Here is a 288,358-nt window from a genome sequence, read left to right as displayed (position 1 = left end):
TTTTTTGTTGGGGGTGGGTAGGTGGGGATACTTCAACTAGGTGAACATCTGATTGTATAGCTTTTTTAAAAATCAAAAAACATAAAAACTTTTGAACAGGAATTATCATAACTAATGCATATATCCAATATATATACTGAATGAAAGCAATACATGAGGGAAGAGTAAGTGGTTCAACAAGTCCTGAATACTAGACTTTGTAAACAAACAAAAACCCATTTATTAAGAACAGATTTATTTATTTGTGATATTTTGTAAATAGTTGTTATGTGGTAGATGTTGCATTATGTATTTTAATTTTACAACCTAAACAACACTATCAAACTATTTCGATTTTTTGTTTTTCAGAAAGGAATTGAATATGCCACATATGATAAAATAGCACTAATTCATATTCTACTCGTTTATCCAATGATTGGCAATTACTTAGTTCCACCAATTAACACTATTAGTAAAATTAGTAACAATTCAGAGCAAAATAAGTTTATTAAAATGATTAAAATAGTAAGAAAAAACCCTTTATTTTATGCAAATGTTTGATTCCTAGTGCAAAGAAGGAAATAGAAATTTTTAAATGAGATGTTTCTACAGTATGTTCTTGATGTTGGGCTATAGCACATATTACTTCCCTGTAAAAGCTTTTCTGTTAGATTGGTTATGTGTTAAATTCTAATGGACTAAAATGTTTTATTATAGAATAACTATAACATAGTATCATTATAGTATTTCGTTATATATTTCAAATTTTAATCTAATTAGATTTATTGTATTTTGATATATCCTGTATTTTTGAATCATAAACAACCATTTCTTAGAACATGGTATAATTTTGACTTAAGACATTTCAACTAGTGATTTTTCCTCTGCCTTTTCTTCACCAACCTAGTCCTCTCCTTTTTATTTCTGCATTCTCCATTTTCTATGAAATACAGTTTTCATCATCATGGTTTCACTTATGTCTTTTGATTTTCAGATATATTTTAAAGTTTTCTTTCAGTAAATTCTTCCTGGATATAACAAGAAGAGTCAGTTCATATTCTTGGAGCTGCTTGATGGTTTAGGAGGGAGTTTTTCTAAATTTTTCCTAACAAGTTAATTAAGTACCTTCCAATTAACCGAGGCCTCCAGACTTTTGATAACTCTTTAGTAAAAGGGAATAGCATTTCCTGGATGAGCTCATTTAAAACAAACAAACAACATTTTAAATAGTGAACTTTGTTAATAAAAATAATAAGATGTTTACAATGATTGCAATGATCACAGTAATGTATTTCCTTGCTAATTTATAATTATTGCATGAAGCATTTTTCTGAGAAATTTCCATTGCAGTTACTTGAGACATATAACTTAGCTGTAGCATATGCACGAATACTATAATTTGCTGAGGGTTTATGTGTAATTAAAGAAAAAAATTCTATCAGCAAGTGATTTTTCATTTTCCCCAGGTGGATTATTTGTGAGTAATCAAAATTTTAAAAATCACAATAATATTATGAAACTGAAACAAAATGATGAATCTCCAAAGAATGTTTTTAAGCACATCTGATTTTGGAGAATATTCTCCAATACTTCTTTTGTTTAATAGTTTTAAAGTTTGTAGTCATTATATTCTAAAAATATAAAAAACAAACAAACAAAAAAACCCAAAACCCAATGAAACACTCCCACCTTTATCTATGGCTCTCACCTACTTATGTCTGTCTACTAATTCATCCATTCATCCATCTATCACCTGCCTTGCTATCTATCAAAATCAATCATTTGCTGATACGAAAAAACAATTCAAGTCTTTCAAATGTTATGAAACCTGACTATTATTTGCATTTTACTTCAGTAGTGCTACATTGGAGAGAAATGTCACTAAGCGCTCATAATTCAAACACATTAAAAAAAGTAAAAATTCTTCTATTTTAAATCATGTTGAAAAGATTGTTTTAAAATAATCATTATGAAAATATTCCAATTAAATTATTATTAAATGTATAGTTAGTACCAGATGTCAAAGTAAAATTTCAAGTCTAGATGGCATAAAAAGAAAAGTTGCCTAAAGCTAACCAATTGATTATTATGGGACTTACTGTCTTTTCCTAGAAGCAGAAAGTTACCATGTTGACTGTATGATTTTCTTATTATGTATATTTTTCTGATCATTAAACATAGATGCTTTATAAGGAATGGCATTTTATGAATTGAAATAAGTCATTGGTAAAAGTGAAAGTTATCGTCAACTGTCAGTCTATTTAATAGCTGAGAACAATCGTAAAAAATGTATCACAATTTTGAAGTTTGATCGTGGGCCTTTTGATTGCTATGAAAAATCTAAGCCTTTCTGCCTGTTACACTGTTAAGATTCTTCTGTAGGAAGACAGGGCTGTGAAAATCTGCAATGGCCTTCAATGTGACTTGATGAATAGCAAGAGAGCTTAGTGGAAATGCTGAACTCCTTCATGATTAAAAAGCAAACCTTTAATGTAGTTTTTGTTTACCATGTCATAAGTGCAGCATTGGAAGTTACTGCCAAAGAGTCATTGGAACAGGCATCAGTGAGACAATGTCAGCCAGCCAATGCTTTGAAAATGATTCAGTTCCTCTACCCTTATGACTAAAATAATATCCAGTGGCTCCAGCCCCAAGCCTGGTTAATGCATCTGTCCAGAACACATAATTACTCGGTCATAACATTCCCCCGGCCACCAGCCAACAAACCAATCAGCATTTCTTCCTAACTTACCAGAATTTTTGCAGTGTCAAACTGTTTGATCTCTAGGTAGTAAAAATGCAAAAAATGGAAGGACACTGCACTGGAAGGTTTTAATTTAGAATAGTTTCTCATGGAAATTAAATTTGAAGAGAAACATGTTTTGTTTTGTTTTGGTTTGGTTTTGGTTTTTTAAAAGTTTAGTGGTATTATTATGGAGGAATTTTTTTTAAATTAATTAATTTATTTATTTTTGGCTGTGCTGGGTCTTCGTTTTCTGTGCGAGGGCTTTCTCTAGTTGTGGCGAGTGGGGGGCCACTCTTCATCGCCGTGCGTGGGCCTCTCACTGTCGCGGCCTCTCTTGTTGCGGAGCACAGGCTCCAGACGCGCAGGCTCAGTAGTTGTGGCTCACGGGCCCAGTTGCCCCGCGGCATGTGGGACCCTCCCAGACCAAGGCTCGAACCCGTGTCCCCTGCATTGGCAGGCAGACTCCCAACAACTGCGCCACCAGGGAAGCCCGAGAAACATGTTTTTGTTGTCATGACTGAAGTTGAGATTTTAATTTGATGTCCCTTTGCATACCGCGCCATTTGTTTTTTCATCATAAGCTCACATTTTTAGTCATTTTAGTGAGGAAATTTTCTAACAACAAAAGAAGAGCAAATATATCTCCAGTGACTATTAAATATGATTTTGTTTCCAAAACATTAACAAATACAGTGGCAAAATTTTCCTTTTGGTTAACATTAATATTGTACGTGCCTATATTTATGTACATGTGTGTACACTGAATCCCTCATATCATCTTCAGAGAGAAATTATGAAAGTATATATATATTAATAGAGGTGTGTATGCATAGTCTAGGGGTTTTGTTTTGTTGTTTTACAAACTCATTGCATTTGAATAAATGTTAATGGAATTGTTAATATTATTCTGGGGGGTGGGATAAATTGGGAGATTGGCATTGACATATACACACTACTATATATAAAATAGATAACTAATAAGAACCTGCTGTGTAGCACAGGGAACTCTATTCAATACTCTGTAATGACCTATATGGAAAAAGAATACAAAAAAAAAAAAAGAACGAGAATATTATAATGATACTATGTTATAATTATTCTATAATTCTCCTTTGGCTTTGGCTTTCTTTGCATATGTATAACTGATTCCCTTTGCTGTACAGCAGAAACTAACACAACATTGTAAATCAACTATACCCCAATAAAAATTTAAAAAACGGATTAAATTAAATTAAAAAATTAGTCTAGATCGAATGACATTATTTCTCCCTGTTTTCCACTGCCCTGTTTTAAAATGGATTTCAAAAATCATTTTTTTATGAGGTGAAAGTTTACTAAGCTGTGAGGTTTGAGCTTCCTTATATGGAATAAATAGATGTAAGCCACCAGGGGTAGTGGTGAGGTCACCGCAGCAGGAGTCAGGTTGTGAAGGACCTTAACATGCAAAGTAGAAGCACAGATATTAGGACTCGTAATCTGAAGAAATGACATTGGAATACTTCCAGGGGTTAATTTATGGGCACATGAAAGTGTTTTCTCAATCACTTCTCTCCCTTCAACTTCTTCCTCTACCAGGTTTAGATGACGATGTGCCCCTTGCATCATCTCCCTGGCTTCAGGTTTGGTATGAATGGAAAGAAGCGCAGAACTACTCTGTGCCCACAAAGAGTTGGTAAGATTTCTATAGCATCACTGCTTTATCTCGGGCACACACTGACCTCCAAGGGAACAGAGTCTGGAATGTAGATAAAAAAGATAATGTCAGGGACACCAAGCTGCCTCTCAGACAGCTGACCGCTGAGCACTCTGTGAGGAAGAGCACATTCAACGTCCTTTCAAATTCAGGACGGGAGACTTGTGCACATACGTAATATACATACCCTTACGTATGTACGCACCTGGGGCTGTGTGTCTGGTTTCTCTGCGCAGGGCACACTCACAGTCACAGTTTATGGGCTGGTCTTCGTTTCTCATTTCATTTCCCATGTGCTGTTCACATGTCAAAACCTTGAAGTATTTACCGAGAGACTGTAATAAATAAGAAACATGAACCATCCCTAAGTCATAACTGCTTTCCTTTTTTAGTGGTTGAATGTTTTATAATTCCAAAGGTGACTGGAGCTTCCACCAGTGTGGATATGGTTAACTCCCACCAGGCATAGCGATTCAAGGGAGAGATTCTGTGGTGCTGGGGATGCACCTACCCCTGCAAATCTGCGTATTTGTGTACAACTATATCCTTACAAGCGAGCAGGTCTAGTTTGTGAAGGACTCTTGTTTGAAGGATGGAGGTAGCTCTTAAAGTGATAAATAAGTTTAAGAAACGACTTTATCTTAGAGAGGAGAAGTCATAGTGTTCATGAATTACTATGTCTCTGCTATGAATAAACTCCATACAGGGACTTCAGAGAGTAGATATCAGATAGGAAACTTTCCATTTGGAAGTAATGGAATTCATGCTCTCAGGCAGCATTGCCCAACCAAAACAGAATGAGAGTCATATATATCATTTTGAAATTTGTAGTGGTTTAATAGTCACATTAGAATAAGCAAAAAGAAACAGTGGAATTAATTTCAATAACATTGTATTTAACCGAATAGATCCATAATATTATCCCAACGTTTAATCAATGTCAAATATTAATATATACATTTGAAAAAATTAAGCTCTCTAAATCCAGTGTGCATTTGATATTTACAACCTATCTGAATTTAGACTAGCCACATGTGGCTAGTGGCCACTGTATTAGCAGTGTACTCAAGTGAGAGAGCGGAACTCATGATCACGTGTGCCAGCTTAGACGCACAATGGAAACTGATATATGCTTCTAGCTTTTAGTTCTTGGAGAGCGAAAGCATAAAGACATTCACCACAGACGTCTTTGTTTTTTCTCTTGTCTTTTTTTTTTATAATTTTTATTGGAGTCTAGTTGATTTACAATGTTGTGTTAGTTTCTGCTGTACAGCAAAGTGATTCAGTTATACATATACATATATCCACTCTTTTTTAGATTCTTTTCCCGTATAGGTCATTGAGTATTGAGAAGGGTTCCCTGTGCAATACAGCAGGTCCTTATTAGTTATCTATTTTATACATAGTAGTGTGTATTTATCAATCCCAGTCTCCCAATTTGTCTCTCCCCCCTCCCCGCTTTCCCCCTTAGGAACCATAAGTTTGTTTTCTACATCTGTGACTCTATTTCTGTTTTGTAAATAAGTTCATTTGTACCATTTTTTAAGATTCCACATAAAAACGATATCATATGATATTTGTCTTTCTCTGTCTGACTTATTTCACTCAGTATGACAACTGCTAGGTCCATCCATGTTGCTGCAAGTGGCATTATTTCGTTCTTTCTTATGGCTGAGTCTCAGGTGCTAAATTCATTTAGATTTATCCTCATATTTATTGGGTTGTAGTCTTTATTTCTTCTTGAATATCTGAGTTTCCCTCAGAGGTAAATTGTATTCAGCCTGAAAAAGATTTTAAATGTAAGTCTGCAGAAGATAAATTTTCTCAGTTTTTGTTTTCTGAAAAATGTCCTAATTTCATCTTTAGTTTTGGAAGGTATTTTTGCCATGCATATAATTTTAATTTGAACTAATTTTATCTAAATACTTTATAGCTTTCTGGATTTTTGTTTGCTTTTTTGTTTTTGCTTATATTGCTTCTGCTGAGAAGGCAGTTGTCAGATGTCAGTCTCATTGTTGCTTCCTTTTTCTTTTAATTGCTTTTAAGATTTCTCTTAGGATTGGTTCTCAACATCAGTTTTATCAGGCTGTGAACAGATACTGATTTCTTTTCAGCTTTTTCTACTTGAACTTTGATGGCTTCTTGAATATGGGCTTGATTTATTCCATTAGTTTGGAAACATTCTCAGTCATTTTCTCTTCTCGTTCTGTTCTTATTTTCTCCATTCTCGTTCTGTTCTTATTTGGGGACTTCCACTACATTTATGTTAGGCTTTTATACTATATCCCTTTATAATTCTTATTTTCTTATTTTTCATTCTTTAGTTTCTCCATGCTTCATTCTGAAAATTTTCTTCTGACCTACATCTCAGTTCACAAATTCTCTGTTCAATATCTTTAGTTTACTGTTTATAAAACCTGCTCACTGAAATTTTAACTTTGGTAATTGTTTTGCTGTTGCTATTTTGGAACTTCTATCTTAAAAAATTGATTTTAGTTTTCTGCTAAAATTCGAAGTCTTAATCTTTTATGTCCTTGAACAGAATAAGCTTAACTCCAAATTTGGAGCTCCTGTGGGACTGTTTCTATTGTTTATTTTTGTTATTTCTTAGTAGTGTCACTTTTCTGTGCCTGCTCCCTGCATAACCCCTGCCCATAATGTTTATAGATTGCTTTTAAAATATTCTGGAAATGGGACTTCCCTGGTGATCTAGTGGTTAAGATTCTGCACTTCCACTCCAGGGGAGCAGGTTTGGTCCCTGGTTAGGGAAGTTCCACATGCCTTGAGGTGCAGCCAAAAAAAAAAAAAAAAAAATTCTGGAAAAGAAGATAATGTTGTAATGGCCAGAGAGGATTTACTTTTCCCTCCAACAGGCATCCGGGAGCACTTGTGAGGTGGGGATCATGTTAATCCAATTTCATGTATTGAGATGATTTTAAGCTGAGCTGTAGATCCAGCAATGGCCACACCCCACCCCTCACTCTTATCTTATTCTTCACCCTTATCACCTGAAGGTGTGGTCCTTCCAACCAAAAGGGACGGGATTCAACTGGGAACTCCCGTTGGCAGGCTCTGGACTGTCTCTGTTCTGTCAAAAGCACCTCTCACTCTCTCATTCTTCCTCTTTCAAATTAAGAAAAAAAAGATGAAAAGTGGTCACAGAGCTGTGCTCACTTTCTGGTTCCCTTTTATACCTCAAGATCCTGAAGCAGTAACTTTTCCCTCACATGTTCGCTCTCCCATGCCTTAAAGCAGATGTTTTATATGTTTGGCCCACCTTTCCTAATACATAGCAGAGAACTACCCTAAATTATCTAGTCTACCACTTTCCCTTTAATTCTTTATAATTCCTAAGACTGATGTTATTTTTGTCCATTTTATGATCAAACTTACCTCGAGAGAGTGGCAACTTATCTACCTTTGGTTGAAGCTGATCTAACAGAGTAAAGCAGAATCCCTCTGGCCTAAGCATTGTCTTTTAAAAATCTTCATGTCTTTCACCCTCCAACTTCCATTCACATTTTTAAAATTTTTATTTTTTATTTATTTTCACCTTTTCACCCTTTCACCCTTTTTACCCTCCAACTTCCATTCACATTTTTTAAATTTTTATTTTTTATTTATTTATTTTTATTGAAGTATAGTTGATTTACAATGTTGTGTTAATTTCTACTGTACAGCAAAGTGATTCAGTTATATATATATATATATATATATACACACACACACACACACACACACACACACACACACACATATGTACATTCTTTTTTTATAGTCTTTTCCATTATGGTGTATCATAGGATATTGAATATAGTTCCCTGTGCTTCACAGTAGGACCTTGTTATTGGCCCATTCTATATATGGTAACTTGCATCTACTAGCCCCAAACTCCCACTTCATCCTTCCCCCATCCTTCCATTCAAATTTAACCAGAATACACCTCAAAAATTTCCCATCATTTTACATTTTCTTTGTGGTAAAGTAGATATTCTCTACTTTATAGATAGAGAATGATATGATACACCCCCAAATAGTTCTGGTTTATATCTTGGGATCATAGTATCTCAGTAAAATATGTGTCAAATATTAACTTGTATGGAAGGCTTAAATATACTTTTCTCTACACTTGACTTAATAGGAACAATTTTTAGCATCACTCTTGAAAACAATAATTGACATGGTTTTTGTTCTTCACACATAACATATTTTCTAGCTGCGTGGCTATAGACGGTTTCAGCTAATTTGGTTTTGGTTTGTGTTTGACTTTTTGTTATTTTGCTCATTCACATGCCAGAGAATGAAGTGGCATTTGAAAAGACTGAAGCTTAATTACAGTAGCAGATGTTTTTGGAGCCTAATGGAGATGCTCATATAGAGTCCACGGGTGTGTGCTTTAGATATTCAGAGAAAGTTGATATACCCCAGGCCCAGACAATTTAGAAGGGAAAGAGGCATGATTTGATTCATTTAGGAATGTTCAGCCCTAGCTCCTTAACGCTGAGCTGCCTTAGCTAGTTTGTGTATCAGAGTCAGCTTGGGCACGACTCTGACAGGAGGTGTCCCTGCTTTTCAAGCAAATAGGCCTACAGTGGCAGCTGCTCCCTGCTTCCCCGTGTGGTTCATGGATGTGCCCCTAAAGCATCAGCTTGCCCTCCTTCCTCGGTTCCTCTTGCTCTATCCCTGTGGCTTCCCTGTTACTGAGAAGCAAGACACCAGTGCATCACTGGGAGCCCATGCATGTGCTACACATAAGTGTCAATGACCTTGGGCAAATTTTGAACCATGGGAAGGTTAGTGGATAAATGCTACTCTCTTCCTCCATCATAAAAAGACTGTGTAGACAAGTGAACTTATCTACGAAACAGAAACAGACTCACAGACATAGAGAACAGACTTGCGGTGGCCAAGGGGGAGGGCAGTGGGGAAGAGATGGATTGGGAGTTTGGGATTAGCAGATGCAAACTAGTATATATAGGATGGATAAACAACAAGGTCCTACTGTAGAGCACAGGGAACTATATTCAACATCCTGTGATAAACCATAATGGAAAAGAATATGAAAAAGCATGTGTGTATGTGTGTGTGTATATATATATATATATATATATGTATATATATATATATATATATATAAAGAATTATATATATATATATGTATAAATGAATTACTTTGCTGTACAGCAGAAATTAAAACAACACTGTAAATCAATTATACTTCAATAAAATAAATTTTAAAAGAAAAACTGAGTAGAGACTCAGTAGCTTTGTAAATGCCCACTGGAGATACCTTGTGAAAATGGGTGACTAGCTCACGATGAAGCTGTGTCCAGCATTGTTTGTATTTGATCTCCTCCACGCCTGCCTTTCTGGATTGCAGTCCTCAACAAACATCAGTACATCTGCTTTGGCCTGGGGCTCCGTTTCTGGGGAACTGGGATAAAACAGGGTGTATCAGCAACATCATGAATATTTATGACTGTGATATTGCTAACTTAGTAGATTCTTGGTAAACACATGTGGAATATTTATTAAAGACTTACACTGGCCAGAAGAGATTTTGATTAAGATGTTTAGCCAACTGAAGTTTAAAATGGTAATGATAGCAAAGGTTTAGTGAGAATTTACTGTTTGCCAGATACTGTGATAAATGCTTTGCAAATGTTATCTCCTTTGGCTTTCCCAACTGGTTAATACTACTATTACCCCAGTTTTTACATATGGAGAAAGTGAAGCTCCTAGTGGTTAAATAACTTTTCTAAGATCATGAGTTAGTGTCAGAACTGAATCCAAATTATACAGTTCCAGAATTTATGTTCTTGACCACACATTATACGGCCTGTCCAAAGTTTTATTTTTGTTTGTATACTTCTATTTTGTTGTGTTGGTCATGTTATGGAAAGTTGAAAAAAATCTATTCCATTTGACATATTGAACAACTGTGAGATATCAAAAAATGATAAATGTTGTTATCACAATTAACGAATAAGACATCTGTTAATTCGGGACTTCCCTGATAGTACAGTGGTTAAGAATCCTCCTGCCAATGCAGGGGACACGGGTTCGAGCCCTGGTCCTGGAAGATCCCACATGCTGCGGAGCAACTAAGCCCGTGTGCCACAACTACTGAGCCTGTGCTCCTGAGCCCATGAGTCACAACTACTGAGCCCGCGAGCCACAACTACTGAAGCCCGCGTGCCTGGAGTCCGTGCTCCGCAAGAAGAGAAGCCACCGCAATGAGAAGCCCGCGCACCGCAACGAAGAGTAGCCCCCGCTCGCCACAACTAGAGAAAGTCTGCACACAGCAACAAAGACCCAACACAGCCAAAAATAAAATATAAATAAATAAATAAATTTATATTAAAAAAAGACATCTGTTAATTCGTTAATTCGGGTTAATTCTCAAAATCAACAAGCTGATGTTTTTCTGAGGGGGAAAATGTGAATACAAGTAGATAGTTAAAATAAATTCCTTGTTCAATAGCTCAATCATCCCAAGAACTAATATATTATTTCATTAGATTATCTAGGAGATCCAACCTGGTTTTCCTCCTCAAGTCACCTTACTGAAACAGGTAATTTTTTTTAAGTATTAGCAAATTTAAAAATTAGTGTATTTGTTTGAAGCAATGAAAGCAATACAGTCAAATGACTTTATGTGTTTTCTTTTAGTTAGAAATATGATTAAAAATAACATTATCTTTAGCAAAATGTCTCTAATTCAGGAAATGGGTGATATTTAAATTATAGGTAGGGAATACTCTTGGGATCCATTTGACTTGAAAATGGATTCTAAGTAGGTAAGCGTGCATCTCAGTAGGAAATCTGAGAAATCAAGTATCTTCATAATTAAACTATAACATGCAGCACATATCTATCTGTTAGGCACTATTTTATTTGCTAGGAATATGGAAGCGAAAAAGACTCAAAATCCCTGCCCTCATGAAGCCTACGTTCTACTGAGGGAAATAAACAATGTCCTTTCAGATTGAAAAGATTACTATGAGAAACAATAAATCAGTGGTGGTTGACAGCTTTTGATGAGGTGATAGTGATAGGAACCAGCCATTTTAGCCAAGGGGGTCATCTTGAAGGGTCCAGATTCTCAGGTACAGACATTATTGATGCTGAGGATCTGAAGATTTACTCATATGTGCCACAGACTTCTGCAGGTGTACATCAGCATGGAATCACAGAGGCAGGAAGGTCTTCACATGTACCCCGTCTATCCCCTTCATTCTGTAGATCACATTGAGAACAGGAAATTCCAGTTGACTGTATCCTAGTTTACACAGATGGTCAGGAGCAATGCTGGCTCTCTAACCCGGTTTCCTAGTTTTCAGTCAAGTATTTTTTAGCAATCTTTTATTCACTCTGTTTCTGCATAAATAAGAGAATGATACAACTCCAGATGTTCAAAAAGTTTCTTCCAGTCTTACATTGTTCAGGCCTTATTCTAACTTCTCAGTCTTTCCCTGTCACTTTATCTAAAATTGCGACCCTTCATGTGTTGGGGCTGCCTTGGAGGACTGTCACCCTGTGCTATGTGACCTGCCTAGGTTCCACTTGGAGAGCTCTGACCATTGCAAACAACACTTTCTTTCCAGGGGCAACACATGCACTACTGGGAACAATACTTTTATACTTATTGTACAAAAGCCAGGCATTAACTTGCTTCTCTCCTCCCAAAATGGTAAGTTGCATCATCAGGGTGATCACAAGTGTCCTTCAAGGGTTTGAAGAAACACCACCAGTAGATTATGCAGCCGTCAGTTGCGGGGGGAAGGTCTCTCCGAATGAGATGACTCTTTCTTGAAAGGTATCCTACAGGGATGATTGACTTACAATGTACACACTGTGGGAAGTTATCCCTGCCTTGGGAAAAATCCATTTAGAAAAGGTGGTATGGAAATTGGTGCCTAACTCTAAGTAAAGTGATCAATGACACCACCTTGGTCCCTTCTAGAAGACATTCAGGCCAGCCTCAACTCACTGATCAGGTGGTTATGCTCTCGACTTCCTCTTTGTACCTGGATTAATGCCTTGGGTGAAGAGGAGAGCTCAATAGAGAAGCTTTAGGAGAAAGTCACCTGCTTTTCCTGCATAGACTCTGACGGTTTATGGGATTTGTTCATACGCTTGGGTCTTGGGCCATGGGTGGCATGTTGAGGTCAAGGTTGGCTCCATCCTCCTTCTTCACATTACGTTGGTAGTATAATAAAATGCTGTAGTGCAATAAAATGTTGATAGTGTAGAAAAATGACTTAATAAAGAAAGAATTCAGAAAGAGTCAGGGAAGGTTTCCCAGAGAAGGTGACCCTTCATCTGAGACAGAGCAATAGTAGGGGTGAAACAAGCCGAGAGGGGCTGTCCTAAGGTCCACTGCCCAAATGTCATGACTTTTAAAATTCCATCTCAGTTGAATAGTATCAGTCCTTCCTTGGACCCTCATCTCCAACCCCAAAACTCTCTACTTATAATTTCTTTCCTCTCATAGCAGAGACATCTTATACTACAATATATCATAGTCATTGCCGTACTCCTCTCTCTACCAGATTGTAATGGCGGATCTATGACTTGTTCCTATTTGCGTTCGCCGTGTACGCAAATCGTGCTTGTTTATGGAATCAAATCCTACAATGAAGTAGGCTAATGAACTAAATGGAAAGTGAAAAATTATCGTGTATTTTTGACTTGTTTGTGTCAAGGTCCAGATGTGCTGAAATGAAAGGAATCTTATTTAACGCAGACAAGGACGTTAAGTTGGTTTCCAGGAATCCCAAGCAAAGACTTTTCCGTTTTCTCTTCTCTCAGTTCAGCCTCCTCAGACATCCCATCACCACATACCCAAGGAAACTACTCTTTTTTGCCGAATCCTTGACTATTCCATGAGCCTGCCTCTGGGACAATTACTTCTATGTGATCTGGTAATTGAAAATTGCAGTCTAGGTTTCTTTAGGTCAGAATGATGTCTAGGATAATTTGCATGGAAATCACTGTGATTATATAGCTCTATTTCAACTGAGAAATTCTATGTCATGTAATAGTTGTTATTATTCATATAGCTGAACATGAAAGTATTATACTTCCATGCTGGCTTTACAAGTAGTAGAGTGGCATAAGTGACTCAGGGAAGAATATCTAGGCGGGAAAATTATTTTCAAAGGTATATTTTATTTGAATAAGGATCTGTGTAGAATGGTAACATTAAAAACAAACAATAACTAAAAGTGTCACCAGCCAGCTGTACCTATGTCTCACCTCCCCCGGCCCCACCGTGCCCCACCTAAAGCATGTGCAATGCTGTGGAGGAACATTAAATTACAGCGAAGTATTAACGTCTGGGACTTATCCATCTCCTGGGAAGTCTTCCGCCGCCTGGCCTGCCTGGATATATGTCAGGGCTCTTTACCTTCAGCACTTCTGAGTACCAATGACCAGAGGTTTTTCTTACTGTAGAGCCAGAATCTCAGGAGTCTGTGTATTGAAGTCACAAGTTTTGATGAACTTAAGAGAGGAAAGAAAGGCCTGTGATGATTTCTGTGACCAGCTTGGTTTTCAGAAATTCATGTCATCTAGTGCCTTGAGTCAAATTCTCAATTCTTGAAGAGATTAGGAGAATTTTTTCTTCCTTGGTGTTGTCACCATAGAGTCCCAGTCAGTGTTGAGATCTTAAAAAAGTCAGAAAAATTTCTAGAGAGTGAAATTGTTTTCCATCAGAGAACCAATGTAAGGTCCAGGATCTTTGACTTTGGCTTCAGACAGAGCTGTATTTGAATCCTCAGTAGGCTACGCACTAGTGGGGTACTTTGGACAAGATACTTCACTTCTCTAAGCCTTAAGGTTCTCATCTGGGAAATGGGAGTATTAATATGACCAGCTCCATAAGGTTGTTTTGAGTATTATATAATATGATGCTGCTTAAAAAAATCCTTCTCTTCTAGACATTCAGATTTACGGATGAGGTCACATGAAGGTTATGGTTGACGTCAAAATAGTACATGTGTGAGGACATGGGTGGGGATATAGAAATAACTAGATTGGCCATGATTTTGTAATTGTAGAGAATGGGTTATGAGGTACATGGGAGCTCATTACATCATTTTATTTTTGTGTATTATTGAAAATGTCCATAATAAAAAGTTTAAAAAGGTAAAAAATAATGCAAGTAAAGTTCTTAGCACAGTGTTTGGCACATACTATATATTAAGCAAATTAATTATTTTAATGGTAATCGTCACAAAGTAATGGTTAACATCATGAACATGGTGAAATATTGATGTAAATATGTCATCTTTAAAATGAACAGTTTTAACTTTTACAAGTTATGTTTTTTTAACAGGATAACAATCAAGTATATCCCTGCTATATATGATTTTTTTTCCTGTTTTAATTGAATAGGATATAACTTTTTCATTATTTATCACAAATAAAGAACCCATGAGTAATTACTTTTTCATCTTGTCCTAACCAAGTCAAGAATGGGTGAAAAGGAAAAAGAATAGGCAATTTCTGAATGTTATGACATGATAGAAACCAAATTAACAACACTTGCAAAATTCTAAGTAAATCGAGAACCATTTTTATTTGTTCATTTAGTAAAAAAGATATCTGATAATCACATATGTTTTAGCAGAATGATAATGAGATCTTAGACTGTTAACAGAAATATTTAAATTAATGCTCCTTTGTTAAAGGCTGTTTTTTCTTGTTCTTTTGGGAACCTGGGCAGCCCTCTGCCCAAGCCAGGACCTTGTCCCTGAGAGAGGCTCTTCCGTCTGCAGGACAGGTTTTGTACTCCAGCTCTGGATAACTGTGGAGCTCTCCAACTCACTGGAATGAATGACTGTGGAACAGCATGTTTCCTGCCCTGGTGGGATTTACTGACGGATAGTAGACTTCTCATTCTCTAAGATCAAACTTGAACAGTAAAACACATACTTCCTGTAGAATCTCACCAATCCTTCTTTTTGGAGATTTTCACTTTTGCTCCCTGTCTGAAAGTCAAGCAAATCTCTAAAGCCCGTGTCCTCCAATGGTCCTGCTTTTTTCAGGGACTTCTGGAAATAATTATCTTTGCACTTCAGAGATGAAAGCTTAGTTAAATATGTGAGAGACCAAGCAGATGTGGCAGGACAGATTACACTGCACATCATCTTGTGTCACAGCTGTACAGCTGATGGAGAGCTTGCCTGCAACCGTGTCGTTTAGAGATACTAGCAAAGATGGCTGTTTGGAGGAAGATTAACATCGCTGTTACCAAGTGATTTAGGAGTGAACCTTAGGATGCATGCATCTAAATGATTTTTTTTCATCAAAAGTTCACATAATTCGAGCGTGGATACAAAATAAAGTCGGTCACAGACAGTATTTAGAACACTCCCTTTGTTAATATCCATAATCAGATAAGAAACAATTGTTTAATAGCAAACCATTGTGCCATTAGTTTAATAAAGAGTAGGATGTAGCCATTCTGTGCACATTTACTCTCATGATTAGATGATTTTATTTTTATTACCGAGCCTATGATATAGGATTTTTATACTTTGCTTTTTATTCTTTAAAGGAAGATTTTTTTTTTGAAGAATACTGCAAGTTAGATAGTAATAACATACAACTAGGTAGTAGTTTACACCATTCAAATAATTTCATGCCTATTATATTACAAGATGATTTAAATATATACATATATTTTTTATTTGGCTGCAGCACATGGCATGCAGGATCTTATTTCTCCGACCAGGGATCGAACCCAGTTCCTGGCAGTGAAAGCGCCGGGTCCTAACCACTGGACCGCCTGGGAATTCCCTAAAAAATATTTTAAAAAATGTGATGCAGCGTAAGAAAGCATTCCACATGTGCCTCTCAAGCCACATAACACACATCAAACCTGCACTTGAATTCATCATTCACTGATGGCTGAAATGAAATGAATCCTTTGTTTTCTCAAGGCTGCAAAGAAGAATAGGAAACACATGTGGTTCTTGATATCTAGATGAGAAGTCTCACTGCGTGGTTTGGGGACCTGATGGTCAGTGTTCTAGAGGGCATCACAACCGTGACTAAAATGGTCCATCCAGAACCTGGGGAGATGTTCGTGATGGACCTTCAGAGGTCTCATGGAAGGAGGACAGAGCTCCATTCTGATGCAAGATAAGTTGCTGGAGGCTTGGTGGTGCTGTGGGAAGACCTGTTCCTACAGCACATCCAGACACACATTGCTGTCTCTCTCTAGTCAAAAAAAAGAAAAAAAAGAAAAGAAAAGGAGCAAACACCTGTGTGTGTGTGAAAACTGAAGCATGCAAGCATCACTTTTCAATATGCTGTATAGTATATATTCACATATAACTGTGTTACCAAGGAATACATTTTTGAAAGTGTTTATTTCCCTTGGAATTCCATCTCCTTTAATACCCGCAACAACCATGGGACAATGATGGAGCAGGTTTTATCATCTCCATTCTTTAGGTGAGACCCAGAGAGTCCAGTAACTTCCCTCCGGTCACTCAGCATGGCACGATTCGCATTAGAATTGTCTACTGACCCTCGTTCATTTTACCGTGTTCACATTAAAATGGACATTAATGACCTCTCGTGCTTGGTGGTGAAGTCAGACACTTAGAAAAGGTTTATGTTTTATTGGCTTTTATTTTAAATGATTGATACAGGATGCTCATGTATTTAATTTGCATTTTAAAAAAGACCGCCCTCACCATAGTACTTGAAGGATGTGTCAGCATTTGAAGATGTTGTGATTTAGGGCATTTGGTGTTTTCTGGATAAATCATTTCACTCTCCTGCCTTTTCAGCTCTTTGTACTGGAAAGGGCCTGCTTTGCTTCACCTGATCACTTCCTGACCAACCTGGAGGCCCCATGAACTGGCACCTGCATTATAAAATCATCTTGATGCCCTCAGGCAAACAGTACGTGTTCCTCTTTTGAGCTCAGATCAAACTTTGTCTTTGCTGCCTTTTATCAGCTTCTCCCTTAAAATAGCCATTCATATCTTATTTTCTTTATATGTTTTCTGATGACTGTAGATTTTTATATTCTCCTACAGAATTTCTTGTCTCCTTAATAGGTCATCAACACATATTCGTATTCATTGCCTGGATATAGTAGAGAGATCATTGTGAACGTACGCTAAAGAACAGAAATATCAACCTTGTCTCTGCTATTACGGCCAAAAAATTATAAAAGGATCAATAACCCATAACAAAAATAATAACTAAATAATTTGGGGAAGTTAAAAGCATTTTGGGAAGTGTTCAATTACAGGATCCATCCTTATCTGTCTTTAACAAGTTTAAAAGAGAATTAAGCCAGACTGTCCATGGACGTTTCCTCACTGGATAGTAAGTTACATCTGCTCTGGAAGATTTCTTAGCACTGAGACATTGAACATACCCTACAAGCAAACAATTAAATTTTGGTAAACATTTTCATGTTCTACAATGACAGACACTGCTATGAACATTTTTCTTTGGCTTGTGGTTTGTCAGCAGTTTGGAACATCCCTTTCTGAAATCCTAGACCCTCTCTGTCACCCCTTCTTTCAAAGATGAGGAAGCTAACCTATGGGCAGGTGTAGAAGAAGGAAGGGATGAACTTTAAAATAAAAGGTATCAGAAATAATTAAATGAAATTATTAATTTTGAAGACCACCATATAAAAATGTCTTTTTCTTTCTAATTTCCTTCCTTCCTTTTCCCCTTTTGCTGTCCTTGCATCACCATCCCATTTAAAAAATGTAAACAGTGTGACAGTGAAAGAGGTAAGAAGCATGAAGATGAGTTTACCAGGTAAGACTTAGCACTTGGCAAATTATATAGCACATGTCTAAAATCTTATTCTATTCACTGATATCAAACTAACATGCCTTATTAAAGAAGATGTATGATTCTGTACAAAGGCAAAGGTGCTTATATATGTTTGTATATTTGAGGTGTCAGTGGACTAACATTAATTGAAATGAGAGGTGATTTTGACTTACATCTGGTTTGACTGGGTTTTTCAATTAATTGACGTTTAAAGCAATTTAATGGAGCACTGTGACATTTGTAGACACTAATATTGGTAATTATAATAAAATGAGGGAAACCAGAAAGCACTGTATATAATTGAAACACATCTGCATGTTCTATTCCTAGATGACTCTTTATTATATGATGTAAATTTGGGGGATTTTTTTAGGGTTTTTTAGTAATAATGTCTTTCTGTGGGTATCAATTTGTCCTGATAATTTTTAATTACCTTAAGCATTCTGAAATGCTTTTATTTCTTTCTGAGTAAAGCACTAAAAATATACATATCTTATTATATAAAGATGTAAAAACTTAACTGCCATAATGTTCATAAGTCACAATTAGGAAATTAAACAAAATCAAAGAGCCACTTATAGACGAAAAATTTCCCATCTTTCAGTGCTTTAAATATACTCAGGTTACACTTGTCCTCAGTCTTCTCTTTTTATATTTGCTAATCACGGAAGATACTGGTAGCCGGGTAATAATCCTGAGATACTAACAGAGAGACGTTTTTCTCTTACATTAACCGGATGTATAAGTCTTGCCCCTCCCCCTCCCCCCAGGGAGAAAAAGATTCCCACCTTCACTGCCTTTGTGAGTTTTGGAAGAGATTCTTGAAACCCAAGATACACACACTTTGTGAATATTTGGAAATTTAGGTCTGGGCTTGAAACCTTGAAGCTTTGGACTTGGAAGAACGTAAATCTGAGCAGGTTCTCTGCCCCGTAGACAGCGCGGGGTGGGAGGCGGAGGCAGTCCCAGGGCCCCCGCCCTCCCTCGCCCTGGGCCCAGGGCAGCGAGTTCAGGGCAGAACGCGATAGAATTCCCTCTGACGTGTAAGGACTTGAGAGCAGAGAGGCCCTGCTCTCTCACTCCCCAGACAAACAGGAGGACACGACCTTACTGGGAAGGCCCTGCCGTGTCTGTGACTTGGTGACTTACCCTCGAGGGGAGAGGTGACCTGCTCAGCTTCCCAGAGCTCAGATATCCTAGGATGCCTCTGCCTGCCCCAGAGCGGGGCATGTCGGAGGAGGTGGAGAAGAATAAGGGGTGGGAGAGAGATGGAGACCCCTGCGGATGTTTCTGCAGATGAAGGACAAGCCAACAGAGGACGAGGAGTGACTCTGAGGCTGGGACTGGATGAGTCACGGTTGCACCTTGGCCGATGGTGGTATCAGGGGGACCTGATGGGACAGATGACAGAGGATGTCAGCAGAGGGCAGTGGCATCTGACACCTGAGAGGGTCACTCCTCCCATCACTGAAGGACAGGACTCACCTAGCATTTAGCACCAATGTCAGGAAGAAAAAACGGGAGAGGGGTATATTCTCAATTAGTTCACATTTAAGCCTGCAGTGATTGAAAAAAGTAACCAGTTGAGTTTACTTAAGGGTGAGGACTTAGATGAAGTTTTCTACATCAGATAAAAGAACTCTTTGATCACTACAGTAGTTACATTTCTGCACAGAACTTTATGGCTGAATTTTATACCTATTCCATATCTATACTTTATTTATGGATCAGAGCATCTTCTGTGTTTTGAAAAGCAGAATGAAAAAGAGCTATGATGCTAGATCACACACAGAAAGAAAAAAAAAAACCCCAATAGAAATACACTGAAACTAATTGTTAAAAATAAACTTTTCTTGACATATTTCCCTTTAACTTGCAGTTCAAAGCCAGTTTTGGTCCGTAGAAAATGTTAGTCTGGAAATTTTATTCCTTCTTTGAGTTTATTTTTATCACCAATTTGGAAATTCCTCCAAACACTGAAAAATTTCTTTTATAAAATAAGAATGGGATGATACTTTTTTTTCGATAGATGAGCTAAAATGATGCTTTGTGAAATGGTTTAAATGGGTAATATCATGAGTAAAAAGTTAAGATAAAATTAGTCATATTTATTGTTCTTCAGAAACATGCATGTTTCTATTTACTGTGGTTAATCTATAAATTGCTATAGCTACCATGATTAACGGCTAGACAGGATACCATCAAGGCATAAACCCCGTTTGGTTGTAAAACTTATTCTGAAACTTATTACTAAGAATGACAAAAACAGAAATAAGCTATTCAAGAGTTAAAAAAGAAAAAAACCCAAAGAATGACAAAAACAGAAATAGAATATTTGAGCTAAAGGAATCATATATATATAATATATACTATGCTATACTTATACTACAAATACATGTAATACAGATATACATGCATTTATATATACTATACAAATATATACATATATAAGTATTACACATATTATAATACTAATGTATTATAAACATTATACTAATATATATAATGTATATGTCATTGTATTGGTAATGGTAGTTATTTAGTATGTGGGAGATAGGTTTTCAGTAATGTTAAAACTGGATATTAACGCTATGAAATTAAGTTACAATTCTAATCAGTACAGCAAAAAGAAATGTCTTTATGACACAAAAGGTTTAATTATCAGGGTAGGAAAACATAATTTTGGTGGTAGTTTGCACAGAATAGTACACTGAGAGTCTTGCTGATAAATGTCTAAAAAAATATTTTTTAAAAACTGAAACAGGGGCTTTCCTGGTGGTGCAGTGGTTGAGAGGCCGCCTGCCAATGCAGGGGACACGGGTTCGTGCCCCGGTCCGGGAAGATCCCACATGCCGCAGAGCAGCTGGACCGTGAGCCATGGCCGCTGAGCCTGTGCGTCCAGAGCCTGTGCTCCGCAACGGGAGAGGCCACAACAGTGAGAGGCCCGTGTACCGCAAAAATAACCCCAAAAAACCCAAAAAACTGAAGCAGTCAATAGAGTAACATGATTAAAATCACTGATATGACATCTCACCTATATAGATTTAGTTAAGGAATAATGAAAAAAACAAAATTTGTACCTCAGTCCTAGAATGTACAAATAAAAACTTGTAATGAAGCCACTTTCTCCCTACCTCAATGAACATAAATATCCTTTCGTTTGACAATATACGAATACAGTTTTAATGAACAACTTTATTTAAAACTGTAACAGTGCCCACTGAATGCTAATTTTTAGCAAGTCGTGTTGGAACTGCAGTGAGACGGCAATATCTCAGATATTTAATATCATAAATCTAGAATTTTAATCACGTGGCCACTGATGATGTTGTTTATATGAGCAATTTGTGTGGCTTGTCTTCTCCTTGACAAAATGATGATTGATGCTGTCAACACTAATTTTCTCTTCCAAATTATTTTATGTAATTAAATTCAGCTACTTGAGGGCATTTTCTTCTAAAAGTTTAATGCAAAATGCTTTTAATATGCAAATGATTTCAATTGCTTTAAGTCTCTAATTGTAACTTGAAATTTTTCCATCAGGCACCTGTAGAACTATACCCTTTTCTGTGTGGGGGGATTGGTTCCTAAACCCCTTTCAGCCTTTTGCTCTCGAGGGGAAGGGGATCAGAGCAAGAGGAAAGAACACACTAAGATACATGCCTGGGGGCTGAGCCATCTGTGTGCACTTGTGAGACCCTGTAATGTTCTAGCAGGGCTGTGCATGTCATGTGCACTAAATTAGGACGGTCTGTTCTTTGCTGACCTTAACCTCCTTCTCCCTGGCTTAACTGTCCTCTTCATTCATTCACTGCTGCTTCTTTGGTAGTCTGTGGCCTGAAACAGAACTAGATTCTTGCTGGCCTCTCCTTGCCCCAGTCAGTTTTCCAAACTTTCCCCAGTACCTTCTCCCATTTCTCAAAAGCGCTTCACAAACCATTTTTCTGTCTCTGCTATTCTCCAAAACTCAGGTCTTTAGAGCAACCTTCATTTCTCTAATTTTCAGATATTGAATTGGCATTAGTGATAAAAAGAAAATAATGTTAGATTCTCGTTTGCTCCTTTCTTTGCATGCTTTTCCCCTTGTTTTAAAAATGCCCCAAAGGAAGACGATCCAAGGCACGTGTGTATCATTTGGTCAAAGAACTATGGCAAATGAAACACTGTGCTGACGAATTGTTCTGCCACCTGAGGTCCTTGTCGGATGTTGGGACTCCTAGTTTTGCTACTAAACGTGGAAAATATAACTGATAAGACTGATTGAGGATAATGAGATAAAAATCAGTCACTGAAATATCTCCTCTAGATCACTTCAATGAAAATAATTCACTGAAGGTCGTTCACTGGACAGGCAGTAGCCATGCAGTTCCTACTGTGTAGCTTAGGGAACTCTACAAATAAGTTTTAAAACATAAAGGTACAAAATGATTAATATAGATAGAGGTACAATTCTAGGGGTGTGTGTGTGTCTGTGTGTCTCAAATGTAATGCTTGACCTATGTGTGCCCCTCATTGTAAGACCTTGCAAACAGCTGTACAGAAATTTCACTGTACAGAAATTCCAGATGTGACCAGAAATCACTGAGTGCACTTTGACAAACTGATTTTTAAAGAGGATGAAAAGATTTTTTGTAAAAAAGGAAAAAAGGCTGCACCACATTCGACTCGTGCTTCTAAGACCTCCCACATGGCTCCTCTGACTGACAGGTCCGACATCCCTCATATTCCCACAGCATCCCGGCTAATTACTCAGAACAGATAAACCCACCAAAAGCTAACAAGTAAATAGGAACGTATGTGAGGAGTGATCTCATCCTGGCTTTCTCAAGAAGACAGCGCAGGCGTGGACAAAAAAAATAGTAATTGATGGTTTTTATTCCAACCATCTTCTTTCTTCCCTCCCTGCCCCTCCGTTTTGACCTTCAGTGTTTCCTAGTAAATGCCCATCTATGGAAAATATTAGTGCATGTTCACTGTACAGGTATTTGGTTTCATGAAATCACATAACTTTATTAGAAACCCAAGCATCAAAAATTTAATAGACATTATCCTGGAATGATATTTATACTATTGGGAATATCTCTGGAAAATTAATAAATCTTAACTGTAGGCAGTTGCTTAGGGAAAGATTTTCTTAAGGCAGTGCGCAGTGGATTTCAAGACTTTTTAACATAAAAGCTTTAAAAAATGATCAACCTTTCTCTCTTTTCTGTGCCTTAAGAAATTCTTTCCTATCTAGATGTGTCCTAAAGATATTCTTATATTATCTTAAACTTCTTTACACAAAAATAAATCTGGGATTTATTTTTGTCTGTGGTGTGGGATACTTTTATTTTATTTTTTCAACCAGAAAGAAAACCGTCTCATCAGCATCATCACCCCGATGACTTGTTAGGCCAAAGCTGTGTGTCATGAGCGATGCTTCCATGCACGTGGGGTTCTATTTCTGGGCTCTCCAGGTGGTTATTTATATACCTGGAGACAGACAACCAGAAGTCACATTTCAGCATCACAACTTGCTAGGTGTGTGATCAGCTGGATTGTGGTAGTTTTGGGGGAGAAAATCATGACTGTATTCTTGGGTATTATGTTTACAGGCTGAGTGCTTCTGGTGGAACCAACAGGGGCTGATTTGATACCCTCTGTTGTCTCAAGAAAAGATGCACCCTTTGAATAGCCATTAGGGCCTTTTCTGACCTTAACCCTAGAGGCACTGCCAGGAACCCCAGCTCAGCAGGAAAGTCTCCCAGGAGAGGCTGCTCTCCATTCTGTCACCACAGTGACAAAGACACTATATACTTCTGGCATTGCCTTTCCCAAATTTATATTTAAATTTCCCCATTTGTTCCCTGAATGTCTCCTATATCTGTTTTTATTTTTATATTTTGGTTCTGTGTTGTACGTCTCTGTCCTTATAAATATCGAAGAGGTGCTCTCCTTTTTGGAGGTCAAAATAAACTTTCCGTATTCTTCCCTGTCAGAGCTTATATTTAAGACTACATCTCTCATTTTAAGGTTGCCATCTGCAAATTGAACAAATCTGTATTTATACCAGTGAAAATGGATACACTGTCATTAAAACAAAACTCGGGCTTCCCTGGTGGCGCACTGGTTGAGAGTCTGCCTGCTGGTGCAGGGGACACGGGTTCGAGCCCTGGTCTGGGAAGATCCCACATGCCGCGGAGCAACTGGGCCCGTGAGCCACAACTGCTGAGCCTGCGCGTCTGGAGCCTGTGCTCTGCAACAAGAGAGGCCGCGACAGTGAGAGGCCCGCGCACCGCGATGAAGATTGGCCCCCCACTTGCCGCAACTAGAGAAAGCCAGCGCACAGCAACAAAGACCCAACGCAGCCAATCAATCAATCAATAGAAATGCTGTAGAATTATTAGAAAAACAAAACAAACAAACAAACAAAAACCTCGGGGGTTAGTTCCGTGAAACACTGCATAAAAAAAACCCAAAAAACAAAACTCTGTCCCTGTAAGCCAAAAATAAAACAAACCGGCACAACTGAGATTGACTTATGCTATTTAAAGAAATTCATCAGAGCAATAAGTATTATAATATCTGTGGTCATATTTCTTGTTTAAAATTTCATGAATTTACACTTGCATACTTCTGTCAAAGTGTGTAATATCTGGATGCTTTAAAGATTGTACAAAAATTTTTTCTTGTCCCGCAGTGGGAAGGGCCATGTGGCCCATTTGTTGACTGTATTTACCAGTATTACACATATGCTATAACATATAGGAAAACATCCGAAAATAATAAATATAATTAGTCATTATCCTAGTCTTTGGCTAGTTTTGATCTATTTGCTAACTTGAGTAAGAGCTTGAGGTAATTACTTATTTTGTGTTATTTAGGGGATAGTGACTTATCTCCTCTGAATATCAGCTTCCTTATCTCTAAAATGGTGACAATGGTGACTTTGCAGGGTCCTTATGAGGATTAAATGAGTTAATGTATAAAGAATTTAGCAGGACCAGAACTGCCACGTAATTGATGGTTAAAAATGGAAGCTATTATCCCTGGTGGCGCAGTGGTTGAGAGTCCGCCTGCCGATGCAGGGGACACGGGTTCGTGCCCCGGTCCGGGAAGATCCCACATGCCGCGGAGCGGCTGGGCCCGTGAGCCATGGCCGCTGAGCCTGCGCGTCCGGAGCCTGTGCTCCGCAACGGGAGAGGACACAGCAGTGAGAGGCCCGCATACCGGAAAAAAAAAAAAAAAAGGAAGCTATTAGTAGTGGTAGTACTGTAGTTTCCCATTTTGTTACAGATATTAGGATTTGAAACATTTGTTCTTTATATACTTGCATTACATGTTTAATTAATGAGATATATTTATAATGTTATATGTACATTTCAATATTTTAAATTATTAACATGAGGAGTCCAATATCTCTGTAAGCCATGTTTTCTCTACCAAGTACTCTGAGTTACTAATCATGACACTGACTTTTCTTAAATTAATTAATTAATTTCATTTATTTTTGGCTGCTTTGGGTCTTCGTTCCTGTGTGAGGGCTTTCTCTAGTTGTGGCGAGCGGGGGCTTCTCATTGTTGCGGAGCACGGGCTCTAGGCGGGCGGGCTTCAGTAGTTGTGGCACGAGGGCTTCAGTAGTGGTGGCACATGGGCTCAGTAGTTGTGGCTCGCTGGCTCTAGAGCGCAGGCTCAGTAGTTGTGGCGCACGGGCTTAGTTGCTCCACAGCATGTGGGATCTTCCCGGACCAGGGCTTGAACCCATGTCCCCTGCATTGGCACGTGGATTCTTAAGCACTCTGCCACCAGGGAAGCCCTGATATTGACTTTTTAAAGAGAACGAATTGCTTATAGAATGGCTAGATTTTTTAATAACTGAAATTGAACAATTTTATGCAGTAAGTAAGAATAGGGTAGGACTGAAAGAGGGAATTTTGGAGAAAGAATAATGTTCTGTTTGCTTCTTCCTGACTCCGGCTCATTTAACGAACTGAGTACAATTATACGTCACAAAAATATAATACTGGCTTAATTTCTGAAAAATATACCGGAAGGGATTAATATATTCTTAAGTACTAATTAAGGAGATACATTCACTACTAACCTCACTCATCTTGACTGTACTATAGCTAAAACAATAATACCATGTTTGCTGATTTTGCAAAAGGCAAGTATGAAGCTCTTTCCAGCAGTTTACTTTGTTCTGTTTGGATTTATACTTTCCCCCTGAAGTAGAACTCATGTATTTTCTTGTAACAGGATGAAACTGGGTTAAGATCAGAAGAAAGGAAGAAGATAAACTTACTCAAGGACAAATGTTTCAAGGAGACTAGAAGGCAATCCTGAGGTTCTTTAAAGTTTCAAAGAAATATGATTTTTTGGTAGAGATACCTGGGGAGCATAGAAAGATAGAAGCATGCAGAAGCTGTAGAGCGAGTGATTCTAGAGCCTAGGCTTTGTAGAATTGGAACAATCCTAATTTAGCGTTCGAGGGAAGCTCTCGGGCCTTGGTCATTTCACCTTCCTTGCTGCAGAGGGTACCTGTAGCTCTCCCTTTTGCCTCTTCTGTACGGATCCTACGTTTATACTCCCCCATAATGAGGGGCTTTCAAAGAGGAAGAATGGACAACTAAGAGAGGCAAGTAACTTACGTAGCAGAGACAGAAATATCCACATAAAATTTTACATTGTATTTCCCTCCCTAAAAGAGCCAAAATGGAGAAGAAATTTTAACAGGAAAGAGCAAATTTAAAGGTAAAACTGTGTGACAAAAATCAAGTCCTCATCCATGCTAAAACTTAAGAGATTGAAAATAACTAGGTTGAAGAAACCATAAAGAGGATGTAGCAAAAGAAAAACTGAGGAGAAAAAGGGAAGAAGAAATAGGAGGAACGTCCGAAGAAAGAGAATAGCTAGGTGTCCAGAAGGGGTGTGATTGGGTTAGCTTGTCCTGTCAAGCTGGGCAGTATCGCATGAAGATGCCACAAAGGCAGGTGATGTTTATTAAGGTAGGTGACCACCTTCTTCAGAGCTGCCTTTTGGATAAGCTAGTCTTTGTTCAATGAACATGATAGCAGGTAATACTGCGCAAGAAATGATAGCTTTATGAGGCCATTTTCCAAAGAATGGGACTGTGAATAGGACACTTAGAATTTCATGGATTATCTAGAAGAGTAATCGTATCACTCAGAGATACTCATTAACTATCAATTTAATTAAAGAGAGGTCCAATGAGGCAACTGTGCTACTGAAAAAAGAAATGAAGCAGCATTAGAAGAAACAATTCAAGCCCGAATTTGATTTGAGCTAAAGCCGAAGAGAAAGGAGAAAGTCACGCTGAGAGAAATCTTAGATAAACCTTGGTTTTGTGACATTTTCTTCCAACTTTCTAATAGTGTTATCTAGAAAGAAACGCGGCATATTAGAGTTTTTGCCTGACACAAAGATCTGTGGGAAAAAGAATAATAGAGCTTTTCTTAGAGGAAGATGGGGAGTAAAGAGATGCAAGAAACTATTCTAGCAGAGACAAAAATATTCAAATAAGATTTTATATCAATTTTCTCTACTCAGAAAGATAGGAAAGGACAAACGTAAAGGTAACATTGAATGGCGAGCATCAAGTTCTTTTTAAATTTTTTTAACACCTTTATTGGAGTATAATTGCTTTACAGTGGTGTGTTAGTTTCTGCTGTATAACAAAGTGAATCAGCTATACATATACATATATCCCCATATTCCCTCCCTCTTGCATCTCCCTCCCTCCCTCCCTCCCTATCCCACCCATCCAGGTGGTCACAAAGCACCGAGCTGATCTCCCTGTGCCATGTGGCTGCTTCCCACTAGCTATCTATTTTACGTTTGGTAGTGTGTATATGTCCATGCCACTCTCTCACTTTGTTCCAGCTTACCCTTCCCCCTCCCCGTATCCTCAAGTCCATTCTCTAGTAGGTCTGTGTCTTTATTCCCGTCTTGCCCCTAGGTTCTTCATGTCTTTTTTTTTTTTTCTTAAATTCCATATATATGTGTTAGCATACAGTATTTGTCTTTCTCTTTCTGGCTTACTTCACTCTGTATGACAGACTCTAGGTCCATCCACCTCATTACAAATAACTCAATTTCATTTCTTTTTATGGCTGAGTAATATTCCATTGTATATATGTGCCACATCTTCTCTATCCATTCATCTCTCGATGGACATTTAGGTTGCTTCCAGAGAATCAAGTTCTTAATGCCATAGGCTGAGGGGTTGAGGATAACTAGGTTACCACCAACAGGTGGTTGAAAATGGAGCCGGAGAAATAGTGGGAAAAACAACATGAAGAGTCACGAGCCATGTCTGCAGGAAAGGAACAGCCAGGGGTCACTAATTTTAGTCAATGCTCAGTTATCTTCAATCCAACTCAAATCAATTCTGAAATATTTTCTTATGACTCGAAACATAGTAAATTAAAAAATAAGTCCTTCCTTCCAATTTGGACAGCTTCTGCTATAATCATGAGAAAACTTAACACAATTTAGTTTGTATACTGTCATGGAAGGTATTTTCCTTAAGAGGACTTTGCAGTGCTGTACTCCACAGATGTCTTTAGCATAACTTTTTTTTTTTTTTTTGAATGAGAAAATCCATGTTGTTGTACACGCACAAACCACTTTCTAATGGTCTTTAACCTTACGCCATTTGGGCTTGCCTCTCCAAAGAGAGATATTTGAGTAACTGGCCATTACCGTGACATAGAGGAAGAGCCTCATTTTTCTCCATAACCGCTGAACTCCTTGTAAGACATCCCTGCAGCCTGTGCTGATACAGCGACCATGGACTCTTCAGCGAATGGCAGCTCCAAAGCAGCTCCAGTCCCGACCCTCAATCATCCAATCCCAGCCCACAGCAGACATTGTTTACACAGTCATAATCAACAGGGTAAATTTAGAATATCCTAGGATAAATTATGATAAACTTCCTGCTTTGGGATGATAAGTGAATGGAGCAGACAGTGACTCTGACAGAGAGGGTAAATTGATGAGCTCTAGCGAACAATTAGGATGGAACTCTTTACAGCTGTAGAATTCAAATTAGATCATTTCCAACTAGCTTGCACACATTTCTTTCTTTGTCTTTTTAATTCCGAGTTTGTGTTTTAAAAGTGAAGAATAATTGTGGTCTTTTGTAGGTCAAGGAATAAACTGTTTACAGCAAGGTCTTGTTGGGAAAATCATTCCTTCTGGTATCCTTTTCTTCCTCCCAGCAGTGACCCGCTGATCTCCAGGAAGAGTCCTGAAGAGTGTGCCAGACATGTGATGCTTAAACAGTCTTTTCCTTTTTTCCTTTATAGTTGGGGTGACTGGCCAATATCCCTTCGAATCTATCAAAGCAATTTTTTGTGTCCTCCTTCTTGGAATTTTATGTCCACATGTGAGGTTGGAGTAGTCTGTATGGAATACAAGTTCACCTTTGATTTCAAAATTGGCACCAGCAGCCCCTCTGAACAGAAGAGCAGCCTAACAGAGAGACCTAGTTCATTTCCACTCCCATCCACCTCTGACCCATTTTAATTCCCATCACTTCAGCTTAACAATTTCATTTTTCACTTTAATGCCTTTATCCATTTCAGCAGAGATTACATTTCCCAAGCTGTACATGTTCTCCAGCTGATTTGTTGTTTTTTTTTTTTTTTAAAGATTGAGATCATGGAACAATGCTTTCCTTATTTTCAGTGCTTAGTACCCCAAATCCTGGTTGTTGGAACAGAAACCGCGGGGGATAAAGTCCACATTAATTAACCGTATCTTCTGTGAGAACACGTACATCCATCCACTTGGGAAGGTCCTGCCTGCGGCTCCCCCAGGAGTTTCTCAATGTCCAGGCTTTTCTCTCTGTGGGTGCGGCAGCAACCTGACCCAGTGGTTAGACAGCCTGATTCCGGACTCAGGGAGGAATAGGTTTTCATCTCTACCCCAGCACCGAAGAGCTGTGCGCTCTTCGTTGAGTTACTTCGCATCTCTAAACCGTAACCGTAGAATGGGATTAATAACATTGACCTCGAAGAAATGCTTGAGGTGTAAATGAGAAAAATAAATCTAAAGAATCTGGTGGTTCATGAGCGCTCAGTACGTATTAAATAAAATGACTACTCTTCTGTTTTTAAGCCAGGATGATCGCATTCCTGTAAGTTATTCATGGCCTTTTGAACTGGTTCCAATGGTCGTGAGAAGGTTAGAAGAAAAATTTAGTCTGTAGAAGAGGTGAAACATACAAGATAGGGGTTTCTAACGTGAAAGCGCTTCCTAAACCATAACACGCTATATAAATGTTATTATTATAATCATGAGAACATAGGTTTTCTTGCCAAAGGCTAAAGGTAATAGCCTGTCTTGAAATGTAGCTGAGGAAGTGTGGCACCAATATAAGTTATGGGAGGGCTGGCACTGTTAACCTGGAAGTGACAGAACTGTCCCAGAAGAAACATGAACTTGGGCCGATGAAGCAGGCTTGCTTTTGGTTGCAAATCTGACTCACGCTGACTCTGCACTGCTCTCACTCACCAGAACTGGGTCAAATACTCACTTCTCGAGTAGGTGGTAGAGTTAGCTCCACCAGGACTACACACATTCGGATTAGAAGAGCAATCAGTTTCCAAGGGGACTTGGGGTGCTCTTTCTGAAACAGAGAGAATGGAAGCTCCGCTGAGCATTCCACCAAGGAATCTTCCATCTCACAGAGAGTCCTTTGTGTCCCCAGTAGGGGTTTCAACAGCAAAACATCTGCAGGGTTGCAGATATCCTTCCTTCTCCTGGGAAACCTCAGGAGGAGGCTGCGCTGAGGTCTGAAAGCCCCACTTGCCACATTCATGGTGTTTTATTCATTGAGAAACTGATATTATGAAAAATTGAGGGGTACAAAAATCACTGTTCAGAAACTGAGTTAACCCATGAAGAAAACTGCCACATTAAGAGTGGGTGAAGAAGCAAATGAGAACATTTCACATTTATATGCAAAGATACAACTTCTAATTGATGAAACATCTTATTGCTAAAATGGAAATTTCTTTCTTTAATGCAATATAAAATGTGGGTCAGAAGACTTGCTAAATGCAAAGTATTTTATATAAAGAACTCCAATCACAGTAGAAACTTGATAAATATTTGTTGACCCTTGTCTGATAATTTACCAAGTGTCATGACTTCACCTCCTCATAAGATGATTACTAAGTACGTATAAATTACACTCCTGTCATTCAGTTTGCTTTCCATGTACAACCCATATACATGGAATGAGGCCTCTCATTTAACTGAATTTCAACTACATATTCACACTGAATTTCAACATGATGCCTTGAATATACTTGACAGTTTTCTCACTGTTTTCCTGAGAAAACTTTCTGTATTATGTACTTTTGGTATTTAACTCTGGCTCTTAAAGACATCAGAATAACATTTCCCAAATAGATCCTGATCTGGAAGCTACCTCTCTGAACAATTAATGGTTGTGAAGCGGTATTGGCAAATAAAACAAGGCCTCCATCAAAACGTAAGGCTGTCCTGCTGCTGTTTGCTGGAAGGCCTTTTCTTAGGAGGTGTGGGCCAGGCGGAGGTCAGTGGTTCTTAATATTTTGGGGATCGTAGAACCTTTTGAGAATCTAATGAAAGCTATGGATGCACACAGCCTTGCCAATATTTGCTTAGAATTTTGGGACCCCCATGAAGCTATTTTTGGAGCACTCTGAGAAGTCCCTCGGACTTGACGGGACTTGAGCTCATCTAGGGTTTACCACGATAGTTTGGAGAAAGTCTCTGAGACCGTCACAGCCCCAAGGAACTTCAGAGTCCTGGGCTAACTCTTATTCATCCACTTTTTCCATTCATTCATTAATTCATTTCTCTATTCACTTACTCATTCTTTCCTTCACTTACTCTGCAAATTATATGAATAACATCACTGCGAAAGCACGGTAGTAGAATACAGCATGGTCAGGAAAAGCCATTCATTCCGTAATACCATACATCACATGCCATACACTTATTTTTTCCAAAAATTCAGAATGTCTCAATTTTGGAGGAGAACTAAGTGAATATCAGCCTTCCTCAGAAAATGAGACAGAGGAGAGGAAGCAAACATAGTGAACTACATGAAGTATCTTACCTACCATTTCTCTTTTGATATTATAACGCATTTGGGAGGTTGACATTCTTTCCCCATTTACCAATGAGTAAGCAGAGTCTAAGGGAGGTTAAATACCTTGCTTAAGGTTGTATGCAGCAGGACCAGGATGTGAATCCACCAGTCTGGATTTCTAAACTCCAGGGTACTCTTCTACCTGCACAGGGTCACACAAATTTAGGGTTACTCAAATGATGATGTCAAGTCAGAACTTGCTGCCTGATGTTATGGAATGCATCCATTATGTGTGTGTGTGTGTGTGTGTGTGTGTGTATACAAAAAAACTTTTAAAAAAAAGATCAGGTATATTATGGAGAGACAGCGTGGCCAGAGCAAAGGACACTGGTCCAACAATCAAGGTCCCTCAAATCGAGTTCCAGTTTTGTCACTGACTATGTGACTTTGGTAAGTAGTTGAACCTCTGAGGGCTTTAATTTCTGAATCTGCAATTGGAGTTGAACTAGATGATCTTCCAGATTTTTGGAGCTTGAAAGTTTTGTGATAGATCCACTTAGATGATCAAACTGTCATAAAGTTCAATAATTTGAAGGTTGATTAGTAGATTATATCTGTGCACACACTTTTTCTCAACCTAATTAATTAGGAAAAGCACTGTTTATGTTAGTGGACCTTAACATATCAAAAACACCAGAAGGAAATGAAAGGCAAAGAGGCTTCTCACCGACAAATAATTTCCTGACAAGGCTTTACTTAGAAGTCTCAGTCACTTAATCAAGGTATCACTGAGCGGTCTTTTGAATTTAGTAAAGAAACTGTTACAATTTCCAAAAAAAAGCTTTATTTTTTGGCCAGAAATATCAATAGGAACATAATCTAGTTATTTTTAAATAGAATGATAATTAGATAGAAAGATAGACTTAAAGACCTAAAAATCCTTTTGTCCAATTTCTCTCTTTACAGGTGAGAAGAGTGTCAAAGAGTGTAAAGGAGTTGCCCAAATTTGCAATATAGTTGTGGACCCTGCGATGGGGCCTGAACCCAAATTCTGCTCTTTGACTTCCTATTCCAGAGCTCTTTCCTCAGCCACTCCCAGCTTCAGCTCTTTTTCTCCCCCTGGTGACTTGCCCCCTCGCTCCACCTGAACAAAGACTCTCATCCGTCTTTACTCTGTCCCCCTCACCAGACTACCTTCCTCAAAAGCTTTTATAAGTCCGTTCCACTGTTTACACCTCTGATGCCCCTCACTGCACACAGAGTACAATTTAAATATATTATTTAAACATGCCTCTTCCTCTAAGAAGCCTTCCTGGATTCCCCCTAGCTAGAGTCGTATCTCTATACTTGGAAATTCTCTAACACGAAAATTCTTATATGAAAACTTTCAGCTTTACCTTGTACCATAGTTACTGGTGTGTTCTTTAAAATTTCTTTTATTAGAGTGCAAACTTTTTAGGTATGGAGTCAACGGTAAGGCAATTAGCATAAGGCCTGGCGCTTTGAAGAGAGTTGTTAAATATGAATTCTCTTTCTCAAATACTTTTTTTCCTCTGGCACCTCTTCCCATCTCTCAGGCAGAAAGAACTCGGTGGATTTTATTTTTTGATCAGGTGGGTGTGGTCTGCCAACCTCTGGGAGCGAGAACATCTCTAGACGTGGCCTCTGGGCTTGCTACTTCTGCCCCTGGCCTGATCTCCTCTCTCACTCCCACTGGTCCACGTCCTGCCGGCTCGCCAAGGTCAGCTCAGACCTCGACCCCTTCCCACCCATTCCATGGCTCTTCCCACTGCTGGTCCCCCTTCCCCTGACCTCTGTCAGAATGTATGGTCGGTTTTAGTGAATTCACATTTCCACTGCATTGTTTCTGCTTTTAGGAAATTTTCACTTGTCCATAAAATTTTTGTCCATGAAATTAGGGCATGAGACCTGCCTTATACTCCTTGTACTTTTCAATACATGTTCATGTATAAAATGAATCAAAGTTAGTTAATTTAGAATATTTTAATAATACGTTGAGCCTACTGATACACAACTTATTGTTCTGAGGGAACTTTCTGGTCTCCTGAAATAGCTATTCAAGTTCCCCAAATGTTCTTGGTTTCTCCTTGTACATAAAGCTTTGGTAATTTCATTTTCCCTTCATTTCAATTTCATTTCTCAGCATTTCAATAAATCCCTACATAGGAGGCACTGGGATGTAAGCCATCTAATAGGAGAAACAAGCATGAATTACCATTTTCAGGGCTCCATTCTCATTACTTTTCCATAGTCATGTGCCTTCTAGAAACGTGGAGAGTTTTATTTCTATCGTGACACGGGGCTGGACACGATGATCCTGAGGCCTGGATCCTAAATCTGCTGTAAGTCTCGGTCCCCTTCTATCAGCAGAATAACCAAGGTTGTAAAGGACCAGGCAGCCTTCCAGGCTCACCTTTATCCCTCATTTTGATATATTGGATCTTGAAGGTCTCCTTCTAGGAGCTTGTCCCCTGATGGCTTTTCAAGACTGAAAATACTGACTGTATTTTTATTTTTATAACTTTTTATTTTATATTGAAGTATAGTTGATTAACAACGTTGTGTTAGTTTCAGGTGTACCGCAAAGTGAAAATACTGACTCTAAAAGAAATGATAAAAAGGAAATATCTTTCTACGGTTCAGGAGATTGGGGACACATCGGTGACACAAGTCAGCGGTTGCACGGGTATGTGTCTTGGTGGTGGTTGGCAAAAGGTTAAGAAAACTTGGTAAAGAGTTGTTTTACTAAATAAAACTGAGAAAACAATATTTTTTAGATGTAATTATGAAGCTTAATTATTACCAGGAAATCCTACTTGTATCTTATTACGGCCTCTGGAAGTATATTTACTTGCATTTTTCTTTTACACAAAGAAATGGCTGTTTAATTTTTTTCCTCTTTCATCTTTCTGTAACACTTTTTTTCATTTCTCTGCTACTACTTTCACACATACATTTATTAAAAGAAGTCATCAGTCTGTCTTACTGTCATCTTTTAACCAGTGTACGGGTAATATGGGCATTAGTGGCTAAAGGAGTAATGACTCAAATCTGATTTTGTGAGTAACTGATAATTTGGGAAAATCCTAAGCCCTCGAGAACACGCCATCCTTGTAGAAAGTGTAAAATGACAAAGTATATGGCTGATGTTATTGCAAGTTAGTCTCAAGCAAATAAATCACCATATTTAAAAATTTTAAAGACTTACATTCTTATGTGGTGCAACTTAGAAAAGTTATTATTTGACATAATGCAAGAGTATCTATCTATCTATGCATCCATCCATCTATACATTGTAGCTCCTAAACTTTACTCTTGCTATTTTTTCCAATTCCACAGCATTCTCTACCCTCAGGAAAAAAAATGTAAATGGAGTAACCGTGTACGTGAAGGAGGACTTTACAAGCAGTTGAGTCTTCCACCGTTGAAACCTTGCCAAGGGCAAGGTGTGCAGCTCATGTTCAAAGAAGGAGTGGTTATCACCTGCACTTGCATCACTCTGGCTTGTCTCGTTCCAGATAAAATTAATGGTTAAAAAATTCAACTTGGGGCTTCCCTGGTGGCGCAGTGATTGAGAGTCCGCCTGCCGATGCAGGGGACACGGGTTTGTGCCCCGGTCCGGGAAGATCCCACATGCCGCGGAGCGGCTGGGCCCGTGAGCCATGGCCGCTGAGCCTGCGCGTCTGGAGCCTGTGCTACGCGACGGGAGACGCCACAACAGTGAGAGGCCCGCGTACCGCAAAAAAAAAAAAAAAAAAAAAAAAAAAAATTCAACTTGACTTTAAAGCCAAACCTTAGATACTAAACCTGATCATTATCAGACCATTATAGCAGCAAATAACATCGCTATGCCAAATGCAGATACCTATCTGTAAAAGAAAGGAGTTGGACTTGGACGATCATATAGCAGACCAATAAAATGCCAATTTAAACCACTCCCCAGACAATGTAATCTACGGGATGGCATTATACCCAGGACATGAAAAGGAAGAAAAATATGTGACTATTCAAATGTGTGTTGAATTGGATCATTAGATTGTACTTATGTTGGGGCATATCTCTCGTAGCTGTTCTCTAGAATGTCTTCAGGGCACTGTTGAAGCCAGTTAAATCTGTTCCATGGGTTTCTTGTTTCAGTGAACGGCTGGACAGTTAGAGGGGAAATTGACATAGTTTCCACAGTGATACAACAGACTATTCAATTTCTAAAATTTGAATTTAGCTATCAAGAGAAAAGAGCCTTGAGCACATAAAGTATGTTATCCAAACTATATTGTTTTATATGAAGTAACTTGAAAAAATAGTCAGTAGTAATATTTTAAGTAAATATCAATGGAATAAGCTTGGAAGATATTAATATACTTGTCTTATCAGGGTTTATACCTTTTAAATGTATTTATATTCATCCAAAATAATAATAAAATCAATTGTGAAGGCAAATGCATGTCATTATATGTACACAAATTATCTTCATGAGTATTACTTTTTAATATGCGATATTTTTGGTATTTTCATGTACAGACCAGTTTTTTTTTTATAATGACAGTGGGATGACTTAAGAATAAAGAGGTTAAGAAATTTTTTGTCTGAAAAGTGTTGTAAGTACTTTTCCCCTCTCCACGGATCTGTTCCAGGTTGTACAACTGATGTCGTGATGCTCAAACACAGGTTCATTACAAAGTTAAACACTAGGTGGCACTACAAACCCCCCAAACTGGAAGGTAACTGCCTTTGTCTATCACCGTTTAGTCTATCTGGATTTCAGATAGACTGAAATCCAGTTTATCTCTGATTTTGAGTTTCACATAAAAATTAGAAACAGAAAAACAGCAATATTTTCATTACTTGCCTATCACCATAATAGCTCCTTTCCTTTTGATGAACACTTACAGTTCAGGTGAACCCAAATATTTCATGTTTATGACACAAGATTTGGAAAATAGCTTGAGTATATTTATTAATTTGGTTGTCATATATGTATTTTGCTAAAAAAGGTATTACACATGGCATATTTGTTTATCAAGTGCTAAAAATGTATTAACATTTTATCATACCAAAATATGTGCTTTTATACACGCATGCATCTGTGTATGAGACACAAAATTCATTTATAACCCATGTTGATACTGATGACTTGGATACCTTTTAAGCACTGCATTTCTAATAAAGTGAAGATTTCCTCCCAAAGGGAATAAGAAGCAGTAAGTTTATTGCCCAAAAGGACGTGCTTTTCTCAAAATATGTTAACTGTGAGGAAGAGAAGTAGTCTGATAAGTAACATAAATTTAACATAATCGAATTCATCAGTAATATTCATAAAACTGCTGTAAGAATGTGTTCAAATTCTTGTGTAAAATGACATTGAGGATTTTGGTGAGAAGGGAGGGCAGAGGGTTTGAGTAGTGAGGTACCAGTTAAAATGAATATTTATTTTGTTGGCTCTACTCTCTCTTCAGCACGTTTACCGTGTCCTCTGTAAGCTGGGCTGATGACCGGTTCAATTCTGGGTTCAATTCAAGGTGCCGAACTCCGTGTACGGGGTCCGTATGGCCCCAGCACCTGGTTACTTTCAAATTTGCTTCTTTATATTCTTTACCTCACAGTAGTTGAGGCGAGTTGAATTTGGAAGGAATTTTTCTAGAGAAGTGATTATAATTTTTTTTTTAAGTTAGTACAAGGCCAGGTTTTTAAGGTTGATTTCATGATTATTTGCTGCCAGCATTAATTGACAAAACTCTAGAGGCTCAGTAGTTTTGAAAATATGCATTTTCACTTTGTCAGATTAAAACCTCATTCCAGATTAAAGGCGTCTAGAGATACGGCAGCTAAATACAGTGTGTGATTCTTGATTCACTCCTGGATCAAAACAATAAAGCACTGAGGGCTGAAGAGCAGGTTCTCGGGTGTGTTGTGCTACTGCAGTTTTGTGGGAGAACGTTCGTGTTCGTAGGGGATACACGCTGAAGTATTTAGAGTTGAAGAGTGACGTTGACTGAAACTGACCTTCAAAGGGATAAGCATGGAAAAGCATATACACATATAGAGAGAGGAGGAAAGTAACAGCAACTGGTGCAAAGTATTTAAAAAGGGAGACTCCAAGATATACTGGTATTCATTCTATTCTTTTAACTCCGTAGGTGTGATATTTTTCCAAATAAAAAGTCGGAAGAAAATCAATCAATTTCTTCTCTGGAAATACCCAATAAAAAATAAATAATTTTACTAGTCTTTTCTTTTCTACTTACCCAGAATAAACAGGCCATTTTCTCTAGATGAACTGTAAGCCAAATATTTCAAGGTTAATATTGACTTGATTTCTTGGAAATGACAACAACATTTTTGTCTTGCAGATAAGTTAGGAATGATACTTGTTTCCTGAATACATTGTAGGAATAAATTGGGGGAAAAAAACCCTGATATTTTTATAAGAAAATCTACCCTCTCTACAATACCCCCAGCTGCCCCAGGCTGAATCACTGGGCATTCGATATACAATATGCCACCACAGGCTGAGTCATTCCTGCTGTAAATCGAAACTGTGCTTCTAAAACAGCATTTTCTAACCCGAGCCAGAGCCTCAGCTTCTCAGTGATGTAGCTGTCACAGTGTTATCAATCTGAAGAATTTCCTCACAGAATGCATGCTTATAATCATCTCAGCATCACTAAACAATTCTAAAGAAAAAGGATTTGGAAATACCAAATATGGAATATTAATGACCATATTTTGCTATTGAAAATTCTGGGAGATTGTGTAAATGAAGAAAGCTGTTAATTGTGCTACAATTTTAGTCGGCAAAACAACCATGAAATGCTGTTTATTTACATGTGCTCCACCTTGTCCAAAATGAACTTGAGACAAACACACAATAAAGGAGAAATTTAAGATGTGAATGGCCTGAAAAAGGGAATTATATCCATTTGTTACGTTGGCACATGTTGGGGCATAAAAACATCTAAATCCATGAGGCAAGCTTTTAACAGATGAATAGAAATTTAGTTTCAGTATCTAGCAGGTGTCTTCTGAATGGAATCATACATTTCCAGCTTTGTTTGTGGAAATAATAGGGTTTGAAGTATATGCTTAAAAATAACTGATGTATTTTATTTTCATTATACATTTGCTTAGCATACATCCACAAACATAGCAATTTGTTAATTAATTTCATTTATAAACACATCTACCTTTAGAGCCATTTAAAGAATATGGGACTGTATCTCAGATAAATAATTATTTTTCCAGAATAAATTTACTAAGCTGCCTTCCTCAAATCCTGGTATTCTTACCTGTATTTTTTCATAATTTTAAAATTATTTTTTATTGGATTTCTTAAAAGTTGAAGATAGTGCCCCCATTTCAAAGTACTGCCACATCGCTGGTTGCTTGGGGCTCTAAATCACCTTCTGAATCACAGGGTGTGTCTACTTACTGACACTTGGATCTATCGGAAGAAAACATTTTTAGGAGACAAACGTCCATATCTATTTTTACGTATCAGATATACAGATTATCAGGTTATGCAGAACACAAGCGATAGGTTAAAAAGGAGAACAAAACTTTAGGATAAAACTTTAAATAATTTTAAGAACATGCTTTCAGTCATACCGAAAAGCTGGCATAAAAGAAATTGACTAAAAAACTTCAGCATTTTACAAACCACAATGTGTACCTTCCATCATAATGCTTATTCTTTAAGACAGTTCCTCTATGCATAAGGGAGGCTGAGAAAAGGGAAAATATAATATTACCTCTAAGGAGGAAAAAAGTTCCCTACTTCATAGTCAACTGTTTGTTAAGCAGAGAGGATGTTACAATTTATAACCTGCTAATGAAAAGGCAAAATTCTAAGGGAGAGCAGCTGAATTTCTTGATTCTTCTATCCTGAAATCAACTTCTGGATCTTGAAATAAGGTGTGAGAGGAAGCATTATGTTTGCTTTTTGCCAATTTTAGGCTGGCTGTGTCCTCCCCAGTGGTTAAGAGAATACCCCACCCCCATCATACCCCTGGCCCAGTTGATGCTTCCCGCCAGGTTTGCTGCAAAACCAAGAGTGAGGACAGGCATCTCTCCTGACCCAAAACACAGGCACAGGTGGGCAGCACACTGGGATCCTCTGGGGGCTTCTCTGGGTGTGGGGCTGAGCCCTGGGATCCTAAGAGACTTTCTGCAGAAGACAGTGGATTTTAGCTGTCCGGAGACTCGGGCTTAGCTAGGCCTTCTGTTTTGATAACATAGAATTTATCTCCCCCACTTCAAAACCCAGTTCAATGGTGAGCATCGCGTCACGCAAATAAAGGCTGGATTCTCCTCAAAGAGCTTTTTCTTTTTTTTGTTTGTGTGGCCCTGACCTGGAGATCACTGTCCTTTCCCACGGGTTCTGCTTTTTCTTCTTACAGAGAAGAAGCAAACGTTCTTACGTTCAGAGCAACACTGAAGGAAAAGGAAGACTTTCAAAAGAGAGGTTGACTTGCTTATTAAAAGCCCGAACTCTTTTCAGACTCACCACCCTGAACTGCTCATCAGGCTGAGCGATGGTGATGGGAGGTGAGAAAACTGACAGGGTGCTGGGGAGGCGGCAGCTCGGGGCGCAGTTGCGGGGCGTGGTCGGCATGGCCACGCCCCTTCCAGCGCTTGATTTTCTCAGGTCGGTGCTCACCTGGTTTCTAGGCTCGTCTTTCCTGCCAGGCAACGTTTAGTGTGCATCTACTATGCGCACATTTACAAGACACTCTGGACTCTCATTTTGTAAAGAGCAGTCTGACTGACCTTTCCTTAATCTTCTACACAACCCAAGATTTTCCGTATTAATTTTGATAAACATCATGTTAGTTAGGACCACAGTACCATAAATCAAAGGGATGATCTAAAAGGTAGAATTTTAAGACATCATGATATCAGGGTTGATAATCACTTTTAGCCAAGAGACAGTTCCATTCTTTTGCAGTTGAAATACACAGAAAACTTTCTACCAAGCCCCTCCTACCTTTCAATTTTGATCAAGGAAAGCACAAATTATTAGCTAGTCAATGATCACTGGGTCTTTGTTCCAAGTGCCTAATTATTGCTTGATTAGAGAATCCTCTTCTATCATTGTTATCAATTGGACAGTAAGATAAGGGTTTTTGTTTTGTTTTGTTTTCTTTTAAGTACATGTCTTTAAATGAATACTATCTTCATACTAGTGGTTCTCCAACTTCTTGAAGTGAAAACCTACCCCAGAGTTGGGATGTTCTTTATAGAAAACCAGAAAATATTACATCATATAAACTAAGAATTTTTTGTGCTAGCAGAAAATCTGACTATATATAGCATTGGCCCTCCATATCTGTGGGTTCTGTATCCACAGCTTCAGCCAACCGTGGATCAAAAATATTGTTTAAAAAATTCCAGAAAGTTCCAAAATGCAAAACTAGATATTTGCAACTATTTACATAGCATTTACCTTGTATTAGGTATTGTAAATAATATAGAAGTGATTTAAAGTGTACGGGAGGATGTGCCTAGGTTACATGCATATACTATGTCATTTTATATTTTGGTATCTGCAAGTGGGGGGAGGGTGTCTTGGAACCAATTCCCCCATAGAAACACAGGGATGACTGTATACAATTACAGCCTTGATTTATGAGTCCTTGGAAACAAGTATTCTTATGCTGAGTTTTTAAGCTGACGTTTTGTGCTGGGTATTTGTTTCGTCCTTTGCTGGAAGTTGCTGGTAGACAGTTGTAGGTTCTAAAAGTCGAAGAAAAATTTATGTGAATAAAATTTGAAATTGAAAACATATTATCCACGAACACTAACTAGGTCTCTCTTGAGGAATGGAAAAAAGCTGGTGGTATTTTATCAGCGGGAAACCTGTGGCACCTTGGCTGCAAGTGTCCTCAGTGGCTTCCTTGAGAATTACTCACCTGGATGGTTGTTAGAATGTGGGAAAGGAACAGATGTGGATACCACAGGGGCTACAGCTGTGCACTGCTTCTTGATCCTCAGTTTTCTTCCCATATGTTATTTTGAAGATATATATATTTTTCACAGTGAAAGAAATCAGTAATTCCCTTTTCTGTCACCTTTCTTATTATCTTCTTGATTACTTTAAATTTTTAAAATTTTGTTTTCGGTTTTTCTTGATTCCCCACATTGAAGAAACAAAAAAAAAATCACATTTTAAAATATCAGAAATGAAGTAGAATGAACAGCCGTATGCCTCAGATATGTATTAGGAACATTTTTCTTTTATTATTATTTAAATTATTTTCCGTTGCACTCTCTATTCTTCTTTATATTTATTTTGCATTTCTTTTTCTATAATTGTCCTTTTCCCAGTATTATCCCTGTTTTCCACGCCACCCCTGCTCAGATGTTACCAGTGATCACAAACTAGTGCCGTTAGACAAACTATAGAGCATTCATTCGTTTAAGTCTCTGACGTTGAGTTCCTGTTCCTCTACCTCGTAACCAATCATCAGTTTTATCTTTTTAAAAGGGGGAGAGGAATGTTTTAGTAAAAGTGAATTAAAAACACTGACACTTTCAATGAATGGCCAAGCTCAATTTCTAGCTTTCCCCTTTTACTCAGGAAATCGTGAGTGCGTTGAGGGACCAGTTTAGGCTTCAAACAAAATGCAGAAACTCCTCGGTGCCTATTTGCAGAAGTTCCATTGAAAGCAGTAGCTGGGCTGTTGCCAGTGTAACGAGACCCTGATCAAAAAGGATTCAAGAGGGTTGAAAAAAATGAGCTTTACTTTAAAAGACAATAAAAGTAGGAGAGATGGAGGTTGTGGGGTGAAGGAGGAAATGGCCAAGAAAACAAACTATTTTAACATTTACGCCTTGTAATGCTTTGCCTTATGAATCATTATATCAGCATTTGAAAGTAAGAGAATGCTATCACTCAGATTTTTGCCATATTTTCCCCCTTCTAATTTTACTAGGCACCTTCTATAGTTTCACATTGGAAGCATTTACTATGGAAAAAAATTCCAACATGTAATTTGAAATGCAAATGGAATTAAAATGAGTGGAATCTAATATGTACGGTGATTGAACACAGATTTACTTCCCACATGCTTTTCGTCCTATCATATTTTGGGGCTCACTTTATCTTTTTTACAATGTCTTTTGATTTTATGAAGATTCTGTCCTTCAAGCCCACCTTTCCAGTTCTTCCTGTAACAAACTGAAAACAGTCAATTAAAGTCAGCTATTATAAGAAGATGACTTTCATAGACTTTAAATTTTAATTTTGTACTTAGGGAGAGAGAGAGAAAAAAAAAAAAAAACCCCACACAGCAAGCTCTATTCATTAACAGAATTTTAATTTGTTCATCTTTATGGTAAAGAAAAGCAACTGTTTTGTTTATCTTTGTAGCCTTCCAGGAGAACTTCCTTCTCTGTAACGGAGAATGTTGCATGTGTTTTGGGTGCAGAGAGCAGCAGCAGTAACTGTGGTATCTTTACCATCCCCAGCAACAAGCACAGGCTTATGATGGAGTTCTTTTCCATAATGTACAACTTGAGAGATGCTTTTGAAAAATAATTGCAGTGAGCGATCAAGTATTTGTTCTCTTGTGGGCCTGGAGAGATTTGCATCAGCTGGGTGTCTGCCTGCTCTAATATTGGAGGAATATGCCTATTCTTGTGGTCGTGTCCACTTCTAAGATCTTAAATTTTACCACTGGCTGAAGTATCAAGAGAGTTTGAAAACCAGCAAATTCTACAAAAGGTTGACATCCTTAAAAAAAAAAAAAAAAGGAGGGAAAAGAAATTAAGTGATCACCCAAAGAAGAGACTCTTAACAGAGATGATGAAGCAGATTTATGTTGATGTAAATCTACTATAAAATAGAAAAATTTTAAAGAAAGTTCTGTGCCGAAAGCATGACAGGTCACTCAGATTATGACTTTCTCTTCACGACTGTCCCTGACAGCTGCGTTTATGACCAAATAAAGCAGACGGCACCTCAGTTTATTATCAGAGACAGTCAACAAAAGTGAGTTAAGAATGCATTATTTAAATGTTCATGAACGAGCATCTCCACTTAATAGATAAGAATGGCCCAGAGAAGGAAGACAGTGTTTATGTTGTCAGTGAATTTAGGAACAAGCTTTTTTGACTTTAAGACAGCGAAATTTCCAGATAGTACTTTGAATCCATGAGCATGAATTTAAATCTGAGCAGAATATACTTGAGTTTTGCATGAGTCTTCATGCATGTTAGACTAAGCTAACATACAATTTACAATGTTCATACGTAGCTCAAAACATCAGGAATTTTACTTCGTCTTTACAAGCATAGGCTGAGTGGCACTTAGCAAATAATTTGGTAGTAATTTTCTACTGTCCCTACAGAAAAATAGTAACATTTCATCTTCTTCCCAGTGAAATCTTTATCAATCCAGGCATTCCCGGAGATCTTAAACCATGGATAAGACTTTTGGTGAATGTTTAGAAAACTTGCATTAAAGATTTTAGGTGCATATAATGCTTTCAATCCTTTTCTGAGTTATCGTTTCCTTTTAGGTTTATAAAATCTGCATCTATAGCATACTTACTGTAATACAGTCGCTTCTGAAATAGCACATTATCAGCATATGTGACAACCTAATATATGTTAAGTTAATCACCCTAAGTGGCAATATTTGTCAACCTGAAATATGGATTTTATTTCTGCCTGAAAAAAAATAGATTAACTAGTGTAAGAAAATCAGAACATTATGGGAACCACTTTCTGGGAAACAACATGGATGAGATGAAGCCAATCTGTTTTTGATATTTGTCTTTGGGGCTTTCACTAAAATGTGATTTGCCAAAGAGCTCTGTGGATGGATGGCACAGACCTACTCATTTTACTTAACAGGTAAAATGAAAACCAGTAACACAAATGATAGGAAGAAGATGGTTAAAAAAGCAGTTCCTCACTATTACCTATATTTTAATGTTTAAACCTCAAAACGAGTGTATAAATGGATACACAAAACCTGCCAAATCCTAGTCACTTCAGAAAATAAATGGCACATTGAATTGAATCCATAATTATCCAGTAAATGCAGCAGAGGAGAATAATCAATGGATAGCACTTTAAGGTCTTCATTGGTGAAAAACATACAACATTTATTGCTTTGTTTTCTAACTTAAATAATGATCCAAATCAGCAGGGAAACTCTTTAAAGGAAAATGCTAAAAATATTCCTTAAAAACACAGGGTGAAAGCTGACATTTCAGACTCAAAAGAAAGTTACATTTGGCAAGAGCCTTAGTCTCCTGATGTGTTAGTTACGTTTAACTCTGGTTTTTTTTTTTTTTTTTTAACAAATGACTAAACCTGGACCTCGAGTTTCTTGGGCCAAGACATCATCTTTTATGACACATTTCTACACAAACATACTCCCCCAAGGTCATCACTCACCTTCTCAAACACCAGGGGAGCACAAGTCAACATTTTAATTTACGGAGCACATTTATACACGGGACAAAAAGACACGGTGCTTCTCTTGAGGACTGCCACTAAGCTGCAGAGGCATATGGAGGAGCTCAAGGTGGCGGGGAAGACTTTTATATTTTGCCCATGCATTTATACTCGCAGTTTTACTCTCTCTTAACCTCTTTTTTCAGTAATGGTTGTAACCAGTGCTGGCACCTTGCTTGAGAAAGTACAAGGAGTCATGGCTCAAAAAAGACAGGGCTGGAAGAGTGGGTTTTCACTGTATAGAAAGCAAAACACCAGGCATTGGGATGATGAACAAATGCATCTGTGGCCAAGAGTCTATTCTGGGCCTCTCCAGACATGTGACCCCATGAAATTAGGAAGAAAACAACATTCACTGCTACTAGTTTTTAAACTTAAGAATATTTCTGGGAAGAACTTTAGGCTACACATAGTTTTTCACTTCTAATGTTCAACTGGAAATCTCTTTCACAAGAAATGTCTTTGATCCATTTCCCTATTTTTCTGAATTCCTTTTTTTTAATCACCATGTTTTCTTAGTAAGACAAGGAAGATCAACATGAGAAATAACCTAAATAGGTCATGGAGAAGGAAGCAGAGAAGAAAAGGTTTGGGGAGGTACAGAGACATGCTAGAGAAAAATAATTCAAGAGCTAAATGACCAACTGTCTTTTCCCATTCTCCCCTGTTATAAATCAGTCCTGCCGTCCAACATAAATTTGGAGTATTTGTGGTTGAAAAATTCAAAACCATATCAAAATCTCCCCACGTCACGTATGCTCTCCTGCCTTTAGCAATATCTACTTCATAGAGATAGAGTGAAAATAGTTGAAAGTTTGCCTCGAGAGAGTCAGGAAGTTTTTGTAAAGGATACTTGATATTGGTGTGTGCATGTGAGTGTGTGTGTGCATGTATGCACACGCATGTGTGGTCTTTATTCCTGAGGGTCTGGTTCCTTGGCTCTGTACTAGTGTCCCTTCCACAAACAATCCTCCTTCTTGCTCTGAGTTTCTCTTTATTTATTCCTTCCTTCATCAAATATTTATTAAAAAATGGATAGACAACCTTTCACAATTTTTTTGCCTAATTTCAGTAAAGACACCAACATTTTGAAGTATTTTGTCACTTCTTCCCCCTTTCTTTCTGTAACATTGATTCTACATAGGACAAGGAAAAGAAATAGTGATGTGTTTTCTTTAAAACGTATCAGTATTTCTTTAAACAGAACAGCTGACTCATATTCACCCATTCATCATTCAACACAAATTCACCAAGTTTCTACCAGAAACTGGGCATGGTTCTAGCCACTGGCCTGTGATAGCTACTTTTCCAAGTGTCTCCATTAAAATGCTGTTCTTTGGCTCGTGGGTTCCTCTTGATAGTCTGATATTTGTGTTAACTTGTTCTCAAATTTTATGTGCTTCCTTATTGTGTCTGGCCTTTTAAAAAAAGCCAGAATTTTCTAAACCATGGTCTGTTGAACACCAGTAGCTCGTAGATGTTAATGTGTAAAATTACAAAAATCCTACAGTAAAATACATTTTGACACAGTTACACACTCTATCACCTCCTAGGAGACATATGGCAATACTGAGATATTGAAAGTTTTGCAGAAGGTATGCTGCAAAGCAAACAGTTTAACTGTGTCTAATCTAGTATTTTTCAAACATTTTTAATTGCAGAACAGATTTTCAGAGAACGTGGCATGACAGATTTCCTTTCTTTCCTTCTCAATTTAAACATCATCTAGGGACTTCCCTGATGGTCCAGTGGTTAAGAATCCGCCTTCCAATGCAGGGGATGTGGGTTCAATCTCTGGTTGGGGAACTAAAATCCCACATGCCGCGGGGCAACTAAGCACGCGCTCTCTACAGCCCGCATGCCACAACTAGAGAGCCCGTGTGCCGCAACTAAGACCCAATGCAGCCAAATAAATAAATTAATTAAAAAAAATTTTTTTTAAACTGAGAATGAGTTTCATGAACTCAAAATAACTTCCAATTAAAAAAAAATAATAAACATCGTCTAAATTGAAAGAACATTTTCTGTGTTTGAAATTTACTAAAAGGCCCAGGAAACCTAGATGAGCAAGTTAACTCTCTTCAATCGAATGAGTCAGTAAAATGTGTCTCCAGCAGGAGGATTTCGTAGATGAAATGTGAAGTTGAAGTTCTGTGTTCCTGACTTTAACTTAGCGATCTGTAGAAATGTCACATGTGGTAATTACTCCCTCAAGTTTCTGTGGAAAGGATGAGTAACATTGTAAACATATATGGCTAAGGACTCCTGGCTTCTGAGAGTGAAATTCTATTCTGTGGCTCCGTAAGCGTCGCTGGGCTGGGACTTTACTGACTTGAATAACTTCTCTCCTCAGTAGAATATTAACTGTACCAAAGACGTGAGCATAAATGCAAAAGTATTTTTCGAATATTTTCCTTAGAATGGTCTTCATTATGTGTTGGAGTTTATCCCTTTGGTTATGACAAATTTTCCTAGATTCAATACTTCAAATGGAACGATCAGCAACTTAAAGAAAACCCTGAGTTCACACCCTAGCTCTGGGTCTTATGAACTGTGTTGCCTTCTTGATCGTTACTTAACCTCTCTGAGACTCCGAATCCTCCCTGATTAAAAAGGGAGAGGGTAGTTAAGTGAGACCTACCTGGTAGAACTGTGAGGATGGAGTGAGCCAGATGTGATTTGGCACAAGACTGCTCTGAGTTGGTCTTCCCCAAATATAAAGTTCTCACTGGTAAGGGGAGAAAAGTGAAATATTTGAAGCAAAACTGAGCTATGCAAAGGCTTGAACAGATACTTCACAAAGGAATATATCCAAATGAGCACTGTCCCTATGAAGAGCTGTACAGCCTCATTAATCATCAGAAAACCCACATGGTATACCAATATCTAGCTATTAAAGGGCGACAATGGAAAAGACCAGTTCAACTATTAGTGAGGGTGTGTGGAGTGACCAGAGCCCTGATAACTGTTGGTGGTGTCAGGGTGTCTTTTCATGGGACCAGTTTGAAGATGTGCATCCCTTAGGACCCCAAAATTCCACCTCTAGGTATACCTACCACATGAAGACACAAAAATGTTCACCCAAAGACAAGCATGATTATACTGAGAACAGCATTGTCTGTAAGAGTACAAAACTGGAAATGACCCAAATGTGCAGCAGCTGTAGAATGGACAAATGCATTGTGGTATATTCACAAGATGGACACTATGAACCATGAAAAAGAAAGAGGATCTGACCCATGCTACAACCCATACAAATCTCGCAAATGCAATTTAAGCAAATTATGTCTGAAGACAGACACAAAAGAGCATATACTGTGTGATTCTATTTATTTAAGCTTCGCAAACAGGCAATTCATGGTGTTTGAAGAGGATGGGATGGTGACTTGGAGGGGCCATGAGGGGGTCTTCTAAGATGCAGGTAATGATCTGTTTCTTGATTTGGGTGTGAGCAGTTAGAATATTTACTTTGCAAAAATTCACTGAGCTGAAATGATTCTTGAACTTTATATATGTATGTTACACTTCCATAAAAGAGTTTAATTTTTTAAAAAAATCTGAACACATGACCTTCAGATTCTTCCAGGCAGAGTTACTAAGGATGACAGTGCACAGTGGTCAGTAGAATATCAACATTGATTTCACTCCCCCCATTGTTTGGGTTCTCAATAAGAGGGTACTTTTTCTAGTGCTTGTGTAAAGCACCCCCTTTTTGTGGTGCTATTAACTTCATCTATGATAAACTCTTTAAAGTAATATTCCCAGGATCTCTAATTTTTTTTTCATTTTTCAGTAATTGCCTTTGGTAAGATTAGCCAGTCCCTATTGAAAGTAATTCAGTGACTCTTCTGTGGTAGATATTACTGGCAACTGGGAAGAGTTTAGATGTTTTGGAAGCAGAACTTGCTGCACTGTGTGATTTACAGACTTCGTTTTTGGAAAGCAGTTTGTTTTATTCTTTATATCATTCTATTGTTTATATATGGCTTCAGAACAAGTGAAACATATAGTCTGGTTACTGTCAGGATGTGGAGGTTAGCCAAAACAGTGTGGAAATGTAACTTTGTAAGTTCCTTCACGTGACAGTTGTAAGCATGATCTTTCAGAGTGTGTATACAGTGTGCTTGGGTATCCTGTCTCAGGGAAGAGGTGCTGTCACCTTCTAAAAGGAAAGAGAAATAAAATCAGCTCTGGATTTATGCCAAATTACGTTAGAGCCACCTCTAGGTAGTGCCAATTTATTCAGTTTAGATTCTCCAGTAAGCCTTAAGACAAGATCTCAGGAAGGTTGACCCTGGTGCTCTGAAGGAGAATTCTGTTTACAGGAAAAATCCTGAATTTTTTCCTCTTTGATTATTGGCTGCATCTTCATGACACAGTAGAAAGTACGGGTTTTACTGGGTTGATTTGCTGATGTGGCAGACCGTCAACGTTGACTCGATTGCAAAACACGACAAATTCAAAAATATCTTTGGAGGTAAGCCTTCTTAATATGCTCACTACACTACTTAACTTTAAATTGTGATTTGTCAAATATGTGTTTTGTGAACAATTCATAGGTAACTAATACTATTTCATTTTATTAATATTCCTTGTCCTATCCTAAACAACTACCTTTCCAAGAGCATTTTTTAAAATCAGAACAGACTTCCATTATACAAATTGACAGAAATTTTAAATCAGCTAGGAAAATTAGCTGGCACATTGATCCAGACTTAAAAGCCTGTGCAAGAATAAAACGTCTCAAGGTTTCGAGAGCACAGGATTTGAAAACAAAACCCCCTCCAAACAGCCTGGCAGGACTGCGGCGTTCTTTTGCTCCCTTTTGCCAGATGGACCACAACTATGGGCTTAACATAAACATTCAGTTTCCTTAAGAAATCATTTCACCGACAGTGTTCCCAGTAGATGCAATGAGTTTCCATTCCTTAGTGAATTCTAAATAATGAGCACAGGTAAACCTTTGAGGTTCAGCTTGGCCTGAACCAGGATCCACATGATTAAATGCTTATTCAAAACTCTTTCATCTGGAAGTCGTACAAGAAGTCTTGTTTTACTGCCTTTCTTAAAGCGTTTCAGTATTTCCAGTTTGACTCCCATCTCATACCAGAAGGTGAAAAGACATTGGACATGATTGCTCTTTCACTGAATTTCAAAAGAAGTTCTGGGTTTGATTTCGAGTAAACATTTGGCTTTGTTTTCAATTTTCTGACCCGGATGGCTCAGGCTTTTGAGGTCTCTTTATTATAGATATAATTTTATCATGCTGATGGTGACTATATTTGCGCAGTAAATTGGAGAATTGAACCAGTTATCCACATAGTTCAAGCTAGAATGTCATTTTGTCTTAATTATATAAATACTTCATGAAACTGAGCATTTGGGATGGACCCATCCCAAATGTTCTAACTCTTCACTGTGTATGGACACAATTTGTATTGCTGATCAATTATTTAATACAGTTTTAGTTATATTTTCTCATACGCGGACCAAAAATATATAAAAACTTGGAAAACCTTGAATAATAAGAGCCATTTTTCTACTTCAATATATCCCCCTCACATATCATTTAAAATGTTGGAAAATCTTCTCTCTAATTTTGAGAAGGTAGGCGAAATGATTTCATATAGCTTATTTTACACAAAGTAAGAACATTCTAAGGAATCATCTATATGCAGCTTTGGATAAAATGATGTAGCACAGCAAATACTGTGGGACTAAATGCCTACAATATATGAGGGGGAAGCAAGTGATTTCTTACATGAAATTTCAAAAAACTCTCACAGGCAAGAGATTTCAGCATTTATTATTCACTTGTAATTATTAATTATTGAGGAATCACCCCCTAACTCTTGAAAAGGATAACACATCAAAACATAGACTTTTATGTTTAGTAAAACATAATTAGATTAGAGGAAGTGATGGATACTAGGTTTGCCCACTTAGCTGGCTCTGTCTCAAAGGATGGAAACCCAGCCTTACTTTAAGAAGTTCAACCATCCAAAATAAAGTTATTCCAGTGATAATGGCCCATAATGCATCTTTCCTATGATTAAGTGTTGTTATAATACGTAGAATGGTTATACTACCTGGATAATTTTTGAGTGGAATATTACCTTTATCAATACTTTTAGTCAATACTGCCCTTTAAAAGATATGAAATATGATTTATTTTATGTTTAGTTTCTTCAAATCAGCTCAAACATGCTCCTATTTAGGAGGAATTTTTCCTCTTCTGGTTGTTTCTTTTTTTTTTTTTTTTTTTTTTGCGGTACGTGGGCCTCTCACTGTTGTGCCCTCTCCCGTTGCGGAGCACAGGCTCCGGACGCGCAGGTTCAGCGGCCATGGCTCACGGGCCCAGGCGCTCCGCGGCATGTGGGATCTTCCCAGACCGGGGCACGAACCCTTGTCCCCTGCATCGGCAGGCGGACTCTCAATCACTGCGCCAACAGGGAAGCCCTGGTTGTTTCTTTTAAATACATTTTTCAGTCAATTATTTTCCTGCCCTAGTACATAGGAAGTTTTTGAGTTTCAGGGGCTCTAAGTGACCTTTTGTTAATATTTCAATTATTCATAATTTCCCCTACTCCATATTCAGGACTCTGATATTTCAATATTTCAGGACAAATATCTTCAACTTTGTGCAACTTTGACAATGAAAATATATAAAATAATTATATATATAATATTTTGATATAAAATATAGAACTTGATATAAAAATATTATTTTCTTATATAAAATAATAGAACTTGATTTCTTTTTAAAAAATTACAAGAAGCTGATCAAAGATTATTGCAAGTACAAATAACTAAATGTTTTGATTAAGAATCTGAAGAAAAGATAAAGAGTAAATGTTTGCATCACACAACATGTCAAATAAAATTCTTATTTCAGTCTTGAGAAGTTCTAAGAAGTCCAGTCATAAAATGCTTGGATGTGCTCCCTCAGTGTTGAAACCTAGATATTTCGCTCTGATGGAAAAAATTCCACTGGCGATATGAATTCTTGAACTTAAGGATAAACTGTTAGCTATAAAACCTCAAGAGATGATGAACCAGTTAGGCTTTCAGACTAAATAAACACTTTGATGATGGTTGAGGAATGCAGCAATCAAAGGGTTTCCATTGCTTCCCTTGGGAGTTGGGTGTCCTTTCAGGAATTCTGAAGACAGCTGCTCACAGCCATCATATAAATCAACCTATAAAGTAAATTTCTCCTTTCTCCCAATTATGGCTGTTAATGGTTATCTGTTATTTTGGAGTCATATTCGTTTTTGTTCAAGAAAGCAAGGAGAATTGTACTTGGAATCCTTTTTATGGTATTATACCAATTAGTAATAATAGAATAATAGTATCACCCTATAATTCATCACAATAATCTCTTTTGTAGCTTTTACGCTTTGCCTTCACAGATCTGAATGCTATGTATGATAAGGTGATAATGATATTTATTAAGCATTTATATTTTCCAAGTGCTATGCTAAGCACATTGTATATTTTTTTCTCATTTATTTCTCATAGCACTCTTATAGATAGGTTCTATTATATATCAGAGAATTTACATAGCATCTCAATGGTACACCATAAACGGTGACAGAACCAGGATTTGAACTCAGGTAGAGTGTGTGATTCTAACACCCATGCTCTCAACCACCAAGTTATACTGCCTCATAACTATACCATTTCTGGCTGTTTGGGGACCCAGCAACTAAGTAAGAAGGGTTACGAATTTTATCAGGAGGGCTGAAGGCTTGGGAATAAGGAAAGGAGAGAACGCAGCAGGGAAAACAAGAAGTAGTTTCCAGATCTCCTGCACTCTGGTATAAACTTCTGCTCATCCACTGCTGAGCTGTCCTAGCATGGTCTTGATGCAGGGGTCCTTTTGGACTTTCTGTAAACCGATTGTGCAATGTGTTAGCACTTGAAATACAGACAGAGGCAGAGGTTTCCTCCTGCCTTGGAAGGTGTGATGGTAGCAGAGTGATGATTAAATGTTTCCATCCCTGGATGTCTCCAGGCTTAGGACATGTGGGTGGGAGGAGGTCAGGGCTCTAGACGGTATTTACTCTTGGGGGTAGGCTTAATGGCACTCCCTTTACTGGCAACTGGCACTCTTTTAAATGCAAATAGGAGAAAAGAGGTGCTCATCTTCTGAGGTCTTTCGTTCCTTCTATTCTGTGGGTCTGCACTTCTTTCAGTTTTTCATTTATAAAATGCTTGATGATGGAAAACTATAGAAACCAAATGCACCTCTCTAATAAACATTCAAAACCTTCACTAGTGTCTGCATAATATAAATTATAAGTGAAAAAAAACTGATTTAGTAGAGGGGGCTTTTATTAACCTAAGATTTTAGAGCCATAAAAGCAACATCTTCTGGTATATGTCTTAAAAAAGAAAATTCTAATCCACATTTATTTTCTCCTTCCTATATTTCTAACACAAATGTAAAAGATTTAAAAAGACATTGCTAGTGAGAGATGCTACAATAATAGGACCAAAAGAAATATTCACTGATTCTCATCTAATACTGTAGCAAAGTAATTTAGTAAAAAGTCTCTTGTTTGATTCAGTAATCAGTACAAAGGAGGTGATGACTCAGACTGAATTATCAACAAACTACTCAAAAATCAATAAAAACGGTACATAACATGAACATTCTCTAATTATATAATCATTTATACTGTTAATGGTATTGTTTCAAACCAAATTTAACTAAGTGAGACTTGGTGTTAGTTGACTATAATTCAATGTAGCAGACATTGTTATCTATTTAATGTATATTGTATCTACTTAATATATATCATTTTGAAGTGATGATCTTTGATTGACTTTAGATATTGTTGCTTAATATTCTTTTGTACCAAACTGGAGAGATCAACTAGGGGTGAAATTTAGGGCCCTGGGTCATTATCTTTAAAAACAATCTTTTCTTTAATTGGGTAATAAAATGTCTTTGTAGTTATCCCCAACTTATCAGGACCACCAGGGAAAAGGAGGATTAGGCTTGCCAGTGTCATGGGATCAAAACAAAGGTCAAAGATGTAGGGCATGTGGATCTATATTTTTGAGAAGAAAAAAGAAGAGACATGACTACATATATGAGATGGTTAATATCAAATAATAAGATAACCACCCTGGTGTGCTATGTGTATACACCACACAAAATGCTGTAGGGAGTTGAGACTTCATATTTTTCAGCCTGAAACCTTTGGATGATTTATTTTTAAAAGTTTTGTTTTGGCCTACTCTGCTTGGTTGTTTAAATTGTCTGGATAATTGATAAAACTATTAGCTCCGCTTTTATGGGAAGATGCAATCCATAAGCCAAGATACAAATGCTAATGTGGGACCCTAAATTAGAAATAAAAGTTCCAAGTTAAAAAATATGAAAGCACATGCAACATTAAGAAGTTTATACTTTGGCAGAGGGACCTGACTGTAATCTGTTTTAAAACAAATAGATTGTGTACAGCTGTCCCCATATCCCTGGCAGAATGATGATTTAATGTTGATTAAGAGAGAAAACCTTTGAAGTGAGCGAGGCAGCAGCCCCGAGTATGTCTTTAGTGATCATTATCAGTCTTCCCTGAAGGATGCCTTGGTGCCAAAAGCTCTTTTCTCCAAACTGGTTAAGGTGGATTCAGGAGCGAAGGCTTTGTACGTCTGAAAAGGCCTTCTCATTCACAGGCCTCTGGTGTCTTATTCCTTTAGGATCATGAATGTCTGAGAATAAACAGATGCAGCCCTTTTCACAAGCAGGGCAAGGTCCACAACTCCACGGCATCTTGGCATTATTTATTCATCATGAGAATGGCGAACGAACATGGACCCTGCAGAAAAATCAAATCAGTGTTCATTTTGTTGAGCAGCTGCCTCTAGCAGAGAAGAAGCCTTTGGATCTGACTTTGGTAACTGGACAATTAGAGGCGTTATTAAATTGAAGATGCAAATGAGTAACCATGTTTTCTTCTAAGTTTGTTGTGTTTCACTTGCAGTGCTTAAATTAAAACCAGCTCCAAATTTGTAAGAGCCGATTCCTGACAGCTTAGAACAGTTCCAGGCTAGTTCATGTATCAGTAGTTTCACTAAAAATATTTACATATCGGTTAACCTCAAAGGACCAAATCTGTACTTCTTCACGTTTGCAGAGTAAATGGATTTAGTGCAAAAGTTATCATGTCCTTGGTGCCTTGCCCTGAAGATTTGCTCACAAGCAGAGTTTCAGATAGTGTGAAACATACAGGCTTTTGCATGTTAATAAAATAAATGTACTTATGGTAAGAATACCTATAAATAATTAAAAGGCTCTGATTTGTGAGGTAGACCAAGATTACATTATATTGAGAACTTTTCGTAAATTGCTTAGTTTTTAAACCCAGTTTCTCTGTTCACAAGCTCTGGGATCTTGGGCAGGCTTTACCTCTGTCTCCTCACTACAAAATGGGAACAAGAATAGTATCTACCTCTGAAGTTGTCAAAAGGATTAAATAGTTCTATCTACCTATGTATACCTATATCTATATCTATATACAGTGCTTGGAATAATGCCTGGTGTTTAGTAATTGCTGGTGTGTGTGTGTGTGTGTATAAACTGAACAGTTTTGTCAAAAGGTAGGTTGGCATATAATAATGACCTCTCTCCCTTTCCCTCCCATTCTCTATCTAGCTATGATCTATCATCTGACTTTTCCTCTATATTTCAGTTTAGTACAATTAGTTTTGAGGAAATGTTGCTCATGTTGTAGTTCACGACGTTGATCAATTTGTGTTTATGCAACGTACTAATGTCCATTTTGATGTGTGTACTGTAGCTTTTAAACTGTAACCCAGGGTCTGTCCTGATCTGGTGAGTCCCAAAATTAAAGCTAGAGAATTTTTTTTCAGTATTTTATCCATACATTCTCACCCTTTGAAGTCCTCCACAAGCTTTTAAACTGTAACCCAGGGTCTGTCCTGATCTGGTGAGTCCCAAAATTAAAGCTAGAGAATGTTTTTTTCAGTACTTTATCCATACATTCTTACCCTTTGAAGTCCTCCACAATGCGGAAAAAAAGAAAGAAAGAGAGAGAGAGAAAAAGAAAGGAAGGAAGGAAGGAAGAAAGAGAGAGAGAAAAAGAAAGAAAGGAAGGAAGGAAGGAAGGAAGGAAGAAAGAAAGAGAGAGAGAGAGAGAAAGAAAGGAAGGAAGGAAGAAAGAAAGAAAGAAAGAAGAAAGAAAGGAAGAAAGAAAGAAAGACTTGGATAATGGTGAAATTATAGCAAAGTAAGCCCACCAAACCAGGCAGCAGCCCCAGGCTCTTTGCCTGCTTCCCATGGGTGTCCATCGGCAAGGCTGACCTCACCGAGTTCCAGGAATAGACCCTCACCAAATTCCTTTAAGTGATTGGTTCCTTTAGTCCAGGCTCTGAGCCGCTGCATAAATCTCTCCCGTAGAGTCTAAGTATTTTCAGTGACTTTGCTTTTCCCATGCTTTATTTTTTATCCCCAACTACTAATCACTCTCCTTTTTTTCTTTCATTTGCAGCCTTTTGGGTCTCATCTCTGAATTTGCCAGGACTATATTTTACTTTCACTTTGAGATTAAGCTTGAAGCTATCAGCATGTAAAATCCCCATTAAAATGCTCAAGAAAGTGTATATTCTAGAGCCGACTCTAAGATGTACTTAAACAGTGGAATGCAAAGCATTTATGTACAAATGGTAATATTTTAGAATTGTACACAAATGAAGATAGAGCATCTCAGTCCTTTTGTGGAGAAGTGAAAGAAGGCTGCAGCTGAAATATGCATCCCAGTGTTGGCAAATCTTTGTGATGGTCTAGCTATGAACATCCCTTAAAAGTGCTTTCTGTACTGTTAACATTTTTGTATGATTTTTGGATTTCTTAGTGATTTCTCTGGGTGACAGGATAGACTTTTTTCATGTGCCCCATGAAATACGAGTTTATTTTATTTCTTAGTTTAAATGCACATTTTAGAAATTAATTTAAACTGGAAGGTGATTCATCATTATTAAGCCCCCTTATGTTTTTATATGTTCTGCAGAAAACCCAAATCATTATTCTAAAAACCCAGACATTCGATCTAGAATCAAGGCTTATTACCTCAATAAATACCCTTTATTTAAGAGATGTATGTTGAAAGATGATTCAGATCTTTTTTAACCTAGATATTGTTAGGGATAAAGTGATTTTTTAATTGTACAGTTATTTTTAAAAAGTTCAGCAATACAAATTCTACATCTGCTTCAACTGCAGACATATAAAACCAGTGTGACAAAAAAGGATCATTAGACAATCCGATTTTCTTGTTGGAAGGGTTTAATGCTGTTGGGTATAGTATTAAAATGTAGAACTTGATAGCATGTCTTAAACTTTTAATGATGTGTCCATGAATATAAAACATGCTTCTCCCAGTAACTTTATGACTTCTCCTCTGCATAATTAGTGGTATCTGTTTTATGAGCTTACTGTTGTTTCCTTGATCTCATGAAAATGTGAAACCACTGTAATGATTTACACCATTCCAGAGCTTTAAAACTACGAGCTGTTTCTTAAACTAAATAACAACAACAACAAAAATTCAAAAGTCCAATACTAGAGTTAAAGTCATAGTGGTATCTTGAATGTTAAAAAACACACACACAGGATTTGGAAATTCACTTTTGACATTTTGTTTACTAGTATTTGGTTTTTAGTAAACACTAGTACAAAATATATTTGTCTTTTATTGTTTATAGCTCCCCTCTTATTATATATGTTTTCGTTCCTCACAGTTGAAACATTTAGGGAAAATTTCCTTGAAAAATGCTCGAAAAATAATTATTTAGATCATTTGCAATCTTGAGAGTTATTAATTGAAGTAATGAATGCTTCTACTAAGCATTAGAGATCCACAAGATTCCAAGCAAATTATATTATTCATTAAAAAACAATTGTCATTGGTAGATTTAAAAATTGGTGTTTCTGTATCTTTGATTTTTAGATTTAATCTGGTTATTTTACTTTTCATAATATAGTGTATATTATTTACAAATAAAGCTTTGTCATCTTGCCTCAATAACTGAAATAACCATGAGTTTTTTTGGTAATTTTTATTATTTGGTACCCTGAAATGTAATTTTCCTTAAAGATCCTTAATTATATTATGTTTTTTCTTAGTTTTATTACTGGTAGGGAAATTCTACAAATATATAAATAAACAAACAAATAAATATTATATGTTCATGTAAGAATTTTATCCAAAAGAGGAAAATAACAAAAAATTGGCGTAATTTGAATATTATGTTGGATTACTATTAAACTTTTCCTGTCATTGCTGAAACTGAGCTATGTCTATATGTCTCAGCGGAAAGTGCAATCAACACGCTTTTGCCGCTGTAAAACAATTGGTCTGGATTATCTTCTTTATTTGAATTGATTTTTTTAAAATGAATTGATCAATTATTTGATGCCTCATGCAACTGATTTAATAATTAAAAGTTTTTGTAGCTCTTGTAAGTCATCCTTAAGGTAGTAGTTAGTTTTCAGATGAAATTTACAGAATAGGCTTCAAGTGGTGGGTTCTCATTACACCCAACAAATAAATATAGCATTCTAAGGCTTAATTTTAAAAATCGAGACTTCCAGTATCAGGTAGTCATATAATTGCAGGACTTGCATTACTTGGTCATATTTTAAAAAATAACTTAATTGTCTTAGAGTTATACTGAAAACAATTTGGTTGAAATAATCACAATTGTAAGAAGTGGGGTAGCCCTTGCTTCCAACAATACAAGTGTTTCAGCAAAAATGATTGTAAAGCAAATATTGGAAACGTGAATCCATTTTCTATTTGGCTTCCATTAAGGATATTTCCACTGGAAAAACATCTTCCAGAAGATTGACTTAAAAGCTTTCTGATGTAAAAGTTTATAAGATGGAAGTATGGGCCCACACATTCTAGTTGTTGCATATTCTTGGAAGTCTTTTAAAATATTTTGGAGATCCTTTCTTTGGTCTTTGCTCTGTATCAACCAAGGCAATATTCCAGTACCTGAGGCCACAGGGATCTCCTGCTTTTACACTAACAATGATCAGTTCCCACCCATCATTTATTTGGAATTTTACTATCATAGCACATTTACTAATAGCCCATCTTAAAATGTCCCCTTTGAAATTTAAAGAGATTAGTGCTTTACATTTCATTTAAAGGAAACATACTCCAAATTTAGAGACAAGAAGATCAAGCAGATTTGTGTGAGCTTTAATTTTTTGGCTCCAACCTCAAGCATTTATTTCATTACTCCTCACCCCCCTTTTACAAGAACATTTAATAACCCTTGTTCAAGTTCACTATAACACGCCTTTAGTCCACCCAGTTCCTAAGCTTAGCTCCTGCAGTCTCAGTCTTTGTGATTTGAGAAACAACAGAAAGGAAAGAAAGCCCTAATGACTACGATGCCACTTTCAAATGCAATGTAAGTAAAATTTGGGTTCAGTTGAAGTGGGCAGAATTCTATAATAAAGCAATTATCCACAGATTACCTGCATCCTGGCTATCAAAATGGAAATTGAAATGATAGAAAAGAGTTATCTTTAGCACCTCACAAGGTTTTCATTCTAGCCAATCTTTATATTGAGTTATCACAATCTGTATCTTTAATTTTGTCAAAGTAGACTTAGGAAATATATTTTGAGCTCACTTCTGTTCCCACTTGCTATATGTGCCTCTCATTTTCGAATACCAAATACCTCTCCGACAAAGGGCATATGTATTAAAAATGTACTCTTCCATTAAACGCGCGATTTAAAATTTTTTCTAACCCAATAATTATTTTTGGTGCACCTCTTATATTCAATTTTCTAGGTATTGAAAGAGCCGTGCAAGAGATACAGTAGTAACTCTTTTGACAATATAGATATGAGGTCATAACCCTTAGCTTCGACCGCGTGTTCTCCAGTCAGCAGCCTAATGAGCAAAGCACCTGAATTTCCCACCTGTAAGTAAGAGGACTGGGACACTGTCTTATTTATCCTCTATTGCAGTGTCCGGCACATAGTACACATTCAGCACGTATCTGTCTCATGAATGTGTGAATGACTTCATTGGTTCATCTTAGTATCTCCTGAGCTGAACTTAGTGCACATAGCAGCTCATTATAAATAATCAACCTACCCCACACAGCAGACCCACAGAGCTATCTCCTGGGACTCCATACCCTTCCACCTGTGTGCTTTTTATCCTTGCTCTGGAAGAATGCTCTTTCCCATGCCACCTGAATTTCTAAACACCATCCTATTCACTCCTTCCAGAATCACCTCAAGATTTACGTTCCTTGTGAAGACATATTTTATTTGAAGAAAAATTAGAAAATTAAGCTCATTAATTGAGAAAAACCTCCCTAGACTGAGGACCACTAGAAGGCTGGCCAATTCATTTAAATGGTCAGTTCATTCAAATGACAGAGTAAAACAGTGGAAACCAGAGGTAGATGGTAGACTCCTAGGAGCACCTAATATTTGAGCAGTGGGAAGATTATACATACAAATAGAGGTCATGATACCTGGAAATGGCCCATACTCACCTGACTTGTCATCTAGTGAACCCAAGAAGCCCTACACCAGGATCACCATTAGAGCCTCAACTTTTCGCAGATTTTCTCGCAGATTTGGCCATTACTCCCTGTGACTGCGGGACCTACCAGTACGTGAGTGTTCCCTGATGGCCACTTCAGCATCTTTGGTTGGTGCCTGGCTGAGGACCACGGCACACCCCATGGGCTACGAGATCTGAGTTAGGAAGGGCACTTACCAGGGTATTTCATTCACTGAGGCAAGAGATAATGAATGTTCATTACGGGAATGGAGAGGAGTGGACAGATTTGAGAGCATCTACACTTAGGAATCGGTACCTACCTGACATGGTACATTTTAGACCCTATTACACTGGCATTAACCAACCCTTGAGAAAGTCAATATTTCTTTCATAAAATTTTTATTTTGAAATATTTCAAATGCAGACAAAAGTCCAGAGACTAGAACAATGAATCACATACAATACATTTCCCAGATCTAACAATTATCAAGATTTTGCTACATTTGTTTCATCTATTTTTTTCTTTTGCTGAAGTATTTTTTGTAATCTCCAACATGATGTCATTTTACCCCTATATTTTATGAGGTATGATTATGCACAATCACACTTAATAAAATTAAGAGTAATTATGTCATTTAATATGCAGTCCATAATCAAATGCAACTCTTACAAGAAAGTCAGCTTAAATGCTCAATTTTTTTCTTGTAATAGTAAGGGGTTAGTGCCTTAGTTACTTACAAAGGTGTCTTCAAGTTGTTTTGATTTTCTTTCTTTCTTTCTTTCTGGTAGCACAACAGACTTATTTTTAAAATATATATTCAATTGATTTCATTTACTTTTTTTGTGGCTCAAATAGCTCCAACTTTGGCCAATGGAAACAATATTCTTAATTCATGCTTGTTGCATGATTATTTCCCTTTAGTACAGATAGCGTGAATATAAAATATACAGTCTTGGATACAACTATCATAAAACTCAGTTAAAGAAGAAATAATAACTTCTAAAACACATGATCCACAATATTGTGCAATCATCATTTGAGCTTCAAAACACTGTTAAAATTTTGATAAAAAATTAAATAATTTGAGCCTATAATGTAACCAAATTAGGGATGGATTAAAGTGAGCTCACAAAGGTCTGAGGTCACATTAGAGTTTGGTCTCTATCCTGAGAAAAAAAGTAAAACATGGAAATGTTTAAAGTCAATAAAGATAGGGTTTTGTTTTTGTTTTTGCTTTTTTAAGGAAAGTTACTGCAGGGAGAGCAGATGGAATGGGTGCCAGCCTGGAGGCAAGAAGACCATCTCAGGGGCTGAGCAGTAACGTGAGTGAGCGAAGCTGGGGGTGGGAGGTGCCTGGTTGAACGAGAGCAGTGACCAAGGGAGTGGTATAAAGTGGAGAGACTTAGGAAGTGTGCAGGAGACGTGTAAACAGGACTTGTGCCACGTTTGATGCTTAGGTGGAGATGGGCGGAGCAAAGAGAAGAGTTACAAATGACACAAACATCCCTGATTTGATCAACCTCATGGATGGTAGTGCCTTGAAACATTGGAGGAAGGGTAGGTTCTGGGGAGGAAGATCAAATTTTGTTTCAGAGATGTTTATTTTTAGGGGTCTGCTGGGGATAATGCGAGGGAGGTGGGGGAACGAGGGAGAGAAAGGACAAGAGAGAAGACAGCGTTGTTAGTTCTGGGCTGGAGACATAGATTTCGAATTTACTAGCATCTGAAGATGGTATAGAAGGCACTGAGCATCAGTGGAATCACATAAGAAGGGTATATGGAGAGAACAGAAAAAAGAGCAGAGACCTGGATGCTTAACGCTACCACGGAGGACAGGGGTGCCGAAGGAGTCCCAAGATGGAGCTAAGGGGAGTGCCAGAGAAACAGGAGGGGAAACATATCAGATCTGTGAGGCATCCAGCACCACGAGGGGCAGTTAAAAATGCATCTCAAGTTTGACTTGGCAGATTGCATGAGTAAATGATGAGTAAACGGGGGAGGAAGAGGCCATTTGATCGGGGTGGGAAATTGGTGCTTTGTTTTCGACCAATGAGTTTGAGGTTTATGAGACATCCAGGTGGAGCCAGTGAGTATTTGGGTCCCCGGAGGAAAAAAAAAAGTCTTGATCCTTATGTGAAAAATATGGCAAAATAATATCCTTGACGTCAAAGTAGTTTGTTGGGACGCCGCTATAGCATTCTTTACGTTCTCTGGAATATTGTAATGCTACTGTAACATTTCTTAAATCATCATGAGTTAAACTACAACTCCTCTGGCACAAACAAACATGCAAAAACCAAACAAGCAAGACACCCGCTGTGAAGCGTGAGAAGTGCTTTCCGGGGTCAGAGGTGAAATCAGGAACTTAGGGTCTGGGTTTAAATGCCGGCTGATCACTTACTTGCAGGGTGAACCTGAGCAAGTCAATCTCTCCAATCTTAAGATTTTTTCATCTGAAAAACCAGGCTAGTAAAAACCAATATTGTACAGTGCTTAAAAGAATGAAATTAGATGATATATGAAAATATCTAGCATAGGAGTTTGCACCTAATCAGAGCTCAGTAAATAGGGACTTTATAATTAGTTAAACTCATCAGGCACAAAAATTTTAACTTCTCCCCCTTGCCTTAGTTACTTCCACATTTCATTATGACATCTACTTTTTCTCTCACCCAGAAGTACTCGTTAAGCTCCTTCTATTATTAGCTTCATCCCATGCACAATAAACTCAAGATTTTGTCGCACTTAGAATTTGTTTTGGGGAGAAACTACCACCTGTGAGTGATGGTGGGAAGGATAACCTGGGGACGAGAGAGGAAGAAACACCAAACAGCACCACTGCCTCCAAAGTGTGCTGCCTCCACTACCCTTAGATATAAACCTGTCTATGGTCTTAACAAGCAGACCCCAGACAACCCTTTCTTCATTCATGTCTACACTGTAGCCATGATTTCCCCCAATGTCTGGAAGGAGGTAGGTATAGCAGTACCAGAAAGATGATTTTACTGAAAAATAATCTTAATGCTAGCCTTTTATAAAGATCCATTAAATCTGGAGGATGCTGCCAAGTATTTCTCCATCACGGCACCTCCTTCATGGTTCAGACAGAGTCAGCTTCAAATAGAAACATAGGAGGCATCCCTCCTGTTTTATTCTGCTCATCTGCCCTTACCACATCCCTTACTCCAAGCTCCTGGCTTCCCTTTAGTACCAAGTCAAGACTGAAGCCTCTGGCTCCATTTATAGGAATGGATAGATCTCTTCTAGGAAAAAGCTTACGTGGTTCTTCGAGATTTTTCTCCAGAGAGAACTATTTGCAAAGCAAAAACGTCAACGACGATAAAACAAACATCTTTCTCAGGCTAAGTTTTACCGTGTCTAATGGTTTAACTTTAATGTGTTATTATGCTAAAAAAAAGTCTTCTTTCTATAGGTGAAGAGAGGAAGGAATGAAGTATTTGAAGGACGCTTAAAGTTTCATCCTACCCCATAATATTCTGAAAATGGATTCTTGCCTCTGACCTCATCGAAGGGGACTTCCTAGTCATTCCCCCCATCAGAAGTGTTTAATAAAAGTCGGTAGAGACCTTTGCTGTCTATACTCCAAAAAGTGCACCAAGGAAAGCGGTATTTTCTAGTGGCTCCAAATGGGATAGGAGAGCAGTCCATTTATGAACCTCGCTATGGAGAATACACATCCCCTTTGCAATGAAAAGCAGGGAGTAAGATAGAATCATCTAATCCCGTATTGAAAGCACACTCAGTTTATATTAACATAATCTGTTCAATCCCATCAAGGATTTAAAAATGCCTATTATATGCCAGTCTTAGGTCCTAAGTTTAATAAAGATGAGGTCCCTGCTTCCTATAATTAACAGTCTACGAGACAGACAAGTAAACCTATGATATAAAGGGCTGAAGGCTTAAACAGAAGTATTATAAAGGGCCGGGGCGGGGTGGGGAAAGTGAAGTGCTGGATGCATTTGTATGCGTGTCTGTGGAGGAGGCTGGAGGCTTGAAGGATGTCTGGGAACGATAAAGAAGGGAGTTGAAAAAATAATAAATACAGAGATAAGCATGTTTGAGAAAATTATTTCTAACTTATACTCATGAGTTTGCATCAACAATATTCACCATGAATCTAATCTCCAGTTCGTCTTTGAGCTTATAGAGGGCTAATGTATATACTATCCCCTGCTTACCCTTGTCTCATATATTCTCTTTTATTTTAATTTTTATTTTTTGATGGAAGTAGAGTTGATTTGCAATGTTCTTCTGGTGTACAGCAAAGTAATTCAGTTATATATAGATAGATATATACTTTTTCAGATTCTTTTCCATTACAGGTTATTACAAGATATTGGATACAGTTCCCTGTGCTAGACTGTAGGTCTTTGTTGTTTATCTATTTTATATACAGTCGTGTGTGTCTGTTAATTCCAAATTCCAAATTTACCATCTATTTTCTATCCTCTGGTTTGGAGAAGGAAATAATACTGATTTTCCTCCACACATAATTTCATCTGTGACATGCTGTGTTGTCAGCAGTGAGCACGCAATAAGGCTGGAGTATAATCTCAAGGCTGTGGCATCTTAGAGCAAATCAACATGTTCTTGCATGAACCACCCATGCTCTCTAGAAAGCTCTCTGCTGTTCCTGCTGCTGTTTGAGGCAGGGGTGACAGAGAAAGCCAGATTTCCAAATGAAAAGCCTTTCTGCAGATGACTCTGGCACTCTTCAAACAGTTGCTCTGAAGAAATGGTACTGTCTTCCCATCACATTTGGAACAATAAACATGTTCTATTTTAAGACATTCCAAACAGCTCAGATTAACTTCTGGTTTTTAATGCCTTTCCTAATTCTGATTAACAGGGTCACCCTTGGATATACTGTTTATTATTAGTGAGAGTGGGGTGAAGGATAAATTATATTTTACGATATCTGAGAAATACTGATACATAATCCCAAATTCCACGTCTCTTCCTCTTTGAGGAACAGTTTACCTGATTTCACAGGGAAAAGGGGACTACGTGGATATTTACATAAGTTAGAAAAATATATTACAAATACGTACCGCTGAGGTTCACAGAAGTTAAGAATTGTAATCAAGGGCCTATTTGCAGTAGGCATCCTATAATGTAAAGGAACAAGCCCTTTACTAGAGGGCTTGGAATGAAAAGTGAAGTCTAAAATGTGACCAGGACTAGGGGTGTGGAAAGCGTATTGTGTCACCCAGCATTTGGTTAGTAAACACGGTGGCTTGACCTTGTCACGAAGAGCTGCATTAGATAAGAGTACCTTTATTACGTGGTCTGCGGCTTACTTTGAAACATGGGATTTAAGAGCATGACAGCAGCTTAAAGCCCATCTATCCTGCCCCTTTATGGAAGAAACTGATCTCTAGACTGGCTAAGCCACCTGGTTAGAAAGAGAAATGGGAGTCATTCCAGCTCTGACTCCAGGGCTCTTTAAACTCCACCGTATTTCTTAATGCCATTGGTGGGTGAGAAATTAAAACACAACCATGACATTTAAATTTTAACTACTGTGTAATCGAGCTTCCACTATGTCAAATTGAGATTCCACTATGTGACTGAATTCATTTGATTTTCTGATGGAAAGGCAAAGTTGCTTTGTACGATTAAAAGAAGTCAGCTTATTTTCTACCACTAGGTGGCATGATATGTTTTTTTTCTGACACTTTCCTTTGAAAAGGAATCTATCCCTTCCCCTACACACACACACACACACACACACACACACACACACACTTTATCCATTCTTGGCAGACTTCTGTCATTTTGACTGCTATGAAATTTGACTTGGGACATCTGTTTGTAAAATACTTACCATCAAAATCAAACCCATTACCTTCCATTTTTTTCCATTACGTGGTTTATGCTTCATGGATACATGTCTATCTGTCCATTCTGTGTGGGAGGAGAACCCCGGTTTGGTTTCAGTTCTTGTTTATGTTTACTTAATAAATGTAGACAAAGTCTCTTCTCTCTTTTGGAGAGAAGAAGAGACAAAATTCTAGCTGATAATGTTAAGTGGCTACTTATTCATTCATTAGGTATTAAGAGGTAATTATTTAATAGGTAATTAACTAGCAATAATGTTTTAGCTAATTACCAGCTCACACTATTCTTTTTTCCCCATCCCAAAGAACATTGAGAAGTTGAGGCCAGAGCCATAAGGAGCGGCTACCCGTTGAAGTGAAAGGAACAGATGATCACAGTCACCTTTGCCATCTTCTGCATTTTCTGTCATCAGAAGCTTCAGTACGTGAGGCAAAGAAAACAAACAGCAGGAGCAGGACTTACAGAATATACGTATTCTTTAAAATTTACCCTTCAACCCATTATACTGCTTAATAAGTTTTTAAAATAAATTTATTTATTTTATTTATCTATTTTTGGCTGTGTTGGGTTTTCGTTGCTGCGCGCAGGCTTTCTCTAGTTGGGGAGGGCGGGGCTAACTCTTCCTTGCGGTGAGCGGGCTTCTCCTTGCGGTGGCTTCTCTCATTGCAGAGCACGGGCTCTAGGCGTGCGGGCTTCAGTAGTTGCGGCACGCAGGCTCAGTAGTTGTGGCTCACGGGCTTAGCTGCTCTGAGGCATGTGGGATCTTTGCGGATCAGGGATTGAACCCGTGTCCCCTAGCATTGACAGGTGGATTCTCAACCACTGTGCCACCAGGGAAGCCCCCTTACCCTCTGCTTTGATTTTCATCTCCATATTATTAAATGTCACAGTTCTCAAGTTTTCTGTACAGTGTTTTACTATTTTAACTAGAAAGATCTTTTAGAAATAAAAAATCATTTTTGGTGGAAGGTCCAGACACTGAAAATCAAGTTTGTTTTGCCCCATTAACACATTAAAATCATTGGGAGGAGGAGGGTTTTAAAAAACACTAATGACAGAATTCACTCCTGACCAGTTGAGTCACAATCTTCTTTCTGGGTGCTTATTTTGTTTTCCTTCTTTGTTCCATAGCCTAGCGTTTTGGGGCGTCTCAGGCCAATGTGGTATTAGACAGCTGCCCTCTGTTCCCAAGGATACAAGAAACAATTCTAGTCGTGATAAAGGATTAACTGGCTATTACCTTCATGGGGACAGAATCTAGTGGACCCTGCTTGAATGACGTGATCAACCCTGGGCAAGTCAGCCCCAAGTTCATGGGATGTGTCCATGACCGCTGGAGACCCACCCCTCGTGAATGGGGGTCCTCAGAAAGGAGAGTCAACGTAAGTGGGGCAGACACCCCAAAGAGGGTCTCCTGTACTGACACGCAGTAGGGATACAACAGATATTTAGAACACATAAATGAATAAAAGAATGAATGAGTGAACCGAGAGACTCTGCTAGTTTGGAACAGTCTAAGAAACTCAGATTGAGGGGTACAGAGCAATATATTAAGGATGTACTTTGTACCAGAGACTGTGCTTAGTACTGCAAGGAATAAAAACTGAAAAAGAAAGGAGTTCCTGACTTTAAGGACAAAAGCAAGAAGAGGTATCATTAATACACAGGGAAAATATAGACAGTGACAAGAACAACACAAAGGACTATGGCTATTTAGTCAACGGAGAGATCATACTTTTGGTGGTGTTAGTTAAGATAATACCAGCTACCGAGAAATCCAGACATCTCAGTGGATAAACACAATAGAAGCTTATTTCTTGCCATGAAAATTTCAATCGGTGGCAGAGGATGGGAGATGGGCAGGGCAGTGGGCTCAGCTTCACAGAGTCTTCAGTAACCCAGCTCTGCCACGTCCAGCGTGGTGATGATGATACCGAGAATCAAATCCAACCAGCAGGGGGATTCCCTGCTGGCGCAGTGGCTGAGAGTCCGCCTGCCGATGCAGGGGACACGGGTTTGTGCCCCGGTCCGGGAGGATCCCACATGCCGCGGAGTGGCTGGGCCCGTGAGCCATGGCCGCTGAGCCTGCGCGTCCAGAGCCTGTGCTCCGCAACGGGAGAGGCCACAACAGTGAGAGGCCCGCGTACCGTAAAAAAAAAAAAAAAAAAAAAAAAATCCAACCAGCAGGAGAGGGAGTGCCCCTCACACAGAAGGACTTCTGCTGACAGTCCATTGGTCTACCCACCATCACAAGGCCACCCCTCACTGAGGAGGCTGGGGGATGTAACCTGCTGGGTTCAGGAGGAAAGGCAAATGTGTCTGCGGACCTGCTAGCCAGTGACTACCCTTAACAGTACTGTAGTCATGGCAGTGGAAGGGAGGAATAATCAGAAAAAAAAATGTGTGAAAAGAATGTTATGTGAGATCATCTTTGAGGCATAGATCTTAACTGTTGGAAAGAGAAAAGATGTTCTTGGGAAAAAAAATAATACGAGCAAAGATCTGGAGCAAAGATCTGAAAATAACTGTTTGGGGAGTGGTGAACATGGAGTAGTTGAGTGAAAGTGTAATAAAAACTGAAAAGATAGCTGCCTTTATTCGGCTCTTCTTTTGAAAAAATCTTTCTATAGACCTGAGAACATCAATTTAGTTTCCCAGACAATAGATTTTGGCTAGATATTATGCTGATCATTAAATAATGAGGAGGAACTAAAGTTTGAAGGACAAGTAATGGGCAAAACCTGATTAGAAATATCTACCTTGATGATATCTTGCATTCCTATTCTGAACTCCTGCATTCTAAGTGGAAGCAACCACCCTCATTTCCTTTTTAAAATATCAGGTTGGCTTGATGAAAGCATATAAAAGCAGTACAAATTTATTTCTCAAGATGAGGGTTTAAAGCAACCAAGATCAATATGCATCTTCTTACTTAAGTTGAATATACCCATACAACTGTATTAATATATAAATGTTATTTTTCCTTGGATGGCATTAATCTCAACCAAATATCTTAAGAGAATAATGGGAGAGTTTTTCTTTTTTGTTCAGAATTTCTTTTAAATCAGACATCTGGTATTTGGCACTCAACTTTTATTAGACTAGTTGAGCACTTTTTAAAGGGGGATAAATCATATGACTTTCATTTTAATTTTTTACTGTAATGGTTTAATAGAGCCAACATATGCTGAGTAATAGCATTAAAATAAAATCAGTAAATGAGGGATTACGATCTGTCTGTGTCCAATTTTGCAAAGAAACTAATTAGAGAAAGGTTTTTCAGATCAGAATTGGATTAGCCAGCAATTTTTAAAAATTGTAATAATATAATGAGAAATGCTTGGATTTTAGCATGTTGCTATTGAGAAAGAAAAATTACAAGGGACATTAACACTTTCACTCTAATTCTAAGCTGTGAGGAGAGGAGAGCAGGGGAATTCTTTTGCATGACACTCTCCCCACTGCCAGAAAGCATTTAGACAAAAACTCAAGGCTTTTCACAATTATCTATTTGAATTAGAGATATTAACGTGGAATCTGGAATGATGAGAGCTCACCTATGGATAATGGAGATTTCTCCACAACCTGGGGAGCATTCATTTCAATTGTCTCATTTCACTAACTTGGATATGAGAAAGGCTTTGTATCACACTCCTTAATTTTTGGCAACCAGCCAGGTTTTTCCTATGGTTCTACTTATTGAGGTACAGAACTGCGTTTGGAATCAAGTTGGAATTTTATTTATAGCCTTGGAATGTCTTGCTAAATGTCTCTAAATATGGCACTTCTCTGTACACTGGAATGAAAACTCCATTGTTTCTACATAGAAGTTGAGCAAAGAGAATATGGAAGCAATGTTTATTAGTGTCTTCAAATTCTGCCAGTGATGGGTAGCATAAATAAGACAGTTAAATGGATTAGTCTTACCACAGAGATCTTAATTATAAATATTTTAGATTCATATATATGACTAGTAATTCAAAGGGGATTTTGACAAGTAACCTAAACATGACAAATCATGCTATGAGAGATAATTTTATGTCTCGTAAGGTAATTGGGAAAGATGCTGTTCTGATTAAAAGAATAAAAGGCTTTCTGCTCAGTGAACTATAAACTCATTCTACCGAATACCCATTTCAATATCATGAGTAGGACAAATACATATTATGTTCATTTAGTGTTTTTCAATGAATAAGAAACATGATTGGTTGTACTTTGCCATTTTTAGGCATTCACTATAGTCATAATTTCTTTATATTCCAGAAACCCAGAACAGAATAAACCGAATCACTGGTTCAATATGTTAAATTAACATATTTGGCATTTGAAAAACTTCTGGAAAAGGGCCTTCAAAATGCAAGCATGTCTTTACCCCGTTTATCCCCTCAAACTAGTCTCCCATTCTTTCCCAGATATCCTAAATTTCAGTGTCATTTTTACTTTCATTTTCTGTCTCTCTTTTTCTAGATAATCCCAAGCAAAGTGGGTAATACAGGGAGAAGTTTAAAGGAGTACGACGAAGAATGCTCAGCTAAAGACCAATCTTCTGCTGTTTACCAGTTTTCTCTCTTTTCTTCTTATTTGGACAGTAATTTCCACTACTAGGTTCATTAGAAGTTAGGCAATAGAGCAAGAGAATTACCTTAAAAGACATAAATATATGCCATGAAGTACTGAATCTAGTGTGTTCCTTCAGGCTTTCTACTTTTATATTATTTTTCATTTGTATATTGCTCTTGGTGAAACAAAAATGCTATGTATATATATTTTTTGTATCCTCAAACAGTTTATCGTGAGACGATCAATACATCTGAAACAATCTATGAACAATTCAAGAAAACTAATAACAAGTTGAGAAATTAAATATAATTATTTCAAATGTGTGTGATACAGTTAGTAGCCAGGACAGGGGAGCTCTTAATGGGTGGGAGTTAATGTCTAGTTTACGTGTGGAAGTAACTTGACTTTGGGCCTTGGATTATTGTACAAAGGAAGAATGGGCGTCCAGAGATTGTCTCTGAATGGATGAAACAGAAGAGAAATTCCAAGTATGGTAACTAGTAATATGGTCAAGATAAATTTGAATATGCTGGATCATGAAAGAAATTCCTAAGTTTACCTAGCATCCATCAAAGACTCATATGAGGAGGATTTGGAAAGGTACATGGATATAATCAAAGAAAGGGAATCAAAAGGTCAACGTTGGTCGCTTTAAAATTTTGGTTTATTCTTTGGATAAAGATGTGGTATATACGTATATATAAATATATACAACGGAATATTACTCAGCCATATAAAATGAAACAATGCCTTTTGCAGCAACATGGATGGACCTAGAGATGGTCACGCTAAGTGAAGTAAGCCAGACAGAGACAAATATGATATGATATTGCTTATATGTGAAATCCAGAAAAAATGATACTATTTACAAAACAGAAATAGACCCAGAGACATAGAAAACAAACTTATGGTTACCAAAAGGGGAAAGAGGGGGGAGGAATAAATTAGGAGTTTGAGATTAACAGACACACACTACTATATATACAATAGATAACCAACAAGGACCTACTGTATAGCAGAGAGAACCCTACTCAATATTCTGTAATAACCTATAAGGGAAAAAAATTTGAAATACTATCTATCTATTTATCTACCTGTCTATCTATCTATAACTGAATCACTTTGCTGTACACCTGAAATTATCACATTGTAAATCAACTATACTTCAGTAAAAAAAAATTTTTTTAATTCAATGGCTTCAAAATAAAAAAAAATTTTGGCTTATTCTAATGTTGGTCCAAGTATATTTATCTCTCCTTTCTACTCCCCAGTTTTTAGACACTCTGGTGAAACGAAATAAAGTTAGATGTTTTTCTAAACCTTCTATGCATTCTGCTGCATTAATTATAGCTCAGTAGAGGGACTTCCCTGGTGGCCCAGTGGTTAACAATCTGCCTTCCAATGCAGGGGACGTGGGTTCGATCCCTGGTCGGGGAACTAAGACCCCATGTGTCAGGGGGCAACTAAGCCCGCACGCCACAACGAAAGATCCCATGTGCTGCAACTAAGACCTGACACAGCCAAAAATAAATAAATATTAAAAAGAAAATTATAGCTCAGTAGAGATGCCCACAGGCAGAGAGGATGGAGCTGTAACGTCATCCCAACTGCCCAGGTAGCTCTTTCTTGCTGACCAGAGCTTTGTGGATTCCTTTACACCTGTCGGTCTCCACACCGGCCAGAGGTTTGGAGCACGTGGAGCTTTTGTTAAATGGCTCCAGCTTTCTTATGAAAAGGCAACCACTAGTAGTCTCCAATAAAAACTTTTCCCAAGTGTGGGTGTATAAATAGAATATTTTAACTATCTTCTCTCCTCAGATAATGTTTTCATTACACAGATTTAGTCTCCACATATTTGAATACGTATTTTCTGTCCCGTATTTATTATACTTTTAGTCTCCTTATACTTGTTTTTCTCTTCCTTAATATATATTTTTTAATTTCAGAGAAACTTTGAGAATAGAGGTAAGTAGATAGAGGCGTTTGACATCATCAACCATTGGGATTTCCAGTCATGGGGAACCATGATGTCCTAAGGGAATCAGACATATACATTCATCTCACACTGTATACACCTAAAACTTGTTTCTTTTTATCAATCAGAAAAGCTTTCCTTTCTTCAGTTAGACCTAAATGAGATACATGCAAAAGAAAGCTTAAAGAATGATAAACGTCCTTTTAATGTTCATTTTCTTCTACATTAGTTTCCAGGTGTTTTATTCTAGTTGTTACCAATTAACTCAGAGTGCCCATATTTGCATGAAACTGAGGAAAAGTGATGTTTTGACTACTGACAGTAATTTTTTTTAACATCTTTATTGGAGTATAATTGCTTTACAATGGTGTGTGACAGTAATTAGACAATGATAAAAAGATTGGTTGTTTTCTCTGGGTAATGTTCTAGGTTATTGGATCTAGCATAGAATAAGATGTATTCAATAACAGCCCTTACCTGATCTAACTACTTGTGGTACAATGATGAACACTAACCATCGTGAAATATAATTTTCCTTATTCACTCTGCTCACATACTCAATTTAGCCTGAAAAAATACCACTAATTCTAACACATAGCCCAGGGCTACCATTTCCCTCTCTCAGGCTGGAAGGACTGACTGAGGTTTGCAATCAGAATTTCCTTCATAGACTTTCCTGAAAACCCAATAAAAAGAAATAGAAAGGGAAGGCTGAGCCTATTTCATTGACTGTAGGCCCACTGCCTGGTTTCTATTAAGTTTGACAGTATTTATTTCTGAGGCTAGAATAAGGTACGAAACTGTGGTTGTAAATAGTTTTTCCCCAAAATATCAAATATCTAACCCGCAAAAACAAAATAATAGTGAAAAGGGTGGAAAGTGACAAAATAATAATGAAAAGGGTGATAGTGACAAAGTTCTTCTCCCCACTGCTAAGCCTAGAAATTCCACTGAGTGGACAGACACTGATACTTTCTGTCTCACTGTAAAGTCTGTTGGTGTTTAAATTTGTCTCCAGTTTTAGTCCGTGGTGGCATGTCAATTGTATTTAATTCATGTATTGCTCTTCCAATATACTTGTGTCATCAGTTGTAAAATCGGGGCATATTTTATGAAGTAATGAATTTTGTAGTATTGCCTTTTAAGAAAATTGTAGAAAATTCAAAGGAGTTTTTCTTCCCCCTCTCAAAAGTCTAAGTTATGACATTTTCAGTGTAATAGTAAACCTGTCTTAAAAAGCTATCACTCGTAAAACAGTTTCCCTTAGGATATACCCAAATTCTAGGTCCTGTCCAAAACAACATTTTTATCCTACAACATTTTTTCTTTTCATAGCTGGTCATGTGAAAAACAAGGACATGTTGTTTCTCTCAGTAGGATGATTTTTCCAGTGAATAAAATTTCAGTCCAATGTTCCCAGTAGAAGTCTGAAGAAGCAACCTTCTTGGTATATGTTACAGAACTTTAAGTTCTCTTAGGGGCAGAATTTCCTCAGAAATGTAGCAAAATCATTGTTCTTACTTTTCAGCTTTTTTTTTCTTTTCTTTTCTAAATGATAGATTTGAAACTACCAAATCTTATTTTTTTTCTTTCTTATGTAGTGTACTTATTATACTACATAGTTTAAAACCTTAAGCTTTGGAGTGACTCAGCGGGCTATTACTTCTGATAATACCTTTTCGGCAAATGGTATTCATTTAAATTTGGGTTCTGTGAATTTTTCACTTTACAAGAACCCTTTGGCTTTAAGAGGAGAATGAGAACATCGCTGGATCCTTTTCGCTCTCTTTAAATATGGGGCTCAATATACTTTCCACGGAGGGAGTGAACATTGTCAAGTAGTTAACATAAGCGATTGGAAAAATCCCTGAACGTTGTACGGGCAGAATAATTGCACACAAATGCATTCAGGAATCCTATGGAAAATATAGTGCTGTTAACTGGCATGGTTACAGCACAATTTAGCAAGTATGTTAGAACAAATTACCCCCTGTAACCATAAGCCATTCTGTTTCACGCTTTTTAATGAAGGCCTGTACCACACACTAGAATACTTCTCACCTCATTACTACTCATAAAAACCAATGATCCGTTCAAAGGTTCCTCATCTCTCCCATATGAGTGGTAAAGGGCCTTGCCTCTCCTCCTGGCACAGAAGAGAGGGAAGCTTCTTCCCTGTCTGCCTTTGAAGTCCATCATTAGAAAGTTTACTAGATAAAAGAAAAGAAAATTTATCTGTGTAATCTCACTGTTGTCATGTGTTAGTGTTTGACCCTTCCTTTAAAAGCAAAACAAAACAAAACAAACAAAACAGAATAAAACCTGAAGACATCTCTGTCCTTGTTTAGAGAATACAGATTTGCAAGACTGTTAGTGCAATTTTGCTCCTTCAGTGTTCACAAAATATTTTCAGAGAAACTCTAAAACGTGAGAAGAATTTAATGGGCCACTGAAATACGAAGTATGGATTCAATAAAAAGGCAGACAGAGAAGCAAGCTGATAGACCAGTGCAGAAAACTCTGTTCAATTTTGAATTAAACTACTTTTTCTCTCTCTCCAGAGTATCATCAAAAAAGTTGATTATCCTTGGAAATACACTGTTTTCATATGAGTTACTGATGAACAGATTTCACCTAGACTGGCATAGTTTCCCTCGTCCCCATAATTTCAGGGACAATATGTAATACTGTTGAAGATACACTGGATATAGTCAGTAAAAGTTGAGGTGGATGTCTGCTCCTCAAATGAGGGTGGTGAGTGGGGAAGGATACATCATATATATATATATATATATATATATATATGTGTGTGTGTGTATATATATGTATATATATATATAATTTTGGGGAAGATATTACAAGGCTAATTAAACTACAAAATTTTGTACTTTTTTTTAAAGTTCTATGTAGTAGGAACAGAAAATCTTGTAGAAGAGAAATAACATATTCAAAAATATTGTTTTCACAGTATAACAGTGTTTGAAGCAGCATGAGAAATGGTTGTTCATCTCTATTACATGAGAATTTCCAGTTGGGCCATTCGTTGAAGAGTGTGCAACAGAATAACAACTTTTGCCTTTCAAGAACGAGTCCATACCAGGTACTAAAATAATTTGAAAGCAGAGACCAGCATCTAAATTCTGTAATGTAACAAAACCCTGGAAACTGGCACATGTTATAAATTTAAATGATGGTTAAAATCAATTCCTTTGTAGGAAAAATGCATTTAATCTAAACTTTTGGGTGACATTTCTAACTTTCTCTGTGGTAGCTCTGAAAATGTATCTGATCACCTGATGCGACACTGTCAAACCCTTCCAAACACTTAAGCAGGGCAGTTTCTAAATGAAATTGGTATTCTCCAGGCGCTTTCCCGAAATGCAAGCCCAGGGCGGCTCACACTCACAAGCTACAAGAGAGAAATGTCGGTACTGTACTTTAATAGTGCCTGGGAAGCATGTGCTTGCAGAGACTGGGCGACCCCTGCAATAATAACTGCACAGCTTTGTTTCATTTGAAAACATAAATCTGTACACACATACTTAGGTAGACATAGATCCATGTATATAGAAAAAAGTTCAGCAAATAATAAAAGAAAGGATGAACATTGGCACAGGAGATGTTGACAGCATTATGCAAACTTTTCAATATTTCCTTGCATGCTCGACTTTAACTTTTGTTTATAAAGTCCACTTAGATATAATTTACAACTTCTGTTCGCCTAAGCTGGGTTCTGTAAAATCTGTCTAAAAAAATCAGCCCAGAGTGCTTTGAGATGTTACAAATATATCTAGATATCAAACACTGAGCCTTGCAAATTATATCCATTTTGGAAAGTCTGGGTTGGTATTTATGTACACAATATATTTTAGCTCTGATGTTTTAAGATGATGAAGCAAGCCTTGCTTTTTTTTTTCCTCGCCTTTTCCAACTCTTGCTCTAGTATCTATGAAAGAGACTTAGGAGCCCAAGCAAAATAAAATAAGAAATTCTGAAGGTTGTCACTATTTACAAATTATGGGAGTTCAGGCTTTGTCAGGTGATTTGAGGGGGAAAAAATACACAGGTCAAGCAAAACTTGCCAATTCCCTGAAGTTTGTAATTTCGTTCTAGTATAATTTAGGACTTCAAGACTTAAAGATGTTATACAACTATATCTGTTACTTCAGCCACGTACAGCTGTTGCAGACATCTGACCTCTTTCTTCTTTAGGAGTAGATAGAAATGTCAATCAATCGAGATGAAGAGAAAAGGGTAAATCCCATCTCTTTATTTATTCTTGCAATGTAAATTGCTTTGAGATCAAAGACAGAAACTGAAGTTCTTAGTGTCCACCTTTAAAATAGCAGAAGAGCTGGGCTTCCCTGGTGGCGCAGTGGTTGAGAGTCCGCCTGCCAATGCAGGGGACACGGGTTCGTGCCCCGGTCCGGGAGGATCCCACGTGCCGCGGAGCGGCTGGGCCCGTGGGCCATGGCCGCTGAGCCTGCGCGTCCGGAGCCTGTGCTCCGCGCGGGAGAGGCCACAACAGTGAGAGGCCCGCGTACCACAAAAAAAAAAAAAAAAAAAAAATAGCAGAAGAGCAAAAACACTGCTTCATTTTTGCTTTCATCGGAAGAAGAGCCTGTACTTTTCTGCCTGAAGTATCAATAGTTGTGAAGCGTGGGGTGTGCTTGGTGGTGCCCCTTTAACGACGGGGCTGCAAAGGAGCATGCTTCATAGGCAATACACATGTACTCTAAGCTTTGGCCAAAGTGAAATATTTCTAACTCAGGATGGGAACTGAAGGGATTAAATGAAAGGTAAAATAATGGAGACTAAAATAACTTGATAATAGTTTAATGAAATAGTAGTTTTTGACTATGACAATAAGGATGTAAATCGAGTATTAATATAATAGGGGGACCAGTTCCATATGAAAATGCAGCTGGATGCACCCATGGAGACCCATGGGGACTGTCAGATTCACGGTGAACTTTGGCCAACAGGAGGTGGCAGGGAGAGGTGGAGAAGAGAGAACAGGCCTGCTCCTTTCTGTTTGTTCTTGATTACCCACCAGTAGCTCTTCAATCCTGAAGCAATGGTTTCCAGCCTTTAGCATTTTCCCAAATCCTGTCTCCTTGTGTCCCCTCAGATGGAAGTAGGATCTGCTGGCCGGAATCCCTTCCTCTGAGTCTGGATTCCAGCTCTGTCCCCTCCTCAAAGCTTCCAGTTCTGTCCTCTTGCCTTTGTTACCCCACACTTTGCGGGGCGGGGCGGGGGGGGGGTTCCCTGCTTCCTTCAGTGACTGTCTCTTGTTGCCAAACACTTGGGAAGTAATTCCCAGTTCTCTTTGTTAGAATAATCAACATGATTTCCATTTCCTTCTGGATTCTGGCTGATATACTCTCTTTGCTCCAGACAGATTTCTTTCTTTCTTTCTTTTTTTTTTTCCAAACAACTTTTTATTGAAGTTTCGTTGAGTTACAGTGTTGTGGTAGTTTCAGGTGCACAGCAAAGTGATTCAGTTATACATACATATATATCTATTCTTTTTCAGATTCTTTTCCATTTTAGGTTATTACAAGATATTAAATATAGTTCCCTGTGCTATACAGTAGGTCCTTGTTTGTTGTTTATCTATTTTATATATAGTAGTGTGTATATGTTAATCCCAAATTCCTAATTTATCCCTGCCCTTGCCCTTTCCCCTTTGGTAACCATGAGTTTGTTTTCTATGTTTGTGAGTCTGTTTCTGTTTTTGTAAATAAGTTCATTTGTACCATTTTTTTAGATTCCACATATAAGCAATATCATATATTTGTCTTTCTCTGTCTGACTTCGGTTAGTATGAGAATCTCTAGGTCCATTCATGTTGCTGCAAATGGCATTATTTCATTCTTTTTCATGGCTGACTAGTATTCCATTGTATCTATGTACCACACCTTCTTTATCCATTCATCTCCAGACAGATTTCTTAAGTTCCTCAGACTACTTATGGTTCTATTCCCGACTTCCCACACTCAGTTCTCTCTTTTAAGGCTGTTTCCTCTTTCTGTTCTCCCTCTCTCACCCCTTACCTCTCAGATTTTGCCCAGGTAACTTCTCCTGGATACATCACTTCCTCAGGAAACCTTCCCTGACCCTCTAGACCATACTGAATCTCCATTGTCCCCCTTTTCTGAGACCAATCACGTCACCTTATTGCCCAGGGTCCATTTCCCCTCCTGGCTCCATGCAGTGAGAGGGCAGGGGACATATCTTACTCTTACCCAGGGCCAAGCACATTGTAGGCAATCAATAAATATTGATTGATTATTGATTAAATTAGCTTCTTATAATTAAAAAATTGGGTAAAGTTTTTCAGGTAAAGTATACTTTTAGATTTTTATTCTCTCTTCATTTGAGTGATTGCAGGCACATGGGATTCTTTTTTTTTTTTTTTTTTTTTTTGTCCTGTAGAGGGTTTAGCTCCTTCATCATCTCCATCAGGGCTCCCTCCAACTCTTGGTGTTAATTTGCCTAAATAAATATATTCTCTAGGTAAAAACTGTGTGCTTGCTAAGCAAATACTGTGTCAAGGAAAATCTTTCGTTTCCCCTCCAGCCTGGTGGCTACCTCTGAGCCACTCTCAGGCAGGACAGGACATTCTCAGCAGTTGCCCCTGCTTTTGCTTTGGGACTTTAATTTTCCACCCGGCTGCTGCTTCCTTTAACTGTTAGTTCAGGGATTCTGGCTCATACATTTTTTTCTAGAGACATAAAGTACGAAGAAGAGATACTTTTAACTCGATTGAAGCACTCCTGCCAGGAGCTAGCTACCTCAGAAGATGGGTTTCTGCCACTAGAGAAAAGCCCAAGTAAAAATATTCACTTGTTGCTATTGACTTATTGTAATAATTGATATTGATATTTCTATATTAATAAGAATTCTCCAAGAAAATATTCTTTGTGGCTCAAGAAAAATAGTGATTTTTTAATGACTGTGGCCAGGACTGCTTTCACATAAAACAGCAAAATAGAACAACTTTGTTTACGAAGCTCCCTTTTGTCTTTCCCCAGGGCACTGGCCAGAGGCTGTGGTACCCCCAAGTGCATCACTTTCTCTCCCAGACAGGAACTTTCCATGTGATAGTAGCTTTCACCCACTCCCAATAAGTTACCTTTTCATGGCCCCATCTTCTCTCAGGAAAACTAAATGAAAAATGGGTGCATGCTAATGAATTAGTGGGTACTGAGGGCTAAGGAAATCAATTTTAGGTAAAATATGCATTTGAACTAGAATTTCCTAATATCACCATGCCTAAATTGTGCATTTGAATGCAATGTGACTCTTTCAGTAGCAAATAGCAGATATTTAACATCTCTTTTTTCTTTATGAGAGTGTTGAGTTGTAAAGACTGCAGGGAACTTGCAGTACTTCTGAAGATCTTGTACTTGATGGATCAAATACAACTTCAGAGTCTCAGATTTAATTTGCATTGTCTTAACCCAAAGAAGTCCAATGATAGTGGGTTTTGTTTTGTTTTTGTTTTTGCTTTTGTTTTTTTTAGATATTTGGGGCCTGAGGTATCCTCTGAAGTTGGTGAAAATGTCTACTTACTTTGCTTTGAATAAAATCTTCCTGGAAGGGCTTCCCTGGTGGCGCAGTGGTTGAGAGTCCGCCTGCCGATGCAGAGGACATGGGTTTGTGCCCCGGTCCGGGAGGATCCCACGTGCCGCGGAGCGGCTGGGCCCGTGAGCCATGGCCGCTGGGCCTGCGCGTCCGCAGCCTGTGCTCCGCAACGGGAGAGGCCACAACGGTGAGAGGCCCGTGTACTGCAAAAAAAAAAAAAAAAAAAAAAATATTCCTGGAAAAAAGTTCAGTGCATATGAATATTTATTCTCTAATGGGTTCCTAACTTAGTCTCCACAAGTCTGATTAGGCAGAAAAGAATACGTTTGCATAATACTATCACTTACTGATCTGCTACTATGCGCCCTGTAATGCACAGGTATTCTTTATGTAATCCTAACAGCATTGTAAAGTAAGTGTTGCAATCTCCACTTTATCTTTTGAGGAAACAGAGGATTAGACTAGTTAATTCATTTCCCAAAGTTACATGGTTAGTTCAGTGGCTTGACTAGAATTTAGACCCAAACCCTCTTTGATGCCAATCCTTCAATGCTTTTGCTCTTTCTATACTACACCTCTCTCTTTCTTTCTCAGGTGGAAACTTTGATTCATAACTAAATATATGACTTATTTGTAGGTACCTTTTAACTTAGATTTCTGACAGGGTTCAGCAGCATTTGATGGAATTTCGGCCAAACTCTGATCTACAAATGCAAGTATCTTGCTTACATTCTTGAAGATGGGGCTTTGGTAATTTTATAGGCTCCGGTGTTTTATACTATAAGTAAATTTTGTTCTGAATGGTTTCAAGGAGAATAAGCAGGCTACTTGCCGGCTACTTTTATTCTGATCACTGTAATCTGTTATGGAAACAAAGAAACAGAAAACCTTAAACCTATATAAAATGTAAACCCTCTATTGTTCTTCTGTGGTGTGTAAATTACACATTGGTATAAGATGTTTATATCATTAACAAATTGGCTTTCAAAAGCATTTGCCAAATTTGGACTTATTTACTAAGTGGCATATTCTTAAGTGAAATTAAAAGAAGGTCTCTTCTGGTAATTCCAGTAATATTTCACCTAGGCGAGAATTTAGGTTCATGAAGCTATGACAAAATGGCAAGTATTCAAGCCCCGGTGGACTCTGAATAGTTGGTCCACACTGGCTCCCAAGAGCAGATTTTAAATATTAAGGAATTTTGTGAGCTGGTTGTTAAACAGAGCCACTATTAAAAATTGGATTACATAAACTTACAATTAAGTAAATTACATTAAAACAAAAGTAATACATACTCAAAATGTATTACTTCCTACTTAATTTTTGAAAAATTTTATTGAAGTATAGTTGATTTACAATGTTGTGTTTAATTTCTGCTGTACAGCAAAGTGACTCAGTTATACATATATATACATTCTTTTTCATGTTCTTTTCCATTATGGTTTATCACAGGATATTGAATAAAGTTCCCTGTGCTATATAAGAGGAACTCATTGCTTATCCATCCTATATATAATGGTTTGCATCTGCCAATCCCAAACTCCAAGTCCTTCCTACTTAATTTACTACATTGTGCTATCATCCATGCTCTTGAGATAATTCATGTCTATTGTATCTGTATTTGGAAGTATCATATAACAGTGTGCTGTTGAATATTTCTTCCCGCCTTTGGGGATGCATGTTTGTAGCTTACATTCTATCAGAGAAGAAGTACTCAAGCCATAGAAACTGGCAAACGCTGAGAATTAGGGCTTTATTTATTGTTTTGGATTTTGGTATTTTTTTGGTCTAGACTTAAAAAAAATGATGGAGGAAATAATAATGCAGATCAAATTTAAAAGTGCATTATATCCGTAGCTGTTATAATGTGAATAGTGCGACACATAATGACATATCCTCCTAGTATTTGCAAACTATTATGAGATTCAGCAAAGGAAATGCTCATATCATTGATAATGAGTGAAGTTCCAAATTATTTCTTTGATGTTTTTACCTTCATCTTGTTTGTTAAAGTAAATGAAAATATTAACCAATGTTGATGTTAGAATTCTATTCATCAGTTGTAACCAGAGATTGATAATGAATTTAAGAGTTTGGCAAAAATCAACCAAAGCCTCTACGAGAATAAATTGGCTGTGTGAAATCTGGGGGAAAAAAAGAGTTTTACATATTTTATTACTATTTGTAATTTGTGTGCTACACATTCTTTTTATCAGTAAAAGGTATAATAAAGAATAAATGTACACGCACACATTTTTCTTCTTCTGGAGAGCCTGTTGTTTGAACATGTAGCAGCGTACCTCTACAGGTGTGCAAGCCTAATTGAGATTCCAGTTTATTCTCTGTGAATTGTATAGATACTGTCTACCATTACAGGGCTGAGGACTGTCCCTTGCAACTGTCAGTTAAGGTATTGGTCCAGTGAGTTGAAGAAAACTAAGTTCCACAAAGGCTACTGGTAGAATCTACCGTGGCATATTTAAAAGTCTTCTAAATGTCAATGGATGAAACGTCCAGAATAGACAAACACCTAATCCTGCACATTTTTGGAGAACTTCCTTCTTCTTAGGACACACATGAGGTGTGAGGTATCTGTGACATCCAGGAGAGCTTTCAAATTCCTGTTGAATTTTGTTTCCCTTTGGGTATAGTTAGTGAATTAAAGAGCATATGAAGTTTTTCAACATACTTACCCAAGCCTCAGAAGCTTTCGTCCCCACGGTCAATGTTGAAAATCTGAAAGAGTATGGAAGGGATGTTTTGTCATTATTTTAAAAATGTTAAATTCTTACCCTTTTTCTTTCTTTCATTTCTCCTCTCTTCCCCTTTAGCTTCTCTTTTTTTCTTGTTTTTAAATTTTTTCCTTCATTGAGAAGTTTTATTGAGAACAGAGGAACTAATGATTCGAAGATAAGTAAGAATTCATGGAAAGTTACAAAACACAGAGAGAAAGCAAAGCATAATTTTCAAAATTATTCTTTTAGATATTTACTGTGAAGGGGAATTATAAAATGACATCTGAGTCATTATTTTTTAATATTTCTAACTTGTTCGTGTACTTAGAACCTCTATTACTTTAAACATTGTAGGTATTGCATGAGAAAGTAGGAGTGGTTCCTAATAGAAGAATGATGAATGGTTTAAAGGGTCCATCCTGTTCAAGATTTCAGCTGTGATGCTTTGCCCAAGGGTTAATAAGGTGTATTTTCTGCAGAAATGATTAGACCATGTTTTTCCTCGTTTGCAAAACAGGCTGTGTGTGTGTGTGTGTGTGTGTGTGTGTGTGTGTGTGTGTGAATGTGTGTACACAAGCACTCAAAATAACTGTCTTGAGAATCCTCACCAGAGTCTGATTTCCTTTTTGGGTATTTGTGAAATATTTTGTTACATCATACACTGAGCGGGGGGGAATGTAAAATGACAGTCCACATTTGCTTAAAGCCAGAGAAGCTTCGTGCTCATTATGTGGACAGGAAGGCAAAACCTGCTTTTGTTTATTTGGTTTTTATGAATCTAAATCCTTATGATTTGCCTAAGACCTACTCCGTTAAACACCAGTCTTTGTTTCTCTAACAGCAGAATTGTTCTCTCAAGGATAAAATCTAAGTTATCTGACAGTTCTAAAGAGATAATTTAAGAAATAACCAAAAGAATGAGAAGTACTGTAATTATACAATTGAACAACCTCGACCAGTAAGATGTTCGATGTGTGAGATGCAGCAACAGAGTAACTTAAAGAGAAGTTAAGTTACTCATTGCTCTACTATTCAGGAGATATTCTGACATGGGTCTAGAAAAATTTCCTGCTATGAGAATATTTCTGAGAATGAATTCTTTCTCTTTTTAAAATTTTTCTTACACCTTAAGTTCTAAAAGCAGCAGCAATTTTTGCTAGAAAATAGATTTCACTTTATTTTGAATCATTCTTCAGTATATATTCTCTTCCTGCTTTCTTTGGAAGCACTCTCTTTTTTTAAATTGGAGTATAGTTGATTTACAATGTTGTGTTTAGTTTCAGGTGTACAGCATGGGAGAATTCTTTTACCTGAAGCTTGGTGGGTTTTAAGCCTTGAAACTGAAATTTATTTCTCCCAAGGAGCATTCACATCTCTCATTTAGCTGACCTAGTGATAGGAAACTATGACAAATTTCTCACCTTTTCATTGATCGAAGTTACATATTTGATTATTTTTCAATTATTCTACCTTTAAACTTCGTTGGTTTTTTGAGATCTGTGGCATATGGACGTAATTCACCCTTTTATCTTCTAAACTGAATACAAAACTTGCCCTTTTGCTTTCTCTTATAACAATGGTGATTAGGTCCAAGATAACTCAGAATGCCAGTTCTTGAGGGGAATGTTGCTTATGAGTCTTTGTGCTAGATTTATCTGGGATAAGCTTTCAGTATTATTCGAGTATTTGTATTTCTCAATTTGGACTTCATTTTTCATAGTTTCAAGGAATTCCATGATTGTCAGGTATCTTAAAGACCAAAAACCCCAAACACTTCATCTCTAATAATGGAACTGACATCTAAAGATCTTAAGTGACTTGCCAACATCATACAAAATAATTCGGGGCGGAGCAGAGAAGAGAATACAGATTCTATATCTATACTATTTCTCTTACTTCATATGGCCACTTCTGAGGCCTAAATCATCTTATTTGTGGTTACTCTTTAGAAATTGATTAAAAGACAAATCAGGAAATTTCAGTATTTTTAATATTCATGTTATTGTCTTAGCTATTGGATTGTTAGAACCTATTCACAATCATAAAGCACAGGGTTGATTAGGTTATGATCTGTGGCAAAGACAACTGATTTTCTGAGCTCAAAATAACCTCTTGTGGGAAGAATAGAAATAATTGTAATTTCCCTGGGGGTAGAATTAGTTGTACATGACAAATTCCCAATGTAAAAAGGCATTTTGGTTCAATTTGGTTTCTCTCTGTCTCTCTCCCTCCTTCTCTTTTCATTCCAGCTGGGGTTCTGCCACCAAAACACTCAATCCTTGAAGGATAAAGCCCCTTTGGGTTGATGGCCTCATAGACTGTCAGAACATTAGAAATGGAAAGTGCTTTGGAGATAATCTGGCCCACGACTTTCACTTTGCTGACAATATCCAGAGAGATGGACTGACTTGCCAAAACCACAGATACTGGTGGAGCCAGAGCTGGTTCCTACTGGGATTCCTACTTTATCATCCACTTCTCTTTCCATCCCCCCTTGATATAATGAGGTAGTTAATTAATATGTACTTCTTTTGTCCTAGGTAAGAAGTATATAAATATCTACTTGTTCCAGCACCATTTGTTGAAAGACTATCCAGTCTCCTTTGAATTACCTTAAGTTTGCTATACCTCTATGCTTCACTAATTCCACACTGTAGCACTGTGATAATTCTTTTTTTTTTAGTCGTGCAAAAAAGGCAATGTTTTATATTTGTTCTCTGCATTTTACATGTTATAAATGCTCTTGTATTTATTCAACATTTAATAAATCAGTTTAAAAAATAATCAGACAAATATACAAAGGTGTATGTACAAGACTGTTTATAACAGTATTTGTAATAATAAATCCTGAACAAGCTCTATAAAAATCTATACATCCAGTAAAAATGGTGATGTAGTTCTATATTAATTGATAAGGTGGAGTTATTGAATTGAGATTATTCAATGAAATAGCATGGTACAAATCCATATGGTATAATCTATTTTTTTGTTGATAATACTGTACATATAGTCATAGAAGAAAATCTAGAAGAGTATTTTGATTGTGGGAATTTGGTATGAGTTTTTGCTGTAATTATTACTTTTTGTCTTTCTATTTTCTGTATTGTTAATTTTTCTCAATGAAAATGTGATAATTCTTGAAATTAGAGAGTGCAAGTCATCTAATCTTGTTGTCCTTCAAAAAATTGTTTTTTCTATTCTGGTTTCTTTGCATGTCAATATATATTTTTGAGTCAGCTTGTCACAAAAATACAAAATACACACAAAAAATTACACAAAACCTTGTTGGGATTTTGACTGAGATCATGCTGAATCTACAGATTAAGTTGCAGAAAACTGATTGCTTCCCAAAATCAAAATTTCCAATTTGCAAACATAGTATATTTCTCCATTTAATTTATTTAATGTCTCTCAACGATGTTTTGAAAATTTCAATGTACAGATTTTATACTTATTTAATAGTTTAATTTATCCCTAAATATTTTACGTTTTTGATGCTGTGTGATTTTTTTAAATTAAAATTTCCAATTGTTAGGTGTTAATATATAGAAATAAAATAGATTTTTGTATGTTAACTCTGTTAAAGTCATTTATTGTTCTAGTCATGTTTTTGTAGATTCCTTACGATTTTTACCTTGATTATCATGTTTCATGTTATCTGCAAGTAAGGATACAATTATTTCCTCCTTACCAAACTGCATGACTTTTATTTTCTTTTTCTTACTTTCTTTTTTTACTTGCACTGGCTAAAATCCCCAGTACAATATTGAAGAGAAGTTCTGAGATTAGACATCCTTGTCTTGATCCCAGTATTTAGGAGGAAGGCATTTGCTCTTTTACCATTAAATATGATATTAGCTGTAGGATTTTTGTTGATACCCTTTATCAAGTTGAGGAAGTTTCCTTTCATTAATACTTTCCTAGGAGTTTCTATGGTGCATTAATGACTTTAAGTTTTGTCAAATAATTTTTCTCCATTTATTGGGATGATAAAATGGTTTCTCTTTTGTAGTCTATTGATATAACAAAGTAAATTTATTGATTTTTAAATGTTGAAACAAGCCTAACATATCTGGGATGAACCCTCTTTTGTCATGATATACTATTCTTTTTTATATATTTCTTGAACTGATTTAATAAAATGTTATATAGGATTTTGCATTTATATTAATGAGAGATACTGGTCTTTAGTTTTATTTTGTGTAAGGGCTTTGTCTGATTTTCAATATCAGAGTAATGGTGGAATCTTTCATTTCTGGAAGAGTTTGTGTAAAATTAGTAACATTTCTTCCTTAAGTGTTTAGCAGAATTCACTAATGAAGCCATTTTCTTTTTCTTCTTTTTTAAAAAAGGTAATCATTAGTACTTTTAAGGTTATTTTTTCTTGAGTGCACTTTAGAAGTGTGTGTCTTTCATGAAAACCACATGTCATTTTAGTTGCTTATTTACCTGTTTGTCTTCTCCATTAGCTTATTATAGACTCCTTGAGAGAAGGGACCCAGTATTTTATTTTTAAGCCTTCAGATCTTAGTGTAGTGTAAGGCACATGGTAAGTATTTCATAAATATATCTTAAATAAATGAAGAGGTGGATGAATTTCCAGTGGGAACACAAGGAGTTTCATAGGAGAAAACCAGAGGTGGTTTAAGAGGGATTAAGATGAAAGAGGAAGAGGAGGCCCACAAAGAAAGGACAGTCAGGAGGAGACAAGGGTAGGGCTGATTAGGAAGGCAGAGTGAGCATCTTGGGGTATTGAAGTAGAAGTTAAGTTGGATTAAGGTAAACCAGAGCTAAGCCAAGGGATTTACTAAACTGAGGAGCTTGGATTTTGGTCTGTGTACATTGGGAAACCATTGAAGGTTTTGGAGAAGGGGAGTTCTAAGGACCGTTCTGGGTTTAAAAGGATGCTTCTGATGGCAAAATGTGGGATTGATTAGAGAAGATGAGACAAGAGGTAACGAAAGCAGTTCCTTGGCTGCTGTGACGCTACTTTAGTGGATACTAACAATGGGGACTCAAACTAGCCATGCTATGGGAGTAGGAAAAAAAGATTTCTCTCAAAAGTAGGGTTCTTAAGATTTTTTTCACCTGAGTGGGTGACGCATGAAGAGATGAAACAGAATCCTGAGGTCGGGTGGACTGTAATGCCATTAATTAAGCTGCAGCGACAAGAGAAAGGGCAGGTTTGCTGCAGACGGGAGCCTACCCAGACCAAATGGAGGGTACTGGAGCTCCAGAAAGTCTGGGAAGGTTTGGAGCCACATGCACAGAAGTAAAAGTCAAAGCCACTGAAATAAATGAGAACAGTGAGTGGGAAGAAGCCCTGGGAATGGATATACACCTAAGAGAAAAAACAATAGAACTGATGAAGTTCTGGCAGAAGAAAGGAAGGGAGCAAGAAAGCATGGAGACGTGCTTGTCTTTCAAGAGAGAGTTTCAAGAAAGTGCTGATGATGGGGGAGGCGGTGTAGCAGAGCAGTTAAGAGTCTAGAGCCACGAGTCAGAAAGATTTGCTACAGAATCTCTGTATTAATATTTGTATGACTGTCAGCAGGTAATATTATCTTCATCTGTAGAGTGAAGGCAATCTTATAACCTGTCTCATAAGGCTACTGCAAAGGATAAATGAGAAATAATCATCTTAAAAGGCTTCTCATTTTGCGTGGCAAATAGCAAGCAATCAATATTATCTGCTATGATCAACAGCACTACCGAGCTTCAGGGAGTTTGCAAAGAATGAGGGAGAAGGGGATGTAAGTTTTGCTTCTATGGAAGGCAAGGCAAAAATTACAAACCTGTAGGATTTGCTCTTAGATGTGGGGCTTTTCAAGTCTTCTTGCAATACAGGCATCTTTATAATTCTTATCTGTAGAATATTTGGGCATGGTGTGTGTGTGTGTGTGTGTGTGTATAAAAATATTTAATTCTAAATTGGTTTGATAATTTATATGAAAAGAGACTCCAAGGAAAATATCAAGAAGGCTACTATTTCTTCTGGAAAGACTTATGAAAAAAATGCCTCCAAGAAATGAATCAAAGGCAGATACATGTTAATTTTGTTTCCTTTCATTGTTGAAAATTAGTGGTACTTTATCACAGTGTATTATGCTTGTTTATATTTCTTTAAAACAAATAAATAATTTAGATTCTGATCACGATTTGAACTTAAGCCAGTTGGCTTATGAAACCAGCCATTAAATCAACAAAGACCAGATGTCTCTGAATTTTAATGTTCAAGTGGAATGTAAAATATTAAGAATCATTTAGCATTTTGATTTATCCTTTGATAGTGTAATCAAATTAATGTTTTAAAAATTACCTATAGAATTGGAAAGGAGATTGTGAAGTATCAGATACAATCTCAAAAGTTTTAGCATGATTTTGAAAAATGTATTTTAAATGTCCTTGAATGTTAGGAAAGCCATTTTGCTTGGAATAGAGCAGTGAGTATAATCGGCTACACGGCACAACACACACGTAATCCATAACACATGTGTTATGGGTACAGATTCCCTTTTAGAGTGAATGCCCATACAGCATCCTGAACTGGTAGAGAGCTTTCAGCTTTTCCACCCATTCTGTGATTTCTGCAAAGTAAACACAACTGCTTAGTTACATCTTTTTGTTTGTGTCCACGTTTATTCCAGGAGAGCTAAGTGGCTGACTTTCCTCCAAGGCACCAACGTCCTTCCTCCAGAGCCACAAGCCCTAGTTTCATTCTTCTGGATGAAGAAGATATAAACAAAAGCTATTTTTAACTTCCTCCTTTGCTACCCTCTCAAGGCCCGATAGCAGACCCTACCTTTGATTACTGGTGTGGGTCTACTCTGGTCATCGAATATTATACAATAAACTGTTTACATAGCAGCCCTTTTTACAGGTTTTAAATCTTCCCTAGCTGCCAGTTTCTGAAGCAGAGCCTGCCAGCTGGCAGACAGAGAGGTGCTTGTGTTCTAGTTGATTGAGGTAATTAACAGCCCAAACTGTCAGAAGGTGACAGCAGGCAAAGACTTTTTGCCCTGGGGTCACAGCTGGCTCCAACAACTTGCTCCTGATTTACCAGTAAAACTAATAATGTAAGGAATATTGGTATTAACTTATAAAATCAAGGGTCAAGCTGAGATTCTGGTCTGTACCCCACATTCACTGGCAGCAAATTAGCGATCAGGTCTTGCGGTTACTCTGTCTTGTAGTGACTCTGCCCTCTTAAACGACCCCTGCGAAAATCAGCACGTGCCTGTTGGGGGCAACACTATGTGGATTTTGGTCCACTTAAAGAAGCAAAGTGGTGTCTTTCACTTTGATTTCTTTCCGTAAGTGTAGCTCTTAATAGGATATAGTTTTTTTGTTGTTGGTTTTCTTTTTTCTTCCATTTTTATAGGAGTCTAGTTGATTTACAGTGTTGTGTTAGCTTCAGGTGTACAGCAGAGTGAATCAATTATACATATACATATATCCACCCTTATTTTTAGATTCTTTTCCCATAGAGGCCATTACAGAGTATTGAGTGGAGTTCCCTGTGCTACACAGCAGGTTCTTATTAATTATTTATTCCTCCCCCCCAGATATAATTTTTTTCATGTTTAAGAAAATCAAACCATCAGGCATTAGCAGATCATGCTTAGAGCAGGTATGTATGTACATATGTATGCATGTACGTATGTATTTTTGGTATAGAGTTTAGTTTTTATTGTTGTGTGTTTGGCTAGGTGCAGATATTAGATGATCAGCATTAGAAAATACTTATACTTAATTTTGCTTTGCAGTTCAGATCGAGCAATACTCTTATTCGTAGTGCTATATTTTCCTCTGGTGAGCCTAGGTCAGAAGTGGAGGTGGAGGATGCAGGGGGACAGACTAGATGGATGGATAGATGGAGAGATAGACAGACAGACAGATAGATCCAGATATATATCCTAAGCCTATTTTTTAAAATGATACTGATCTGTAAGGTATGATCGTTATTATCAGAGACTTTTCAAAATTTTAAGAGAAAAATGCAGGGCCTTGCTCATTTGAATTGAATCTTACCTTCCCAAATTTTATTCTACCTTTCTAGCAAAGGTCATGTTTGCTGTTCCAGGGGATAGAAACAATGACCACTTCACGTAGAAATTTTCTTTCCCCCATAAATTGCTAGAGGCTGTGTGCCATCATGAACTTATGACTTATCTAAACAATAATCATTAGATTTATTTATTTATTCATAAAATAAATAAAAACAACTTTGGGAACTTATGAGAGAAATTACATGAATATGAAAGTTTAGCTTTTCTGAAAGTGAGTCTTGTGCCTGTGGTCTCACAGAGATTTTTAAATGCGTTTCCAAACAAATGGGCTCCTTTGAATTTCAGTCCAGTCTCTGGTCTCAGGCATTCAGGAGACTGAGTGTGGAAATCCAGAATAAGAAACTTAACAGGTTACCTTGTTGAATCTCCTTGTCTTTGACACCTGAATAAAGTAAAAAGCTAAGGTGGATCAAGTGAGTATGTTTTTGGTTTTTTTTTTTTACATATTTATTTATTTGGCTGTGTTGGGTCTTTGTTGCAGCAGGCGGGCTCTTTTGTTGCAGCATGTGGGCTTCTCTCTAGTTGTGGCATGTGGATTTTTTCTCTCTCCAGTTGTGGCGTGTGGGCTTAGTTGCCCCGCGACATGTGGGATCTTAGTTCCCCCACCAGGGATCAAACCCTCATCCCCTGCGTTGGAAAGCGGATTCTTTACCACTGGACCACCCGGGAAGTCCCAAGTGAGTAAGTTTTTAAACCAACTAATTTGTTGACTACGGATTAGAACGTTGTACAAGAACACTGAGGGAGAAAAATAACTAAGATATGGTTTCTATTGTCGAAGAAGTTTAGTGTCTAGGTGGGGAGAGAAAGATTAAATCATAAAAATAAATAAGAATGTTATGATCTAAGATGTGCCACGAGGCTTGCAGGGTAATGAGTCAGTGAGAAAAGACTGGGAGGTAGGTGAGACGGGATGTTCTGGGGATGGTGGCAAACTAGCTGGAAAGATGCATAGGTTACAGGTAGATGTGTCAGGTAATGTGAAATTCTAAGGAGTTTGCAATTTATGAGAATGACACACCATTGAAGGTGGATGAGTTGGGAGTAATATGATCACAGGGATATTTTAGGAAGGTCATTTTAAGGAAAAATTTGAGGAAAACTGGAACAGTGATTCTCAAAATGAATTTTTACCTGAACTTGAAGAACTATCTCACTCTGATCATGGTAGGATGGTTGTCATGTGTCCTAGGGGTGCTCCTTGCTGACTGTTGAAATCATTGGTGTAGAGGAAGAAGAGGTTTCCATTAAAAGTTAAAGTGGAGGAAGAAAGTGAGAAGGATCTTGACTAGAGGATGGAGACAATGGAAAATAGGAATAAAATTCAAGGGATGAACATGAGTCACTTGAAAGAAGAATCTAAAGGAATAGCTCAAGTCTGAAAATAGCTTAGAAGATGGAATGAAAAACTGAAATTTACTGTGACAAGTAGACAAAGGGAGATTGTTATAGACGTTCAATGATTGATGATCTGGTTCTTTGATACACTAAATGCTGTTGCTTATCTTGTGCCTCTTGGAGAACCAATTAGAACCTGCTATGATATATTCATTGAATTGCTCTCCAATGGTCATATTCTCACCATGAAATTCTATGGCCAGATTATGAATGGGCTTGAAGAACCACCCAATGGTTTTCAGCAGAAGGATGTATTAGTACTTGTAGCAGATTCCCCTGGATGCAGGAAGCAGATGGTATTAGAGAGACATCAATAGTTGTGTGGAGATCATTTAGGAGCTTAATGGGACCCTGATGGGAAAAGATAGTTCTGGAGTCGACCTAAGTGATAGTAATGGGAGATGCACGGATGGAGATATTAAATAGGTTAGGACTTGCTTCCCCCCTCCCCCAGCCCCGGCCCCGCCCCAGATGTGGAGGGGAAGAATGGAAAAAAGGCTTTCAGCTTGGGCACCTGGCTGGACGGTGGTGCGTTAACTACTGAATACACCAGTTAATGATAATGTATAGAAAAGCAAGAACACAAAATTTTAGTGTTTTGATAAAATGTATGAGGTACATGATTATTTGGGCAGCCACTGGGAGCCAAGATAGCTTAATTATAACACGTTCACATCTAATACATAAGTCTACCAGGTCCTAGAGTTTATTTTGGCCTGAGATGTTTTCCCTAACAGTGTCACTTAATAATAGGACATATAGGGAAAGGACCAGCCACAGATGTCCACTGGAATCCCACAGCCTGCAAACTGTCTTTCACATCTCTAATCTCCTAACACTTTTTTAGTTTATAATCTCCAATAATACCTCTCCCTCAAGGATCCCTCTGAAAGTTTATTGGGGATTATCTTCGCAGAATTAGAATTGCCCAATATTGTGTTAATTTATGGTTTGACAAACATGTCAAAATAAATATCAGCTTTTACAACTGGGCTAAAGAGGCAGTTTTCTGTTTAAAAAGCTAGGCTCTTCAGTCACCATTCACCGGCACTTATCAGATACAGTATTTGTTTAGCTCATACTTTATTGAGAATGTTCATCTTTGTGACTCAGTCTAGACTGTTGTAATTTGCTCTTCATTAGAATTATTTAGAAAATGCAGTAAGTAAAGAAGATAATTTTTCAGCTATTTAATGTGCTTTCATATAGAGCAGTGGTTCCAAATAGTTCTATAATAAGATTTCTTTATATAACTTTTTATATTCTCTAAACATTTCAAGTTTTAAAGTTTTCTATTAAGCTTCATTATCAAGTTATAACTTTTTTCACTTTTTATCAGAGTTTCTGATTAACGCAAAATTACCAATGTTACCCAATGAGTCCATAAATTTCCAGTCTAAATTAAAGAAACGTGACATGAGGGTTAGTCTGTGAAACTTCATCTTAGGTAAATGTAATATTTCAATTAAAAGATATTAACGGTGACTCATCAGCTTTTATCAGTTAGGATCCAATTTGGTCGAATTTAACAAGGCCCAAAATAAGAGTGGCTTAAAATCGGTTTATTTCTCTTTAGCCTAAAATCCCAAAGTAAGGATTCTAGGGCTGGCATGACAGCTCTGCTCCACGCAGCTCTGAGGGAACCATAGCACTCCAGCATCATCTCCAGGTGTGGTAGGCTGATAACGACCTTCAAGGATATCACGCCCTAACCTGGGACCTTAAATGTTACCTTATTTAGGAAGAGAGTCTTTTTAGATGTGATTAAGTGAAGGATCTTGAGATGGGGGAGATTATGTAGGATTATTCATATGTGGGTCCTAAATGCCAGCACGTGTATCCTTGTAAATGGAGGTAGAGGGAGATCAGACACACACACACACACACACACACACACACACACACACACACACACAAACACACACACACACACACAGAGGAGAAGGTAATGTGAAAACAGAGCAGAGAGAGATTTGAAGATTTTGGCCTTGGAGGTTGGAGTAATGTGGCCACAGCATTCCATTCTAAGTTTTGAATTCAAAGAGTAGATTCTTCCCTAGAACCTCTGGAAGGAGTGTGGTTCCAGACACCTTGATTTGGACTTCTAGTCTCCAGAACTGTGAGAGAATAAATTTCTGTTGTTTCAAGTCACCAAGTTTGTGACTTGTAATTAGTTACAGCAGACACGGAGCACAAATACACTAGGATATGGTATATATTCTCATGGTTCAAGATAAGCAAACATCTCATTCATCTTCTAACCAAGGATGTGTAGAAAGAGAAATGTATATATTCATTGACTCACTTATTCATTCAACAAATATGTATGGAGAACCTGTTATATAGCAGGCACTGTCCTGGATGTTTGGAATACACCCATGGAAAACAAAAAGACTCCTTTCTTCTTGGAACATGTTTTCTAGCAGGGGAAGACAAATGAAGATAAACCATAAAAAGCAAATTATATATCATATTAGAAGGTGAAAACTTCAATGGAAAAAATAAAACCTATAGCACAGTAAAAAGAATTGAGAGGGTCATTTTAAAAGCTGGGCAAGCTGCAGTTTAAAAATAGATTGGTCATGGTAGTCCTCACCTCATTGAAAAGGTGGGATTTGAGAGGGTAAAAGTTAACCAGAAGAGCTCTCCAGGAAGAAGTGTATAGAGCAAGGATTTTGAGATATGAAAATGCCTCACATGTTTTGGAAACAGAAAAAAGGCCAGTATGATGATGGAAGACAGTAAAAATGGTAGATGAGGTCAGGATGGGAAGGAGGGGACCATTAAGTAGCATCCTCTAAGTTATAGTAAGGTCTTTGATTATTCAGTTGGGCAGCTATTGGAAGGTATGAGCTGAAAAGTGACATGATCTAATTATTAAAAGGATCATTCTACCTGCATTGTTGAGGATAGACTGTAGGGGATCAGGGTAGGCTCAGAGAGACCTATTAGGGGGATTATGGTGGCAATCTGGGCAAGATCTAACAGTGGTTCAGATTACAGTTGTACAGTAGAGATGGAGGGAAATGATTAATTTCTGGAGAAATCTTGAAGAAGTTAACAGATTCTCAGAAGATTGACTAGGACGTCTGAGGGGAAAAAGAGAAATGAAAGATGACTCCAAAGATTTGAGGTTGACCAACTAAAAGGTTGATAATATTACCAAGTAAGATGATACTAACGAGTAGATGAGGTTGGTAGGTGAGGATTTGGTGGGGTGGGGGTAGGTGGTGAGGGGAAGGTCAGGGTTTCAATAGTGTTTGAGCTATTAGCCATCTGTACAGTGATGCGAAGTGTGCATCTGAATATATGAATCTGGGCGAGAGGTCTGCCAGGGAGACTTCTGCTTCCTGCGATAACATACTAGCTTATTTCAAAGCAGTACTCTTAGCAAGAATAACTAGAAAATCTGGGCAAATTTTTAAAATAATTGTTTGAAGGTACTGATAAGCTCCCAAAGCAGCAAAGATTTGAGAGAATTCCTTCAGACAGAAGTGAAATGATTCTGATGGGAGCGTGGAGATGCATTAATTAAAACATTAGAAACAGTGAGTTTTGACATGTTTTCTGAGAATTCAACAGAGCGGAGAAAAGAAATGAGATGGTAACTGGCAAGGTAAGTGGGGTCAGAAGAAGATTCTTTTAAAAATGGATGAAATAGAATGTAAATTGGTGCAGCCACTATGGAGAACAGTATGGAGGTTCCTTAAAAAACTAAAACTAGAACTACCATATGATTCTGCAATTCCACTCCTGGGCATATATCCGAAAAAAACTCTAATCTGAAAAGATACCTGCACACTTATGTTCATAGCAGCACTATTTACAATAGCCAAGACATGGAAGCCACCTAAGTGTCCATTGACAGATGAATGGATAAAGAAGATGTGGTACATATATACAATGGAATACTACTTAGCCATAAAAAAATAATGAAACAATGCCATTTGCAGCAACATGGATGGACCTAGAGATTATCATACTAAGTAAAGTAAGTCAAAGACAAATATCATGTCACTTATATGTAGAATTTTAAAAAATGACACAAATGAACTTATTTACAACACAGAAAAAGACTCACAGACATAGAAAACTAACTTGTGGTTACCAAAGGGGAAAGTGGGGGAGGGATAAATTAGGAGTTTGGGGTTAACATATACACACTACTGTATATAAAATAGGTAAACAACAAGGACCTACTGTATAGCACAGGGTATTATACTCAATATCTCATAATAACCTATAGTGAGAAAGAATCTGAAAAAGAATATATATATGGATAACTGAATCACTTTGCTGTACACCTGACACTAACATAACATTGTAAATCAACTGTGCTTCAATAAAATAAATATACAAATAAAAATGGGTGAAATATAATCACGGTCGTATTCTTTTGAAAATAATCAAGTAGAAAGGAAAAGTATCGACGATTTAGGACAGACAGGGGGAGGATGATTGGCATGAAGTCCTGCAGAAGGCAGGGGAAGTGGGATCACCGCCCACGTGGAGCAATTGGCAAGAATGACAGACATTAAGGAGGTTCCTGAGCGCTGCACGTAACACGTTCCTTCACACCATTGACCAGAACTTCAACGTGTGACCACATCTACTGACTGTAAGAGAGATGGAGAGTGTTGATCCTCATTCTTATTGGCTATCTGCCTCTGCCCAGCTTTTTTTTTTTCTTTTTTAATTTTTGAGGAAGGAGCAGCAGACATAAGTTTAAGTGGGGAGGGGTGAGGGGAGCACACATGCTGCTGTTTTGTCAACTACTACAGTATTAAGGCTTGGAGGGTCTACAGACAGATATTTAGCTTTCTGGTATCAAATAATAATAATAATTCATCTAGCTGAGATGGGTTTGTTTTGTTTTGTTTTTTGTTTTGTTGCGGTACGTGGGAGCACAGGCTCCGGACGCGCAGGCTCAGCGGCCATGGCTCACGGGCCCAGCCGCTCCGCGACATGTGGGATCTTCCCAGACTGGGGCACGAACCCTTGTCCCCTGCATTGGCAGGCGGACTCTCAACCACTGCGCCACCAGGGAAGCCCTAGCTGAGATGGTTTTAATAAATTATGATAAACTCGAGTTGAAGGGAATTAGCAGGTATTTAATTATGTCAATCCTTTGGTAAGTTATCTCCTTAAACCTTTAGTTATCCCATCAGGCAGGCCTTATGTTGCTTATTTAATTGATGGGTAAACTGAAGTTCAGACTGGTTAATAATTACTTGAATTTACATAGTCAATAATGCCAGATATAAACTTAGGTCTATCCAGCCTGAATACACTATTTCCACAGCCTTTAGGTACCTTGGAACTATATCTTTAAAATAATCCCTGTCCTCCAGCATTTTCATTTCATGACGTATGTAAGTCAAATCATTATGCTGTACATCAATTGTATCTCAATAAAAATGAAAGAAGAAAAAGAAAAAAGACACAGTTAAGAGAGTACTACATATAGAATGGATAGACAGCAAGGTCCTACTGTATAGCACAGGGAACTGTATTCAATATCTTGTGATAAACCATAATGGAAAAGAATATGAAAAAGAATGTATATATATGTATAACTGAGTCACTTTGCTGTACAGCAGTAATTAATACATTGTAATTCAACTATACTTTAATAAAAAATAAATTTAAAGAAAAAGAGAGAGTACTACAGAAATTTCCAGGTGACAAAATATTTTAGCTGTTTCAATATCCTGACAGAAATTCATGATGCTTTAAGAATATTTGTGCAGTGATTAAGTCTTAACCCAGCCAAAACATTTAATTAGTTGCGAAACAATAGATGCCATTACAAGGATGGTATTTCTTGTGCCAGAGATTCAGCGTGAAATTGTTCCCTCAGTCTAAAAAGAATATATTCATTCCTATGAGATATCATTATTTTAATTTGTTAATATGCCTTCAACTTTACTAATGCTTCCCTTGTCACAATCTCTTCTTTCATTGTGCTTTTACTTCAGAAAAAGATTAATTTCTTAGTGTAGAAACATGTTTTGATTATTTTCTTTGTGATAGAAATTTAAAGCATTTATTAGAAGTATTAGCTATTATGTGGCTATTTAGTAGTTTATGACTATTCCCACTACAAAGTTTAAACTTTGCTCTCTTAAATAAATTTGTGAGTGGAAAAGTAGCTTCAAGAAGTTGGTCATCTATTTTCTAAATTTTGATGCATGAACATAACATAATGGTGAGAAACTTAAAGCTTTCCTACTAAGATGAGGAATAAAGCAAGGATGTCCCCCCTCACCCCCCTTTTTAACATCATATTGGAAGTTCTAGCTAATGCAGTAAGACAAGAAAAGGAAATAAAATGTATATGGATTGGGACGTAAGTAAGTAACAAAACTGTCTTTGTTTGCAGATGGCATGATCATCCATGTTGAAAATCTGGCTTTCCCAGATTCAAATCCAGTCATGATATTCCATTTATTGCTCCCTGTTATCTTCAGATGAAGACATACCAGACTCTTCCAGACTCTTTAAGACTTTGTCTCAGCCTTCCTCTCTAGTGTTATCTTTCCTATTCCATATCCTAGCTCCCTATACTTCAGCTGTTCCAAACTTCTTTCAGAACCCCAAACATGCAACACTGTATTCTCACCTTCGAGCACGCTTGTCTTGGGCCTTGGAATACCCTTACTTTGGTCCTTCATTTGGATACTCTCCACGTATCCCTCAAGACTTAGCTCAGGCATCCCCTCCAAGACACTCCCTTTGAAGGTCAGCCTTAATCAGAATCTCCTCACAGGTTCTCCCCTAATAGCACTGGACTCTCTCTGCTCAAGTCTCACCACATTACACTCTGTTGTAGTTACCAGTTTATGCGCCTGCCTCTGTACTTTCCTCAGTAACTAGAAGCGCCTTGAGAGCAGGGATTTTTCTTAATCATCTTTATATCCTTGGCCACGGCATCGTTCCTGGATATAGGTTATAATCAAGGTTAATCATATGAATAAATGATCAAGTGACTAAGTAAAAACATTTCCAAACTCACTTTGAAAATATTTCTTACGTGTATCTTTCCTCTCTTTACCCACTGGCATTTTTCATTTCAGTTTTTATCCATTACAAATGGAACGCTGTAATGATGCCTAAGAAATTTCTTTGAATATAAGGTCCCTTCCCTCTTTCCTTTATTTTGTTCTATAAACACACACACACACACACACACACACACTCCTCTTCTACTTCTATCCTGAAGACTATTATACTAGACTTTCTTAAACACTGCTGTCTCTATTCACTCCCTTGATCATTTTTTTGCCAGTAAAGCTCCACTAATTCAGATTATATTCATTTACCTCATCCATGAAATGTTCCCTCACTATTCTAGCTCTGAGATTTGAAATCCTTCAGCTGAATTCCTTCAGTTTTTGTTGTGCATACCTCAAATTTTGCCACGAATGAATGTACAACATGGATTACAGTCCGAACCAGATTATGAATCTCTTGGGAGAAAAGATTGCATTTTATATGTTTACACCCTCTACAGAATAGAATCTTGAATTGAGAACATAGTAGGTGCTCAGCAAATACTTAGTGATTGATTCCATGGTATTTGTTTGGAATTATTTATTGGCGTTTTCATGAAAATATTCTTAGACACAAATTGGATGCTCACACATTAAGATGTTTCATCTTTTTTCAGTAGGACCTTGTGGATTTCTGCATTTTTGTTTACACTACACTTTTGTGTTCATCTCCAGGTATCTGTGCAGATGTTTGGTTAGAATCTTCCTGTGTTAAGATCTTAAGATGTAAGGCTAAAGAACAAAAAGTTAAGCACCTAGTGTAGAATGATCCCTGGGTCTTATTCCAGCTGAATAACCTCAGGCAAGTTACTGAATTTCAAAGCCTCAGTTTCCTTGTCTGTAAAGTAGAGAAAATGAGTTCCTATTTCATAGACTATTGGGAGAATTAAAAGACAAGGAGCATCTGTCAACTTCAAAGAAAAGAACTGTGGAGAGGGGCTTCCCTGGTGGCGCAGTGGTTAAGAATCCTCCTGTCAATGCAGTGGACATGGGTTCGAGCCCTGGTCCGGGAAGATCCCACATGCTGCAGAGCAACTAAGCCTGTGTGCCACGACTACTGAAGCCCATGTGCCTAGAGCCCATGTTCCACAACAAGAGAAGCCACCGCAATGAGAAGCCTGTGCACCACAACGAAGAGTAGCCCCCGCTTGCCGCAACTACAGAAAGCCCGTGCCCAGCAACGAAGACCCAACACAGCTAAAACTGAATAAAATAAAATTAATTAATTAAAAAAACAATTAATTAGAACTGTGGAGAGTGAATTGTATATCCAGCAAAACTATCCTTTAGGAATGAAGACACTCTTCTATGAATGGAAACAAAAAAGAATTTGTTACTAGCAGATCACCCTTAAAGAAAGGCTAAAGGAAGTTCTTCAGATGAAAAGGAGAAGATGAGTGAAAAAACCATGGAGCATCAGAAAGAAAGAACCATGGAAAGAACAGAGATATGGGCAAATATAATAGACTCTTATTCCTCATGTGTTTTACAAGTATACAATGTCCCTTTTTTGTCCATTATGATGTTTTTAATTTTAATTTAATTTTAATTGCCTTTTAAATTTAATTTTATTAATAACAACAACAAAAAAGACATGGAGCATCTAAAATATTTAGCATAGTGCCTGACACAGAACAAAAGTGCTTGATATACACTAATTTTTATTATAAAAAAGATTTGGGGCTTCCCTGGTGGCGCAGTGGTTGAGAGTCTGCCTGCCGATGCAGGGGACACGGGTTCATGCCCCGGTCCGGGAAGATCCCACATGCTGGGGAGCAGCTAGGCCCGTGAGCCATGGCCGCTGAGCCTGTGCATCCGGAGTCTGTGCTCCGCAACGGGAGAGGCCACAATGGTGAGAGGCCCGTGTACCGCCAAAAAAAAAAAAAAAAAAAAAAAAAACATTTGACGATCAAGTCCAAACTTCTATAAGGCAAATAAGATCTAGAGAGTCATATGACTTGCTGAAGACCACTAGTTTATGAGAGAAATGGCCTGGAAAAAACACAGGTCTCCTGACACTGAATCTAATGTGTCTTCTAATTCCTTATTGCTTTGCAGTCTGACTAGAGTCTGAGGATTCTCTGAGGGCCTTGTGAGTGTGTTCTACTTTATCTTATTATAGATGTGTATCACTCTGGGAGAGATTGACATGCATAATTTTGGAATTAAAAGAATAAAACAAAAATATTTATTTCATCATAGCCAGTTGCTTTGTTTTTAAAGGGACCTACAGAATATGTTTTTACATGTACATTGATGCAAATTTCATTTAAATTTACCCTGAACTGAGTTGTAATCATATTTTCGGAAATGTTAACATTGTTCTGGGTTAAGTACAGTGGTATTTTTATCTTATGGGAGCTTATTGCCTTATTTCAGAGGTTTGTTTTTTAATTCTACTTTGAGTTTAAGAATGCTCATAATTTTCCTCTTCAAAACAGATCCTACAGGCAATTTTAAAGAACACTTTTTCAAAATATAAAAAGAATGCCTGACTCCATTTTATGTTTGTGTTTAAATGATGGAAAGCAAGGAAATTCATTACAGACTAGTTTCCAAGGCAGGGGTGGGGTGGGAGTGGGTAGTGATCTGCAATAAACTTTTAATAGAACTTTGAAGGTAAAACTGTACTATTTATCGGGAAGGATACTTTTCCGTATTTTTATGAATATTCAGCTATAACAATAATGATTTGTTTGGCTCCTTTAGAATCATAGGTCTTTTGAGAGTAAGAAAGATTCCCCCAGAGAGAGATGAATCAACTCTCGTGCATTGGTAAGAAATGAATCCCAATTCCTTCTTGTTTTTTTTTCCTTCCAAAAATATTGTATAAATGAGGAAGTAGTGCCAAGGGCCTATTAGTAATAGTTATTTCCTAATTGCAGCGGGAAGCATCCTGCCTGTTTAAATAAATATTGTTAACTCTGACCTCTCACTTTGCCAGGACTGATAAGGCCATTGTTTGGCCTATATGGAGCACATACAGTATACACAGCGTGGAGAGAAGCAGGAAAACAGGAAACAATAAATCAGAAATTAGAGCCCTGATTGTTGTAGCTAATTACATCAGGCTTCTGCTTAATTTCTCACTCTGTCATTCTAACCTGATTTTCTTGCCAACAGACTGCAAATTGCTGGTGTCACGTACATTCAGCAAACAATAATCCTTAGTTACTGTGACTGACAAATGAATGAGCAGAAGATAGTTTATTATGCAAGGATGAACTGAGACATTCACCAGATACCTGCCTGGATGCTTTTTTAATTCACTTACCTAGATGTGCTGCATGATACATTTCTCCAGGAGCGGAGAGTTTGGCATCAAGACAGCTTAATTAGATTTGTGGCTTGGTTTGATAATAGTGAACAAGAAGAAAAGATGGTCCTGCGAAAGGAAGGGAGGAAAGAGGTTGGCTTGGACAAAGAAAGAGATAAAGTGGTAACTTAGCTATTTAAGTCAAATCTGAAAATAATACGTTTAGGGTGAGTGAGATTAGTCAGCACATTATTGAATGTTAATCTTGTCTACACATAAATGTGGTGAGCTAACTTAGTATTTTCAACCCATTATGGCTTGATAACTGAAATTCTAAATCACGTGTGTTAAGAAAGAATGATAAAAGTGAGACGTTCTTATTCAAAATTAATTGTTGAATTACTCCCAGATTCTACTTCTGTATGTAGATTATACATGTCAATTCAATTTTCCAGGATCCCAGTCCAGTGTTGTTTACACAGTCTAAAATCAACTTTCCTTTCCTCTAACGATTTTACAAAATTTACATGGCTTCCATACTTTAAACAACTGTGCTAGAGCCCCTGAAGATGGAATATGGAAGAACTAATTGAGGAGAATTTTCACTCTGTTGTTATTTCATAAATTTTCATATTCTGGGTATATTTTCTACCTTTATAGTAGTGTTTGCTTATTAGATCATCCAACTGCTGAGAGGATCCAGAGCTGGCAACCTCCTTCGCCCAGGCTCTCTGCTTCTTTGGTGCTTAATAAAAAATTATATTATTTTGTTTAACTGAAAGTACTGTGTATGCTAGCTATTTAGAATGAAACTGGTTTTCGGCTTAAAATAAAATTTACTTCAGCCCATTTCCCATGGGCTCTGCTTTTACCACTGTCTTGCTTTGGTGTCATTTTCAGGGGAAGAGAAAGTGAACTCAACACAGGGAAGTGGGGGGGGGGGATCGCAACAGACCCTTCCCCAAGTCACAAAGGATGTGGCAGAGCAGCGGGGTCCCGTTTTTGGAAACCACTGTTTCACTTGGTAAAGCAAGGGTCAGAGTTAACTATTTATTTAAAATATGGAGGTGATGTCTTACTTGCCAATGATGAAGTTGGAATGTAGGCCAATTGAGCATCCCGGAAATTGGTCAAAGGGCCAAAAAATAGAGTAGAATGGGCCAACATAGGTGCTGGTCCAAAGAAGAGAGGGAGAAGAATATTTTCTTCTTAGTGTCTTTGAATATTTCTTCTGTATAATGTGTTTAAACCTCTCTGAACCCCAAGCTGACTTTCTAAGAGTCCATCTTAATATTTTTTTTCTTTTATCCATGTTTTCAGGCATACGTGATAAATATGTGTTAAACACCCCTTGTGTGACTATTGTTCCCTGCAGGGGAGAAAGCTTAATATAGGAGAAATGAATCACAAAGTCATTGCTCTCAAAAGCAGTTTAAGGAGGCACACTTGAATTTCTAAAAGATGCGTTTTAAAGATGCGTTTTACCGGAACATAATCTTCTAGATACCTAAATGTGTGGTATTGACAGTTAGGACTGTGGAATTTAAAGGGACCGAATTTTTCAGAGAAGGCTTAAGGGATATAATTTGGCATGAACTTGGAAGGATAAGTAGCATTTGGATAGCTAGAGACAAAGGAGGAGGCATTTTAAGCAAGGAAATTTTTTTTTCTTTCTTTCTTTCTTTTTTATTGAAGTATCTAATTTCAGAACATTTTCATCACCCACAAAGGAATCCTGTACCCATTAGCAGTCACTTTCGTTTTCTTTTTTAATTTTATTGAACTATAGTTGATTTACAATGTTGTGTTAATTTCTGCTGTACAGTGAAGTGACTCAGTTACACATATATATTCTTTTTCATATTCTTTTCCATTATGGTGTATCACAGGATATTGAATATAGTTCCCTGTGCTCTACAGTAGGACCTTGTTGTTTATCCATCCTATATATAAAAGCTTACATCTGCTAACCCCAAATTCCCACTCCATCCCTCTCCCAACCCCCTCCCGCTTGGCAACCACGAGTCTGTTTTCTATGTCTGAGAGTGTTTCTGTTTCATAGATAGGTTCATTTGTGTCATATTTTAGATTCCACGTATAAGTGATATATCATATGGTATTTGTCTCTCTTTGTGACTTACTTTGTATGATAATCTCTAGTTGTACCCATGTTGCTGCAAATGGCATTATTTCATTCTTTTTATGGCTGAGTAATATTCCATTGTATATATGTACCACATCTCTTTTATCCACTCCTCTGTCGATGGACGTTTAGGTTGTTTCCATGTCTTGGTTATTGTGAATAGTGCTAAGCAAGGAAAACTGATTAGAAGAAGTGGGTAAAAAACATGGCAAAACTGGAAATAGGGAAATGGGTGGTAAGGAGGAAAAGGAGGGAAGTGTGGTTGGATGGATAGAGAAAATGGGCCAGATATTGAGCATCACAGGAAGGGTTTAGACTTAGTGTTGCAGGTAATGAGACTTCTCAGGGATCCCAGATTAGGGAGAGGAGAGGCTGGAACGAGCATATCAAATTAGAAGACCATTCAAAGTATCTAAGTTTGATGTGAGGGTCTAGTCTAGGTGTTGATAGTGAGAGGAAAACAAAACAAAACAAAACATGAACACAAAAGCAGAGATTGGCAGACAGGATGAGATTCCATGGAGAAGATAAAGGGGAGGGTTGAGTCAAAAATGACAGATTTGCCACTTGGAAGAATTATCTTTGCTTTGGCGAGAATGGAAAATTTGGATAAATTGGGAGTTTGGGATTGGCAGACACACCCTACTACAGGTAAAATAAATAAACAACAAGGTTCTATTGTATACCACAGGGAAATATATTCAATACCTTGTAATAAAAAAAAAGAAAGAAAATTTGGAAGAACAAGAGTTTAGATGGAAAGATGGAAGGGCATCAGTTTCCAAGGAGAGAAGGAGGAAGGGACAGAGTTCTTTAGCTGTCCTGAGTCTTCCAGATGCCTTATCGGTTACAGACACATGTATTAGCACAGACACACAGACTCGTCCGAGGACAGTGGGTGTGACAACTGCGTGAACTGTGTCACACCTGGAAAGGTTTGTTGAGGGGGAGGTGACAACCTGATGAAACATTGCCAAATGCTGCCCCTTGAATACCAGAGACAGCACGACGTTCAGGACAGGGGAGGGCACATGTGTACAGAAGAAGCCACCACAAAGAACTGTGCCTTCTAGATGGAGATGCTTCTTAGACTCCCACTTCCTCATCAACTCTGGTCAACTCTAGTCTTCAAAGTGCCCCAGGATGGTGGTTCTTACATCTGCTCTGCTTGGGTTTGGTGAATTCTGCTGGTTGACTAGTATGTGACTGGCCTGTCTCCCACTTTGCTTTTACTTTAAATAGTAGGCTTTGGGGTCAAGTGTCTGACCTCATCCCAGCCTCTCGTGATTGGCCTTGCAGCTCCTGAGTCACCGGTCTCCACTGGAAGGGACTCAACAGTTCAGAATAGTTATCGAGATAATCTTCCATTTCTCCCACTTCTTTGACACCTGAACCTCTACAACACTAGACAAAAAAGACTGATATTTCCACTGGTCCCTTTGCTTTTACTCTCTTCACCCCTCCCTGCCAGATGGCTTAGGGCCAAAAATCAAAGTGGAAGCATTTGCACTTTTTGCATTTGCCTCTATGACAATTTCACACTTTTGTGCAACAGAAAAGGGTATAAGTGTGAATTGCGTGACTTGATTGTTCCATGTGAATACAATATATAGGGAGAGCACAAGCATACATCCTTATCCAAGGCAGTTCATATTAACCCAGATCCCGTTTGGAGGTGCAGGGAGATTCTGAAGATTCAGATCACTCCCCAAAGGAGAGCCATGCGTACCACCTTTGATCGTGACAGGAGGGATCCTTCTAAATGAAACCAAGATAAAATTCGAGGTTGAATTTTGTACATGAGCCAATCAGAGTTTTATGGAGCCCAAGGCTTTGTTTGCAATGTCCAATGAAGCTAAGACTTAAGGTAAGTCATTAATCTGGTTTTATTTTTTTATCCTGTTTAAAAGCCAGTGTTACAGAACTTGTGTTAAGATCAATGTATTGGACCACACTTTGAAGGTAGAATGGTAGTCGGTCAAGGCTGGCCCGAACTGACATTACGGCAAAACTTGTTTTATTCTCCCCTTCTTTCCCCATAGACTTTAAACTGTTCTCTCTCTACGCAGTTTTCATTGGTGAATGCTTTGCTATAAATGGGGTGCTCTGTAAGAGTTCAAAATTTTGATTTTAATCATGATTCCCAGAATACTTAACTTTTAAAAGAGCCTCAGAATCTTCCCTTGTTCTTTTTAAACAAAATTTGTAATATTCTTGCTTTCTTGGACCCTGATGACATCATAAATGAGAATGTAACTGGAAGCGTATGCAACTCATTACTGCAGCTCTACCACACCTGTGCTGCACCGTGTCTGTAACAGACTGGGCTGAGTGCCCAAGCAAGCGCCTGTAAACGAGGTTGCTTCAGGCAAGATCCCGCTGGGGAGGAATACTGCTTTCTCTTTAAAAACTGTTAGGTCTTGGGGCTTCCCTGGTGGCGCAGTGGTTAAGAATCCGCCTGCCAATGCAGGGGACACGGGTTCGAGCCATGGTCCAGGAAGATTCCACATGCTGCAGAGCAACTAAGTCCGTGCACCACAACTAGTGAGCCCACGTGCCACAACTACTGAGCCTGCATGCTGCAACTACGGAGCCCACGTGCCACAACTACTGAAGCCCGTGCACCTAGAGCCCATGCTCCACAACAAGAGAAGCCACCGCAATGAGAAGCCCGCGCACTGTAACGAAGAGTAGCCCCTGCTCACAGCAACTAGAGAAAGCCCGTGCGCAGCAACGAAGACCCAACGCAGCCAAAAATAAAATAAATTTTAAAATATGTATATTAGTTCGCTGAGCTTCTTCCTATAAGACCATAAGAACAGAAAGATAGAAGGGAGAAAAGCACAATTTTGCTAAAATCCAGTTAATCCCCCTCATGAAAAAATATTAACAAGAGTTGTGATCTTTGTACTTTGCTGATTTATTCCAAGAGCAAAAAATCCCCTTAATTTTAAGCTTTGTGTCTGGAGATGTTAAAAGCATAAGTATTAGTATCTGGAGTTCAGCTGAGGGCTCTGGGGGCCTTCAGGATTCCCCTTATTCATCAGCTCCATCAACCACTTCCTCACCCCCTCAAGGCGCCCCCTATTTATCCATGTCATTGAAACAAAGCAGTGAACTTGCTATGCACACTGGCTTAAATACAATTACTAAAGGAAATTAATTTACAATCATATAGTCACCACAGAATCATTTCTAGGTAGGAATTCCAAAGCCATCACAGTCTAGAAAGGCAAACCCAAACTCAAAATGCAGGTCCCTGTGGACAGCATTTAGAACAGCAATGCAGGTCCCTGTGGACAGGTCCCATAGAACAGCAATGCAGGTCCCTGTGGACAGGTCCCATAGAACAGCAATCTCTACAACAGTTCTTGCTGTTTCCCAGCCCAGCTCTCTTCACTGTCCCCATCTTCCTACTAACAGAAGTCCACTTTTATCCAAGGGGGCACGCCCAGCCACAGATCAGCTTCCTGGCCTCTTTTGCTGTTACAGATGCCGTGCGACACAGTTCTAGCCAATGGGAGGTTAATAGAAGTTTTTAGGGCTTCTTGGAGAATTATTTCAAAAGAGACAATCGACTTTGCTCTTTCTCATTTTCATACCTGGACAAAAAAATATAACGGTAGAGGTAGTCGCCTTGTGACCCGGAAGTGAGGGGTGTGGGGGACCAAAGCTCATGCTGACAGTGGCTGGACAGGAAGACAGGACAGGCTCAGGTCCCTGAAGGCATCTCGAGTCAAAACCATAAAGGTCTCCGTGCAGCCAAGCCTATTCCAGACGGGTATAGTTTCAGAACTGAATTTTTCAGTAATGCTACCAGACATGATAAAAAGCAATTCTGCATGTGTTTGTGTTGAAGTACTAAATCTGTTCCTGGGATAAGATCATTAGTATTTATTGTATGCTTTTTAGATATCAGGCACCTGTTCTTAACGCCAATTCATTTCATCTTCATCGCTACACCAGCAGGTAAATGTCATGATGGGTCATTTTACAAAAGAATCTGATGTTCAGAGAGGTTAAAAAAATTTCCCAAGGACACACAGCTCCTGTATCAGATCCCAAAGTCCATTCTCTTTCCACTGTACAATACTGCACATATCTACTGTTACTGCTTCCTAAATTTTATTTTAAATATCTTTATGATGAGATACCTCAAAAATATAGAAAATTATAGAGGATAATATAGCTAACACCGTGAATTCACTCCCTAATACTAAAATTGATCAGCATTTGCCAAATTTGCTTCAAAAATTTCTAAGAAAAAAAAATATAGATCTATTCAAATATAGATCTCTGTACCTCTCCTGTTACAGTTCCTTTTCTATATCTCTTCTGCCGCTCAGCACTAAACACTATCTTGAGGTCACTGTGTACGTTCCCTGCTATTTTCAATAATTTTGTCACACACATTTACAAACTCTCTAAGGCAGGGTTTTGTGTATTTTTAAAACAGTATATTGAATTTATAATTTTCCCCTCAACATTATGCTTTTGAGAATTTGGCATGTTGATACTTGAAGCTTGAGTTTTATCTACTATATTTTTCTTTATGTAAATGTACCAACATTTACTTACCCATCTGCCTATACTGATGGACATTTAAGAAGCTTCTAAAAGCTGCATCATAAACAGTTCTGCAATAAACACCTCGGATAAGTTTTGTTATACATATATCTGTGTTTCTCTGGAATATATACATAGCTAGTAGAACCCCTGGACCATAGGATACACCCATTAACTCTGCTAGATATTGCTAAATACCTCTTCAAGTGAGAGAAGTTTTCTCCACGTTCTTGCTGATACTTGCTTTGTTAGACTTTTCAAGTCTTGCAGATCTGATGGGGTGTGAAATATTATATCATTGTGATTGTTATTTGTATTTCCCTCTTTACTACAAAGGTTTAATATGTGTTAATATTAACCATTTGGACTTCTGCTTCTATTGTTTGTTCATACCACTTCCATATTTTTCTACTGGAATCTATGTCTTTTTATGCAGGAGGTTCTTTAAATGTGTTTGACACTATTTCTTTGGTTTGCATTGTTATGCATATGCATTGCATTGTGGTTTGTCATTTTACTTTATGTATAGGGTATGTTGTTTAAGAAAAAAGAGTTTTGACCTGCAATGGAGATAGATATAGCCAACTTTCCTCTTTTTTTGTGTGTATGTGGGTGTCTGTCTTGTCAAGAAATTCTCCCTAAAAGGAAAACCACACTGCTTTTCTCTGCTCACACACCACTTCTGATGTGGAATGTGTGAGGGGTTTTCCCACACGAGCCAATTCTCCAAATTTCCAGACACCAGCTGAGGGTTCTACAGTTCAGTTTTGGCACTAACTAACTACCTGGACTTATCGCAAACCTTACAAGTGAAGGGCTCAATCCCACAAGACTGTCCCCCACTTTAAACGACAGCTGAAAGTCCCAGCCCTCTATAATTCTGACTGGCAGACTGTAAATCAGGGGTTCCTGTGACCCTTCCTTGGGTTCAATGATTTGCTAGAATGGCTCACAGATAATTTGCTAGAATGGCCACTGTTACCGACTTAAGTTAAAGGATATAACTTAGGAACAGCCAAATAGAAGAGCTGCATAGGGCGAGGTATATGGGAAGAGGTGTGGAGCTTCTGTGCTCTCTGGGTGCCCCTCCCTCTCAGCACTTCTTTGTATTCACCCAATTTCTTTGCTTACAGTTATGGGGTTTCATTACATAGGAATGATGGATTAAATCATCGGTCATTGGGTGATTGCTTCTACTCCAGCCCATCTATCCCCAGAGGTTGGAGGTGGGCCTGAAAGTTCCAAGCCTCTAATCTTGTGGTTGGTTTCCCTAGCAACCAGCCCCCATCCTGGGGGAGGTGGGGCTTTCCAAAAGTCACCTCTTTCATCCAATCTCAGGTGTGGCTGAAAGGAGTTTGGTTTGGATGACAAAAGACATATCACTCTGAGCTATTTCAGGAACTGGAAAAAACACTAGTATTCTGACAAAAAATGCTTGTAAAACTCCTGTCACTTAGGAAATTACAAGGGTTTTAGGAGCTCTGGCCAGGAGCTGGGAACAAAGACTGAAATACATGTTTCTTAGATCAAAATATCACGCTCCCTGTTCCAAAATCATAGAGATATAATCCTATATTTTAATTTCTAGTGTCTGTTTATAAAAAGAACTTTTATAGTTTAATTTAGTCGAATCTATCAATCATTTTCTACATGATTTTTTTCTATATTTTAAGAAAGTCTTACCTACCCCATCATGAAGATGTTATCTAATACTTTTCTTCTCAAGGTATTATTGCTTTGCTTTCCATATTTAGATCTTTAATCCATCCGGAAATGATTTTTATGTAAGATCCAAGGTAAGGATCTAATTTTGCTTTATTTTACCATACAGATAAGAAATAATCTGAGTTTCTCTTTCAGTCTGTTCATTTACAATTTAGTTTGTTTCTCTCAGCAGCTACTGACCTTCTCTTAATTGCTCACCACTGAGATCTCCATTGTTTCCTGCAATAGTCTTACACATGACCCTCCCCATACTTTGTTCCAAATACAGTCTCCTTAAGCAGAGCTGTGTTGTTTTCTTAATCTGTCTGTCCAGCTAGGCACAACTTCTGTGCCTGTACACTGGAACTGCAGCCAAGACAATGACCCTCTTTCCCCAAAGGATATTCTTGGTTTCTGAGAAGAGCTCTGGGTGGGGACAGTGGACATCAATCTCCTCAATTTGCTCCTCCTGACATGGAATCTTCACCCTGGAAGTGAGCTTGGGAAGCATTTTAGGCTCAGTATTCTCCACTAGAGCTTCCTCTCTGTGAGTGGGAGTTGAGTTGAGTTGAGGAACGAAGACAGGTTCTCTTGTCCAAGCCTGCCTGGAATAGTAGTTCTGCAAGACAGAACTGGGGGCTGGATATGAGAAGTGCTGGTGGCCAGCCCCTCCCTGGGTGAAACCATATCCCTGCATGGGGAGCAAGGTGGAAAGGTAGCCTTGCCTTCTTGGTGGCATGTGCCTGGAGAAGACCTTCCTTCACACTGAGCTGGGGAGAGGAGGTATAAGTGTGTCGTGGCTTAAATGCCACAGATTCTCACTGCTCTTATCAAGATTTAGTAGATTTTCTCGAACAGATGTTTTTTCATTTGCCCTATGCCCTTAGGCAAGTTTCCAAAGACTTTAAATGTTTTTTTTATAATCTTCAGTACGTAAATGCTTTTTGCTTGGGAGACTGTCCATCACACTTCTCACATCATCATTTTGGAAATACAGTTTTTAGATTGATTGACTTTGTCAGGTTAGGAAACTGCAGCCTAGTCTAGTTCAGAACTTCAAAAAATCATTAATGAATGTTGAATTCTATCAACTTACTTTTCATATATTGAAATAAATAAATAGAAATGTAGATCTTATAATGTAGAAAAGAAGTTAACATTTCTAGAATAAATCCTTTTTAGTTATCATGGATTTTTAATATGCCATTGAATTTTATTTACTAAAATTTATTCATTTTGCATCTATATTTATAAATGAAATTGATCTGCAATGTTGTTTCCATGTGCAACCCTTTTTTCCGGGGATCCACATTATAATAGCTTCATAAAAAGACTGGGTAGCTCTCTTTCTGTTTTTCCTTTTCTTTCCTGAAACAGATGATATGAGGACATTTTTCTGTCCTTTGAAACTGCAGCAAAATTGACTTGGTGTTTATGCCTTGTGTCATTTTGGGTGAATTATATGTTTGACTATCCATTGGAATACAGTCACTGTTATTGGTTTATTAGAAATAAACTTTTTAACCACTTTTTCTAGTTTTCTATCTTGTGTCCCCTGCTAATTTATTAAGTTGCAATTTTTTTTTTTTTTTGCGGTACGCGGGCCTCTCACTGTTGTGGCCTCTCCCGTTGCGGAGCACAGGCTCCGGACGCGCAGGCCCAGCGGCCATGGCTCACAGGCCCAGCCACTCCGCGGCATGTGGGATCTTCCCAGACCGGGGCACGAACCCGTGTGCCCTGCATCGGCAGGCGGACTCTCAACCACTGCGCCACCAGGGAAGCCCCTAAGTTGCAATTTTTATTCATTTATTTTAATCAAATTTTTGCTTTTATCAAATGTATTTAAGGCTATACACTTACCTATAATACTGCTTTAGTTAACATCTCGCAGATTTTTTACAACAGCAGATTCCACAAAAACCTAAGGGGCTGAGGTACAGGTTGAGAAAAACCTGGATGCAAGCTGCGTGTAAATGGAAACAGGCTAGTTTCAGTGATGCAGAGAGGAACACGGGAAGAAAAAAGAAGGAATTAAAGAGTGTCCATAAGACACTGCAGGGGAAGAAAGACTTGGGAAAAGCTAGAGAAGAATAATTTCTCCTAATTTGCCCTCCTTTCCTTATTGAGTCATATGCCAAATTTTCAGGTTTGGATTAAAAGAAATATTCTAAGTTTGGCAGCTCTCCGCTAGAAACTTGTATAAAATACACATTCTTTTCTGGTTTCTCACTACCTGCAAAAACGAATCTTAACTTTTCCATTGAGCACATACATGTAAACAAATAAATAAAAGTTCAACTCTAATGGCTTTAATCTAATATTTTATTTCTCAGAGTATAATTGTTTTAGGTTTTAAATGGTCCTGTTAAACTATATTAAAATAATGGAGAAATGATTTGGCAAAGATCATACAAAGAATGAGAGTTAATACATTCACTGTATTCATTACATTAATACATTATGGAAAATTCATTCTTTTATGGTTCTTCCCCCCTCTTTTGCCTCTGAAATGTTTATATGGTAGGCAGAAGCATCATCGCTAGGGATAATTAGTTTGGTCTTTGGGAATGTTTCCCAGATAATAGTATGGTGCCCCAGAGACTAAAATGAGCAATGTATGCAACTCTTGAGTTCTAATTTAAGCCTAATCACTGTCACATTTGGATTCCTTGAGCAAATTACTTAATCCATCTCTGGGTCTCTCCAGAACACAAGGAGGACAATGCCTACTTTAAGACAATGTGAGATGTATTAGCAATTTGGTGATGATAAAATGCCTTGAAAATACAAAGCTGCTCTATTTAAATAAAGGTTAAGAATGCAGAAAACAAAGGAAGAATCAAGCTTGGGAATAGGTTAGGAATAATTCCGGGAAAAGCCCCTCAAGAAGTGGAGGCTCCCTGCTTGGGCCTGTTTTGCACAGCAGCTAAGTCAATAGACCACCCTGTGAAGGGAAGACCAGCTGAGGGACACTGTGAATTTCACACTGGATAAGCACAGATTAATTTGGTTCAGGTGTTTCTTTTATACGCAGAGGGAGAACATTCCAGTGTCCTGTAGCCCTCCTATGCCCGAGGTGGTCTGTACTGAGGAAACACTGGGCTGTCATCTAAAACCTGTCAGGGTACCAGCTGGATGTAAAAGGTTTGAGCCCTGTGTGCTGACGTGTAAAATACTCAAGAAATATTTCAGAAGGAAAGAAGTTTTGCAGGTCCGTGTTTCCCTACCCCAAAACCTCAAGGCCTCATGTGTTTCAGAATTTTGATTTTTTTTGGGGCGGGGGTGATGTAGGGATCTATCTATCTATCTTTCTATCATCTATGTATCTATGTATCTATCTATCACCTATTAATATCACTAGCGGAAACCAAGGCATCACTCTCTAATCCAACACATTATTATCTTTGCCACAAAACACATGAGTGATATGAGTGGCACAAATAAACATAAATCATAAATAATCTCACATTAGGTCAAATTTTGCTGGTAGTTAATTTATTAAAATTTTTTTTTCAGCTTTAAGAATTTGGCTTTTGCATGTCAGAATTGCAGAAAGGCGATTGAGATCTGTTAAAAAAAATACAACTCTGAAGTTGAAACTGGAAACTTAGCCTTGTGTAGGGCAGCATGCCTTGTGGTCTGCACTACATAATTCTGGGGGGAAAACTGTCTACTTAGGTAGGGATCATAATTATGATTTAATAACCACAATTCATTTAGCTCACTATTAGTTTTTCTGATTTTTCTTAATTGAAATCCATGGGCCCATATATAAGCTCCTGGGGGAACAGGAACCCAATTAACTCCTGAAATAGTGTGAACATTTCTTTGTACATGTGCATTTTTCCAGGGAGATGGTCCGTTCCTTTTTTTTTTTTTCCCTAAAATCTCCAAGCGTTCTGAGAAAAGTTCAGAAACTTCTGCATTAGGTCACTAAAACAAATGTTAATGACGCTCATTTAAAAGGTAGGATTACATTAGTATTTTAGTAACACGTTTCATGCTCTTTACCACAGCCAGGAAGGCCACACATTGGCCTCCACCCCCTCCTCTCTGTACTCATCTTGCCTCCCCTCCCCCTTTCACTGGGCTCTAACTCCACAGCCTTCTCTATGTTTCTTGTCTTCATTAAACCTGTCCCAACCTCAAAGCTTTTGTATTAGTTGTTTGCACTGCCTGGTGTCCCTTCGTAAGATATTTCCAAGACTGGATGCTGTTTGTTATTTAAATCTCTGCTCAAATGCCACTTCTTCCGGGAAGCCTTCTATGACTACATACTCAAAAATCACTCCCCCTGTCACTCTCCACTGCATTGTTCTGCTTTATTTTCTTCATGATACTCACAGTTACAACATGGTGGTCCTCAGGGTACTTATCCTCTAACTGAAATAATCTTTTTTATTTATATATTTACTTATTTATTTTCTGATTCCCCACCCTAGAATGCAACTTCACTCTATCCTCTATGCCTAGAATACTGATTGCCGTTTAGTAGGCCACCCAGGAGTATTTGTATATAGAATGAATGAATAAGTGAATTAATTACACTCATTCCAGTAATAATGATGCTTATTGAAGAAAATAGGAACTGGTAAGTAATAGTTACAAGTTACTGTGTTAACTAGGGCAATTTACTTAGGCTCTTTAAAGTTGTTTTCTTAATCAGTAAAATAGATACCCACCTTGTGAGTTTATTGTGAAATTTAAATGAGTTACTGCATTTAAAATACTTGGCACACTGGAATACATTTGTTAAATAGTGCCATTATTAGTGCCATTTTACAAAAATTAGAAAATGACTTAAAATGAGACAAAAGGCATATTCAATGAAATACAAATAGGTATCCTCTAAAATACATTAGTTAATATATGTGGAATCTAAAAAATAAAACAAACTAGTGATTAAAACAAAAAAGAAGCAGACTCATGGATATAGAGAACAAACTAGTGGTTACCACTGGGGAGAGGAAAGGGGGGAGGGGCAATATAGGGGTAGGGGGTAATAAAAAAAGGGTTATTATAGGAAATCATGTGTGTGAAATTTTTGAAAATTGTAAAGCGCTATAGAGTTTAGAGAATCTTTCATGCAATAAAAAAGTTTAACAATAAAAATATTTTAATTTAAAAAAATATACATTAGTTAAGATTCCAGATAAAATTATTTAAAGGTATAGCTAACACAATGTCATGGTAATATAAGTTTCAATACTGAAATGCAAAATCCTAAGAATTTTGGATTTGAATGTAGAACAAAAAGTGTTTTAGCAATTTAAGCATTAATTTTGGATTCTAATTTTTGAGAGTCAATAACATTTTGTTTATTTATTTATTTTTTTGGGCTGCGTTGGGTCTTCATTGCTGCACGCAGGCTTTCTCTAGTTGCAGCGAGGGGGGGCCTACTCTTTGTTGTGGTGTGCGGGCTTTTCATTGCTGTGGCTTCTCTTGTTGTGGAGCACGGGATCTAGGTGGGCAGGCTTCAGGAGTTGTGGCTCACAGGCTCTAGAGTTCAGGCTCAGTAGTCGCGGCGCATGGGCTCAGTTGCTTTGCGGCATGTGGGATCTTCCCGGACCAGGGCTCGAACCTGCGTCCCCTGCATTGGCAGGTGGATTCATAACCACTGAGCCACCAGGGGAGTCTCGTCAATAACATTTTGAAACTAAATGCATGCTTTCTATTTTATATTGACACAATATATAAACAGAATACCAAGTAGTTAATCTTCATAATATCTAAAAATTCTCCAGAATTCAACATTAGTAATTCTTGAGAGAATTTGTGTGTCTTGAGTATTCATTTGTCCTTATAAAAGAAACACTCAAGAATATGCTAACTAGATAAATGGAGAATGTGATTTGAGGGATGAACTCCCAGAAACTAATTTTATTTTGGAGAATTTTGCTATTACCCTGTACTACTAGAGCTAATGAGTGATTTTTCCATCTACTTAGTTCTAGCTAAAAAATTATTTCCACTTCAAATAGTATTTTCTCATTAAAGTTTTTGTCGGTTGGTTCTCTATCTTGTTATGCTGAAAAATGTGGTTATAAATCAAATTTCTAAAACCACTGCATGTGTCCTAATTCAGTTCATTAAGTATCACACCCTAAATACTTCTTTTCTTCTGTTTTCTTTCCAGTGGTCCCTGCCCCAAGCTTCTTTATCTCAAGTTTGAAGGAACTATTTTATAGCTTAATAATATTTTAGAACTGAAATAGTCCTTAGAAATCATCTAGTCCAATTCTCAACATCTAAAAATGAGGAAACAAGTCCAGAAAGAAGATGTGTCCCAGATCATCCAGTGAATTAATGGAAAAGCAGAGGATAGAACTCATATCTGCCTTTCTTAGATCTCCAACCACTAATCCCTAAGTGGCAATCACCCCTCTAATGAGCACAGCCCAGGCTGTGGGGAGGAGTAACTTCTTAGGTAAAAAATCATAATCACAATTGCTCTTACGTTGTCAGCTTTTCTTGGAGCAATCAGAGAGTTACTGCCCTAGAAAAGGGAGAGCAAAGGGAGAGAAAAATGTTTTCAATTGGAGATAACTTCTCCGGGGGCGAGTCCTGCCCTCCTTGGTCTCATGATGATTCTTTGCTGTGTGAGTTTTGGGTCGGCCCAAGGCTAATAATTACGTTCCTGTCCTTAAATTTTGTTTTCTTCTCTCTCCTCCTTCTATGAAAAATGTTGTTACCCTTGGATAAAGTCTAACAGGGACATGAGAAGGCTTAACAAATACATCCAGTTAAGCAGACTGCCTTTATGTAAACTTAATTTTAAAACTTGAGTCAATTATTTGGATAAGAAGTGTATAGAAAATGCCAAAAGGTCTTCTTCCAAAACAGCCAGAAGATTAAAATAAGAATTCCACTTTTACATGGATTGTGCAGTCAACTCTGTAAGTCGTTGTGCCCATCGAGATATACCTTATTGCTTGCTTTTTTTAAAAAAAGCAAACAAACAAAACAAGCAAACAAAAACACAGGGCTTTCCATTTGTATGTGTAGAAGTACTAATAAAATGTTGCCAGTGTATTGAAATACACCACTGACGTTGTGTAAATCTTAGTTGTTTGTTCTCAGAATTTATGCCATCCTTAAACCAGGGTTTGTAATCTTAGTTTGCACACTCTGAAGGCAAGATAAGATTCCAAGCATTTCTAAAATAGTTGTTATAATTTATTGTCACTGCAGTGCAGTCAGATTTAAACCCTTTTGGACCCTGATGCCATGGAACAGCAATTCAGAGTTCAAAGGGGTAGGCCTACACATGCGATTAAGTTATCACTAATGGAACTACTATAACCCTTGCTATGCCCTGCCTCCTCCTGGTGTTCCAAAGATTATGTGACACCCAAAAGCCTTCAAATACCTATTATGCATATTTTATTGTGTAAATCACAGGTGTCAAAGTAACACACATTCAATGAACTACTTCCTGCCTTGTAACACAAAAATTATTTTCACAATCAAAAATCATGTTTCCTCATGAACAGAACCTTCTCCTGACAGACCTCCAGTGCCAAATGTGGTTTCCATTTGCTGTTTTTGGATTTATTTGACTGTGCCAAAGTTCAGGTGTGCCAGCTCTTCCTAATAAGCCATTTGGATGAAAGCTTGGCTAGCTCAAAGGATCCTGATGTATTTTATGGCTGCCTTTTAAGATTATTGTTCAGAAATACCGAGTCTAATTTTGAAATCAATTAGTCATTGGGTCTGATGAGGTGTTGGCCCAGCTCAGGTTCACACCCGCTGTCCACAGATTATTGTTCACTTGAGCCGGGTCCTTAAGACTGCGCTGTTCCCAGCATCTGGTGGACATATGTCTGATGTTCTCGTAGAATGAGCTGATGGTTTAAATAGCAAACCGTAATGAAGAAAGCTTTGTAAGTTTGCTGTTGTTAGCCAGGAAAACAAATTTTTAATAATACTCTGTAAAAAAGAAAAAAAGAGAGAAGAGAGAAGAAGAAGAAGAAAAAGAAAAACCCTACTGCTTTCATATTTTATTGTTCTATGACCCATGTCTAGGGAACCCAAGTCTTCAAAATACATGGTAGACTGAAGAGATGTAATGAGAAAAGAATCAAATTATCTGCTACCTACTAGTACCAGACATATACTCCTTTTTCCTTGGGTATTCCCCTCAACCAGACTGAAGGTATAATATCTTTCCCAGAAAGCTGCTTCCCAAAGGGGACTGTATCTTTCTACCACAGTCAATCAGCACTTACGAAGGTGCAAATTCTGCTTGGCAGGGCCAGTGCTTCTGGGAACAGTGCCAGAGGCCCCAAGCACCACCCATGCTGTTCAAAAGCCGTGGCAGATAGTAAAATAAAAGGCTAAACTACCCCTTCCTTGGGTTTCCCACTCGCTTGGCCGCCTAACATTTTGGTAGAACAAGGGGATCTATCTGACTTGTTCTTTCATGAGATGCCACTGATTCCTCAACTGGGCCCATTATAAAGGTCTCAGAGGCAGCCAAACAATAGCGAAGTAAATACTGGGCATTTCCCATGATTTCTTTTACAGGCAAGAACATTTTCTTATTCTTTTCCCAACTCTGGGATAAATTAAGGTTTATGAATTTGCATTTATATAAAATGAAATTAATGTATATTGATAGATTATTTGTACCAATGATAGTAAAGATTTAGTGGGCTGATCAGAGATCAGATGGTCTGGAGAACTATGTGCTATTTGTGGCTCTCTGCTTTTCTGCTGAGCCCTTAGTGAGGCAGGAAGGTCAGTGAGGCTGGCTGTGCCTTTATCACTTTCATCTCTCGCTGTCTCACGAAGGAGGCTCGCTGGTTGTCATTCATTCGATCAACACATTTTTATTAAATACCTACTGTATATTAGGCACTGGGAAAACAAGGAGGAGAGAACAGACCTGGTCCCTGAGGTCAAAAAGCTTACAATCCAGGGGAAAGAGAGAGTTAAAGAAGTCAAAAATAAACAATTGGATTTCAGCCTTCAAATAAGAAAAATGAGGAAATGAAATACCAATTATATATTTCAATTATTATTTAGATCTTGAAAATTCAAACAACTTTTCTTAGCGATCACGTCATGTTCTGAATAGTTTTGATAGGAAGAGTATATATTCTCAATGGACAGGAAGTATAGCCTGTTAAATAATTTCTAGTGTATTTTAATCAAGGATTTAAAAGCTCATTCCCGTTTATTGAGTGTATATTATGTATGATCTCTCCATCATACTTTATCACATTTAATCCCTGCCCCCAAAATGTAGCTACTTACTAATGAAGACACAGAGGACCAGATGGTTAAGTAATATGCATCCTATCACAGAGCCTGTAAATTAGAGCTGAGATTAAATTAAGATACTACTTGGCTCCAAGGTCCATATTCTTTGCAACATTATTGTCTCTCAACAGTCCATCTCAATAATGCTAAGTAATAAAAACTCCTTTCATTATCCCTGAAAGTCATTATCATTGAATATCATTATCATCAATTGATTAAGTGCTTAGCAAATTTGCTCTGAACTTGCTACACATGCAATACCAAGTCCTGCCAAATGCAAATGGTGGACACACTTACAAGCCTCTACCACCTTTACATATTTAAAAAGGCATAGGTGTCTGCAGAACAAATATCCTTTTACTCTTAAAAGAAAGCTGAGTACATTAGCAACATGAACTTTATATATACTGTGTGTAACTCTGTGCAAAATAACTGTCGAACTTGTCTCCAAACTGTGGATGAGAGAAGTAGCATGTGGGTGACCCGATCACAAAAATGCAGGGAGAAGGTGACTGAGAGGACAGCTCTGAAAAGGAGGAGCTCAATGAACTTTCTGCTGCTTTTGTTGAAAATACACTGATACTCTGATCATCTTAGTCACTCCTGGGAGAGCTTTTTCTCAACTTTCAGAAAAAGACATGAAGAAATGTACTGATTTAAAGGCGAGAAGTTATTACATGGAGCCATAGAATTTATTCCTGTTCTTTCAAATATCTTCATCAAAGAAATATACTTTAAGGTTGAATTTATACTAATAAAGCATGGCTTGCTTGATCTTTCTAAAAAAAAGATGACCACCTTGCACCAGAGCACCCAAGTAGGATTAAAGGCGTAACTCCCACTGTAAGTCACTGCCACTCAAAATCACTGCTGTTTTAAGTTACTGACTGAATAACAGACTGTTAAAAAGGATGATAAAAGTGAAATGGCTTATTCTTTTCTCCAGCATGCAAAACATCTCACCAATTTTTATTAAAGATACAATATGACTAGATATTCAACAAAGGTGAAATGTAAACAATTCTAAATCTTCCATGAAATCGAAGCTTGGAGAACCCTCAAAACTTCAGAATTTAGTTTCTGTAATTCCATACCTAAAAATGTAAGTGTCAGAAATTTCTATGTCTTTGATGTTTTTCTACCCCATGGTAGACCCTCTCACCTCAAATCTAAGACGATTCTTGGTAGATTATAAACATGACCACGATGATTAATCTTTTTCCTTAAATATTAAAAAAACCTTAAACCTTAAATATTTTCCTTAAATAGTAAAAGCTTTGCCTTAAGTATTAAATTAAAAAACATTAGAACAGTATAATGAAGGGATACATTTAAAAATTTTCAGCATATGACTCATTGTCAAGGTGACTGAAATTCAGTAGGGTGAAACATGTTGTTGGCTGCTATCAGTAACATCATTATTATTCCACTTAAATGCAACTGTTGCCTTTTGGAAGCACAACGGTCCCACCTGCTCTGTTTCCATATATCACATTTATCCTTTACGTCCAGTCACCTATCTTACCCCTTTCTTATCACCAACATAATAATTTTAAAACTTTCACATTGGCTAGATATAGGCAAAGAGCAATGAGGGTCTACCAAACACCAAATCTTGTTAGACATCAGTATTCTCTGACTCCTGACTGAGAGACAGAATCCATCATGATTCAATGTTTCAGAAATGATGTACCCAATGCGGGCAATGCAGAAATCTATTTTCCTTAATGGTGTTCATATTTCATATTAACCAAAAGCTTTCTTCTTCATGCCGACACTCTAATTTTCTTTCAACTTGGTTTTATTTTATTAATCGGTGGAGGGTGTAAGCATTTTACCATCAGCGACCATAGTGTGGAAACTACAGTTAGAAATACTATCCCCAATAATTCTATTGACTCTGAAGCCTGAACCATTTTTGAGCTTTTGTCCCTAATTTTCCAGAAGGTGTCAGAGATTGATCAGAAATGCCCTCTTATTTTCTAAAACAACTTTCAATATGTGGAATCCTTTTATTATTATTTTTGAAACTATTAAACACATTAGATATCTACCTCTGAAAAGTAGAGCTAGGATGGTGGGCACTTTGTAAATGAAGATCCTAAGAGAAGATCAGGTGCCCCAGGGGCTTTCACATAGCTGGTGAAGCTACGGTCAAACACCGAATTTTATAAAGTTCTTACCTTTAAATTAGAAAAACAATATGCACTCATGGAAAATGCAGAAATGTGTAATGAAGAAAATTTAAATCAACTAACATCCAAGATTGATACTTAACCCACGTTAACATTTTGATATAGTTTGATGTAGTCTCTTCCTGTGTTTGTTTGTGTTTGCATGTGTCTGTGTATAATAACAAAATTTGAATCAGTGTATATAGAATTTTGTACCCCAATTTGCTTATGAGTATTTTGCATGTCACTAAATATTCTTTGAAGATATGATTTATAATGGTTGTAGGAGATTGCATTTAATGTATGTATTGTAATTTATTCAGCTCATCTTTTTTTAGTTGAGTTTTTAAGTAACTTTTCCTATTATAAATAAAGCTGTTATGACTATCGTTATACATAAATCTTAGTGTATATCTCTAAATTAATTCCATATGATTAATCCCCAGACATGGAATTGCTGAATCAAGGTGCATAGACATTGTTAAGGATCTTGATCCATATTGGCAACTTATCTTTTCAAAATGCTTTAATTTATTCTCCTGTGCGAAGTATAGGACTGTTTACTTTACCCAAATAACACTGGGTATGATTGTTTATTTTTTAGACCTTCCAAAGAGAAAGTGAGAAGTGCTATTTCATGTTCATTTATATTTCTTAGATTAAAATGGAATGAACCTTATTTGATATGTTGAATGACTTTTTATTCCTTTTTTTAAAGCTGTCTGTTCCTTTCTTTTGTGTGTAATCTTATTGGTCTGTTTGGTTTTTTAACTTTATTTGTAGTTCTTTATTAGTTAGGACTGTGATCACTAATTTACCACGTGTGTTGTAATGCTGTTCTAATTTGTCATTTCCTTTGAATGTTCTTTCTGTTTGTGATTCAGGGGTTTCTACTTTTACGTTTTAAAACATTCTGCTTTTGCCTTGATGTTATATTCCTTAGCTTCTATGCTTAAGTTTTTCCATGCCTCAATATCAAGTAAACACTCATCTATATTTTCTTCTTCATCTTTTATGGTTTCTTTCTTTCGTAAATATCAAGACTGTTAAACCATCCAAGTGGTTTTGATGGTTAAACCATGTTGCTTCTTGGTAGAAGTAGAAGGATAACTTTATTTTTTCTTGAAAAGCTAAATACATTAACTAACGGCAAAATCATCCTTTTCCAATTACTTTGTGTCATCCTCATAATATACAATATTTTTATTTTCTACAGAGTTTTCTGTTTTTTTGAACTCTAGTTTGGTTTTATTTTTGTGTCGGTACCACCATACTTTATTAAGTATAGTACCTTTATAACATTTTAATATTTTACTGCAAGTTCCTCTCATAAATCTTTTTTACTTATCTTGGATTTTCACATCATATGCTTTAAAAAAATCTGGTTAGTCAAAAAAAATACCTTTGAGATTTTGATCCAAATCCTAGACTTTTTGATTCCTTTATCCAGTGCTCTATCTTAGATTGTAGTTGCATGAAGTTTTGGGGGTTTTTGTCTTTATACAGTATTTTCCAAAATTTTAATTGTCACAAGTTACCTACCCTATCAGTTTAGTAAATCAGAATAAAAGAGAAATGAAAATCACAGAATCAATTGTGATATGGACTTGAATGAGTATATGTAATACTTGGCTTTTTTTTCCTCCAAAGCATTATGTCATTCCGTGTAGAGTGCCCATTTTTCTTCCTCCTGAATTAGGGCAAAATGCACTTGGTGCAAGTTGTCTAGATACAGAAAAGATTCAAGTAAACATAAAAAAAATTCAAGTGGATGAGGGAATTTGTTTTCACTTTTTATTTATATCCATGTGTCTCTTTGCAAGTTTCAGAGGCTATATAAAGCTATAATACAGCCACCTTTCTGAGCAAACTTGTGTGTAAATACAGTTTATTTCACTTGAAGCCTTGCCCCCGTGACTGATGGAAATTGTAGTATAACTTCCACCTGGGTTGTCAACTACGGGAAACTTTCTTATTTATTTTTATTTGTCACAGCAGGTTAAGCTCACAAAGTCCAGGTGTTACCTGGCTTTAAATCTGGACACAAGCACAGGAATAGTCTGTTGAAGGTAGTTTATTTAGGATTCCTAAACATGAAGGGACTTAACGAAATGGATTTTATCCAGCTCTGTAGGTCAGGGTGTAAATTCAACTTACAATGACCAGAAATAGACCAACACAAAAGCAGTACCAACAGAATAAAGTTCTGGGGCATGTACTATGATAATTCTATATTTCTGAAGATGGTAGGAAGGAAAGGAGCAAAGATGCAGAGAGAAGCAGCCTCCTTCCCGCTAATTTACCTAATTATCTACAACTTAGCTAAGGGTGGCCATCCCTCTTAGTAATCTTTCTGGTTCTATGTGGACTAACGTAACAATTGCTAACAGCAGATAAGAAAGCTTCCCTCCCTCCTTTAAACATAAAAATGTATAGATTTTAATTTTTCATTATTTATATTTATTCCACTTTAGTTTTTAATCTTCATTCCCAAGGTTCTGACTTATGTATTTACTTAAAAACACATTGTCTTCGTGATTATTTTATTATATATTTTTAAAATTTTTGTTTTGTTTTCTAATGACTTTGCTCAAAATAACATGGTCATTCTTTGGTTAACATGATAATTCACTGTACGGTAATTGAAAATATCTATTTTATTTAATTAGCCTGTCATATTTGCTGTATTTTCTCTGTTTCCCTCCTAAAGTGACTAAAAATAAAATTATCTTTCGGCCTTTGCCTACACAACTAGCAGATGTCCACTCATCCATCCAAATGGACTTGTGAGTATACAACTAATTTGGATCCAATTAATGCACAATTTAATTAAAGTTGATTTTTTGTATGTTATTCTAATTTTCATCACACCATGCTTGTATTTCAATACTTTGGAATTTCATAAGCTGTCAGCTTGTGATACATTCCAGTTATAAGAGACTTTAGTTGATTCTCGTAGGATGTATATAAATGCATGTATCAAATTGACCCATCTGGATAGCACAAAATTCCCAGACAAGCCCATTTGAACTGAGCCACTTTCGTGGTCTGCTGTCATAGTTTATTCCGTCCTGTTTTACATTTATATTTGACATTTGCTTTCTACTTCCTGTATATCAATACGAGAATTCAGGAATCTTTTTCCAAATTACCCCTTAGGCTAAGTCTACACTTGCCAATCCATACTATATTCACCCAGAATTTGGGAGTTAAAAAAAAAAGTTAAAATTCCACCTTGATTCCACTATTGTCAATCCACCGTAATTCAGTTATTAATTTTTTAAGTATTTTGGCCCAATAATACATTACTATATTTCAAATAAACTACTTGATAGTGAGCTAAGAATTGTAGAAAATCTCCTATAATGAAACTTTGAAATTCAAAGTGGAATTCTATTTTGGAGTTCTCATTCCAAATATCTGCAGAAAAAATTAAAAAGGGGTAAGCAAGGAAGAATTTAACAACTCTCTAAATGGTATAGAGGCAAAAGTTATGAGAAAATATCAGTTTTATCTAACTAGTTGCCACTCTAGAAATTCTATATTTGACAACCTGTTTCTTTCAAAACTATATTTTATTTTGCATTTTACCTATTCACTAGTTCAAGATAAAGTGTGAGACAGTGAATATATGAAATCATTTTTAAACAAATGAATGAATAAATATTATATTGGATTCTACAAAATATCTTATTGATTGTCTATAGCTCTTTTCCCTCACTTATATTTTAATAATTAGTGAATTATAGTGGAAAGTTGCATCAATTATGGATATCTGTTTTCTATTTATCAAGTGTGTGGTCTTGAATATATCATTAAATCTTTCCATTTGTCAGTTTTCTTTTTCTGATAAATGGGAACAATAAAATCTCTCTCAGATCTCAAATGACTAGGTCATAATACAGACATACATTTACACCTAGAAACCACAATATGGCTATAAGAGAAATATCATTTACTTCTCGAATTCATTTTGGTGTTGTTCTTCTTGTTGATATCCTCTGGTTTTCGTTTCTAACAATGTAACTTAAACTGTAAGGGGGTTCAATTATTTTCTGATTGGTACATATCTCATTTGATATTTCATAGCCTTTGGGGATTCGTACCTTCCTAAAAATGCTTTGTAGTATGTATAATTAAAGAAGAATTGAATTGAAAGCATTTAACTTTGAAAATGTTGGGGTTGTTTTAGGATACTTCCTTGGGGGGGGGTGGAGATGTAACTAACCTGAATGTTTCATAAAAACCATGATGTAGAATGAATGCTCCAGACTTTTTCCATCCTCCCCACTCCCACCTCCTTCCCACCCCTGACACTTCTGTGGATGGAACAGAAAGTCACATTGACCACTCACTTTGTTAAATCATCTATCATTTCCCTGGCAAGTTAAATTGGCCAATGAATACAATGAATTGGAGCTAAGGCAGTTGTTTCTCTTTGAAGCCCCAGGCATTTGTTTCCAAATAAACTGACTGAATTAGTGAGTCCCAATGTAATTTATGATTTTTCATTTACTTGACTTATTTCCATGATGATTGGAGATTAGTCCATTTTAAAGGAGACAAGAGAAATTGAGTTTAAGAAACATTAAAACTAGACCAAAAAAGCATACCAAGATCAAGTACTTCAAAGTTATGGTGACAGATTATCCTTAACTCATGCCCCACTCAAGAAAGAGAAAAACAGTCTTTTTTGCTAAAATATGTGCTTGAAGAATTTTTATTTTTACTTTATGCTTATAGGGGTCAAAATCTGAGTTTCATACACATTTAAAGTCACAACCAAACTCTTGGTTATATGTGGTTTACAGTTTAAAATGTGAAAAACTCCCAGTGTTTATAGTTGGAGTTGTGCCTACTTAGGGATTAAGGTTTGGAGGCCACAGTGATGTCTCTGGATTAGAGTTAGGAAGATACATTTTGGTAAGACTGAAACCAATGCCAAATTCATGACTCCAGAATTTATGATTGAACTCTAGACTGCCTACAAATTCATGACTCCAGAATTTATGATTGAACTCACGACTTTCCAGCTTACAGATTTAAGTGCATGCACTAATAAATAAAGACTCCTGAACCTCAAAGTAAGTTCAGGGGACACCAGTGTGCATTTTACCATTTAAAATACTGATCCAGGAATAGCCAATGCAACAACCTCGCGTCTTGGTTGTGTGTGGGTTGAAGGTACTATACCACTTTAGAGACCATTTAAAATATTCATGTCCATAAAATTATGTCAGTGAGAATTGGAGTAGACCCATTTTATGTTATAGACCATCTGACTCTTTTGACATCTTGTCAGGATTTATTTTCTTAACCTTGATTTCTTTTTGTTTTAAGTCTCAAGGGATAGTAGTAAGACTTCCCCTTGGGAAAAAATTCCAAAATCAAATTCAGATATTCCTTGACCTTTACCCAAGGATTATGTTTTCTTGACATTTGTTATTTGAAAATTCCGAGTCAAGTGCTGGAATAATGCCACGTATCTGGATGAAAAGATCAGTCATCCAGATGTTTTATCTGTGTAATACAAATAGATCTAGATTGGCCTTCTAGGCCCTTCATCACCTTGATCCAAGTTACATTTTTCTTTATGCTTCCATTTTCCCCAAATAATAATCTATAGTTCAGCGAATCTGGAAAATTTATTTTTCTGCCTCCTCCATTCCTTAGTTTTAGCTCCCAGATTGTCTTCTTTTATTTTTGCCCACCAGCACAAATAACTTCCTCCCTGTTCTCTGACCCATTGTATACCATTTTCAAAGTACTTGTCAGTACCTCATCCCTGGGGCTTCCCTGATGGCGCAGTGGTTAGGAATCCACCTGACAATGCAGGGGACATGGGTTCAAGCCCTGGTCCGGGAAGATCCCACCTGCCGCGGAGCAACTAAGCCTGTGTGCCACAACTACTGAAGCCCGTGTGCCACAGCTATTGAGGCCGCGAGCCACAACTACTGAGCCCGTGTGCCACAACTACTGAGCCTGCATGCCACAACTACTGAGCCTGCATGCCACAACTACTGAGTCTGTGCTCTAGAGCCCATGAACCACGACTAGTGAGCCCGCAAGCCACAACTACTGAGCCTGCATGCCACAACTACTGAGCCTGTGCCCTAGACCCCGCGAGCCACAACTACTGAGCCCAAGTGCTGCAACTACTGAAGCCTGTGTGCCTAGAGTCCATGGTCCGCAACAAGAGAAGCCACCACAATGAGAAGCCCATGCACCGCGATGAAGAGTAGCCCCTGCTCGCCGCAGCTAGAGAAAACTAGCGCGCAGTAATTTACAGCAGCAACCCAATGCAGTCAAATAAATAAATCTTTAAAAAAAACCCAACTCTCCTCCTATGATGACTGTGTGTTTATTATAGCCCTTTCTGGAGAGCATGGGCCAGCATGCCTTCTGTAATCTTGTACTCCATCCTATATCTAGCATATAGAAAATGTTCAGTGAACATTTATAAAATGTCCATTTAACAAATGATGAATAAAATATTGGTTGATCAATCTAGTGTTTTACCTATTTATTTTTTCTGGGGGTAAACAATTTCAGGCCTTATAGATTCCTTCCTTAGTGCATCTTTAAAATATCAACAGGCAAACAATATCTATATTTAAGGTATATAATATAAACAAATGCTACATTTGGCAAATTTGAAAATTGGGAAATCAATGAAAAAAGAATTCAAGGGTTTTAATTGAATAAAGTTACAGATAAAATTATTATTTTTTGATCATTACAATTCTGTAAGATAAACTAAGGAGTAATTTACAAACTTGTAAAATGAGAAATAAATTATTGCTACCTCTTTTAGTAATTTCAAAAGTCATTAGAGATACGACAATTTAGAAACAATCAAAGAACTGTGTTATGTCACATCTGCATAAAAGTGTAGCATAGAGGTGTTCTAGAATGGGTTTTTGTCCTTCAAAATTTTCTTCCTAGTAAGAAATGTTAGAATATTTTTAACTTTTATTTTTTCAGCTGGTCCAGATTTATCTTAATTAATCTGTGTAATAATTGTGCCCCAAAACGACCATCTATCTTCTCAAAATTGATTTTCCATTTTCAGTACTATTTCTCCCCTTGCTACACCTCCTGGTCAGAAGAAAAGAAGGGTTGGAAGTTACACATCTGATGAGAAATGACATGGCAACCACTCCACACAGCCGGGAGCCTCCCACGTGTTCTACACATCGCATCTCTCTTCTCCAAGTCAACACTCTCTACCTTCTGAGGGTCTTCATTCCTTCACGGGTCCCCCAAGTCAAGTCTCTAAGCTTGTTTATGAAAGACACTAGGTGTGTCTCATTTTTTCTATTCATGCAAGCACATCAGCAGTTAGTTGTTTTGCCTGGGAGTGGAGAGGCATTACAGGTTTAAAAGTTGGCTCTCCCCCTTCCTCCTGGCTGCATACATTGGGCAAGTTATTTCATCTCCTGGTAGCTCAGTCTTCTCAACTTTTCATTTGTCAAATGTGGCTGACAAGAATATCAATCTCATATGAGTGTTGTGCGAATTAAATAAATTGCTACATGTAAGGGGCTGAGTGTTTGGTAAGTGCTTGATTTGCATTAACTATTCTTTTTTTAAAATTTATTTTATTGATGCGTTAGCGATTCTTAAGCATGAATGAGCTTGCTCAAAGACATCTCTGGGAGATGTAGCACTTTGTGTAATCATCCTCACAGGCAGAATGAGAAGATTTCAGGGGCTATGAGTAAGAAATGAAGAGGAAACAAGCAAAAAAGTATCAACAACTGGCTGATATGTACACTCCATCTTCCTTTCTTGGTCCAACCCGTCTGCTAAGTCTTACACTCTCAGTTTTGGAAAGAATGCTGAGGCTCGTTTCATTATTTAAATTTTTAATTTAAAATCATGTTTTTGTTGTTATTTTCCCAGAGTTGTTTTCTTAACGGGAGAAGAGTAAGCTAAGTCGAGTGAAGGCTGTTGCATTGTGCACTTCCACCAAATAATGAGAGTAGAGACTTTTAAAGGTGTATTTTATTAAAATTTCTTATTTCTATATTATTTATGTCATAGTAGTTTAGATGTTGTATTTCACGTAATTAGTTCATCTCTCTACTTTGTCAAAAGAGTCTCTATACGTTCAGCCATAGTGCATTTATTGTAGACAAAGCTCTAGTTTACGGGACTAGTCCCCTGGGATCACTTATTTTACGGTCTCCATTGCATCTATTTATTTATTTAGTGACTGTCATAAACCTGCTATTTTGAGGGAACTTGGAGGCTAAGTATACTTTTCAACATCTGCCTTTGATGTCCATTTACCTTTGAGTGATTCGGTTCAAGAACCTCTTGCATAGAATACTTTTGCCTCTAGTTTTATTTCCTTCAAGCTGGATCCATTTTAATTTTTAATATAGCCAGTGCTGATCTTATCCCCTTTATTTTCAGATTCTCACTCCTTGATAACCGATGGCAGGTCATCTCTCAAATCCCTGGGAGACAGAGGACTAATTCTTTGATGTATAATTGCTGGTTCTACTTCCCCTTCCTTCCCTCCTTCTACTTAACCTCCTCCCTCCTCTTCATCTTTCTCATCCTCTTCCTTTTCCTTCATCTATTCCTCCTCCTAGACCTCCTCTTTCTTTAGTTTGTGTGAGTGTGTGTATGTGTGTGCATTTGTGTGTGTTTTGGTTTATTTAAACATCTATGTTCCTGACACAGTGCGACGTGTTTTATTTTTATTTCCTTATTTAATTTTCTTATATTTGAATCCCTCTTTCTGACAATGCCATCTTTTCAGGCCCCACTCGCAAGAAGTCCCATCGTAAATTCTTAATGTCGTAGAGAGTTGTATTTTAGACACTCTTATTTACAGGTTCAAAATTCTTTGGCAATATTTGCAGCAAATATGATCTCTGACAAATCAGCACTTGCCACTGTGCACAGTTGATAACTCTCTTGGATTTCATTTTCACCATATTATTGCAGATGGCACTTTGGGATCATAAACTTTTGTAGCATATTATGTTTGGGTAGGATTTCCAACATGGAATTTATTCTAGATTCATAGTTGGGCTGTAGGTTCCATTTCAAGGGGTATAGTGCATCCCAAAGAACTTAATTGGTTTCAGTGAATTCTTCTTTTATTCCTACAGAGATGTAAATTATTAAATCTGTGAGATCTTAACTGGGGAGAGAATCTACTGTTTTCCACCCAAGGTTCACCTTTTGCCATATGTGCCTGGGGGTTACCATGTCATTTGAAGATACCTAGGTTGTCAGCATTAATGCATTTACCCTGAGTTAGTGTTTCTCAATTTGTGGAGGTACTGGTCTTAGGAAACATTTGTCAAAATTACTGGAGAGCTTAAATGATGTTTAACGGGCAAGAATGTAGAATGCCAAAAGTTCTGCAATACATGAGCCAACCCTGCAAAAGATGAGCTATTCTGAGCAAAATGCCAATAGGGTCTTCATTACATATAGGAACCTCAGTTCAGTTTTGCTGGAATGTACATATATGTAGAAAAGACCTAAAAAAAGAGGTGTATATTTGTTGCTGAGTTATTAAAAATTGGATTTTGGAATGATAACCAGAAACGAACTTTATGTATTTTCTCCCGTTGTTCTTTCAGATCAGTTTCACAACTTATTTTTCCCTACTCCCGGGATGACTTGCAGGCTTGATTCCTTAACTTCTGGACATTATTTGAAAATAGGAAGACTGGCCCAGTAGAGGGTAATTCAAAATTCTAAACTCTTACCCAATTTAAATTTCTCCTTCCCAAAGCTAAGGCCTGACTAAGCGGAGAATACCACAGTGTGGGAAGGAAGGCACGGTTGTCCTCTTCTTCGCCCACTTCCTTCTCCACTCGCTAACTGCTCTTTGTACACATGTGATCAGGCCTAGGGGGCCCTGCTGCTGGAAATATGTAGAACTGAGTCTCTTAGGGTATTCCTGCTGCGACTCTCTTACTGAAGCTCTCCTTATCCTAATGTCCCCTCGAGAGCCAGCTAGACTCCATTTTTCCACTTGGTTTCCTGTGGCCCATCCATTAGACGAAAATGGTCTTCCAAAGTGATCTTGAGTGGAATAATATTTTTTAATTCATTGATTATTTATTTATTTATTTGGCTGTGTTGGGTCTTCTTGCTGCGTGCAGACTTTCTCTAGTTGCGGTGAGCAGGGGCTACTCTTCATTGCGTTGTGCGGGCTTCTTATTGTGGTGGCTTCTCTTGTTGCAGAGCACAGGCTCGAGCTGCGTGGGCTTCAGCAGTTGTGGCACGCAGGCTCAGTAGTTGTGTCTCATGGGCTCAGTAGCTGTGGCACGTGGGCTCTAGAGTGCAGGCTCAGCAGTTGTGGTGCACGGGCTCAGCAGCTGTGTCTTGCAGGCTCTAGAGCACTTTATCCTTTATCAAAGATAAGGTAACCATATACGTGTGGGTTTATCACTGGGCTTTCTATCCTGTTCCATTGATATATATTTCTGTTTTTGCGCCAGTACCATACTGCCTTCATTACTGTAGCTTTGTAGTATAGTCTGAAGTCAGGGTGCCTGATTATTCCAGCTCTGTTTTTCTTTCTCCGGATTGCTTTGGCTATTCAGGGTCTTTTGTGTTTCCATACAAACTGTGATATTTTTGGTTCTAGTTCTGTGAAAAATGCGACTGGTAGCTTGACAGGTATTACACTGAATCTGTAGATTGCCTTGGGTAGTAGAGTCATTTTCACAATGTTGATTCTTCCAATGCAAGAACATGGTATATCTCTCCATCTGTTTGTATCATCTTTAATTTCTTTCATCAGTGTCTGATAGTTTGCTGCATACAGGTCTTTTGTCTCCTTAGGTAAGTTTATTCCTAGGTATTTTATTCTTTTTGTTGCAGTGGTAAATGGGAGTGTTTCTTTATCTTTCAGATTTTTTAGCATTACTGTATAGGAATGCAAGTGATTTCTGTGCATTAATTTTGTATCCTGCTCCTTTACCAAATTCATTGATTAGCTCTAGTAGTTGTCTGGTAGTGTCTTTAGGATTCTCTATGTATAGTATCATGTCATCTGCAAACAGTGACAGCTTTACTTCCTCTTTTCCAATTTGGATTCTTTTTATTTCTTTTTCTTCTCTGATTGCTATGGCTAAAACTTACAAAACTATGTTGAATAATAGTGGTGAGAGTGGGCAACCTTGTCTTTTTCCTGATCTTAGTGGAAATGGTTTCAGTTTTTCACCACTGAGAATGATGTTGGCTGTGAGTTGGTCATATATGGCCTTTATTATGTTGAGGTAGGTTCCCTCTATGCCTACTTTCTAGAGACTTTTTATCATAAATGGGTGTTGAATTGTGTTGAAAGCTTTTTCTGCATCTATTGAGATGATGATATGGTTTTTCTCCTTCAGTTTGTTAATATGGTTTATCACATTGATTGATTTGCATATATTAAAGAAGCCTTGCATTCCTGGGATAAATCCCACTTGATCATGGTGTATGATCTTTTTAATGTGCTCTTGGATTCTGTTTGCTAGTATTTTGTTGAGGAGATTTGCATCTATGTTCATCAGTGATACTGGCCCGTGGTTTTCTTTCTTTGTGACATCTTTGTCTGGTTTTGGTAGCAGGGTGATGGTGGCCTCATACGATGAGTTTGGGAGTGTTCCTCCCTCTGCTATATTTTGGAAGAGTTTGAGAAGGATAGGTGTTAGCTTGTCTCTAAATGTTTGATAGAATTTGCCTGTGAAGCCCTCTGGTCCTGGGCTTTTGTTTGTTGGAAGATTTTTTAATCAGAGTCTCAATTTCAGTGTTTGTGATTGGTCTGGTTATATTTTCTATTTCTTCCTCATTCAGTATCAGAATGTTGTGCTTTTCTAAGAATTTGTCCACTTCTTCCAGGTTGTTCATTTTATTGGCATATAGTTGCTTGTAGTAATCTCTCATGATCCTTTGGATTTCTGCAGTGTCAGTTGTTACTTCTCCCTTTTCATTTCTAATTCTATTGAGTCTTCTCCCATTTTTTCTTGATGAGTCTGGCTAATGGTTTATCAATTTTGTTTATCATCTCAAAGAACCAGCTTTTAGTTTTATTGATCTTTGCTATTGTTTCCTTCATTTCTTTTTCATTTATTTCTGATCTGATCCTTATGATTTGTTTCCTTCTGCTAACTTTGGGGTTTTTTGTTCTTCTTTCTCTAATTGCTTTAGGTGCAAGGATAGGTTGTTTATTTGAGCTGTTTGTTTCTTGAGGTAGGATTGTATTGCTATAAACTTCCCCCTTAGTACTGCTTTTGCTGCATCCCATAGGTTTTGTTTTCATTGTTGTGTTTTCATTGTCATTTGTTTCTAGGTATTTTTTGATTTCCTCTTTGATTTCTTCAGTGATCTCTTGGTTATTTAGTAATGTATTGTTTAGCCTCCATGTGTTTGTATTTTTTATAGATTTTTTTCCTGTATTTGTTATCTAGTCTCATAGCGTTATGGTTGGAAAAGATACTTGATACTTGAATTGATTCAATTCTCTTAAATTTACCAAGGCTTGATTTGTGACCCAAGATATGATCTATCCTGGAGAATGTTCCATGAGCACTTGAGAAGAAAGTGTATTCTGCTGTTTTTGGATGGAATGTCCTATAAGTATCAATTAAGTCCATCTTGTTTAATGTATCATTTAGAGCTTGTGTTTCCTTATTTATTTTCATTTTGGACAATCTGTCCATTGGTGAAAGTAGGGTGCTAAAGTCCCCTACTATAATTGTGTTACTGTCGATTTCCCCTTTTATGGCTGTAGCATTTTCCTTATGTATCAAGGTGCCCCTATGTTGGGTGCATAAATATGTACAATTGTTATATCTTCTTCTTGGATTGATCCCTTGATCATTATGTAGTGTCCTTCTTTGTCTCTTGTAATAGTCTTTATTTTAAAATCTATTTTGTCTGATATGAGAATTCCTACTCCAGCATTTTGTGATTTCCATTTGCATGGAATATCTTTTTCCATCCCCTCAGTTTATAACACTACAAGTTTGGAAACTGCTAAAGTCCAGCAATAGGGGACTAGTGGCATGAACTCTGATGTATCCACACAGCACAGTCCTAGGAAGCTATAAAAAAGAGTGACCTGACCAAGATAGTGGTACCAAAAAGGTGAAGTCTCCAACATTTTTGGTTAAGTGATTAAAAACTAATAGAACTGTATTTATCATAAAGCTATAAATTGTGTAAGAAAAGGGAAAATATATGTATATATTCACACTTGTTTATGTATTTACCAAGAAATATTAAAAGAATACACACACACAAAAAATAAAATTACCACCTTTGAAGGAGAGGAAGGGACAGAGGTGGGAGTCCTCTCTTTGTATGTTATATATTTTTATATTATTTCGATTTTTGAACCCTATGAACATACATCTTCAAAAACAAAATTGCACATATATGTACCCATAATATATATGCACTATATATAATTTTAAATTCTAGATTCAAAATACTTCCCCTGAAAATCTAAATATCTGAGTAAGTTGCTTCATTGTCGTCTAGCATCTGACTCGTAAAAATCGAATGCATTTGGATTCTTGTTTCTTTGTAGGCCCTCTCTCTCTTTCCCTCTCTCTCTCTCTTTCTTTCTTTCTTCCTTTCTCTCTCCCTCCCTCTCTCTCTTCCCCCCTTCCCTCCCTCTCTTCCAGGAAGCTTGTAGAGTTTTTCTCTTTATTTTTTGCAATTAACAAAATTTCATCAAGATGGATGTGCTCAGCCTTTTGTGTGCTGTCCCAGTCTGAGTATGAATGAATATTTTACAAGCTCGGGGTGTTTTTTGATTCCTATTTATTTATTTTTACATTCTGGAAGATTCCCATGTCTTTATCACCTGCTTCACCAAAACACAATTCTGATATGTAAATATAGCTTAAATACGTGAAGGTTTCCCAAATGGGTTATCCATTGCTTGGAGAAAAGTTAAGAGATCTAAACAAAAGGGATTGTATCCACATTATGGAATTTATAGCCGAGATATATGTTCTTTTAAACTTCACACTCCCTACCATTCATCATCTCCTCCTCAAAACGTGAGGATCTCTTTCATTAAAAGGCAATAAAAATGTAGGAAAACCTCCTAAAAATAGCTCTGTTGTCTTTCTTTTGACTGGCTTTCACAACGATGTATAAACTAAGAATAGTGTAAGACAAATGCTTTCTCCTAAAACTTCACATTCAAAAATTTAACACATTTATCAAAAATAGGGGAAGATCGCTAAACCGGAATTTATATAAGCAAAGACAGTCACAAATTATCTATGGCACAGCAGCTCTTTTTCTAGCATTTTAGAGGCAATATGGGAAACATTTCATCTAATAACTTTTGTAGTTACAACAAAATTATTCCAGTTTTCTAAAAAAAATGAACGTGGTTGACTTCAGATTTCAGGCCAGAAAAAAAGTGGGGAGATAGCACTCTAACACTGAACTACCTTTGTGCTAGTTGTGTGAAGTCTATTAAACTTATGGAGCTAGTTTTCTGTTAGTAGATCACTGCTAGTTTTCTTTTAATAGATTTATTTGTTTGTTTGTTTTACTAGTATCATTCATGTAATTTTATGATTATCTTAGGTTCTTTCAGACTGACTTAATACTCTATAAATGAACAAACCACTGTATAACTGATCAACTTATTTTTATATGATATGAATTAATGTACTATACAGTACAATACCACATACTGTATTTTTAAAAAATTTTTATTGGAGTACAGTTACTTGACAATGTTGTGTTAGTTTCTGCTGTACAGCAAAGTGAATCAGCTCTGTGTATACATCTATCCCCTCTTTTTTGGATTTCCTTCCCATTTAGGTCACCACAGACCACTGAGCAGAGTTCCCTGTGCTAAACAGCAGGTTCTCATTAGTTATCTATTTTATATATAGTAGTGTGTATATGTCAGTTCCCATCTCCCAATCCATCCCACCACCCCCTCCTCCCTGCTCCCCATCGCCTACCCTCCACCCCCATATCCATACGTCAGTTCTCTACATCTGTGCCTCTATTTCTGCTACCATGTACTGTATTAATTACTCAATGTACTCTCCCCCTTCCAGGCTTATTAAGAAGCTCACAACCACGCATTTTCATTTGAAGGGATCTGACCCCAGATTCGTTTTTCCCATTTGGTCGAACAGAAGCTGGTTTGGCAGGCAACAGCATTCATCTGTATTAATTAACTGTTTTCTTCATCCGTGTGTAGGAGGGGAAATGCATTTAATCTACTTAGCGATTTTATTGAATGTCTGAGCCTAGTTTTTTTTTTTTTTTCTTTTTTGGCTGCACCCCAGGGCTTGTGGGATCTTATTTCCCTGACCAGGGATCAAACCCGGGCCCTCGGCAGTGAGATCATGGAGTCCTGAACACTGGACTGTCAGGGGATTTCCTTACTTTTTTATATTTACAACTTTGAAAAAATTTATTTTGTATCTTAGAAAGGGTGGGAGGTTAATGAATCAAAATCATAGTTTTGGTTTGTTTGTTTGTTTGCTTTCTACCCTGGAGTTATTTATCACCCTGTAGCCTAATTCTGCCTCTCTCTCTGGATCTCACTGGATTCTCCACCCCTCCCACCCCCTGGCCCTGACCCTGTCCTATCCAGATTACTCTGCTGTTCATCCCTCCAACTTACTGTGTGTGAACTGATGCTGTGAATTTTCCATCACTCACAATAAGTGAGTCCTCAGCCTGGAACGTGTTTCTCTTCTCTCCATTCATCTGTCCTCCCCCTCCTGCAAACCCTAGTTCCTTCTGCCCTGTGTCTTCAAGGCCTCTCTCAATCTCTTCTCTCTTTCCTTTAAATAATAATAACATGGACATTTATGAAGAGCTCACACCATCAGAGCTTGTAAAACTTTTCCACCAAGGTCTTCCTTTTATCAGAGAAGAATGAAAACTATTCCAAGGGTGGGTGGGAGTGGGGCATGTCTTATGTATTTCTTTAAAAATGTCATATTTGTTTTAAAATAGTGTTTTCAATTTATTCCCATGAGAATTGAGTGAAGGGGTGAGTCATCTGGACAACTCTCTGGGGAATGCAGCCCTATGGATGCACAGAAAGAATCAGAAAGAGGCCAGTCTGATAACTTAAGGTTCTTACCACAAAGCTCTCCATAAAATGAGTGAGATGTAAATTAGTACTACTTCCCCTGAAGTAGAAAAGGCCCATAATTTGAAAAAAAAAAAAAAGAAAAAAAGAAAAGAAATAAAAAGAACAAAAGGAAGGAAGGAAAGAAGGAAGGAAGGAGATTTTACGTGCAATTTCTCATGTAATCCTTGTAACACTTCTTTAAGTGAAGTATATTTAAAACCCTTCAATAGATTTTCATCATGCTTGGGTTAAAGTCTACACCTTTCAATGTGGTTTACGGTCCTCTGTAATCCACAGTCTGTCAAAATCCTTGTCTGCCTCTCTGCCCCCATCCCCATGCCCCCATCTCTGCACCTACCCCTTCACCACAGGCCTTCTGGTCATTTCTAACCCTCCAGGTCAACTACAGGCAGCACAGAACTTTGGTCTCCTTTCTGAGGACCAGTTCTTTTAGGGTTTGTTTTGTTAGCTGCATTCTCGTATCTCCCATTCAGAATACTTATCATAATTTTGACTCCTTGTTTGTTGTTTAATGAGGGCTGAGACCAAAGCTGTCTTAATCACCATTGTATCCCTGGAGCCTGGTCTATGGTAGACATTCAAACGTCACTGTAAAAATTAGGTAATATTCTGATACTTACTTTAAGGACAAGGTACTTGGAGCTTATAAGGTTGCAGTAACTCACCCAGGGTTGCACAGCTAATAGTAGCAGAGTCAGGGTCCAGCTCTTTCTGACTCTATTGCACGGAGAGTTTAATTACTACACTATAGAGTTAGAATTGCCACACCTTCATGGCCTGCTCAGCTTATGGTTCATCTCCTTTGCTGCCTTATAATAATTTCCACACCATTTCTGTCATAATTATACTGTTAAGTATTTTTTGATGCCCCACTTCTGCAACCAGAATGTCACCTCCTTTTTTCAAGGAGATAGGCCATGTTTCTTGTTATTGTTTAGAAATCTTTTTTTCTGTTTTACATATTGCTGAAATGGGCACCTGGGACATATTAATTACTCAGCAAAGATTTTACTGAATGATGTATAGGAAGAAACAATGTACTGTGCAGTGGAGCAAAAACATACACTTAGAGGATGGAAAAATGATTTTTAAAATATATGTTTATAATTATAAACACATATTAGTCATTGGTATATATTAGGATTATGAAAGAAGGGTAAACTCTTTGCTCTTCGTGAGTAAAATGTTGAACTATAATAGTAATGAGGGAGCTTTAATTTATTTAATTTTAGAATGTCAATCACCTAGAACACTGCCTGGCACATCATACGCATTCAATAAATATTTATTGAATATTGAATCAATGAACTTTAAGTACTTCATTCTAGACCTAGGCAGCTCAGGATTACCAGATATTTGAGGAAAGTCTAACATGAAAAAGGAAAACACTAAAGAAATAAACAAACACCAAACAGATGAAAGAAACCTGGAGGAAACAGATATAATGGAGGGCAGAGAAGAAAAGATTCTAAAAGTATATGTGGGTCTGTTTCCTAAAGCGGTATAAATGTTAGATTTTTAATCTTTTGTAATATGATATTACAAAGAAATTGCTTTTCTTCTGTTATTGTTCAGCTCAGTCATCTTCAGATATGCTTAATCCTTACTAGTCACTTGTGTTATTTCATTGTCTTCTGCTTTTTGGAGTTTTTTTCCCCCACTTTCCTTGGTATACCAATGTCTTTGTTGCTGGTTTCTAAGAACTCATTTATGACTAAAAATGTTAACCATTAGTCATGCAATGCAAACGAAATACCATATTTTATTGCCATCAATTTACTATGGTGTTTTGTTTTGGTTGTGTATTAAAAGATAATCATGTTGTGTTTAAAAAATAAAAATATAGGGACTTCTCTGGTGGCACAGTGGTTAAGAATCTGCCTGCCAGTGAAGGGGACACGGGTTCGAGCCCTGGTCCGGGAAGATCCCACATGCCGTGGAGCAGCTAAGCCCATGCGCCACAACTACTGAGCCTGTGCTCTAGAGCCCACAAGCCACAACTACTGAGCCTGTGTGCCTAGAACCCGTGCTCTGCAACAAGAGAAGCCACCGCAATGAGAAGCCCAAGCACCGCAATGAAGAGTAGCCCCTGCTCGCCGCAACTAGAGAAAGCCCGTGCGCAGCAACGAAGACCCAACTTAGCCAAAAAAAAAAAAAAATCCTCAGAGAGATAAGAGATCTAGAAGCCATAAAATTATACACATTATTCATATAATATATATGGTATAAATTTATACATATATACTATTATTTCCCTCATTTTACAGGTAAGAGAATTGAGATAAAGTCAGGTGAGGTAACCCAGGGTCAGGCTCTGAGTTGAGCAGGAAATCTGACTCCACTGCTCCTGCTGTGATCACGCTGTAGTACAGGCACTCAGATGTTCACACTCCATATTTACGCCTTTGTATGAGCCACACCCCTCCCTAAGTCTCTACCATCTTTTCCACCAACCCCAATTCGGCTCATTTCCCAGGACCCACTCTTCTCATAAACCTACCTCTGAGCACAGCTGTTCACACTGATTTCTTTATTCCTCAGACACTTATAATCTGTACCATTCATTTTATTACTGGGTCATATAATTGTTTTGTTCTCTAGTTGTTGGTTTTTTAATCTATAGCTCTGTCCTCCCCAACAAGAGCAAATCCCCAGGGATAGAAACTCCTCAGAAATCCTTATCAAAATGCTAAGTATGTAAGTGTCACTGTATAAAAATCTGCTGACTTGAGTCTAAGTAGAGCATTTACTGGATTAATATCATGGCTCCATATCTGGAACATTCCAGACTCATAAGATCTACTTGACAAGAGTGTCTCGTTACTTCAGATGCTGTGTAACTGATTTGTCACTATCACATGCTAGTCACGTCTGGCAGCAGTGGGGAAGAGTAAGTGCACACTCTGAAATAAAACAAGGGTGACCTGGATAAACAGGCATCGCTTTACAACTCATGTCTGTTTTGGGAAAAGAGAAGTGCTTCTCCATCACTCCAAGTTATTCAGTCTACAGATGGTTGGATGGTCTTTGATGGTTTTATGGCTTGACTTTACCTTTTCTCAGCTCTTCCTGGACCAGTGCTCTGTATGCTGTAAGCATACATCTCTCATTATTATTAGAGGTGACTGAACCTAGTCAAACGCAGATTTCTATTTGGGAATATATTAGAAAGATATTTTTCAGTCAGCCATTCAATGTAAACCTCTATTAAATACCCACTTTGGATTTAGCAGTATCCTAAAATCTGTAGTAAAATTGTGCAAGGAGCAAAAGACATAATTTCTGCCCTCAAGGTACGTACAGTTGAATTCATTTGTATTTTATATGCTTCAAGTGTGAGTTAGAACACTTGTCAGAAAATTAATGCAAAGCATCTTTGTTTCTTAAAATGACTTTTTGGGTAAGGTATAAAAACTGGCCACTGTACAAAGCCTATACCTAGTTTCTTCTTTTAAAAACTCATATATATGTGTATGTGTGGATATGTATGTGTGTATGTATGTATATTTGTGTGTATAAAGATAGAGAATTAGCTAACATATGAATAACTCAAGCGGATTTTTACAGAGCATTTATACATATTTATGCCTTTTGAAATACTGCCTAACACATGCATCTGAAAACCAGAGATGATTTGAGACAGTCATCTTGGCTCCTCTGGTAAATATTTTCTGATTTACAGTTTTCCGTTTAAGGAAGGATTGGGGCTGGGAAACTATACAGTGATCAAATGATTACCTAAAAATGTCAGTGAAGAATCAGATAACGTACTTCTAATTGGATAAGTCAATGCGATAGTGAAGGAACATCTTGCTCCTTAGGACTACCTAATTCTATGCATAATAAATCTTATATTTTAAATGTATTGCAAAGCATAAAGTACTTTCCCAAATATGATCTCATTTTGATTTTGGTCCAAACACATATAAATATATTTCTATTACATATGCATGTACTAGATTACACATTCATATCAAGATAAAACAGAATATACTCATATATTAACAGTTTCACTTGATGAAATATAACACACAGAAGCATTTATTTTTTGTCTGTTTATATATTTTGTTTTTCCCTTGGCATGAGAGTTTAAGGTATGATCATTTAGAGATTATCTTCACAACGTTTAACCCCCAAGGTTTTCTGGGTGTCCTTTATTCTTCAACTGAAAAGGACAATTCTTGGAAACATCTAGTTTTTTCTATGATATAAAACAGGCAGCCCCTTCTGTCTTGTCTAGAACGACACTGCCAGAACTAAATGCTGTGCCAACATTTAGTTTCGCTGATCACAAAGGGGAACAGCAAACAAAGGTGGACCCACAGTTAGCTGTACCCACACCTGGAAAACCCCTTCCAGGGCTCGCCCCACCGTGGGGAAACAGGGCCATCTTCAAGTCTACCTTTATAGTTATCGATAATCATGACCACTGGAAGACTGGGAGTCTAATCTTAAAAAGTGAAGACTGGGCTTCCCTGGTGTCGCAGTGGTTGAGAGTTCGCCTGCCGATGCAGGGGACACGGGTTCGTGCCCTGGTCCGGCAAGATCCCACATGCCGCAGAGCGGCTGGGCCCATGAGCCATGGCCGCTGACCTTGCGTGTCCGGAGCCTGTGCTCCGCAACGGGAGAGGCCACAGCAGTGAGAGGCCCGCGTACCGCAAAAAAAAAAAAAAAAAAAAAAAAGTGAAGACAACATCTAAGCTAAATTCACAAAATCACAGCTCTAATATGGAACATTAAAGGAATAAGCAATCACTGATAAAAACTAAAAGAAAAGATTTCCAGGCTGGAATAGAAGCGTACGCAAGCTGAGATTTTTAAAGCCAAACTTAGTATCTACCAACTGTTTAAAAGGAAACAGGAAGTGCAAATACCTCATAATTCTGAGCCTGTCCTACTGGTGAAAGAGACTTGGGATTTTGTGCACTACTGAAATGTTTTTAGCTTAGTTGTTAATACAGGTCTACAAAGCAAGACTCACCAACATTCTGTTTCTTCATAGCTTCTTGATATGTCACAGTACAAACGTCCGAGGAAAGTATACCTGGAAAGAGATGGACAACAGTGACAAATTTATTTTTGGAAATGACAGATTCTGTATGCTCTGTAGTCACTGAGAGAGCACGCAAATCTTTACAGAGGTGCTCTTTTCCTTTAGGAGTATGTGCTTATGAACTACAGTGAACATTCATCCTGAAATGACTGAAACGGAGAAAATATTAGGGAGTTGAAGTTTGTTTCCTCTTGTCTGTTGGATCCTTTTGGATCACTATTTAAGGGAGTCCAAGACCATCACAGAAAGCTAATAGCCTTTAGAACTCTCAGATCATACTGATATTACTGATGGAAGAGTTAAGCCAAATTGCATTCTCAAAATGGTTCTGGGAACACACCACTTCCAGTAATGGTCCTATCAGCCAGACCTAAAAGCAGAGGGAGCAGGGGATGCACTTAAAGGCAATTATCCATCAACATTGGAAAATACGGTTACTAGATTAAGAGAGTTGGGTTCTATGCAATATATCTTGATTGCAGCAAAGCAGTTGATACAACATTATTCAATTTACCAGCTAGATTAATGTAAATTGGTTTAGGCAGAAGTATAGTCAAATGAGCTACCAGCTATCCAGAGGGCCATAAATAATAGATAACAATAAACACATTTGTTTTACATGCTCCTAATTTAGTTATTTTCCCCCAGCGCTCTCCTTGAGTTCAGAACATGACAGTTATATAATATATGCCACCCTCCAGTTATCTTTTCTTAAGATCTTTTAGGAATCCCATCTGTTCCATAAAGTTGCAAGGACCAATTATACCATTTACCATCAACAACTCCCATTAGTCAGGGCTTCCTTCATTTATCCATATTCAGTTTTCAGCTTCCCCTTATATTTCTTTTTGATGTCTGGACTTTCTCTTAATGTAAAATGTCAAGAGCAGAAGTACAGGGCAGTGGAAATACCCTTTGCTTCCATACAAAAAAAGCTACTGACTGTGGCTTCTCTGGGGTGCTTTGGTGGAGATGACAATGACAGGAAAGTTCAGTATAGGCACTGCTTTTCTCAGCTAGGAGAATTTTCTATAACTTTCAGGCAGTGGAACTGGCACAGTTTCTAAAAATATTGAATCATTGTTTATTATATTAGAAGGAAGACAAAACCCTTGATTTTATCATTTAAACTACTGAAAGTAAAGTTTAAAAAAAATTGGGGGGTTGAAATATACAAAAAAGTGTGGTGATTCTCAACAGACATGTCTTCCATGGTGCATAAGGCAGGTAGGGGGAGAAACATAAGAATCCCAAGACAGTGGGAGGCGGGGGCAATTGTGGGGCTGGGAAGCTGAGGGTACCGCCCTCGCTGGAGGGGAAGCAAGAACATACTTATCTCCATCATATTCCCTCTTTCCATTCAATGCTGGTATCACACAATTGGCTGCCTTGGGAAAGTAATACGATGACATTCTTACATTTGTTTTAGAATGTTAGAACATTCATATTAGGGATTTACCAAATGTACTGTTTCTGCTTCCCTAAGTTCTCCGAAATGGTATATAATAAAAGATAGAGATTCCTGCCTCTTCTCTACCTGAGAGGGGAAAAGGCAAAATAATTGTGGCAGAAACCTTGAGAGAGAGGCACTACTGCCATTGAGTTTTAAATGTAGCTGAGAGTGGGTACAGCACAGTAGAAAAACTTTACTTCCTCACTACTTTTTTTCCTTCAAAGCTTTATTCATACAAATAAATAACTGATAACTAACTACTGATGTGATTTTAGGCAAATTACTTAATCCTGAACAGTTTCCTCATCTGTAATACATTCTTTTAATTGCTGTATCACTCTGAATATAATTTGGCCAGGTGGGCTGTGTGTGTGTTTATGTTCTAAATACTTTCCCCCCCTTTTGATTATAAAAATAAGCCATACTTATTATCTCAAAAATCTGAAAATATATAAAGTATACAAATAAAACTAATGGAAGTAATTCTGCTAATGTTCATACTTAGGTTACCTGTTTGTGTATATTATTGCCTTGATTTATGTTGATTTATTTTCATTGTTGCATTCTACTTTTATCATCTTTTTCTAACATTCAAACTTCCTTCCTTGGTTTCGTTTTCTAAAACAAATTATTTCATACTTTTACTCAGATTTCTTAGTTCTATAGTTCTGTTCTTAGTCTATAATCCCACTGGGACTACTCTCTCTTAGTTTTTATTTAAAGAGCTTCAATGTTTTAAATTTATTGATTAATCTTATCAATAATTCCCCCCTTTACCTTCATGGTTTTATCTTTGTCATCATTTCCTAGCCTTAAGAATTTAATTTTTCTTCTGGTTGGTTTTCTCTGTTTGCCTCTCCAGGTTCATTCTCTGCTATCCTCTGCCCCATTTTGTGCCCTGAGAGGAAGAAGATGGGGTGGTGGAGGAGAGAGTTCCCTTTTCACTTGGCCACACTGTTCCTTTCCCTGGGCTGACCCCCCCTCCGTGGAGGGTGACCTTCACGGGTTCAGGAGACAAAATTTTTAAGACACTCCTTCCCCTTTCAAGTCTAGAAGTGGTCGTGGTCCCCACTTTTCACCAATCCCTCTGGTTCTCTTCCCATTTCTCTGTCATTGACCCTTCTTTAAACGTCTTCCAGTTAAACACTTGTAGAATACTATTCATTTCATGTTGATGTGGTGATAGAAACAATCTTTATCCCATTAATCTTTTTAAAAATGTTAAAAGGTTTTGATTTTTTGCATTGTAGTTAAATTCTCTTATGCTAAATAGTGACTGCTTTAGACAATGTTAAATCTTCTCATTTTACCATACATTATTCTTATCTCACTTTTAATTAGCTATACGTTAACACATTTTAACTTTTTCTTCTCTGATATTGTGCTTTATGTTCAGGTTTTATAATGACCTACAAAAAGCATGAGTACAGAGAGTGACAGCAACAGAGAGACCTCACACTGCAAACAGGAGGCTGGAGGACCTCTCCCTTAGTTCTCCCTATAGCCTTTTATCCAGTTTCCTCAATTGATTTCTAATCCCTTTTATAATTATTTCCCTAAAAAAATACTAACCCTGAGATGCACAGGGACCTACATATTAAGTCTCCATAGGGCAATTTATTCTCTTTATACAAGTTCTATACTTTCTAACACTATGTATTTTCCATACTATGCAGTCTTTGTATTGAAACCGCCTATTTCCATATCTGTGGTCTCTGACATGTAGAACCAGTGGTTTTGGCAAAGTGTATCATTGTGTTACAAACAAGCACAGCCTGACATGAACCTTTATCCTCCAGGACTAGAGGGAGGATAAAGAACTGCCAGGATGCACTGAAGCTCAGGAGGCTGGCTGGAGAGGGAGTAGCACTCGACATTCCAAGATATGAAATCAGCTGCAGAACAAGCTGAGCCTGGAAGAGCTGAAAATGGCTCACGTAGGGATTATGGTTCTTCATCTGCTGATTCTGGCAAGACAAGGTGGAAGGCTGCTTCAGAAGGACTGGAAGTGGACTCTACTGCTCACAGTGAGAGGTCCGGCGGAGTCCTACACCGGCCAGCCGAGTCACGGGGAGAAAGGGTTAGAACCCTTCAGATAGCTGACTGAGGAAAGTAGAAAGAATCAAAGAGAAGCCACCCACAGCTGGACGGACCTGTCCTTCTTCAAGAACTCATTACTTCAAAAATTTTAAAAAGCACCTCCCTGGAGCTTATTAAAAGAAAGATGAGGCGATTGACTAAAGAAAGCAAGACGAGATATTTAAAGAATCTGCTTTGTATTTTTCAGTAAAGTCACTGAACAATAATGACTAGAAACAAAATAAGAAACGCAAGAAAAGACAATGTGTTGATAAAGGATTCTTTTGGTTCCAGCCAGCCAAAAACGGGGTTAATAGAGAGACAGAGAGAGATGCTGGGGCAGCTCAGTGATACCAGGTCTGGGACGGAACCGCGCAGGAAGAGGACCCCGTGAGCTCTGCCCAGGCTGCTTCTCTCTTAATTCTGCCCTCTGCCACCCCCCCGCCCCCACCCCGGTCCGTGCATCAGTTTCATTCTGCTCTCTCAGTGCAGGCAGACCAGGCCACGTGGCGTGGAAGGTGGCCAGAAGCACACACAGGGTTTACAGTTTAAAGGTCCGCCTACCCAGATAGAGCCTAACTGGTCTCTTGCCCTCAGGGAAAAGGGACTGATTTGCCCCACTTTTCATCTGGCGCAAACCAGCCAACTCCTAGTGCAACCTCTTTGAAGGAGTAGGCAATTCATGGAAAGGAACAGGCCTGTGATACAATAGAGCCCACGAAAGATTATCGTCATATGGTCCTAAGGAAGGACATATGAAAAGATAGCTGAATGAGATCGGGAGAGAACAGGAAGGAATTTCAGTTATGATCCAAAATACAGTTATGATCCAAGCTTGAGTTTACTCTGAATAAATCAGAATAGACAAAAGAAATAAAAAGTAAGCAAAAAGATTTAACAATTCTTTTTAAGTCTTTTAAAATAATTGTTTTACTTTGTTTTCAGAAGTCCTCCCTTGCTGGTTTTCCTTAGTTTTTACATATCAGAACCTTCTGAGTTGAACAATTAGTTTATTTATTTCAACTTTTTCTTGTTTACTATTCAGAATATTTCAGGCTGTTAAAATTTGCTTGTATGGATGGATTTGGCCTCATCTCATAAATATTTGAAAAAAAAATCCTCATTTGTTATTTGCTTAATATTATGTGATTTCAGATGAGGATATATTTAAAATTTCAAGATGTTTCTATTGAGAAATGCTTATTAATTCCTTGATATATTAAATTCTAGACAAAGACAGTGACCTGTACGAGATTCAGCTTTTCAGATTTAATTTTCATTGGGGTCTTAATATATCAGTTATATTTATTAATTCCAAGCATACAGCAGGTTTATAAGAGAAAGATCTAAATATGCATGTACTCTACCTTGTCTACTTATTCAAATTCTCTGAGCTTTGTTTTGGTTTTGTTTAGTTTTTCAGGGAGTGTTGGCCTTTTTTTTCTAAACTCATCAAAGGCTGAAAGAGCTCTTTAAAAGACCTCCGCGACAATTGTAATTCTATTTTTCTTTATAGAGTCTGATGTAGTTATTTGCCTCATAAAGATCTATGACTGTTAATTTTCATGATGAATATTATCTTTTAGAGTTATTATGAAGATTAAATAACACAATGCTCACAAAGCACTTATTCAGTAATTGGTATATAGCAAATGCTCTATAAATGTTAACTCATTATCGTTTCCTAAATCAGTAATTTCTGCTTTTATCTTTATTAATTTCCAGCTCCTGTATTTTTCCTCTTTCTTAAATTGAATGGCTATTCCATTTGTTTTAAATCTTTCTTATTTCATAGTGAAATCCTTTAAAGCTGTGGATTTCCCTTTAGCTATATCCTGTGGGTTTTGCTGTAGAGTATTCTTATGCTTATTATCTCTAAATAACCAGAAATTTAACATTTTGTTCTATTTTATTTTAGTCCAGAGATGTTGCCATAAAATATGCATTGCAGGAATCGATTAAGATTTACTCTGTGACCAAATACATATCCATTTAAAAAAAATATTCCATGGGCATAAGAAAAAATGACTTTTCTGAGTTTTTATGATGTAGACAGTTCATATATCACCTTATATTCTTTAAGTTCTTTATATGCTTCTATAACTTTGTCATCTTAATCACTGCACTCAATTTCTGTGAGATAAGTTTTACATTCTCTCCATCACCCCTTAGTTATATCTTGGCTACCTGTAGGACCCTTGAATTCTAGAAAGCCATAAACATTTTTTTTTACTCTGTTGCAGCTTCCTGAGTTGCAGCGGGAATATCTCTCCCTTTTCTGACTCATGATTGGTAAATCTTCTCACTACGTGGAAGTTTGAAAGATTTTCTTTTTATCCTTAGAGTTTCACAAAAATGTCCAGGTTATGAAGAATGTCTTTTGTTGTTGTTAATCTGGCCTGCTAATCAGGAGACTTGATCTAAAAACTCAAGTCAGAAAAATAGTCTATTATTTCTTTGACTATTTCTCTTTCCCCATCTATTTCTTTATCTGTTTCTGAATTCTTGGGTTATTTGATCTCCTGGATCGATTCTTCCATTATGTTTATCTTTTTTCTCCTAATTACTACTCTTTGCTTTTTCACTCTTTATCTTAAGATAATTTCCAGTTCATTTACCGTATTATTAATGAGGCTTTCATCAGTATCCATTCTATGTTTTTACTGCCTCTGTTGAATTTCTAAATTAAACTTATTATAATTTTTACTAGCAAAAAATTCTTTATCATTCTAAGATTTCTTCTCTTTTTTTGTAGAACTTCTCCCTCAGATCTCATTGAATTATTTTTAGTTCTTTCCTGCTTCCTTCATTACATTACTGCCATAAAACTTTCCCCTATTTCAACGGGATCTATGTGTTCTAACTATTTCAATTTCAGTTCCATCCTTAAAAGTGTGGATTACTCTTAAATGTTTGGTCGTTTTTCATTTTCTGATTATCATTGATACTCACCAGGCCAATGAGGAACATCTTAGTTATTTATTTCTTCTGAACTCATTTAACTTTGTCTATAGGAAAGCCTGGTAGTGGAGGGTGAGCAGATGGGGAAATAAAAGTCACAAATCTGTTTCTTACTTAGAGGGCAGCACCTAGGGAGCCAGTGGGTTGTGGCACTTCTCAGGAAAGTTCAGCCTTAGAGAGTGATTGTCGTCCTGGTTTTATAAGAGTGCAACGATTCAGTATGGAAGAGTTATTCAAAAGAAGCTGTATCAGCAGCATTGGAAAGTTTCTCCCTTGAGTCTGTATAACAAGTAAGCAAGACATCATAATATTTATTAAGAATTGCTCAGAATAGCTGGACCTCCTGAGGAATCCACTGGGTTAGTTGTCTTCACTCCAGAATTTACCAAGGCGTTAGATCACCATCTCTCTATGGAACACTCTGCAAACTGTGCAGCAGGTGGGCCTGAAGTGTTCTCACCTGTTCTGCATCACAGGAACCCAAAGGCTGCAGACTGCAACAACAGGTCAGTCTCCTTCCCTTCCAGGACCCATTAGCCAAATGGAATTATTACCTCCTTGGAGAGTTAAGAGGAGGAGAAATCAAGAAATCAAACACTGTATCAAGTCCTGTTTCCTCCCAACCCACCATAGTGTACTGGAAAAAATAGGATAATATGGTTGCATTATAATAAACTAGGACTAGCCTCAAAAGATAACTGGCTCTCTATTTCTAGGAATTTCTCTATGAAAATTCTCTATGAAATTCCCCTATGAAAGCAAACCTCTGGATCGACTCGTTCAAAGCCAGAGTCATAATTTTCTTGGATGTGCCCCCAACATTTAACTGGCCTCTTACTTAGCATCTCTAAGAAATAATGTAGCTTCACAGTTTTGGCAATGCAGACCGGATATGGTCAGTGACATGGCTTTTGGGAAGAGGAAGGATGAGGGCCCCCTGGGTGATTAATAGCAATGTGTTATTTAGAGATTCACTCAGTTACCTTGAGCACAACTACTTTATTGAAGGGTCTACCATAAAGTTATACTTCAATAGATGCTCAAAGGATATCTTTCTGAAAAAAAAAATCTGCAGCCACAGTTGAGTCCAAATGTTAGTCGATGCCTCATCTATGGCTTCCCACTAGAGTTTGGTGTCCCCTGGGAATTTCTCCCAGGGGGCCAAATCTCTCTTACAGCAGCTAAGACTCAATGGAAACAACCCTCTTGAGATGTTTTACTGTCCTTTCTGAAAGGCTTTCAAGGCTGGCACAGTAGACGGCAAAATGGTGGAGCTATACGATGGACCAGATGTTGCCCCTCTTCTTTGAGTGTTACACACTGCCACCTCTCCTCTCTCACCGAACCAGCCAAAGGTCTACAATTTGCCTGTTTTCTGCTCATACTGGGTGCCAATTTCCCACTTTTCACACTAAATGTGAGTATCACTGTCACTGCTATCTGCCGGCGGGTGGAAACTTCACCCACCCAAGATGAATCTTGGTCCTAGGTTCCACATTCCACAAACACGTAACTGATGGCCAGATGGGAAAGAAGTCCTCCTTTCCTGTCACCCTGGCCCTCTGCCCCCGCCAATCGTATAGTCAACTTGGCAATAAATGCTGCCCTTCTCTTCATTGCTTGTTAATGAAGGGGAATTGGGGATTAGAGTCTGTCTTTAAACCCAGTTCCCTGTGGTCAACCTGCAGCCACCTCCCCAGTCTCCCCTCATTAACAAGCAGTGAAGAGAAGGACACCATTTATTGCCAAGTCGACTGTAGGATTTGGTCCTGTTCACTTCTGATTCCCACAGACTTCCCTCCCTACGTTCCTGGGAATTGGGCTGAGAGCGTCTCCCCCTCGCCTCTTCCAGAACATCCTGGCAGTATTCCATCCTCCTTGCGCAGAAGGTCAAGAAATGTGAAGGATATGAGCTTTGACCTGACTTATAAGCTAATAAGTTAGCCTGCCGCCGTTTCATGGATGCTGGAAAAAGATACAGTTCTCCCGAGTCACAGACAAAGGACTTCATTGCTCAAGGAAATAGCAGGAGCCCCAAAATCAATGTTTGCTCTTGTTTCCTGAGCCCCCAGTCCTCCGGGGAAACTCAAAGAGAGCCAGGAGATACACACAATGGGCTGCGTTACAGGGGACGAATCTGTGCTTAAGGTACGTGCTCCAGAGGAAGATGCTCTCTCTAACCCCCAAGGCTGTTCTTCACCCAGACATCCCTAGAAAGATACTCTGCAACCTAGGTGGCAGGTACTTCTACTCTCAAGGTATACAGAAATGCAAGAAGCCACAGATCATTTTCTCCCCAGAAGGAATTGATCAAGAAGGATTGTCCTAATGAACACTTTGTGATACTTTCAAAATATAAATCAGCTCATGTTACTTCCTTGCTCCCATGACTACCAGTCATGCTTACGAACAAAATCCAAACTCTTAACCGTGACCCCCAAGGCCTGACATTCCCTGGCCCTGGCTGTGTCTCAGATGCCATCTTTCTGAATCCAGCACTCTGTTCCCCTTGCAGTACCTGGACACCAAAGCACTCTTCCATCTTGATGTCCGCTGTTGCTGGATTTGTACATGGCTCTGTCCTTCCCTCACTGAGGTCACTGTTCAGATGTAACCTCCTTGGAGAAGACTTACTTGAGTACTCTGAAGTTAAGCCCCACTTGCTCTAATCCTTCCCCTCATTATTTTTTTTCAGCACACTTACCTCCACCTGCCAAATCCAGGTCCATTAGCTTATTTCTTTGTTATCATCTCCCCCTCTAGACTGTAACCTCTCTGAAGCTGGGGACTTCGGCTAGTATGTCCCCTGACTTAGATCAGAGCCTGCCAGCCACTTGACAGTCCCTCGGTTAATATCTGTTAAATGAAATATGATATTTTCAACTGCTTCTTTCTTCATTAAAAGGACTGCTCATTTGCTTACTCTTTATAAGCCAATATATAGTGAATCAGGCCTGACATACCCGGAAGCAGAGACATTTACAAAGATTGATTCCTTGTGAAAAATGTTACTTTCAGTTTCCCAGAGTGTGTGTTTATTCCTGCAGATAGCCAGTCGACAATGAAGCTCAGAGTACATGTCTGGACTACTGCAATCACGCCCTAGCTGGTCTCTCCCGACTTTCATTCTTGCTACTTGACAACACACTCTCCCTAGAGCATTAAGAGTAATCTTATTGCCATAAAATTTGCATCACATCACAGCCCTCTTTCAAAATCTTCAATGCATCCCATCGCATTTAGAACAGTATCTAAAGTCTTAATGATGAGCTTCTAAGTCATATCCTAGCACCTAGCTGTCAAACAGACAGGGTTTAGGGTTGACAAAGCAGCTGGAAATTTAGGAGCGAAATCCTGGAAATGAGAAAGTTGCAGAAGGGATGACTCACGGAACCTGAGCATAAACTCCCTCAAATTCCTGGATAACTGCATCTACACATATGTGGGGATTACTGCAGGGGGCTCGGGAAACAGCAGGCAGAAACAGGAGAGGAGTCTGTCTTGGAAAGACAAAGTACACTGGGTGAATCTGGGAGTTGACGGCCCCTTCAGACTTCAAGACAGGAGATTACTAGTCACACAATGAGCCATAAGCGCAAATATATTACTAATAAAAAAACATAAGCAGAAACTCACAGACAAAAAGGGAGAAATAGTTAAATCCACAATTATAATTGAAGATTTTAACACCCTTCTCTTAGTAGTTGACAGAACAACCCTATAAAAAATTAGTAAGGATGTAGAAGATCTAAATGACCAACCATCACCAAATGGACAGTCATAGAACATCACACTTAATGACTAAAAAATACATAGTTTTTTTCAAGTGAACGTGGAATGCTCCCCAAGTTAGATCACATCCCGGGCAACAAAATAATTTCCAAATTGATTTTAAAAGATGTAAATTTGCAGAGAATGTCCCCTGATGATGAAGGAATTAACTTAGAAAGCAATAACAATGCCCTACCTAGAAAGACACAAAATATTTACAAATTAAGTGGCCCACTTTTAAATAATTCCTGGGGCAAAAAAGATATCACAAAGGAAAAAAAATATATTTTGAACAAAATAATAAGGGAAATGTAGCATATTAAAATTGTGGGATGTGGGGGCTTCCCTGGTGGCGCAGTGATTGAGAGTCAGCCTGCCGATGCAGGGGACGCAAGATCGTGCCCCGGTCCGGGAGGATCCCACATGCCGCGGAGCGGCTGGGCCCGTGAGCCATGGCCGCTGAGCCTGCGCGTCCGGAGCCTGTGCTCCGCAACGGGAGAGGCCACAGCAGTGAGAGGCCCGCGTACCGCAAAAAAAAGAAAAAAAGAAAAATTGTGGGATGTGGCAAAAGCAGTGTTTGGAGGAACTACATGATTATAAATGCTAATATTAAAATTTTCCAAAGGTCTCCATCTCCTACAATTGCAGCACAAATTCCCAAGTCTGTGGTGTGGCACGTTAGGCTCTCATGCCCTGGCTCTGTCTCAGACATCTGATCCTTCTCGGCCTCTCTTAATAGAAGCCTTAGGACTCCTTCTTAACGCCATACCTTTGCAGCATTCTTGGTGGCTATCCTCTGTGTAGAAAGCCCTCCTGATTCTCTTATTTCTGAAACTTTTCTTGCAAAATTCAGCCCAGGCAATGTCTCATCCATGACCCCTCAGGCTGAGCAAACATCCTCTATTCCTTTATTTTTTGCTTCAAATACAGCAGCAGAAAACTTTTTGTTTCCTTTTGCTCTGTTCGGGGTGGGGCGAGGTAAGCACCCCAAATTTATTAGAGAATTAGTCTTCCTGACGTTATTTTTATATGTCCTCATCACGCTTTCCATTCATCTTTGGCTATACACCTAGTTGGGTTTCTTTTCAATGTTTATGCTTATATTAAAATTTGTTGAGGTCATGTATTATCACACATTGTAATCCTAACCTATTTATACCTCCCTTTTTATTCCTCATCAACTAGAATTGCATTTATGGGGCCTTCATAACTTCTCAAACACTTTAGACTCTCTTCCAGAAATTCATGTTTGGGGGTCAAATTTATTTTTTCTCTGAATGCTTTTGAACTCTGCTCTTCTGGCTCTCTGGGTACCAAATGTAACCATCTCCATATTTTCACTTGCTGGCTGTCAAGGACTCTAAGATGAACTTACTGTTTGTTTTTTTTTCTGGGATTTTAACATTTCTTTTTGATAACCAAGCAGGTTTTTCATATTGCTAAGAACTGCTGCAGAAGTTTGTTTCTACTGGTTTTTTATTCTAATTTCTGGGAGGTGCAAATGATACCAAAAGCAACTTAACTTACAAGTTCATTAATATCAAGAGCTACACTGAGACATGGATTCCAAGCAGGCCCCTGTTTGGTATTCCTCAAATTAACATTTGCTAATTATTTGTTCAGTATTTACTTGGTTGGGAGTGGGGTGAATAAATTGATTTTATATAAAAAATGTTTCAATCTTTATATTCAAAGTTATGTATTAAATGTGCCATCTATAAGCTATATTTTTTTAACTTTTAATTTGGAAATAATTTCAAACTTAAAGTTGCAAGAAAAAGAATCATATAGAGAATGCCTGGATAGCCTTTACCCAAGTTCACCTATTCTTAACTTTTAGCCCCATTTGCTTTATTATTTCTTATCTGTCAATCTATCATCTATCTGTATCATCTATCATTTAATACCTCTAATCTGCCAATCTAATCTGTCCATCATCTATTTACATATTTTTCTGAGCCATTTGAGAGCATATTTCATGTATTATGGCCCTTTACCCCTAATACTTTAGGTGTGTTTTTTAAAAAAGAATAAGGATATTCATTTACGTAACCACGTTCTGTAATGTATTTAACTGTTGTCTAATTCCTCAGCTGTATTCAAACCTGTCAATTGACCTAATAATTTCCCATATAACATTATTTTTCCTCTAGCAAAGGATCACTCTAGGATCTAGTATAGCATTTAGTTCTCATGTTTCTTTAACCTCCTTTGACCTGGAACATTTCCACAGCTTTTCTTTATCTTTTAACAACATTGACATTTTTGAAGTATAATCCCCCATTTAAAAAACAGAGCACTCTTCATTTTTTATTTGTCTACTGTTTCTTCATTATTCGATTGAAGTTATACAGTCTCAGCTGAAATATCACATAGAGGAAGCTATATCCTTCTCAAGACATCATGCCCATCTGCCTCTCATTGGTGGCGTTAACTTTGATGATCCTATCAGGGTGTTGTCTCATTTCTCCATTGTATAGCTATTTTTTTTTTTTTTTGAAATGGGACAGTTTTTTAATGAGGTTCTTTGTAAGACGTTCAGAACACGACTTTGTGAGGATAAATTCCGTTTGCGAGAGCAAACACAGAGCAGAGGTAGCCCTGGAGCTGAGAACAGCTTTGATTTTTTGCAGAATTTGTGAGTCCACAGCTTTCTGATGAACCTTGAGCTGCTCTGTAATCTCGTATTTCTCTCTCTCTGTGTCGAAGATCTCACCTTCCTGGTGCCTGGGCTTACGCAGCTTCTATTTGAAGTAAGCGTCAGTGAGCTGTTCTGGGATTTTCACACCACTGATATCAATTTTGGTGGAAGTGGCAAGGACAAATTTCTAGTGTGTTCTCCGCAGAGGAACTCGACTGAGGGACAGAGGCCCAGTCATAAGTAGCAAACCACTGCTCAGCTGCTTCAGGAAAATGACCCTCTTGCCTCTGTGGCGCTCAGAGAGGCAGATCAGAATAGTCCCAGGAGTGATGCTAGCGCGCGGTTTTCTCACATGCTTACTGAAGGATTTTTTGCTGTGACTCAACAGCTTTCGAGGCACATCTTCAGTAGGATAATATCTAGGCATTTTGCGAAGTTTAACCACCCGGGTACCACCATTCTTGTCACCACCAACTGGTTTTGTGACAGTAGCAAGAACCTTCACTTTTTTCTTCTTTTCCACCTTGGATTTAGCTGCTGAATACCTCCTCTTGTACAAGGCCGTTCCGGAATACATAACCGATAGGGAATATCTGCCAATTCCTCTGACCAGGACAGGGTTTTGGCAGCAGCGGGGCTTCCCCTGCTTCACCTTGTTAACCTTGCCACCACCATCAGCCTTCTTGGCTTCAGGTTTTTTCTCCTTAGTATCTGGCTTCTCAGCATTTTCACCCGCCATCTACCAATACATATATTTTTAAAAAGGCATTTCACCAATTATCTCATAGCTATACAGCGATAGGCCTACCAGACTACAAGTTCTCATCCTCTTTCTACATCCTTTTCATCCCTCCCACTATAAGATATAGGCCTTCCTCCAAATCGCCACACATCTGCAGCAATATTCATAGTTAACTTTTGGGTTGTCTCCCCAATACAGTATAACCTTCTTGACGATTTGAATATATCTCACAACTATTATTTGTTTGCTACATATATTTAGTGGTCACAAGTCCCTATTCCATTATTTCTGTTTTTGCGAATTAGAAATCCTAGACTTAGCTTTAACAATCTCCCCAGCCAGGGAGCAGTGAGGCTGGAACTTGAAACTTTTGCTCTTATCAGACTGTCTCATTCAAGAAATTCGGTTTAGGAGGGGAAGACACACACACACACACACACACACACACGGCCCAAACTCAGGCCAAACTGAAAAAAGTGCAAAGCCCAGGAGACTTCCAGCCGCAGACGTGGGAAGATGAGAAAAACTGCATTTGTCCTCAGCTTCAAATCCACAACGTGGCGGAGACGAGGTCGGCGTCGTCTTTTGGAACCCAGGTCCAGGAATCGGAGCGCGTGCAGCCGCCCTTGTCCCTGCTGCCCCACTGGCCCGCTAGGGATGCCTGGAGGGGCCCTGTTTCCCCAGCCCCGGAGGGTGGCGAGCAACCGCAGCCCCGGGGCCTCTATAGCATCCCATCCCACGCTCTTCGTGCCCCACCGTTAAACCCAAGCGAGAGAAATGAAGCGTCTGGGAGGCCCCCCCAAACGGCCCTGGGAGTGTCCGATCCCTGCAGTTGTTGACTTCATACCCTCCCGGTTAGGATGGCGAAGAATTGGGATCCTGAAATAGAGTCCTGCAGAGAGGCCCTGCCATTCTTACCTTGCAAGACCCTATTACTTTTTTTTTTCCTTGCAAGTAATAGCAATCTGTGGAGAAGAGTTTCAAGTCCATGCAAATACTCTGCTCCGCATCAAATTTCCTCCTCTTGATTTAGCTCCCATTGATGATTTTTGCCTGAACTAGTCTTTGGCTGAAAAATTATGATTTTCCAATTCTTTATCACGCCCTCCACATTTACCAGTTGTCTTGCAATATTCTATAAGAGCCCTCCCTTCACTTTTCCTCCCTCCTTCCTTCCCTCTTTTCTTCCTTCTTTCCTTTCTTCACTTTATTATCTACTTATTATTGGTATGGACTCATGGTTCCACTTTTTCAACTATCTATAATCTATTGCTGTTCCTTAATTATTGTGTTCCTCATATTTTTCCAGGTTTCTCCAGTTGAAGCCCCTTCAGGGTGGGTCCTGTGTTCTTGTGACATGCCTCCTCATATTTTGAGTGCTTTCTTACTTTCTGGAACATGGTTTTCCCTGTTGTTCATTTACCCAATGACTCAGTCCTAGAATCAAACATTTCTCAAGGAAGCACTGGCTTCTTTTAGAGCATAATGGCATTAGACCCCAATACGTCTGGGCACTAGGTCTACTGATTGCTTCTGCGTGTCTTTGCTTCTAGGAAAACTAAAAAGCATGTGCATTTATATACATGTATACATATGTATACATACACACATATATACACACAGACATATGTGTATATATGTATGCATACGCACACTCCAATACACACACACGCACACATATATGGTTATTAGAAATCGTGAGTTCCTACAGGGTTGCCACTTCTATTTCTGGCTGGTATATCCCTTCTCCCACTTGAGATCTCTGGCTCCCAGTAATGTAAATACATTTGCTTATTTGCTCAATCCTGTGATATACCTAATAGAATGGCTTCCCTTATATCCTTACAATAAACAAATCTATTATACTAGAGGGAGTTCAGAATTTGTTTGCAGTTTTCTCTCTCATCTGTCCTGTCTGTCTGCCCAAGACAGGACATACGGTCAGATACCACATTTGTTGATAACTTAGATTAGTTCTCTACCCTCCTCCAGTGTGACTGTGTTATTCATTTGAAATAGATCCTGGTTTATTTATTTCTATTTGCTTTAATATCAGGAACTCCCTTCTCATCCTTAATTTAGTTTTACTTTGTGATTACTAACAACATTAACATGCTTCCAGAAAGTCAAAATTTACAAAAACTCAGAGAATTGTCACTCCTTTCTGCAGCCCATCTCAGTTCCTGCCACACTTTGTGGTAATCAACCTCATTGTCTGCTGGTTTACACTTCCTGTGTGTGTATGCTTTTTTTTAAAGGTAAAAACAAGTAATATGTATGCTTTCTTACTTTCCCTTTTTTCTAGCACAAAAGTAGTGTACTGTATATGCTGTTTTGCATTTGTATTTTTCACTTCACAATGTGTCCTAGAAATCACTGCATATGAATTCACAAACATCTTCATTTTCTTTTTCTTTTTTTTAAAAATGGTAGTATAGTTAATTTACAGTGCTGTGTTAGTTTCAGGTGTACAGCAAAGTGGTTGTTATACATATATATGTATACATATATATATATATATTCTTTTCAGATTCTTTTCCATTATAGGGTATTACAAGATCTTGAATATAGTTCCCTGTGCAACACAGTACGTCCTTGTTGTTTATCTATTTTATACATAGTAGTGTATATATATTAATAACTGCATAGTACTCCTTTGAGTGTTTGTAATATGGTTAATTAAACCAACTCTTATGCTTAGACATTTAAATAATTTCCAATATTTTGTCATTATAATTGCTGTAATGAATACTCTTGTGCATGCATATATATATATGTGTATATATATATATGTGTGTATATATATATATATATTTTTTTTTTATTCCTGTAGTTGGAGGTGTATTTACGGTAAATTCTTAGAATGTTAAATGAATAAGTTGTTTTGTTAGATATTGGCAAAATCCATTCTATAAGTATTGTGCATTTCCACCAGTTATGTATGAGAATGTTAGTTTCTCAACATCATCATCAGAAGAGTGCATTTGTCAAGCTTTGATTTTTTTGCCAGTCTAACCTGTGAGAAAAAATATTTCTGTGCAATTTAATTTGAATTTCTCTAACTTGAATGAAGTTAGACATGTTTTCATATGTGTAAGGGTTATTTTTAATACCTACTTTTGTGACTTGTCTGTTCATGTCATTTGATTTTCTTTTTTCTGTAAGATTTTTGTTCTTTTCTTCAACGGTATAACTTTTTTTTGTATTAGTGAAATTAGCTTTCTCAATAGTATTTTTGCAAATATTTTTTTCTCAGTTTGCCCTATCTTTTGTGTTTGTTTATGGCATCTGGATTTTTTATTTTTATTTTTTTAACATCTTTATTGGGGTATAATTGCCTTACAATGGTGTGTTAGTTTCTGCTTTATAACAAAGTGAATCAGCCATGCATATATATACATCCCCATATCTCCTCCCTCTTGCATCTCCCTCCCACCCTCTCTATCCCAACCCTCTAGGTGGTCACAAAGCACCAAGCTGATCTCCCTGTGCTATGCGACTGCTGCCCACTAGCTACCTATTTTACATTTAGTAGTGTATATATGCCCATGTCACTCTCTCACTTCAACCTAGCTTACCCTTCCCCCTCTCCGTGTCCTGAAGTCCATTCTCTATGTCTGTGTCTTTATTCCTGTCCTGCCCCTAGGTTCTTCAGAACCATGTTTTTTTTTGATTCCATACATAAGTGTTAGCATACAGTATTTGTTTTTCTCTTTCTGACTCACTTCACTCTGTATGACAGAGTTCAGGTACATCCACCTCATTACAAATAACTCAATTTCATTTCTTTTTATGGCTGAGTAATATTCCATTGTACATATGTGCCACATCTTCTTTATCCATTCATCTGTCGATGAACACTTAGGTTGCTTCCATGTCCTGGCTATTGTAAATACAGCTGCAATGAACATTGTGGTACATGACTCTTTTTGAATTATGGTTTTCTCAGGGTATGTACCCAGTAGTGGGATTGCTGGGTCGTATGGTAGTTCTATTTGTAGTTTTTTAAGGAACCTCCATACTGTTCTCCATAGTGGCTGTATCAATTTACATTCCCACCAAGAGTGCAAGAGGGTTCCTTTTCTCCACACCCTCTCCAGCATTTACTGTTTGCATGAGCTACTTGTAAATTTTGGAGATTAATCTTTTGTCAGTTGCTTCATTTGCAAATATTTTCTCCCATTCTGAGGGTTGCCTTTTTGTCTTGTTTATGGTTTCCTTTTCTGTACAAAAGCTTTTAAGTTTCATTAGGTCCCATTTGTTTATTTTCGTTTTTATTTCCATTTGTCTAGGAGGTGGGTCAAAAGGATCTTGCTGTGATTTATGTCATAGAGTGTTCTGCCTATGTTTTCCTCTAAGAGTTTGATAGTGTCTGGCCTTACATTTAGGTATTTAATCCAATTTGAGTTTATTTTTGTGTATGGTGTTGGGAGTGTTCTAATTTCATTCTTCTACCTGTAGCTGTCCAGTTTTCCCAGCACCACTTATTGAAGAGGCTGTCTTTTCTCCATTGTATATTCTTGCCTCCTTTATCAAAACTAAGGTGACCATAAGTATGAGGGTTTATCTCTGGCTTTCTATCCTGTTCCATTGATCTATATTTCTGTTTCTGTGCCACTACCATACTCTCTTGATTATTGTAGCTTTGTAGTACAGTCTGAAGTCCAGGAGCCTGATTCCTTCAGCTCCTTTTTTCCTTCTCAAAATTGCTTTGGCAATTCGGGGTCTTTTGTGTTTCCATACAAATTGTGAAATTTTTTGTTCTAGTTCTGTGAAAAATGCCATTGGTAGTTTGATAAGCATTGCATTGAATCTGTAGATTGCTTTGGGTAGTATAGTCATTTTCACAATGTTCCAAGAACATGGTATATCTCTCCATCTGTTTGTAGCATCTTAAATTTCTTTCATCAGTGTCTGATAGTTTTCTGCATACAGGTATTTTGTCTCCTTAGGTCGGTTTATTCCTAGGTATTTTATTTTTTGTTGTTGCAATGGTAAATGAGAATGCTTCCTTAATGTCTCTTTCAGATTTTTCATCATTAGTATATAGGAATATAAGAAATTTCTGTGCATTAATTTTGTATCCTGCAGCTTTACCAAATTCATTGATTAGCTCTAGTAGTTTTCTGGTAGCATCTTTAGGATTCTTTATGTATAGTATCATGTCATCTGCAAACAGTGACAGCTTTACTTCTTCTTTTCCGATTTGGATTCCTTTTATTTCCTTTTCTTCTCTGATTGCTGTGGCTAAAACTTCCAAAACTATGTTAAATAACAGTGGTGAGAGTGGACAACCTTGTCTTCTTCCTGATCTTAGAGGAAATGGTTTCAGTTTTTCACCATTGAGAACGATGTTGGCTGTGGGTTTGTCATATATGGCCTTTATTAGGTTGAGGTAAGTTTCCTCTATGCCTACTTTCTGGAAGTTTTTTATCATAAATGGGTGTTGAATTTTGTCAAAAGCTTTTTCTGCATCTATTGAGATTATCATAGTGTTTTTATCCTTCATTTTGTTAATATGGTTTATCACATTGATTGATTTGCATATACTGAAGAATCCTTGCATTCCTGGTATAAACCCCACTTGATCATGGTGTATGATCCTTTTAATGTGCTGTTGGATTCTGTTTGCTAGTATTTTGTTGAAGATTTTTGCATCTATGTTCATCAGGGATATTGGCCTGTAGTTTTCTTTCTTTGTGACATCTTTGTCTGTTTTGGTATCAAGGTGATGGTGGCCTCATACAATGAGTTTGGGAGTGTTCCTCCCTCTGCCATATTTTGGAAGAGTTTGAGAAGGATAGGTGTTAGCTCTTCTCTAAATGTTTGATAGAATTTGCCTGTGAAGCCATCTGCTGCTAGGGTTTTGCTTGTTGAAAGATTTTTAATGACAGTTTCAATTTCAGTGCTTGTGATTGGTCTGTTTATATTTTCTATTTCTTCCTCATTCAGTCTCAGAAGGTCATGCTTTTCTAAGAATTTGTCCATTTCTACCAGCTTGTCCATTTTATTGGCATATAGTTGCTTGTAGTAATCTCTCATGATCCTTTGTGTTTCTGCAGTGTCAGTTGTTACTTCTCCTTTTTCGTTTCTAATTCTATTGATCTGAGTCTTTTCCCTTTTTTGCTTGATGAGTCTGGCTAATGGTTTATCAATTTTGTTTATCATCTCAAAGAACCAGCTTTTAGTGTTATTGATGTTTGCTATTGTTTCCTTCACTTCTTTTTCATTTATTTCTGAACAGACCTTTATGATTTCCTTCCTTCTGTTAACTTTGGGGTGTTTTTGTTCTTCTTTCTCTAACTGCTTTAGGTGTAAGGTTAGGTTGTTCATTTGACCTGTTTCCTGTTTCTTGAGGTAGGATTGTATTGCTATAAATTTCCCTCTTAGAGCTGTTTTTGCTGCATCCCATAGGTTTTGGGTCATCGTGTTTTCATTGTCATTGGTTTCTAGGTACTTTTTGATTTCCTCTTTGATTTCTTTAGTGATCTCTTGGTTATTTAGTAGCATATTGTTTAGCCTCCATGTGTTTCTATTTTTTACAGATTTTTTCCTGTAATTGATATCTAGTCTCATAGCGTGGTGGTCAGAAAAGATACTTGATACGATTTCAATTGCCTTAAATTTACCAAGGCTTGATTTGTGACCCAAGATATGATTAATCCTGGAGAATGTTCCATGAACACTTGAGAAGAAAGTGTATTCTGTTGTTTTTGCATGGAATGTCCTATAAATATCAGTTAAGCCCATCTTGTTAATATATCATTTAAAGCTTGTGTTTCCTTATTTATTTTCATTTGGATGATCTGTTCATTGGTGAAAGTGGGGTGTTAAAGTCCCCTACTGTGATTGTGTTACTTGTCAATTTCCCCTTTTATGGCTGTTAGAATTTTCCTTGTGTATCCTATGGTGCTCCTATGTTGGTGCATAAATATTTACAATTGTTATATCTTCTCCTGTATTGATCCCTTGATCATTATGTAGTGTCCTTCTTCGTCTCTTGTAATAGTCCTTATTTTAAAGCCTATTTTGTCTGATACGAGAATTGCTACTCCAGCTTTCTTTTGATTTCCATTTGCATGGAATATCTTTTTCCATCCACTCACTTTCAGTCTGCATGTGTCCCTAGGTCTGAAGTGGGTCTGTTGTAGACAGCATATATATGGGTCTTGTTTTTGTATCCATTCAGCCAGTCTATATCTTTTGGTTGGGACATTTAGTCCATTTACATTTAAGGTAATTATCGATATGTGTATTCCTATTACCATTTTCTTAATTGTTTTGGGTTTGTTATTGTAGGTCTTTTCTTTCTCTTGTGTTTTCTGCCTAGAGACATTCATTTAGCATTTGTTGTAAAGCTGTTTTGTGATGCTGAATTATCTTAGCTTCTGCTTGTCTGTAAAGGTTTTAATTTCTCCATCGAATCCGAATGAGATCCTTGCTGGGCAGAGTAATCTTGGTTGTAGGTTTTTCCCTTTCATCACTTTAAATATGTCCTGCCAGTCCTTTCTGGCTTGCAGAGTTTCTGCTGAAAGATCAGCAGAAGATCATGGGGATTCCCTTGTATGTTATTTTTCCCTTGCTGCTTTTAATGTTTTTTCTTTGTATTTAATTTTTGATAGTTTGATTAATATGTGTCTTGGCGTGTTTCTCCTTGGGTTTATCCTGTATGGGACTCGTTGCACTTCCTGGACTTGATTAACTATTTCCTTTCCCATATTAGGGAAGTTTCAACTACAATCTCTTCAAATATTTTCTTAGTCCCTTTCTTTATCTCTTCTTCTTCTGGGACTGCTACAAGTCAAATGTTGGTATGTTTAATGTTGTCTCAGAGGTCTCTGAGACTGTCCTCAATTCTTTTCATTCTTTTTTCTGTATTCTGCTCTGCGGTAGTTATTTCCACTACTTTATCTTCCAGGTCACTTATCTGTTCTTCTGCCTCAGTTATTCTGCTCTTGTTTCCTTCTAGAGAATTTTTAATTTCATTTATTATGTTGTTCATCATTGTTTGTTTGCTCTTTAGTTCTTCTAGGTCCTTGTTAAAAGTTTCTTGTACTTTCTCCATTGTATTTCCAAGATTTTGGATCATCTTTACTATCATTACTCTGAATTCTTTTTCAGGTAGACTATTTCCTCTTCATTTGTTTGGTCGGGTGGATTATTACCTTGCTCCTTCATCTGCTCTGTCTTTCTCTGTCTTCTCACTTTGCTTAACTTACTGTGTTTGGGGTCTCCTTTTTGCGGGCTGCAGGTTCGTAGTTCCTGTTGTTTTTGGTGTCTGCCTAGTGGGTAAGTTTGGTTCAGTGGGTTGTGTAGGCTTCCTGGTGGAGGGGACTAGTGTCTGTGTTCTGGTGGATGAGGCTGGATCTTGTCTTTCTGGAGAGCAGGACCGCATTTGGTGGTGTGTTTTGGGGTATCTGTGACCTTATTATGATTTTAGGCAGACTCTCTGCTAATGGGTGGGGTTGTGGGGTCTCCCTGGCGTTTGGGTTTTGTTTCTTTGTTTTGGGGGGTTTTTTGCTATACAATTTTTAATTTTATGTAGTCCATCTTATCATTCTGTTTTGTGGCACCTGGAGTCTTGATCATAGTGAGGTCTTTCCTTTCAGTCAGATTAGAGAAGAATTTACCCACATTCTCTTCTGGTCACTGTATGTCATGTTTACTTCCAGATCTCTGATAAATTTTTTTATTCTTGTATATAATGCATGAAATGGATCTAATTTTATCTTTTCTCAAATGGCTATCCAGTTATCCCACCATATTTATTAAAAATAAAACAAAACAAAAGCCTTTGTCCCGGTGATTACAGAACCACCTGCACCATTCACTGGATTTCTGTACATAGTGCAGTTATTTCTTGATTTTCCATTCTATTCCATTGGTTATCTATCTATTCACATGCCAATATCATACTTTTTAAATTATAGCTGCTTTGTAGTAGGTTCTCTTATCGTTAGTTCTCCCTCTTTCTTTCAGTGTTTCTTTAGCTAGTCTTTCATATTGTTTTGTGTGAACTTAAGTACGAATTCATCTAACGCTGTTATTACAAAAGGCCACTGGTATTTTCATTAGGGTCACATTAAATTTATAAATTAACTAACCAAGGTGTAGCATATTAATACTGAGACAACCAATCCTAGAGCAAGGAATATCTTTCATATTTTCAAGAATACTTTGCTTTCAGTTGTATTTTATAGTTTTCTTTATGTAGGATTAGACTATTTCTTGTTAAATTTATTTCTAAGCATTTTTTGATGCTGCTGCTATCATAAATGGGATTTTCTTATCCTTTAAAAAGATAACATTTTAAGAGTCTGGAATTTGTCTTTTATCTAAATTTCTCCATCACTAACTACAGGAAGCTATATTGTGCATAGATAGAATTATGAAGTTTTGTTACAAATAATGTAAATGTTTGTTTTCTCCTGGATTTCATGTCTGTAAAATCTTCTCATTTATCTGCATTTTTCATTCTTCAGTTTGCATTTTCAATGTTCTAGGATAGACAATTTCTCAGGAAGTATGTTAAACAATTTAAAATTTAAATAATTATTTCAATAATAAAATAAATCACTGTTCCAGTAAAGCCTTGTATTACTTGTTTATGAACTTTAGCTAACTGTCCCTGGCACTTCCTGCCAACTTGTGAATCACAGCCAAAATGAAATACTCAGAGATAGGCTAGTGTGGGTGAGGAATGCTTTTATTTTCACCAAGAGCAAACCAAGTTGCAGTTTATCAGTTGTGTACAAAGTGTTCTGCAGAAACCCTAGTTTCCTGGCATCATAGTTCTGATTTATTGCAGTGATTTATATAGATTGCCTGATTTGCCTATTTTTTAACCTGGCTCTTCCTACAATCCTATTGGGATACATTTTAATAATAGAAGGATGTTCATACTTCTACTTCTACATTTATTTACTAACAGACTTATAATGAATAATGAATAGTTTAAAAATTGTCCAGTGCAACAGGTGGAAGTGGGTACTGCAAACAGACTCATTCAGCAGTCTTGGTTTGATTATGAACTCCCCTGACAACCAATTAGGTGAATTTAAAAGAATTATTTCATCTTCTTGATTCTGTTTCCAAAATAGTAAAATAAAGGGATTGACTTGAAAATGACCAAGTTCCAGTTGTAAAGTGACATGCTTCTCATTAGGCTGAAATAGTGTGCATGTTTATCATTAATAAATTCTCCCTTTGTCTTTGTGACAAAAAGAACACAAAGACATAGCTCTTAATAAACTGGTGAAACTGTTCTAATGAGAATGGATTCATTCATTTCTGTTTCATAACCTATTGAGACTTATGGGCAGATTCAACAAATGAATTACTTTGGTGTACAAGAGTGAATAACCACCTCCACTGCTCACCAACGTTTCCCTCCTTTATACACACACACCCACACAGAATGAGCTTACTTTCTTTGACCAAGATAACAACATCTAATGAATCAATTTCCGCTGACATGAAAGAAATATATTTTTCTCAGATGAATTATGAATTTCAAAGCTATGTTATTCAATAAAGGAAATATCATCCTTATCATTAAACAAGTCTGTCAATATTGTTTAAAAGAATGATATGGAAAACTGCTCTTTATTGAGATATTAACCTCCTCTGAAGTGTGTAGAATGCATATTTTTCTGAAAAGAGATTTTAAAAAAATGATTAGCATCCTTCATAATTAATAGCTATTGTGAACCTCAAAGGTGTGAGAGACCCTGGCTATAGCACTCAGTCAAACTATAGCATATAAGCCAGGTCATGTTTGGTGCAAGCAAAATGAAAAGAATAATCAGTCTTTCCCAAAACACAGAGCCCTGTCACAGGAAAACATCATCTCCGATCACTGTCTGATCTTATTTGAAAGCACCAGGCATTGCAGATTACCGGAGAGAGAGTTTATTTTTTTTTCCCATAAGTCCCATTGCCAGAATTTAAAACCCAAATTGGATTATTAGAACATCATAGCAAAATCCTGGAGCTGTATATTTTGAAAGGAAAAACTACAGAAGTAGAAAAAGCAACCAGAGGCACTGCTCTTAATTCTCCTTATATACATCAAGTATCAATTTGCTTAGGTTCACACTTTGAAATATGAAATAATGTCAGGGTACAGTTCTAGCCCTAAAAATTAGCTGTAAGAATTCAGGAAAGTTTTTTCTTTTGCTCATTTGTGCTGTGAGAAAACACATTTGATGATACCTAAATGTAGGGTCTGTTGTATAATGAAGCAGTACTATGTCACTGGCCTTCAGAGTTTTGACCCAGGTTATGTGCTCATAACTGTCTCATTCCAGGAAGAACGGCTTCAGGCCACCAAGAATTCGGATGCATATTATAAAAACAGGCTATCTGCATATATCTGGAGCTACGGCATTATGTCCACAAAATATGCCAATATATGAAGGAAAGATTTAGTCTTTATCTGGATAGCTGGTGGTGTTTATCATTGCCCCTTATAGCAGAGGAAGCTCCCCAAATTCTGTTTGAGATTTAAAAGTCTTCCTGTGCGGGGTGGGTGTGGGATGAATTGGGAGATGGGAACTGACATATATACACTACTATGTATAAAATAGACAACTACTGAGAACCTACTGTATAGCACAGGGAACTCTACTCAGTGCTCTGTGGTGACCTAAATGGGAAGGAAAGCCAAAAAAGAGGGGATAGATGTATACATATAGCTGATTCACTTTGCTGTACAGCAGAAACTAACACAACAGTGTAAAGCAACTATGCAATTTAAAAAAAAAAGTCCTCCTAGGTTCAACTCAGGGTGCTGTGGGATTTCCATTTTGGTTTCATTTTAATGACATTTTTGTGCCTTAAAAGTACTAAAACAGGAAACTTTTCTGGGAATGAAAGTATTTGACCGGGAGAATTTGTCTTTTGCTGTCACAATCTTCAGCTACCATTCAGCTAAATGTTGTTTGGAATAATATGGCCTCACTGCCCCTATCTGCTGTTGAATTGCTCAGACGGGTGGGAGATTAGGGTGGGGTGAGGTGCCGGTATTATCTGTGTGAGCCCTCCAGGGGTCACGCTACACTAACAAGGCCGCCCCAGTCAGGGTGACAGAAGCCAGCTGCTGCCTTGCTGGCCTCCACCGTCAGAAGGTTCCACTTACTGCAGAGCTGGGTCTCCAGAGATTGTGTATTCTGACTCGTTTTTTTCCACCTCTAAAAAAAGTGGCTAGCTCATCATTTTTTGTCCTCATTTTTTTAGGAAGGACCTACATGTGAAACCACTTACCTGTTTAACCCTCTGAACTTAAAGAAAATGTGTAATGCCACTTAAAATACCCCAAATCCAGTTCTGCCCTGTCTAGTAGGAGGGCCCTAATGAGACATTTATCAAGAAGGTAAATATTAGATTTTTAACATTCATACATTGCAGCCACGAGATTTGATGTGACTGTATTTTCCAAATTGCTTCGTCTCTTTTTATTTATCCTGGGACAAGTCATACTCTATACATACAGAGCACAGTGCATCTGTACTTTCATCTTCAAAAATCGCCTTGGTCCTTTTTTTTTTTTTTTTTTTTTTAATTTTTAAGGAAAATACTTCCCTTTCTTCCACTGAGGGCTTTTTATTCGTGATAATCACTTTTTTCCCCTAAAGATGGAAAGAAAATTCCCAGGCTTGTTTGGCTCAGGGCTGCTTCTGAAAGGCCAGCACATGGCCAGAAGAGCTCTCCTTGGTTTTCCTCCTGGTTTCTGGGGGGAGAGTGTCAGTCTTGGGTCAACAGAACTCAGAAAAATGGGATGATGATTCAGCCAGTAGAGGGAGCTAGGGCTACCTCACAGCTTTATAAGGCAGAGCCTAAGGAAGGAGTAATTTTTTTTGTATGAAGTTAATAATTCTTTTTTTTTTTTGGCCGCATCACATGGCATGTGGGAGCTGAGATCTTATAGTTCCCCCACCAGGGATCGAACCTGCACCCCCTGCAGTGGAAGTGCAGAGTCTTAACCACTGGACTGCCAGGGAGGTCCCTGAAGTTAATTCTTAATGCTACCCCTACACTAAATTATTGTACATTATTTTTCCTACAAAAGTGAAGAAGTAAACATAACCATCCCGACCCTTTGAGGAGAACAAGAGTCTCAAAGAAATGTATTAGTTTTACAGCTTTGGAAGAGTGAATCATTTTTAAAAAGACAAATAATTTTTATAATTATGTTCATTAGACTACCATAATTTAAAATATTGTTATAACAAACATACATTTATACAGGGCTAACAGAAAGAGGGATCATACATTTTGGGGCTTAGCTCAAAGGAGACCTCAGATTTGAATATTAGTTACATGCTTGGTATTTAAATGGTCTTGCCAGGTTAATGTATGACATAGATTTCTCCTCGTCGGTGAGTGCATTTGCACTGGGGGGGAAAGGCATTGAAAGCATTTTGGGTGCCCTATTTTTTCATTTATCAGCATTTGTAATTATAGTTAAGTGCTTCCAAAACAGGGCCTCGATCTATGAAAGGTCCTGCATTTATATGATGCTTTTAACTTTTCAAAGTTTTTTTATATGTGCTGTCTCATTTTAAAGTAGATTTGACATAGCCTCAATCTATTAAGGAAGTGACCCTTTCAACCCAAGAACACTCTGGAAATTTTTTAGCTGTACTTATCTTAGCTACCATTATAAAACTTAACGAAAGTCATGGTGATACTAAAACTTCCATAACCAATGTAAAATTATCGAAGTAGAAGGTTTGCAAAAAGCCAGTATTTTTTTTAACATCCAGAAGCCTTTTTCATTTTTATTTCAATGAATTTGAAGTTATCTGTTGTTTGTGTTAAGAGTAATGCTGTCAAGAATTTCACCATGGCTACCACTGTTGAGAATTTTGAAGAAATAACAAGTTTCGTGAGTCTGTTCAGATGTTCTGAAAATAAAAAATCACATCTGAGATGTGATTTTTTTTTTAAAGATTTTTTTTAGAATGTGATGAATTCTATTCCCTGAAGATTTGTACGATGTTCTCTCTGAAATTTGTGCCCCCTCCATGGTGTCTTAACAGTGGCTACTCCAGCGCTGTTTCTGATTGTATAAAATGCTGTGGCTAGGAAACTGGGGATGTCTATTCTCGTTCTTGTCCATCTTCTGGAGTAACAAGGGTGTTTTCTGAAAGGCCAGCAGAGATATTAACTCTGTCAAAGTTGTCCATTCAATTCTGAATAACCGTTTGTATACGTGTGACTGAGCGATCATGGGAGTAACCAAACTTCAGAAATGAGGATCCTGGATACAGTCAGTAAAAATCAATTGCATCAGCTGGGTTCAAATTTCCTGGGGAAATATTTTTTCCGAAAGCTTGAGCCAAGTTTGAGATAAAAAAGCATTATTATCATCTTCTGAAACTAAATTAGCAGGAATCTGGGTTGTTGCCTTGATAATTCCAAACTATGTCGTTATATTCATGATTTACTTCTTTTTCTAAGTTTGTCACTTTTATAAATACAAAAAACTTGTTTTTATGGGGTCATGTGTAGTTAATATGTAGGGAAAAAATCATGTTCTTTTTTTCTTTCTAATTTAGGAAAGAAAACTGGAGCAATGAGATTTGAATGCGTGACCTTTGCTAGGCACTGCATCTTTATCAGAGTATAAAAGAGGAAATTATTTTGAAGGCTATTGCTTTTTACATTTTAAATCTATCTAGACATTCTTCGTTGGTTGAACTTGAGAAAATAACCAATTGTGGAAGAAAAGTGAAGGAGCAGTCCATGTAAGTAAATACTCATCTCAGAAAAATAGATTTATTTCATTTTATTTATTATTATTATTGATTGATTTTTTATACATCTTTATTGGAGTATAATTGGTTCACAATGCTGTGTTAGTTTCTGTTGTACAACAAAGTGAATCAGCCATATGCATACACATGTCCCCATATCCCCTCCCTCTTGAGCCTCCCTCCCACCCTCCCTATCCCACCCCTCTGGGTCGTCACAAAGCAACGAGCTGATCTCCCTGTGCTATGCGGCTGCTTCCCACTAGCTATCTATTTTACATTCGGTAGTGTGTATATATGTCGATGCTACTCTCACTTTGCCCCAGCTTCCCCCTCCCCACCCCTCCCCTGTGTCCTCAAGTCCATTCTCTGTGTCTGCGTCCTTATTCCTGCCCTGCCACTAGGTTCATCAGTACCATTTCTTTTTTTTAGATCCTATATATATGTGTTAGCATACGGTATTTGTTTTTCTCTTTCTGACTTAACTTCACTCTGTATGACAGACTCTAGGTCCATCCACCTCACTACAAATAACTCAATTTCATTTTTTAATGTATTTACACATTTTTTTGTTGCTAATTGGGTTTTATTGTCAAAATTGAAGTATTTTTAAATGATCAAATTATATTTGACCTGTTAGAATCTACCTCATAGGGCTTTTATAAGGATTTAATATAATATGTAAAAATATTCAAGTTACATACAGACGTTCTCAGTAACTATTATATGGCTATTTTATTAAACACATTCAAGGCATCTTTGGGATTCAGTACAACTTTGGGATAGAGACTGAAACACAAAATAGAAAAGGACTGTTCTGTACACATTACCAAGATAAACTGAAATTAGCAAATTCTTTGGTACTCTTTTCCTTTAATAAAAGTTGTAAACTTAAATTATATGCAAATACTTTTGAGGTAGTGCATCGCCTTTTTCACATATTTACGTTTCCAAATCCCTATAAGCCTAAAGTAGATATTTATGTCTTACTGAACTGAGAAAACTGAGGCAAACAGTGGAAATTAGTTGTTTCATTTCATGAACAGTTTAGTCTCAGAATGGCCGTAAACATAAAATCTCCCAATTTCAAGCCTCTGTTTCCTTCCATAGCTCATTCAACATTTAGTTCCTAGTCACAGAGCCTCACAACATCAATTCTTATTATAAGATTGCTTCCTTATATCCTGCTTAGTAGTTACAAGAAGGCAGTACTTTCAATGGGCAGGCGGATGCCTGAGGCTGTATATTTTTTTCCTGTGATTCACTCCAAGGAATTTACTGAGCATTTAGTATGGGTCAGGGCGCATATACGATACAGAGAACAAAACAGACGAAGACATCTACTGTCCAGAGCTTACCTTCTGGAGTTGGGGAGGTAAGGGTGGGTGGGGAGAGAAAATAAGATGAATGAGTAAAATATGGGATATGTTAGAAGATGCTGAAGATAAAAATAAGACAGGAAGAAGGATAGGGAGTGTCAGGTGACAGAAGAGTTGCAGTTTTACACGGGATGGGCTGTCGAGGTGTTGCCAGGAGCTGCATTTGAATCCAGATGAAGGTGAGAGGGAGACTTTGGGGCACTGGAGGAAGAAGCGCTGGGCTGAGGGACCCCAGTCCCCTGGGTGGGGGGGAACCTGCAGGCCATGTGGGAGCCAGATGGTCCACTCTGTGGGTAGGAGTTGAGCTCAGGAAATAGCAGGGCCAGCCCATGTGCTTTACTCACAGTGAGATGGGAAGTAATTGCAGGGTTGAGGGCAGAAAAACGCCACGGTTTGATGTGAGTTTGACCACCACCACAGACTGCGATGTGAATGGATTTAGAGAAGCAAGAGCAGAAACAGTAACTCCAGTTTGATGGGGTCGTTGATGGTGGGACCATCAAGTAGTGCAGAGGTGGTGTAGTAGGGGAGATGACAGATAACTGGAGATGAATTTATTTTGGAAATATAAACTCGTGGCAGACATCACTGGCTGTCCTCCCACACCTGTTCCCTCCTTCTTTCTGGGCAGATGGATACCCAACTAGAAACCACATCTCCAAGCTTCCTTTGCAGCCAAGAGCGTCCACATGATGAGGCTGTCACCAGTGGATGGGAAGTGGAAGTGCTCCGTGCCAGCTCCTAGCCATCCTCCTAGAGACGGTTGCCCCACATTTGCTTCTCATCTTTTCTCCATTCTTTCTGGAAATGGTGGTGACTGGGAACCTTGGGATGTTTGAGGAAGGCAGATCTGCCACTGCCCCAGAACCCTGATCATAATTACTGTATTTCTTGCACTTTTACGAGACAAAGAACTAACTTCTAAGGTCCTTAAGCCTCTATTGTGCAGTCTCCTTATTAGGGTAGTTTAGCCTCCACCCTAATAGGAGCTCATAGAAGTGCTGAGGGATCGGATGTGGATGTGAGAGGGGAGAGGATGACTCCAAAGTGTGGAACCTGAGTTCAGGTAGAAAGGAGTTGCCTGTTGCTGAGACGTGGCCAAGTACGGGAGGAACAGGTTTGGCAAGAAGATCAAGAATATAATAACTTGGGCCATGGTACACTGGAGATGTCCGTTAGACATACCTTTTATAAATAATTTTTCATTAGCCTAACGAATGCTTTTTAAAAAAACTAAACTCTCTAAGTGCACTAAGTATTGTACAAAACCAAAAAGAGGGAGATGCAAGAGGGAGGGGATATGAGGACATATGTATACGTATAGCTGATTCACTTTGTTATACAGCAGAAACTAACACACCATTGTAAAGCAATTGTACTCCAATAAAGATGTTAAAAAAATAAAAAAAAAAACCAAAAAGAAATTCTTTTCTCTCAAGGGGTTCACTGTTTAATGGAAATCATTTATGGTCAGTGTCAGATCAAAATTACGCCCCACATTAGGAATTTCTAGAGAGAGACTCATTCAAGTTTTAATGGTAGTGACTTTATTACTTAACCTACTTCATATGAATCACTCTGCTAGAATCCCTTTATGGTTGCAATGACCTCAAAATACAAGTATTTATCAAGCGTACACAAATAACATACCACGGCTCTCCTTTTTATGCACAAGCCAATTTTCTATGACTGCGTGACCTTACTTTTGTATAACTTGGTATACAGGGGTTTTTTAATCAAAACTTATTTTGAATAGTTTCAGTCTAATCCAAGGAAGTGATACAGCTGTTTACTACGTTTCCCATCTTTGTAATTGACCCTACCCAATTAATAACAAAGTCAGGGCTGGGCGTCAACAGGCAACACAGGGTCAACTAGGGGAAATGTTTGTGGCCACTTTAAATTCACCTCCTTTCCACATCTGTCGATCTTCTTCATGTACCTACTTTGCATTCAATTACGGAGGAGAGTTCTCTCGAAGTCTAAGACCACTGCCCAGGCCTGCTCCCTCATCTACTGGACGGTGCTTGGAGCCTGTCTCCGGGGCTTATGGGGCCAACTGTTTTATCCATCTCTTCTTTGTGGGCACTTAGGTCACACACTTCATCCCTTCAGTACCACATTTCCTGTTTCTTCTGATATGAAAATCATACAATTTAATATGCTAATCTCGTAACAGGAGAAGGCTAGGAGGCCAGCCCTGTTCTCTTCCCCCTCTGAGCACAGACACCAACAGTGATATTCTAGAGACACCACAATGTTGAATGACTAAGAGTATGTGTAGGAATTTCAGAGATGAATTTATAACGAATACTTTAGAAATCAATTGCTTCTTGAGCACCAAAACGACGGCAACATGGCATATTGGTTAAGAGTGCATTCCGTGGCTTCAGAAAAACCTACATTTTAACACTTCCACTGACTCGAGTGTGACCTTAGCACACATTTCACCTAACTTTTTTAGGTCCCAGTTTTCTCATATCTTAGGAAGGATTATGACATTTATGCACAAGACGACCTTGACTATAAAGGGCATAACACCCATCAAAGCACTTAGCACAGTATAAAATGGATAACTAATAAGAACCTGCTGTATAAAAAAATAAATAAAATAGAATTCAAAAAAATAAAGCATTTAGCACAGAGCCTTGCACGTAGTAAATGAATCTCAGTGAGCTCCAAATTAAACCAGAGGATTAAAAATAAAACTCATTTTTAGACATATTATCCCATTTTTTAAATCTCTCACCAGGATCTCTATGAATGAGGGAAGTTATCGTCTCCATTTTCTGCTAAGGGAATAGGCACTAAGAGACTGCTCAGTGACTGGCTTCAGGACAAAAGCAGTGAGAGGGGAGGTTCAAGCTAAATGGGGTTCAGGTGCTTCTTGTGTCACCAACACCAGCTGTTGAGGGCTGTTATCTATGGTGCCCCCAAAACACAGCAGGCAGGTAGCAGCCGACTCACACTACCCCTCAGGCAATTTATGTAATATGTACAGTACCTGCTCGAATGAAGTTGAAAATATCCTGTCCAAAGGCCTTCTTGGTAGCTGTTCTGTCCACAGTAAATAAAGCTTTACTGTGCATTTTTACTTCACTTATTAATAGCAAAACTTAAAGTATTATGAAACTTGCCTGATTTGGAGAACATACTGGGATTTAAATCAACTGGTTCTAATTTGGTATGAAGACCTAAGACATCATTAGCTAAAATAGTAAGCGCTATACCTGCTAAACAATAACTTCCTATTCTGTCCCCCACTGCAGCCTGCCACCGGTCCCCAAAAACCACCTTTATATTTTCTGTCTTTATGATGTTGATTATTCATAGTACCTCATATACAGTATTCTTTTTCATGTCATATATCTTCTTGGTGGGACTGTAAACTCCTTGAGGACAGGGCCCATGTCTTCTAAATTTACATTACAGTACTTTATTTTTATTTTTTTCCTCAATCAAAATCCCAGTAGAGTTTTTTTTAACATCTTTATTAAAGTATAATTGCTTTACATTGTTGTGTTAGTTTCTGCCGTATAACAAAGTGAATCAGCTATATGTATACATATATCCCCATATCCCCTCCCTCTTGTGTCTCCCTCCCACTCTCCCTATCCCATCCCTCTAGGTGACATTACAGTATGTTAGAATCCTTCAGCCAGGGTTGGATGTAGCCAATGCCCAGTAAATACTTGTTGGTTGAAAGTTTGTTGAATGATTATTAAATCTGTAAATACTTTTCCTGAGCTGGTCAACATTTTCTGGGGAAATTTCTCATGATGGGCTAAAGCAAAAACAAAAACACCCAAAAAAACACCAAAAGAAACTTACAAAGTCAGTCAATACATAAAGTAACATTTTTTTTCTGTCCACGTAGTATTTAGGGTAAAACCTGAAATAACTGCTAAAGTAAAATCAGATGAGCATGGACTCCTATTTCCTTGGTTGTCAACGTCATTACTCCAGGGGTGACCCTCAGAAACTAAGAGCTGTACTGCATATTCTAGCAACACTCAATGTACCTTTTGAACTATTTTAAAGTTCCAGCTTTCCATTGGCACCTTCCTTTGTTGGAGAACTTTTACAGAATGTGGTATCCGTTGCATCTCGGGTACTTTTTTCCTGCGCCTTGATCCAGAGGTATTTTTAATTTGTTATGGGCCAGGAATAGAGTTGTCTTGGGTCAGAAATCTGTATGGTCTGGAAGCACGATGTGAGTAAACTTGAGTTCTTTTTGCCAGGAAGGATGTAATAGCCTCGGCACAAGGTTCTCAACAGAAGGAGCACAGAGGCCGCAGTGCCAGTCTGTTCCTCCCTCCCCCGTCATCTGTCTCATAGGATTATTGCTGCTGTTGTTATTGTTTTTAACCCAAGAAGGAGATACATTTATTATTTCCCACAGGGAACTCTTGGTTAAAGTTTCTCTCTCTCACTGCAATCCAGCTGGTTGAACTCAGTGATACTGTCGGAAATATTTTATATCCTTTTATATCCGTTTGTCTAATGGCCTCAAAGATATGAAATATTGTCATTTTCCATGAACTGGCATTGGGCGTTGGCCATATGTACGTATTAATGAAAAAATATCTGATACTTACATTTTCCTGAAAACTTTGCTTCCTTGCTTTATTACTACTTATACAAGTTTACTCACTTTAATGGAATTAGTATATTCTGAGCAAATTAAAATAAAATGAACTTTCCACTTTAACAAATATTTTGATGGAAGAGAATAAACTCTGAGTAAAATGACAGATTTGATGAGAGAACCAGAATTCAAAAGTTAGGTCTAGGGCTTCCCTGGTGGCACAGTGGTTGGGAGTCCGCCTGCCGATGCAGGGGACGCAGGTTCATGTCCCGGTCCGGGAAGATCCCACATGCCGCAGAGCGGCTGGGCCCGTGAGCCATGGCCGCTGAGCCTGTCCGTCCGGAGCCTGTGCTCCGCAACGGGAGAGGCCACAGTAGTGAGAGGCCCGCGTACCGCAAAAAAAAAAAAAAAAGGTCTACAAACTGTTAAGTGGGGGGAGAAGGATGCATAACCCACTGATCCCATTCTTCTAAATTCCTGGGTCCCCTTCTGTTTGTTGTCCTCTCTCTAATCATTGTGTTCCCACCTCCCACTCTCCTGGAGATATTGAGCTTAATGTCGGGAATTGCTCTCCCAGATCATTAACATTTCCAAGAATCCGGTTGAAATAGCCCTAAAGCTTAACAAGTATAAATTACCAGAAATCATTTATAGCTAGGATTGCTTTGGGGCAGTGGGGGGGAGGGTCTGGAGTTGGGGGGCAATGTTGATACTGAAACTTTATCAGCATGCTTGTGAAGAGTACCGTGCTAATACCTTCCAAAGTTTTCTATCAGTAAGCCATTCACAACCACCACAGACAAAATACAAGACTAGGCTGATATGGGAAAATGTATAAATGTGAAGAGATGTATGATCAACTATGATACGGAGATTTGTATATGCGTGCATTTATATACATTCTTTTAAGTACAAGAAAAAATTCTCACAATGACCTTAAATGATAGTTTCCTCGAGATAAAAATCATGAACAAATTGCTAAGGATGCATTAAAAAATGGAAGCGTATGTCAACCAATATCTGTACAAAATTATAAATGTTATCTGAAGAAAGGAAGTGACGGGAGCTTCATGGGGCTGCTTAGGGGGTGTTTGGAATTTTGCCAATGGAAGTTAGTTTAGAAGAGTTCGTTCCATGTGAATGAGCCTCAAATAGAAAACAGTTAGGAGGGCTAAACATACAGTTACACAAAATTTCGTCATCTCCTACACCAGGACAGTGTTTGCAAATCTAACTGTGCTTCGAAATTATCAGGAGAGATTTTTTTAAAATATGCATTACTAGTTTCTACACCTTCCCCTCACCTCTGAAATTCTCATTTAGTGGATCCAGGAAAGTACTAATGTACTTGATTTTTTATCAAGGTCTTCCTTGGTGTTTCTCACATGTGGCCTGGCTTGGGAATCACTGAACTGGGGATATTTTCAAGCCCTTGTATCTCCTTTGTTGTTTTCTTAGCACTTTTTCTTCTAACATTTTCACACTGTGCCTATAGCTTTCCTATAGTAATTACTTTCCTGTGGTTTGTCTCCCCACTACTTGTCTGTTCTCTGAAGACAGAGCTGGATATTTCTCTTTATCCCATACAGTACCTTGCACAGTTTTAAGCATACAGTAGGTATTTAAAAAATAAGATGACTTGAATTCCTTCTGTCATTCATTTTGGTGCACCTTGGTATTTCCTGCTCACTTATCACTTGACCCCAAACCCTGAATTCAGAACAATAGTCAGTTGTTCTTCAGAGACACCAAACCAGGATAAAATCAAGGGTAAAGTGAGTTGTTTGCCAGACCACTGCTTGAAGAATTTTCTGCAGAAGAAACAATAAAGCCTCACTTGAGGATGTTTTAATATTGTGGTAATTGATTTATTTCCTTTTCTGAGCAAAAATAATAAGTTTGGGCAAATCTGAATATACTGACGGAAACAGAATATTTGAAACCGAGGGTCTTAGAAAGGGAAGGCTGTGTGGTCATGAAGCTCAAAGCACGTGCAGGTAAGTTCCTCCTGTGCGGATGAATATCTCACACACACACACACGCACACACACACAGAGAAAGTCTAGTAAAAGATTTTTGAAATACAGTTAATACAATCTCCCTTAACAACAAAAAAATCTGTTGCTGCTTTATAACACAAACATTCTGTAGGCAAAAGCATTTCGATAAATTTTTAGTGTCTCTAAAACTCTCATCTAAAAGTAATAAAGTAATATTAGAACACCAAAAGTATTGACAAAATATTGTCACTTAGAGCCCACTGAAGTATAAGTCTATCCATTTTATGAGTTATTTTTAAATCTCCTAGTTACAAAAACAAAAAAGAAATACTTAGAAAAATATTTCACTTTTAACATGTAAACTACATTACCCATCACATATTTTAAAAGGTTTCACAGTAAATATAAACAAACCATGTTCTATCAACATCGTTGGGGAAAATGTAAAATGTAGTGGAACTACAGCTCTAAATTTGTTTAATTGTGCAATTTTGGTAAAATAGAAAATTTTTAAAAAATAAGCATGCCAAATCACGTAGTATTTTCAAGGTTTAAATACCTGAAATTGTATAGCAATATTACCACAGTCTGCCTTAATTTTACAAAACAGAGAGGTAGACTAATCACAAGAATGATTCAAATAAACAGTGTTATAATTTTTTCAATTTAAAACAGAAGATAAAATTTCTGGGGGAGGGGAGGAAAGTGGCCATTTTAAACATGCTTACCCCAACTCAAGTCTGATTTAAGAAATGTAGCATTTCTTTGATTTTTAATTGTTCCTGCATTACTTGTCAATGTGGCCACATGACTATAGTTTATGCTATTATGTTGTCAGGCTTCTGATAATGGGGAGGAATGTTTGTTTAGACTGTGTAGCTCTTCACTTTAATTCACTCTGGCTCCAGTGTGACCTGTTAAAACTGCTATCAATGGAAAATCCAAATTTCCCAGAAAGGATTAAAGCAACAGCAACCCCTGTGAACCAAAATTATCTCCTATTGAGGCTAATTACCTTAGCACACTTAGGAAAGTACTGCTATAGGAAATCTGTTGCCTTGCAGTCTCTCCTCTTCTGTAAAGTGCTTTTAGTTGATATGAAGTCGTATATTTGCTGATTACTCTGAGGCATCTTTTAGTACCTTTATAAGTGTGAGGAGAGACACAAAAAACTGAAATGACATATTGAGCCATAAACAAACATATTACATGAAGTATGCAACTTTCCCATGGTTATAAAACCTGTGTTTAGGGAATTGACCCCATTAGGATGGGAGTTTTAAAAGGAAAAAAAGAAAAAATTCTAAGCCTTAATATATAAGGAAAAAAAGTTACTAAATTTTAAAAATTACTAATTTTTTACTTACATATGACAAATAACTTATACAACATACAAATTAACAAATAAACAAAATGTGTTTTCTTAACTTTTCCTACTGTTTTGAGCATGTAGGAGTTACTCAGTTCTTTAAAAAAGCCAGTTTGCTGGATACATTATTTAATGTATAAAGTGATAGCTATTCTATTTGTCACTTACAAAAACAATCATAAAATGAAAGGTAGCGACCCAGAATCATTCTCCATTTTAACAAGGTAGTTCTTGATAATTCTGTAAAATTATATTGTTTACTTGAAGTGAGGATGAAATTGAGTGTAATTGAAATCAACATGGAAAGGATATGGAAACCAATTATTTCCGGATCCTAGACAGAAATATTTTTACTCTTCATTTATCATTATACTTACTGCTAATGAATTGTTGCAAATTGGGCAAACAGGAATTGCCCAATCTGTCCATTTATAGCTCAAGTACGGTACCTAAAGCCACAAAATAAGGTTTTTCCTTGATAATTGTTAGGGGTTGACTTTTCCATTTGGCTGTCTACTCTATAATTATAATTATTAAATAATTAACAATTATCCTATAATTATTTGATCCTCACTCCATTTTGCTATATTCAGAATACTGTTAATTTTTATTCCTACAGCACTTTGTGACATTATCTGGCCTTCCCTGAGTGCAAATGGGATTGTAAGTGCATCCCCAAATGAGAAAACTCAGACATGGCGTAGTCATCTACATGACCCAGTGTATGCACATGCTATTTTTTTAGATTGTCATTGTAACAGAATCACAATTTAAATTATTTTTCAGAGAATTCAGTGATGCTAGTTTGAAGGGAGAAAGTCTAACACAGGGGCTCAATGAATGGTGGCTATTAAAAGTCTTTGGTTTACAATACTTCACATGAAATTCTTATGACGTGAATTTTTTATTACTTATATTCTATTCTGATGACCTGTATCAACTTCTAATCTGCTTTTGGCATTGAATTTATGTAATCAAAGTAAGAAATAATTAGAATATCTGTTATGGAAAGAGGAAGTGAAATTGTGGCCATGTGTCTCAAGAATTTCTAAGACTAAACTGAAATGTTTTGAATGAGTTAATGAAAGTAATATGTCTGTAGCAGATATGATGGGTAGAAATATGAAATACTAATAACCAAATATACAAGCAGAAGTAATCGCCCTCCATCAAAAGTAGAGTCAGCCTGTGAAGTGAAGCTCCTAAACTGCCCACCTTACCTCTCCCACATTCTTTCCCTGACTATGAAAAGGCAGCTACTGAAACTGGCGCTGCTGATGGCTGAAAGCTCAGCGGGGGCTCTGATTTGAGGCCTTGGTTCCCTCCACGTCGGCCACCCCTCCGGCAGTCAGGTTCTGCCTGGGCAGAAGTTTTAAGTCCTTTATGACCTATAGTCTCAAAGTCTCTGAATACTACTTGTGATATTCTATTGTTCAAGCAAGTCTCACCACAACCAGCCTGAATTCAAGAGGTGGAGAATTAAACACCTCTTCTTAGCGAGAGGTGTGGCAAAGGATCTTCAGCCATCTGGAGTCTACCAGAGCTGCAGAAAGTAAAAGAAACGTTTTATAAGAGGACTAGAAAAACAATCATCTTTTGAATTGGAGGGTAAATATTCTTAAACACCTCTCTAAAAACCATTTCTTTTTCACCACTTCTGCTTTCCACCTTTGTCCTGGTAGTAACTACTTGTTTCCATTATTTTAGCCTTCTTGCCTCTGTTATCTTTCCCACTAAAACATCCCAAATATTACTGTTGGATCAATCTTTCCAAAACACTACATTCCTCAGGTCCTTTCGTGTCTCCCAAGGCTTATGGGACAGAAACCAACTAGTTAGGTCTAGATTATAGAAATTATCATGTTATGAAAGTATTTAAAATCCTCCAGATCGCATCAAAACCTGATTTCCTTCCTTTGCTTAGTGTCCGTTACTTCCCTAGACTTTTCCTTATTTAAGCAAAAAGCTCTTCAAACCAACTCCCTAAACAAGTTCTTCTTCCTCTGGGCTTGGCATCTTGGCTCATTGTACTACCTAAAATGTCCTTACTCCTTCTGGTTGAATCCTTCCTTGTCCATGAAGACTTTCCTCAACACTGAAGCTTACTTTATAGTTCTCTTTTCTAAAGTTTCAATACACCATCCTCTCAATGGCATTAAACATTGTACTGTCATAAATAAATGTTATTCACAGAAGCATAAGTTATATTTTTAACAAATTATAAGTTCCTTGATAACAGGTGCCACATGTTGTGCTTTCTTATGAGTTCTTGGTGCATGGTAGAGACTTCCTGAGTACTCATTGAATTACATTGAATGTGTACTTTTTCTTTGCTACTTCTTTTATACCCAGCTGCAGTACCTATACATATTTTAGTGTAGGAATGATATTCATAGAAATATTTTATAGTGTTTTTAAGTTATAAATTTAAATTTCCAGTTATAACAGTTAAAATCAGTCCATGTTTTTATTGAAAGTAAATGTTACCATATAATGAAACTGAGGCATAGATATCATCTATACCATCTAACAGAATAATACAGTATAATAAAATATTTTTATGACTACATAGACATTTTTACAAAATTTATCTCCTACTTTAAATGAACCCAAAGACAACACGAATTCATATTTTCTATTATTCCTTTGTTATTAAACCAGAAAAATTGACTTTCACAATCTACCTTTACAAAGAAGCCTAGTGGCTTCATTAATCTGGTAATGTTTAGAAATATTTCCATAATTCAGTGATGAAAAAATAGAATAAGTACGAAGTGCAAAAAAGAAAAGGGAGACAATTTAAAAATAACTATAGATAAGTAAAATAAGTTGGGTAAGAATCTGTTCATTTTGAAATGCCTCATAAATAATATCTAAAAATCTGTTTCTTACAATTCAATGATGGCCCTTTCTCAGTTGCTTTGTTTTTTAGTTACAATGTATAATTATTTAATTTTATAAATTGGTTGCCAAATAATTCTGTACCAACATATCTTATACAACAAGCCTTGAAACCTTTTCATAAATACAACTGTAAAGTTATTTTCACATCCAAATATTTTAGAAGAGACTTTTTTTTTCCTTCCTGGTATTAGCAATGTGACTTGCTAGCAAAACTTCAAAGTAGGAACATGATTTTACATTTGACACATCATAAATAAGTGTGCCAGCTGCCAGGTTTCCCACCGATTGAGTTTATGCTAACTTAATAATCTGTTTTAGTTAACTAAGTCACAACTTTGATTCATTCCCCTGAGAGACAGAAACTGTCATAGGGAAATAAATGATGTGCCACAATGTTTTTAAAAACAACGTCACCATTTTTACTGCATCAGTATCTCAGCTTTCTATATTGTGAATACACGGATTTCAACTGATACAGAATTTTATTTTCAGTAAGATAGCTATTCTGAAATTGTAGTCCAGGTGAAAACTGAAAATCCAGAATAGGAAACAAGACAAACTGGCAGTTACTTTTCTGAGAGAATATTTTGTACATGTTTTATACCAGATTATATGTATGTGGAAAAAGTTATTAAAGGTTCTAAATCTATTTGATAAGCTCCAGAAACCCCCCAATAAAATACTCACTCATCAAATACACCTGTCTGATTACGTGGTTTCAGTCACTAATGTTATTGGATTCTAACTCACACACACAGTAATAAAAGCATTATACTTTATACTCTCTTCTAGCTCTTTAGGCAATTTTATGAACTTGCTTGAATTTATTTCTAGTATGTTTTACCAGACTATTCAAAGAGATGGTACTGCTGTCAAAAATCATTCATCCAGGACTTCCCTGGTGGCGCAGTGGTTGAGAGTCCGCCTGCCGATGCAGGGGACACGGGTTCGTGCCCCGGTCCGGGAAGATCCCACATGCTGCGGAGCGGATGGGCCCGTGAGCCATGGCCGCTGAGCCTGTGCTCCGCAACGGGAGAGGCCACAACAGTGAGAGGACCGCGTACCGCAAAAAACAAAAACAAAAACAAAAAAAAAGAAGCACTATGCCCAGTGGCTGGACAAGAATAATGCGATTCATTGTCATGGCTGTCCTCTCACAAAAGATCACAGTGATCTCCTGATCGCACTGAATCCCAGTGGTACGGAAATAGTCCGTGCATAAAACTAGCGAAAATCCATTAGTGCATTCTGCAAAAACAGACTTTTCAAACACATCTGTTCTTTTCACTATAGTAACTCAAACCCTAAAATTCTGCCTGACACGTAGTAAGCACTAAATAAATATTGAACGAGAGAAAGAAGGAAATATTTTTGTAAAATATCATGAAAGTTAATTTGGAAAAAAAAAAAAAAAGCCACATAGAATATTTAAATCCACTTTAAAACCAGACAAGCAGGGCAGTCTTTGCAGCTGCCAAGAAGGTAACTGGATTAGAAATTCTATGAGCTCCTTCTGAAGGCCATCGTGATTCAGAGCTTCTTCCGGAGGTTTAAATGCAAGCTCGTGATTCAGTGCATCTAAAGGGCATGTCATTTTTAAAGATATTCAATTCATAGGTGTAATTTATTTTTAAGAAGATGAAAATGGAGGAGCTGCATTGGAGTTTTAATATAGACTTTTGAAAGCAAAGGAGACTTCTCTCTTCACCTATTTACAGGGGAGTCAGAAAGAAATACCTTGGGATTTGCTCAGGGAAACGTTTAAAGCCGCAGGCTGTGAGTTGATGGGGTTTGGTGGTGCAGAGGAAAAGACATTTGGACGAATTATGATGCTGTCCGAGCCCAAGTGCCACTTAATTAAGAGTTTATGATCTGCCCACCAAGTAGCCAGATATAGTCCCTATCACCTTCCCCACACACTTGGTTATTGGCATTTTGACACCTTCTTTGCACAGTGGGGGGCATTCCTGACACTATCAACGTGATATACCTGTTTCAGATCACAAACATTACTCATTAACCTTAGGGCAGAAATCTAACATAATCAAAAATCCTTTTGCCACCCAATTCAAGTCAACCAGGGACAGGATAGACAGGAAAACATAATATGAACAGTACATAGAGAAATACTCAAGAATTTTTTTTTTGTTTAAAAAGGGGTTTTCTGTTTTCAAAATGCACAATCTGTCACAGTTTCCAGGTTATTAATTATTTGCAAACCGTGTGTTTAAAGAAGGTTCAGAATATGGAATGCTGTGATTTAGGTGAATTACATTCTTGAGCAGAGTGACTTTTACTAGTTTTTTTTTTTACTTTATTAATATATTTTATTTAGCCCAATATATCCCAAGCATTTTCATTTCAATATGTAATCAATATCAACTTTTTTCTTTTTATTTATTTTCTTTTATTATTTATTTTAATTGAAGTATAATTGATTTACAATATTGTGTTAATTTCTGCTGTACAGCGAAGTGACTCAGTTATACGTATACATACATTCTTTTTTATATTCTTTTCCATTATGGCTTTTCCCAGGATATTGAATATAGTTCCGTATGCTATACAGTAGGACCTTGTTGTCCATCCACTCTATATGTGACAGTTGGCATCTACGAACCCCAAACTCCCAATCCAAAAGCACATGGAACGCTTTACGAATTTGTGTGTCACCCTTGCACAGGGGCCATACTAATCTTCTCTGTATCGTTCCAATTTTAGCATATGTGCTGCCGAAGTGAGCACGACTTTTTACTAGTTTTTTTTTTTCCCCCTTTTGCTAGTATTCATGGTCTCAAATAGGACAGAAAAGTTTTCAGGAATTAAACATCCCTTTTCCATCTCTTCTCTCTGACCTCCTAAAAGTTGTCTCTTACAATCAAGTCAAAACAGAATGCTTTCTATTATGGTCACACCACTCTTCTCTCTAAAACCTGTGTCTGACCAGATGCGAATTATGACTAGTTATATATCTCTACTCAGTAAAGCTGTACTTTTTTTTTTAATTTTTTTTTTTTAATTTTGCGGTACACGGGCCTCTCACTGTTGTGGCCTCTCCCGTTGCGGAGCACAGGCTCTGGACGCGCAGGCTCAGCGGCCATGGCTCACGGGCCCAGCCGCATCTTCCCGGACCGGGGCACGAACCCGTGTCCCCTGCATCGGCAGGTGGACTCTCAACCACTGCGCCACCAGGGAAGCCCAAAGCTGTACATATTTTGACATAAAGTGATTAGAATTACTAATACTATTTAAAACTTCTAAAACATGATTGTATCATTATGTTGCTCCTAAAGATGCCTCCTGACTTTCAATCATTTAAGATGAAAAAAGTGGCCCTGAACAGGTTGGAGGCCAGAAGCGTCACTGGACTTTCCCCTGAAAGGCCATCCCTATTCCTAGATAGAATCCAAGTGGCTCACGCGTTCTCCCTGCTGCTGCCCGTGGAACTTCTCTTCACTCAACCACTGTTGGCCATGATGGGTGGTTAATGTCACATTCAGCCAGTATAGCCCCTCCTGGTGAGTCACACTGTTTCCTGATCAAGCCCAAGTGTAGCCTGTGATTGGGAATGCCTTGCTGGCCTTGCAAGCCAGCCCTGTAACGAGGGTGTGTCACTGAGGTAGACCACGGGGCTTTCTCTGTCCTTACAACCTGTTATTAAAGGTCCCAAAGCCTTCACAGCTGGGTTCTTCCTCCCTGATGATGATGCCTGGAAGGGTGATCTTATTCTTTTAGTTTCCTAATTTCCCACATTCAAAGAACTTGTTATAAGTTTTCCCCAGGCTGAGTTGTGGGATATTTGAGTAGACCCTAAAAGCACCCACCTGAATGTGCCCCGCACTCTCGGCCTCCCATTCAGTCAGCAGCCCAGGAAAAAAGCACAGACATCTGATTATTTCTTCTTTCTGCATGAGCTTCTTGTCTATCTGAGGTACTCCTGGAAAGTTTCTTGTATTATCTTTTCAGAGTCTTAATTCTTGTATTCTGTTGTTTGATCATTAATTCCCAAATCCTCTTTGATAATGTTCTTAGTGGGTTCATCTGGTCCTCATAAACATGAGACCTCTGTTCCCACCTCAAGCCCCGCCCCCTGCCCACCCCACCCCGCCCCTTTTAAGCAGAAACTACATGCTAAACACTGCACTAGGTGTTAGGCTTTCATCCTAACCTGAGGGGCTTTCCAGGCCCGAGTGGGAGACAAACACAGAACACTAGAACTCCACAAGTAATTGGTATCCTCACAACGTTAATATTAGAAACACAAATTCATTCTCAATTCAGTGAACATGGGACACTTCAGTTAAATCTGCTAATATCTTTTTCCCCTTACACAAATTAGAATAATCACTCCAACTACCTCCCAGGTCCTGCTCAAAACTGCTGGCACATTCACCAAACCTGTACAATTTCTGAGCTAAAGCTGAAGGTAGTGGGTCTCCAAGCACATCCAACATTTCTCCTTTTTATATTCAGCCGATGTTCAGAAACAGTAAGAAGCCAGAGAAGGGTGAAATATGCATGGCATGCCTCTTGGATTATCAGCTAATGGTAGCATCATTGATAGAACAAAATTAATTTACTTAGGAAATCAGAGCCAAGTGGAGCTGAGGTCTGGTAGGTGAAAAATGTGTGTTTTATCAGCTAAAGTACTCAGCTCCAAACTCCCCTGCTTCTTAAGTACAAGTAATGTATGGCTGGGTTTTGGCATTGCACTGCATGCCTACCCATCCTGTCATAATTAAAAATCTCCGAGAGACCTAAAAGCTATAAATGGCCGTCCTTATGCTCACTAAATGACATATACCCACTAAAATGGATTTTTGAGAATCACCCAATTTATAAAACACTAGATGTGACATGGTTATCACATAGAGGGGTTTGAAAGATGAACTATGGTGGAGATACACTTCCATGATGAATACACTCAACGTTCCTTCTACTGATTTTTTTTAAGATATTTCAGTCTGTTGAATTGGATTATATTTTAAAATAGAGAATTGAGATATTCACATTTTTATCCTTTACCCTTGAAAAAGATTCATTTTGGCATGAGATGGCATGATTTGAAATCAGCTATAGTGTTCAATTGTCGCAATCTGTAATTTTAACTCCCTGTGTTTGGGTGCTTTCTAATTTATGGACATGGAATGCCAAAGTGGAAGTCAGGAATGGACTTAACCAGCGTGCCATGTAGTAGGAGCTGGCATGTGACCGAGGCTCTGCCATTCAGATCTATCAGTGAAAGTCTTAGATTTAAAAGAGAGTGAGATGGGAGAACAGATAGAGGGTATCATGTCAAAGGATAAGATGGATATAATGAGGCATAAGATACTTAATGCAAGTAGTATACTTGGATTAAGTATCTTATGCTTCATTATAATCTTTACTTTTGTCAACCTGATGGATGACTTCAAGGAAATTAGTGATAACTTTTCAGCTTAACTTCACTTATTTGGGAAATCAGAATGATAGATTTATTTCATGTTTCTGAAAGCTCTAAAAAAATTTCCTAAAGTGGTTCTTGCAAATAAATATTTCATAATTTTCTAAATGTTGGAAAAGATATAGTTTAAAAAAGTCAATAGGTGTTCATGTGGATTAACCTCTAAAGAATGTGGGAAATGAATAAAATTGTGGCTTAAACACATTTTTTTGTTGTTTTTTTGCGGTACGCGGGCCTCTCACTGTTGTGGCCTCTCCTGTTGCGGAGCACAGGCTCCGGACCGCGCAGGCTCAGCGGCCGTGGCTCACAGGCCCAGCCGCTCCGCGGCACGTGGGATCCTCTCGGACCGAGGCACGAACCCGCATCCCCTGCATCGGCAGGCGGACTCTCAAACACTGCACCACCAGGGAAGCGCCAACATTTTTTAAACTTTTACCTTACAATGTCAAGTTCTATCTCATTTCTTATCTGCTTGCTGCCTCGATTTTGCTACAAATTTAAAAATTGTTAGAGTTGGCATTTACTCTCTGTTGAACTGGAAGTTCCCCAAAAGAAAATGTGGAAGGGCTATATGTTTAAAGTCAAGCTATACTCATCATAAAATGAGAAACCCTTCACGCCAGGCTCCATTTTAATGCACATGGTAACTATGATAAATGTTACCATTTAGCTTTTAGAGGATTGTGTTCCGTATAGAACAATACAAGCCCTTCGCCAGTCTCTCCTTTCTAACTTGCTGGATTAACTAGTGACTCATGCTACCAAAACAACACAGTGACTGCTGCTGGGAGCCCCCTGAAAGCTCCCATCCCACCTGGGAGCTTTTGTTTGCACTCTTGTGGATTCTAGTTGAGTCATATTTAAACCAAAAGTCAGCTGTGTTTTTTCTAAACCTATTTATGGCAGTTGTACTTGTTATTATATGTGTGTAATGTAGTTAGATATCAAATAAATCAATGAAACATTAGAGCAAAAAGAAAGATATCTTTCTTTGAAAACTAAAGGGAATCGTTTTGAAAGATTTAATAAAACTGTCACTGAAATGATTGCTGTGGAAGGGTGGTGTAGGTGAGATAACTTTGAGAGATTGGGAGGGAAATCAAAATGTAGGTGAATTTTTTGATCATACTGGTTTGTAACAGTCTTTAATTCATTCGAAGAAAAACAACCTGAAGTTGTAAGTAATGCCCTAAGGGTATGATTTATACAAGAAGGATGATTTAGAACTCCAAAGGACATATTCATCAAAGAAAAGGCTTGGAATTGCACCAAATGTTGGTAAATGCATGAACATCTATGCAATAAATGTTTTCAAGATAACTAAATGTTCAAACCACATGTTTATATCATTTCCTAATGATTCTTTTCTTTAACTCTCTGGTTGTGCAACCAAACACCAGTACCAATTGGATTAGATAACATGGTTCTCCTGTAAAATCAAATAAATTGCAAAAACATTTTTCCAAATCAAACAATTACCACTGGGATTTTCCACTAGGATCTCATAGTTTTAATGAATCACTGGATTCTATTTTCCTCCTTTATATGTCACTATCATCTTGAACCAGATTTTATCACCTCGGGGCTAAATTGCCCCAATTATCTTCCTAACTGCATCATCATTTTAGTCCCTTTTGGACCTATAATATTTTAAAATACTTCCATCATTAAGGTACGTTGGTGCTCATAAAATTCTAATATTACCTTCTGTGTTTATATCCTTAAGTCCAGACTTCCTACCGATCGTTCCAGTCCTGGTCAAATTGGTCATATACCCTCCACCCTCTCACAGCTCTTTGATTTGAGCACATCCCTAGTGGGGGGACCTTCCTACTGTCCCCTGAATGCAGTATGCTGAGCGCCAACCCCAAGTTGGTGATAGATCCTCCTGCCAATATATTCCTGCCCATCCTTGAGGGCCTCGTGTAATTCACCCCTCTTCCATAGATAAGAACTAACCCAGTTGTCTTTACCCCTATTTGTCTCTCCCATGTTTTATAGAGTGGTGTGGTCATCGAAGGCGTGGATTGTATGTTTTCTCCAAATTCCCATCTTTGAAGATAGGAATCAGATTTTTCATTTTTCCAGTGCCATCATAATGCATTCACTGTGTACACTCAGTCCTTAATAAATTCTGTTGATTGAAAAAATAGTACTAAAAATAAATAGTATGCTTGAAATATTCATAAAGACTTCTATATTAGAAAAACAGAATATTTAGTTATTTATATCTAGCATAAAATCTCATCTGTAGCCCTTACAATGAGTGCAATTTACTGAGTTTCAAGAACTCCCTGCCCCTATAACTGAATTTCTCACATGCTTGTTGTGGGGATTAAGTAAAATAATTTAAATAAAGAGTAGTGCCTGAGACATCATAGGTCATCAAAAAATGGATTACCTGTCCATCATTTATTCCCATTTAAACCCTTTTAAAGTTTTGTTTGCATGTAAATGTTTAAGCTATAATCTAGTGTAACTCCAAAGTTTTTCAGGAAGCAATTTATATCACACTATTTTGGTGGAGGTATCTCAAAAAAAGAAATGGTTAATTGGGTAAATGTAAGTATTTATTGTATTTATCTAAAAACTTTGAGCAGCTCATACTCCTTGATAAAAATGAGAAGCAGTTGATGAGTTGATAATGTATGTAACTAAAAATTTACAACTGAGGGAAGGCAGGCACACCATATCTCCATGAGTCAAAGTAAAGGGATGTGAACCCTTAAGGAAGGCCTCTGGCAGTAGGCTGTAGAAGAGAGAAGATGCATAAATAAATTTCTATTTAGAAATCAAAGGTGCAAAGATTTACATATTAAACTATCATGTAGAGCCAGCGTTACCTACTGTATGTCAAAGGAGAATTTTTTTTTTTTTTTACAAATAGGAAGTTTCACTACAAGCTGATGGAACATCTCTCTTTAAGCCTGCTGGAAATTAAGGTTAAGATGGGCTGTGATGAAGAACAAATCAGAATTAATAACCAAGGTTGTTACTTTGGGACTTAGTGTTTCTTTAAATCCCACTAGTTCCACCACTTAGTACATATTCCTCATTCTTCTCTTAGCACCTCCAAATGGCTGATTATTCAGCCCAAAGTCCAAATCAAGGTCTGTTTATCTGTCCAAAGCACATCATAATTAGAGAGAGAAAATCTGAGAAGCAATAAACATTTTTAAACAGTTTGTATGAACCTAACGCAACTCTAAATATAACACAAAATGATACAGCCATACTAAGGGGTTGGTATGCAGGAAATAGAGCAGCAACGAGAATGGTGACCCTGCATATGCCATCACTCAAGAAAGTAGATATTAAACCGTGAAGATTATTTTCTTTCACATTGAGAGGCCCCACCCAATCCCCCAGATTTCTGAGAAAGCAGATAATTGCATCCATTAAACTCTTAGGAGAACAGCTAGAAACGAACCTTGAGGCACTTACAGTGTTTACCCGCTGTGCTCTCACATTTCTCCTGAAATTCCCTGGTGCACAGGCCTGGCTCTCCCTGTGGGCAAACCAGAAAAGCCCGACATTCGCTATGAAAACTATGCAGCCTTTCCGTGTGCGGTATTAAGATGACCTGACCCATTAAAATTTTTGTTAATTCACGTTTCCTTCTCCCCTTTACACGTGGAAAATTTCATGAAAAGCCACGTTGGGAAAGAAATCTCTCTTCTAACTGTGCTAAGTTTGTCCCCTTAATGTTAATAGCAAATAAGTATGTAGCATTTACTACGTGCCAAGCACTGTTCTGAGTAGCTCGTTGATTTAATCTTTACAACCACCTTGTAAGGGCGTGAGCTGGGTACTGTTATTGTTCCTGATTTACAAATGAGAAGACAGAGGCACAGATGTTTAGTCTCTTATTCAAGGTCACACGCCTGCTATGCAGTGGAGGTAGGACTCAAACCCAGTCTTCTGGCCCCAAATTGATGCATGAGTGGGAACGTCTGTGTTCACGTGTACATAAGTGTGACTAGTTGCTCACAAGTGTGTGCGTGTGTGAATGCATGTGTGCATGCATAAGCTATACATATGTGTCAGGGGCAAAGCCAGGATTCAAGTCCAGATTTGTCTGATGCATTCTTATACTGTATTTTCTCAATTAAAAAATGAAAATAGTAATGGATATTTCTGTCTGACTTTAAGGTCTGCAGAATTCTCTTGTGTGCATTGCCTCAATTGAATAAAGCAAAGGTACAACACAGAATCTTCCATCTACACATCCGAAAGTTTGCCTGGAAAGTGGAAATGAAGAGGTTGGGAGTTATGATAAGTGTTATGTATGTAGCAGCTGACAGGCCAGGAGGAGGGGGAGAAAAGAACACATTACAGAAATAACACACACACATATATATCATCCTTTCATCAAATAATCTCAAAACACATTTTGGTATTTTTCTATACAATTTTCCCATGCGTCAGTAAAGCGTATAGCATTTCTCTTATTGTTTAAGGTAAATAAATTGACAGTGAGAGAGGTTATGATTCTCTGGTACCAGGTGCTGGGTCAAGGGCTCAGCCAAGTGAAAATTCAGCCTTTACAGATAAAGGGATATGGCTGCTTTGGTTTCCCAGGAGACCACGGAGCATCCTTTCAGCAAGTCAGCTATTTGACCACATTTGTACATAAACGTCTGCATCCTCCAGGTCACCTTCACTTCTGATGCTGGCTGAGCTTCCTGTTGGAAGCTCATCTTTACCTACTGCCAAACTCCATAAACAGCTTCAAAAGATTCTCTTGGAAAGAATCAAAGGCAATTCCAGCTGAAGCTCTCCGAAGGAAACTTGCAGCAGACGCTCTCACCTTCTGGTAACTGTGACACAGTAGTTTCCCTCTGCCACCTCACTTCAGGAGGGAGTCTGGCACCACGGTGGCGGAGCCCTAATCAGATAGCAAACCCGCACTGGCTGCGTCAGAAATGATGTCAGGGCCGGCGGTCCCCTGGCCACTGCCTCATTTGGAGCAAACACTGCAACGCTTGTTTTTTAGGCTACTTTATGACTTGTCTGAAAAATGACTTTGTTTGGCAGGGAAGCCCGCTAATGTATGAGATGTTACCCCAGGATTTCAGCACTTCTACACACACAACATTCTCTCACACACAGAGCTGCACAAACAGTGGGAGGATCATTGAGCTGCTCGTCTTATCAAGGTCATGGATCAGGGGAGAAGCTCCAGGACCCAAGGTGTGTTAATACCTTCCTGTGGATAAAATCTATTAGGAAACAATGTGACCAAAAGAATGGGGAGAAAATGTTTTCATTTTATGCCATATGGTTTGGCTTATATCAGATTTACACATTTGGAGTTTCTTATTTATTTTTAATGGTGGTCCTTCACCTCGGGTCCATGGATGTGGTTTGCACTCCTCCTCTTGGGGGACTGGCCTGCCCAAGGCTCCAGCCAGCAGCTTCTGAGAGGCAGTGGCCCTTCTGACGGCAGAGCTTTCTTTTCCTCCTATCTCCTCACAATAAGCTTGTGTCCTCTGAGGAGTGGCCACGTCACTCTGACAGCCACACTCATCCCGGGGCCGGGATGGGGGGAGATGGCCTCCTTCCTCCAGACCCCCAGGCCCTTATCCCTCTCAGTCACTGAAAAGATGCTGCACGGAGGCCACTGCTTCTCCTCCTCGGAGCCTCCTTCCCTCGGTGCTGCTCCTGGGAAACCTTCTGGAAATTATTTGGTAATAAGAAACAGACCCAAGACAGTGTTGTGAGGTGAGGCTGTGACCTTTCACCTTCAGAGACCTGGGTCCCAAGCCTTGCTAGAGGCTGGTGGTCTCTGCCTCGTCAACACCAGGTATTTCAGTGCCACAGGACCCAATGGCATGTGGGAGTGACTTCACGCTGATGCCTAGAACGATCGGCAGCAAGATGCACAGGCCCAGGACTGGGGGAAAGTGCGTCATTTTCCAGCATCTCCACTCTGCTTCAGTAACTTCAGTAACTTCTAGTTGTGTAGAGAATAACATGTAGAAGCCAGGGTCTGGTGGGGAGAATAGATCAGCTTTTCTGTGTAGGTCGTGGTACTCTCAGCTTCCTGGTTCCGGGTGAGAATATTTCTTTACACATTGTGATTCATCCAGAGTCTTAGGCCATACTTTCTAATGTAACATTCCTTTGGTTTGTACCTTTCAATGTTTATTTTGGTATTCTCTCAAATTGTATCCCAGAAACATCAGTGGTTGTAGAACACAGTCACTATAATGGTAATATATAATCTTCCACTTTATTTCCTTCAAGGACAATCTAAAGTATCCATTTTATTTATCAGAGACCTACATGTGTGTTGATTTGTTTCATTTAGAAATTCACTCCATTATAGTAACCGAGAAGGGCTTTATACTATTATCACAGTTCCACAGTTCTGACAAAGACCCAGGAACCCTCATGGCTCCAGCTCACAGAAGCTAATTCTGCATCAAACTGAGTGGCTCAGAGACCAGTGGGAACCACATTGCCTGGGTCGAAATCACAGCCCTGCCCTTCATTGTTTGTGTGACTCTGGGCAAGTTAATCTCTTCTAGGTATCTCAATTTTCTTATCTATAAAATGGGACTGATAGCAGTAAGCTTGTCACTGGGCTGTTGTCAGTTGATCTATATGTGAAGTGCTTAGAACTCTGGCCCACAGAGTAAGTGTTATATAAGGTTTGCTTTTATTTCATAAGAGAAAAGCAGCAACAAACCCCCTCTAAGTATTTCCAGAAGGCCACAAGAGACCCTATTTGAAAATGAAAAGTGCTGTACGTAACCCCTAAAAATGAATGGCCTGTATGAGTCAAAGGGCAGTAGAAGTGAGAAAGAGAGAGAGAGAAAGAGTGACCCGTATCAGTTAGGCCAATTTCAGGACTTGAATTGGACCAGCCAGTCCCCCAGAGCTGAAATCAACTGCAGAGAGGACCAGAGGAGGAGACTGCTGATTCTCCCATCCAACCCAGTTTGCCCCCATCTGTAGCATCTAAGGCTCATGAGATTCTTTGGCACTTTTATTCCAAAATATTAATTAGCACTACACTGGCCCCACATGCTTAAGGGCGGAAGTAACATTAAGCCTTGGAATATACCTACTGGAGCTCAAGTAATCAAAACCAGTGAGGCAAAAAAACAAAAAGACAGGATTATGTGGAGACTTTTGCACCTCGGGCAGTGAAGAGAACTTAGAGATTTTAGGCAGATTCTAATAGTGCTGAAGTTTCCAGGGTTATTTGACTGAGGAATTGCACTGTTTTGAAAGATATTTAGACAAAGTAAAGCTCTTTGCATGCTAGGCTTCTAAATTATAACTAAAAACCTACTTCAAACCTACATGTCAGGTCTTAGCACTGAATGTTCCATTATAGAAATACTAGCTTAAGAAAAGCAGATTCACAAATGATTTTTTCAAATCATTAAAAATAAGAAAAGATCATTGGTTGATTAAAAATATCATCCCTTAAACCATATTGTTCTTACATTTTGTAATTACCGAGTGAACACTGGTGTACGTATTTCCTGATTCAGAAAAGCAAAAAAATTTAAATAAAATTTATGAAGGCGTAAATGAAAACACTTACACATGCTATCTCTAAGTGTACATAAAATTTTTAAATTGTTACAGAAGTAACAGATGGGCTCACCAAACCTTGATAAGTCCACTTTAAGGTTTTATATGTCTAGCTTTTTCAAATACTTTGGGAGTTTTGAAAAAATAAAAGATACAATGTGCAATGTTTATGCCCATGACGCAAGAACAATGTTTCTTATAAAAGTCAAATTTTGGTGGTCGGATTTCCCACTAACAAGAAGCAAGGGTTCTTAGAGAAATAATTGTTTTTAGGTCCAGCAAATGTGTAAGATGAGCCTGGAAGGTCTTAGTGCACCAGAAAGCAAGAAGTCTACCAAAGAGGAATTGGATTGTGTCAAAAGGACATAGGAGACAACTTGAAGAGGCTGCCTAAGATGTAACGGCTTTAGTATAAAAACAGTAACTGCAATGAATTAAAATACATCATTTATATGCTTTCATAATGATACCCCGAAGCACCCGACTCTGGACACGTTCAGGATTGCTAATGCAATAACACGCTATCCTGAGCATCTATAAATAGAGAAAGAGTCCTTATTTCAGGGTTCCTAAATAATCGATAGAGTCCTTTTTATAAAGGAATTCCAGAAATGACAAAATTAGGGAATCGTTATTTTGCCAAGTGCAGTGAAATAATGCATGTATGCAGTAGTCATCAATTAATGTTAAAAAAAAAAAAAGCGAAGTGGTGGGGATCATTATAAAGGAGAATCAGGCTGACCTCACCTGACCCCACCGATCACAGTCTAGCCACACCAACAGCAGGGTGACCAGACAAGTGCCTCATGCCTGGGTGCAGGGAGTGCTCAGCACCACCCATGGATAATTGAACCTGAGGGCACCAAGCCTCTGGATCTAAATACTGGTTTACAAGAAAAAGCCAAAGAACAAAGACCAGCAGAAGAAGCAACTGGCCAAATCTAGAACTGAGGACATTCTAGTTTCTCCATCAAATCAGTGACGCAGAGAGTGGGATGGAAGAAGGCTGTTACAGAATAAGAGAGACTTAAGTGACAAACAAAAGGGTGCTGTGTATTGATATTATTTTTTCAGCTTTACTGAGGTATAACTGACAAAATTGTAAGACATTTAAAGTGTACATCATGATTTGATATATGCCCACATTGTGAAAAGATTACCCCATTGACTTAATTAACACATCCATCACCATATGTATATTTGGTGAGAACATTTAAATTCTACTCTCTTGGCAAATTTCAATTATACACCAGTGTTATCAACTACAGTCACCATGCATGTTCTGTTAGATCCTCAGACCTTGTTCAGCTTAAAACTAAAAGTTTCTACCCTTTTACCAAACTCTCCCTATTTCCCCCACCCCCTGCCCCTATCCGCCACTTTTCTACTCTTTTTCTATGAGTTTTTTTTTTTTTTTTTTAAGATTCCAGATATAAGTGATACCATGCAGTATTTGTCTTTATTGATCTTATTTGGATCCTTATAGGAACTAACCAGCCATAGAAAAACATTCTCTATTCCAAAACAAAAAAGAAAAACATTCTCGAAACAATCAGGGTAATTTGGATACAGACTGGAAATATGAATATAGGCGATGTTTAGTGATTGTTAATTTTGTTGGTGTTGGGGGAATGGTCGTTAATTTTTAAAAGTCCTTAGAAGTTAAAGTTGCATGTGGACAATATTTACAGGTGAAATGACATGATGTCTGGGATTCTGTTTTAACTAGTTCTAAAAATATTTGGGGGAGAGGTTTCTAAAGGAAAAAAAAAGCCTTGCAAAATGTTGGTCGCTATTAAAATTCAGGGAGGGGCACGTAGAGCACATTGTAGGATTGCTTGTACCTTTCTGTACTTGAAAATTGTTTTAAAAGTTGGTAGAGAGTGTCTCAGTGATGACCCCGAGTGTCCCCAGTCTGGGCATCCAAATAGGTTTTCCGCATCTGGACACCCGTAATATTTGTATGGCATGTGAAATGAACTGTTGAATTTTGTCCCTAAAATTTTCTGGCAAGATTTCCAGACTATACAGTGCTACAGTGTGATAAAATATCCCGTCATCATTAAGTATTCTTGAGGTTTTGTGCTTCTTTTGTACTAATTTATTAGGTAATGGTATGACATAAGCTGTACATATTTTAGGTGTTTTCTCACTAATATCCTTGGTGACAGCTGAACACATGGCTATTTCTAAACCATTTCCTTTAAAAACAAAGTTGATGGAGGGCTTCCCTGGTGGTGCAGTGGTTAAGAATCCACCTGCCAATACAGGGGACACGGGTTCGAGCCCTGGTCCGGGAGGATCCCCATGTGGCAAAGCAACTGAGCCCATGTGCCATAGCTGCTGAGCCTGTGCTCTAGAGCGTGGGAGTCACAACTACTGAGGCCCATGCGCCACAACTGCTGAAGCCCGCGCTCCTAGAGCCCGTGCTCCGCAACAAGAGAAGCCACTGCAAGGAGAAGCCCGTGCACCGCAAGGAAGAGTAGCCCCTGCTCGCCACAACTAGAGAAAGCCCACGCGCAGCAATGAAGACCCAATGCAGCCAGAAATAAAATAAAAAATTAAAAAAGAAAAAAGACCTTTCCTCTTAAAATAAATAAATACATAAAGTTGATGGAAAAAGTGTTAAGGACTTGATGGGGCATTCTAGGGCAGCATCTAAATGTATAAGATGTTTGAAAATCTCTCTCCCAAACCCAGAGTCAGAGGCAGTGACCTCCTCAGGCAAAACTCAGAAAGGAGGATGTGAGAACACGACCTCTCACTTCAGATTCACAAATACTGCAGGAGGCATTGCTTGCTACATTTGCTACTAAAACAGCAGCTGTTTGCTGCTCAGGGATTGCCCTAGGATGGACCGGCTCCCAGTGTCAAATGCTCTTCCCTGAAAGACTGTCAACACCAGTGACACCTGGTTCTGCACATATAACAATATGATATAATTAGTCATTTTGACCTTTGCATTCAGATTGTTTTTCTTTTTTTTTTTTTTTTGGTGGGGGGAGGGCGTGCCACGTGGCATATGGTATCTTAGTTCCCCGAGCAGGGATCGAACCCACGCCCCCTGTAGTGGAAGCCTGGAGTCTTAACTACCAGACCACCAGGGAAGTCCTGCCTTAGGATATTAACTTTATTTGATGGCAGCTTCATGCCTCACATCCTAAAAATGAATAAACGTTTCACAGCAGTATTCTGGGGTTTATCAGTATCCACCTGAGACAAATCAAATAAATGGCAAACTACACCATTGCCACACATAGGTGTGGCAGAAAATACAGGATAGTACGTTTAACATTAGTTTCTGTAAACTTACAGATTCTCTTTATAACTTTCATCATTTATAGTCAGGAATTACTAGACTGATCCAGCTTTAGTTTATCCAAATGAGTAGAGCAAAAATCCTGCTTGGCTGTGAAGACAAAGCAATTCAAGAATAAGTGGTAATGAATGTACGTTTCACACTCTGTGTCTGCTGGCCTATCTGACCCTCTTAATGTTACAGCATAATTTTTATTCTCCAGTTCACTTTGTGCCTTTGACAGCCTGTAGCTTAGGCATGACTGTCAGTGGGTATGAGTCTTTTAAGAGAAGAAAAAGTCTCTGTGCTACGTTGGGTCACTTTTCCCTTGTAATGTTTGAGCTAAACCATTTGGGCAAAATTCAAAGAGGAGTAACAGAGAGGACAGCTCTCACTCCTACAAGGAACAAGAGACGTCCACTGTGCATCTGAAAGGTGCTTGGATGGTCTCAGGGCTCGTATGGGGCGTCTGGGTGCTGGTGAACAGAAGTGCCTGATTGCCGTCTCCTGCTAAGCTCTGAGTCTAACAGCTCCCACCTACCTGGCACCTCTCCCCGTCCCCTTCCAAGACAAACCCTCTAGGAGTGCAAAACACCCTAACCTATTTCTCCTGAATCCTTGCCCTCCTGTGTGTGGCCCAATGCTTGGTCTCTGATATCCTTCCTTTGTGTGACCGGGTGAAATCAAGTGCAGCTGAGTAGAGCAAAGGGCCTCAAGGTCTAGATACATTGCAGATCAAGCTAGGGGACAGTTTAACACATTATCCCACCTTATGTGTTATTCTAAAAAAACAGAATACCGGGAATTCCCTGGTGGTCCAGTGGTTAGGACTCGGTGCTTCCACTGCTAAGGCCCAGGGTTCAATCCCTGGTCCGGGAACTAAAATCCCACAAGCTGTGCAGCATGACCAAAAAAAAAACAAACAAACCCACAGAATACTTCCCACTGTAAAGTTTTTGGGATACCCAAGGAAGTAGAGACTCCTTGCTTCAGCCTTTTGCATTCTTTTTTTCTTCTGTCTACCTGGTCCTCAAGTCCCTAGCTCACCAGCCTTCCATCACAACAATCTGCTGGGCTTGGCCATCCTGGATGTACTCCCACCCGTAAGATCTTCCATAACCTATCCTCCACACCTTTAAAAACGTACCAGTCTCGCCTCTGGGAATGTATTATTATCAGCTGGGTGAAATGTACTTCTTTACTAAATTCGTAAATGTGAGTGTATTAGTACAGGATAATATGTTATAACCCTTCCACTCAGCAAGATGACTGACTCTGAGTAAAGCTACTTTAAGCAGTTATTTTTTTTTAAGATACTTAACCTCTCTGGATTGTGGAGATTAAATTTAATGCATAAAACATGTCAATGCTGTTCAAAGTCAACACCAAGCCTTTACCTAATATGCTCAGAAGATATTCAGTTAATGTCGAAAGTAATGATAACATTTGATTGAGACTGAATTTGGCCACGTCCCATCCACACCAGCTACTACTCTATTGTATGTAAGGCACAGACATCCTGTTTCTCAGTATAGTATGTTTAAGACATGAAAAATATTTTCAAAATAATTAAGATACTTTTTGAAACTCTCTCTTTAACAGAGTACCTGCAAAACTTTTCCTATACATTGTAAACAGTGATGTAAGGATCTAAATCAACTATGTATACCATTTGTACATAATAATTACACATCTTATAACTAATGTGGAATACGTCCATGCCAACTGACTCATTTGTTACCAAGTGGACACGAATCCAGAAGACCGCAGTTATACTAAGACAATCCCACGGGGATGTAATATCTTCAAGCCGGGAAAAAGGAAATGGGTAACAGGATTATTCTACTTATATGAATACAAATGTAGATAGATACAAAGGAAATATGAAGTGAAAGTGATCTAGTTAAAAAAACTACAAAAAAATTGCAAAAAATAAAAGAAAGAATGGAAGGAAGGAAGGAAGGGAGAGAGGGATGGGGGGGAGAGAGAGAGAGAAAGGAAGAGAAAGAAAGAAAGAGAGGAAAGAAGGAAATATAGAAAAGGCACAGCAAGACATAAAGAAAAAGGAAAACCAAAAATAACAAAAGCAAACCGATGACCTTATTTCCTAAATCTAATGTTCCAAGAGCCACATCTAAACTCAAGAGAAAGATAAAATTGCCACGTTTCAGTTAAGTTTGGGTCTCTCTGCTCTCTAATGACAGGACCGTGTGGAGAATAATAAATGTACTTGGGACTTGCAGTGACATCTGTTTTCCATGCCCAGTGCCAGTGGGAAGATGCCATCACGGTGATGAGAAAGCAAGAGCAAATATTTTCATGTTGTGCTTATTAGTGGTCAAAAAACTATTTGTGATAAAAAGTGGGTAAATAAAGTGAAAATATTTTTATAGGGAATACAAACTCTTTTATAGTCAATTGTACGGCAAGAGGAAGCTTCAGAAGCCCAGGCTCAGCTCAGGCATCTTCCTCTCAGTCCACCAATATGTCGTGTAAATACACTGAGGAATTTAAGAGCTTAAAACATTGTTTTTTCTGAAGTCATCTAAAGTGGAGAAGAAGACCGATTTTAAATTAGCCACAATATCTAAGGGGGCTGGAAACTGTGGCTTATAAGGAAACATTGCAACTTCGTGAGAAGTTTGAGCCAAAGAAAGTATTCTTGATAAAGGGAAACTTTTCGATTTAAAAGGAAATTTTAAATGTCACATTAAGAATGGGACTGTTGCAACTTCCATTAAGTTGTATACTGGCCTTTCCAAAGAAGCAGTGAGAACTTTATAGCTTTTATTAAGGGAAAGAAATGACATGTGTTATGGTAGATGACAATGCTATTCAACTATGTAACTGATTTATTTATAAGAGTAAATATATATTTATGTATATATGTATAAATGTATACACGTGTATGTATACAATAAGCATTTATTTATTCAAGTATCTATTGATTGCCTACTGGTTCCAGGCATCATTTTAATGAATAAAGCAAAGAACATTTCTTTTGTGAAACTTATTTTCAAGTGGGGAGGCACACGATAAACAATGAACCTACAAATCACAATATTCTATTGTAAGTTAGGAGGTAACACGGGCAGAGGGGTTCAGGAATAGGGGACGGCAGGGGGAGCATTTTAGGTAGGGTGAGTAGGGCGCAGACTTCACTGACCAGGTGACCATCTGAGCGAAAACAGTGAGGGAGTTCTGGGCAGAGCAAATCTGAAGGCAGGGCAACCAGGCAGAAGAAACAGAGCGTGAAGGGGTTAAGGGTTAAGGGTTAAGGTCTGAATTGTGTGTGGAAGAGCAGCCGGGAGGTGCAGGGACTAGATTAGGGTAAGGGAGGCTGGGGAGAAGTATAGGCAATCAGATCATTGAGGTCTCTGGGCATGAGAAAACATGGGCATTAATCAGACTCATCATATCGTCACATAGACAGACGCAGGGCATACAGGACTGGAGAATGCCCCCCCGCCTCCGTCAGGGGCCGTCTGTCTGTTAGTGGATGCAAACAATTAAAATGTGGTGTACATTAACAGATACACACTATGGTATATGAAATAGATAAACAACAAGGACCTACTGTATGACACAGGGAGGTATATTCAATACCTTATAATTACCTATAATGGAAAAGAATCTGAAAAAGAATATATATATATTAGTTATATATATATAACTAGATCGCTTGGCTGTACACCTGAAACTAACGCAACATTGTAAATCAACTATGTTTCAGTTAAAAGTTTTTTGTTTTGAAAAAAAATGCAGTGTAGAAAATGCTGAAGGGATGCAGTGGGTGCTCTAAGAGGCTGTGGAAGTGACATCTTTCCTGGATCTGGAGATGGGGAGAGAAGACTTCCCCTAGGTCACCCAAAACTTGAAATACAAGTAAAATTCAATCCGGAGAGGAAAGGAGAAGGATTTTTCCAGACTAAGGGAACGGCAGCATGTACACGTTATTCAGTTAAAAAATAGTTATTTGACACTTACTGAGTTCTAGGAATAGTTTTAGGCATTGGGGGAAACAGTAGTGATCAAACTGTTATTTTTTAAAATCCTTGCTCTCCTAGAGAGGGGTAAAATTAAGAAGGGGTAAAAGCATGAAATATTCAGGGAACTTCAGGTACTTTAGTGTGACCTGTATACATAGTGTCTGTAGAAAGTGGCAGTGGATGAGCCCAGAAGGGTAAACAGTAGTTTTCATGCTAAGAAGTTTGGATTTTATCCTGAAAGAAGGTAGGAGGAGGGGCATCACTGAAGGATATTCCTCAGGGAAAATACATCGTGGGTTTCTCTGAGTCCACGTCAGATACCAAAAAGATTATACAGTTGGGAATACAGGAGATAGACTACAACTGTTTTCAGAAGATAGCTTCCAAGGGCCTTTCCCCCAACTTTTCTTATGATGTTTGGAAAGAAAACACAACTGGGGGAGAAGATATTAGAACATAACCATATACATATATATATATACATACATATATATATATATATATATATATGAAAGAAGCTTGGGAGGGTTCACACTGTTTTTGATTCATTGCTATTCCCTTCTCCATGGGAAAACTTCACTGTGAAACACTCACATTCCTCCATTGTAAAATAAAAGCTTAAAAATAATACCCATCCATCCTTGTAAAACGACAAGCCAATTTAAACTTGGGAGAAAACAACTTGAAATAGGTTGGGGAAGGGGAAGGAGGGCTTTCATTTACTGACTGTGTTAGTCACTAGATAAGGATGCTCGGTGCTTTTATGTAGGGTAATCTCCCATTGACCCCCATGGCCATCCTGCGGCATCCATCACAAAGGAACAGGAGATTTTTGCTTTCTAATTGTATCCACTGACACTCTTCTCACCGAAGACAGTTGATCCTCTTTGAGTTAATTTTCATTCTCTGAAGCCAAGCTAGATTTTATTCAGAGTCTGAATTCATGCTATTTGTAGAATTTTTTCTTTTTAGGTGAATTTGAATAAAGGGGTGTAGGCAATCTTCATGTTAACACATTTTTTTAGGTACCTACATTTTTTAAAATTCAAGCATTCCCATAATTGTATTATCAAGACTGGTTTTGTGCTTCCAAAAGAGTACCTCAATTATATGTAGGTGATATAGGCTGAGTGAAGTAAGTCAGACAGGGAAAGACAAATATCATATGATATCACTTATATGTGGAATCTAAAAAAAGGATACAAATGAACTTATTTACAAAACAGAAGTAGAGTCACAGATATAGAAAACAAACATGGTTACTAGGGCTTAAAAGGGAGAGGGGTAGATTGGGAGATTTGGGGATTGACATATACACACTGCTATATATAAAATAGATAAATAATAAGGACCTACTGTACAGCACAGGGAACCCTACTCAATGCTCTTTAATGGCCTGTATGGGAAAAGAATCTAAAAAAGAGTGGATAGAAGTATATGTATAACTGATTCACTCTGCTGTACACCTGAAACTAACACAACATCGTATATCAACCATACCCCAATAAAAATTTTAAAAAAAATCATTCCTGGGAAGGAGCCCTCCCAGGCTAGTTTATAGCCTCAAAGTTTAGTGAGGCAGACGCGGGTGTTTTAATGCAACACCGCTAAGCTTCCTCAAGAGGTGAAAGAAAGTTCTTTTTAAAAGTCGCCAAAGACTTTGCCTCACTTGAGAAACCTGTGGCATCTGAGGTGATAACAGAACCAAGTCATTTCAGGCTGACTGCCCGACTTGCCTGAAAACTTAGTGACAGATAAAACATAAATCAGAGCCCTTATCATCCTGCTTCCTTGCTTGCCAAATGGGGGGTGAGTTTATCACGGACCTGTCGGCCCACTGATGGCTTTTCCCCTCAGTGCTGGGCAGTGGGCAGAGCAGCTGGAAGCGAACTGGCTGTTCTAAAACGTGTTCATGTAAACAAGCAGGGTCAGACTTCCCTGAATTGCCAGTTAGTGAAGTACCATCCATCTCACTAAACTGTACATTTGATGGGGCCGTATCATCGATACCTTGAAAAGAAAACAAATAAAAAGAAAAAAACCAAGTTGCCTGCTTTAGGCTGGGACCTCTCCTGCTGATAAAAGTACTAAGAACTAAATTGCCTGGCCCAAGCAACTGGCTACTCACTCATCGGAAGGGAGCGGGGAGTAGCCAGTGCAGGGAGGGAAGACTTTTTTTTTAGGGCATTTAAAAATATCATTGGCATTCTCCAAGAAAGCATGTTGTAGTCACTTTAGTTTTCACTGTATAGACTGAAATACTTCTCCTAATATTTAAAGGAATGATTCCATGAACCTGTTGGGAAGATGATAAAATTTATGATATTTTTTCATCTTTTCATATGATTTGCTTACGGGTGCAACAAAGTTGTGAGATGTAAACCTCACAACGGAATCCAATGTTGGTAGTCTGGTAAAGAAATTTATGGATACCTGGAAAGCTTTAAGTCATCTTCCAAACAGGCACTAGTATCCCCTCCCCGCAACCCCCGCAACAAAGTAACAACAGCTTGACTGGCTCACTCTGGGATCCCCGGCAGTAAGGATGTAAGTCTCTCATTTGGAAGAATGGACACACATGTTTTCTGACATAGCTAGGGCAACTCCACTTCGAAGGAAAATATGCGACCTTTACAAAAGGCCAAATAGTTGTATGTTGGCACCGAAGGGAAAGGGACATGTCCAGCCAAAGGTGGTGTAAGAGTCTGGAAATTAACTCCTGTCAGCATTGTTCAAAATGTTTGGATGTGAAGTTAATAGTTTAGGAAGAAGAAGAGACAATAGGTTCTTTAACGGAAGCCCCAATTAAAATTACTTTTCCTCCTTAACGGAGTAAGATTAAGCCCAAACACATTCTGAGAAGTGACGAACTCTACTGTTAATATCCTGATGTGGCATATGGATGTGCATTATTTTGGCCACACCCAGATATGATACCATGTGTCGCATGAACACAACTTCCTTGCTCAAGATTGACTCATAGCCGCTGAAAACTCAGATGTTTCCGTTTAAATCTTATGCCTGGATATAAATATAGGGAAAATAAATCTATGATCAGCCAAACATATCAGCATATAAGTTTACTAAAAACACTATAAAAATGGAGGCCAGAAACATTTGTCTAAAATAAAAAACCCGAAGTCTTACAGTCAAGAAGTTATTTTGGATGTAGATTGCAGGTAATGCAGCATAGGTTATAAACCATGCTTTTAACTTGATCAGGGACTTCTATTTCAGTAGAATGCCTTTTTTTTTTTTAGAGCTTTGTTGTTCCATTTGGTTTTCTCATACTGATATATGTAGTGACTATTCCTTTACATAGTAATGGGAAGCCATACTAACAAAAACTTACCTTGCAAACGACTTTAAACTAGCAATATTTTTAGAGAAATGATTGATAACTTACTAAAATAGTAGGCTGGTCTAACATTATATCTCACTGGCAAAAAATCCAAACTCTATTACACTTATGTGCAGCATTGACTTATCAAGATTTTGCTATATAAACGTACTGGATCAGGATTGGGGACCTGGGGATTTCTATCATGCTTTAGCTTCCTTCTCCACCTAAGCAGCAGAATTGCAGACATTTAGGTTTCTTTATTATTATTTAACATATATCTATCCGTTCATCAAATAGTTTTGAATAGCTACCATGTCCTACAGCATATATATATATATATATATATATATATATACACACTTATTCCTATAATAAACACAATATAGTATATGCATACAAGGGCATACAATAATAAAAAGGAAATATAATACGTTGTTTCACATCTTGAGGAGTTTTCGGTCCAGTCCCAGATAATATTTTGATGAATTTTAAATGCAAATTCTTTAAGAGAATGATGAGATGACACAGAATAATGCATTTTAAAGTGAATTTCATTAACATCTAAGGAGAGAAATTAAAGATGGCTCCAACCCGAGGAAAGGGCCAGTAATCTTGTCTTGTCTTGTCACCAACTTTCAGAAGCACTCCAAGTATCTGAAAAAGTACTGATATTGGGGTTGCTATCTTAAATTGTTTTCTACAATCTTATACTTCTCTGGCACTTCAGAGGAGGCCCTACCTTATTATCATTGCCCTCCAGAAAAAGAAGAGTCACAACCTGTCTCAAGTGTTAAACAACCCTGACTCTTAAGAAATCATTCAGGTTAACCTCCAAAATTCATGTTGCAATCTTGGCTTGTCTCGTTATGTCCCCAAAGATGCTTATTAAATTGCACTTTGTCATTCTCTCCTTCAAGCTGAATAATGCCAATTCCTGTCTTCCCAGAAGTAATCCTTTAGTTGTCAAGTATACTATTGATGCTATTAGATTTATTTTCCATTTGGTATATTAACAACTCCAGCTCTTTGATTTGGAGCTAAAAGTTCTGGGCCACAGCCTTGTTTAGGGGATTAGGATGGGTCAGGAAGTGTTTCACCTCTGCCTTTTACAGGATTACACCTGGTCCAGGTCAATGATGATACCAACGCAGGTGACTCATCATTGGTCTACACTGTCCTATAGGAATATGACATGAGCCATATGTGTAATTTTTAATTTCCTAGTAGTCTCATTAAAAGGAGTGAAAAGAAATAGGTGAAACTGATTTTATTTTATTTTTTACATATACATGTATCTATTCCTTTTCAAATTCTTTTCCCACTTAGGTTGTCACAGAATATTGAGCAGAGTTCCCTGTGCTATACAGTAGGTCCTTGTTGGTTACCTATTTTAAATATAGCAGTGTGTACATGTCAATCCCAACTCTCTAACTATCCCTCCCCACCACCCATCCCCCCCGGTAACCATAAGTTCGTTCTCTACGTCTGTGAGTCTGTCTCTGTTTGAAACTGATGTTATTAATATATTTCATTTAACTCAGCACAAAATATTGTCATTTCAACATGTAATCAAAATATACAATTATTCATGAGACAGTTTAAGTTCTTTTTTACACTAAGTCTTTGAAATCTGGTATGTATTTTACACTTGTAGCACATCTCAATTTAGACTGGTCACATTTGAGTTTCCACAGCCATATATGGCCAGTGGACCACACAGGGCTCTACAGAACTAGAAGGCAATCTCAGTAACCTTGCTCCAAACATGGATATCTTCCCGGCTGACAGGCTCAGGGGGTATGAAATCTAAATCATTCTCCCTATAAGATGTGGTCCTTGTTCTCAGTCTCTGTGCTGTTTTATTCCAAGTCTAAACAGTGGTCATTATACTCAGTTTTTTATCACATTACAAAAGATTCAAAAGTTCTGCAGGAAGTCTACAAGCTGAATGGCAACTGCCTAGTACTCCTCAGTCAGAGACATTACGTGTGCCTTGTTTTTTCTATTTACCATTTACTACAGCTCTGTTTTTAGAGTCAGTCAACCAGTCAGGCAGTATTGATTAGGGCCAGGCATGCTCAGGTGCTCAGTATGCGCCCGCCGTAGGGGACAGAGTGTTGGCCTTTAAGGGGCCTCCATGCTGAAGTCCCGCTTTTCACAAGTTTTATCTTGAGGTGCTTACAAGGACTTACCAGACTGCACAATACCCCCTTGGGCATTAAAAATAAAAACGAAACAATGTGTTTAGTCGTTTTCTTTTTGTCCTGTAACATTCAACGTGGCAAGTTTTCCAGGAAACAAAAACTCCCTTGCAAACAAGTGAATTGAATCAAATTGTTCCTTCCCCAAAATATTCTGTAACTGGGCATTATTTCCTCTTGTCTTTGGTACCAGATCAGATCTGAGCTCTTTCTTTTTAAAAGAAATATCAAAGGAAAAAATGCAAAGAATAAGTGAAATAAAAACCATGAAGTGGTATCCACTGGGGTACAAACATCTTTAGGATGAACCACCAACCTGAAGTCCTCTGTGGGCAGGAGTTACCTTCCCACAGACAGAAGCCCACTAAGGAACTCACAGAATGCCTTCCTCCACAACCAAGTGACTGACAGCTATTCTGATCTCAGCTGAAAGCTAAGCCTGAGTCCCCCTTAGTTGCTCTACCAGCTTCTAAAAAAGCAAAGCTCTCAGAACTTCCCCTGGCACCACTTGCTCTTTTCCTCTACTTATCAGCTGACTTTAATGTTCTCTCTTTTTAGCCTTCAAGTTTCTGTGACCTTATTATGACATTTGAGTTGGGTGATTTATCGCTGTTAAACGGCACTGCACTGATTAAACAAAGGCCTTTCTGGCCTCATAGTCAGTTACAATACTGCGATTCAGTGTGATAAGCTTAAACACACACAATTAGATGGGGTAATATCCCATTTGTCAAAGCTCTTGTGGCTTAATTTTCTGTCACAAAGCTTGAAAGAAACAGTGACTGGACAAAAAGCTCCAGATTTATTGCTTAAGTACCTTCCAGTAAATTGATCTTGCCCATGGCGTAATCTCATTTTGGACATTTTGGGAGACAGGGAAGCTCAACTAGCCTGAAACCCCTTAAAAATGGGCCTGAGGGTTCCTGATCACAGAACTTGAAAGCTCAGCAACTAGACAGGAGTGTCTCTTCAGAGGCAGACAACAACCCATTTGCCTGGCCAGAGTTTCCTTTCAGGATAATTGCATGAAAAGAATAAATGTCAGTAAAAGGATGAAACACTCATGTAGGGAAATAAAAATATATACCAGGTCCTGAAAACATCATCCTGAAACAGGCCACGGCTCTATTTCATGAAGAATAAAACAGGAGCAGCTGACATTTTTTTAAAATGGGTTATTACCATCATAATTATCTTATCCCAGCAATGGCCAGTTTTTCTGGCATATGTTTTCAAGGCAGGCTACTACTTTCTAATTGGAAACAAGATAGAAGATATCCTTCTCTTGCAATTTTTTGAAACAACATTTACTTTTCCATTTGATGAATAAGAGGACAGTAACAATGAACATTTTCTGCAGATTCATTGTGGAAAACATTTACTATTGTAGCCTGGTAAAGACACAAAGAGTAAGGCTTATATTCAATGAATATCCCACAAACAGTTATTGGATTATTGAAGACATTGCTCTAGATGTCAGGGAGATAGAAAAATAAGTAACAGACAGTCTTTGTTCGAAAGTCTCTAGTGAAATATATAAGCATGCATGTAGTTATTTTAGTAGACAAAAAAATATGTTGTGAGAGAAGCAAAAAAGTGAGATTATACACAAAAATAAACTCAAATGGATTAAAGACCTAAATATAAGACCAGACACTATAAAACTCTTAGAGGAAAACATAGGCAGAACACTCTATGACATAAATCACACAAGATCCTTTTTGATCCAACTCCTAGACAAATGGAAATAAAAACAAAAATAAACAAATGGGACCTAATGAAACTTAAAAGCTTTTGCACAGAAAAGGAAACCATAAACAAGACCAAAAGACAACCCTCAGAATGGGAGAAAATATTTGCAATTGAAGCAACTGACAAAGGATTAATCTCCAAAATTTATAAGCAGCTCATGCAGCTCAATAACAAAAAAACAAACAACCCAATCTAAAAATGGGCAGAAGACCTAAATAGACATTTCTCCAAAGAAGATGTACAGATTGCCAACAAACACATGAAAGAATGCTCAACATCATTAATCATTAGAGAAATGCAAATCAAAACTACAATGAGATATCATCTCACACTGGTCAGAATGGCCACCATCAAAAAATCTAGAAACAATAAATGCTGGAGAGGGTGTGGAGAAAAGGGAACCCTCTTGCACTGTTGGTGGGAATGTAAATTGATACAGCCACTATGGAGAACAGTATGGAGGTTCCTTAAAAAAACTAAAAATAGAACTATCATATGACCCAGCAATCCCACTACTGGGCATATACACTGAGAAAACCATAATTCAAAAAGACACATGCACCCCAATGTTCACTGCAGCACTGTTTACAATAGCCAGGTCATGGAAGTAACCTAAATTCCCATCGACAGACAAATGGATAAAGAAGATGTGGTACCTATATACAATGGACTATTACTCAGCCATAAAAAGGAACAAAATTGGGTCATTTGTAGTGAGGTGGATGGACCTAGAGTCTGTCATACAGAGTGAAGTAAGTCAGAAAGAGAAAAACAAATATTGTATGTTAACGCATATATGTGAAACCTAGAAAAACAGTACAGATGAACCAGTTTGCAGGGCAGAAATTGAGACACAGATGTAGAGAACAAACATATGGACACCAAGGGGGTTACGTGGCAGTGGGGTGGTAGTGTGATGAATTGGGAGATTGGGATTGACATATACACACTAATATGTATAAAATGGATAACTAATAAGAACCTGCTGTATAAAAAAATTAATTAAATTAAATTTAAAAAAAAGAAGTAACCATAGATACAGAGACACCAGGCAGACCTCAGAGATATTTCAGGTTTGCTTCCAGACCACTGCAATAAAGCCAATATTGCAACACAGAGAATCACTCACAATTTTTGGTTTCCCAATGCATATAAAAGTTATGTTTACACTACAGTGTAGTCTAGTAAGTGTTCATTATGTCGAAAAAAATGTAAATACCTTGATTGAAAAACACTTTATTGTTAAAAATGCCAGCATCATCTGACAATGCAGGGTTGTCACTTTCCTTATAATTTGTAAAAAAACTCACTATCTGCAAAGCTCAATATAGGGAAGCACAATGAAACAAGGTCTGCCTGTAATTTCTGAAACAAAGAAAATGTGTTTATATTTTTAGAAATATAAGTCATTTCTATCAGACAAAAAGGAACATAATATAAGGACAGAGATGGAACTTTTTTTTTTCTTTTTGCGGTACGTGGGTCTCTCACTGTTGTGGCCTCTCCTGTTGGGGAGCACAGGCTCCCGACGCGCAGGCTCAGCAGCCATGGTTCATGGGCCCAGCCGCTCCGTGGCATGTGGAATCTTCCCAGATGGGGGCACGAACCTGCGTCCCCTGCATCGGCAGGCGGACTCTCAACCACTGCCCCACCAGGGAAGCCCAGAGATGGAACTTTTATCAAAAGGAAGACACAGTCTTTTCATCATCTGACGAGGACAAAGCCGGCATCGTGATTTTTGTCAGTCTGTTATGGTCACAATTCCAGGCTGAGATGTATTCAGGGCTTGTATTTTCAATAGTGACTGCTGCTTTCTTGAACACTGCAGGTGCCCAAGTGCCCCAAAGTCAAGGAATGAGCGTCATTGGAACCTTCACTCAATCTTTCACTGCCCCCTCCATTTGTTGACGCCTGGAAGGGACTCCAGCCTAGATGACTGATGACCCCTGCCTTCCAGACTCTTACAGTCTAAGCGGGAGTTTCTATTCGCTTGGAGCACTGCTATCTAGATTTGGTCCTTCACACCCATCTTTAAAAAATGTTGTGTATGTACCCTTCATTTTTGTTCCTTTATCTATAAAGGACACATACACACTACCATGCTAACGCTACCCATTAAAAAATACACAGGAATGTAAACTCTTTGATAATGAGAGATAAAGTCATATTTTGAAATAGTTAAACTTGATGGCTTTGTACTATCATTAGTAATATCTCATGACACAATATATACTTAATGAAAGTTTCAAGTTAAGCTAGTGGATATAAATCCATTTTAAGCTGCCTTCTCTATATTTTTTCTTTTGGCTGACCACTTGACAGATAGGATCAGACTGTCAGTATTTTTAACATGTTTTGTGGCTGACAAAGACCTTTATTAATAGTAAAAAATGTATTGACTCTGTTAATTTCTTTTTGATCCTTTGGGTTTGCATTGATAATATTTTAAGTGGGAATTTATCAGAAGGAATATTTTCAAGCTTCTTGTTCATTATGTGGAGGATGTTTTAGTGATAACCATAAAGCCACATAACCAGGAATGTACAAAGTCTGCATTATGCTGCAACATGCAGACATGTTTCACGCAGCCTCACAGGAAAGCTAACTCTCTTACTTCTGTCTACTTTACACAGAGAGTGCTGACATTTAATCGTCTAATATATGCGACCTTCGGTGACAATTCACTAAGTATAGTAAAGCTAAGTAAAGCTTCCTTTTTTTTAGATAAAAACTAAGTACGAAAAGAAATTCTAATATTTTTACAGCATCCCAGTGGGTTGTTTTGTGCATCCCACTTTGGAGACTCCTGTAGTAAAGAGCTGGTATTCAAATAACTATTCTGAAAGATCTGAGCCATGTTTGTTTCAAAGAACCAAGAAATCATGGTGGTAGAAGTTTCGTTAAAATTTGAGATATAATTCTTACACCTTTCACTGGGATCGGGCGCTTCATCTTAGGCCAGGAAAACAAAAAAATGACCCCCCGTGGCAAACCTTTGGTTTTAAAAGCAGTTTCCACCAGAACCCTTGGCTCAAGTCTTAATCAGATTTCAAAACATATAGTGAAGAGAGAATCATATAAAACAGTAAGTAATCTAGGACTGCAAACATCACGCACTGTGGGTCACAAATGAAGAGACTGATTTGTGTTTAGTAAATGAAAGGAATCATTTAATAAGAATATTAATCAAGTGTGGGCCTTACGGAAGGGGCACACTTTGGCTGGAGAGACACTTCCTCAGGGGAAACCACCAAGAGAAGCACCCTGCAGTGTGAATACAGGCAGTGAGGATGATCAAGAGACTGCTCTCGTTTAAGTAACTGACATCTTTCACCCACAGATGCAGAACTGAAATGTGAATTACAAGTCAGCTTGGCAAATGGCCAATGGGAAGGAATTCTGAGTTATTAGGTGCAGACTGATGGAGAAACCGCCATCGAATGTACCTTTTTTACCTGGTCTTATGCCATATTGGTGACAAACATGGCTGAAGGTAGAGAACTCTATAGGTATTTTTAAAATTACTTCTCTCAGTTTCTTCTTTACAAGAAAAAAATGTGTTTTAAAAATATTGACTTGATAACATGTACTAGGTGTTATATAATTCAATTATTACATGACCATGCAATATGAATGTTCTGATCTTGCAAATGAGAAAATGGAAGCCCAGGGCCACAGAGCTGGTGACACCAGCCCTGCCTGTCTTCCAAGCCCCTGCTTGAGTCCCTGCTTTCAGAAGCTGGGTCAGGGGCAGTAACAGGTTATATGCAATACTTTGCCTCCCTTAAAAATAAAGAAAAACAAATAAATAAAGAACGAACAAATAAAATAAAGCAAAACAAAAAGAATTTTTAAAGGCATGTAGTTAGGACTTTTATAGGTTTTTTAATAAGTCTAAGTAGCCTTATCACAGGTTATGAAAACCCCTTGGGAAGACAAAGACGATGCCTAGACACATTGGGGGACATTAAGAACTGCAATGATGGGAACTCAGTTCAAGAAAGACATCAGAAAACTCTAGGGAGCTGTCAGAGGGAAAAAAAAAATAGAAAAGCAGAAGAACTGGAAAGGCTCTGGGGAGACTAAAATTTGTCTGCATGTACCTTTCTTTTGATGAGACACATCCATCTTAAGCAGATTCCTTGTTTATTCTTATTATGCCAGGTTTCCTTTTCTGGTCTGCTGGTTCTCTAGGGTTTCGTACGCCAGTAGTTTGAGTTTTCCAATTTCAAAAGCATTTGGGATTTCACAAAGACAAAATGCAAAGGCTCCCCAGCAGCCCAGTTTACTTAGGAGGTTTCAATCATAATAATCTGCATAGTGTATGAGAATTCCTACCTCAACTGTGTGTCTCCTTTCTCTTTAGTGTCTGGGGAAAAGCCAAGAGCCCCTCCCTCCAATTTAAATGCCCTAAAACATTTTGATGGAAGCATTTTGTCCCAATCGATCTTCCTGATTCCTTTTCTGCTATAATGAACCCAATTAACTTGTAAGAGCCGCCATTGACAGTGTTATAAACTGGGTCATGGGGAGAGAGTCAAGTGCTGCCTTATGACTTAGCTGTCATTACCTTATGGAATCTGGCAAGTTCCCTAAATGCCTAAATACAAACCTGGGTTTGCATTCTAGCAATTTGAGATCTCAAAGGCTGGCTGCAGCCGTGGCTGGGGAATGAACTGGAAATGCTGACCCCAGGGAAAGAGGTGCCAAAGTGAAAAGATCACAACTTAATACGAGCCAAAAGGCGTTTCTTTGCAAAAGGCATAAAGCAAGCTCAAACTCCCATAACTCACACATAACACAGAAATCATCGCTAAAGGGATTCAACACCATCATGCCAGACACGAAGTGAGTTATTTCTCTCCTTCCCTGTCTCACCACAGTTTCCTCCCACTTGGTCACACATGGTAAGCATTCATCCAACCTCAACTAAGTCCCCTGGTCTTATCAGGAGATCTGCACTCCCCAGCACTGGAGCAGGATGGAGTGTATATTTCCACAGGAGGAAGACTGACATCATTATTATTTTAATAAGCTTGTTGCCAGTTTGCATTCTTTTTCTCCCCTTCCCCTCTCTTAAAATCACTCCCATTCCCCACTCTACCCCAGGCACGCCACACCCCTGCCCAAAAATATTTAGTTCGCTACATTCAATGAAAAACTATTATAAGTTTAGGATCTCAGACTCCACGATAGCATAGATTTTCTGTGTGTCATCAGCAAGCTGTCACAATACACTTGGCATCACTAAAACGTTGAATGGAGGAATGACAGTATTGTCATATTGAGATCTTTTAACTATTTTGTGACTTTGTTAGTATTTAGACAATGGACAACAGGGTGTTTTCTTGGACTCTTTGGCCAAATGATAAAAGGGTTATTAATTTATTCTATCTTTGTCAATGAGATCCAAAATAAAAATGGCTAGCATGTTTCATCAACAGTGAACATGTACACAATTTTGCTGTGTACAAAACAGTGTTGTAGCTAGGTTTCAGCGGGTGCTTTACACACACAGTAGTTTTCAAGGACCGTGCATTTCTATGTATGAATTGACTAAAATATTTTCAGAGACTTAATGAAGAGAGACAATACAGAAGTTGCGATTTCCTCAAAGGGCCTTTCACATTTGTCAATACACTTTTTTTAAAAGAAGGTTTAGACCACACACACATACACTGTCTAACTTAGAAGACTAGTTTCCTGTTATAATCAACACAGATGACTTTTGGACTTTAAAAAAGTCAGCCGAATCCTCTAAATTGTTGAACTCTCTGGGTACCTGTATCTTCTGCCTTGTTAAGTTTATTTACTTTATCCAGTATCCCTTCTTTTCCTGCTTTAGAGCCTGTTCAATATCGCTGACTAAATCATAGAAAGAACTACAAGATGATCTGACTAAACCACTATCACGGAAGCAAGGGAATGCTTCTTTAGAGAATCAGGGTAGGTGGTGATCACCTCTGTTTTCAAAATCACTCTATGGCTAGAACATATAAACATTGTTTTAAATTATAAAATGGCTTCATAGATTTTATAGATTTATCATTATTTTCTCATCAATGACTCATTGGAATAGCACTCTCTAATAATCATAATTTTTAAAAGCAAATTATATACATACATATTTTCTCCCTTCTCTGATACCGTATTAAGTCCTCTATTTTAAGGATGCATTATCCTCACATTGTGTTTTGCGTTTTGCACACACATCTAGAATGTCTAACTTATCAAGTCAGGACCACACACCTCCCGGAGTCTATGCATCCAACCAAGTTTTGTCCTTCAGGGTTGACACCTTAGGGGCAGTGAACTTACTACAGGTTTGTCATGACGTCATTAACACCCACGCACAAGTGGCCCCCATGCTGCTACTTTGGGTAGAGGCACTTAAGTTGAAGAGAGGAGATTCTTCGAGAACAAGATCCTGGAGATGAACAGGAGGGCCCAGAAGAGATGAAAAGTGGGGAGAAGGTGAAGGGGGGTGAATGGCTCTAAATTCTCACAGGACCAAGGGGATGAGATGGCCTTGACCTGCTGGGCACTGCAGAAGGACAGCAGGTTTGGGCAAAAGTTTATATTATGAAGAAAAAGAGACAAGAAACCTGTATTTAAATCCCTAATGACCAAACCAATTACTTCTTTTTTCTCTTATTTCTTTTTCCAAAAATTGAGATTGATTACGAATCTATTCGATTGGAAACCTTGGTGCCCCAGACATGAATGTGCATAAGCTTCTGTCATTTTTGTAATAGAAAAAAATAATCATGTTTCATTATGGCATTTCCCACAGGTTGCCTTCTAACTCCTGAATCACTCGTTAGATTTTAGAAAATAAATAACGGTGTTTTCTTGGCTACTTTGGCCAAATTACCAATTTATGTTACCTTCACCAACGAGATCCAAGATAAAGAATACCTGAACATATCGTGAGATGGTTTTGTAAATATAGAGCTGCATGGAATTTAGTCTCCGAAGAATGAATCACCAAAGAGCTGGGGGTCCCTGGTGAGGGAAGTCACACCTGCTTAGTCTTCTAAGATGACCAAAATATTAAAATAAATACTTGAATGTTTTTCAGATGAGTTGTTGGTGTGCCAAAAGTTCTAGATGTTAAAAAAATTAACTCCTAACTCATCCAGGTTAACTCTAGACTACGTTTCTGGATTAGAATTGCAGTCTGACTCCCCATTAAGTTGTGAGGTGGAATAACCATGTTTTCATTCAATATTTATTTGGCCTCCACCATGAGACAGGATAATTTTTCGCTGCTGACGACACAGCAGTTTCTGTTTTCAGGAATCGTAGGGTTTAATTGGGATGTGGAGATGGCAGTGGGCATGTGTAGAGAGACAACAGACTAAATAGGCAATTCCACAGCAATGAGCTAATGCTGTCACACAGGTAAACCCAGACAGCTCTGGGGCTAAAACTACTGGTAAACTCTTCAAGCGTGTGTACTACATGACAGGCACAGAGCCAGGATTTGTAAATCTCTTTAAAATCTCATAAATTACTAATCAATGAATTTGGTAAAGTTGCAGGATACAAAATTAACGCACAGAAATCTCTGGCATTCCTATACACTAAGGATGAAAAATCTGAAAGTGAAATCAAGAAAACACTCCCATTTACCATTGCAACAAAAAGAATAAAATATCTAGGAATAAACCTACCTAAGGAGACAAAAGACCTGTATGCAGAAAATTATAAGACACTGATGAAAGAAATTAAAGATGATACAAATAGATGGAGAGATATAGCATGTTCTTGGATTGGAAGAATCAACATTGTGAAAATGACTCTACTACCCAAAGCAATCTACAGATTCAATGCAATCCCTATCAAACTACCACTGGCATTTTTCACAGAACTAGAACAAAAAATTTCACAATTTGTATGGAAACACAAAAGATCCGAATAGCCAAAGCAATCTTGAGAACGAAAAACGGAGCTGGAGGAATCAGGCTCCCTGACTTCAGACTATACTACAAAGCTACAGTAATCAAGACAGTATGGTACTGGCACAAAAACAGAAAGATCAATGGAACAGGATAGAAAGCCCAGAGATAAACCCACGCACATATGGTCACCTTATCTTTGATAAAGGAGGCAGGAATGGAGTGGAGAAAGGACATCCTCTTTAATAAGTGGTGCTGGGAAAACTGGACAGGTACATGTAAAAGTATGAGATTAGATCACTCCCTAACACCATACACAAAAATAAGCTCAAAATGGATTGAAGACCTAAATGTAAGGCCAGAAACTATCAAACTCTTAGAGGAAAACATAGGCAGAACACTCTATGACATAAATCACAGCAAGATCCTTTTTGACCCAACTCCTAGAGAAATGGAAATAAAAACAAAAATAAACAAATGGGACCGAATGAAACTTAAAAGCTTTTGCACAGCAAAGGAACATAAACAAGACCAAAACAAGACCAAAAGACAACCCTCAGAATGGGAGAAAATATTTGCAAATGAAGCAACTGACAAAGGATTAATTTCCAAAATTTACAAGCAGCACATGCAGCTCAATAACAAAAAACCAAACAATCTAATCCAAAAATGGGCAGAAGACCTAAATAGACATTTCTCCAAAGAAGATGTACAGACTGCCAACAAACACATGAAAGAATGCTCAACATCATTAATTATTAGGGAAATGCAAATCAAAACTACAATGAGATATCATCTCACACTGGTCAGAATGGCCACCATCAAAAAATCTAGAAACAATAAATGCTGGAGAGGGTGTGGAGAAAAGGGAACACTCCTGCACTGCTGGTGGGAATGTGAATTGGTACAGCCACTATGGAGAACAGTATGAAGGTTCCTTAAAAAGCTACAAATAGAACTACCATATGAGCCAGCAATCCCACTACTGGGCATATACCCTAAGAAAACCATAATTCAAAAAGAGTCATGTACCAAAATGTTCATTGCAGCTCTATTTACAATAGCTCAGAGATGGAAACAACCTAAGTGCCCATCATCGGATGAATGGATAAAGAAGATGTGGCACATATATACAATGGAATATTACTCAGCCATAAAAAGAAATGAAAGTGAACTATTTGTAATGAGGTGGATAGACCAAGAGTCTGTCATACAGAGTGAAGTAAGTCAGAAAGAGAAAGACAAATACCGTATGCTCACACATATATATGGAATTTAAGAAAAAAAATGTCATGAAGAACCTAGGGGTAAGACAGGAATAAAGACACAGACCTACTAGAGAATGGACTTGAGGATATGGGGAGGGGGAAGGGTAAGCTGGGACGAAGTGAGAGAGTGGCATGGACATATATACACTACCAAATGTAAAACAGATAGCTAGTGGGAAGCAGCCGCATAGCACAGGGAGATCAGCTCGGTGCTTTGTGACCACCTAGAGGGGTGGTATAGGGAGGGTGGGAGGGAGGGAGACGTAAGAGGGAAGAGATATGGGAACATATGTATATGTATAACTGATTCACTTTGTTATAAAGCAGAAACTAACACACCATTGTAAAGCAATTATACCCCAATAAAGATGTTAAAAAAAATCTCATAAATTAATAGGTCCTTATTCCCATTTTACAGATGAAAAAGTAGAGACTTAGTATTTGCCCAAAATCACCTGTTATTGAAAGCGATAGACTCGGAATCTGAACCTAGGTACTCTGACTGCAGGTGTTTTATGGCACCTTCACAGGATTAAACGGAGACTGAAGAATAAAAAAGTATCCAATAATGGAGATGGTAGCTATGGCGGGAATACAGAGACGATGGTACAGAGAGAAATTGACCCAGAGAAGGAAGAGGGCATGATGCTTTCATGGAACAGGCGCCCTATGGAAAGGCTGAAGCACAGAGTTCAGGGAGAGACAGCAGAGGGAGAGTTGATGGGACAGGGAGACTCATACCTTGCATGATGGCTGCGTAGGAGCTGGTGTTTCAGATTCCTCCTGACTGCAGAGGGGAGCCCAGCATAAAAGGCAATTTCGTCTGTTAAGTTCCCAGGCACTTTGTTTTTGGTGAAATAGTGATGTCCCCCCCAAATTTTTGTTCTCGAACTTTAAAAGATAATACAGATGACAATTCTTATTTTATAGAGCAGAAAACGAAATTTCAGCACAGTAAAGTGACTTGCCCAAGGTTACCAGTTAGACAGCAAATTCTAACTAGAACTCTGGTGTCAACTATCTCTGAGTGTCTTTTTAGTCTGCCCTATGGCTATCTTTTTATAATAATGTTGAACACCGATCTTTAAAACATTATGTTTATTGCTAAAAGATGAATCTGCTTTGTCCACTCCCAGACCCTCTTCTTAGCATAGATGATGCCAGATTAATTGTCCTGAAGTACAGTTCTAAACACATTGCTCCTTTATTTCTATGTAATCATAAAATATTCAATTATGACCAATAAAAATAACAAATTCTTATATTGAAAAAGTCTGTTAGTTTTCTTTTTAAAAAATTTTATTGAAGTATAGCTGACTTACAATATTGTGTTAGTTTCAGGTGCACAGCAAAGTGATTCAGTTATATATATGTGTATCTATATATATTCTGAAAAAGTCTTTTTTTCATCTCATTTTATATATTACACATATTCAGTAGAATCACTTAGGAGTCTATAAAAAATAAGTAAAATGTATCTTCTTTTGCACCAAGTTAGTATTATATATTTTTTCATTATGACACTTTGTCACAAATTTGGTTTTATCAGAGTACAAAGAAAATAAGAAAACAATGTGAGTCCATCAACAGGTCCACTAATCTATCTTTCCATATTTTCCTTCTGATAACCTTCGCCTATCAACTGAGTCACCATTCAGTGATAGTTACCATTCATCTTATCTCTACAAATTCCCTTCACAAAAAAAGGAATCTGTTTGCCTTATATTTACAGCCAGTTTTGAATGGAAAGGCAAAGGGGAGGTACCTTGCTCTTATATAACATCTACAAATATTGACTTGATCACAAGGAGACAGTTTGAAAAAAAAAATGAGCTAGTATACATTTAAAATTTTCAAGAAAGATTTCGTAAAGTCATTAGTAACTCAAATCTGGCTTTGTAATTTTCACATCTTTCCCTGGGGGCATATTTCCCACAATGGAAGGTTTTTGAAGGCTTCAACAGAGGCCTGTTAGTGACTTATGCAGCTCAGGGGCAGGTGCAAGCCTGGGGGCTTTGGGATGCCCTGGAGTTCTGGTAGTGGAAGCCCCAGGACCTTCTGAAAGTAGACCTCAGAAGTCAACTGTCCCAACACAAAGATCAGAAATTATGGAACTTGGTCAGTCTCTGATGGGTCCCACAGTCTGCACGGGCTTTTTGTAATCCACTAAAATGTAAGTTACTGGACTCCACTGTGCCCGTCAAGGAGCATCACAGTGATGGGCCTCTTTTCAGAGCCCATGGGAGACAAGCAGAAAATGATGTCCTTCCTCTTCTACCGGTCCTTTTGGGCCCTCAAGGTCTGTTATTCACTAACACAAACTTAAAGAAGCAGCCACTACTGAAATGGACCGTTTCTGTTTACATGTTGTAAACCGTTATGCATTTCATCTGTATAGAAGCCTTACATGTATCTGAAGTTTACATAACTTCCAATTTGAGAGATAAGTGAGAAAGAAAAAGTATGCTTATTTATTCACGAAACCTTACTTCTTTTTAATACCATAAAATGTTGAAAACCAGAGACTTGAAACGCGAAATAGTTAAACTTGCAAAGAGACTCATTCATTATTTTTCAGAAGAGAAAATCTTCTTAAAGCGAAAACATTCAGTTCTTGGTTTCAGTCCAAAGGTTCTGTTCAATTGTTTTGAAGTTACAAGGAAAAAAATGTACTTTTCCTATCGTACCCATTGACATTTTTAAACAAAAATAATTCAAAGATATTTAAACAGTACAACTTCAAATGTCTGTTGTTAATCCGCTACGGGGAAGAATCTGTAGGGGAAAAAGAAAACTATGAAAAAATAAACTTGGAGTTTGATCATCCTTTCAAACACTGAATCCAATGAAAATCCTTCTAGGTTCATGATTGTACTATCACAGTGGGGTTTATTTTTAATTGAAAGAGAATACAGATTTCTGTATTGTCTCTTCTAAAAGTGTTTTTTAAGGGGAAAAAATTTTAAACTGTTGTATTTAGAATCACAGATCAAAATAGTCTCACACCTGGACGTTCTGTTTCACAAAGAAATGCTAAAGAAATACTAAATTTACCTAATTATTCTACCATTTCAGAATACTTTTTGGTGAGGGCTACACTATACTTAAGATGATACAAAGTAGAATACATGACCTTTCCTCCATATTTTTTGTGTTATAATATAAACCCAAATTCTATTCTTAAACAACCAAGGATGCCTAATGTAACTTAAAGGAAAGAATATACGGTATATTTTCCTTTAAGTAGCCCACCGGTAAAAGCTCACAGATCTGTCACTGTAAGTCATTTGGCCTCTTGCATTTAAAGACAATGGAAAATGAAGAGGTTTGAAATCTTGAGTGAAATATTTTATCACTTGCAATTTGATTTATCAATAAAATAGGGATAGGGTTTCCCTGGTGGCGCAGTGGTTGAGAGTCCACCTGCCGATGCAGGGGACACGGGTTCGTGCCCCGGTCCGGGAGGATCCCACGTGCCGCGGAGTGGCTGGGCCCGTGAGCCATGGCCGCTGAGCCTGCGCGTCGGGAGCCTGTGCTCCGCAACGGGAGAGGCCACAACAGTGAAAGGCCCGCGTACCGCAAACAAAATAAAATAAAATAAAATAGGGATAATAGTAAGATTTGTGTAACAAAAGAAGAGATATATGCAAAACAACACAGATAATATCTAGTACTGTACCTACTTAGCAACTGTTAGTTTCCTTCCCCTTTCCTAAAGGCAAACATTCATTAATTTAAAAATATAAAATACAAGTAAAATGAAATGGCACTCAAGAACCAATACTAAACAACTTTGTATAATAAATTAATAACTCTCCATTGAATCAGTGTTTTTCAAGATGTTCATACACCATCTGTGCTTGTGAAATTAACTTAGTTGGTTCTAACCAGAAAGGAAGAGAAAAGAAAAAGAGAAAAAAATATCAGAGTATGTCACACATAGAAAAGTATTATTTCATTAAACTTTAATTTCAGTTACATTTATGATGTATATATGTGTTGTAAACTAGGTCACAATGTAAAATCTATTTCTTACTATGGGTTGTAATTGTTTTAAAAATTAAGAGCATTGCTTACTTTATCTGTTCTTCCTAGTCTGACATCATTTCCTATTTTTGAGTTCACAAAGTGTGTAGAGAGATAACCTTGAGCATATGCTAGTGTCTGAAAATTCACCGATTCATTTTCATCAGCTGAACACATTTTCCACACCTAAACGAAACCAAATTGCTCTGGTTATCTGGCCAAAAACTATAATGTATGCAGCAATTCCTAATTAGGAGGCACTGGGCTAGACACACACTCTTCTTTAATCTTCAAAACTACCTCGAGAGGTATTGATTATTATCTGCATTTTACAAAGAGGAAACTGAGGCTCAGCAAAGCGAAGCCAAAGACAGGATGGATTGGACTCCAGTCTGGTCTCTCTCCACACCCCTGCTTTTCACACTAAACCATAACGTTCTCAGGTGGAATATGGTTACAGCGCTTGCTCAGTGGAAAGTGGCTGCCAGGGCTAATGCCTCCCTGCTGGCTGTAGGGTGGTGCAGGCCAGGGAAAGAATGTACCACCCAAAGGAAGCTGCACATAGATGGCAAGGAACACTTTGCGAGCAAATTGGGTCTATCAGTGACTGGTTTAGTCATAACACAATTTAGCCTTTTAAAGAGTCAGAATTGTATAAATACAGTACAGGAAGTTCAAAAAGTAATATTTTAGAAACCACATTCTTTTCTCCAGAACAGACAGCACAGAAGTTTCCATTTCCCACATTAAAACACTCTGTCTTCTCCCTGGGACACAGTGAAACATTTACTAAGAAATCTGAACAGCCAGGAGCATGAACCCTGATGCTTTCCGCTGTGTTCACAAGGGTGGTGGATTCAAAGGCAGTCCAGGGCTCTGAAATAGCCTGTTCAGGTTTCTTCACTCATGCTCAGCTAATATGAATCACTTTGACTAAGCACTGCCCTGCTTTGTGGAATGGTATCCTGACATTATTAATTGTTGGCTCAGTTAACTCCACCATAATAACGGCTTTCTCCAGCCTAAGACAGAGCCAATCATGCCCTTGTGAATGTCAGCATTAAGCTTGGGGATGGGTTCGGATCCAACTTTTAAAATATAGTAAACATTCTCCAAAGATAGATAACAATAGGCCAGCTACTAAACACCATCACAACAGGGCAGTTGTGGAGCTCCACATGAAACCTTAACTTTGCATGTATCATATGAGAACATGTTGTAGAATGGAACTTCTTAAGGGGATCTCTACAATGCCTACTAAAGAATGCATCAGCCTATTTTTTCTTTTCTTTTCTTTTATTGTTTTTTTTTTTTTTTTGCCTGCTTGCAGCTACTCAGCTCAACTCTGAAGTAACTAATTCTTATATGATATCAGATAGTCTCAAAAATATCCTGTTTCAAAATATCTCACTTATAAACAGTATGTACTCAGTCACAAGATGTATTAAAGAGCCTTTAGAAAGGATTATGAGTAACACCAAGAGGCATGCTTCACTTGGCTTCCCCAGGGACATGAGGAAAGATGCTCAGAGGTGGCTTGGGAAATTTCCTTTGAATTATGCTAACATGTCTTGAACTAACATTCTTTCTTAAAAACTTTTGGATGGAATTCCAATTAAATTGGTCAAAACCACTCTATTTAGACTAGAAACAACCTCTTAAATCACTTAACTCCTGTCCTTCTAGAACAGGGCAGTCATTTAATGAAGAAGCTGGAATGTATCTGCTTTTTCAGGAATCAAGGAAGAAATAATAATTTTTTTTCAGTGACAAACTTTTAGACTGTTGATAACTTTCCTTGAACCCCCAGCCCTATTAGCTCAAATTTTATTTATAATTACAGATTTAAAATAGCGATGCCATTCAGCTCCTGTTTTATCCTGCTACGTATGGAAAAAGAATCATAACTATAACAACTTAAAACATAATTATTGTACTTTTATATTGTATTTTAACAGCTGGTCTCAGAATCATTTCTATCAAAATTCCTTTTCTGTTGATTTGTTTAAAAAATTGATTCATTACTTCTTTATGTTATGTTTATGTTATAGTTTTTCTCTTTTCTGATTGTCTGGTAATAAAAGCTCAGTACAGATAAATTAGAGAGGAAAAGATAGAGATGGAAAAAAGTTCCCTGAACACTGCCACACAAAAGCAATCACTGGTAATATTAGAATTTTATCCTTCTAAAATCAACTATACTTCAATAAAGAAATGAAAAACCTTAAAAAAAAGAATTTTATCCTTCTGAACGTGGGTTCAGTGCATAGAGCATGCATTGTTTTATAAAACATATCATCATATAGTATATACATCCCCGATAAACTATAGATCACAAGTAAGTGTCTTTGTTATTAAAAGGTTTTTTTTAATGTTTTTAAGGTCTGTAAATATTATACTCCTGGAATGTATAATAATTGATTTAACTATTTTTATATTATTAGGAATTTGTTTCATCCAGTTATTCACTATTATAATTTATGTTACCATGAGTGTCTTTTACATATTCTTTGTATTCACTATTTTTTAGAGATAGAATTGCCATGTCACAAGGGCCAAGAAGATGTTTAGAGTTTTGATATATATTGCATAACTGCCCTCCAAAGAGATGGAAATAGTACCTTCCTCCACCTGTTTCATCTCTCTCTGACCATGTTGGAGATTATCATTGCATTAGGTAACCTCTAAGACAAAGTCCTCAATGATTCTCTCCCCTTCAGGGTGGGCTTCACATAGTGACTTGCTTCTATTGAATAGAATATAGTAGAAGTGATGGGCTATCACTTCAGAGATTGAGTTATAAAAAGACTTGCTCCTGGGGCTTCCCTGGTGGTGCAGTGGTTGGGGGTCTGCCTGCCGATACAGGACACACGGGTTCGTGCCCCAGTCCGGGAAGATCCCACATGCAGCGGAGCGGCTGGGCCCGTGAGCCATGGCCACTGAGCCTGCACGTCCGGAGCCTGTGCTCCGCAATGGGAGAGGCCACAACAGTGAGAGGCCAGCGTACCGCAAAAAAAAAAAAAAAGACTACTTCTGTCTTGTTCTTTCGATCTCTCTCTCTCTCTCTCTCTCTCTCTCTCGCTCTCGCCCTCGCTCTCGCCCTCGCTCTCGCCCTCGCTCTCGCCCTCGCTCTCGCCCTCGCTCTCGCTCTCGCTCTCTCGCTGTCTGTCTGCCTGTCTCTCCCTCCCTCTCTCTCTCTCTGTCATTGCTTGCACTGGGGGAATCGTGTTGCCATGTTGTCCCAAGCTCATTGGAGAGGAACACATTTGCATGAGTTTGAAGCAGGATGCTTCAGCATCAGACCAGTCTTGCAAAGACTGCAACTTTATAAGAAACGTTGAGCTAGAACCACCCAGCTAAGCTGCCCCCAGATTCTTGACCCACAGAAACCGTGAGAAACAGTTTATTATTTTAAGCTGCGAAGTTTGGGGGTAACTTCTTTAATAGCAATAGATAATTAATACAATCATTTTTCCCATCCTCACCACTTCACTTAAATAGCTGTATCTATAGAAAGATTGAACATTGTTTTTCATTTGTTCATTGGTCATTTGTAGCTCTTTTGTTGAAAAGTATCTGTCATCATGTTTTCCCTTGTCCTTATTAATTCATAAGAGCTCATTATGTTTGAAAGATACAACTCTTTAACCATTACATATGTTACAAATACTGTTTTCTCAGTTTTCTATTTTGTTTATATTTCTGTAGACACGGAAGCTGTTCAATATAAAAGTCTTTCAAGTTGTTGGAACAAACTGTGTTTCCTTTTATAATTGTTTTCTTATGGTTTTTGCAGAGAAAAGTCTTCCTCATTCCTAAATTAGATACATAGCCACCTATATTTTCTAATAGTTTTAGCTAATAAAACCATAGACATGTAATTAATCCATTAAAATTTTATTTGTATAATATGAAGTAAAGATATAAGTTTTTTCTTTCCAAATAAATCTCTGATAGTCCTAGCAATATTTATTTAATAATATTTTTCAGAGTGATTTAAATCCTGACTTTACATCATAATTTCTTAGAGTAGCAGTTCTCAAAGTGTGTTTCATGGACCCCAGGGGTTCTTTAGAACATTTCATAGGCTCCACAAAGAGTCAAACTATTTCCATAAAATACTAAGGCATTGTTTGACTTTTCCACTGTCTTGACGTTTGACCAGATAAAACAAAGCCAATGGCAGGTGGCCCTGTGGATGCCTTAGTGTCAGTTACAAACTGTACCAGTAATCATTGTACTCTTACACGTCACACACTCGCACTTAAAAATTAAAAGCCAGTTTTACTTAAGAATGACTTTGATGGAGCAATAAAAGTTGTTAATTTTATTAAACCTCAATTCTTGAGTGTACATCTTTTTAATATTCTGGATAACATAATAAGGAGTACCTATAAAACACTTCTGCATAGTGAAAAATGGGAGTTCTTCTGAGGGAAAATACTTGTGTAATTGTTTGAATTGAGAGCTGTTTTCATGAAATACCATTCTACGTGAAAGAATGTCTGATAGACAAAATATGGTCACGTTAAACCAAACGAAACTTGCATTTGCCCACCCATGAGCAGCAAAGTCAATCTACTGACATCACGTTGTGGAAAGTACAGCGTTTATTGCAAGGCACCCAATGCAGAGCCAAGCAAGGAGAATAAGCAGCTCATGTTCAAAAGACCGAAACTCCCTGATGGCTTTTAAGGGAAGGTTTTTAAAGGCAAGGTGAGGGAGAGGGTCAAACAAGAGGCAGGTGACACGAGGTGGGGGGGGAGTCTGTCCCCAGGAAAGCCCCACATGGTCCTACTCTATTTCAGTCATTCATATTTAGGTATCTGGCAGACTTCTTGAAAATGAACTAGGTGAACTTGTCACTTCAAGGAAAACAAAGTATTTATTGGCAAAGATAAAATTTGAGCTTTTGAGTGAATATCAACTTTGGGGAAACTTGTATCTAACATCATAATCATGACAGCTTCCCAATACTTAAAGATATTTCTGATGAGATCAGTGATAATATTAAGAAATACGATTTTTTGACATCATGTGATAAAATATGTCAGATTCGTAAGATCTGCATCATTCGATTCAAAGTACAAGACAAACAAATGATGGTAGAGTACAAAAACTTCACAGGGATAAGGTTTCGGACTTCACACCACAGCTAATCCTTAAGAAACCACCGTGTGGTGGGTTCTAGTTTGGTATCAGAGAAGCACACTGGCACTGCTGCCTCACCCAACCATACCTCTGTATGAGGCCAGATTTTCTCAAAACCCTTAACCAAAACAACATAAGGCAACAGATGGAATGCAGAGGCAGATGTGAGAACCCAGCTGTCTCCTATTAAACATGACATTAAAGAGAATTGAAAAAAATTTTAAACAGTGCCACTCATCACTAATTTATTTTTACTTTGGAAGATCCCATTTTTTAAATAAAAACATGTTATTTCTGTTGATATGTAATGGGTTTGTTATGGCAACTTAGATGAATTAATACATGGGTATTTTAATAATTTCTCAGTTTTAATTTCTTACACAGTAAACAGCAATAGATATAACCCACATAAAAAAGACCTCTTTGGGTATCCATTTCCTTCTCTCATCCATATCATGTCTGCTGGTTACTTCCTATTGGCATTTAAAGATGCTCAAGTCTTAAAATACTCTTAACCCCATTTCTTCTTCCAGATTCTACTTCTCACCTTCCTTTCAAAACCAAACATTCTCCTCTCTTGGCTTCTCAGTAAAAAACAAATTGTCCTCATCTTCCTTCCTCGATGGCCCTTCATGCTCAGACAGCCTTGCCACCTCATCATCCTCTGTCCTGAGTCACTCAGGGCTCGGTCCTGGACTTCTGGTCTCATTCTTTCTTTCCTCTGTCAATCAATTCATCAATTTTTATGCCTGTACGAAAGTCCATCAATAGTTACTTCACGATTGCATTTCATTTTATACGGGCACATGATTTTCTTCTTCTCTCTTTCTCATGTTGCTATATAAATACTAAGTTGAAAACAACTGCTGAAAAATTTTAAAAAAGCTTCATCCATCTTCTCTGTGGATCTATAAGCCAGAGCACAGCTTCAAATACAGGGAAAGTGGATTAGATCCAACGTTCTGCCAATTACGTTCCATCCTGACATGTTTTTAATGGCTCTACAAGGGCATAGACAAGAGTTTGGAAAGGGCAGGCACTTCTGATTTATATAAAAGACTTAAGCTGCTGCTAGTGGAAACGGGTTGTGTAAATGAATTAAAACACATCGACCAGGAAGGCCTAGACTTCCCTTCAAGAAATTTATAAGCTTCTATTATCAGTAGCATAAATCACCCAAACAACTACGTCAACGAAACCAAATTATACAGATTATAATAAGGGGCCCAGTGGCTAGAATAATTCCAGAGAAATTTAACTTGGTTACATCTGGTTTATTTTACACCAAAAGTTTTCCTCAATCTTGCTTTTATAAATGCTAATTTCTTTGTTGTCGGGTTTCCTGAGATGCTATTGCATCAAATTCCACTCTAGCCATCAATTTTAAAGTGTTTCATCCGTTGGACCCACCAAATCTAATGTTGGGTTTTGCCCAACTCTGCTCACACCATCCCACTCCCACAGGGAAGGAAGGTTCATGTTCAGGTTCAAGTTGCTACAGTCATTTGGTGCTTATGTATAGTAACTTTTATAAAAACTCGTTGGACCCTAGAAGCCTGTCCTTTAAAAGGTGACTAGTTTCTTTTAAGCACTATGTAAAATATATATATATATAGTTGACACAAATCATCACAATTAGGTAAGGTCACACTGCCAAATGTCTCAGTACATCAGGCAGGTTTAGAACAATGCCAATAAGTTATTTATTCTCTGTAGAAGGTACTAGAACATAGGATTTCATTAAGGAGCATGATTTTATTTTTAAAAGAAGAAGAATATCTGCGAATTTTTAAGCTATTTGAAAACCCTACTGTTGGAAGGGAAAGGTTGGGCCAATTTCAAGAGAGACTTCTGAGTGCAAGGAACGTGTCTAGGTACCTTAAAATGGGTCCTTTTGTTTTTCACATCATCACTGTGAGGTAGGTACCATTTTGCTCTCTTAGCAGGTAAAGCAATTGAACTCAGATAGGCTGAGGAACAGGCCCAAGATCACACATTGCATTTTATTGTTTTTCCATTTATTATTATTTTTTAATTTTATTGGAGTATAGTTGATTTACAATGTTGTGTTAGTTTCAGGTGTACAGCAAAGTGATTCGGTTATACATCTACATATATTCATTCTTTTTTAGATTCTTTTCCCATATAGGTTATCACAGAATATCGAGTAGAGTTCCCTGTGCTATACAGTAGGTCCTTGTTGATTATCTATCTTGTATATAGTAGTGTGTGTGTGTGTTCATCCCAAGCTTCTGATTTATCCCTGCCCCCCACATTTCACACATAGCATTTTAATATAATAAGGATGATGTTTCTGCCATATACTCTCATTTCTTTCCAATGTACTCTCTTTCTTTACTCCTGACCTTTCTACCATTAAGGGTAAGCCCAAAGCTTATTGTCCTAAGGGGGAAAAGGGTAGGTATAGGACAGATCCTAGAATGAAGAGCTTATTATTCAGCTCTGACACTCAAGCCTGCATTTTGAAGCCCGTGGTAAAATAAAACTTTTCCCATTTTCTTTTTCTCCTATAGGCCCAACTTCCTCCATGGCGCCGTGCCCTACCTCACCAAACCCAGACATCTGGGACTCAGCCTCAATTCTCCATCCTTTCCTTCACTTTCCGAGTTCACTGGTCACTACAGCCGGCTGATTCGACTTTCGAAAAATAGTACCTATGGACTTCACTTCTCACTCTATGTTCCATTTCTGGTTTCCTAAATCAGGGTCTCATGATTTCTTAATTGGCTGCTAAAAATCTTCCCCCGTTGCCTATGTCTTCATAATGCAATACTCTCTATCCTCCATCATCCTCTTTACAAACTGAGAATAATCATCTGAAAAACAAAACTGATGTTGCCATGCAATCGCTAGTTAAACTTACTTAATTGTTCAATTACCTACAGGGTAAGGTCCAAGTTATTCTGCCTGGAAATAGAACACCTTTATGATCTGGTTGCTGCCTCTCTTGCACTGCGATTCTGCTATCCTCCTTGCCCTTTGCCGTCATGCCAAATTACCCAGGGGTGCAAGAAGAGGCCTTAGTCTTTCTAAGCTACATGCACATGCTACTTCTTCGGTTCAGAATGTTTCTCATCATGTGGGGACTCCTGGCTTATGTGTCATCCACCCTAAGATGTTTCCTGGATTCTCACTACTCACCCTCTCTTCTATCTGCCTTTCCAGAGTCAAGCCCTTCCTCTTCTGTCTCCCTTGGATCATGAGTTTATCTTCTCGTGATTACTTATGTTCATCTCCTCACCTAAGCTAGAAGGCAGATTCCAGCTCTACCTAAATTTTTTTATTCTTTTTTTTTTTTCACAGACATAGAAAACAAATTTATGGTTACCAAAGGAGAAAGGGACAGGGGAGAGATTAAATTAGGAGTACAGGATTAACAAACTACTATACATAAAATAGAAAAGCAACAAAGATTTACTGTATAGCACAGGGAATTATATTCAATATCTTCTAACACCCTATAATGGAAAATAATCTAAGAAACACACACACACACACATATATATATATATAACTAAATCACTTTGCCATATACCTGAAACTAACACAATACTGTAAATCAACTATACTTCAATAGAAAAAACAGCTCTACTTAAATTTTAATTTTAGCTCCACTTTATAAAAACATGTCACTTAAATGAAAACAGAAAAAAAGAAGAGTGTAGTGGCATAATTTGGCACTCCTGAAAATCTGTATCTGCCTATGAGATGTGCAGTATACAATTGGTTTTCTAGGCACTGTTGATTTTGTGTTCAAGAGATCGATGTGTGCTGGAGATAGAAACTTGGGAGTCGTCAGTGGTGGCAGCCAAGGCCAATGGATGTCGGGGGGAAATTCAATAATAAAAGAAGAGGAAGCTAAGCATTGGGTCCTAATGAACATTGCTGTAAGGGAGCTGATGAGGCCAGAGAAACCTACGGGGATGAGCGAGGAGTGTTCTGAAAGGTCAGAGAGAATGAACTTGAGAAGTGAACACAGAAAAGAGCTTCCAGAAAAAGAAAAGTGTCTAATAAGATGACACCTGAAAAGAATCCGTTAGTTTACGGGTTCAGTTTCGTGACAAGCTTGGTAGGAATATCATTAAAGTGGAGGCAAAATTTAAGTAGGTGAAGGATAAGTAAAGATCAAAGTGTGGAGGCCGTGAGTACTGATTTTCTTGCTTTGTCAGTCTTGGAATTATAGTCTTGGATCTACAGAGAAAGGGTGGTGAGAAAAGTGATAACAGTGTTTATTGGTCAGGGTGCTCCCGGCAAGGGGACCGGACAAGGGTTCGGGGGGTGAGACTGAAGCTGGGTATCTCTGACCTTGACCATTCATGCCCTTGTCATGGTGAAAACCACAAATGATCCCCACTGTTTTCCAACCCCTGCATGTAGGGGAGCATCTCTCCCAGCTGAGACCTGGTTGGGTTTTCCCTACCAGCCCCTGCTGGACGCTCTGTGGACTTTGGGAATCATTTTGACTGGAAAGTCCCACAATCGCAACTTTTAGCTGCAGGGTTATCAGAAGCCTTTCTTCTCTAATCAAGACGTTTATTAGCTTCTGTTAGAATCATAATAACCTTTATCTTCCAGCCACTGTGCATTTCTCACAAAAGAGGTCTGTATACTTTTTGTCTATTTCCAGCAGCCATTTCACATCTGCTTCCTCATAAATAGTTACGTGTTTTGTTCTGACGAGATCTTTAAGGCTAGTTTTCCTGTTGAAAAAACACCACTAACAGTTCATTCTTTTCACCGTAACCTTAGTCTGTGTGAACACACAGGGTGTTCATTAACGTAATTGTGTGTGCAGGTTAAAATCTATTTTAATGTAGTCCTGTGTAAACACAGAAGGTAAAATGCCTGTGATGTGTGCTACTGTGAACACACTGCGCTAATTTCTACTTTGATTTTCTTCGTGCTGACATCCTTCAGGAACATCATTTACTTTTCTTTTCTAGACAAATTCTCCAGGTGTTTGGAAGTCCTCCTTAGGTCCTCCTTTGCCAAGAAGCTACTCCAGCGTCCATGGGAAAACTGACTACTTGATCTTGGGCAGCCCTGACCTCTTAGAGCTTTGGATTCTGAGCTCTGGTTTCTTATCAGCATGGCCTACATCACACACATTAACTCTGAGGTTCAAATAAGTTCATTTTGGGGAAAGCAACTATGCAAATAAAAAGCCTCCTATAAGTAGTCAAAGTGAATTCATGAGTCCTCCATTACTTCAAGTCAATTATTTCAGCATAACTTTCTCTATTTAGGAAGACATCTCATTCTTGCAGTGTGCTCAGTCCCAGATAGAGTTGTTTTGTCATTTCCTTCAAATAGCATGTTTTTTGTTGTTTTTGTCTTTTTTACTGATTTGTCCAACAGCAGAGCAAAAAGCAGCAGTGGATTTCATGATCTGTACATTTGCACATGAGAAACTGAGAACAGACCACCAACTTACTTCACATGGAGACCAAACAGCTCTCAGATGGAAACAATGACTTTTAGTCATTAACAGCCCGATTAAACAGAAACCGTTGACCTAGAGGTGAAAGGCTCCATGGCCCATTCCCTAGTCTTAGACCTGGGGTAACCTACCAGTTTGCTTTGCTTAATTACTTCACTCATTAATGGAACGCCAAGCTTAACTGCGGCATGTGTGTGTACACACACATGCACACACGCATGCACACACAGAGGCATGTATACCACAAGAGAGGATTTTTATATTTCAATCATCTACCTTTTTCAGCATTTTTTGAAGATAACCTAGGGGATTCCATGGCTTTGCTTAAGCCATCCATATCACACAGGAAAATATCTGGAACACTGAAAGGATATTTTAAAAGATCAGAGGAGATTATATTATAAAATAATATTTATACTACTCGTATATACCAACAGCGTCCTAAAATGATTAGGGCCATGTTTCGGGTTTCAGAGTGAGTCATTCTGGCAGGTATGAGTTATTGCAGCACTAACAGCTATGTGGCTGCTGGAAGTCGACCAGCCCAGGATAGGTCTGTGAACCCATAGGGTCTCTCTCCAGATGAGTGCTATCAAAAGGTTGGTAAGAACTGTCATATTTTGCTGTATAACACTAAGGGGAATATATTCACATGAAGTGATTATCTCTGATGTTTCTGGACAATCTAAAGATACATTACATTCTCCTAATAATACCTACCTTCTTTTTGATATGATGTTTTTAGAAGAACAGCTTGCACTTCTAATCAGTACAATTTATCACCTATCCCCAAAGTACCCTGCCGTTGAAATGCCTGACATATATATTGGGTGTCATGGATTTAGCAAAAATTGAATTATAAATTGCCCTGCCAGTTTTTGCCTCTGGAAATAATGAAAAAGTAAGCTCAAGAAATGTTCTCCTGAAGGATTTACTTTTTAAGTGACTATGAAGAAAGAAACAACCGGCATGGGTTGACAAAATATTATCTCTCTGAGCATAGATTATTTAGGCAACTAAGAAAATATAACAATAGAAATAGGAAAAAAGTGCAAATTCCACTCCCAGGGAAAGAAAGCAGTTGTAATGAGGTATTCATTTTCAACAACTGAAGGATTTAATGTCTGACAATCTTGGGGTTCCTAAAACCAAATAAAATGTCATGCAAAACTCTTTTTGGAAACTTTAAATATTTTGTTCTTTTAAATGAAATGATGGCCTATTGGAGTTAATTCCTTACTTAATTAATTAACAGTCAAAATAGGTTTCTTGCTCAGCATCACTCAGTTTATTTGAATTTTGTATAATATGCTTGTGAATAATTTCATTTAAGCTTTTTATTATATGCCCTTTGTATAAAACTTGGAAATGCAAAAGCTTATCAAGAAAAGCTAAATTTTATGCCTCCAAATTTAGTGTATATTTGTCTAGTGTTTTTTCTCTGCTGTATGCCTTTAAACAAAACTATATGTATATTCAGTATGCATTTTTATAGTTGTTTTTTCCACCTTATCATAAGCCATTCTATCAGATAACATTCTTTTTTTTTTTTTTTACATCTTTATTAGAGTATAATTGCTTTACAATGGTGTGTTAGTTTCTGCTTTGTAACAAAGTGAATCAGTTATACATATACATATGTTCCCATATCTCTTCCCTCTTGCATCTCCCTCCCTCCCACCCTCCCTATCCCACCCCTCTAGGTGGTCACAAAGCACCAAGCTGATCTACCTGTGCTATGCGGCTGCTTCCCACTAGCTATCTATTTTACGTTTGGTAGTGTAAGATAACATTCTTAACTATATTGTTTTTAATAGCTAAGAGCACACTGTCGTGGAAAGTATACTCGTTAAAATATTTCTCTATTTTTGAACATAGTGTTTTTCTAACTTTTGACTACGAAAAACAACAATAAAATGACTACTTATACTTAATCTATGTTTCATCTCTTGCTATTTGCTTAGAAATAGAATTAATGGATTAAAACATATGAAACTTTTGAAGTTACTTGGTAATATTTCCAAGTGTATTTTCATAAAGGTTTTATCAACTTCCCTTCCATCAGCAGCAAGTCGGCCTGTCACAGAAAGCCTTATCAGGTTTAAATCTTCTAAGCCTTTTCTTTTTTGTTTGCCACACCACGCAGCTTGCAGGATCTTAGTTCCCCGACCAGGGATCAAACCCAGGCCCTCGGCAGTGAAAGCTCTGCGTCCTAACCACTGGACTGCAAGGGAATTCCCTAAATTTTCTAAGCCTTTGGCCTTTCAATGCATGAAAAACTTTACCTCCTTTTAATTTGAATGTTTTGATAACATGTTGCAAGAGTTGTTTTGTTTTGTTTTTTTAATGTAAAAAATATTTTTTCCATATCTTATGTTTTTATTTTCTAAGAACCCAGTTTTGATGGTCTAAAAGATGCTGCATCATTATTTAGGTGTGCTTATTACATTATTTTGCTATATTTGTAAGAACTTTCTGGCTTGATCTTTCCAAAGCTTAGTCATTTTAGGATTTATTTCAGTAACATTCATTTGGAGAAAAAGAAGATCTCACAATTTCAAGGATATTTTCCAGGGAGTAACATATTTTATAAAGTTACTATCCATTTTTCTCTGACATTAGCCTCACTGATGCATTTATTTGGGTAGAAGCATCTTCAAAGTCTCCATCAGGTTATTTTGAAAACTTACAGAATCACACACCATATGCAGTGTGCTCATCACTCTGATTTGGTATACTTTATAGGCTGAGTTGCACATAAAGATCTCAGCAGTTTCAGAGAGCCTATTGCAATTGTTCTAGTTCCAAAGAAGTCTAAGCGAAATGATGGCCCTGTCCATTTGTATTCTTTTGCATCCTAGGGCAAAAGTGGAAATATGAGATTAGGAATAGAGTAATAACAGCTTCAAGCAGGAAGAAAAGCAAAGTACTGAAAATGGGTACAACTTGTATCTTTTTTCTTTAACATCTTTTTTGGAGTATAATTGCTTTAAAATGGTGTGTTAGTTTCTGCTGTATAACAAAGTAAATCAGCTATTCATATACATATATCCCCATATCTCCTCCTTCTTGCATCTCCCTCCCTCCCACCCTCCCTATCCCACCCCTCTAGGTGGTCACAAAGCACCGAGCTGATCTCCCTGTGCTATGCGGCTGCTTCCCACTAGCTATCTATTTTATATTTGGTAGTGTATATAAGTCCATGCCACTCTCTCACTTCATCCCAGCTTACCCTTCCCCTCCCCATCTCCTCAAGTTCATTCTCTACATCTGTATCTTTATTCCTGTCCTGCCCCTAGGTTCATCAGAACCTTTTTTTTTTTTTTTTTTAGATTCCATATACATGTGTTAGCATACAGTTTTTGTTTTACTCTTTCTGATTTACTTCACTCTGTATGACAGACTCTAGGTCCATCCACTTCACTACAAATGGTTCAATTTCGTTTCTTTTTATGGCTGAGTAATATTCTATTGTATGTATGTGGCACATCTTCTTTATCCATTCAGCTGTGAATGGACACTTAGGTCGCTTCCATATCCTGGCTATTGTAAATAGTGCTTGCAATGAACATTTTGGTACATGACACTTTTTGAACTACGGTTTTCTCAGGGTATATGGCCAGTAGTGGGATTGCTGGGTCGTATGGTAGTTTTATTTTTACTTTTTAAGGAACCTCCATACAGTTCTCCATAGTGGCTGTATCAATTTACATTTCCACCAACAGTGCAAGAGGGTCCCTTTTATCCACACCCTCTCCAGCATTTATTGTTTGCAGATTTTTTGATGATGGCCATTCTGATCAGTGTGAGATGATATCTCATTGTGGTTTTGATTTGCATTTCTCTAATGATTAGTGATGTTGAGCATGCTTTCATGTGTTTGTTGGCAGTCTGTATATCTTCTTTGGAGAAATGTCTATTTAGGTCTTCTGCCCATTTTTGGATTGGGTTGTTTGTTTTTTTTGATATTGAGCTGCATGAGCTGCTTGTATATTTTGGAGATTAATCCTTTGTCAGTTGCTTTGTTTGCAAATATTTTCTCCCATCCAGAGGGTTGTCTTTTCGTTTATGGTTTTCCTTTTCCGTGCAAAACTTTTAAGTTTCATTAGGTCCCATTTGTTCATTTTTGTTTTTATTTCCATTTCTCTAGGAGGTGGGTCAAAAAGGATCTTGCTGTGATTGATGCCATAGAGTGTTCTGCCTATGTTTTCCTCTAAGAGTTTTATAATGTCTGGCCTTACATTTAGGCCTTTAATCCATTCTGAGTTTATTTTTGTATGTGGTGTTAGGTAGTGTTCTAATCTCATTCCTTTACATGTAGCTGTCCACTTTTCCCAGCATCACTTATTGAAGAGGCTGTCTTTTCTCCATTGTATATTCTTGCCTCCTTTATCAAAGATAAGGTGACCAGGGGACTTCCCTGGTGGTGCAGTGGTTGAGAGTCCGCCTGCCAATGCAGGGGACACAGGTTCGTGCCCCAGTCCGGGAAGATCCCACATGCCGCGGAGCGGCTAGGCCCATGAGCCATGGCTGCTGAGCCTGCGCGTCTGGAGCCTGTGCTCCACAATGGGAGAGGCCACAACAGTAAGAGGCCCGCGTACCTCAAAAACTAAGAAACAAACAGGCAAAAAAAAGATAAGGTGACCATATGTGCATGGGTTTGTCTCTGGGCTTTCTATCCTATTCCATTGATCTATATTTCTGTTTTTTACCACCAGTGTCTTGATTACTGTAGCTTTGTAGTATAGTCTGAAGTCAGGCAGCCTGATTCCCCCAGCTCTGTTTTTCTCTCTCAAGATTGATTTGGCTTGAGGGTCTTTTGTGTTTCCATACATATTGTCAAATTTTTTGTTCTAGTTCTGTGAAAATTGTCATTCGTAGTTTGATAGGGATTGAATTGAATCTGTAGATTGCTTGCAGTGGTATAGTCATTTTCACAATGTTGATTCTTCCAAGCCAAGAGCATGGTGTATCTCTCCATCTGTTTGTATCATCTTTAATTTCTTTCATCAGTGTCTTATAACTTTCTGCATACAGGTGTTTTGTCTCCTTAGGTAGGTTTATTCCTAGATATTTTATTCTTTTTGTTGCAGTGGTAAATGGGAGTGTTTTCTTGATTTCACTTTCAGATTTTTCATCCTTAGTGTATAGGAATGCCAGAGATTTCTGTGCATTAATTTTGTATCCTGCTACTTTACCAAATCCATTGATTATCTCTAGTAGTTTTCTGGTAGCATCTTTAGGATTCTCTATGTATAGTATCATGTCATCTGCAAACAGTGACAGTTTTACTTTTTTTCATCTCTGATTGCTGTGGCTAAAACTTCCAAAACTATGTTGAATAATAGTGGTCACAGTGGGCAACCTTGTCTTGTTCCTGGTTAGAGGAAACGGTTTCAGTTTTTTACCATTGAGAACAAGGTTGGCTGTGGGTTTGTCATGTATGGCCTTTATTATGTTGATGTAGGTTCCCTCTGTGCCTACTTTCTAGAGACTTTTTATCATAAATGGGTGTTGAATTGTGTTGAAAGCTTTTTCTGCATCTATTGAGGTTATCATATGGTTTTTATCCTTCAGTTTGTTAATATGGTGTATCACATTGATTGATTTGCGTATACTGAAGAATCCTTGCATTCCTGGGATAAACCCCACTTGATCATGGTGTATGATCTTTTTAATGTGCTCTTGGATTCTGTTTGCTAGTATTTTGTTGAGGATTTTTGCATCTATGCTCATCAGTGATATTGGGCTGTAGTTTTTTTTTGTGGCATCCTTGTCTGGTTTTGGTATCAGGGTGATGGTGGCCTCACAGAATGTGTTTGGGAGTGTTCCTCCCTCTGCTATATTCTGGAAGAGTTTGAGAAGGATAGGTGTTAGCTTGTCTCTAAATGTTTGATAGAATTTGCCTGTGAAGCCCTCTGGTCCTGGGCTTTTGTTTTTGGAAGATTTTTAATCACAGTGTCAATTTCAGTGCTTGTGATTGGTCTGTTTATATTTTCTATTTCTTCCTGGTTCAGTCTTGGAAGGTTGTGCTTTTCTAAGAATTTGTCCATTTCTTCCAGGTTGTCCATTTTATTGGCATAGAGTTGCTTGTAGTAATCTCTCATGATCCTTTGTATTTCTGCAGTGTCAGTTGTTACTTCTCCTTTTTCATTTCTAATTCTATTGATATGAGTCTTCTCCCATTTTTTCTTGATGAGTCTGGCTAATGGTTTATCAATTTTGTTTATCTTCTCAAAGAACCAGCTTTTAGTTTTATTGATCTTTGCTATTGTTTCCTTCATTTCTTTTTCATTTATTTCTGATCTGATCTTTATGATTTCTTTCCTTCTGCTAACTTTGGGGTTTTTTTTCCTTCTTTCTCTAATTGCTTTAGGTGTAAGGTTAGGTTGTTTATTTGAGATGTTTCTTGTTTCTTAAGGTAGGATTGTATTGCTATAAACTTCCCTCTTAGAGCTGCTTTTGCAGCATCCCATAGGTTTTGGGTCGTCGTGTTTTCATTGTCATTTATTTCTAGGTATTTTTTGATTTCCTCTTTGATTTCTTCAGTGATCTCTTGGTTATTTAGTAGCATATTGTTTAGCCTCCATGTGTTTGTATTTTTTACAGTTTTTTTCCTTTTAATTCATATCTAGTCTCATAGCGTTGTGGTCTGAAAAGATACTTGATATGATTTCAATATTCTTAAATTTACCAAGGCTTGATTTGTGACCCAAGATATGATCTATCCTGAAGAATGTTCCACGAGCACTTGAGAAGAAAGTGTATTCTGTTGTTTTTGAATGAAATGTCCTATAAATATCAATTAAGTCCATCTTTTTTAATGTGTCATTTAAAGCTTGTGTTTCCTTATTTTCATTTTGGATGATCTGTCCATTGGTTAAAGTGGGTGTTAAAGTCCCCTACTATGATTGTGTTACTGTCGATTTCCCCTTTTATGGCTGTTAGCATTTGCCTTATGTATTGAGGTGCTCCTATGTTGCGTGCATAAATATTTACAATTGTTGTATCTTCTTCTTGGACTGATGCCTTGATCATTGTGTAGCGTCCTTCCTTGTCTCCTGTAATAGTCTTTATTTTAAAGTCTATTTTGTCTGATATGAGAAATGCTACTCCAGCTTTCTTTTGATTTCCATTTGCATGGAATATCTTTTTCCATCCCCTCACTTTCAGTCTGTATGTGTCCTAGGTCTGAAGTGTGTCTCTTGTAGACAGCATATATACGGGTCTTGTTTCTGTATCCATTTAGCCAGTCTATGTCTTTTGGTTGGAGCATTTGATCCATTTACATTTAAGTTAGTTATCGATATGTATGCTCCTATTACCATTTTCTTAATTGTTTTGGGTTTGTTATTGTAGGTCTTTTCCTTCTCTTGTGTTTCCTGCCTAGAGAAGTTCCTTTAGCATTTGTTGTAAAGCTGGTTTGGTGGTGCTGAAATCTCTTAACTTTTGCTTGTCTGTAAAGGTTTTAATTTTGCTGTCGAATCTGAATGAGATCCTTGCTTGGTAGAGTAATCTTGCTGTAGGTTTCCCCTTTCATCACTTTAAATATGTCCTGCCCCTCCCTCTGGCTTGCAGAGTTTCTGCTGAAAGATCAGCTGTTAACCTTATGGGGATTCCCTTTTATGTTATTTGTTGCTTTTCCCTTGCTGCTTTTAATATTTTTTCTTTGTATTTAGTTTTTGATAGTTTGATTAATATGTGTCTTGGCCTGTTTTTCCTTGGATTTATCCTGTATGGGACTCTCTGTGCTTCCTGGACTTGATTGACTATTTCCTTTCCAATGTTAAAGAAGTTTTCAACTATAATCTCTTCAAATATTTTCTCAGACTCTTTCTTTTTCTCTTCTTCTTCTGGAACCCCTATAATTCGAATGTTGAATTGTTTAATGTTGTCCCAGAGGTCTGTGAGACTGTCCTCAATTCTTTTCCTTCTCTTTTCTTTATTCTGCTCTGCAGTAGTTATTTCCACTATTGTGTCTCCCAGGTCACTTATCCATTCCCCTGCCTCATTTATTCTGCTATTGATTCCTTCTAGAGAATTTTAAATTTCATATTGTGTTGTTCATCATTGTTTGTTTGCTCTTTAGTTCTTCTAGCTCCTTGTGAAACGTTTCTGTTATTTTCTCCATTCTATTTCCATGACTTTGGATCATCTTTACTATCATTACTCTGCCTTCTTTTTCAGGTAGACTGCCTATTTCCTCTTCATTTGTTTGGTCTTTGGGTTTTTACCTTGCTCCTTCATCTGCTGCATATTTCTCTGTCTTCTCATTTCATTTAACTTGCTGTGTTTAGGGTCTCCTTTTCACAGGCTGCAGGTTCATAGTTCCTGTTTTTCTTGGTGTCTGCCCTCAGTGGGTGAGGTTGGTTTAGTGGCTTGTGTAGGCTTCCTGGTGGAGGGAACTAGTGCCTGTGTTCTGGTGGGTGGGGCTGGATCTTGTCTTTCTGGTGGGCAGAGCTATGTCCGATGGTGTGTTTGGGGGTGTCTGTGAACTTAGTGTGATTTTAGGCAGCCTCTCTGCTAGTGGGTGGGGCTGTGTTCCTGTCTTGCTAGTTGTTTGGCATGGGGCCTCCAGCCCTAGAGCTTTCTGGCCATTGGGTGGAACTGGGTCTTAGTGCTGAGACAGAGATCTCTTGGAGAGCTCTCATCAACTGATATTATGTGTGGCCGTGGGTCCAGTGTCCTGAACTTGGCTCTCCCACCTCAGAGGCTCAGGCCTGACACCAGGCTGGAGCACCAAGACCCTGTCAGCCACACGGCTGTCTGAGGAATCTTGCCTCCCATTCAGAGATGTTCTCCTTGGATGTCTTTAATATTATTTTGGTCTAGTGGGCCTTTGGCATCCCAGTACCCAAGATATATTAGGCACTATTCTAGAGGCTTGGGGATACAGTGATGAGCAAGACAGGGAAATACCTATATTCTGTTTCCTTAGATGACTAGCATCAAATGGAGGCTCTGCAGCTAGCAAGAGGGCCCAGACCACACTTGCAGGGCTGCACTCCAATAAACACACTTTTAATGTTTTGTTTTACGGCTTACAGGGAACAATGAATTAGGAACTATAGAGGCAAAGCTAGTGTTATTTTACCTAGTTTGGTGTCTCTTTCACTGAGTTACAAGGTTCTGACTCTTCTACTCCTTGATTTTGTTCCCAGTCCACAAGTCTCCGGCAAAAGTAATAAATGGGTTCCGGTTCTGACATGACCACTTCTCAGCTGTGCACAAATGAGTGCCACTCTCTGAGAGCCTCAGTTACCACATTGCAGGACCCGCCCAGGGCCTCAGTTTCCTCTCCTCTATCATGAGTCGATATCCCTGGCTCCTTCCACAGGGTGTTTCTGGTGCCACAGATCTCGCCCACAGTGCTGGGAGAAAAGAGAAATGCTCGCGCAGCCACTAGAGGCCGGTGGTGAGGTCCAAATGACCTGTATCGTTTTGTTCTGCTCTGATACACTCAATGCTCATCTAGTGGGAACTAACACTGTTCTGCACTTACTTGCTGGGTGACTTTGGACAAATGGCTTCACTTCCCTCTGAAACGTAGTTTCTTCATTTACGCAGTTGAGTTTTTTAAAAAATCTACAATGTTATTGTGAATATTAAAGCAATGTGTATAAGGAACCTGACATTTAGAACAGCTCTTAGCATACGTTAGATGCTCAACAAATTGGGGCCACCACTGCCCCCTCGGCCACTACAGTTTCTACTAAACTATAGCTGTACTAGTTATACTAGAACTTCTTGACTTCTTTAAACTGTTGTGCATGTGTTTATCTCAATAAAAATACTTTAAAATTTGTATAAAATCTTAGAGTTTTATAGGACTTTTCTCAAATATCTCTCTTGATCTTTACAAAAAACCCTGTGGAACAAGAGAGGCGTGATTATCTCCGTTTTATAGATGCAGAAACTAACTTCCAGAGGTGATAAGTAGCATGATCAGAACCTGTATTTCTGTAATTTAACTGAGCACTATTTGCATCATCACTTCCACCCATCCATTCCATCACTTCCTGAGGACACGAATCACCAAGGAAGCCAGGCAAAGCCAATGTTAGAAGGCAACCCCTCTCTTACTGTTCTCTGAGTTTTCCATCTTACCTCTTTTGCTTTCCTACCCATCAAGTAAATGCCATTGGAGTTCTAGGAACAACATTGGAGTTCTAGGAACAACAATTGTTCTCAAGGTGAACAATTTAAATGAAATGCATGGAGATACAAAACCCATTATGAGAAGCATCCCCCTTTATTCTTGGAGGTTAAACTGGGACAGATGTTACCATGAAATCCAGATGCCTTTTGTCAACTAGCTCTTCCCCAAAGCTGATGATGATATGTCCCCATGTTCCATTATATTCAGATTTTTTTAGGGTAAACGTCATCAACGTGTTTTTGAATCAGGTAGCCTGTACTGATACCTAGCAGGGCCCTGTGGGGCTCTGGGGCACAAAGACTTTCTGTGTCCCCCATTTCTTTGATTACAGGAAATAGCCTCCATTCAACCTCAATGACCTTCCATGAGTTCCAATGGATAGGCTCAAACCAGTTGTTAATTAGGGAAGGGAGGGAACAGGAGACAAGGGAGAAACAAAGTCAAGAGAAACAATAGTTCAGCCTTGAGGCAACGTCCTGGTTCCCCATCAATGGACACACACAACAATATCTTTGAGCTGTCTTGCAGATGCTAAAACCCCCTCCAGGTGACAGAAGTTAACAGTTAACAATGGTATGCTTCCCACAAGCATGTAGACCCCAGACCAGTTGGAAGCAGAAGGTTGATGATGCCAACTCCCACTTACCTCACCACCAACCAATCAGAAAAATGTCCATGAGCTGATCATGCCCTCTTTGAACCATTACTATAAAACTTCTCACTAGCCTCCCAAAGGGGGGGCACAGTCTTTAGAGGCACTAGCTCACTGTGTTCCCTCTTTGCCTGGCAAAGAAATAAAGCCACTTTTTCTCTTTCCTCATTTATATTTGGCACTGGTGTACAGAAGCCAAGATTTCAGCAACAATACCCACACCATGAATGGCTCAGAAGTATACCTGCAATACACTGAGTCCAGATTTCAATTTTTTTGAAGTCACTGCCTTGATTGGCAATCAGAAGTAGGCAAGAACAAGAAGACAAGGTTCTTGACTGTATCTTTGAGATTCACAGCTCTCGCCCTAGTTGCAGAAATAAACTGAACTCTGCAACGCACAGAAGCCCAGCTCTGTTTCTAAGGTCACCCCAGCACCTCGGCCTCTCACGCTTCCAGAGGGTGAGGTTTCCCTCCAGGGAACTGTGAATCAGGTATTTAAAGTAACATCTCAGAGACAGTGCAAACCATAAATCTGCTAACTGTTTTCTTCTGGGTTTATGTGTAGCACGACAGACAAGGAATTCAGACCGACGTAATAAAAGTAACCAATATATCCTTGCTAATGGTGGACTCGCTGCCACTGGAATTACTGTCCTAAATAAATGCTATTATGGAATCTGCTAGGCTTCATTTGATGCTGGCTGACTTCCTGACTTTACAGAACAGTGATAGAAGTCAAGAGCCAAAAGGGAGAATTAAGCCAAAAAAGAAGGAAGATGCATGTCATGTAGACATAAAACAGATCGGCTAAACCTACCTTCACTTAAACATTAGATACAAAGGCAGAAAATAGAACTCTCAAACCTTATAGAATAAACTCAACCAATTTCAAACACTCATGGAGAGACGGCCAGTTCAGTGTATACGTTCATATTAGTTAATTCTTTCCTTGAACTTTAAATCTGCAAACAAATAACTACACATATTCCTTTTGATCTTGATGAATATAATCTGATTGGAATTTAGGCTGCAGGCTGTGACATTAAAATGCAGAGTTGCAGCCCCTTCTCCCTCTCAGTAGCCTGGGCTTAGCTAGAAGCAAGAGCTTTAAATCAGACCCTTTTGGTTCTCCCAATAGCACTGTAGCAAATGAAGTAAACCACAATAAAAATCAAAATGGTAGTTATGAAATTCACAGAAAAGAATGTCACACCTCATATGCGATCTTCACAACCTCATTGTACTTGCTGTTTATGGCTGTAAAGGCTCACATTCTAATGGTCAGAAGCCATAGCAGCAGAAAGAGTTCTAGGGCTGCTTCCATGTATGAGGTCAGGGTTTTTATCTCCTGCTTCTATAATTGGTCAAAATATACTTATTTAGCTCAGAAGGCACTGTTTTAGTCTAGAAAAACAATATTTTAAACACAGAAAGAGCAAAAGTAATTCTGACTGCCGACTGCCTTATGATTTGGTGAAATGTATGGGAAAGTCTTGTGTGTGCAAATCCATATTGAATAAAGATACTGATGTCTTCAGAAGTAATATAAAATGAGAAAATATAGGGCTTCCCTGGTGGCGCAGTGGTTTAGTGGGACTGTTTCATAGGTATGGAGCAGAGGGATTGAGAGCATGTTTTTGATGTTCCCTGTGTTCTCCCATCTTCCTTCTGGTATCCACATCCCTGTCCCTCTCTCCTCCTCACCCCTTGAAACACTGGAATTCTTCCGAGCTGGGTCTGTTATGCTTTGTATTGTTCGGGGTTTCCCAAATATACCTGATCATAAGAAGCAACTAGGGAATTGCTGGGGAAGATGGCGGAAGAGTAAGACGCGGAGATCACCTTCCTCCTCACAGATACACCAGAAATACATCTACACGTGGAACATCTCCTACAGAACACCTACTGAACGCTGGCAGAAGACCTCAGACCTCCCAAAAGGCAAGAAACCCCCCACGTACCTGGGTAGGGCAAAAGAAAAAAGAATAAACTGAGACAAAAGGATAGGGACGGGACCTGCACCAGGGGGAGGGAGCTGTGAGGGAGGAGACGTTTCCACACACTAGGAAGCCCCTTCGCTGGCGGAGACTGTGGGTGGCAGAGGGGGAAAGCTTCGGCGCCGCGGAGGAGAGCACAGCAACAGGGGTGCGGAGGGCAAAGCGGAGAGATTCCCGCACAGAGGATCAGGGCCGACCGGCACTCACCAGGCCGAGAGGCTTGTCTCCTCACTCACCGGGGCGGGCGGGGCTGCGAGCTGAGGCTCGGGCTTCAGTCGGAGCTCCGGGAGACGACTGGGGTTGGCGGCGTGAACACAGCCTGAAGGGGTTAGTGCACCACGGCTGGCCGGGAGGGAGTCCGGGTAAAAGTCTGGAGCTGCCGAAGAGGCAAGAGACTTTTTCTTCCCTCTTTGTTTCCTGGTGCGCGAGGAGAGGGGATTAACAGCGCCGCTTAAAGGAGCTCCAGAGGCGGGCGCGAGCCGCGGCTAACAGCGCGGACCCCAGAGACGGGCATGAGACGCTAAGGCTGCTGCTGCCGCCACCAAGAAGCCTGTGTGCGAGCACACGTCACTATCCACACCCCTCTTCCACGAAACCTGTGCAGCCCGCCACTGCCAGACAACTCCCCCGGAAGAACTCACGGCGCGCCTCAGGCTGGTGCAACGTCATGCTGGCCTCTGCCGCGGAAGGCCCGCCCCGCACTCCGTGCCCCGCCCTCCCCCGCCCCGGCCTGAGTGCGCCAGAGCCCCGGAATCAGCGGCTCCGGAATCAGCGGCTCCTTTAACCCCGTCCTGTCTGAGCGAAGAACAGACGCCCTCCAGCGACCTACACGCAGAGGCGGGGCCAAATCCAAAGCTGAGCCCCTGGGAGCTGTGAGAACAAAGAAGAGAAAGGGAAATCTCTCCCAGCAGCCTCAGGAGCAGCGAATTAAAGCTCCACAATCAAGTTGATGTACCCTGCATCTGTGGAATACATGAAGAGACAATCATCCCAAATTGAGGAGGTGGACTTGGAGAGCAAGATTTAAGATTTTTTCCCCATTTCCTCTTTTTGTGAGTGTGTATGTGTATGCTTCTGTGTGAGATTTTGTCTGTATAGCTTTGCTTCCACCATTTGTCCTAGGGTTCTATCCGTCCATTTTGTGGTTTTTTTTAATTTTTTTCTTTTTTTCTCTTAAAAATTACTTTTCTATTTTAATAACTTTATTATATTTTATCTTACTTTATTTTATTTCACTTTATCTTCTTTCTTTCTTTTTTCCTTCCCTCCTTCCTTCCTTCCTCCCTCCCGCCCTCCCTCCTTTCTTTCTTTCTATCTTTCTTTCCTTCTTTCTTTATACTTCTACTAATTCTTTCTTTCTACTTTATCTCCCTAATTCTGAGCCGAGTGGATGAGAGGCTCTTGGTGCAGCAGCCAGGAGTCAGTGCTGTGCCTCTGAGGTGGGAGAGCCAACTTCAGGACACTGGTCCACAAGAGACCTCCCAGCTCCACATAATATCAAATGGCGAAAATCTCCCAGAGATCTCCATCTCAACACCAGCACCCAGCTTCACTCAACGACCAGCAAGCTACAGTGCTGGACATCCTATGCCAAACAACTAGCAAGACAGGAACACAACCCCACCCATTAGCAGAAAGGCTGCCTAAAATCATAAAAAGTCCACAGACACCCCAAAACACACCACCAGACGTGGACCTGCCCACCAGAAAGACAAGATCCAGCCTCATCCACCAGAACACAGGCACTAGTCCCCTCCACCAGGAAGCCTACACAACCCACTGAACCAACCTTAGCCACTGGGGACAGACAGCAAAAATAATGGGAACTACAAACCTGCAGCCTGCATAAAGGAGACCCCAAACACAGTAAGATAAGCAAAATGAGAAGACAGAAAAACACACAGCAGATGAAGGAGCAAGATAAAAACCCACCAAACCTAACAAGTGAAGAGGAAATAGGCAGTCTACCTGAAAAAGAATTCAGAATAATGATAGTAAAGATGATCCAGAATCTTGGAAATAGAATAGACAAAATGCAAGAAACGTTTAACAAGGACATAGAAGAACTAAAGATGAAACAAACAATGATGAACAACACAATAAATGAAATGAAAAATACTCTAGATGGGATCAATAGCAGAATAACTGAGGCAGAAGAACGGATAAGTGACCTGGAAGATAAAATAGTGGAAATAACTACTGCAGAGCAGAATAAAGAAAAAAGAATGAAAAGAACTGAGGACAGTCTCAGAGACCTCTGGGACAAGATTAAATGCACCAACATTCGAATTATAGGGGTTCCAGAAGAAGAAGAGAAAAAGAAAGGGACTGAGAAAATATTTGAAGAGATTATAGTTGAAAACTTCCCTAATATGGGAAAGGAAATAGTTAATCAAGTCCAGGAAGCACAGAGAGTCCCATACAGGGTAAATCCAAGGAGAAATACGCCAAGACACATATTAATCAAACTGTCAAAAATTAAATACAAAGAAAACATATTAAAAGCAGCAAGGGAAAAACAACAAATAACACACAAGGGACTCCCCATAAGGTTAACAGCTGATCTTTCAGTAGAAACTCTGCAAGCCAGAAGGGACTGGCAGGACATATTTAAAGTGATGAAGGAGAAAAACCTGCAACCAAGATTACTCTACCCAGCAAGGATCTCATTCAGATTTGATGGAGAAATTAAAACCTTTACAGACAAGCAAAAGCTGGGAGAGTTCAGCTCCACCAAACCAGCTCTACAACAACTGCTAAAGGAACTTCTCTAGGCAAGAAACACAAGAGAAGGAAAAGACCTACAATAACGAACCCAAAACAATTAAGAAAATGGGAATGGGAACATACATATCGATAATTACCTTAAATGTAAATGGACTAAATGCTCCCACCAAAAGACACAGATTGGCTGAATGGATACAAAAACAAGACCCATATATTTGCTATCTACAAGAGACCCACTTCAGACCTAGAGACACATAGAGACTGAAAGTGAGGGGATGGAAAAAGATATTTCATGCAAATGAAAACCAAAAGAAAGCTGGAGTAGCAGTACTCATATCAGACAAAATAGACTTTAAAATAAAGACTATTAGAAGAGACAAAGAAGGACACTACATAATGATCAAGGGATCGATCCAAGAAGAAGATATAACAATTGTAAATATTTATGCACGCAACATAGGAGCACCTCAATACATAAGGCAAATGCTAACAGCCATAAAAGGGGAAATCTACAGTAACACATTCATAGTAGGGGACTTTAACACCCCACTTTCACCAATGGACAGATCATACAAAATGAAAATAAATAAGGAAACACAAGCTCTAAATGATACATTAAACAAGATGGACTTAATTGATATTTATAGGACATTCCATCGAAAAACAACAGAATACACATTCTTCTCAAGTGCTCATGGAACATTCTCCAGGACAGATCATATCTTGAGTCACAAATCAAGCCTTGGTAAATTTAAGAAAATTGAAATTGTATCAAGTATCTTTTCTGACCACAACGCTATGAGACTAGATGTCAATTATAGGAAAAAATCTGTAAAAAATACAAACACATGGAGGCTAACTATACACTACTTAATGATGAAGTGATCACTGAAGAAATCAAAGAGGAAATAAAAAAAGTACCTAGAAACCAATGACAATGGAGACACGACCACCCAAAATCTATGGATGCAGCAAAAGCAGTTCTAAGAGGGAAGTTTATAGCAATACAATCCTACCTTAAGAAACAGTAAACATCTCGAATAAACAACATAACCTTACACCTAAAGCAATTAGAGAAAGAAGAATAAAAAAAACCCAAAGTTAGCAGAAGGAAAGAATTCATAAAAATCAGATCACAAATTAATGAAAAAGAAATGAAGGAAATGATAGCAAAGATCAATAAAACTAAAAGCTGGTTCTTTGAGAAGATAAACAAAATTGATAAACCATTAGCCAGACTCATCAAGAAAAAATGGGAGAAGACTCATATCAATAGAATTAGAAATGAAAAAGGAGAAGTAACAACTGACACTGTAGAAATACACAAGATCATGAGAGATTACTACAAGCAATTCTATGCCAATAAAATGGACAACCTGGAAGAAATGGACAAATTCTTAGAAATGTACAACCTGCCAAGACTGAATCAGGAAGAAATAGAAAATATAAACAGACCAATCACAAGCACTGAAATTGAAACTGTGATTAAAATTCTTCCAACAAACAAAAGCCCAGGCCCAGATGGCTTCACAGGCGAATTCTATCAAACATTTAGAGAAGAGCTAACACCTAGCCTTCTCAAACTCTTCCAGAATATAGCAGAGGGAGGAACACTCCCAAACTCATTCTACGAGGCCACCATCACCCTGATACCAAAACCAGACAAGGATGTCACAAAGAAAGAAAACTATAGGCCAATATCACTGATGAACATAGATGCAAAAATCCTCAACAAAATACTAGCAAACAGAATCCAACAGCACACTAAAGGAATCATACATCGTGATCAAGTGGGGTTTATTCCAGGAATGCAAGGTTACTTCAATATACGCAAATCAATCAATGTGATACACCATATTAACAACTTGAAGGAGAAAAACCATATGATCATCTCAATAGATGCAGAGAAAGCTTCCAACAAAATTCAGCACCCATTTATGATAAAAACCCTGCAGAAAGTAGGCATAGAGGGAACTTTCCTCAGCATAATAAAGGCCATATATGACAAACCCACAGCCAACATCATCCTCAATGGTGAAAAATTGAAAGCATTTCCACTAAGATCAGAAAAAAGACAAGGTTGCCCACTCTCACCACTCTTATTCAACATAGTTTTGGAAGTTTTAGCCACAGCAATCAGAGAAGAAAAGGAAATAAAAGGAATCCAAATCGGAAAAGAAGAAGTAAAGCTGTCACTTTCTGCAGATGACATGATACTATACATAGAGAATCCTAAAGATGCTACCAGAAAACTACTAGAGATAATCAATGGATTTGGTAAAGTAGCAGGATACAAAATTAATGCACAGAAATCTCTGGCATTCCTATACACTAATGATGAAAAATCTGAAAGTGAAATCAAGAAAACACTCCCATTTACCACTGCAACAAAAAGAATAAAATATCTAGGAATAAACCTACCTAAGGAGACAAAAAACCTGTATGCAGAAAGTTATAAGACACTGATGAAAGAAATTAAAGATGATACAAACAGATGGAGAGATATACCATGTTCTTGGATTGGAAGAATCAACATTGTGAAAATGACTCTACTACCCAAAGCAATCTACAGATTCAATGCAATCCCTCTCAAACTATGACTGGCATTTTTTACAGAACTAGAACAAAAACTTTCACAATTTGTATGGAAACACAAAAGGCCCTGAATAGCCAAAGCAATCTTGAGAACGAAAAATGGAGCTGGAGGAATCAGGCTCCCTGACTTCAGACTATACTACAAAGCTACAGTAATCAAGACAGTATGGTACTGGCACAAAAACAGAAAGATAGGTCCATGGAACAGGATAGAAAGCCCAGAGATAAACCCACACACATATGGTCACCTTATCTTTGATAAAGGAGGCAGGAATGTACAGTGGAGAAAGGACATCCTCTTTAATAAGTGGTGCTGGGAAAACTGGACAGGTACATGTAAAAGTATGAGATTAGATCACTCCCTAACACCATACACAAAAATAAGCTCAAAATGGATTGAAGACCTAAATGTAAGGCCAGAAACTATCAAACTCTTAGAGGAAAACATAGGCAGAACACTCTATGACATAAATCACAGCAAGATCCTTTTTGACCCACCTCCTAGGGAAAGGAAATGAAAACAAAAATAAACAAATGGGACCTAATGAAACTTCAAAGCTTTTGCACAGCAAAGAAAACCATAAACAAGACCAAAAGACAAACCTCAGAATGGGAGAAAATATTTGCAAATGAAGTAACTGACAAAGGATTAATGTCCAAAATTTACAAGGAGCTCATGCAGCTCAATAACAAAAAAACAAACAACCCAATCTAAAAATGGGCAGAAGACCTAAATAGACATTTCTCCAAAGAAGATATACAGTCTGCCAACAAAGACGTGAAAGAATGCTCAACATCATTAATCATTAGAGAAATGCAAATCAAAACTACAATGAGATATCATCTCACACCAGTCAGAATGGCCATCATCAAAAAATCTAGAAACAATAAATGCTGGAGAGGGTGTGGAGAAAAGGGAACCCTCCTGCACTGTTGGTGGGAATGTGAATTGATACAGCCACTGTGGAGAACAGTATGGAGGTTCCTTAAAAAACTACAAATAGAAATACCATATGAGCCAGCAATCCCACTACTGGGCATATACGCTGAGAAAACCATAATTCAAAAAGAGTCATGTACCAAAATGTTCACTGCAGCTCTATTTACAATAGCCCTGAGATGGAAACAACCTAAGTGTCCATCATTGGATGAATGGATAAAGAAGATGTGGCACATATATACAATGGAATATTACTCAGGCATAAAAAAAAAAAAACGAAATTGAGCTATTTGTAATGAGGTGGATAGACCTAGAGTGTGTCATACAGAGTGAAGTAAGTCAGAAAGAGAAAGACAAATACCATGTGCTAACACATATATATGGAATTTAAGGGAAAAAATGTCATGAATAACTTAGGGGTAAGACAGGAATAAAGACACAGACCTACTAGATAATGGACTTGAGGATATGGGGACGGGGAAGGGTAAGCTGTGACAAAGCGAGAGAGAGGCATGGACATATATACACTACCAAATGTAAGGTAGATAGCTAGTGGGAAGTAGCAGCATAGCACAGGGAGATCAGCTCGTTGCTTTGTGACTGCCTGGAGGGGTGGGATAGGGAGGATGGGAGGGAGGGAGATGCAAGAGGGAAGAGATATGGGGACATATGTATATGTATAACTGATTCACTTTGTTATAAAGCAGAAACGAACACACCATTGTAAAGCAATTATACTCCAATAAAGGTTAAAAAAAAAAAAAGAAGAAGAAGCAACTAGAGTGTTTATAAAAAACACAGAATTCTACTTAACCAACCCTGGAAATTCTTACTCAACAGTTTGGGTTAAAGCCTAGGTATATGTTTTCTAAATAATTTTCCAGGGATCTCTGTTTCAGCATAATAGAAAATAATCCCTGCTTTTGTTGAGTTAACATTCAATGAAGGATCTGTTATCCCCTAGAGCACTTGATGACTGGTGACAAGAAAATGGGGGATCTTAAAAAAAAACTTAAATGAAATGAAAACTTACTTTATAATATTTATTTGTTCATTTCATTAATGTCCATTACTGATTATGTCGGGATCTGTGCTATACTGACTCTTTTAAATCTTATATATTCATAAAAATTTTAAACAGTTTGTGGAGCATGTGAGGTTTTCCACTTTGTCTGCAACTCCATAGATGCTGGATCCCGACATCAAAAGACACCCTTCAAACGAGCAGGAATGAGCCCCAGCTGAGGGCCCCCAGCTCTGCGTCCTTTGCTTGTACACCTCTGAAAAGCCGGGGTGAGCAGAAGCAAAGAGAGTCATATTTACCCAGAGAACCGTTTGCTGGCAGGCAGGGGCAAAAGCTGGTAGTGGAACACACGAAGACAGTTTTACCAAGAAAAATGCTTTCATGAACAAGAAAGAACACAAAATTTTTAAATATTTCAATTGATGCGCTAATGAAATTAAAACAGAACTCTCTAAGAACTTAACCATTTCTTCATATTTTATTAAAATACTATCAGAAACTTTTTATAGAAGTTCTAGAAAAAGGAGAAAACCTTTTGGCTTGGACATATGTGTCCAAACACCACAGTACGCTCAGGGAGAATCCAGCTCTGCAACAATGTTCATCATATGATGCTCATGGTCAACCAGCACCTGGTGGGAGGAAAAACCAAGACATGCCATTTTTCATCAGAGACCGGTAAGTACGGTCCACTTTAATGTGAGTTCCTCCTCACACTCTGAAAACATTTTCCAGCTTTTCGAGGCCTTGAAAACACTAGATCTTGCATAAAAACGTCAGCTACAAGTTTCTAAGCAAATGTTTCCTTTACAATATGGCACACATCATAATTCCTTTGCCTGGTTCTCCCTGAAGAGGTGTATAACCCTCTAACTCACTGCCAAACACTCTTCTCTTAAAAGTGCAGGAAAAAGAAATGAAACACAGTCACAGCAAAACAAGGCGTCTAGAGAAAAGGTTTTGCGCTGAATTTATCATTTGTTTATATTTCTTCTCGTCTTTTTCAAATTTCTCTAGGTGCATCCTTTTGGCAAAGAATTAGGAGTCATTTAGTAAAATCACTATAAAAGTATTTTCTTCAAATAAACTAATTCAATTTGGTCCGTAACAGACAAACACTGGTTAAATTTTACTGTGTTTCACCTCCTTTTGTAATTAGTGCATGTAAGTCTTAAGTTCCAACACTTGCCCTGTTTGGTTTTTTTGTTTGTTTGTTTGCGGTTCGCGGGGCTCTCACTGTTGTGGCCTCTCCCGTTGCGGAGCACAGGCTCCGGACGCGCAGGCTCAGCGGCCATGGCTCACGGGCCCAGCCGCTCCACGGCATGTGGGATCTTCCCAGACTGGGGCACGAACACGTGTCCCCCACATCGGCAGGCGGACTCTCAACCACTGCGCCACTAGGGAAGCCCGCCCTGTTTGGTTTTAATGGAGAAATCCTCCTTGAACAAGGAGAGATGCTTAAAATAGAATTCATTCTTTTATAGACCCACACATGTCTGCTTCTTTCCTTCTGCCCATGAAATGAGCTATTCTCACACTGAGGTACTACTTGCCCATTTTCAGAACACAGCTTATTTTTCTAAAAAACTTAACAAATATTTGAAGAGCAACTTGATGGTAAAAACGTTGAAATCCTTCACCAAGCAGCATGAACAACATCTCTGCATTAAATAATCATGTAAGGACTATGCTTAGGTGACTCAGAGAGCCACAGGGAGCCTGTTCCAACTTTATTCCACCCTGTTGTCCCCACGTTGATTGAGGGGGAAACATATCTTCACATAATGGCCCTGTGCCTACCATTCATGACAGCGCCAAACTTCAGATAAGTGTGGATAATTGTCTTGGCCCCATGAGGCTTCTCTAACTTAGCAGATCCTACGCAAAAGGATACTCCTTCAGAAGCTGTTATATTTGCAGTTTTTCACAGTTCACCTCAGCTGTGACACTTGGAAATTAGAAAATGTTGAATAAATCTTTTTACCATTCCACTAGCCAAAAGCGAAAGACTCCCAAATAATGCAACCAATGCCTGTGGGTTGCTAAAACACATATAGACCAAAAAAAAAAAAAAAAAAGATACCCCATAATTTATTAACAATAATATTATTTCTCTGACGTTATTATGCAAGATCTAGTGTTTTCAAGGCCTTGAAAAGCTGGAAAATGTTTTTTTCTCTCTCTAAAGGGTGCTTTCTGATACCTGCCTCCATGATTTGTCTCGTGTCCTCCAGATCTGCCTTTCACTAACCAGAAGCCTAGAAACAAACTTGTTAGAAGGAAGCAAGAATTGTACCCTTACTTTCATGAATATTAAAAAAACAAACAAATAAACAAAAACTTGGCGCTCATTTCTTTTCATCTGGAAGGAAGAATGGGGGAATGTTTACCAGAGCACAACTCGGAGAGATAGCTGAATTCCCAAGCAGAGCTAAAGTTAAAGGAAATTTTTAAATGTAAGATTCTCTTTGAATTCAACTCTACTGGGACATAGTTAACATTAAATGCAGCCATTTTATGGTTGCTTTTTTTAAACTTTTTTTTTTTTTACATCTTTATTGGAGTGTAATTTCTTTATGGTGTTATGTTAGTTTCTGCTGTATAACAAAGTGAATCAGCTATATGAGGGCAAGTTCCAGACATCAATTTGTCCTGTGCCTAAGAACAAATGTACTGCTTTCTCTCCCATCTCTATAATACTCTATTTTTTAACGACAAAGAAGGATGACAGGAAATAAGCACATGGAGACATCACCACCCCAACTTAATTTTTCACAACCTAACTATTTTCAAACCTTTGAAACAAAACCCATGAATGTTAACAAGGTAAAATTTGAAATATCAGTGAGGTGAAGAAAAGGAGCTGTTTCATCTCCTAGAAAAGAAAGCATAACATTTAACGCTGTAGAGATTAAATAAACTGTAATTCATGAAACACACGTTTATTTAATATAGCCTCTTTGAGTCCCTCTTTAAATGAGGGAAAGAAGGGATAAGGATGAGAAAAGGAGAACACATGAGATTTTATGATTGGTAGTGTGGCTACCTCAAAATAATTAAGATATAGGCCCTTAAATGATAAGGCAAAAAAGTTAAAGCAAGAAAAACACAGAAATCAAAACAGTTAATGTGAGACAACCCCAGTGTAGCTTTCAAAATGCTTTAAGGTACCCTAGGCAAACACATCAACTATAAACTGGGGTTTTCTTTAGGTGATCACATTACAGTTGATACTTTTTTCAATTTTTAGCTTTTTGCCCCAATTTTTTACAATGAATAGCTTTTATAGTCAGAAAATAACAATAAGCCCTATTTTCTAACAGGCATTTTCCCTGCAATCCAGAAATTCCATGTGTTGATGAAGAAGATGTGGTACATATATATAACGGAATATTACTCAGCCATAAAAAGGAACGAAACTGAGTCATTTGTAGAGATGTGGATGGACCTAGAGACTGCCATACAGAGTGAAGTAAGTCAGAAAGAGAAAAACAAATGATGTGTATTAACGCATATATGTGGAATCTAGAAAAATGGTATAGATGATCTTATTTGCCAAGCAGAAATAGAAACACAGACATAGAGAACAAATGTATGGATACCAAGGGGGAAGGGGAGAGTGGGATGAATTAGGAGACTGGGAATGACATATATACACTACTATGTATAAAATAGGTAAATAATGAGAACCTACTGTGTAGCACAAGGAACTCTACTCAATGCTCTGTGGTGACCTAAATGGGAAGGAAATCCAAAAAACAGGGGGTATATATATACGTAAAACTGATTCACTTTGCTGTGCAGCAGAAACTAACAACATTGTAAAGCAAACATACTCCAGTAAAAATTAATTTAAAAATTCCTTGTGTTAAATACCATAACATATACTAGCCTAATTATATTATTACAATATTACAGGTGCTCCAGAAATGGTATTAAAATCTTGGGGGACCCTGGAAGTGAGAACCATTCACACTGCCTGGAGTAACAAGGAAATATGAGGGGGAATTGAGAACCGGTTCTGAAGAATGAGAAGTGTGCTTACTTTTTATTTGCAGAAATGGAACAATGAGAACATCTCTGGTGAGAGAGTAAATGTAAGGAGTGTGATTAAATGGGCGTGATGGGAGAGGGGATCCGAATGGTCAAATATTTTGTAGGCCACCACCAATGGTCATCATAATAGCTGACATTTTCTGAGCCCAAACTCTGTGCCAGGTGCCGTTCTAAGATTATAACTTCTCATCTTACTTAATGCCTGTCATAACCCTATGGAACAAGTGCTATCATCCACATTTTATCGATGAGGAAACTGAGGCACAGATTGGGTAATTTGCCCAAAATAACATTAACAAAGTCTATAAAATGCTATCGATTTAGTAGGAATATTCTAAGGATCAAATGTACCAGATGAATATTCATTGAGCAAGTAGAAAAATTTGTCCACTCATTACTATAAATTTCCTGTTGTTGTCTCAACATTCATACCATTTTCAAACTCAAAAGCCCAAAGCCATTGTTGATTATTCTTCCTCTCTCACGGTCCTTGAGTGGTTATTTCATTGGAGGTTTTTCACATTCATCCTTTGTCTTCTTTTCTTCCTATTCCCACTCAAGGGTGAATGTCATGGCCAGGATTCAAGCCCTGGGCTGTGCACGCACCTGGACACTGTGCTGCTGCCTCCCTGGAGAAGTTTATGCTTGATCCTGGAAGCAAAGCCTTTCCAAGTGGGCTTTGTGAGAACTCATTCCCACAGCCGTGTGAAGGACAGCTCAGCATCAAGTAAGACTGTACTAAAAGTTCCAGGTGGAATCACGGGGACCCAAACCCAGGCAGTGGCCATGGGATGCACAGGACGTGGGATCTGAGATCTAAGATAGACCCAGGAAATACTAAGGAGAGGGGATTGCAGCATTTCGTGGATCCTTTGACGTGAGAAGGGAAAGTGGAGATGGATGGGGCTGACATTCACTATGGAAAAAATGAGAAAGAAATTACTTTTATTTTAGGAAAACATTTTCTCAAACCAAATGAGCTGACGGGCAAAACTTCAGAGTGATTACAGATGCTATTATGTTGACCTCATTGACACCAAGAAAATATCCAGAAAAGACATTCTTTTTTCACTATCATCAATCAAAAGTAACCACTCTATGCAAAAGTACATCCTAAAATGTGCTGATTTTAAAGGAAGGAAGACATGCTGTCTGACCTCAAAGAGCTTAGATGTCTGGTCGAGGGAAAGGAAAAGAACAGAGAAAGGAAAAAAAAATGATGTAAAGGAAGAATACAAGGATCACAAGGGATTTTTACAAGAAATGAATGAATGTAGGTCCTCCCTCAGACCAGGGGAGATTTAGCGTGTATCTGTGGTTGCAACCAGAGAGGTATTCCAGGAGCTGCAGCTTATGTATCAGCTTTTAAAAGAGTGAAGGGAGGAAAAGACAAGGTTTCCCTGAGTGACAATAAGTTTGGCTATACTGGAGGTCTCAGGAAAGTGGTTGTAAGTAAGGCTTTAGAGGGGAAATCTTGGGAAGGAACTTGAAGGATGAATTTGGGATTTGAGATGCAGAAAATCAAAATTCATCAAGGAGGTTTTCTTCTTCTTCTTCTCTTGTAAAGTGCCTGTTCATTTATATATATTTATATATATATATGTATGTGTATATATATATATATACATACATTTATATATACAGGCTGTGCTGGATCTTCATGTGGCTTCTCTCTAGTTGGGTTTAGTTTCCCCCAGGCATGTGGGATCTTAGTTCCCCTGCCAGGAATCCAGGGATCGAACCTGCATCCCCTGCATTGGGCCACCAGGGAAGTCCCCCAAGTTTCTGTTCTTTAGCCTGTTCATTTTCTCTTGGGTTGTGTGTTTTTTCATATTGTTTGGTAGGATTGTAGGAGTTCTTTAAATATTCCTGGACGCTACAGTTTTGTTGATTACGTGTTGCAAATGCTTTCTTCTATTCTGAAGGCTGTCTTTTCATTTTCTATTTCGTGTCTTTGGATAAAACTTAATTTTAATCTTAATTAACATAAATTTCTAATGTTAAATTAGTCAGAGCTATCTATCTCTTTCTTTGTTGTCAGTGTTTCCTGTGTTTGTCTAAAAAACCCTTGGTAACCCTCCGTTTAATGAAGATGTTCTCCTGAATCACCTTCTAAACTATTTATTCTTTTGCCACACACATGTGGATTTTAATTCTATATGGAATTATGTATGAAAGGACTCTACTCCCTTCCCTTTTTGTGTTTTTTCTTAGATGGGTACCTAAGTGTCCCAACAAGGAGTTTTGAGGGGACTTCCCTGGCAGTCCAATAGGTAGGACTCTGCGCTTCCATTGCAGGGGGCACGGGGTGGATCCCTGGTCGGGGAACTAAGATCGCGCATGCCGCAGGGTGCAGCCAAAAAAAAAAAAGGGAGTTTTGAGGAAAGCAAGAAATCCCACTGAGGCATTCCCTTGAGAAGATGGGCCATGGGTCCAGGGAAGGACTTTCTGGAGAAGGCAGAGTTGCAGAGAACAGTAATCCAGCACAGGGAATTGTGCCTATGCCTCACGGCATCATGGACAGGAAGAATGAGACAGAATCAAGAGACACTTCAAAGAAAGCATTAGTAAGTATCAAAAGTGGTTGTATTTGCGGCTTAGGAGGGTGGAGGAGGCGCCAAAGAATCCAAGAGCTCCTTACAGCTTAGGAAACCGGAAATCTTCCGGTCCAGTCGACCAGTTTCACACTCTACCCCCAGCCCCCGACTCCAGTACCCTAATGGCTCATCAGCTTGGAGGTTTGCACTCTCCTCAGTTGGAACCTGCACTCATGCTGTAGGTTAATATTTGGAGATACATTCACGATATAGTTATAAATTATTTTTACAATAAAATTATGTTCAGGTTTCACCCTCCAGAGTCTTTGACTAGTCTTTGGCTTCAGAACAGTAAAATGCTGTTCTGACCATTATCTCTAGCAATAGGAAAGCCAAGAGATGCATATGCTCTGTTGTTCTTACACTTAAGCAAAATACTATTTCCCTATGGAAGCAAAAATTCTTCAGAGATCTTAGAGTAGTGAGGTTGGGTTGCATTTCTGAATCCACAAAACTGCCATTTTAAGTCCATTGTCTGGCCTCTTTTGCTTGATTTCAAGGTTTTCTATAATATAGAACAACGTAACCTTTCCAGGCTTATCTCCTCCTCTTCCTCAGCTCAAAGCCTGGACTTCAGTCCAGGGTCAAGAGTCTAGTCTAGTCAAGGGGTGTCCTGAGTATCCACCCAATATGCCTTGTTCATTAATGTTCCCTTTTGCAAGAGACAAAGTCATGCATCCTGCATTATACCTAGTACAACACTGGACACATAGTAGGGATTCAGTTAATATGGAGTTCAGCCAGCAAAGTAAGCCTACAAGGATTTGAAAAATTCATACTATTTGCCCAGAACTTGCTAGATATGGCTGAGGATGCATATGCACACTACATAGAATCTGTCCTCAAGGAGTGAGCCATGTTTCTTAAAGCAATAAACAGAAAAATTCAAAATACCACTAACTAGGTGCTAGATAGCACCCTATAATTTTTTTACAACCTTTGTGGTTCTGGGTCCCATATGAGTACACATTGCATTGAGTAGTGTTGTACAGACCAATTATGCCTTAGGTATTAAAAGAATGGGACGATCAACATTGGGATAGAATTATGAGAACTTTGTAATCAAGGTTCTTCACATATTAAGCCACATATTAATATATAACCAGAGTGGTTCATCATGGTAGGTAGGAAGGACATCAGCTTTGAAGTCAGAAAATATGCATTAAAGAGCTTGTTTTACTAATTGCTAGTTGAGAGAACGTGTCACTAACCTGAACCTCAGTTTCCAAGCCTTTGAAATAGGTGCCTTAGAAGTTTCTCAAGCCTTTGAATAGGTTAAGAAGATAACCCTTCTTCTTCCCATCTTGTAGAGTTATTTAAGCATCAAATTAAGTAATCTGGTGGCGGGGGGTAGGGAGGATTCTATAAAGTATAATACTACACAGACATATGTTATTTTATTAACTATTAAGTTGTTTTGCAACTAGATAAGAGCACAAACATGTTAGAAAAAATATTCAAGAAGAGTCAGTTATCGACAATGCAATATCAGCCTGGAGGGCATGAATGTTGTTTTCAAAGAGATCACCCTGGATCAGAACTATTTAATAACATCTTTAATGGCAGATGAATTTGGGAGGAGCTCATTAAATTACCAGTGGCACCAAATTGAGTGGGAAGCTTAGCCACTTGGAGTAGATAATTACAACTTTCAATGACCTTGAAAAATAGGCAGAAATAATGAGAATAAAAATTTAATCAGGACAAGTAAAAGGGAGGAAACAAACTGCACAGAAGTGATGATAAAGACCTGGTTACAGGCAAAGACAACATAAACGGAAGATGGGATTATAGAGGATTGTATATGAGTCATCAATGCCATGTTAGTGTTTAAAAATGTGTTGATAATAAACTGGAATAAATAGGATTCTAGCTTGTGGGAGTTCCTAGACCATCTTCCCACCATCCTCAGGACTTTATCATTTTGAAAAGACTTATCAAACACCTCTTTGAGGCAAGGCATAGAAATGTAGAAAAATGTGTCTGATTTGAGGTCTTAAAAATGAGGAATGGACTCCCTGGATGGGATCCCAAAGAGAAGGAGCAAAATGATTCATTGTTCGCAAAATAAAGTCTCTGAGTGGAAGTTAAAAGGATTAGGTTTATTTAGAACTGGGAAGGGAAAACAGAGATGCGGGGGTGAGGTGTGATTGATAAGTATCCGAAATGACAAGAAAGAACGTACGGCTAAGAATAGGAGAAAATGCACTGAATCTGCCACAAGAAGGGCTTGTCTTGGACAAGACCAGGAAGCTGCCTGTCTGAGCATCATTGGAACAGCATCATTTTGCCAAAGACAGACCTTTTGTTAATAGTGTCGTGGACAATTGTGTCAGTAAATGCTATTCCATGTGGCTGGTAATGAGGTCTACGTTTGTTAAAGTTTCCTGTGGCACCTAATTTTTTCCCAATTCAATTTATGAATGTTTTGGTGCTTTCAATATCTTTATCTTTTCTGTTTTTCCACGTACTCTATTCTGTTATCCAAGCTAGAGGCCTGAGAGTCCTCCTTGATCTGTCTCCCACCTTTTACTCCAAACACTCAATTAAGCAGAAAACATGAAGCCTGGTTTCTCTTATCTCCTAAATTCCTCTTACATTTGTTTTGAGTTTTTTATTGAAGTATAGTTAATTTATCATGTTGTGTTAGTTTCAAGTGTAAAGCAAATATATATATATTCATATACATATATAGGAATCTTTTTCAGATTCTTTTCCATTATAGGTTATTACAAGATATTAAATACCTGTGCTAGACGGTAGGTCCTTGTTGATTATCTATTTTATATATAGGAGTGTGTATCTGTTAATCCCAAACTCCTAATTTATCTCTCCCCTCCCCCACTATCCCCTTTGGTAACCATAAGTTTGTTTTCTATGTCTGTGAGTCTGTTTCTGTTTTTGTAAATAAATTCATTTGCATCAGTTTTTTAGATTCCACGTACAAATGATATCATATGGTATTTGTCTGATTTTCTTCACTTAATATGATAATCTCTAGATCCATCCATGTTGCTGCAAATGGCAACATTTCATTCTTTTTTACGGCTGAGTAGTATTCCAATGCATATATTTATTTGATGGACATTTAGGTTGCTTCCATGTCTTGGCTATTGCAAATAGTGCTGTTATGAACTTTGAGGTGCATGTATCTTTTTGAATTAGAGTTTTCTCCAGATATATGCCCAGGAGTGGGATTGCTGGATTATATGGTAACTTATTTTTTAGTTTTTCAAGGACCCTTCATACTGTTCTCCATAGTGGCTGAACCAATTTACATTCCTACCAACAGTGGGTTCCTTTTTCTCCACACCCCCTCCAGCATTTATTATTTGTAGACTTCTTAATGATGGCCATTCTGACTGGTGTGAGTTGCCTCATAAGTTTTTGTCTTCTCTCAGCACCAAGAGTCTTAATTGAGGTTCTCATTCTTTATCACCTGAACAGTTGCAACAGTCTCCTCATTGGTATGTGTGTAGAGTTGGGATCCTCTCCAACTTTTCTTCCATCCAGACATCCCAGTGATACATCTGAAATGTCAATCTGAGCTACTACTCTGATTTATACTAAACAGTCTTCCCACTCTATTGCAGATTGTGTCATTCTGAAAAACACTTGTGAAACTCCTACAGGATGCATGGCACAGTTGTAAAGAATTGTATCTGATTAGAAGCCTTTAACTCAGATATGGACTCCTTGGATGGATCCACGAGAAGCAGCAAGATTCTTCAATTGTTCCCCAACTCTAAAAAAGGAGTGCAAGCTCCTTACCACTCAAGCTTCCCCTTGATCTGGCGCTTCTTACCACCCCATCTCTTCCTTAAAACATGCTTTGCTCATTCCCTGATTTTGTTCCTGTTGCCCTCTCAGTCTGGAGGGCTCTTCCCCCTTTCTTTGCTAGGCTGGCTCCTTGTAGCCTCTTCCCAGAATGCCTTCCCTCACCAGCTGAGTTAGGAACTGTCAGAGTTCTACTGATCTACTATTCTGTTATCTCTTAGTTACTTGTTTTTGGTGACCATCTCCCCAGGCTGAGTGAGTACCTTGAGAACAGCTGCAAAGACTCATTCTTTTGGTCTCCTAGCCTCTCTCACAGCTCCTGGTAAAAGTGAATCTAAGATGAACTTTTAAGAATTAAAAAAAAGATGAATGAATGAATGAATGAATGACATCATCTCTTTACTTCATAGCTCTTTTGTAAGGCATTATTATACTATCCTTTAAATTCTAGCAGAACCACACTACCTTTCTGTAAGGGATCATGAAGCCTTAATAGAAGCTCACATATGTCTGCTAGATTACATGAAGTGTCTTTTATTTTAGCCAGTCTAAAGAGGGCTAGAATAAATGGTTGAGAACACAACAGATATCATTCCTGAATGTGAAGACAAGACGAAGCAAAAATCAGGATGAGTATAACAAGGTATTTTGTTCACCTTAGTTGAAGAGCTGCTTAGAGTTAGAACTTGAGAAATGTTGGAAATTGTGCAAAATTGAAGTTGTAAAATTGGTTTATTTTGTATGAATAAACATAGGAGAAGCCATTCTTTTTTATTGCTACAAAGGGCAAGGTCTTATGCTCTAGTCCTTTCGGGCTGCTATAACAGAATACCATAGACTGGGTCAGTTATAAACAACAGAAATTTATTTCTCACAATTCTGGAGGTTGGAAAGTCCAAGATCAAGGCGCTGGCTGATTACGTGTCTGGTGAGAATCTACTTCCTGGTTCATAGCGTCTCCTCTTGCTGTGTCCTTATGTGATGGAAAAGGCAAAAGAGCTCTCTGGGGCCTCTTTTACAGGAGCACTAATCCCATTTATGGGGGCACTGCCCTCAGGACCTAATCACCTCCCACAGGCCCCACCTCCTGACACCATCACATTGAGGATTAGGTTTCAACCTATGAATTTGGGGATGGGGGACACAGATTCAGTGTATAGCGTCTTTCATCACCTGACCTCCACCTGTCTTTCCACCATTGCATTATCTTACTTCACTTCCCCAGGGCTGCCATACGTGTTGGGCAGGCCATGCCTGCATTGGGCATTCAACAACGTGGTGATGGGGCTGAGATACAGCCCACACTCGACCCAACTATCCACGTGCCCTGGTGCTGTCTGCACTCATCTTGAGGAAAGGGAGCACAAGGGCACTGGGGAGGTGCAGGTGAGCTGGACTCTGACACGCGTCACGTCCTGACCTGATGTCACTGAGCCTTCTCTCGGTCCTACTACAAATCTTCACATATGACATGTCTCTGCCTGGAGTTCTCCCTATCCCCTTCAGCTCACTGTTCACATTTCAATGGGATCCCCCGTTCGCTGGGAACATCTAACCTCTGTGACAAGGACAGCTCTCCCCATGGTCAGGAGGCTTTCAGGAAACCACAAACCTCCTTATCACATTTCCAGGTTTACAACTGTATAATCACTGCATTACTAGCTCCCCTACTATACTGCAAGCTCCCTGTAGTGGAGGATGAGAACCTGTATTGGCTACTATGGTATCCACAGAACACATGGGATGTGCTAAATAAATACTTGTGGAATGAATAAATTAATTTACACAGAGCCTACAGAGGTGCATAATGAATGTTGCTCAATAAAAGAATTGCTCTATTTCACTCCCAAACAATTTAGCTGATACTTAAAATAAAATGATAAAATCAAGTATAATAGTCTAATTCCTCTCCATGTTTTGGACCTGATTGGTTCTTACTTGATTTTGTTTGTTTCATCTTTTCATAAACATAAACCATCTTCACTCTCAAAGTTTGGTATTAGAGGAATAGATCAATATTTGATTTTAGCATCTGGCAAGTCATAAATATGAAGGTGAGTTAGTTTCTTTAGTTATCTCTCCAGTCAGGAAAAGTTTAACACATGTTTTCAATACAATTTTTCTGGAATAAAAAAATAAATGTAATGCTTATTAGATAATAAGGATAATATGAACTTTCAATAATGCAGACAGGTTGATTATAACTGTAAACCACATGTTTATATACTTTGGACTTTTAAAGCTTTTAATTTATCAAAGGAAATAATTAGCACACTTTGTGTCAGCCAGTGATGGAATTTATTCATTTGGAAGGCCGTGGGTTTCCTGTCATTAAAACTACATCATGTCCTTCCTTTTCTATTAAACTTCCACTGAGGGCAGTAAGAAGTCACCAAAAGGAAATGAAGAGTTTTCTTGGCAATGTTTTTGTACAATGATTTAATACTCTTAGAAGATAGCAAACCCATAATGTATGCCAACAAGTGTATTATGCAGAACAAGGTCCCCAATTACCACATTATTTCCTTTATTTGATGTTTTGTTTGTGACTCAATTAACTGTGATTTGCAAAGTTGCGTCAATAAATTTTTCTTTTTGCAGGTTAATGTATTTTTTGGCTTTCATTAGCAATGTTTCTCTGCAGCAAGGGAATAGAGTTAGATTACAGAAGCACTGTGTACAGATTTATATGTCAAAGCATATTACTTTTCTCTCCAGATGATCAATGGCAACTCATTACACATAGAATCGTTGTAGTTAAAGCTCACACACATTTTTTTTCCCTCACTGAAGGTTTTCTCAATAAGATCTTCTTTCTTCTGTTTAAATAGTTACTAAAGCTTGATCTTGTCTCTGTTCCAAATGCTAGAACCACAGCTCCTAACGAGGTCTGTCCAAGTTTGAGAAGATTGAAATGAAATGCTTGTTTTCCTAAGGTCTACAATGGGCCTGATGGGGAGTCAGAATTAGCCTCTCGCCCCCAGAAGTGGGTGGTCTTTGAGGCCACAATGAAGGGACACTGTCAGTCAAGGTTTATTTACAGTTTTCTGACAAAGGCTGTACAGGTAAAGGGACTTCATGTAAGATGTTAAGGGTCTGTTTGACCTGATTCTAAACAAACGGTTGGTGAATATTTTTCAGACAGGTTCACACAGTCCTTTTTTTTTTTTTTTTTGCGGTACGCGGGCCTCTCACTGTTGTGGCCTCTCCCATTGTGGAGCACAGGCTCCGGACGCGCAGGCTCAGCGGCCATGGCTCACGGGCCCAGCCGCTCCGCGGCACGTGGGATCTTCCCGGACCGGGGCACGAACCCATGTCCCCTGCATCAGCAGGCGGACTCTCAACCACTGCACCACCAGGGAAGCCCCACACAGTCCTTTTATATGACATATGCTAAGAAACAAACTGCCCTCAGTTCTTAAAATCACGGAAATGGGCAAAACCCTGCACTATGAAAACTCTGTTAAATCTGAAGCAGAAATACTGCACTTCAAATTAGCTTCCCACTCTTTACGGTATGACCTCACAAATATATTAGGACAAGTATGATGGCTTCGAAAATAGCACATCAATTTACTGTAGAATCATTTTGGATTCACAGAAAAGTTGTAAGGATAATGCAGAGAATTCCTGTCACCCAATTCTTTCTATTGTTGACATCTTACATTCGCAAGGTACATTCGTCAAAACTAAGAAACTGACAAAATACATCAATTTTAAGAAATAATATGTTTTATGATGAGGAGGTTCTTTTTTTTTTACATCTCTATTGGAGTATAATTGCTTTACAATGGTGTTAGTTTCTGCTTTATAACAAAGTGAATCAGTTATACATATACATATGTTCCCATATCTCTTCCCTCTTGCGTCTCCCTCCCTCCCACCCTCCTTATCCCACCCCTCTAGGTGGTCACAAAGCAACGAGCTGATCTCCCTGTGCTATGCGGCTGCTTCCCACTAGCTATCTACCTTACGTTTGGTAGTGTATAGATGTCCATGCCTCTCTCTCACTTTGTCACAGCTTACCCTTCCCCCTCCCCATATCCTCAAGTCCATTCTCTAGTAGGTCTGTGTCTTTATTCCTGTCTTACCCCTAGGTTCTTCATGACATTTTTTTTTCTTAGATTCCATATATATGTGTGAGCATATGGTATTTGTCTTTCTCTTTCTGACTTACTTCACTCTGTAGGACAGACTCTAGGTCCATCCACCTCATTACAAATAGCTCAATTTTGTTTCTTTTTATGGCTGAGTAATGTTCCATTGTATATATGTACCACATCTTCTTTATCCATTCATCCGATGATGGACACTTAGATTGCTTCCATGTCCTGGCTATTGTAAATAGAGCTGCAATGAACATTGTGGTACATGACTCTTTTTGAATTATGGTTATCTCAGGGTATATGCCCAGTAGTGGGATTGCTGGGTCATATGGTAGTTGTATTTGTAGTTTTTTAAGGAACCGAGGAGGTTCTTTTTTTAAAAAAAAAAATACTGGCTTCTACTTTATTACAGAGGACGTTTTACTGAATTTCTATAGATAAGCCATTAATTTCAGCATGGATTTCTCTGAGCCCCTTAGACCAGATACCGATATTGCTGCTGAGTTTGCAAATTAAGATGTAAGATCAGAGCTTGGTGAGATTGTCATATTGTCTCCTTTAATTTGGAAAAGTAGAGCGAGGCTGGAGCGAGACCCATAAAACAGACTTTACGACTCTCTTCAAGGCAGATATAGAAACCCACGCTTCAACCCCTTCTTCCAAGCTTCTGCAATTACATTTCCGCAGGAAGAAAGAGGAGGAATTAGAAACAGGATAATGTAGCCTTAAATCACCATTCTTAGCCTTTGCCTTCTTGCTGGAGCCCTCAATTTTTATAACACGGCCCTCAAATTGTATAGTGTGACACAACAAAAAACACAACTTGTTTGACCCTTCCTCAATAAAAAATCATTTTGTCTGACATCCTATAAAACCTGTGCATGAGTGGATACTAAGCTCCGGTGTCTCCTCCAATTGGCAAAAAGAAAAACATTGTAAACGTGTACAGTAAAGCTAGAGATCTTTTTCAGCATAGTTTACAAAGAGCTGATGATTTAACATCAATCTCCAAAGTCTGAGGCTGGGTGCCAACTCCTAATACTGAAACCATTGGAAATGCGGTGCATTGTGGCATTAAAGATAATGTCCTGAGTCGTTTGATTTGCTTCACAATTTCTTTCAAGTGTTCTGAGAATTAGGATATTAGAATTAAAATATTCTTGTTAGAATAAGAACATAACGTGACTAAGCCTCTTGCCCAAATCCAAGCTACACTAGCAACAAGGTTGATAACCCAAGCCGAGCATCTTGATGTCACTGGAAATACATGTTGGGTGTAACGCATTACTGTGTTTTCCCCCCCAGACATTTAGTCACAAGCTTTAACCCTCGACACTTATCTCAGGCATCAGTAGCACCAAGAGAGCTGACCCTGTGTAGCTAAACGTGGAAGGTGGTGGGGAGGGAGCGCCCACAATCTCTGCTCCCCACTGGTTGATAAGACAAGTCCAGATGAGATCAAGAGTTAGGAGGATTCATGACTCACAGCTAGTTTAGCACATAGGCACTTCGTGCAAGTGTTTGCACCCTATCATGCTGGCAAAGCTAACTTTAACACATATGTATTATAAGACTGTTTTCATAAAATATTTCATGGCAGTTTGACACGTGATACCCTGAGATCTGCAAACTTTAATCAAAGTTGAAGACAATATTCCGAGGTATTTTGCCCCTCATTTCCAAGCCCTGTATCTAAGGTTAGAAGGAGAGATTTCGCCCTCTGAAATGAAGGGAAATAAAGATATGTACTGTGGTATAATTAAATATTACATCTAATTAATGTACAGACATGAATCTACCTGCTGTAACTAACAAAGGTACTAAAAACGATGTGTTTTAAATGAAGACTATAGAATACAAAGAAAATGCCATGATCTGTATTTTCTTCCTGAGTTCAAGTTTTTTAGAATATGGTTAAAATACAGCACTTATCAAAGGAGGGAAATTTGGGTTTTACCCTGATTCTGCCAGTTCTACACGTGTGCTCTTCGATGCTTTCCTAAATGCTCTATGCCTCAGTTTTTTCTCTGGTAGACAGAGAGGCAGAGACAGAGACAGAGAGAGAGAGACAGAAAGAGATTGATTACAATGGCTACTTTGAATTGCTGGAATTAAACCTAAACTTCCACCATCAATATATACTGAAATCAGATACTCTGTAGCAAAAACCAGACACACAAACAAAAACAAATTTACTTTTTATTTCCATAAAAGGAAATAAATTAAGAAAACAAATCCAGTTTGGTTTACACCAAAGCATAAGGAATAGAAAAACTTCCTCAGGGTTTTAGTATAAATATTATTATAATATAATATAGTATAGTATAATAAATATAACATGTATGTTATTTTTACAATAAGTGCTAGCTCTCTAAATCTGACAAAAATGAATTGACATACTAGAATATTATAGTCAAACGCTTATCTGAAATATGCAACGCTGACATTTTTTTTTCTCCCTGAATACTGACACATAGAACTCAATGTTCTAAAAATGTGTAAAATATTTCAAAGGTGGAATTTAGAGTCCTCTTCACATAAATTGTTGTGGTCCCCAGTTCCTAAAGCATGCTGTGTATCTGTTCTTAAAGAAAAAGAAAAATAATCCTTCATCAATTATGGTTAAGGATCCCCAAACTGAAACACATGTGGGTGAATGCCATTCAAGTCACCAGCCCACACTGGTCTGACGGCGGGGGAGGGAAAGAAAACGAGGAGATAAATGGCCTACATGATTGATTTCAACTAAGACTAAAATCTTGGAGGACAATTATTGGATTTACTCACTGTTTGTTTTTGCGACATTTCGGAAATTGGCAAAAAAAAAATGTTTACAATGTTGAAGAGGCGTGTGGTGGCTGAGAAATTCATTTTTTTTACCTAAGTGATTTTTTTTTTTTTTTACCCAAAACTTCTTTTCTTAATTTACTTTTGCTGGTACCAAGCATTGGAAATCATCCTTCGGAAATTATCAACCACGAAATTAACAATGTGATGATGAAAAATATTGTTCAGTGCATGAATCCCAAATACATGTATGTATAGATTTTAAAGCTCTGGTATAATTTAAAGCGTTCTTTACATTATCTGAGCCACTCTATATTTACCTTTTATTATCTGACATGTTTCTTTAAGAAAAAAAAAAAGGAAATTCTTTACATTTTGCCCAAAGAGAGGTATTACATCTAATTAATGTATCAACATCTCTCTCTCCTGTAACTGACAAATGCTAAATGCCTTATCAGTCTGGCACCAAAAATGATGTTGTCTCAGAGTTTCCCAGACTGCTTTGTCTGAAAAGGTCCATGAAACGCTTTAATGATCATATATTAGGTGGGAACTTTAACCTTCTCTGTACCAGGTCAATTGAATAGGTAATTGGAAAAGTCAGTTCCACTTGTTGTAATCCATTCAAAAGGAAACTTAGCTTTACACAGAACGTGGTCTTCAGTCATAAAAATAGTGCAAGGCTGTGCAGAAAAACAAGACAAAACGCAGTAATTCTGGACATAGCATTAAGGTTAAAAGACTGAAACAAGAACAAAAAGCACAGATCAGACCAAAAGCTTCTTACAAATTTTAGAAAATGCTATTTTTTTTCATCTGAACATAGGAGAAGTCAAATATAATTGAAAATTACAGATGCAAATAGTACAAATAATAGTTACTGAGAGTTGATTATGTGCCTGGCACGGTGTTTAACTTTTCACAAAAAATCATCTCATTTAACGCTCACAAGAATCAGTAAGGAAGGCTAATGCGTGTAACGTAGAGCTGCTGGCAACCAGACTCTATTGCCAGCTGCCTCGCTTACCACTACCAGTTATTAGCTATGCAGCCTTGGCCAGATTAATTCTCCTCTCAGGATGCAAGTTTTCCCATCCTGAAAATGGAAATGACATCAGCATCTGCCTGGGAAGGATGTTGTTAGAAACAGACACAATGGCCGGCATATGGATGCCCTATCGAAGCATTTTGTTGTTATCGTTTTACAGATAAGGAAACAGAGGCTAGAAGAGGTTTTAAAACATGCCCTAAATCACAGAGTTAAGTGACAGAACAGAGTTCTGAGCTTCTCTGTTCTCCAGGGACCTACAGATTAGTCGGAAGCGCAGGGAAGGAAAGAGGGATGCCCGACTCGAGCTGCTTTAGGAGTGGGATATGCGGCCATTCCAGAGTGTGGGGCAGTTGCCAAAGAGGGGAACTTCTGGTTCCGTAGGGAGACCGCCTGGGGGGATGCCCAGGAGTTGGCCAGGAAACATGGCAAGGACAGCAAGGGCACAGCATACATAACAGTCCAGGTGGCAGCAGACTGGGGAGCTGAGAGGAGCAGTCACATACAAGGCTGATCATGTTTCCATGGGGGAGGTTGGAAGGATGGCTGAAGCAAAAAATGGTGCCTGAAAACTGCATTCCAGTATTTGCAGCGTTCCAAAAATATATACCTATCATTGTAAATGAGTCCCTCTATATGTAATATATATGGTAATTTTTAAAATATGTGGAAAGAGGTGTCTTAGTCAGTTCTGGCTTTTCTAACAAATTACCAGAGACTGAGTGACTTAAACAACAGAAATTTATTTTTCAACAACTCTGTTTGCAGCCGAAGCAATGGACAGGGGTTGGGTCCTGAGCACAGGAGCCTCTGCCTTAGGACCCTGGGGTCAGTGAGGCATGTGAGTCTGTACACTAACGTGGAAGCTCGCCGAACTCTATCGTTTAGGAGATTTTATGGACGTAGTCACGGTTGATCAGATCGTTGGCCGCCGGTGACTGATCTCAATCTCAAGTTCCTCCCTTCTCTCCAGAACACCTTCTGCGTCTTGACCCTTTGTTCTGTCCTTTGCTCTGACCACAGGCCATGCCTGCTTAGGGGTCGGTCACAGGGAATCCTAGCAATCAGCGCTCTATCTCTAAGGGACACAGAGACCTTAGAAATGTGTTCCTTTACCTTCTTCAAGCACTCAGTTATTACCTATCCCAGTTATTTTTTTTCTTTTACACATTGTTGATGGTTCTTTTTTTTTAATCTTTTTTTTTTTTTTTGCGGTACTCGGGCCTCTCACTGCCGCGGCCTCTCCCGCTGCGGCGCACAGGCTCCGGACGCGCAGACCCAGCGGCCACGGCTCACGGGCCCAGCCGCTCTGCGGCATGCGGGATCCTCCCGGACCGGGGCACGAACCCGCATCCCCTGCATCGGCAGGCGGACTCTCAACCACTGCGCCACCAGGGAAGCCCTAATCTTATTTTTTTATTGAAGTGTAGTTGATTTACAATGTTGTGCCTATCTCTTTTGATACAAATAAAACCAATGTGAGTAAAGATGAGAAAAGAATAGCAAAGAAAATCTCTGCGTGTACAATAACATATTGAAAGCAATCCTGCTTCCTACTTTACTCCCAACTCAAGACCCTTCCCTATCCTCCCCAATGCTGTTTCCAATATTTTTATGTTCTTTTCCTAGTAAATAAACGGAGTCAAAACTATATTAATCATTTGTATGCTTATTATGCTACATGTATTTATTACTAGACTCAAAATAAATGAAATATATATTTTTAAGTGAAGTAAGCAAGTGGCCAGGGACATATGGAAAATGTTAGATGAGGTTAACATTCATTAATCAGAATGAAATTCACATAAAAATGGTGAAAACAGCAAAAATCAAATAGTTGAATAAATAGCTCATAGAAAATACTACAACTACATCAAGTATCAAAGGTCAGAAGCAGACAAGAGACTCAGAGATGACAAGGCCCACTTATCGATAGAAAAAGAGTTACAGATATGGTTAACATTAAATTAACCAAAGAATAAAAGGCCAGTGCCAAAAACAGAGTTGAGTTTCCTAAACCAGGAAACAGAGAAAGAGAGTAAGGAAATCAGGAGATTATCAAGCAGAGTAATCAAGAATTCAGAAGGTAAGTTGCAACTCTCTCTCCCCAAATCTCTCTCACTCTCAAATCCCAAACATTTCCCTATAAGATGTAGAGATGGAAATCATGAAAAAGGACACTAGACAGAAACACACTTCCAGAAAGAATTTTATTAGTCCATACTAGCTGAAGCACACAAATTGATGGCCATGTGGAATTACACAGAGGTACGTAATTTGATTTGAATCACAACAGCTATTACATCAGAATGTTTTCATCAGTAATGATAGCATTAGAGCAGTGCCTATATTGATAAAATTAAGCAGTTGTCTTGTACAATTTTTTTTTCAACCACAGTCTACATCAATGAGTACAGGAGATGAAGATTAAACTCATGTTTTAGCTTGTTTTGGGATTTTTTTGTTTTTTAGTTTTTAATTTAAATATACTCACTTGAAAATTAACTTGAAAAGCTAACTTTAAATTGTAAAAAGATCATTTCTGAACTCAGGATAAAGATGTTCCTGGCAATTCACAAGAATACCAACATATCTTCCGTTTTGCTTTTTTTAATCATTCCCTTGACAAAATTAGAGACTATAATCTCCTCAAAATTGACTACCTTCTTGCTGACATAGAAAAACTGTAACATTATATTTAGCGTATTTCTTGATAAGGGAGGTAGACAATGGAATAGTCTACCTCCAAAAAAAGGCCAAACAAGTTTAATACAAATGCAGTGTTAAGAAAAACATGAAATAAATTTCTGAGTATTTTATAAGTAAGAGCTAGTACATATCAGATTAGTCCATATTGGTTTTGCTAGAGTCAAAGCACCTTCCTATTTAAGTAGAGAAAACTTGACAAGGAAGTGAAAATAGGGACCTAAAATATAAACTTAAATACATTTTGTGAGCCTTAGTAGAAAGATTGGAATCTTTTCAAGTCAGTAAATGCATATTCACAGACTGAGCCAAAGTCTGTGAAACTTCCACAAAAGCGAAGTTTGCTAAGTAAATTTCTAACAAACAACATAAACAAAACTGGGAAGGAAATACTGAACCAATACCAGCATAAAAGTAAACAAACTTTTCTAACTTCAGAAATCACCTTCCCAGGAGCTGTTTAGGTGACAAATCACACGTGGAATGAAAACGAATTTGACCCACTTATGAAAGGAGAAGGAAAAAAGGGTTGAATGTACAACCACTTGACTGGAAAGAATACACGGTTGGAAGAATTCAAAGATGACATACTTTCCACTTTGTAGCTGAATTTCCTTTCATTCGCTCCAGATTTTACTTCATTTATGAGAAATTTTGGGAGAGTCACTTAATTGGTGCCTCCTTATTCTTCATTGCCAGAGGAGCTACAGGGATGTAGCAGAAAGGATGTGATAAATGCCACAGGGACATAGCAGAAAGGATGTGATAAATTTGTGAGCATAGCCATGTAGTGGACCCAAAAATAGCACACAGTGTTTTGGAAAACGGGGGAGAATAGGTCAGGTCTGCTATTCTCCTTTTTTTTTTTTTTTTTTTCTTTGCGGTACGCGGGCTTCTCGCTGTTGTGGCCTCTCCCGTTGCGGAGCACAGGCTCCAGACGCGCAGGCTCAGCGACCATGGCTCACGGGCCCAGCCGCTCCGCGGCATGTGGGACCCTCCCGGACCGGGGCACGAACCCGTGTCCCCTGCATCGGCAGGTGGACTCTCAACCACTGCGCCACCAGGGAAGCCCTGCCATTCTCCTTTTAGCTGTCCTGAAGACCCACCAACACACAAAAAGGATACACATACTTACCGCTCACAGCCCTGGTGTTCAGCCAGGTTTGGTTGTGTTCTGCCTTCTGGTCAGTCTCTAATTTTTATTGTCCTCTCACTATTCTGGGTGACCATTGCCATAGTTTCCATAGCCATGATCTTGGCTCTTTGGCATATAAATCTGGGCTGCATAACAACTATGCTTCCCTAGATCTTGTCTGCAAACAGACGTTAGATTTGCCTCTGCCTGGGGGACCCTGCTTGCCTAATAGTGCCCACTGTGGCATCCCTATCACTTATTTCTTTATCAGACATTTATTGAGAATATATTAGATGGCAGGCGCACTGTCCTAGCCACCAAAGAAACAAAAGCACCCACATCATACTTCAAATAGGCTGACCGTGGAATTAGAGAAAGAACTGGAAGGAACTACCCACAGATTTCTTATCAACACCCTAGACTTATTAGCTTGTTCTATCCTATGTGTTCAATTGCAAAGGCATATTTTGAAATTGGTTTGCTGGCCATTTCTCATGAACATGGGTAAAGAATGAATGTGGTTAATTGAATAACAGCGGGAAGTATTAACTTGTGTGTTCTCCCAACACCCCACCCACCCCTGACTCCAATCCAGAAGGTTAGAGTATTTCCCCTTGGTAGCTTAAGGAAGAGAACCCAGTAGGATGTAAAGAACAAAACAAGCCGATTCTTTACTTTTGAGCTTCAAAAGCTGACTTCTTATCATATGTAATACATGGCGCCTACATGTCTGGAAACGTAGATAATATTATATTATATTTTTGCAGATTGAAAATGTCCTTAATGATATTATGCAGAAGTTGCGTAAGTTTCTAGACTTTATGGAAACTCTGGGGATTTAGAAGATTATTGACTAAGCTCGATTTGTCCCCATGCCTTAGGAGAGAGAATTTCCCTGGATGAGGTTGAGGAGAAGTTCAGCTGGAAATAAAATAGTAAGATGCTAAGAAGGGTCTGAGAGATCTGAGCGTAGGGGAGACCTGTGCTTAACTTTCCAGAAGAAGTCAAGAGAGTGGGGCTGGACACAAGTTGTAAGAACCACCAAATCCATGATTATCATGGGGTGAAAGCAGTGGTGACATGATGCACTGAGGCCAGGAAGACTTAATACTGCTCTGCAGAGCAGCCCTAGAGGGCAAGGTAGGATGAAATCAAGACTCTGAACTGAACTTACTGGGGGAAAAAAACACAAAAAAACAAAAACCAGAATGTACTGAATTTACTTTGAGTTGATCAAGATTTACTGTCTGCCATGAGGTTAAATAGTTGGAGTGTGCGGTTCTCTTGTAGAAAAAATAAAGTTAATTTTGTATATACCTGAGTTTTTGATCTGAAATAGCAGATCCACAACATGTAGGAAGAATCACACTACACCTCACAAGGCATTTATAGCTGAATAATGAAGAAGAGAATTTACAATAAGATGAAGAACTCATAAAAACCTTAAAGAAGAATGACGTATCTGTAGGTGCTGAAAGTCTTAATGCGAAGTTAGAAAATAAAGGTAAAAGTATACTGAAACAAGTACACGTACATTTTGTTGATGGTATAAATTGGTGCAAACTCCCACAATAATTCCACTTCTGAGGATCTAAACTAAGTAAATATACAAAATATATTCAAATGTGTACCTATGAAGATGTCCGTTATAGCATTATTTACAGTTCTATACAAATTCACACAATCTGGATATCCAGCCCCAACCACAGAGGTGGGTGGAGATGAAGACCACGGTCCCGGAGTTAAATCAGAGGTAGGGTGGGGGGTGGAATCCAAGCAAACCCATTGATGTAAGTGGGTGGCACGGGGTCTAAAAGAGTGCCCAGAAGTGATCATTAATGAGCAAAAATTTGGAAGCTCAATAAAGCTATTTATGGAAACCTGCAGAGAGTCCTAACATAACTGAAGAGAAGAACATTAATCTATCACATTCCTGCCCTGACACTCAAGATAAATTGGAAAGGATAGTTTCAGGGCATACATAGAATTCTGAGACAACTTGACAATTATATCCTAAAGTTTCAAATGTTATTAACATTCTTGATGAAAGCCTCCCATCCCTCATGAAGACAGTACAGTTTTGTTGTTAAGCAAATGGGTGCAAAATGCATCAGCAATCCTCTTGTGTCTCGTATTCTGTATTCAGCTAATCCATCAATTAAGGAGACGTGCTTAAACTGTTCAAAGACAATCAAGAGTGGTCCTCAGCCCAGTGTGGTCCAGCTGAGCTGATGTACTGCCGCCCCAGCTGGAGGCCCTGCCCAGACGGCGTCCACTCAGCGCCTGAGGTATAGACACACTGCCCTATTTGTTTTGGCAATAATTGTCTCCTTGCCCTGAAAGAGGCCCGAAAATTGCTTCTATGTTTAGAAACAAGATTGCTCTGTTGAGGCTGCCGGTCAGAGTCTCACCTCTTCATAGAAGTCTGTTATTCCTAGGACTCCGTTTCCTAACTTAGGCTTTTGTGGTGTTTGGTTGATGAAAAGGCACTTGTTAGGCAAGTGCAGGGACCCTTGGCAAGTGTGTCTGGGGAGCTACCATGGCTATTCCTGAGAGGATTATTAATCGTGGGGTTTTATCGCCTACTATTCTGGGTAAACATCATGATAGATTTGAGTTTCTGTATTGTTTTGATTGAATAAGAGGGATAGTTTAATTGTTAAAGAAAGTAGATTTCAAACCAATATGTGAAAAGTAAGTCAACACACACAATTGTCAGTTGCACATACAGAGAGGAAAAGGTGGCCATTCATGCTCAGTAAGTATCTCTGTGCACTTGAAGAAGGGGTTTCTTGGCCATCCATGCATGGCCTCCTCTTTATACACACAGGAAAACCACCCAAATATTCATGAGTCCCCCCAGCAGCCAGGACCCAGCAATCTCCATGGACATCGGGATCACACTTTTTAGTTCCCGGTCGACATCACCCATGTGTTACTACTTGGGTTCTCCATAAATATTTTCCATTAATTTAATCTAAGCCCAGACTTTTAAAATCCCAGATAGCTAGTTCACTATTTACATTAACCATATGCTCTCTGGCTTCACACACCACAAAATCACCCCTGTTACTCAAGGAGGTGAAATCCATGAGACAGTTGTATACACAGACTGACGGTAGAGATTTTGTGTTTTATCATGACCAACTTCGGTTTATTGTCCCTTTAAGTTATGATGAATAAAAATCTTATTCATTGCCTTAAAGAGAAGGATCTGTCTCTCCAAAGAAATTCTCAGTGGATTCATGTAAGACGGATGCCAAAATTAAAGCTGGCTAGATTTGTTTAAATTTTACAATGAAAAATGCACTGCATTTTTTATGGTGCTGTCCCCCTTCTCACCACGAAGCCCCTCCTCATATAGTGCTCCCCGTCTCAGTCCATAGCAACCCTCCTCTTCCAGCTACTCAGGCCCGAGGCCAGGGGATTAGCCTGTACTCCCCTCCCCAGTACATCAGTCAACTCGGTTGGCTCTATCTTCCAAATCCATCCAGAGTCTGACTGCTTCTTACCACCTCCGCTGCTGCCACTGTGACCTCAGCCCCCACTGTCTCCCATCTGGATTATTTTCAGTAGCCTCTGGCCTCGACTTCCTGCTCCCAACACCTTTCTCTTCATTCTCCTTTCGAGAAGGTCATGTCACTACTCCACTACTTAAGTACATGTCAAAGACCTTCATAAGGTCCCCGTCGGCTCTCTGACATCATCTCCGTCAACTCGGGCTCATTCTCCTCCAGCCACTTTGCTACTCCTTAAACACATCATCTGTTCTCCCCCAGGGCCTTTGCACTTACTATTCTCTCTGCCTGGCATGCTTTTCCTCCAGAGGACCACTTGGCTTACTTTCTTCAGGTCTCTTCTCAAGTGTGATCACACCAAAAGAAGCCAAATCTCACCATCCCACGTAAAATGGCTACCACCTTCTACACCTCACATTCTCTCACCTTGCTCGACTTTATTTTTCTTCATAGAATTTATAACCCCCGACATACTAATATTTATTTACTGATTGTATGTCTCCTCCATAACCGGGCCAATAGTAGGCAGTCAATAAACATTTCTTGAGTAAATGGTGATGATAACAAGAATAATAAAGATCTATTTGGCACCTGGATTTCCTACAAAGCAGTAGTAAGAAAGATAGGAGTGTGAACATGTGGTGTCTTCAACATAACAGCCCATCACTCAGTGGTAACCAAGGACTCCTACAGAAGCACAATACAAAAGCGAAAACGAGCTACACCAACTTGCTGAACTTTAAGCCTACAGGAACACAATTATTTTAAAAATGGTAAATTCATTTGAACCTGAAATAAATCCGTACATCTCCCACAGACATTGCACATCAGGGCAAACTTGAACCAAGCTGACACTTCACTTGTCTTACATCTCGGTCGTGAAATCCGCCGAGACTTTGAAAAGAAGGCTTTTATCTCTCGTGTAAGAAGGTGAAAGGTTGCACTCGCCAGCGCTATGTCAGTTATAACAATATTTTTCTGCTAGTGCAGATTACGTGTGTTTTCTTTCCATTTTCTGCTCGTTTTCACTCCTGGCGCAACCCGGGCCAAGCAAATGGAAACTTGGGGCTCCCCAGTAGGAGGGACGGCTCCAACCGAAATGTAAGAGATGATGGCACGGGTGAGGAGTGGGGCCCACAGATCTTTGGAAAATGCTGAGATTTTAATTGAGAGTTGCCAAAAGCTGTAGCCAGGGGAAAAGCAAAAATCAAAAATACTGAAGCTGCCTCAAAGTCTCAAGTGACAGGAATACGAGGAAAGTTTCCTCTTCCCCTTATTCATCAAGCAATTCCTGGCATTGGACTTAAAAGAGGACAAAAATACATCCTCTCCCTTCACGTGCCCTCAGTTTCGAAAGAGGCAGAAAGTGCATGGCTCATTATCACACAAAGTAATGATTGCTAAGTTTTATAGGAGAACGTAGGAGGGAAATGTAACCCAAACAAGGCTTTGACTAAGACTGGACTTATGCTCTAAAACCAGTTTCGCATTTAGCTGTGACATATTACGCAAATTACGTAAATTCCCCAAACTTTGACTTCCTTCTGGTAGAAGAGGAAAAAGGCTAAAATGTTTAGAAAGTGGTGGGTACTTTTTTTTTTTTTTTTTGCAGTACGCGGGCCTCTCAGTGTTGTGGCCTCTCCCGTTGCGGAGCACAGGCTCCGGACGCGCAGGCTCAGCAGCCATGGCTCACGGGCCCAGCCGCTCCGCGGCACGTGGCATCTTCCCGGACCGGGCACAAACCCACGTCCCCTGCATCGGCAGGCGGACTCTCAACCACTGCGCCACCAGGGAAGCCCTGTGCTGGGTACTTCTGTTTCACGCTGGAAACTGCCCACCTTTAATATGTATGTTAGGAGTCATCGGTATTACATTTCTGGACTTTGTGAGGTACAGCTGGTATTCTTATATCCCTACGGAGAAACAGAGGCAGGAAGGGCTGGCAGGTAACAAGGTGTCCTCTGCAATACCCGAGCTCATCCAGAGGCTCCTGGTGGAAACTCGAGTGAGGAGGATGTAGGGGGCACCAAGTCATGGGAGGTGAGGACAAGAAGTGTGTGATCAGAGCATCCTGACAAATGGAGACCCTTTCACAGAAATGTGTTAGTCTGACCACTTCAGGTACATCAAGAGTCTTGAGAAGAACCTATAAAATGGAAGAATTGAATGAATACGAGATGACTAAGAATTTAAAGGAAAAACACCAATAATAAGATTCCCGGATTAGAGATCTTTGCATCAAGGTCTTGAACTCTCTCAAACTAGAACAAAAGACAGTGAATGTGACCCCAGTGGAAGCCCCTGCATGGAGTTGGGGGGACCATTCTGTTAAGTCAGCAAGTGTGAACTTACCTGTACTCTTCCGATGAAAACTAGAAACCTGGGTAGCACACATTAAAGGGAATATGGGTTTTTTGGGTTGTTTCATAAGGGAACCCTCACGAACGTGGACTTTATTTGTAATAATACTTCCTTAAACTCCTGCTCTACTGCCACGGTAGCAGGAGGGTTGCTATAACAATAGTTAACCTTTCACCAAAAGAACTACTGTAGACCAAACACTAGCAAATTACCTTATGTGCATCATTACATTTAATTCTTTTTTTATTGACGTATAGTTGATTTACAATGTTGTGCTAATTTCTGCTGTACAGCAAAGTGCTCAGTTATACACATATATACATTCTTTTTTTATATTCTTTTCCATGATGGTTTATCTCAGGAGATTGAATATAGTTCCCTGTGTATACAGTAGGACCTTGTTTATCCATTCTAAATGTAATAGTTTGCATCTGCTAACCCCAAATTCCCAGTCCATCCCTCTCCCTCCCCCCTCCCCCTTGGCAACCACAAGTCTGATCTCTATGTCTGTGAGTCTGTTTCTGTTTTGTAGATAGATTCATTTGTGCCATATTTTATATTCTACATATAAGTGATGTCATATGGTATTTGTCTTTCTCTTTCTGACTTACTTCACTTAGTATGTTAATCTCTAGTTGCATCCATGTTGCTGCAAATGGCATTATTTTGTTCTTTTTTATGGCTGAGTAACATTTCATGGTATATATGTACCACATCTTCTTTATCCATTCATCTGTTGATGGACATTTAGGCTGTTTCCATGTTTTGGCTATTGTGAACAGCACTGCTATGAACAGAGGGGTACATGTATCTTTTTGAAATAGAGTTTTCTCCAGATATATGCCCAGGAGTGGGATTGCTGGATCATACGGTAGTTCTATTTTTAGTTTTTCAAGGATCTTCCATGCTGTTTTCCATAGTGGCTGCACAAACTTACATTCCCACCAGCAGTGTAGGAGGGTTCCCTTTTCTCCACACCCTCTCCAGCATTTGTTATTTGTAGACTTTTTCATGATGGCCATTCTGACCAGAGTGAGGTGGTACCTCATTGTAGTTTTGATTTGCATCTCTCTAATAATTAGTGATGTTGAGCATCTTTTCATGTGCCTACTGGCCATCTGTATATCTTCTTTGGAGAAATGTCTATTAAGGTCTTCTGCCCATTTTTCAATTAGGTGGTTTGTTTTTTTGTTGTTGAGTTGTATGAGCTGTTTGTGTATTTTGGAGATTAAGCCTTTGTCAGTCTCATCATTTGCAAATATTTCTCCCATTCCCTAGGTTGTCTTTTTGTTGTTTGTTTATGGTTTCCTTTGCTGTGCAAAAGCTTGTAAGTTTGACTAAGTCCCATTTGTTTATTTCTGTTTTTATTTCTATTGCTCTGGGAGACTGACCTAAGAAAACATTGGTATTACATTTAATTCTTGTAGTGATTTTATGAGGTAAACTTTATCTTCTCCATGTTATAAATGAGAATTTTCAACCCTAAAGAAATTCAGTAACTTTCCCAGGGTCATACAAGTATTAGATGAAAAAATATGAATTTGCTGACATTTCACAATTTTTTAACCTTCAATTTTTTAACGTTTCTTATGGTCAAACCCTGGTAAGTGAAAACACCTATCCAAACCAGGACTTGTGTAGTCAGTTGCTGTGTAAGGTGCTTCCCGTAGTGTGAATCCTGGTGTGAAACAAACCAATTGTGAGCCGGAGAAGATAGAAAAGCCAGGAAGAGTGTTCATCGTGCAACATTTTAATGAAGTCACGTACCTCTACAAACTCCCTCCAGTTAATAGGATGTTTGAAACTAAGTGACTCTATAGATCAAGAATTTAACCTGCATTTTCATATACACACCTCTCTTTGGCCTTATGGGAAATTTAGGTTTTAAAATGTCTTGGTGGCGTTTGACAGATTCTAAACATATTCATGCACATGAAGTATATTTATTATGAGTAATACCACGGAGAATTTCTTATAAAATTCTGTCCCTAAAAGGAAAGTTATGTTTTGTAACAATAGCAAAGAATGCATTCAAGATAAGCTGACTAAAGAAATTCTTTAGAATTTATACCATTACAACGACCAAAAAGGTTTAATTTCATCATTTGGGCATTTCAATGAAAATGGTGTCAACTGAAAGAAGAAGTTTTAAAGAAACCCATAAAACATTTCTGATTTGTAAAAGATTTAACTGGCTTAACTACCCAGTATTTTTCTGTTGTCTAGTACTTTTAAAGATTCTAAGTTTCATTGAATACCAGAAGCATGATGTGTATCTAAATGTAACTACTTAATACTACCCGATAAGAAAGATCTGCCACTAAGAACTGGAAAAGTCCATGAAAAACAAGCAACTTATCTTTATAGTGTGATTCAGGACCTATTAAGAAGATTGCCACATAGGTCTTCCTGTTATTTTTCCTGCAAAAAAAACTAGAGTATTCCAAAGAATTATGCAAAACAGCTATCATTTGCTCCTTTATATGTCTGTAAGAAATGTTGTGAGAATTTTAATTCAATCTCTTTTATTTTTATTACAAAATACAAGCAAAACCATGAGATGCTTTCTTGTGGTTTTGGGGGTTTTTATCCTATGGGTCCTTAACAATAATGGGAGAGGGAACAAGTACGTGTTGTTTGTTAATTCAACATTCTCTGGGATTAAAGAATGACCTATTTGAAAATTTATTTATCCTTTCTGCCTGAGAGGTTTTAACTCCTATGGAGGGATCTCTTTATTCTGATTCCCCTGAGAATCCAGTGACTACATGCAGGCATTATTTCCTGATTTATAAAATAGGCCTTACCCACCATCCTAAATTTTTACATGTGAATATAGGGTCATTTTCTCTTCTGATTTAGTAAAATATAAATATATGAATGCTTAATCATTACCCAGCTGAATTCCAACCAACAACTTTTTTCTCAACTAGGTGAGCAAGTGGCATGTTTTTCCCAGGTTTATTGAGATATAATTAACATATAATGCATGAGTTTAAGGTGAATATCGTGGGGATTTGATACTCTTACATATTGCAAAATGATGACCACAATAGAGTTAGTTAACACTTTTATCATCTCACATAATTACCTTTTTATGTGTGTCATGAGAACATTTAAGATCTACTCTGATAGCAGCTTTCAAGAATATAATACAGCAGTGTTAACTATAGTCATCATGCTGTACATTACATTCCCAGGAATTATTTCTCTTTTAACTGGAAATCTGTACC

The 288,358-nt window shown here is 38.3% G+C and overlaps 1 long non-coding RNA gene and 1 pseudogene across 2 annotated transcripts; both read right to left on the bottom strand.

Moving 5' to 3' along the window:
• Window positions 1-81,237: 81,237 nt before the first annotated feature.
• On the bottom strand, window positions 81,238-250,584 carry LOC307188828. Its single transcript, XR_013829073.1, has 4 exons — window positions 249,956-250,584; window positions 144,839-144,901; window positions 84,076-84,118; window positions 81,238-81,585 (listed from the first exon to the last, which is right to left on the bottom strand). It is a non-coding gene; the product is annotated as an uncharacterized lncRNA (long non-coding RNA).
• Window positions 157,509-158,554, bottom strand: LOC307189149 (large ribosomal subunit protein eL6-like; annotated as a pseudogene). The gene has a single exon. The product of its transcript is annotated as a large ribosomal subunit protein eL6-like (transcript).
• Window positions 250,585-288,358: the final 37,774 nt, after the last annotated feature.

Source organism: Stenella coeruleoalba (assembly GCF_951394435.1).
Source record: "Stenella coeruleoalba genome assembly, chromosome: 7".
NCBI lineage: Eukaryota > Metazoa > Chordata > Mammalia > Artiodactyla > Delphinidae > Stenella > Stenella coeruleoalba.
The sequence above is the reverse complement of the archived record's forward strand: the minus strand, read 5'-3'. Positions and strand labels throughout refer to the sequence as shown.